Here is a 288,358-nt window from a genome sequence, read left to right as displayed (position 1 = left end):
CACGGTCTCCCTGCGGGATCTGGCGCCCGCCGGCACCACGCACACCCCCCCCCGACACCATCAACCCAACCGCCCCCCTTCCTGCCACCGCCGCACCCCGCGACCGCCCCCTTCCCAGGAGGATCAGTCCCCCTCCCCTTTGCACCGACAGCTGAAACCGTGCGGCTCCCGGAGGCGACAACACTGGTACAAGCACCACCACCACCGCCGGGGCCGAGGCGATCGACACAGACGACCAGACCGCCCAACCGACTCGTGGCGTCGATGTAAAACAAAGATGGACTGTCCAATGAACATTTTGTTTTTCCTATACCCTCTGTAAATAGTTGTAACAGGACGATACTGTCCAATACTGTACTACCATGTAACTGTTCTATCCTCCCAGGACCAGCCCTGTAAATCCTTACCACCATACGAAGCATCACCCCGCCGGGTTCATTTTTGACAAGGGGTGAATGTGGTAGTATGTATTGGGGGTCATGTGGGACTGGAAGCCCTAATGTCATTGGCTGACAGATCCCGGGTCCTGGTTGGCCGTTGACCTCATGCTCCGCCCTGAAGGCGAAGTATAAGAAGCCGGTGCCTTCCCCCGCAGGCCAGTTTACTATCGGGCTGCTGGGGAACAGACATGCTTAATAAAGCCTCATCGACTTCACTCTATTCGTCTCACGGAGTCTTTGTGCGCTACAGATGGAAACTAGTTCAGGAATGCTCTGGCCCTGATTGTATCATGATAACTACCTCAAATACAAGATGATCTCCATCCCAGTCAGAAATAGATCTTACTCTGGCTTGAAGGAATTTAGTGGACCAGTGTTCACCTCACAGTACTTTTTTAGTACTGCACTGAAGTGTCAGCCAATATGGTTATCTCCGGAATGGGCCTTCAATGCACAACCATCTGATTCAGAAGCAAGAGAGCTACTACTGAGTCAAGACAGGCAATGAATGTTGGCCAGCTATTTGATCAAAGGCAGCCACATATCCTTGCCTTAGACTGCCAGCTCCGATACAAATTCCTAATTCTGAGCCCTCACCAACCTAGCATCCAATTGTTGTTTCCTCTCTGCCGCCTCTGCCAAGAACAGTAGATTCAGCACAGTGACCCACACAACTCAGAGTGATGATCTATTGAGTAGCCAAGCCATCAGGGAAGCACACAGCAATCTGAAAAGGTTTGTCTCTGAGTAATTTTTCCCCTTATGAAATGGTAGCAATTCCTGGTGCATGGGTAGTGGCAAATAATGACTTCTGTTATGAATGCTCAACTTTAAAACATGGCTATGTTCTGAAATGAGAAATGTACCTTCATCTCAAAGTAAAACAGAGGATTTCAGATAAACATCCCAGCTCAGAGACATGTTCATGTGATCCCATTGCTATGGAGAGAGAATCCCAAACCCAAGCAAAAACCCATGGATGCATAATAACTTTGACCCAGGAGCACAACAGTAAGGAACATTAGTAATTACTTCAAAATATATGGGTCATCTATAATTGTTTTTGAAAATGGTTAAAAAGGTATTTTAAGAGATTGCATCACTTGTAAGTGGATTACTTATATAATTTGGGTCATTAGAAGAAAATGGACTGGAATTCTGGTTGGAAGACCTGTGTGGTATAAAATGGGACCATATGGATTATCATAGATTATCATAGAATTTACAGTGCAGAAGGAGGCCATTCAGCCCATCGAGTCTGCACCGGCTCTTGGAAAGAGCACCCTACCCAAGGTCAACACCGCCACCCTATCCCCATAACCCAGTAACCCCACCCAACACTAAGGGCAATTTTGGACACTAAGGGCAATTTATCATGGCCAATCCACCTAGCCCGCACATCTTTGGACTGTGGAAGGAAACCGGAGCACCGGAAAACCCACGCACACACGGGGAGGATGTGCAGACTCCGCACAGACAGTGACCCAAGCCAGAATCGAACCTGGGACCTTGGAGCTGTGAAGCAATTGTGCTATCCACAAGGCTACCGTGCTGCCCAACAAGGCTACCGTGCTGCCCAGTGAACTGGGATGAAGTGAACTGCCTAATCTCTCAGTGAGATAGTCTTTATTATATCTGCTATTTCGTGTATAACATAGTTTGGATCAATCATGATTTGCCTGCTAATTTTTCAGATACCAATTTATAGAAACATAGAATTCCTACTGTGCTGAAGGAGGCCCATCGGGTCTGCATCGGCCCTCTGAAAGAGCACCCCAACCATGGCCACTTCCCCACGCTATCCCCACAACCCTGCCTAACCTACACATCCCTGTACACTAAGGGGCAATTTAGCAAGGCCAATGCACCTAAACTGCACATCTTTGGACTGAAGGAAACCAGAGCACCCGGAAGAAACCCACGCAGACACGGGGAGGGGAGAATGTGCCAATTCCACACAGACAGTGACCCAAGGCCGGAATTGAACAAGCGTCCCTGGCACTGTGAGGCAGCAGTGCTACCCACTGTGCCACTGTCCCCTCAGGTCAAAGCAAAAGTTACAAAAAGTAAATTCTCCTTGGTAATTGTGGGTAGTTTGGTAAATTGCTTATTTTGGTTTACACACCTCCATGGGGTTGTACCACTTTCCATTACACCGATGGTGCTCTATTTCATAAAGGCCCATAGGCCTCCCTCAACGCCATGACCATTAGCGTGCTGAAAAATTCTGGGAAAAGTTAGCGTGTGTAAAAGGGAAGAACCAAAGATTAGACGGCCCTGATGAAGTTTACCAATTACCATGCACACCCTTTGTCAGTGAAAAGTTAGTCTTATTTAATTGGCATAAAACATGTGCTCTTCCACCCCCCCCCCCCCCACACACACATCTACCCCTGCCAACCCCCCCCCCCCCCCCCCCCCCCCCAACTGCACACCCACCCAACACATTAGCCTGTATACTTTCAACTCCAGCCAGTGTGGCGCTTTCCCCTCTCTCTCCACCATCCACTTTTAAGGCAATAAAGTGGTCTGAGCTTTGAGATATTGTTTTGGGCAGCTATGTGTTTGTTGATGCAGCAGAGACACATTGCTGAAAATGATTTAATTCTTTATACAGTAGGGTATCATTGAACCCATAATAATGCCTTTCAGATATAATGTTAGAAATTCACCAAAACTAAAAGGCTGCAGAAGCTGCAATTTTTAATGAACCTAAAAGCTGTTGGAAACAGTCAGTAGGTCAGGCAGTATATGGGAAGAGAGAAAGAGATAAAATCCTCCCACTTTGTGACTATGTGCGGTGGCGGGTGGCTCCGGAGGCACTGTCCCACCAGCCAGAATGGTGGGATCCTGCACTAGATTCCGTGCTTGGAGTTTCATTAATTATGCACAGGAGAGTTCTCCTCTGACTGTCCAGGCGGGCCAGTAGCTGATTTATCCGCCCGTCCTCAGCCGACAATTTTGAAGGTCCCCGGTGCCATATTTAAGTATCATTTCAGCACACATATCACTCTCTCTAGCCAATCTGTGCAGGATGTTAGCAACACAGAGGGTTCTTGATGCTAGCAGTCTCAGAAAGAAGTCTGTTCCATGATTCAACCACTATCCCCTGAGCCCATCACCTGTAAGGCACCTAAGCATCACTTGTACCTCTACCCACCACCTCTGGACTTTTCATCCATCCCCTTACAGTAAATGATGTGGTATCCCTTTGACCTCCTTGTTTGTCAACTTTTCGTGCAGCCTTGTCGGGGTCCAGCGTCCCTCCCCTCAATCTTTCCTCTGCCTTCCATTGTTTGTCATCTTCATCCACCTCCTTGCCCCTCGGCCTGCCGTCACCATCCCTCGCCCTACAATTTCCCCCACCCTCACTCAGCCCTCCTTCCACATTGTCCTCCTTGTCTTCATCAGGCCACCCTCACCTCAAACTCTACCCCCGATCGAACTTTGGATCTTTGTTGAGGTGGTTGCATGCACAGTCCTGTCCAGCGAGACACTGGTGTATGGTACTAGTGGGAGGGAGATCCCTGTACTCCCCAACTCCAGGTATAGTACTGAACCGAGAGGGCGACACAGGATGGTCCATGGGTCCAGCTGCACGGTGCTGTTCAAGAAGACCAGCTCAGCATGGAGATGGTGGTTGGAATTGGTCTGACCAGCAGAGTGGTGAGCAGCACATCAGGAAAAGTGCAGCGCGATGGCATAAAGGCTTTGTTGCTCTCACTTCAAATTCTCTGGCAAACTGAGGACCACCATTTGCATGGCCCTCATTAGCAATCAATTTCCCTCTTGTGTGATATAGGATTGGAAGGCCTCATGGGTCAGCAGCGGGCAGCTGATTAATGTGCATCCATGAGATGCAAATTACATTCACATCCCATCACCTTCCAGTGGATGACTAACCCACCATTATCCAGCCTTTGGGAGAATTGCAATGTGATTTTATGCCATTGGGCTTCTGACCTTTTGGCTCCCGGCAGATGCTCCACACTTGCCCACCACCAATCTCGCCACAGGCACGTTTGAAGAATTCTGCCTATAATGTTTCAGGTTGAATTCAAATCATTTTGCTCAACTAATTACAGGGTAAGTCTTGTTGGATTACTTCTAATTTACACTGTTGGAAAGATGTTTACTTTGTCCCTCAGTTTATTTGATTTAGTTTAATTGGCTGTTCGTCATGCTCAAAGGAGTACAAGTCTTGCCCTGGACTTGAGTGATGACCTTGCTTCTTTGTACCTTAATAAATTTATTTTTAGCGGTATCCAAGGGCATCCAGTTTGTTTTTGAAAAAGAGGTCAGTCTGAACTGCATGTGGAGCATTATGAACCTTTGTCGTTCTCAATGAGTAAGCTTGAGAGGCAGATCAATTGGTGAGTATTCTTAAATTGCATTATCAGGCCGATTGTTGAGGATGTATCTGTTCAATTGCTATAACATTGTTTGCCTATTCACCAACAAAGTTAGCACTTTCATGCACCCTTATGAATTAGTCTTTTGCTTTCATTATCTCTAGAGGTCAGGCACCACATCACAATCTCCATAATTTCCCCAACACCTAAACAAAAGCATACAAGTTAAATTATATTAACAGCTGAATGTGCTATATGTTCTATATACCTGAATTGTTTGAAACCTTGGTATTGTATTTGATCCAGAGATGAGCTACAAATCACACCATCACAAAGACTATCCTCAACTCTCTAACATCACCCAGTTCTGACAATTATTCAGTTCATCTGCTGCTAAAACTCAAACCCATGCCTTTTTCACCTCCAGGCATGACTTGGCCAACACACCACCTGGACGGCCTTCCATCTTCCATCCTCTATAAGCTTGAGCTTATCAAAAACCTGGCTGCCCATATCCTAACTTCCATCAACAGACTTTATCCATTTTTACATGATGCCTGCAGCAATTCAATTGTACTGAACTGAGATTTTGTTTAGCCCTTTTTTAATGCAAGTACGAAGATGCTGAAAAGATAAATTTGGTTTCCACACAGAACCAGCCTCCTTTATAATAGCAAACAAGTTTACAACGATAAAAACAACTCTAAAGTGATTTATAATGACTATGTACTATGTTCTAGAATGCACTGCAACAACTGACCAAACCTAATTCAAAGCACCTCCCAACTGCAGGACGTCTGTGACCTCCAAGCCACAAATTTTGGGTCAATACTCAACATGGTGGAAGCACCATCAACAAGAGGACTGCACTGGTTCAAGGTGGGCAGGGCCTGGTCGGAGTGCTGGGTGTCAGAGGTCGGTTGTCACCTCTGGGCTGGGGATGTAAGGGGGGCTAGCGTCTCCTCCAATATTCCCCATAACAAGGGAAACTACAGCTGCTGCCTGTCTGTCCTACCAATCACTTCAGGACAGAGCCTTGCTCTGGCTTCTATGCTGAAGGTCACTTTAACTCCCTTTGACTGTGAACAGCCTCCGACTTCACAGTTCAAGGCTATTGCTAATAACGAATTAGCATTGTTAGTTGATTGCTCCTGCTGGTAGCTGCACATGCCTGGAGGCTGTGTATTTGACTGCTGTCACCTCTTTTGCTTCTATGGCCTGGAGCGGGGGAAGGGAGGATGTATGATGACCTACCAGCGCTGGAGAAGGAGAAAGGGTGCTCTGTGTTGGTGTAATTTTCCGGTGTATTGCTGCACTACCCCGGAGAGACTTTCCACTGATGCAAGTCTACTGCTGGGAGTTGCGGGAGGGGAGGGGGGGGGGGGGGGGGAAGTAAAGGGTCGATTTGAATGCTGGTGACTTCATTGCACTATTGACTGTTTGATGTTTAAAGTGTGTTTGGTTTTCTTTGTCTAAATGCACTGTTGTAGTTTTGTGTTTTGTAGCGCAACAATTACTCACTCAAGTCGAGAAGTCATGAAGTCAATCGAGGCTTTACTAAGCAAGACTTGTTCCCCAGCAGCTCAGTTACAGAATGCGGCTGCTGGGAGAACCCGGGCTCTTATACTCCGCCTTTCTGGGCGGAGCCAGAAAGCGGCAGGTCCAACCAGGACCCGGGACCTGTCAGCCAATAGCCTCTCGGCTTCACAGGTACCGTACTACCCCTAATACATATCACCACATTCACCCCTTGTTAAAAAAGAACCCGGCGGGGTGGTGGTTCACATGGTGGTAGGGGTTTAGAAGGCTGGTCCTAGAACTAATTTCGTACAGTGGCTATGCATTTAGCCCAACAGTTAACCATGTACAGGTTTTGTCAGAATTATTTACAGATTTTTGTCACGCGGATTCCACGAGTCGGGCGGGTGCCCTGGTCGTCCTTGTCGATCGCCTCAGACCCGGTGGTGGTGCAGGTGCTGGCTCGGGCACTGTCGTCTCTGGGAGCGTTGCGCTGTTCGTCCTTGTTTCTTTACTCCTGGGCGGGCACGGGAGGAGGACCGGTCCACTCGGGAAGGGAGCGGTCGCGGGGTGCGCCGGTGGGAGAGAGGGGGTGATTGGTGTTGGGGGTGTGTGTGTGTTTCCGGCGGGCGCCAAGTCCCACAGGGAGACCGTGTCCTGTCGGCCGTCGGGGTACGCCACATAGGCGTACTGCGGGTTTGCGTGGAGAAGGTGAACCCTCTCGACCAACGGGTCTGTTCTGTGCGCCCGCACATGCTTTCGGAGCAAGATAGGTCCTGGGGCTGCCAGCCAGGTCGGCAGCGACGTTCCGGAGGAGAACTTCCTAGGGAAGACAAGGAGGCGCTCGTGAGGCGTTTGGTTAGTGGTGGTACACAGCAGCGACCGGATGGAGTGGAGGGCATCCGGGAGGACTTCCTGCCACCGGGAAACTGGGAGATTTCTGGACCGTAGGGCCAGTAGGACGGTCTTCCAGACCGTACCGTTCTCCCTCTCTATCTGACCGTTCCCCCGGGGGTTGTAACTGGTCGTCTTGCTCAAGCGATGCCTTTGCTGAGCAGGAACTGACGCAGTTCGTCGCTCATGAAGGAGGACCCCCTGTCGCTATGGTTGTATGCGGGGAAACCGAACAGTGCAAAGATAGTGCCGAGGGCTTTAATGACTGTGGCTGCTGTCATGTCGGGGTAGGGGATGGCGAAGGGGAAACGGGAGTACTCGTCCACCACATTTAGGAAGTATGCGTTGCGGTCGGTGGAGGGGAGGGGGCCTTTGAAATCCAAACTGAGGCGTTCAAAGGGACGGGAAGCCTTTATCAGGTGCGCGCTATCTGGCCTGAAAAAGTGGGGTTTGCACTCTGCGCAGATTTGGCAGTTCCTGGTGGCTGTACGGACCTCCTCAATAGAGTAGGGGAGGTTGCAGGACTTCACAAAATGGTAGAATCAAGTGACCCCCGGGTGGCAGAGGTCCTCGTGGAGGGCTTGGAGGCGGTCTACTTGTGCGTTGGCACATATGCCGCGGGATAGGGCATCGGACAGCTCGTTCAGCTTTCCGGGACAATACAAGATCTCATAGTTATAGGTGGCGAGCTCAATCCTCCACCTCAAGATCTTGTCATTCTTGATTTTGCCTCGCTGTGCACTATCGAACATAAAGGCTACCGACCGTTGGTCAGTGAGGAGGGTGAATCTCCTGCCGGCCAGGTAATGCCGCCAATGTCACACAGCTTCCACTATGGCTTGGGCTTCCTTTTCCACTGAGGAGTGGCGGATTTCTGAGGCGTGGAGTGTCCGTGAGAAAAAGGCCACGGGTCTGCCCGCTTGGTTGAGAGTGGCCGCCAGAGCTACATCGGATGCGTCGCTCTCGACTTGGAAGGGGAGGGACTCGTCGATTGCGTGCATCGTGGCCTTTGCGATATCCGCTTTGATGCGGCTGAAGGCCTGGTGGGCCTCTGTCGACAGGGGGAAGGTAGTGGACTGGATTAACGGGCAGGCCTTGTCTGCGTATTGGGGAACCCACTGGGCATAGTACGAAAATAAGCCCAGGCAGCGTTTCAGGGCTTTGGAGCAGTGGGGGAGGGGAAATTCCAAAAGGGGGCGCATGCGTTCGGGGTCGGGGCCTATCACTCCATTGCGCACTACGTATCCCAGGATGGCCAGACGTTTGGTGCTAAAAACACATTTTTCCTCGTTATAGGGGAGGTTCAAGGCGTTAGCGGTCTGGAGGAATTTGCGGAGGTTGGTGTCGTGGTCCTGCTGGCCATGGCTGCAGATGGTTACATTGTCGAGGTATGGGAACGTGGCCCGCAAACCGTGCTTGTCAACCATTCGGTCCATCTCCCGTTGGAAGACCGAGACTCCGTTCGTGACTCCAAATGGGACACTTAAAAAATGGTAGAGCCGCTCGTCTGCCTCAAAAGCCGTGTACTTGCGGTCACTCGGACAGATGGGGAGCTGGTGGTATGCGGACTTGAGGTCCACGGTGGAATAGCCCTTGTACTGTGCAATCCAATTGACCATGTCGGATATGCGGGAGAGAGGGAACGCATCGAGCTGCGTGTACCTATTGATGGTCTGACTATAATCTACGACCATCCTCTGCTTCTCCCCGGTCTTCACAACTACCACCTAGGCTCTCCAGGGACTATTGCTGGCCTGGATTATGCTTTCCTTCAGCAACCGCTGGACTTCAGACCGGATAAAGGTCCGACCCTGAGCGCTGTATCGTCTGCTCCTAGTGGCGACGGGTTTGCAATCCAGGGTGAGGTTCGCAAACAAGGAAGGCGGTTCAACCTTGAGGGTCGCGAGGCTGCAGATAGTGAGTGGGGGTATTGGGCCGCCGAATTGGAACGTTAGGCTCTGGAGGTTACACTGGAAATCTAACCCTAAGAGAGTGGGAGCGCAGAGTTGGGGAAGGACATAAAGCCTATAATTCTTAAACTCCCTCCCTTGCACCGTTAGGTTCGCGATGCAGAACCCTTTGATCTCTATGGAATGGGATCCCGCTGCCAGGAAAATCTTTTGGGTGGTCGGACGAATGGAAAGAAAACAGCGTCTTACCGTATCCAGGTGGATAAAACTTTCCGTGCTCCCAGAGTCGATTAGGCATGGGCGTCTCGTACCCGTTGACCAGCACCGTTGTTGTTGACGTTTGGAGCGTCCAGGGCCGCGATTGGTCCAGGGTCACCGAAGCCAGTCTTGGTTGTTGCATCGCAGCATTTTCTTCAGACCCCGTGGAGCCGTCTATGCTGGGGTCCTTGGCTATCAGCCAAGATGGCGGCGTCCATGGATCGCCCGCGGTCGGGGGCGGACAAAATGGCTGCCCCCATGGATCGCACGTGGCCAGGGGGTCACATGTTGGCGGCGCCCATCCTCCCCACGTGGTGTCCGGGACCCAAAATGGCAGCGTCCGCGGGCCACACATGGATCGCTGGGGGGGTTGAGTCTGCTGTCCCCGTTGTCCCCCGGAGATAGCGGTGACCCCCCGGGACTGGCACACCGCTGTGTAATGCCCCTTTTTGCCGCAGCTCTTACAAATAGCTGTGCGGGCCGGGCAGCGCTGCCGGGGGTGTTTCGCCTGCCCGCAAAAATAGCAGCGGGGCCCACCGGGATGGTCTGGCGCTCTAGCCGGGCTGGCTTGTGGGGGCGGTGGTGGGTGCCGGGGAGTCAGTCGCAACGGGGTCCTCGGAGCCCAAGGGGCTGCCACGTGGTCGGGGCCGTAGGCGCGGGCATTTTGTGAGGCCACGTCGAGGGAGGCAGCAAGGGCCCGTGCCTCTGTGAGTCCTAACGAGTCTCTCTCTAACAGTCTTTGGCGAATTTGAGAAGAAGTCATACCTGCCACAAAAGCATCCCTGATTAGGGACTCCATGTGCTCATTTGCGCTCACCAACGGGCAGTTGCAGTTCCTTCCCAATATTAGCAGCGTGCTGTAGAACTCGTCCAGCGATTCTCCGGGGATTTGCCGTCTCATCGCGAGTTGGTGGCGTGCGTAGACCTGGTTTATGGGCCGAATGTAGACTCCTTTCAGCATGGTGAGCGCCGTCGGGAAATCCTCCGCGTCTTCGATGAGCGTGTAGATCTCTGGGCTTACCCTGGAATGCAGGACCTGCATTTTCTGATCTTCCGTGGTCCGGCCGGGGGCCGTTCGAAGGTAACCTTCGAAACATGCTAGCCAGCGTTTAAACACGGCCGCCAAGTCTGCTGCATGGGGGCTAATTCGCAGACACTCCGGGGCGATCCGGAGCTCCATAGTCTTTTTAAGCTTGCTTAATAAATTGTAGCGCAACAATTACTCACTCAAGTCGAGAAGTGATGAAGTCAATCGAGGCTTTATTAAGCAAGACTTGTTCCCCAGCAGCTCAGTTACAGAATCTGCTGGGAGAACCCGGGCTCTTACACTCCTTATACGGCCTTTCTGGGCGGAGCCAGCAGGCGGCAGATCCAACCAGGACCCGGGACCTGTCAGCCAATCACCTCTCGGCTTCACAGGTACCGTCCTACCCCTAATACATACCACCACATGTTTGTACCGATATTTTGTAGTGAAGAGGTGTGGCGCGATACCTTTTCCTTATTGGTAGTGGTTTCTGTGATATATGGATGATCGAGTAGTTTGTTTTCGCCTTTTTGTCTGACGATACTATTGATCATTTCTGCTGCCTCTTTTGCTTCTGTGGCCTGGAGTGAGGAAAAGGAAGATGCCAGATGACCTGTTACTAGAGCTGGAGAGGGGCAAGGGGTGCTCTTTCTCTCTTCTGCTGTGATCTGGGTCAGTGTGCCATTCTGGTGTATTGTTATGCTACCCTTAAGTGACTATCCACTGTTGAGAGTCTGCTGCTGGGAACTGCGTTGAAGAAATGCTTTTGCAGATTGCTCGCTTTATTGTATTGTTGACTGTTTAATGTTTACAGTGGGTTTGGTTTTCTTGTATAAATGCACTGTTGAGGCTTTGTGTTTGTCTCAATATACTGTAGCGAAACAGTGTGGCGGATGCCTTTTCCTTGTTGGATATATAGGCTATTGAGTAATTTGTTTTCATTTCTTTTGTACGAAGGTACTGTTGATTGTTTAAGAAACAAAATATTCCCAAGTGCATTCATGTGGGTACATGTGCCTTGTCTCAGATGATGATTATTGCCTGGAGGCGTCAAAACCACAGAGGCAGCAGCCAACCTTAAGAAAGGTGTCAGGAGGTGGTTATTTGGGTGAGGTGTAACCATGTCGTCTGCCTGGTGGCAGGCCCCAGGTTGGCCTCCAGTGCTTCCTCCTCCTAGACAGTACCAGAGGGCCCTGCGGGTCTCCATGAGATGGAGGGGCAGCTGGAGTGAGCTCCAGAGGCCTCCATGTCATCTGGCTCTGCCAGTCCTGATACCTCCCTGTTGTCTGCACCATGGTGTTGACGCCATCAGCAATGCTTCTCAGTGACTGGGATATGGTCTGCAGTACCTCGACAATGCCCACCTGCATTTGGGGAATGTCCCTCAGCGACTGGGCCATGCTCTGCAGTGACTCAGCAACATCCATCTATGTCTGGGGAATATCCCTCAGTGACTGGGATATTCTCTGCAGTGCCTCGGCAATGTCCAACTGCTTCTGGGACACAATGTCGAGGCCTCAGCCATGGTCATCATTGACTGAGTCATGCCTTGGACACCACCACTCAAGGTGCTGATGTCGTGCTCCATTCTTTCCACAGCGGTCGCCACCTGAGCAGTGTTGGCCTTGGCGCCATGCATTGCAGGTGCCATCTCCTGCACATCAAGCCTTTGGGACTCCTCCAATTGGATTATGCACTTGCAAGTGTCCCTGACATCCCCTCCTGAATCTCATGGCCGTGCCATAGCTTCTGCATCAGTTCCAAGAGGCTTGGCATCTGACTGGGGCTCAGCTGAGTCCTGGGATCCAGCAGACCTCCGACTACTGACTCCCTTGGATATTCCTGGCTACATCAGCAACAATGCTGTGTATGTCTGTGCTGGTAGAAGGTGGGGGTGACAGCTGTGATGCCTCAATGGTGGTCGCCTCAGAACTCTCTTCTGAGATGTTCTCTTGCATGGCGGGGAGTGGGGGGAGGGGGAAACGACCCCAGATGGTCCGGCCTCATCAGATGGAGATCCTGCAAGAGAATGAATATTTTGGTCAGTGGGAGGGAAGGATCATTTTGTCTGACATGAACACTTCACTTGAGGCAGGTCACCTGGATGAAAGGGCAGTGGTTCCTCACCTATGCATCACAGGCCAACCTCGCTATCGTTGGCTGTTCTATCCTCGCTCAATCCCTCGTGCTCCAAGCCCCTTCCTCATAGGGGGTGAGGACTCTGATATCTGGAGCTCCACCACCCGTCGGGGCCCATTCACGCCTATTATGGACTAACATCCCCTGTGGGGACAGAGGGGGGCATTGTGAGCCTTGTACTTAGTGCAACAGATGGGGGGGGGGGGGGGGGGGGGTGCTCTATGGCAGATGGCATGTGTGGGCACTGAACTTGGACATTGAGGGATTTTGTTGGTGGGTGCCAGGGTGTGCTGGGGCACAAGCATGGTGATTGGATGTGGGATGGGTGCGAAGGTGGAACTGATGCCAGGGGGCCGGTGTTACCCTTGTAGCCCAATGGAGGTAGTTGATCTTCCTGCACTGTATGGCGGTCCGCTGGGTCACTCTGTCCAAACTGACGGCCGCTGCCACTGCCTCCCAGTCGGCAATGGCAGCCCTGCAGCTGGTTCACTGACCCCCCCCATGCCTCCCCCCACCCCTCAGAGGAACAGGGTGTTCCGTCTCACCTCCACAGCGTCCAGAAGGTGGGCCAGTTCGGCATCACCGAAGTGTGGGGCATGTTTGCATGGTGTCATGTTCATGTGCTGAGTGAGTTCGGAGGTGGCATTTAAAAGCAGCACCCCCTTGTTAGCGGGGAGTTGCCGGGCATGAGCCTGGAAAAACAGCTGGTGGGACAGCCAGTATCGCCGTGAAGCTCTGGGGATAATTTTTACCACTAAGTGCCCTTAAATAGAGCCATGATCCCTCCAGCTCGGCCATCGGGAAACACCTGGATGTCCCACCCGATATGACACTTAGATCTTTTTCCATTAAATCGCGCCCCGCATCTCTGTGTTTTGGCCCAAAATCCAAGTCATATTACAGCCACTGTGGAATGCTGTGTGTTCCTTAAATTATCGACATCCAACAAATATATTTTATAAACAACTGTCAGAATCCACACAAGACTCACGGGGACAACCTGATTAATCTCCCCATGAGTCTTGTGGAGTACGAGCTCCCCCACTGAGGGGCGGGATAGTTAACGCAGGACCTTAAAAGCCGGCTCAGGAAGGAGTCGAGTTGAAGAGTAGTCCCGACTAGGACTGTTCGCTCTATATACTTTATTTTTGGTAATAAACGATTTGTTTGACTCTCCTTTCTGGACTCCTCTGTGACTACTAAATTGGCGATGAGGATAAAGTGGACTGACAGTCGACACTGCTAACCATTTGGAGCACATCCACCTCTCTTCACAAAGGAATAAGGATTGCGCCATTTTGAAAATGCTGTCCCTTAGCATGCTTGATGCATTCGATGGGGGTGGAGAGGACTGGACTCTGTACACAGAGCATTTGCCCTTTTTTTTAAGGCAAAGGTTATCGTCGGGGATGGTCGCCGGACAGTAATTCTTCTGACCGGCTGTAGAGCCCCCACTTTCAGCATCATAAAGAGCCTGATGTACCCTGCGGCCCCAGACTACAAAACATTCAAAGAGCTAATGGCACTCGTGGCAAACCACTGCGACCAAGAACCATCTGTTATCGTACAGAGGTACCGACTTAATATGGCCGAGAGGAACCAGAGGGGGGTCTGATACTGAGTTTTTGGCATGATCATGAAGATTGGCAAAGTTTTGTGATTATGGACCATCCCTACCTGAGATGCCTTGTATGCTGAGCAAATAATTTGGCGACCCAGTGGAAATTGCTGGCTGAGCCAGTGCTGGACCTAAAGAAAGCCATCAAGGTCTCCCTTTCACAGGAGAGTATAGAGCAGGGGATGTCAGGGATGGAGGTAAATAGGGTAGGACACCCTCCATTCTGGCGCATAGCACCCCTAGGACAGGGACTCCCAGAACCCCCTGCCCTGGCCCAAACACTGCTGGGACCAGGCCCGATGGTCAAAGGCCACTACAGCTGGCGGGACACCTCCCGGGAATCAATGCCGTGCCACGAGTTGTCTCCATCAGGATTATCGTCCATGTTAACGGCCACCCATTAAAGATGGAGTTGGACATGGGAGTCACAGTTTCAGTAACAGGGAGGTACGCATTTAAGGGAATCAGGACTGGAGTTCAACACTTGAGTTTGTAGGACCCCTGAATCAAGGCTAGAGGGTTATATGAGGAAACCCCTAAGCAATACAGGGGCGGCGATGACCCCGGTTACTTATGTAAAGCTGTCCGTTCGGCTGCAGTTAATAGTGAAAGGCCTCAGACTGAGCCTGCTGGGCCGTGACTGGCTACAGCACCTCCGGTTTGACTGGCAACAGATCTTCCAGATGAGCATTGGAGGACTTTTCGAAGTATGGGGAAGTACCCAGATGTTTTCCAGGAAGGCCTGGGCAAAATTAAGGGAGCCGGGGACCCATCTTAAGTAGTTCAGGGCCCGCCCGGACTCTATGCACTGCTGGCAAAGGTTGAGGATAAACCCGACGGACTGGAAGCTCTTGGTATCATCCAGCCAGTACGGTTTGCTGATTGAGCAGCGCCGGCAGTTCCGGTAATAAAGCCTGACAATGCGTGTGCGGTGATTATAAGTTGACCATCAACAAGGCCTCCCGCCTCGACGAATACCCAATGCCACAGATAGAGATGTGCCAAATTAGCTGGGGGTCATTCCTTTACCAAGCTTGACATGAGCCACGCCTACCTCCAGCTGGAGCTGGACGCTGATTCCAGGCATTATGTAACTATTAATACCCACAGGGGCCTTCACGAATACACAAGACTGCTGTTTGGAGTTCCGCCAGCTTGGCCAATGTTTCAGTGCGTTATGGAGAACATCCTGAGAGGTCAACCACATGTGTCGGTCTACTTGGAAAATGTCCGAGTCACCAGAGCCATGGAAAGGGAGCACCTGAGTAGCCTGGAGGAAGTCCTTCACCGGTTTTCAGTGACGGGCGTCCGCCTCAAGAAGTGAAAGTGCATTTTCTACACCAATAAAATTACATACTTGGGGTGTCACCTAGTATAGGAGAAGATGCGGGCGATTGGGCAAGGTCCCTCTTCGGTATATGCGACAAGAGTAATGGGGCGGAATTCTCCGTAGCCCGATGCCAAAATCGGGATCGGCGATTGGGCGGAGAATGGTTCTGAGGCCGGATCCAGGGCAGGCGCCGGTTTGACGGCAGTTGGCGATGCTCTGCCCCCTTCAGTTCGGCGTCATTGGGACGGGCACCGCATGCATTTGCAACGCCGTTGGCGTGTCATCGGACGGCCCACCCGCGATGCTCCACCCCCAATAGGCCGAGTCCCTAACAGCTTGGCCACGTGTGGTCCCAGTGGTCGGGGACCTGGCGTGCCGGCTGTGAACAGTGTCCAGTGCCACCACACTCATCCTGGATCCATGCCGCTGGCCGAGGGCTGGGCGGAGTGGTGGGGAGTGGACAGGGGGTGGGCTGTAGGGTCAGGGTGGGCGGGTTAGGGTTCCAGCACGGACGGCACCATGTTTTCCGGCATGACCGGTGCAGGCCATCAGCCCTGCAAATGCGCGGTCCGGGTCCCAGTGATTCTCCGGCGTTTTCTGCACGATCCACAGGTGGTTCACGCAGCGCTGGTGCTGGGCCCTCACGGTTACCAGAATCGGTGAGGAGTTTGCGCCAATTTTCCTGTCGTGAACCACCCGTGGATTCTCAGTTGCGTTGACACTCAGCCGCTGGAACAGAGAATTCTGCCCATGGTCGTTCTTAGTTCTTGGAAACTATTATGGGAAATTTATTCCTGGCTAAGCAACCATCCTCACTCCACTGCACGCATTGCTGAAGAAGCACCAAGAGTGGGTGTGGAGAATGTCTCAGAAGGAAATTTTGGCAGGGTAAAGCAGCAGCTAACGTCGTCTGGATTATTGACACATTACGACCCCTCTAAGCCTCGTTTGGTGACATGCGATGCCTTGCCTTACAGAATCGGAGCTATATTGTCCCATTGCATGGCTGACAGAAGAGAAAGGCCGAGAGGATTCACGTCAAGAACATCGGTCACTATGGAGCGCAATTATACCGAGATAGAAAAAGAAGGGCTGGCCTTCGTATTCGCGTTGAAGAAATTTCATCAGTACGTGTACGGGGGGCGTCGATTCACCATTGGGACGGACCATTAGCTATTGCTAGGGCTTTTTAAAGAGGACAAGGTGATCCCGCCAATAGCGCCCAGCCGGGTTCAGCGATAGGCACTGTTGCTAGCATGTGTACGTGTCCACCGTCGAGCATTGCCAGGCACAAAAATTGCGAACACAGATGCATTGAGCATGCTCCCACTGCCAACGCGTCCGCTTCCGTCTCCACTGAGAGCCGACAAATTTGTTTTGACGCTCAAGTTTATGGACACCTTGTCGGTCACCGCCGCCCAGATACGTGACTGGATGCAAAAAGACTCCACCTTGGTGAACATGTGTCACTTCGTCCCACAAGGGAATCTGCGCAAATGGGCCTTTGAAGCCAAAATGCAGGAGCTCAGCATGGAAGATGTCATCCTTCTGTGGGGGTGTTATGGTCCCAAGCCAGGGCAGAGACGTCATCCTACAGGATCTGCACAACATACACCCAGGGGTGTCGAAAATGAAAATGTTGGCTCGTAGCTATGTGTGGTCTCCAGGCCTGGATGAGGCGATCGAACGACTGGCCCAACAATGCACTACATGTCAAGAACGGCAGAAGCTTCCGCCAGCCAATCCACTGCATCTTTGGAAATGGCCTAGCCGGCTACATGCAGATTGCACCAGATCTTTCCAAGGGTCGATTTTTTACTCATGGTGGATGCCCTTTCCAAGTGGCTGGAAGTCCATTGGATGTCATCCACTATGTCGACGGCTACGGTTGAGAAGTTAAGGCTCTCCTTCAGCACCCATGGCATACCGGACGTTGAGGTCGCAGGCAGTGGTCAAACATGATGAGTAAAACAGTAATCGTCAAGCTGAAGAGACACTTCACCACGCATGGCATCTGACAGAGGTTCATGACAGACAATGCTCGTCAATACGTCACTGCTGAATTTTGCAACTTTGCACGCACATGAGACTTTGAACCCCCTATATCCACAGTCAAATGTTCTGTTGGAACAGGTGGTTTGCTCATTCAAGCATTTTCTCAAAAAATGAATGAAATGAAAATTGCTTATTGTCACAAGTAGGCTTCAAATGAAGTTACTGTGAAAAGCCCCTAGTCGCCACATTCCGGCGTCTGTTCGGGGAGGCTTGTACTGGAATTGAACCGTACTGCTGGCCTGCCCTGGTCTGCTTTCAAAGCCAGCGATTTAGCCCTGCGCTAAACCAGCCCCTGTGCAAGAGATCACAAAGACTACTCTGCTCAACCTGTGAATGGGCTGTTTTATGGGCCAGGGTTTAGAGAACACCAAAGTATATGATGGAGTTCACCTGACCTACAACTTTTAATAGATTTTGGTTATAAGGAGCACAAGGGCCTACTTTCCAGGTGTGATGCAACAGAGATCTAAAGTATTTTTAATCAAAAGAATGTTAATTCTAAAATCCAGTTGACATCTTATAAACACACAGTAAACATCTTATCAACTACCAACACTGATACCACCCCCACCCCCCATCCCCCCAAAGATACTGTACTCTATAGGTACTCTTAGTAACTTTCCAAACAGCATCCATAAGCCAAACACCCTTTTTTTCAACAAAAACAGAACTTTTGCATTCCTTACAGACTCAGGTATTACTTTGAAATTATCAAGGGATCTGGAGACATTCTTTAGCATGCAGAGCGAGAGAGACCAAAAATACACCTTGGTTTAAATGCAGTTCCCCAACTGAAAAACCGAAAGTAAAACTCAGAACCAAAAATAGCTTGCAGCTCAAAACAAAAGTAAAAAGCAAAGCCAGAGCCAGCTCCACCCACACAATGACATCACTGCAGCCACTTGAGAAGACAAACATTTCTTAAAGTGGCATTCCCATGACAGCTGTGCTACAGCCTAATCCATGCCTTTATATATATATCCCTTGAGGGTTCTGGCCAGCTCCTCATGCTGATGTTGTGCGGTTGCCTGCATGTGATGTCCATCTGTAAGGCATCTTTGAGCTCCTGAATTCAACGAGAGGACAGACCACCCCTATTGTAATGATATCTCTGTCTTCTTCCCGATCTGCCTGATCTGTGGTGGGTAAGAAGATTCAGGAAAGGCATCAGCCAAGATCAGCTCCTTGCCATGTTTGTAGACAATGCTGTGGTTGCAGCATTGCAACTTTAGCATCATTCATTGAAGTCGTGCAGACGCAATTTGGAAAGGCTCCTTTAAGATAGTTATGATGATCTATTTCAACAATTAAAGGATGTCCATATATGAAGTCATGAAATTTCTGACAGGCGAAAACTAAAGCAAGAAGTTCCTTTTCGATTTGTGCGTAGCGAGTCTCAGTGTCACTGAAGACCCTTGAAGCAAAGGCTAAGATCTTCCATTCTGGGTGCAGACTGCACCAAATCTGTACTGGCAGGTGTCTGCTGATATGAGTACAAGTGTTGAAACATCAAATTATTGCAATACTAGTGGGGCTGGGACTGCTTGTTTGAGTCTGTTGAAGACAGTTTTGTGTGGCCAGCACCAGGCCTGGTGGAGGAGTTGAGAAAGAGATAAACTTGGAAAGATAATTGATCATACCAAGAAGGTGCTGTAAATCGTGCTTGTCCACGGGATTGGCCATCTGTCGTATAGCTATTGTCTTGTCTCGATCAGGCTTTACCCCATCATCTGCGAGTAAGTGATCAATGTAAGGAACCTCATTGACCCTGAATCTGCATTTCGCAGGGCTGAGCTTTAATTGGCTGGTCTTGATTCTGTCAAGGATGAGACAAAGGCGTGCATCATGTTCTTGCATAGTACGAACCCAAACAAAGATATCATCAACAATGATCTTGCAAGATTGCTCCATTCACGTCTGCAAAAACCTCACTGCCAGTGGAGATCTCAAAGGGCATACAAGGAAAATGACATCTGCCTGCCAGAGACATGATGTGATTAGTTTTGAGAATTCCTCATCTGACGGGATCTGCCAGAATCCACATTTGCATTGATACTGCTGAACACCTTGGCATTTGGCATGTCTGCACCTACCAGTTCCATTGTCTTCAGAGGGTGATGTGGTCCGAGCAGCACTTTGTTCAAGTGCACTGGGCCAACACATATCCTGACTGTGCCATTTGTTTTACTGCGGCCACCATTGGTGAAACCTATTCCGCAACCTCGTGTACAGGAGTTATGTTACCTAGTGCCATCATCCAATGACAGCTCATCAATGAGTTTCTGCTTCGTGACTACTGTGCTCTTCTCTGAGCACAGACTGTTGGTGGTACCAAATTATCTAGTCATATGGCATACAACTGGTAGCTTACCAATGATGTCAGTTGACAAGTTCGCTATATATTGTCATCTCTGGGGCTTGGAGTTGTAGACCATGCACTTCTAGACCAAGTTGAATAAGCCCCAATGAAATTCTGTCCCAAAACTCTCAGGGTGGCTTTACGTTCTGGTCAACTGTATGGAATTTGAAATTTCCCTGTGTGCAGTGGAGGGTTGCTATACCTTTGGTTTGGATTGTCTGTCTGCTTTAAGCCACGAGGTGCATCTGGATGCTGGTATCTGGTACTGCATGTGGGGCTATTTCCTGTAACCTTTGGCTGGATGGTACATTATTCTTCGCACCAGTGTTTTTAATCTTGAATTAAAGTCTGGCATTACTGCCAATTATATTGTGTGGGAAAGTAATCTCACCCTTTCCTGTCACATTGTCAACACTGTATTGGAGGCTCTGTAGCTTCACTGCTTTGTTGAACTTAATTCATTCATCTTACAGGTGCTCTTAACCCGGCAGGATTGAGCAGCTGCCATGTTGCTGATGGCAGAGGACGGCTGCTGTGGTTTGGATCTGCAGCACTTGGCAAAGTGGTTTCATGTCAAACATTTGTTGCATTTTTTTAACCACATGCAAATTTTATTCCCCCAATTAAGGGGCAATGTAACGTGGCCAATCCACCTAACCTGCACATCTTTGGATTGTGGGGGTGAAACCCACGCAGACACGGGGAGAATGTGCAAACTCCATACAGACAGTGACCCGGGGCCGGGATCGAACCCCGGTCATCAACGCCGTAGGCAGCAGTGTTAACCACTGCGCCACCGTGCCGCCCTTACCACATGCAAAATAAACTGTTCTGTTCAGTGGGTGCTGGCCACTGCAGTTGGAGCAGGGCACCCCCACACTGCAAATACCTCAGTTTTCTGCCTAAAATATTCTGACACCATGTGGAAACTTGTGCATTCCTTAAATCACCGACATCCTGAACTTCCAACAAAGGTAGTTTATTTCTGAGCTCAACATTTATATACAACATTTCTGTTCTGCCTGCGGTCCCGGGATAACTCCCGCAATCCCGCCACACATCTTCTGTAGCCACGTCATCACGTTCTCACGTGACCACTCGGTCTTCATCCACAAGCATTTTGTTAACAATATTTCATTAGGGGTCATGCTTTTTAAAATACTGAGCTTAGTATTTTTGTTTTGTCCTAGCTATACAAGGTTCCTGTTCACTTAGTCAAATATTAGTAAAATCAATATCACTACGGATGTCGGAAGTTGTGGCTTTTCACTGATACATTTAGCTCACAAAGCCTTTTGAAAAGCTCATCCCCAAGGAGTAGATGAGTCATGAGCCGATTAATGAAAACTCAGTACAGAAAAGTCCTCTGCTGGTTTCACAATAGGGTTTCAGTTAATAAATGTCCTACACAAACAAGGCCATTGAACAAATGACCTGTTGGAAGCACATAACAGTAAAAATTCTCCAAATTGCCTTCACACAGTGTCACTTTAGCGTTCAAGTTATGGAAATACATTATGTGGTTCAACATTTAGCTGAATGGAGAATTTAATGGTTCTCAATTTCCTTCCGGGAGTTGAAATCCAAGGACAATAGCATTACAGGGACTATAAAATTATAATTGCAGTAATAGTGGGCACACGCTGATACCAGTCATTGAACCAAGGTTGATAGAATAAGCTTGGAGACTGAAAGAGCAGTGGAAAAAAGGTAATCATAAAGAGCAATGGAGAAGGAGGAGAAAAATAGACACAAATGAAAATCTCGGGGACCATATTAATTTGCATCAAGAAAAACAATTAGGGGTGATGCCACCTCAATGCAAGTTAATCCTTCTTTAGGGGAAGATTCAAGCTTGAAGTGTAGCCTGTCAGTAGCGATTGTAAACCATATTTTTTGTTAACCCTTTTGTATGTTTGAATATCAATTCCATGAAGAAGTGAAATTCTTCCCACTAGTAATTCTACCAAGCAAAATCTAATTTTAAGTACAAAATGGGACTTGGGGAAATTGTGGAAGAAACAATAAGGGTAGCAAGGCCATAGAATATACTCTGGATGGGGATTTCAAAAAGTGGCTTGGGTGCACTACTGACTGACCTGCCCAATATAGATCTGGACCTGCAGCACATGGGGAGAGAATGAACACATAGGAAAAACCTGATCGACCTTACCCTCATCAAATCACACTCACAGATGCAGTTATCCATGACAGTCTTAGGCGGAGTGGCCACCTCATAGATTCTTGTGGAAACAATGTCCCATTTTCGCACTGAGGACACTATGTATTGCTTTGTGTGGCACGATTATTGTGCTAAATTGGAAAGATTCAGAACAGATATAGTTGTTCAAAACGGGACATTCATGAGTCACTGTATCAGCAACAGAATTGTATTCAACCACAATCTGTAGCCTCATGGCTCAGTATATCCCTCACTCTAGCATTATTGTCAAGCTAGAGGACCAACCCTGGGTCAGTGAAGAGTGCAGGAACGTATATCAAGAATAGCGCCAGGCACACCCAAAAAAAGTAACAACCTGGTGCAACGACAACACAGAAAAATAGCAGAGGCAACATGCAGCAGAGCTAAGCGTTCCCACAATCGGATCCCTGTCACATCCAGTTGTCAACTCGTGTAAAAACAATTGGAGTAGGGGCTTGAAACAAACATCCCTATTCTCAATGTTGGTAGAGCCAGCATGTGAATGCAAAAGGCAAGGCTAAAGTGTTTCCAAACATCTTTAGTCAGACGTGTTGAGTGAATGATCCATCTTGGCCTCCTCCTGAGGTCCCCACTGTTTTGAAGAGGTTTTATTGTAACCGTGTTTCGATCTGTCTCCATTTATTATTGTTTAATAATGGCTTTCCTTATTCTATCATTAACTTTAAATAGTCGGTATATAATTTTCCTTGAAACTATTTACTAAGAATAGAGGATTGGATTAACAGATGGGAAGCAGCGAGTGGGCATAAATGGGACTTTTTAAAGTTGACAGGCAGTGAATAGTTGAGTACCACAAGGGTCAGTTCTGAGGCCTCAGCTATTTGCAATCTATATTAGTGACTAGATGAAGTTTGTTGATGATACAAAGCTATGTGGAAAGGTAAGCTGTGGGGAGGACACAGAGGTGCTACAAAGAGATAAAGACAGTTTAAGTGATGAGTGGGCAACGAGATGGCAGAGAGAGCATAATGTAAGGAAGTTATTCACTTTGATTGAAAGAGTAGAGGAGCTGAATATATTTTTAAAAGGTGAGAAACTTGTAAGTGGTGATGTTTAACACTGGGCGTGCTTGTACAAGGAGTGCAGAAAGTTAATATACAGGTACAGCAAACACCCAGGAATGCAAATGGTATACTGGCCTTTACTGTCAGGGATTGGGGTAAAGGGATAAAACATTCTTGCTAGAATTCTACAGGGTTTTGGTGAGACCACACAGAGAATATTGTGCAGTTTTCGACTCCACATTCAAGAAAATATAAATTTGAATTGGAGGTGGAACAGCGAACGTTCACTAAATTGGTTCTTAGGATGAGGGAGCCCTTCTTTGATGAGAGGCTGAGCTAATGGGAGTTGAGAAGAATGGGAGACGATTGCATTGAAACATACAAGACTCTGACGGGGCTTAATAGGGTGGACACTGAGAGATTGTTTCTGCTGATTGGGAATTTAAAACATGGGGACACAGTCTCAGGATAAGAGGGCGATCATTTGGGATTAGGATGAGGAGAAATAATTTCACTCGAAGGGCTGTGAATCTTTGGAATTCTATGCCCAGAGGGTTGTGGATGCTCCATCATTGAGTACATTTAAGACTGGAATGGACAGATTTTTAGTCTCTCAGGGAATCAAGGGATTATGGGAAATAGGCAGGAAAATGGTGTTAAAGCCTAGGATCAGTAAGGGGGAAAGTGTAAGGCAGAGAAGCCACAGTCAAAAATCAAAAAGGGCGACAGTACAAGGTACAGTGACTGAGGGGAGCTCAGTGAATAGGCCCAGTAATAATAAAAGGAATAAAACGGGAAGTAAAAACATAAATGGAAAGCGACGCAGCAGGTTGTTACACAAAGATATGGGTTCAACGACAAGGAAACTTAGGAGAAAAGTTAAGAGGAAAAATAACTTAGGAGAGGTTACTGATCAAGGTGTTAAGATTCAAAACAGAGGTATAAAAGCAAACATTTTACTTTACCTGAATGCTCGTAGTATTCGGAATAAGGTAAATGAGTTGATAGCGCAAATCATCGTGAGTGACTAGGATTTAGTGGTCATTACTGAAACATGGTTAAAGGAAGGTCACGACTGGGAGTTAAATATCCAAGGGTATCAAACTATTCGGAAGGACAGAGTGGATGGTAAGGGAGGTGATGTAGCTCTGTTATTTAAGGATGACATCCGGGCAATAGAAAGGGATGACTTTGGTGCTATGGAGGATAAGGTTGAATCCATTTGGGTGGAAATCAGGAATAGTAAGGCAAAAAAGTCACTGATAGGAGTAGTCTGTAGGCCACCAAATAGTAACATTATGGTGGGGCAGGCAATAAACAAAGAAATAACTGATGCATTTAGAAATGGTACAGCAGTTATCATGGGGGATTTTAATCTACATGTCGATTGGTTTAACAAGGTCGGTCAAGGCAGCCTTGAGGAGGAGTTTATAGAATGTATCCATGATAGTTTCTGAGAACAGTATGTAATGGAACCTATGAGGGAACAAGCGGTCCTAGATCTGGTCCTGTGTAATGAGACAAGATTGATTAATGATCTCATAATTAGGGATCCTCTCGGAAGGAGCGATCACAATATGGTGGAATTTAAAATACAGATGGAGGGTGAGAAGGTAAAATCAAACACCAGTGTTTTGTGCTTAAACAAAGGAGATTACAATGGGATGAGAGAAGAGCTAGCTAAGGTAGACTCGGAGCAAAGACTTCATGGTGAAACAGTTGAGGAACAGTGGAGAACCTTCCAAGCGATTTTTCACAGTGCTCAGCAAAGGTTTATACCAACAAAAAGGAAGGACGGTAGAAAGAGGGAAAATCGACCGTGGGTATCTAAGGAAATAACGGAGAGTATCAAATTGAATGAAAAAGCATACAAAGTGGCAAAGATTAGTGGGAGACTAGAGGACTGGGAAATCTTTAGGAGAGTAAACTTGCTCAGAATATGAAAACAGATAGTAAAAGTTTCTACAAATATATAAAACAAAAAGAGTGGCTAAGGTAATTATTGGTCCTTTAGAGGATGAGAAGGGAGATTTAATAATGGGAGATGAGGAAATGGCTGAGGGACTGAACAGGTTTTTTGGGTCGGTCTTCACAGTGGAAGACATAATAACATGCCAGTGACTGATGGAAATGAGGCTATGACAGGTGAGGACCTTGAAATAATTGTTATCACTAAGGAGGTAGTGATGGGCAAGCTAATGGGGCTAAAGTTAGACAAGTCTCTTGGCCCTGATGGAATGCATTCCAGAGTGCTAAAAGAGATGGCTAGGAAAATTGCAAATGCACTAGTGACAATTTACCAAAATTCACTAGACTCTGGGGTGGTCCCAACGGATTGGAAATTAGCAAACGTGACACCACTGTTTAAAAAAGGAGGTAGGCAGAAAGCGGGTAATTATAGGCCAGTTAGCTTAACTTCGGTAGTAGGGAAGATGCTGGAATCTATCATCAAGGAACAAATAGAGAGGTATCTGGATGGAAATTGTCCCATTGGGCAGATGGAGCATGGGTTAATAAAGGGCAGGTCGTGCCTAACTAATTTAGTGGAATTTTTTGAGGACATTACCAGTGCTGTAGATAACAGGGAGCCAATGGATGTGGTATATCTGGATTTCCAGAAAGCTTTTGACAAGGTACCACACAAAAGGTTGCTACATAAGATAAAGGTGCATGGCATTAAGGATAAAGTAGTAGCATGGATAGAGGAGTATTTAATTAATAGAGAGCAAAGAGTGGGGATTAATGGGTGTTTCTCTGGTTGGCAATCGGAAGTTAGTGGTGTCCCTCAGGGATCAGTGTTGGGCCCACAACTGTTCACAATTTACATAGATAATTTGGAGTTGGGGACCAAGGGCAATGTGTCCAAGTTTGTAGACGACACTAAGATGAGTGGTAAAGCAAAAAGTGCAGAGGATACTGGAAGTCTGCAGAGGGATTTGGATAGGCTAAGTGAATGGGCTAGGGTCTGGCAGATGGAACACAATGTTGACAAATGTGAGGTTATCCATTTTGGGAGGAATAACAGCAAAAGGGGTTATTATTTAAAAGATAATATATTAAAACATGTTGCTGTGCAGAGAAACCTGGGTGTGCTAGTGCATGAGTCGCAAAAAGTTGGTTTACAGGTGCAACAGGTGATTAAGAAGGCAAATGCAGTTTTGTCCTTCATTGCTAGAGGGATGGAGTTCAAGACTAGGGAGGTTATGCTGCAATTGTATAAGGTGTTCGTGAGGCCACACCTGGAATATTGTGTTCAGTTTTGGACTCCTTACCTGAGAAAGGACGTACTGGCACTGGAGCGTGTGCAGAGGAGATTCACTAGGTTAATCCCAGACCTGAAGGGGTTGGATTACGAGGAGAGGTTGAGTAGACTGGGACTGTACTCATTGGAATTTAGAAGGATGCAGGGGGATCTTATAGAAACATATAAAATTATGAAGAAAATAGATAGGATAGATGCAGACAGGTTGTTTCCACTGATCGGGGAAAGCAGAACTAGGGGGCATAGCCTCAAAATAAGGGGAAGTAGATTTAGGACTGAGCTTAGGAGGAACTTCTTCACCCAAAGGGTTATGAATCTATGGAATTCCTTGCCCAGTGAAGCAGTTGAGGCTCCTTCATTAAATGTTTTTAAGTTAAAGATAGATAGTTTTTTGAAGAATAAAGGGATTAAGGGTTATGGTGTTCGGGCCGGAAAGTGGAGCTGAGTCAAAAGATCAGCCATGATCTCATTGAATGGCGGAGCAGGCTTGAGGGGCCAGATGGCCTTCTCCTGCTCCAAGTTCTTATGTTCTTATGTTCTCAGTCACCTGACTCTAATATCATGCTTACATCATCATTAACATCATTGTCTCATTAACATAACCATCAACCAGTTATTTTACATCCAACATTATAGATGCCAGTCAATTCAATGCACTCTATACATGGTTCACTTGATATCAAGATACATTTGAGCACACTAGATATAGTAAAGGCAATCGTTTATTGGGAAGGGAATTGATTGCAAAAGTAGGGAAGTTATGCTTCAGTTGTACAGGGCACTGTTGAGACCACATCTGAAGAAGTGTGTACAGTATTGGTCTCCTTTTTTAAGAGAGGATTTGAGGAAACAATTCATGGGAGGTTTACTAGATTGATGATAGGAATGAATAGGCTGTCTTATGAGTGAATATTGGATACAATAGGCTTGTATCCACTGGAGTTTTGAGCGGGCGGCGATTTGAATGAAAACTTTTAAGATCTTTTTTTAAAAAAATGTTTTATTGAAATTTTTTCGATCAAAATTTTTTTCCCCTTACAGAACAAACATAACAGAAAAGAAAGTTTAACAATAAACAAATGGCTAATCAACATGGTAATCTAATCATTTAACATAAACTAAAACTTCCACCCCCCCCTCCACCCTGGGTTGCTGCTGCTGGTCATCTATCTTCCCTCTAACGTTCCTCTAGGTAGTCGAGGAATGGCTGCCACCGCCTGGTGAACCCTTGAGCCGATCCTCTCTGGGCAAACTTTATCCGCTCCAGTTTTATGAACCCCGCCATATCGTTTACCCAGGCCTCCAGTCCGGGGGGTTTCGCCTCCTTCCACATGAGTAGAATCCTACGCCGGGCTACTAGGGACGCAAAGGCCACAACGTCGGCCTCTTTCGCCTCCTGCACTCCCGGCTCATCCGCAACTCCAAATAGAGCTAGCCCCCAGCCTGGTTTGACCCGGGCCTTCACCACCTTAGAAATCACTCCCGTCACTCCCTTCCAATACCCCTCCAGTGCCGGGCATGACCAAAACATATGTGCGTGGTTTGCCGGGCTTCCGCCGCACCTCCCACACTTGTCCTCCACTCCAAAGAACCTGCTCAGTCTTGCTCCCGTTATGTGTGCTCTATGTAGCACCTTGAATTGAATCAGGCTAAGCCTGGCGCATGAGGAAGAGGAATTTACCCTGCTTAGGGCATCAGCCCACATACCCTCCTCTATCTCCTCCCCTAGCTCTTCTTCCCACTTTCCTTTTAGTTCGCCCACCAACTCCTCCCCCTCTTCCCTCATCTCTCGGTATATCTCTGACACCTTGCCCTCTCCGACCCATACCCCTGAAAGCACTCTGTCCTGAACCCCCTGTACCGGGAGCAGTGGAAATTCCCTCACCTGTTGTCTAGTGAACGCCCTCACCTGCATATATCTAAGGAAGTTTCCCCGGGGCAACTTATACTTTTCCTCCAATGCTCCCAAGCTCGCAAACGTCCCATCTATAAATAAATCTCCCACCCTCCTAATTCCCAACTGGTGCCAGCTCTGAAATCCTCCATCCATTCTTTCTGGGGCAAACCTATGGTTGTTCCTGATTGGGTACCCCACCAGGGCTCCCCACACACCTCTCTGTCGCCTCCATTGTCCCCAGATATTCAATGTTGCCACCACCACCGGGTTCGTGGTAAACCTTTTTGGTGAGAACGGTAGCGGCGCCGTCACCAGCGCCTCTAAGCTCGTCCCTTTACAGGACTTTCTCTCCAGTCTTTTCCACGCCGCTCCCTCTCCCTCCATCATCCATTTACTATTGGCGGCCCAATAGTAGTTGCCCAAATTCGGTAGCGCCAATCCTCCTCTGTCCCTGCTACGTTGTAGGAACCCCCTCCTTACTCTCGGGACTTTCCCTGCCCACACGAAGCTCGTGATGCTCCTGTCTATTTTTTTGAAAAAGGTCTTGGTGATTAGTATAGGGAGACATTGAAATACAAATAAGAACCTCGGGAGGACCATCATCTTAATTGCCTGCACTCTGCCCGCCAACGACAGAGGCTGCATGTCCCACCTCTTGACGTCCTCCTCCATTTGTTCTACCAATCGTGTCAGATTAAGTCTGTGCAAGGTTCCCCAGCTCCTAGCGATCTGAATCCCCAGGTATCGGAAGTTTCTTTCCACTTTCCTTAGAGGCAGGCCTTCTATCTCTCTACTCTGGTCCCCTGGGTGTATCACAAATAGTTCACTCTTCCCCATGTTAAGCCTATATCCCGAGAAATCTCCAAACTCCCTCAACATCCGCATAACCGCTATCATCCCCCCTGCTGGGTCCGACACATACAGCAGTAGGTCATCCGCGTATAGCGAGACTCGGTGTTCTTCTCCCCCTCTAATCACCCCTCTCCATTTCCTGGAGTCTCTCAACGCCATGGCCAGAGGTTCAATTGCCAACGCGAACAACAGTGGAGATAGCGGGCATCCCTGTCTTGTTCCCCTATATAATCGGAAATACTCCGATCTTTGCCGACCCGTGACTACACTTGCCGTTGGGGCCCCATAAAGAAGTTTGACCCAGCTAATAAACCCGTTCCCGAACCCAAACCTCCTTAACACCTCCCATAAATACTCCCACTCCACCCTATCAAATGCCTTCTCTGCATCCATTGCCGCCACTATCTCTGCCTCCCCCTCCACTGGGGGCATCATTATCACCCCTAATAGTCGTCGCACGTTAACATTCAGTTGTCTCCCTTTTACGAACCCTGTCTGGTCTTTGTGCACCACCCCCGGGACACAATCCTCTATCCTCGATGCCAGTACCTATGCCAGCAATTTGGCGTCCACATTCAATACTGAAATAGGTCTATAGGACCCGCACTGCAACGGATCTTTATCCCTTTTCAAAATTAGCAATATCGTCGCCTCCGACATTGTCGGGGGTAAAGTCCCTCCTTCCCTGGCCTCATTGAATGTCCTCACCAACAACGTGGCCAACAAGTCCACATATTTTCTATAAAATTCCACCGGGAACCCGTCTGGTCCCGGAGCCTTCACTGCTTGCATGTTCCCCAGCCCCTTAATAACCTCGTCCACCCCAATCGGTGCCCCCAGGCCTACCACCTCCTGCTCCTCCACCCTCGGGAACCTCAATTGATCCAGGAACTGTCGCATCCCCTCCTCTCCCTCTGGGGGTTGGGACCTATACAGTCCCTCATAAAAGGTCTTGAACACCTCATTTATCTTCCCTGCTCTTCGCACCGTGGCTCCCTTTTCGCCTCTAATTCCCCCTATCTCCCTCGCCGCTGTCCTCTTTCGCAACTGATGAGCCAGCAGGCGACTAGCCTTTTCCCCATATTCATACCTCCTCCCCTGTGCCTTCCTCCACAGCACCTCCGCCTTTCTGGTGGTCAGGAGGTCAAACTCCGTCTGGAGTCGTCTCCTCTCCCTGTGCAGTCCCTCCTCCGGGGTCTCTGCAAATTCCCTATCCACCCTTAAAATCTCCCCCAGTAATCTTTCCCTTTCCTTGGCCTCTGTTTTCCCTTTGTGGGCCCCAATGGAGATCAGCTCTCCTCTGACCACCGCTTTTAGTGCTTTCCATACCACTCCCACACGGACCTCCCCGTCGTCATTGACCTCCAGGTATCTCTCAACACCCCCGCACTCTTCCACACACTCCCTCATCCGCCATCAATCCCACATCTAATCGCCAGAGTGCTCTCTGCTCCCTTTCCTCTCCTAGTTCCAGGTCCACCCAGTGTGGGGCATGGTCCGAAACTGCTATGGCTGAATACTCAGCTTCTTCCACCCTTGAGATCAACGACCTTCCCAAAACAAAAAAATCTATCCGGGAGTACACTTTATGGACATGGGAGAAGAAGGAGAACTCCCTGGCCCTCGGTCTAAGAAATCGCCATGGATCCACTCCCCCCATTTGGTCCATAAACCCCTTGAGCACCTTGGCCGCTGCCGGCCTTCTTCCGGTCTTTGAGCTGTATCTATCTAGCCCTGGGTCCAGCACGGTATTGAAGTCCCCTCCCAATATCAAGTTTCCTACCTCCAGGTCCGGTATACGACCCAGCATCCGTCTCATAAATCCCGCATCGGCCCAATTCGGGGCACATACATTAACCAACACGACCTCCATTCCCTCCAGCCTGCCACTCACCATTACATATCTACCTCCGCTATCTGCTACGATGTTCTTTGCTTCAAATGCTTCCCGTTTCCCCACCAATATGGCCACCCCTCTATTCTTTGCATCTAGTCCTGAGTGGAACACCTGTCCCACCCATCCTTTCCTTAACCTAACTTGGTCCGCCACCTTCAGGTGTGTCTCTTGGAGCATAGCCACGTCTGCCCTTAGCCCTTTCAAATGCGCGAGCACTCGGGCCCTTTTAATCGGTCCGTTCAGGCCTCTCACGTTCCACGTGATCAGCCTCACTAGGGGGCTACCTGCCCCCCTCCCGTATCGACTAGCCATCACCTTCTCTAGGCCAGTCCCATATCCCGCCTCCGCGTTCCCACTCGCTCCCCAGGCGTCGCACTCCATCCCCGTCCACCCACTCTTTAGCCATTTCCTTTTTGATTTCCGCAGCAGCAACCCAGTTGTCCCCCCCCTCCGCTAGATCCGTTTCTAGCGTGATTGCTCCCCCATATTACTTCCGCAAGTCAGCTGACGTCAACTGACCCCGGCTACTCCTGCTCACTCCTTGACCCCCCGTGTGGGGAACTCCCATCCGCCTTGCGCCTGTCTTCCCGCCATAATCTTTCTGGCGCGGGAACATCCCTTTATCTGACCCGCCTCTTGTGGCGCAGCTCCCTTTCCTCTCCCCCTCCCATTCCTCATTCTCCGCCTATGTCCCTTCTTTCCCTCCTCACCGGCGCCCACATTTCCTAGTGTCTCCCCCCATCCCAATTTACATCAACCATAACAATAACAATAACATTCCCTCCAGTATCCGTCCCTCAGTTCCGATCCAATTTCTCCTCTTTAATAAAGGTCCATGCTTCTTCCGCCGTATCGAAATAACGGTGTCTCTCATGGTACGTGACCCATAGTCGTGCCGGCTGCAGCATCCCGAACTTCACCTTCTTTTTGTGTAACACCTCCTTGGCTCGGTTAAAACTCGCCCTCCTTCTCGCCACCTCCGCACTCCAATCCTGGTACACCCGTACCACTGCATTCTCCCATCTGCTACTCCGCACCTTTTTAGCCCATCTCAGGACCTCTTCTCTATCTTTAAGGCGGTGAAATCGCACGATTGTCGCCCTGGGTGGTTCTCCCGCTTTTGGTCTTCTCGCCGGGATCCGATGTGCCCACTCCACCTCCAAGGGGCCCGCAGGGGCCTCAGCACCCATCAATGAGCTTAGCATCATACTTACATAAGCTCCACAGTCCGCTCCTTCCACTCCCTCAGGGAGACCCAGTATCCGAAGGTTCTTCCTTCGCGCTCTGTTTTCTAGGGCCTCGATCCTTTCAATACACTTTTTATGGTGCCTCGTGCGTCTGTGTTTTGACCGCCAGGCCCAGGATCTCGTCCTCATTATCCGTCACCTTCTGCTCCACCACGCGGCGCTCTGTCTCCTGGGTCCTTTGTGCCTCCTTGAGCCCCTCAATTGCCTGTAGCATCGGGGTCAGCACCTCCCTCTTTAGTAGCTCCACACACCGTCTCAAAAATTCATCTTGCTCGGGCCCCCATGTCGCCTGAGCTTTCTCCGCCGCCATCTTGTGTCTTCTCCCTTTCTGTCCCTTCCGTCGACGATTCCTCGCGCTGCAGCCGCCGCCGCCGATATTTTCCTCCTTCGTTGGGGGGGGGGACTCCCTACTCACTCACCCCACACCAGGTTGCGTCGCCCCAAAATTTCCCGTTGGGGCTCTTAAAAGAGCCCGAAGGTCCCTCGGAGCTGGAGCCGCTGAAACGTGCGGCTAGCAAGGCATCGCCGCAACCGGAAGTCCAACTTTTAAGACCTTGAGGGGTATTGACAGGGTTGACGTGGAGAGGATGTTTCCTCTGGTCGGAGAATCTAGAGCTGGGATCACTGATTAAAAATAAAACATTCGGGGAAGTCACGTGGTTTGAGCGCGGGAGCGGCTGTATTTTTGCGAGCTCTAGCTCTGCTTATCTTTTAATCCTTTATTTTATCCTAATGTACACCCCATAAGGATCTTTTTGTTGGGATATCATTCTTGTATTGTGCCCTTGGATGATCTGGCTGGAGTTTGGTGACGAGGAGTCGCGATATGGGCAGCACAGTGGTTAGCACTATGGCTTCACATCGCCAGGGTCCCAGGTTCGATTCCCAGCTTGGGTCATTGTCTGTTCGGAGTCTGCACGTTCTCCCTGTGTCTGCGTGGGTTTCCTCCGGGTGCTCCGGTTTCCACCCACTAGTCCCGAAAGACGTACTGGGTAATTTGGGCATTCTGACTTTTCCCTCCATGTACCTGAACAGGCACCGGAATGTGGCGACCACGGGCTTTTCACAGTAACTTCATTGCAGTGTTAATGTAAGCCTGCTTGTGACAATAACGATTGTTATTATCAAATCAGAGAGAGTCCTTGTTTGACTGTGGTGGTCAGAGGTGTCTGGTGTGGGGTCCAGCTTGCAGTGGCGATTTTGCTGGTGAGCGGGCTTCTGCCTTGGCGGTGCTGTCAGCATTGCAATGATGGCTGCCATTGCGAATGATGTTTTGGATGATGATCTTGGGTGAGAGGTGCCGGTCTTTGGTGCTCACGTTTATGAACTGAGAAATATCCTAGAAAAAGCAGCGGAAGCGCAGAAGAGAATCCTGGAGCGGGATTCTCCTATAATGGGGCTAAGTGTTGACGCTGTTGTAAAAACCGGAGTATTTTATGACGGCATCAACGAGCCCCACAGTCCACTGATTCAGCGGTCCACAAGGGGCCAGCACAGGCGCCACGAGTGACTGCGGGGGAGCTAGCTGCGGGTTGCGTCATTGACGCGATGCCTTAAAAAAATGCATCCCCGCACACACAGCCGTCGGAGGGAAGATGGCTGAGCACCGCGCAGCACCCAGGTTCCGTGATGGCGATCTGGACATGCTCCTGGAAGTCGTAGAGCAGAGGAGGGAGGCACTGTACCCCGGACCCGGCCGCAGGACCCCAGGCAACACCGTTCGGCGTTTGTGGCGGGAGGTGGGTGTTGCCGTCAGCGCCGTCGGGACGGTAGCCAGGACAGCTGACCCGTGCTATAAAACGCTGCATGACCTCCTCAGGGCAGCCAGCACTGTGCCCCTGGCACCAACCCCTCTACCCCCCACTCATGCCATAGCACCCCCCCAGGGGAATGATCCAACCCCCCCCCCCCTCCCGACCCACATGGCTGCACCTTCACATGTAAGCCGCATCGGCCAGGTGCCCTGTGCACCTATGCCATCATAGACCCAACCGCTGTGCCGTATGCGTAGAACTGCCCAACACTGTTGATGTTTGTGTGCCACCCCCCCCCCCCCCCCCAAGGAGAACAAGGCCGACAACTTCAGGGAGCGGGAGAAAACTGGAGGGGGTGCACCCCCTCACCGTGCACGAACAGAGGGCACTGGAGCTCGCTGGTGGACCTGAGGACCGGGTGGATGTCGATGCCCAGATCAGAGGCGTGCCACTAAGTGCGGCCCCACCCCCTCAGCCTCGTCCGGTGACCGGAGAATCATCGGACCGGCGTCGCGTGAATCGGCCCCCTCCCCGGCAATTTTCCAACGTGGCCCGGGGTCGGAGAATTCCGTCCCCTATTCCTGAGCTCTACACACACTGCCTCACACCATAAGCCCTCCGAGGTGTCCTCACGCAGTACAGCTGTGATATTCTCCTTAGCCAGTAATGCAACTCCACTACCCCTTTTACATCCCCCTCCATCCCACCTGAAGCATCTAAATCCTGAACATTTAGCTGCCAATTCCATCCTTCCCTCAACCAAGTCTCTATAATTGCAACAACATAGTTTCAAGTGCTAATCCAAGATCTAAGTTCATCTGCCTTATCTGTTATACTACTTGCATTGAAACAAATATACTTCAGAACACCAGGCCCGCAACATTTCCCTGCTTGCTCTTCTTCTCAGTCTTACTGGTCTTATTCACTAGTTCCACCTCAGTTATTTCTGTTGACATACTGCTCTGGCTCCACCCCCCCCCCCCCCCCCCACCCACACACAGAGTTTGAACCCTTTACTGATACCTTAGTGCATGAAGTTGTGGGGTTGATCCGTGTCCTGCACGGAGGTTGATATCTTGTTGTCTCCCCCCCCCCCACCCCCCCTCCTCCCCTCCCTTATGGTTATGGCTGGAGGGCGAGTGCTGGAGGAATTTGGTTGTATCCTGGTCCTTCTTACCCCGAGACGCTTTGCTCCTGGTAGTTTTCCCTACTTCTTACATTCTGCCTTGATTAAGTTCTTGGGAGGTGCTGACTGTATCGACTATAATCCAAACCTATAGCTGTTCGTTCTGTCTGTATAATTATGTGGAATGATAATCGTTCTGTACTGTACCTGAGGTTGGGGTGGTGTTACATTTTGCAGTGTATGTAAAATATCCTCCTAGAACTGGGCTTCTCGTGAATTGACTTTGTATTTTTTTCTATTTTTGTTATGATGGGCTTAAAGAATCATTACTTGGCTCCTACGGGGATACAGACAGGCCTGGTATCCGAGGGGAGGAGGTTATATTGGTGTCTCTGGTGTTGCTGGAGTTGAGGAAGATATGTTCTGGTGCGCGCCTGAACATGTCGTGAAGAACATATCCCGAATTCTCTAGACAATCGCTGCATTGGAAGGTGTGCACCTTTTTACCATGTTTCATGGCCTTATCCTTTTTTCCCCTTGCGTTCTAATGGTTAGAGGCACCAAGTTGCATCTAATGATTGTATTGTGTCAATCTTATTGTTGTTCTCCTGTCCCACTCTGTATCCACCGTAAGTTGAGAATTTTTTGCTGAGCTCTGCCATTCCTATGGTTTGTTGTGTTTTGTTAAAATGAAATACTTCAATAAAGATACTTTTAAAAGGGGGTCCTTCGTTGAATGCAGAATGAGTATTTCTTTGTCTGAGGGTCAGGAGTCCTGAAACTCATTTCCTCAAAAGGCAATGGAAACAGTCTTTTATTGTTTTTAAGGGAGTTGGATAGATTCTTGATAGCAAAAGACAGGAATTGACAGTTTCATGACTCAGAAATACTTAGATGGGACAAGGAAGACTCAGAACGGTCGATCCAGGGAGTTGCTGCTTAAAGTTTTGAAGTATGTAAATCATGAGCGGCATTACGGTGAAAGTCATCTAAAACCAACAAGTATGGAAAACCTCATTGAGAAAAAGCGTAAAACAGCGCCATCTTGGATTTCCTTGCAGTATTTAACTTCAAATGAGCATGGACCAAACATCTATCTTAGCACCCCGGTTTGGACTCATCCAAGGCCTAGACCGATCACAAAATTGGGGACTTTAGAGAAGGAAATTCCTTAGGTACACATGTGCTTCAGGGATGGACAAAAAAACAGAAGTCAAACAGGTTAACACACTGCTGTATTTGGTAGGTCCAATAGCTGACGATATAATAACTAGACAAGGAATCAATGAATTGTCAGTAAAATTTGACCAAGTTTTAAAATCATTTGACATGTAGTTTAATCTGAGGGGTAAGAAGATCCTTGAAAGAGTCAAGTTAAATAAACATGATCAACAGCCAGGAACACCTGCTGACTCCTTTTATCAATGAGCTGTACAGAACAGCTGAAGGCTACAACTACGGTGACCTGAAATTAGAGATAAAGAGGGACAGAACTGCTGTTAAGAGTGGCAGACTATGCACTCTCAGACATTCTTCAAACTAAAGAAGATTTGACCCTTGAAAAGGCCATTCAAAATCTGCTTACAGTACAGGTCCGTCTTAAGTAGGAAAAGCAAGCCATGGTACAGAGCAACCCCCACAGTCCAGCTGGTAAAACAGGAGAGGTTAAGGGACACTCCAGGCCAAGGGAAGCAATATCCTACACCAACCACTAGAGGGTAGGTGACTATGCCAGTGTTGTGGAGCCAAGCAACCCCACAAATGTGATCAATGTCCGGCACTCTCAGCACAATGCAACTGTATAGGACACTTCGGAAAGCTATGCAAAGCTAACACAGCCAAATGCACAAATGATCCCAAAACGATTACAAGGTAGCACACAACCTCAAAGAGAAAACACAACCATGTTTCTTGGGTGAGGACTTTTATTCTGAAATATGGACCACGCGGTTAATGGTCATCTCACAAACTTTAAATTAAACATGGAATCAGACTTCCGGGTATAGGGATAATTCTGGAACTATTAAGCTATGGTAGTAACAAATCTTTGAAGTCATGTACATCATCTGTAACAAGTCTTTTTCTCTTCTGCGTGGAGGTGCCAGTGTTGCCTGGAACCCTCTTAAAATGGCACATGTCAAAACACCCTCTGTCATCAATTGCACAGAACTGCAAGTTTCCAAGGGCCCCAACAGAAAAGATACTTTAGACTGGGACTTTAGCTCTGAATTATCTTCACTCTTTGAAGAGTCGATTTATCCATTTTCTTTGCAAGTACCAGAAGCTGTTCATTGGTCAGACCTCAGATGGTTACCACAATGCCTCGAGTGGAAGACAGCCAAGAGATGAGCCAGCAGTAAGAGGAACCTCAATCTCCGGCTCGGATATCTGTTGGTAAGACACCTCAAGATACCATGACATGATCGCTGCAACCACCAACCAGTGCAATCACTAATCAGATTATGCTGGAACAGATGGCCATCAACTGACTGCAGCATACCTTAGCAAGACAAGGAAGCAAACCAATGAGATGGTTGTAGCACAGGATGCTAAACTGCAAGGTGAGCCCATTGATAAGTCACACACACAACAGGAGAAGACATCTTCCATCCCAATGCGGATCACACTGAATCGCATGTAGGAAGTAAAACAGAATAAGTGCTTGAAATGAATTGAGAGTTCATTCTCCCCCATAGAAATGGGGTAAACCAATGACCATCGATCACACCAATTGGGGACTGAAGGAGTGGTTCAACTCCGAAGAATGAAAGAAGAGAATCAAGATCAACCAAACGCCAGAATGGTCACATTCAAAGCAACCTTCTATTCAACAAGGCTTACCCAGTACAACAGAGCCTACCACCCTTCCAACTGTAAAGGCAAGATCTGGAAGAATCATAAAGCCTTCAGACTGCCTGAACCTGTAACTTTAATGTGGCACTGGACACAGTAACACCCATTCTGTGATGTAAAGAAACATATGACCCGAGTTTTGAGGGCAGTCTGGGACACTGAAGAGATGTTTGTAGAGGCAAGCATAGCTTAGACCTTGTACTGTATATATGACCATGTGTATGAATAGTTAACTACGCAAGGCTCAGAACCTGTGCATGAGATCTACCGAACTGCACACATCTTACAATTCCCATTACTGAATTCCCCCAGCATCAAGATCTTGGGGGTTACCATTGACCAGAAACTTAACTGGACCAGCCATATACATGATGTAGCTCCAGAACAGGTCAGAGACTGGGAAATCACTATCTCACCTCCTGTCTCCCCTAAGCCTCCTCTACCATCTACAAGTCACAGGTATGGAATGTGATGGAATACTCTCTACTTGCCTGGATCTCCAACAACACTCAAAGCTCATCATCATCCAGGACAAAGCAGCCCATTTGCTTGACACCACATCCAACGTCTTGAACATTTGGTCCCTCCACCACCAAGTACAATGTCCCATCTTCAAAATGCCCTGCTGCAACTTGTCAACATTCCAAAAGTGTGACCTCTACCAATAGAACAAGAGCAGCATGTGAAATAAAAACTAAGTGCTGGAAAAACTCAGCACGTCAGGGAACAGAGTCAAAGTTTTGAGTCTAATAGGATTCTTCTTTGGAACTGAAAAGGATGAGAAATGTGATGGGTTTTATACTGCTGAGGAAAAATTGGAAGGTCAGCTGGAGCAAAAGGGAAGGTCAGGGGAAATTAAATGCCAAAGGTGGCATGAAACAAAAGGCAAAGAGAGTTGGGGTGGTAGCAGTAAAGAAATAGATGTTAACAGCAAGTTGCCCGAAAACAAGACGTGAGAAAACATGCAGACTGGCATTCGGAGAAAGAAATACAAAATGGAGAACAGAGTTTATGGTCTGAAGTTGTGGAATCTCAATGTTGAGCCCAGAAGGCTTTAAACCACCTCATCAGAAGGTGAGGTGCGTTGGGGAATATTGAGAAATGTGAGAGCATGACGAATTGAAGTGCCTAGAGACCAGGACTTCAGGGTCATGCCTGCAGAATAATTGGAAGTGTTCCATAAAGCATACACTCAGTCTTCCTTTGCTCTCCTTTGCAAAGGAGTCTGCACTTTGAGCAGCAGATACACTTAAACTAAATTGAAGGACGAGCAAGTAAATTGCTGCTTCAACTGGGAGTGTTTGGGATCTTGGACAATGAGGAGGAAGGAGGTAAAGGGGCAGCTGCTACAGCTCCTGCGAAAGCATGTGATGGTGATTTAGGGAGGGAAACGCTGTGCAAGATAGCATCATCGGGACAGATGATTCCAAAATGTCTTCCTTTTCCCTCAAAGATGTTCCCCTCATTTTGGGTGACAGGACCGTCAATCGTGCACTTCTGCCCTCACCAGAACCATGATGGGATTCCCCTTGTTCTCACTTTCCATCCTAACGTCCTCCACATTCAAATGATTCTCCTTGCACTCACTCTCATATATCCTTCCTTGTCCTACTGCAATGTTCTTGTGAAGCCCAATGCATGCATGTGAGGGTCAGTACCTCATCTTCCAATGAGGTGCTTTATAGCCTTCTGGATTCCCCTCACCCCGCCCCAAGTGCCAGTCTATACCTGTTTCCATGTTTTGCTTTCAGACAGCACTGACCTTTATTCTGCTATTGTTGGGATATGGGATCAGACCTCAACCTTTGTTAGGATATGGAACGAGAACCCCCAAACAATTTTCAATTTGTAAAACTATGAGGAAAGGGTATTCTGACCCAGGAGTGATGACTCTGACCAATAGTTGTCTTTTATATTAAAACAAACTTTAATTTAAATACAGAATTAACCACATTGACATCAAAGAAATAGCTTTACAATTAGCAATTCTTAAATAAAAGGAAAAAAAACTTTAACTTACTATCTGTACCTGCCAATGTATTACAGTTGAGTACCATAATACATTTCAAATGCCACATACGAACAAAGTTAACAATTAGGGTTCCTTGCTTATCTGAACAGACGGAGAGAGAGACAGGAACCTGAAACTGCTCAACATAAAATCTTCTAGCATACTGTAAAACTACAGACAGACCTGTTTTCCACTAAGACATCCCATGATCAGAGAAGGCTGAGTGGGGACGTGATTAAAGTGTATAATCAGGGGCACAAACAGGATGGATAGAAAGACATTTCACTAAGAGGATGGTGGAAATCTGGACTACACTGCCGAGGAAGGAAGTTGAAGCAGGAAATCTCACAATCTTTTAAAAAGTACTTGGATGAGCAATTGAAATATCATAGCATTTAAAGCTACAGAGGAAGTGCTAGGATTTGTGTAGTTTAGAGTTGTTTATTGTTTCAGTGCCGGTTTGACAGGGCTCTTCTTGTCCGTATGATTCCATGACCTGCTTAAATAGAACTAAACATCACTCTCTCATAAATTATATACATCACTGGGAATCTCCAGAAATCAAAACAATATCCCATTAGCAATCTATATGTAAATGGTTAGAAACAATGTTTACCTCACTTTTACGACTGCTTCATCATAGCTTTAGTAAACATACAGCCTCTATGTATTTTAAACCAGGGTTTTTAAATAACTTTACTACCATAAATATTAAATATATATCAGTTTATTACATTCATCATAGTTAACACCTACTCTGGACCAATGCTTTGTTCTTTTACTACAATTACCATTCCCTTTGCCTTTTGTTCCAGGGCATCTGTCATTCAATCTCGCCTTCCCTCTGCCTATCCTGACCTTCCCTCTTGCTCCCTTTCTCTACCTATCCCTAACTTACTTTTTTTTTCCCTTTCTTAACAGTATAACACCCATTACATCTTCTACCTATCTTCAGTTCCGAAGAAGTCATATTGGACTTGAAGGGTTAACCCCGATTCTCTCTTCGTAGACCTGTTGAGTTTTTCAAGCACTTTGTTTTTATTTCAGATCTTCATCAACCGTAGAGTTTTGCTTTTATATAAGAACAAAGAAAAGTACAGCACAGGAACAGGCCCTTCGGCCCTCCAAGCCCGTGCCGACCATGCTGCCCGACAAAACTACAATCTTCTACACTTCCTGGGTCCGTATCCCTCTATTCCCATCCTATTCAGGTATTTGTCAAGATGCCCCTTAAATGGCACTATCGTCCCTGCTTCCACCACCTCCTCCGGCAGCGAGTTCAAGGCACCCACTACCCTCTGTGTAAAAAAACTTGCCTCGTACATCTACTCTAAACCTTGTCCCTCGCACCTTAAACCCACGCCCCCTAGTAATTGACCCCTCTACCCTGGGGAAAAGCCTCTGACTATCCACTCTGTCTATGCCCCTCATAATTTTGTAGACCTCTATCAGGTCGCCCCTCAACCTCCGTTGTTCCAGTGAGAACAAGCAGAGTTTATTCAACCGCTCCTCATAGCTAATGCCCTCCATACCAGGCAACATTCTGGTAAATCTCTTCTGCACCCTCTCTAAAGCCTCCACATCCTTCTGGTAGTGTGGCGACCAGAATTGAACACTATACTCCAAGTGTGGCCTAACTCAGGTTCTATACAGCTGCAACATGACTTGCCAATTCTTATACTCAATGCCCCGGCCAATGAAGGCAAGCATGCCGTATGCCTTCTTGACTACCTTCTCCACCTGTGTTGCCCTTTCAGTGACCTGTGGACCTGTACTCCTAGATCTCTCTGACTTTCAATACATTGAGGGTTCTACCATTCACTGTATATTCCCTACCTGCATTAGACCTTCCAAAATGCATTAACTCACATTTGTCCGGAGTAAACTCCATCTGCCATCTCTCCGCCCAAGTCTCCAAACAATCTAAATCCTGCTGTATCCTCGGACAGTCCTCATCGCTATCCGCAATTCCACCAAACTTTGTGTTGTCTGCAAACTTACTAATCAGACCAGTTACATTTTCCTCCAAATCATTTATATAGACTACGAACAGCAAAGGTCCCAGCACTGATCCCTGCGGAACACCACTAGTCACAGCCCTCCAATTAGAAAAGCATCCTTCCATTGCTACTCTCTGCCTTCTATGACCTAGCCAGTTCTGTATCCACCTTGTCAGCTCACTCCTGATCCCGTGTGACTTCACCTTTTGTACTAGTCTACCATGAGGGACCTTGTCAAAGGCCTTACTGAAGTCCATATAGACAACATCCACTGCCCTACCTGCATCAATCATCTTTGTGACCTCTTCAAAAAACTCTATCAAGTTAGTGAGACACGACCTCCCCTTCACAAAACCATGCTGCCTCTCACTAATACGTCCATTTGCTTCCAAATGGAGTAGATCCTGTCTCGAAGAATTCTCTCCAGTAATTTCCCTACCACTGACGTAAGGCTCACCGGCCTGTAGTTCCCTGGATTTTCCTTGCTACCCTTCTTAAACAGAGGAACAACATTGGCATATCCATGGGAACACCATCACCTGCAAGTTCCCCTTCAAGTCACATGCCATCCTGACTTGTAAACGTATTGCTATTCCTTTAAAATTACTGATTCAAAATCCTGGGACTCTTTCCCTAACAGCACTGTGAATGCATCTTCACCATGTGGGCTGCAGCAGTTCAAGAAAGTGGCTCATCACCACCAAGCATATTAGGGATGGGAAATGAATGCAGGCCTTGCCATTGATATATATTTCATGAAACTAATGCATGTAATCTGGCATATCATGTTTTCCATTCTGTATGTTTCAGTGAGTAAACCCCATCTCCATTCAACTGTGGAAAATGAGACAGAGAGAGAGAGAGGGAAGAGAGAGAATGAATAAAAGCTTCAAAGCAATCCATGATGGATCTGCCTTGATCGAATACTGATTTTTTTCCATACAGGCTTTTTCCTTTAGAACTCATGTACACTTTGCTGATTGCTCTCTTGTGACAAAAGAAATAAAAACATAATTGTAATGGACATTGTACACATCCAGAGACCAAGATTGATGATGGGGTGGGTGCTTAGCCAAAAACAAGACCTCAACTTTTCTCTGTATGAATCATTTAAGTCCCACATCACTGTGTATTAAATACAACATGCACTGTACCTCAAGCTGATGCAAATAAAGAGTAATTCATGACGGCAACTCAAGATGTCTGGCAAATGATGGAGTTACTGAGAACACGAAGATTCACAGACATCTCAGTCATAACTTGAGCTTGATTTACTTTCAGATATGCGTGCCAAGGTGGTAAAAACGGCCTAATGTATTAAAATGGTTGACTCAGCTTCCCCCAAAACCTTGATTGTACAAAGGCTGCCCTGAATTTAAGCTGATGACACAAGTAGTTAAGTGAAAATACAAGGAGGACAAACAGTTGTCACAACACAAGTTGTGTCTAGGGTCCCTCGAATTAGAAATCCATCCTTTGACAGAGTCATCCCACCCGGCCTCTCTGATCAGTCAGGAAACTAGAGGTTGAATGCTGATCTCATGGCTCAATTAAAGAACCATACCAAAGCTCACTCTAATAGCCATTATGCTCCAGGCCCTACTACAGGTGGATTTCATTGCACCAGGAACTACCAGCTTAAAATGGTATATCATCAATATAGCATTCCAGATGAATGTTTCCAGTTGTTTCTCCTGCAAATTAACAGAACAAAAATTGACAAAATAAAATGGCAGAACAGTTTCTTGATATTAGTTCCCTTGAGTACTCAAATGGATGGGAAGTCTTTATAAAAAGAGAAAGTGTTACCCTTACCTTGGACTGATTCCCTTCCTGGCAATTCCTAGCGAGTATTAGTGTTCACAGGGGTGCTGGATAGGGAGAGGAAGCTATTCTCCATTAATATACAAGGATAAAAAAACAGGGTCTGTGAACCGATTATTCCACAACCGGCACTCACTTCAAGTATAAACTGTCAAATTAATGCAATATTAACAAAGAGTGTTGACTTGTTGGTTAAAATAAATAGGATATCACCTCTAAAATACCTTGTACGGATTTCAGAAGAGCGAGGAATGTATTGGCACTTTATTCCATTGCCTTCAGAGCCAGGGCTATTTTTTTTCAAGAAAGTAGCTTCGAGGAAATGCTTCTTGGCATCGATGTTGCCTGGAATTTCTGAGGCAAATCTTCCCTCGAACACCTGGATTGCACCACTGGGATTGTTTCTTTCAACGAGTACATGCCTTGTGCACATTAGAAATGACAATGCGTCATTTCTTTTGGAAGCAGGGAGTAGTGTCATGAATCTGCCCAGCAACAGCAGTAAAAATAACGTAACAAAACATAATGTGAGATGTGCAGCAACAGAAAGAAGTCTGTCTAGAGACAGCAGTAGCCAGTATTCAAAAGGCCCCAATGAGCTGCGTCTCTCCTCAGTAATTCATTTAGAAAGTAGTTTAGTTAAGACTCAAATGTGATTGGCTTATGAGGAGAAACAGCTTACAGGCATTTGGGAAGATCAATGAAGTACACAGATGTTAATGTATAGTCAAAGACGTTGATGGGGCATACAACCAAATACATAAATGGCAGAATCAAAGAGGAACAAAAGTATAATTGGCCGGACGATCAGAAGCCAGGGAGACAGTTAACACCTAGCAGTCTCAGAAATTAGACAAGCCAGCCTCCGGCCAAGCCTGAAGGCCAAGCTTTACAGCTAACAGTCTAAAAGTCTTAGAGCCATGGCAGTGCAGAAAACCTTCATAAAGGCAGTTTAAATATCTTCATTGGACCAGGATAAAACATTTCCCAACTTTGAGTGTTATCCCTGTACTCTGTGGTAACTATGAGCTGATTATTTAATTTGGATGTTGGTTGGGGATCAGGGGAAGTCTTATGGAGTTCAAGTATTGTAGGTATATTTTGGAATAAGGGATACGTTCTACATAAACTGTGTGTGTTCATAATTGCCTCAGAGTAGAGTAGTCCTGTTTGTGTGTATTTGTCTTTTCTTTACTTTAATAAATAGTCTTTAATAATTGTTACATGATGATTGTGCTCTTTAGTCTCACTGGGGTTTCACTTGTTTCCTCACATCAAAACAAAACTATACACCCCCATGAACCGGTGTTCCAAGTTGGGATATCCTTGCAGATAGCTTCAGCATGCTTCATGACAGTAGAATGTTGCTGAGACTGGGTCACCCTTTCTTTCCACTACTCCTCCTCCACAAGGCATAATTCTGGCTGTCTCAAAAACTGCTGAGTTTCTGTAACACCGATGCATTCAAAATAATAATAATCTTTATTGTCACAAGTAGGCTGATATTAACACTGCAATGAAGTTACTGTGAAAATCCCCTAGTCGCCACATTCCGGCGTCTGTTCGGGCACACTGAGGGAGACTTCAGAATGTCCAATTCACCTAACAGGCATGTCTTTCGGGACTTGTGGGAGGAAACCGGAGCACCCGGAGGAAACCCACACAGATACGGGAAGAATGTGCAGACTCTGCACAGACAGTGACCGAAGCCAGTTCTGTAGCCACCTTGCCAGCTCACCCCTGATCCCGTGTGTCTTCACCTTTTGTACTAGTTTACCATGAGGGACCTTGTCAAAGGCCTTACTGAAGTCCATATAGGCAACATCCACTGCCCTACCTGCATCAATCATCTTGGTGACCTCTTCAAAAAACTCTATCAAGTTAGTGAGACACGACCTCCCCTTCACAAAACCATGCTGCCTCTCACTAATACGTCCATTTGCTTCCAAATGGGAGTAGATCCTGTCTCAAAGAATTCTCTCCAGTAATTTCCCTACCACTGACGTAAGGCTCACCGGCCTGTAGTTCCCTGGATTTTCCTTGCTACCCTTCTTAAACAGAGGAACAACATTGGCATGTCCATGGGAACACCATCACCTGCAAGTTCCCCTTCAAGTCACATGCCATCCTGACTTGGAAACGTATTGCTATTCCTTTAAAATTGCTGATTCAAAATCCTGGGACTCTTTCCCTAACAGCACTGTGAATGCATCTTCACCATGTGGGCTGCAGAAGTTCAAGAAAGTGGCTCATCACCACCAAGCATATTAGGGATGGGAAATGAATGCAGGCCTTGCCATTGATATATATTTCATGAAACTAATGCATGTAATCTGGCATATCATGTTTTCCATTCTGTATGTTTCAGTGAGTAAACCCCATCTCCATTCAACTGTGGAAAATGTGACAGAGAGAGAGAGAGGGAAGAGAGAGAATGAATAAAAGCTTCAAAGCAATCCATGATGGATCTGCCTTGATCGAATACTGATTTTTTTCCATACAGGCTTTTTCCTTTAGAACTCATGTACACTTTGCTGATTGCTCTCTCGTGACAAAAGAAATAAAAACATAATTGTAATGGACATTGTACACATCCAGAGACCAAGATTGATAATGGGGTGGGTGCTTAGCCAAAAACAAGACCTCAACTTTTCTCTGTATGAATCATTTAAGTCCCACATCACTGTGTATTAAATACAACATGCACTGTACCTCAAGCTGCTGCAAATAAAAAGTAATTCATGACGGCAACTCAAAATATCTGGCAAATGATGGAGTTACTGAGAACACGAAGATTCATAGACATCTCAGTCATAACTTGAGCTTGATTTACTTTCAGATATGCGTGCCAAGGTGGTAAAAACGATCTAATGTATTAAAAAGGTTGACTCAGCTTCCCCCAAAACCTTGATTGTACAAAGGCTGCCCTGAATTTAAGCTGATGACACGAGTAGTTAAGTGAAAATACAAGGGGGACAAACAGTTGTCACAACACAAGTTGTGTCCAGGGTCCCTCGAATTAGAAATCCATCCTTTGACAGAGTCATCCCACCCGGCCTCTCTGGTCAGTCAGGAAACTAGAGGTTGAATGCTGATCTCATGGCTCAGTTAAAGAACCATACCAAAGCTCACTCTAATAGCCATTATGCTCCAGGCCCTACTACAGGTGGAATCATTGCACCAAGAACTACCAGCTTAAAATGGTGCTCATCATCAATATAGCATTCCAGATGAATGTTTCTAGTTGTTTCTCCTGCAAATTAACAGAACAAAAATTGACAAAATAAAAAGGTTGTAGGTTTGGGGATCGAACCTACAACCCTGGTGCTGTGAAGCAACAGTCGTAACCACTGTGCTACCGCGATGCAGGTGAAATGAAATAACTTGGGTCTACAGCCAAAAACTATTTCTGCAAGTGTAGTCATGATTGCAGTGATACCCAGGTGTTGAAAAGTGGATACAGATTGGACCTGACTGCATGCTAGTTTGAAGCTAAAATGCAGAACTTTTACATAAAATCAAAGTTAGTTAAAATGTGTAGCTGTGAAGTTGGAGTGAGGTATTTATTGCTCTGCAATATCAAGTACACGTGGCTAAATTCTGGCCTCTAAGCATCTCCCACCTCACATTAAAAAAAACCAATAACACTGGCTAACAAAATCCTTTTTATTCTGCAATTGTTTCATCTCATTATCAAGCTGTCGCACAAGCAGTCTTATTTTTAAAACATGTAAAAGATTCAACATTGGTACAAATAATTTTAAAGAAGTTTTTAATCACTTCCAAAAGGCTGTTTCACACTCATTAATATCCTCTGATACAGAGGAAATCTAATTAGCTTTGTTCCCGGTTGCCAGGTGAATCCATATTGCATTCAGTGTCAAGAGGCAAGTTCGTCAGCAACATCTGTAGGGAGAAAATGTCAACATTTGTATAAATAGCTTTGTCAGCAGCTATTAAAAACTGAAAAGGGGACTGATTCAGGTGTCTGGTTAAAAAACGCCTGTTAACATAAAAAGAGCTTGTGGAATTTATTCTTTGAAGTGTGGATTTTTTACATGGACATTGTACACATCCTCATTTCATGCTAAGTGCTTGAGAAAATACATCTAAACTTTTTTTTAATGATCAGGATAATATGTAAAACTTCACAAACCCGAAATAAATCACAAGGATTTCTAGTTTATACATAGTTGGCTCTTAATAATTTACTCAACCATTTTGTTTGAACTTTGTGCAAATTATTTGCAGCCAACCCATTGTTACTAAATTATTTTCTTTTTTAAGAACATTTCATTTCTGGGCTGTCCTGAGGTAGACTGGACTGTACAATTAAAGAACTGCCTCTTGGATTGCCGAGTTTGGCGGTCCAAATACTTTAAATGTAAAAAAAGTGTGATCACTCAAAACCCCAACTTTCCCAATGATATTCCTATTTGTCACTCTAGACCAATCCCAGACAATGGTATCCCGAAATAGGAGCAGAGGTACCTTTGAGCCTGCTCTGCCATTCAATAAGATAATGGCTGATTTGTTTGTGTTCTGAGTTCCACATTTCCATCTCCCCCTGATAACCTTTGATTCTCTTGCCTAACAAGGTGATGGTATAGTGGTATTATCACTAGAATAATAATCCAGAGACTCCGGGTAATGCTCTGGGAACCTGGGTTTGAATCCCACCATGGTAGCTCGTGAAATTTGAGTTCAATAAAAACCTGGAATCAAGTGTCAAATGATGACCATGAAACCATTTTGTTGTAAAAACCCACCTGGTTCACTTCACTAATGTCTTTCAAGTATTTGGTGTGATCTACATGTGACTCCAGAGAGTTTGACTCTTAAAATGCCCTCTGAAATGTCCTAACAAGCCACTCAGTTCAAGGGCAATTAGGATTGGGTAATAAATGCTGGCATAACCAGTTATGCCCAGATACCATGAACGAAGTTTATAAAGATAATCTATCTACATTTGCCTTAAAAATATTCAAAGACCATGCTTCCAAAGCTTTCTGAGGCAGACAGTTTCCAAAGTCGCAAAACCCTTTTGAGAGAAATAAATTCTACTTATCTTCTGTCTTACAAGGACGACCCCTAATTTTAAAACAGTGCTCCCTAGTTTTTGACTCACTCACAAGAGAAAACATCCTTTCCACAACCACCTTGCCAAGACCATTAAGGATCTTATATACCTCAAACAAATCACCCCTTACTCTTGAAAGCTCCAGTGGAAACAAACCCAGCCTGTCTAGCCTTTCCTCATGAAACAACCCACACAGTCCAGGTATCAACCTAGTAAAACTCCTCTGAAGTGCCTCCAACACATCTACTTTCATCCTTTAATATGGAGACCAAAACTGTACAGAGCATTTGAGATGCTGTCTCACCAATGCCCCACAAAACTGAAGCATAACATCTTACTCGGGGCTTTTCACAGTAACTTAATTGAAGCCTACTTGTGACAATAAGCGATTATTATTATTACTTTTATATTAAATTCCTCTTGAAATAAAGGATAGCATTACACTAGCCTTCTTAATTACTTGCTGTACCTGCATACTAACTTTTTGTGAATCATGCATTAGAAAACCTAGATCCCTCGGAATTCGGCAGTCATTCTGTTTCTTTATTTTCCCTGCCAAAGTGAACAACTACAATTTTTCCATATTATACTCCAGTGGCCAGTTTCTTGCCCACTCACTGGACCTATCAATAACCGTCTGCAACCTCCTTATGTCCCCTTCACAACGTACTTTCCAACCTATGTATGTCATCGGCAAATTTAGCCTTCGCTCGCCTCTTCAAAGTCATTGACATAAATTGCACAAATGTGAGGCCACAGCATATACTGCTAATATATTCAGTGTGAGAGAGGTCCCCAAAGGATGCCTGGTCTACTCAACTTGACAGGAGCTCGTTAAAGGCATATTCAGAAACCCCAAAAGCTAGATGCTTTTGACAGCAAATGTGAAACTTATTTCCCACCGAGTGTTCTACAGCACCTCTCAAGGGATGCAATACCAATTTATTTTGTTGATTGAAATGAGAACAGGCAAGAATAATCAGAATTCAACCACAAAATGTCACAGTTATGTTTGGCTATGGTATCACAGAATCGTTTCAGCGCAGAAGGCGGCCATTTGGCCTATCATGCCTGCACTAGCTCTGCGAATGAGCAATTCACTGGATGCCATTCTCCTGCTTCCTTCCCATAACTGCGTGGATTCCAGACCTTCGCCACTCGATGGGTTATAAAGACTTTTTCTCAAATCGTTTTTGCTTGTTTTGCAAATCGCTAAATCTCTGCCCTCTCATTCTCAATCCTTTCATGAGTGGGAGTGGTTTCTCCCTATCTCCCTATTGGGCAGCACGGTAGCATTGTGGATAGCACAATTGCTTCACAGCTCCAGGGTCCCAGGTTCGATTCCGGCTTGCGTCACTGTCTGTGCGGAGTCTGCACATCCTCCCTGTGTGTGCGTGGGTTTCCTCCGGGTGCTCCGGTTTCCTCCCACAGTCCAAAGATGTGCAGGTTAGGTGGATTGGCCATGATAAATTGCCCCTTAGTGTCCAAAATTGCCCTTAGTGTTGGGTGGGGTTACTGGGTTATGGGGATAGGGTGGAGGTGTTGACCTTGCGTAGGGTGCTCTTTCCAAGAGCCGGTGCAGACTCGATGGGCCGAATGGCCTCCTTCTGCACTGTAAATTCTATGAAATCTATGAAATCTCCTCTGTCCAGATCCCTCACGATATTGAGTACCTGTATCAAATCTGAATTTGACAGTGAATCTCTATGAGGAAAATCTAAATTTTACGTTGTGATGCCTGATCAGTTTGTTAGAAGTTCAGCTGCCACTGAACCGTAGAACTGAACATCAGGCAGAATGAACTCAAGTAGTTTGAAAACTATTAGAGAAATCCAAGGATATGGGCTGCTCGGAGGCTGGTTTGCAAATGTAAAATAAAGTTTTAAAATCAGGAGATAGCTGAAGATTCCGTTTTGTTTCAGGTAATATACATGCTTTGAGATAAATGTACTCAGATCTTAACGACAAGCCCAATTATTTTTAGGTCTGCTCGGACCCAATACATGAGGTTGCTAAATTTATGTTTCAGGTGATATCAGTGACAACAAATCATTGGGAGAGCTTGTCCAGCAATGAAGAGCATGTTGATTGCAAGTTATTTTAGTCACAAATTACATATCAGGAAGATCAACAAACCACAGATAACTGGACTTGTTGTAGATAAAGAAAAAAGAAATCTAGAATTCTATGTTCATTTGTCACATTTATCCTGGGATCATGAAGTGAAAAGAAATCCCAGAGAGCAGAGCAGCCTGACGGGCGTGTCTGAGGGCGGCGCAGAGCAGCATGACGGACGTAACCGAGGGCAGAGCAAACCGACAGGCATGACAGAGGGCAGAGCAGCCCAGCGAGCGTGGCCAAGGACAGAGTTGCCTGACGGGCGTGCGGAGGTCAGAGCAGCCTGACGGGCGTGCGGAGGACAAAGCAGCCCGATGGGCGAGGCAGAGGGCAGAGGAGCCCGACAGGAGTGGCGGGGGGCAGAGCAGCCTGATGGGCGCAGCGGAGGGCATAACAGCCTGATGGGCATGGTCGAGGGCAAAGCAGCTTGACAGAAGTGTAGCAGAGCAGACTGACGGGCTTGGCTAAGGGTGGAGCAGAGCAGACTGACAGGCATGGCCGCGAGCATAGCAACATTAAGGGATTCCAAACCTTTTAGTAATTTATCGATATAATTCAGATTTTAAGAGTTAAATACAAACATTCAAGTTTACCCGATGATAAAATAAAGCGCTGTCAGCACAAGAGGAGTTGGTTGATAAATTTATTCAAGCCTTAACTTTACTTTTCGGGAATAGTCTCATAAATAGAAACACGGCAAAGCGCAGCCTGTGCCAAAGGGGACTCCAGGATGCTTCTTGTGACCTGGGCAACCAAATGTGCAGGAAGTGTCTTCAGCTGATTAAGCTTTTTTGATGAGGCTGGTGTGCTTGATATTGACTTCCAAAAGAACTTTCATGAAGTGACAGATTTCCTTGCTGGGAAAATTGAAACCAATGGAATGAAAGGGACAATGGCAACATGGATATTAAGTTGATTGACAGAAAGCAGAGCATCGTGGTAAACAGCTGTTTCTCAGACCAGAAAAAGCTTTATAGTGGACATCTCCAGGGTCAGTGTGTTGGGGCTACTGCTTTCCTTGATATATACTCATGATCTATACTTGGATGCCATGATATGGAGATACTGGGGTGGGCATAATAAGAAGTCCTGTTGGACTTTAACCTGGTGCTGTAAGACTTTTTACTAGACTTATATGTGCAGTGCACACTTTCAAAGTCTGAAGATGACAGAAAAACGTGGAAGTATTGAAAACTCCGAGGACGATACTGCTGGATCTGGTATTGTGGATTGTAAGGGGGATAGAGTAGAACTTCAGAAGGACATAAACAGTAGAATGTGCAGGCAAGTGTCAAATCAAACTTACTGCAGAGAAGTCTGAAGAGATGTATTTTAGTAGGAAGGAGACTATATGAAATAAAGGATACGGTCCTAATTGGGGTGCAGGAACAGAGAGATCTGACGGTAAGTGCACACAAATTATGGAGGGTGACATGAAAGGCTGATAAAGTGATTAAAAAGGCAACAGGAATTCTTGGAAAATCGAGAAAGTAGTGTACAATAGAAGGAAGTTATGGTAAACCACAAAAAAAATACCAGTTCAACTTCAACAGGAGCGATGGGCATTGCATTTTAGGAAGGATATGAAGGCACTGGAGAGGGAGAAAAAAAGATTCATGAGAATGGTTCCAGGGATGAGGGCTATCTGTTACGTGGGCAGGTTATAAAAGCTGGGGTTATTCTCCTCAGAGAAGGTTGACAGGAGATTTACTGAGCTGTTCAAAAGCAAGTAGGATCTAGAGACAGTCAGAGAGAGAGAGAGAGAGAGAGAGAGAAAGAGAGAGATTGTTCCTATGGCAGAAAGGTCAAGTACTAAAAGACACAGGTTTAAAGTAAGTGAAAAGAAGACCAAAGGATTTATTTATTTCATGTAGGAAGTGGTTAGTGTCTAGAATACACTATAACAGAGGGTGGTGGCATATTTGCAGGGCGACAGGAAAGGGCTGGGGAATGGGACTAGTTAAAGTGCTCTTACAGAGGACTGGCAAGGTCAAGGCAGGCTGGATGGCCTTGTGTGTTTTAACCATTCTATGAAATGTAGAATTTATAGTAGAACATAATTGTTTTAAATTCTAAAAACTTCTTGCCAAAGTGATCTCATTAAAACAAAATGTTAGGATTCATTATTTATCTTTATTATCAGAACTTTATTTTGGCCTCTAATAAATGAAAGGAAGACTCAACATCAAACTTGTATACCAATCAGTAACCTTCTGTTCAAGTTACATAATGTCTTGCAGTACAAGCTCAAAGTTTAAAAAAATTCAAGAATGAGCAGAAACTTGCATTGATTGTTCCTGATGACCAAATATTGCTGCAAGATTCACAGCTGCCTTCCATCAGAAAGACAATGGTCTTGCTCCATTTCAATTCCACCAATTCCTGGCATTGCTTAACTAATTGAGAATTTTACAAGCAGTCAAATTGATCACTTTAACCTGTTTACACCACCCTTTTCCCAAAATCGCACCACAGTGGCACTCAGAACAGCCCAGAATAGTTAGCCCAGAATGAGATCCCGGTGAGGACGCTGCTGTAGCATTAAACCTACCTGTTGCTGTTCTGTGTCATTCATTTTAACTGCAAGAACTAAACTCGTAGTAAAATTCTGAAGATGGAGGTATTTCTGTTTCTGTTTTTCCAGTTCGTTTTCAAGATATTTAATTTTGTCATTCTAAGAAGAATAAGAAGCAGCGTTAAAAAGAATTCTGGGCTTGGGGGTCATATACAACAGAGAAAGAATGCTTATACCGAGGCTAAGGCTTCAACATACATCTCAAAGTGCTTCACAGAATTCAGTACATTGATATGCAGTGACTTCAGGCAAACATAGCAGTCATTTTCTGCACATGGAAATCCCACAACAGCAACAAGATGAATGATCAGTTAATCGGTTTTTGATTCTGCGACTTGGTCAAGAGTTCACCAGGACATTTGGGAAACTCTCTGCTCTTTGAGTAATGACACCTCCGTCAATACAGTTCCCTTTACCCTCTGTTGTGATCTTTGACTACAGACTCAAGTTCTGGAGTGGAGCTTGTACCCTCAACTTCTGACTTAAAACTGAGACAGGATAAAAAATAGAACACAGCCGTACCGCATATGATTTTCTAGCGAGAGAGACTATCAATACCAACCTAAGAATGTAAGAAATAGCTAGTCAATTCGGCCACTCGAGCTTGCTTTACCTTTCAATGCAATCGTGGCTGCTTTAACTCCACTTTCTCACCTGCTCCCCATATTGTTTGATGGCTGAGATATCAAAAATCTGACTATCTCAGCCTCGAACGCACACAATGGAACATACACAGCCCTCTGTGGTAGAGAATTCAAAAGATTTATAATTGATATAATTATTCTGAGACTGCCAAGTATCAATTTCTGGACTAGTGTTAAAAATTTATGCAAAGTGTTGCATAAATGGTGGGGACGTCAATGGCAACGAGGAAGCCTTGAATGGCTGTCAATCCACTTCTGGTCATTTTCAGCAAATCATGCTTGTAAAGATGCTCGGGTGGGCATGCTGTGCGCACATCAGAAACATGTAGAATGGGAAAAAGGCATCTTCCAACGCTTTGATGACCAATATGGATCTTACAGGTCATGGTAAAACCTACTCAAACCACTTTCAGCTGAACATGCATTCAGTGATGCTTGAATTTTTCAGAAAGTTCAGTGGAGTTTGAAAGCCTCCTATGATTTATGGTGACTTGCAGCAGAGAGGGAAGATGTGCTCAGAAGGGGAAGAAAAAGGGCTCTCCACTAGAAGGCCATACCCAGAAATGGTTGTCAAGAGAGCCCTTCTCCTACTTCCAGTAGCAGTGTCCGAAGTAGCTATGATTCATCCAGGTGGTCGTCATTGAACTGCACCACCTCCTTCAATTTCACCCTGCAGCCATTGAACAGGAAAAGGGTGGTGTCAATGGCCATGAAGGTTACCATGGTCCTCAATTTTTGCACCAGCAGATCCTTTAAGGCTAGAGTTTACAGTATCTCAGTCAGTTCAGCATGCATTACTGCATCCAAGAGGTACAAGATGAGGCATCGACTGCATGCACTTTACTCTGCGAGTTCCAAAGCTCAACAGGAAGATGTACCGGAACTGTGTAGTTGGTGTGTGATCGTATGTAGACTGTGCCTGGCTGAAACCATGATGCTTTCATCCTGCACCAGTCAGCTGTTCCTCACAATATTGAAGCTACCACGACCAAGCAGAGGCTGACTGCTCAGTGACAAGGGCTTCTACTCTGCTGCCAAATTTATGGTGGTCTGTTGTGTGCTTTATATAACCTGGCTCTCCCGTGATCCCAGACTTTGACCAAATAACTCAGACAGAAGCAGAGCCAGCAAAGGAAGAAGAGATAGCAGAGGCAGCCAAGACCCCATTGCTCCAATTGGGGTGCCTGTCTGTAATCAGTAAATCAGCTTCTGATTCAGCCAAAATCATCCACACATCATCTATGCTGTGCAATTCCACTCCTATCCATCCAACTGCTACATTACATGGTCCTCTTGGTCAAAACCCTGAAATAAAAGAAAACACCACCCCCAAAAGAATCACATACATTATATCCAACAACACTTCTAATAACACAAAACTGAACGATTCACCCTTGTGCATTGCCTTGGTACCTGTCTTGTGGGTGCCTTTGCCATATCTAGTGCTCCGATGCAGTGCTATACTAGTGGCCACAGCACTAGTTTTCTGCTGCTGCCCCTGTTATGTGCAAACTTGTCCTGCAAGAGAGAGGGAAGACTGTCAGTAAATGTGTTGCAAGATGCTTGGGTGCGGTGCCTTTCGTAACTGAATACTTGGCATTATGTAGGAACTGCGAGATGTGGGAGTGAGGCTTGCAGCAGTGGTTTAAGTGTGTGAGGGGGAGGTTGACCACATCAGGCATGAATGCTGATTGCTTAAGATTATTGGTAGATGAGAGAAGGAGAGGTGGTGCACTGAGCAGTGAGAGAGTTTGTGTGGTTGGTTGGTAGGAGAAGTCATTTGAGAATGTAATCACTGACTTTGACGTGGGTGCAAGGTCACTGAACATTTTCTGGCAATTCGTCTCCTCACGGCCGGATTCCTTGATAGACCTCTGTTGCTACTCCTATTCCCAGCTCCCTGTGGAAAAATTACCTTGATTGGCATTTGAATGTCCAGTGCCATTTTGGAGGTTCTGGTAACCCTCTCTAACCAGTTGCTCTATTGGAACCCTTACTCCTTCTCACAAATATTTTTCTCATCTCGTTACACCAGCTGCTGTACCTAAACTGTGTCTCCACTTTAAAGGCAGGCTGCCTTTAAGAAGTGCAAGGGCTAGTTATAATTTGTTCTGCCCACATGCACCTGCTGACCATGCAGCCAGTCAACAGAATATTTTGTGCTGTGTTGCACCCTGCGATCTTTAACAAGGCTGGGTACAGAGTAATCAGCCATCATGATATAGCCGTCCCCAATAGCACTATTGAATTTCTTAGTACATTTCCTCCATAGCATGCAAACATGACGAGAAAGTTCAACAGCAACTTTCAGTATATTGTGCTTTTAGAGATCATACGTCATAATCTACCCGAATGGGGACAGAGTTGGGTGTTTCCAGGCCCTCAGAGCGCTCAGAAACACGCCTCTACGTAACGACCATCCGGGTAGATAGGGGCCTCAGCAGGGAACTGGGGGCAGCACGCTAGCATAGTGGTTAGCACAGTTGCTTCACAGCTCCAGGGTTCCTCGGTTCGATTCCCGGCTTGGGTCACTGTCACCAGAAGTGCCAGGGTACCACCCTACCTAGAAGGCATGCACTCGTGGGGTCCTCCAAACTCCTAGGAGACCCCCACGAGTGCTATTCCATTTCGTGCAGACCACTGAACGGCGCTTGCCCGAGGCCTCCAGTGCAAGGGTTTAGATCCAACGCCTTGGTTAGATATCAGGAACGCAGATTAGAGTGAGACCAGGGGCGTCATTCTCCGACCCCCCAGCGGGTCGGAGAATGGCCGTTGGCCGCCGTGAATCCCGCCCCCGCCGGTTGCCCAAGTCTCCGAAGGGAGAAAGGTCGGCGGGGCGTTAATGGTGCCGCTGCCATCGGAGAATGTCACGGGTCTGCGCAAGGCAGCCGATTTTCGGCCAGTCGATATTCACCCTTCCGGATGGGCCGAAGTCCCGTCGACGTGATGACCGTTCACGTCGACGTAAATCAAACCTCCTTTTAATCGGCGTGAACCTGTGCTCCAGGTTCACGCCGACCAGCGTGGAGGTGAGTGACGGCCTGGGGGGTTGGCCACTAGGCAGGCAATGGCGTGGTCGCAGTCTGAATGTATGGGGGAAGAGGTGTGTGTAGGGTTTTGCGTGTGTCTGTGCGGCGGGGGCGGGGGGTGGTTAGAATGGGCTGGGCTCCGGGGGAGTGCCAGGAGGGGGGGTCCGTGCCGGGGAAGAGGATGGGGGGTCCGTACCGGGGAGGAGGTTGGGGTCCGTGCCGGGGAGGGGGATGGGGGTCCATGCCGGGGAGGGGGCTGGGGGGTCCGTGCCGGGGAGGGGGATGGGGGGGTCCGTGCCGGGGGATGGGGGGTCAATGCCGGGGAGGGGGATGGGGGGGGGGTCCGTGCCGGGGAGGAGGTTGGGGTCCGTGCCGGGGAGGGGGATGGGGGGGTCTGTGCCGTGGAGGGGGATGGGGGGGTCTGTGCCGTGGAGGGGGATGGGGACGTGCCGGGGAGGGGGGTGGGGGGGGGTCCGTGCTGGGGAGGGGGATGGGGGGTCCGTGCCGGGGAGGGGGATGGGGGGGGGTGGGGGGTCCGTGCCGGGGAGGAGGTTGGGGTCCGTGCCGGGGAGGAGGATGGGGTGGTCCGTGCCGGGGAGGAGGATGGGGGGTCCGTGCCGGGGAGGGTGATGGGGGGGGGGGTCCGTGCCGGGGAGGGGGAGGGGGGGTCCGTGCCGGGGAGGGGGATGGGGGTGGGGTCCGTGCCGGGGAGGAGGTTGGGGTCTGTGCCGGGGAGGGGGGTCCGTGCCGGGGAGGGGGATTGGGGGGGGGTCCGTGGCGGGGAGGGGGATGGGGGGGTTCGTGCCGGGGAGGGGGATGGGGGGCGGGTCTGTGCCGGGGAGGGGTATGGGGGGTCCGTGCCGGGGAGGGGGATGGGGTGTCCGAGACGGGGAGGGGGATCCGTGCCGGGGAGGAGGTTGGGTCCCGTGCTGGGGAGGAGGATGGGGGGGTCCATGCCGGGGAGGAGGATGGGGGGGTCCGTGCCGGGGAGGGGGATGGGTCCGTGCCGGGGAGGGGGATGGGGGGTCCGTGCCGGGTAGGGGGATGGGGGGTCTGTGCCGGGAAGGGGGATGGGGGGGGGGGTCCGTGCCGGGCGGGAGGTTGGGGTCCATGCCGGGGAGGAGGATGGGGGGGGGGGGGGGGGCCCGTGCCAGGGAGGAGGATGGGGGGTGTCAGTGCCGGGGAGGAGGATGGGGGGGGGTCCGTGCCGGGGAGGAGGATGGGGGGGGTCCGTGCCGGGGAGGGGGATGGGGGGGGGTGGGGGTCCGTGCCGGGGAGGGGGATTGGGGCTCCGTGCCGGGGAAGGGGATTGGGGGGGGGTCCGTGCCGGGGAAGGGGACGGGGGGGCGGGGTCCGTGCCGGGGAGGAGGTTGGGGTCCGTGCCGGGGAGGAGGATGGGGGGTCCGTGCCGGGAAGGAGGTTGGGGTCCGTGCCGGGGAGGGGGTTGGGGGTGGTCCGTGCCGGGGAGGAGGTTGGGGTCCATGCCGGGGAGGGGGATGGGGGGGCAAGTGAGTTGGTCCACCTGGCCAGGTGCCAGCCTCCAACAGTTGGACCCATGCGGTCCATGCCACCTGGCTGGGGGGAAGGAGGGGATATGGGCAATGATGACATGTCGTTGTTCCCCCCCCCCTCAACCAGGCCGTCATGTTTTCCGATCATCCAGCGATGTTGGCCGCCGTGGCGGCAGCCGCTAATGTCCATGTTGCCCTGGATGAGGAGGAGGAGGAGGAGCGTGCCAGAGAGGCGGCGCAGGCTGCCGCAGAGGGACAGGTGGCAGCCGCCCAGGCTGGACGGACACCTGACCGGCACGGCGAGGAGGGGGAGGAGGACGTCGCGGCCCCACGGCAACGGAGGCACCCGAGGGCGCCCGGTGTGTACCGGCCCCGGCAGTCATACCAGGACGTCACGGACCGGGAATGCAGGAGGAGACTCCGGATGAGGCGGGAAACCGTGGCTCACATCTGCCACCTGCTGGCACACCTGTCACCGCGTGGCACTGGCGGGGGACACCCTCTCCCCGTGTCCGTCAAGGTTACGGTTGCCCTGAACTTTTATGCAACGGGGTCATTCCAGGCACCGAGTGGGGACCTGTCCGGCATATCGCAGACATCGGTGCATCGGTGCATCCGGGCAGTGATAGATGCCCTATATGCCATGGCGCACCGCTACATCCGCTTCCCTGTGGACCGGGCCAGCCAAGATGCCCGGGCCGTGGGCTTCTCTGCCGTGGCCGGGTTCCCCATGGTCCAGGGCGCGATCGATGGGATGCACGTCGCCGTGCGGCCACCTGCAGATAACAGGGCCGTGTTCACCAATAGGAAGGGGACCTATTCGATGAACATACAGGTGGTCTGCGACCACCGCATGATGATCCTGCAAGTCTGCGCCCGTTACCCAGGCAGTGTACACGACTCATACGTGTTGTCGCGATCATCCATCCCCGGCATGTACGAGGGACGCCATCCCCGGCTGAGGGGCTGGTTGCTGGGCGACAGGGGCTACCCATTGCGATCGTGGCTGATGACGCCTGTACGGAGGCCACGCAATGAGGCGGAGAACCGCTACAATGATGCCCATGTAGCGACAAGGGGAGTGATAGAGAGGTGCTTTGGCGTGCTGAAGATGCGTTTCAGGTGCCTGGACCTCTCTGGGGGCGCCCTCCAGTATCAGTCAGATAGGGTCGGCCGCATCATTGTGGTGTGCTGCGTCTTGCACAACATAGCCCAACAGAGGGGCGATGTGCCGCAGGCAGAGGAGGGCGGAGTGGAGGAGCAGCAGGAAGAGGCGCAGTCCTCCCCAGATGAGGGGGATGGGGGCAATGGTCAGGGCAGACGGGCTAGACACAGGCGGGTGGCTGTCCACCGTTACCGGCTGGTCCAGCGGGCACAGGACGACTGATAGCCGCCCGCTTCACTGACTAGATGGGCGTGGGAATCGGGTAGTATGGCCACAGACCGCACACAATGGCAACAGCCGACCACCCACACCCCCCACCCATCCACCCACCCAGCACCCTCACCCCCCTCCCCAACCCCACCCACCCCACACGCATGCACACCACCCCCCCCATTGCCGATTCACCTGCGGCACAACGGCCGGGCTCTCACAGTTGCGGGTGGACGCGTGTCTATTGCAGGCCATGGAGGATGATGACAACCCGCCCTGCGGTGAGCTCCTGGCCCCACATCGTTGGACTATGTCTGACCCATGGCCACAGTACCACCATCCACCCGGACCATCCCTGCATGCGGCTGTGACACTGCAGCGCACGGTCCCGTCCTCAGCCCGGGGGGATGTTGATGGCGGCCCAGGGGGAAGGGGGCAGACTCACCTGGGGCTGAGGTAAGACCATCCCTCACACACACTTGCGCTCAAAGTACATGACACCCCCGCACGCTTTGGACAGAGCACAAAGGCAGCTTCTGTAGGTGTAACATTGACTTTAATAACCAAACGAGTTCATGCACGTGCCCTAGCCCCTAAAACTCATCTGTGCCCTGCACCCGTGCCAACTTACTCAGTGTCTAATTGTTTGGCCTTACGGGCCCTTTGACTACGTCTACGTGGTTCCCCAGACGGTACAGCAGAACTGGAGGTGGACTCCTGTGATTCCTGCCCTCTGACACTGGATCCCTTTGGCGGCCGTTTCCTGGGGCGTCCTGGCCTAGATGGGCCAGGTTGCGGCCCGGGCGACTGGGATGGCGAGCTGCCAGCCTGTCCTGCCCGTTGCCCACCCGATGCACCTGGGACGGAAGGGGGGGGGGAGGAGTCCGAGGTGTCGCGGTGTTCCCGGACCTCCCCTACAGGGGGACCCGGGACGGACCACACCACCTCCTCCTCCCTCGGGGTGCCCGATGGCCCCCAGGCCTCTACATGGGTGGGGGATGCGAACGGACTGGCCATCCAACGCCCCCCCCGGCATCTGGCGCTGCCAGTCCTGGAGGCCCGTGCTGGTATCGACAGGGGTCTGCAGGTTTGTAGCCATGGAGCCCAGGGGGTTGGCAAACCCAGTCTGTGACAGTGCGATGCCGGCTCGCACATGGCCACTGGCACCAATGCCCTCAGCGATGGCCTGCAGAGACTGGGCCATGACCTGCAGAGACTGGGCTATGGCCTGCTGAGACTGGGCCATGGTGTTGAGCGCCTCTGCCATCTGGCGCTGGCACTGGCTCATGGCCTCCTGTGAGAGGGCAGCCATGTCCTGGGCCACAGACGCCGCCTGCACGGAAAGCCCCAGGCCTCGCAAACCGTTCCCCATGTCTGACACCGTCGCACCCATTGCCTCCACTGCGGACGCCACCCGTGCGTTGTCGGCCTGGGTGGCACGCATGACCGGCACCACTTCCAGCTCCTGGACGCGGGTGGACTCCTCCACCTGCGACTGCAGCCGCCGCAAGCCGGCCGTCACCCTCTTCGCTCGTCTCCGGGTCGGTGGTTGCGTCGGATCTATGTGTGGGTGTGGTAACTCCAGGAACCCGGGATCCATCTGGGCGGCAGATGTTCGCTTGGGCTGGGCTGCCCTCCGACCGCCCTGCCCCTCTGCTGCTCCTACCTCCACCTGCTGTACCGGGACGGCTGTGTTGTGCGCACCAGTGAGTGTACCAGACGCCTCATCACTAAAGTGCCCAACCGAGGTGAGTGTTTCTGCGATGGTGGAGGGAGTTGGTGACAGCAGTGGCGTTGTGTCGTGCTCTTCGTCCCACTCTGAGTCCATGGCACTTTGGGGTGGGGGTTCGTCTCCACCCATCCACTCTGAGTCACTGTCCGGTATTTCGTCTTCCTTGGTAGTGCTGTCCCGGGTAGGGGTGTCCTGGGTAGTGGTGTCCTGGGTAGTGGTGTCCTGGCTCAGATGTGATGGGGGCCTGTGGCTTCCCCCCTCGTCGCTGGGTGGCACACACCTGCGTCGTCGCTCCCGCATGTGACGGGGGTGTCGTCGCCCTGTTGCTCCAGGTCTCTCCATCTCCCGTGGTGTGCGAGGGGCATCCTGCGGGCGTCGCATGCCGGAGGGTCCGGGTCTCTCCGTCTCCCGTGGTGTGCGAGGGGCATCCTGCGGGCGTCGTATGCCGGAGGGTCCAGGTCTCTCCGTCTCCCGTGGCCTCCGAGGGGCATCCTGCGGGCGTCGCATGCCGGAGGGTCCGGGTCTCTCCGTCTCCCGTGGTGTGCGAGGGGCATCCTGCGGGCGTCGCATGCCGGAGGGTCCGGGTCTCTCCGTCTCCCGTGGCCTCCGAGGGGCATCCTGCGGGCGTCGCATGCCGGAGGGTCCGGGTCTCTCCGTCTCCCGTGGTGTGCGAGGGGCATCCTGCGGGCGTCGCATGCCGGAGGGTCCGGGTCTCTCCGTCTCCCATGGCCTCCGAGGGGCATCCTGCGGGCGTCGCATGCCGGAGGGTCCGGGTCTCTCCGTCTCCCGTGGTGTGCGAGGGGCATCCTGCGGGCGTCGTATGCCGGAGGGTCCAGGTCTCTCCGTCTCCCGTGGCCTCCGAGGGGCATCCTGCGGGCGTCGCATGCCGGAGGGTCCGGGTCTCTCCGTCTCCCGTGGTGTGCGAGGGGCATCCTGCGGGCGTCGCATGCCGGAGGGTCCGGGTCTCTCCGTCTCCCGTGGCCTCCGAGGGGCATCCTGCGGGCGTCGCATGCCGGAGGGTCCGGGTCTCTCCGTCTCCCGTGGTGTGCGAGGGGCATCCTGCGGGCGTCGCATGCCGGAGGGTCCGGGTCTCTCCGTCTCCCATGGCCTCCGAGGGGCATCCTGCGGGCGTCGCATGCCGGAGGGTCCGGGTCTCTCCGTCTCCCGTGGTGTGCGAGGGGCATCCTGCGGGCGTCGCATGCCGGAGGGTCCGTGTCTGTCTGTCTCCCGTGGCCTCCGAGGGGCATCATGCGGGCGGTCTGCATCTGCGGGGATGGGTGCCTCGATGTTTGCTCCTGCGATACACAATGAAGCATGCATGGTTAGACACGTAGGCAGTGATCAGGTGATATGGGGGAGGGGGGATATGGGTGAGGGGGGGGGATATGGGGGAGGGGGGGATATGGGGGAGGGGGGGATATGGGGAGGGGGGGATATGGGGGAGGGGGGATATGGGGGAGGGGGGATATGGGGGAGGGGGGATATGGGGGAGGGGGGATATGGAGGAGGGGGGATATGGGGGAGGGGGGATATGGGGGAGGGGGGGATATGGGGGGAGGGGGGATATGGGGGAGGGGGGGATATGGGGGGGATATGGGGGAGGGGGGATATGGGGGAGGGGGGATATGGATATCGGGCGGGGGGGGGGGGGGGGAGGCTCACCCAGGCTGCTCTGACGAGGTCGTTCACCTTCTTGTGGCACTGGGTGCCTGTCCATGGTGTCAGGGCCGCAGCGGTGACGGCCTCTGCCACCTCCCTCCACAGACGCCGGCTGTGGCGTGGGGCAACTCTGCGGCCGTGCCCGGGATGCAGGGCGTCCCTCCTCTGCTCCACTGCGTCCAGGAGCGCCTCCACATCCCGTGACTGGAACCTCAGGGCTGAGCGGCGGCCAGCCATCCAGTCGGGTGTTCCGGTCGAGTGGGGGGGGAGCAGCGCGGCCTTATGAGCCGTCACGCCGTGCGGCGTGTATGACACTGCATGGCGTGAACCACGTGCGCAAGCGCGGATCCCGTCACGTCGCTGCTAGCCCATTTCGGGCCGGAGACTTTTGAACCATTTTTCCGACGTGACGCAAGTCAGATTTGCGCCGTTTTTTGCGCCGATCGGCGGACTTTGCGCCGATAACGGAGAATTTCGCCCCAGCTGTCTCACTCTAATATGCAGATTTGCCAGAAAGTGATTCCACCCAAAATCGGCGGGATTCACGTTGCGATCTCGCGAGGCAAGCTGGATAAATCCCAGAAAAAGGATCTCCCAGCATCTCCTGTCATGTTGCATCACACCGTGCTGCTTCCTCTGGCGCAATGCGACAAGTAGATCCCACCCATAGAATCATACAGTGTGGAAGGGGCCCTTTAGCCCATCAAGCCTGCACCAACAAAAAACTACGAGAATCGAGTAGTTTCCACTTCCTAGCGCTTGGCCCATAGCCTTGAAAGTTATGACATTTCATGTGCTCATCCAAGTACATTTTAAAGATTGTGAACTTTCCTGCTTCAACCACCCTCCCAGGCACTGCATTCCTGTTTCCCACTACCCTCTGGAAGAAATCCAATTTCCTTAAATCCTCTCTAAACCTCCTGCCTTTCACCTTAAGATTATGCCCCCTTGTTATTGACCCTTTAACTGAGGAGAACAGTTGCTTTCTATCCACCCTGTCCATGCCCCTCATCATCTTATACACCTCACTCTCTTCCCCTCTCAGCCTTATCTACTACAAAGAAGCTCTCATAGCTAAAATGCTCCATCCCAGGCAACATCCTGCACCCTCTCTAGTGCAATCACATCCTTCCGTTAGTGCGGTGACCAGAACTACACACAGTACTCCAGCTGTGGCCTAACCAAAGTCTTGTACAGCTCCAACGTAACCTCCTGGCTCTCATAATCTATGCCATAACTGAAAAAGGCAAGTGTCCCGTATGTCTTAACTACCCTATCACAGCCTGGTATGGCAACTGCTCGGCTCAGGACCGCAAGAAACTTCAGAGAGTCGTGAACACCGCCCAGTCCATCACACGCACCTGCCTCACATCCATTGACTCCATCTACACCTCCCGCTGCCTGGGGAAAGCGGGCAGTATAATCAAAGATCCCTCCCAGACTTCCGGGTGCGGCGATGACCAGCTAGGTCGCACGTTTCGGCACCTCCCGTTCGAACGGACTTTTGGGCTCTTATTGGGAGCCCCAACAGCAATTTTTGACGGCTAAACCCATTGTGCGGTGAAACAGATGTTTCATGGAGAAAGGAGATAATAGTGGCCGGATTGCAGAGGATCCTCTGGAGCAGCGGCAAGGAAGGGAAGCACGAAGCAAGATGGCGGCGGAGGGAGGCCGTTTGGTATGGGGCCCGGAACAGCAAGAGTTCCTTCGGAGATGTGTTGAGGAGCTAAAGAAGGAGGTGCTGGCCCCGATGCTGCAGGCGATTGAGGGGTTAAAGGAGGTGCAGAAGGCCCAAGAATTGGAGCTTCGTGGCGTGAAGGCAAAGGCTGCCGAAAATGAGGACGAAATACAGGGCCAGGTGGTGAAGACAGAGACACACGAGGCACTGTATAAGAGGTGCAGGGAGAGGCTGGAAGCCCTGGAAAATAGCTCGAGGAGGAAGAACCTAAGAGTTTTGGGTCTTCCCGAAGGTGCAGAGGGATCGGACATCGGGGCATATGTGAGCACGATGCTTCATTCCTTAATGGGACCGGAGGCCCCGACGGGCCCCTTGGAAGTGGAGGGAGCATATCGAGTCCTTGCGAGAAGACCGAAGGCGGGAGAAATACCTCGAGCTATAGTGGTGAGGTTTCACCGCTATAAAGACAGGGAGATGGTCCTGAGATGGGCGAAAAAGACACGGAGCTGCAGGTGGGAGAATGCGGTGATCCGCGTGTACCAGGATTGGAGTGCGGAGGTGGCGAGAAGGAGGGAGAGTTTCAATCGGGCCAAGGCGGTGCTCCAGAGAAAGAAAGTTAAATTTGGTATGCTGCAGCCACATCAAGGGTTACACATCAAGGGAAACACCACTACTTCGAGACGGCAGAAGAGGTGTGGAGATTCATTGAAGAGGATAAGCTGGACTAGACTGGAGAGAGAAAGAACTTTTGTAATAAAGCAGTGGTGTGATTGCATGGGACTGGGAACCGGAAGGTGGGGGGGGGGGGGGGGAAGAGAAAAAAATGTCTCTTTCCCCTCGATGGGGGGGGGGTATGGTGAATTGTGGGCGCCGGGCGGGGCCGAGTGGGAAGCGCGGGCTTTGCTCCCGCGCTATGGTAATTGTGGCAGGAAGGAGGGGGCCACAATGGGAGGCTGAGGATAAACGGGGGAAGTCGAGGTCAGCCAGATTTTGCTGACTTCTGGAAGCAACATGGGGGGAGCAATCACGCTAGAGGGGGATCTAGTGGGGGGGGGGGGGTAACTGGGTTGCTGCTGTTAAGGGGAAGGGGGAGCTGCTACGGGATGGGATGGTCGGGACGGGAGGACACCGTTGGGGGGACAAGTGGGTGCGTGGGAACCGGGTGAGGAGCTGGTCTAAAAAAGGGGGATGGCTAGCTGACGAGTGGGGGGGGTAAAGAGCCCCCCAACCCGGTTGATCACGTGGAACGTGAGAGGGCTGAATGGTCCGATTAAGAGGGCAAGGGTACTTACGCACCTAAAGAAAGTAAAGGCAGCTGTGGTCATGCTGCAGGAGACGCATCTGAAACTGGCGGATCAGGTCAGATTACGAAAAGGATGGGTGGGACAGATATTTCACTCGGGCTTGGATGCGAAAAATAGAGGGGTGGCAATATTAGTGGGGAAACGGGTATTATTTGAGGCGAGGACCATAGTGGCGGGCAGTGGGGGTAGATATGTGATGGTGAGTGGCAGATTGCAAGGTGAGGCGGTGGTTCTGGTGAACGTATATGCCCCGAACTGGGATGATGCCAACTTCATGAAGCGTATGCTGGGGCATATCCCGGACCTGGAGGCGGGAAAGTTGGTAATGGGGGGAGACTTCAACATGGTACTGGATCCAGGGCTGGACCGGTCCAGGTCTAGGACCGGGAGGAGGCCGGCAGCGGCCAAGGTGCTTAAGGACTTCATGGAGTAGATGGGAGGAGTAGATCCCTGGAGATTTACTAGGCCTAGGAGTAAAGAGTTCTCCGTCTTCTCCCATGTCCACAAGGTGTATTCTCGGATAGACGTCTTTGTCCTGGGAAGGGCGCTGATCCCGAAGGTGGCCAGGACGGAGTACTCGGCTATAGCCATTTCGGACCATGCCCCACATTGGGTAGATCTGGAAGTAGGAAAGGAAAAGGAACAGCACCCACTGTGGAGATTAGATATGGGATTGTTGGCGGACGAGGGTGTGTGTGTAAGGGTAAGGACATGTATCGAAAGGTATCTGGAGATTAATGACGACGGAGAGGTTCAGGTGGAAGTGGTCTCGGAAACACTGAAGGCGGTGGTCAGATTTCCAGAAGGGCCCATAAGGGGAAACAAGAGAGCAAAGAGAGGGAGAGATTGTTGAGAGAAATTTTGAGGGTGGATAGGCAGTATGCGGTGGCTCCGGATGAAGGACTATACAGGGAAAGACGAAGGTTGCACATGGAATTTGATTTGTTGACCACGGGCAAGGCGGAGGCACAATGGAGGAAGGCACAGGGAGTGCAGTATGAGTATGGAGAGAAGGCGAGCCGGTTACTGGCCCAACAACTGAGGAAGAGGGGGGCGGCGAGGGAGATTGGAGGGGTTAGGGACGAGGAGGGTGAGATGGAACGGGGAGCGGAGAGGGTGAACAGAGTGTTTAAGGCATTTTACGAGAGGCTGTATAAGGCTCAGCCCCCGGAAGGGAAGGAGGAAATGATGCACTTCCTAGACCAGTTGGAATTTCCGAAGGTCGAGGAGCAGGAGAGGACAGGACTGGGAGCACAGATTGAGGTGGAGGAGGTGGTAAAAGGGATTGGGAACATGCAGGCAGGGAAGGCCCCGGGACGGGATGGGTTCCCGGTGGAATTTTATAGGAAATACGTGGACCTGCTGGCCCCGCTTCTGACGAGAACCTTTAATGAGGCCAGGGAAAGGGGGACGTTGCCCCCGACGATGTCGGAGGCGATGATATCGCTGCTCTTGTAAAGGGACAAAGACCCGCTGCAGTGCGGGTCTTACAGGCCTATTTCCCTCCTGAATGTAGATGCCAAGCTTTTGGCCAAGGTGATGGCGACGAGGATGGAGCATTGTGTCCCGGGGGTGGTTCACGAGGATCAAACAGGGTTTGTTAAGGGGAGACAATTGAACACTAACATACGGAGGCTGCTGGGTGTGATGATGATGCCCCCGCCGGAGGGGGAGGCGGAGATAGTGGTGGCGATGGATGCAGAGAAAGCATTTGATAGAGTGGAGTGGGATTACCTGTGGGAAATGTTGAGGAGATTTGGATTTGGAGAGGGGTTTATTGGATGGGTTCAGCTTCTATACAGGGCCCCGGTGGCAAGTGTGACTACAAATAGGCAGAGATCTGACCACTTCCGTCTATACAGAGGGACAAGACAGGGATGTCCTCTGTCCCCGTTACTGCTTGCATTGGCAATTGAGCCACTGGCCATAGCGCTGAGGGGCTCTAGGAAGTGGAGGGGAGTACTTGGGGGAGGAGAAGAGCACCGGGTATCACTATACACGGATGATTTGTTGTTGTATGTCACGGACCCAGTGGAGGAGATGCCCGAGATAATGCAGACACTCAGGGAGTTTGGGGAATTTTCAGGATATAAACTGAATATGGGGAAGAGTGAGCTGTTTGTGATGCACCATGGGGAACAGGGCAGGGGAATAGATGATTTGCCGTTGAGGAGAGTAACAAGGGATTTTCGGTACCTAGGGATCCAGATGGCCAGGAACTGGGGAACCTTGCATAAGCTAAATTTAGTAAGATTGGTGGAGCAGATGGAAGAGGACTTTAGGAGATGGGACATGGTGCCCCTGTCACTGGCGGGTAGGGTGCATGCGGTTAAAATGGTGGTCCTTCCGCGGTTTCTTTTTGTGTTCCAGTGCCTCCCTGTGATGATTACAAAGGCCTTTTTCAAGAAAGTGGATAAGAGCATTATGAGTTTTGTATGGGCTGGGAAGACCCCAAGAGTGAAGAGGGGGTTCCTGCAGCGTAGTAGGGATAGGGGGGGACTGGCACTGCCGAGTTTAAGTGACTATTATTGGGCCGCCAACATATCAATGGTATGCAAATAGATGGGGGAAGGGGAGGGAGCAGCGTGGAAAAGACTAGAGATGGCGTCCTGTAGGGTAACCAGCCTAAAAGCATTAGCGACGGCGCCTTTACCGTTCTCCCCGAAGAAAGTCCAGTGGTGGTGGCAGCGCTGAAAATTTGGGGGCAGTGGAGACGGCATAAGGGAGTGACGGGTGCCTCGGTGAGGTCCCCGATAAGGAACAACCACAGGTTCGTCCCGGGGAAGATAGATGGGGGATTTAAAGCTTGGCAGAGAGCAGGGATTGTGAAATTGAAGGATTTGTTCCTAGGCGGGACGTTTGCGAGTCTGGGAGCACTGACAGAAAAATATGGGTTGCCACCGGGGAATGCATGTCCATATATGCAACTGAGGGCTTTTGCGAGGCAACAGGTGAGGGAATTTCCGCGGCTCGCGGCGCAAGAGATTCAGGACAGAGTGATTTGGGGGCATGGGTGGGGGATGGTAGGGTGTCAGATATATATCGAGAAATGAGAGACGAGGGGGAGACAATGGTGGAGGAGCTGAAGGGAAAATGGGAAGAGGAGCTAGGGGAAGAGATTGAGGAGGGGCTGTGGGCCGATGCCTTGAGTAGGGTAAACTCTTCGTCCTCATGCGCCAGGCTCAGCCTGATCCAATTCAAGGTTCTACATAGGGCGCACATGACTGGAGCAAGGTTAAGTAGATTTTTTGGAGTGGAGGATAGGTGCGGGAGATGCGCGGGAAGCCCAGCGAACCACACCCACATGTTTTGGTCATGCCCGGTACTGCATGGGTTCTGGGTGGGGGTGGCGAATGTGCTTTCAAGGGTGGTGGGGGTCCAGGTCGAGCCAGGCTGGGGGTTGGCGATATTTGGGGTTGCGGACGAGCCGGGAGTGCAGGAGGCGAGAGAGGCTGATGTTTTAGCCTTTGCGTCCCTAGTAGCCCGGCGAAGGATATTACTTATGTGGAAAGAAGCTAAACCCCCAGGCGTGGAGGCCTGGATAAACGACATGGCGGGGTTTATAAAATTGGAGCGGATAAAATACGCACTAAGAGGTTCGGCTCAAGGGTTCACCAGGCGGTGGCAACCGTTCCTCGACTATCTCGCAAAACGATAAGGGAAATGGGAAAGGTAGCAGCAGCAACCCAGGGGGGAGGGAGGGAGGGGGGGGGGGAGGGAAGGGCCCATCCGGGGTTTTGTACAGGTGTTTGTATATGAGTTATTTATATTGTTTTTTGTGACTTTATTATTTTGGATATTGGCTAGTTTTTATTTTTGTTGTTGGCAGTTGCCGTCTAGTTAATATATTATTTATTCTTAAAAAAACAAAACGGTCATCATTATTATTTATATTGTTTCAAAGTTGTAAAAGGGGAAAATTTTGTACTGTTTTTGTTTGACCGAAAAATTTGAATAAAATATATATTTTTTTTTAAAAAAGATCCCTCCCACCCGGCTTACTCACTCTTCCAACTTCTTCCATCGGGCAGGAGATACAGAAGTCTGAGAACACGCACAAACAGACTCAAAAACAGCTTCTTCCCCACTGTCACCAGACTCCTAAATGACCCTCTTCTGGGCTGATCTCATTAACACTACACCCTGTATGCTTCATCCGATGCCAGTGCTTTTGTAGTTACATTGTATATGTTGTGTTGCCCTATTATGTATTTTCTTTTATTTCCTTTTCATGTATTTAATGATCTGTTGAGCTGCTCGCAGAAAAATACTTTTTAACTGTACCTCGGTACACGTGACAACAAACAAATCCAATCCAATCCAATCCAACTATCCTATTAACCTGTCCTGCTGCCTTCAGGGATCTGTGGACGAGCACCCCAAATCCCTCTGTTCCTCCGAGCTTCCTAGTGTCCTGCCATTCATTGAAAACTCCCTTGTTGTGTTACCAAAGAGCATCACCTCACACATTTCACCTCACACATGTCAGGGTTAAATTCCATCTGCCCATCTGACCAATCCATCCAAATTCCCTGTAACCTAAGGCCTTTGTGAACCACCTGGCCAATCTTCGTGTCATCTGCAAACTTACTCATCATACCTCCCCACATTTTCTTCTATATTGTTTATATATATCACAAACAATATGGGACTAGCACCGATTCCTGTGGTACAGCACTGAACACCGGCCCCCAGTCAAACAGCCTTCTACCACCACTCTCTGTCTCCTATCATGAAGCAATTTTGGATCCAAATTGCCACGTTACCCTGGATCCCATGTGCTTTTACCTTCTTTATCAGTCTCTCATGTGAGACCTTGTAAAAGGCTTTGTTGGAATCCATATAAGCTGCACTACCCTCATCGACACACCTGGTCACCTCCTCAAAAAATTCCATCAAATTTGTTAGGCATGACCGCCCGCTGTCAAAACCATGCTGACTATTCCTGATCAAAGCTTGCCTCTCCAAGTGGAGATTGAATCCTTCAGTCAAGAACTTTCTTCAATTTGAGACTTAATGGTCTGTAATTCCCTGGCTCATCCTTACCACCCTTCTGGAAAAGTGGAACCACAATAGCCATCCTCCAGTCCTCTGGCACCTCCCCGTGGCTAGAGAGAAATTAAAAATTTGAGTCAGAGCCCCTGTAATTTCCTCCCTTGCCTCCCAAAGCAGCCCAGGATACAACTCATCTGGACTTGAAGATTTGTCCACTGTTAAGCCTGCCACAACTTCCAGTACCTTCTCTCTCCCTATGTCAAGCTGCTCAACCATCCCACTGTCTGAATTCTGCACCCGCATCCTCCTTCTTTAAATTGAAGACAGATGTGAAATACTCGTTTAACACCCTACCAGTATCATCTGGTTCAACACACAGATTACTCCCTTGGTCCCAAATTCTAGGGATACCTAGGGAATATCTTGGTATTTTCCCTAATTTTCCCTGCCACTGCTTTTTCATGCTCCCTTTTTGCTTTCTTAATTACTTTTGTTTGGTTCCCTCCTGCACTTTATGTACTCCATGATAGCCTCTGTAGATTTGCTCCTTTTGTACCTGTTAAAAGCCTCTTTTTTCTGTCCTATCCTGAATATTCCTAGACATTAGGGTTTTCTGGACTTGTTGCTCCTATATTTTACCCTAAAGTGAACATGTTGGATCTGTTTTCTCGCCAATTCCATTTTGAACACCCCAGAAGTAGCTGTTCCCTGTCTACTTCGGACAGGCCCTGCATTATCGTAATAAAATCAGTCTTCTCTCAATCCAAACCTTTTTTTTGCAGACTATCCTTTTCCATGACAAATTAAAATTTATCACTAATATGCCCCTCTACTGCTACCTCAAACACTTGTCCGGCTTTGTTCCCCAGAACTACGTCCAGCATCCCTTGTTGGATCTTTGACATGCTGATATTAAAAAGCTCTCTTGAATACATATTCAAGAAATCTGCTCCCTCTAAACCTTTATAATGTGACTATCCCAATTCATGTTGGGAAAGTTGAAATCCCCTAACATAATGACTCTATTATTTATTTTTCAAACCTATGTGAATTATCTGCATATCTGTTCCTCTATTGCACGCTGACTATTTGGTGGTCGATAATACACTCCCAGCAGTATGACTGCTCTCTTTTTATTCCTGAGCTTTACCCACAAACCCTCATTAAAAGACCCTTCCAAGATATCGTCCCTTCTCACTGCAATAAGATTCTTGAATTAATAATGCCTCCTCTTCTACACCCTCCCGTCCTGCCTGAAAATCATATATCCCGGAATATTGAACTGCTAGTCCTGCTACTCCCTCTGTTGAATCCCAAATTTCTTTCTCCGTCAGTCTGGCCTCAATAAAAGTCGAGATGGATTTGCACGTAAAAAGAAGTTATTTTATTCAGCTTGCAAGCTACCTAGTCCACAGTGATACAGACAACATGTTGCTGTCTGCAGTCCCGGGAACTAAGTGAAGGTCCCAGACAAAGAGATCAGTACTCATACATTCAAATGGCATCAAGTTTCACATACTCGACACCCATAGGTCATCCTATGTCCCTCCTGACTTGTTTGATCTATTCTGATTGGCTCACTTCCAATCCCTTTCTCCGGCCCCTATCAATGCAGCATCACTCTCATAGACACACCTCTTCCTGCTTTTTCCATGCGGTCTCAAATCCCTTTGTCTCTACCTGCCAGAATCAAAGTGGCTTATTTCTACATTACATTAACTAATATCTCTAAAGTAACTATTTTATATCACATTCGTCATTCCCTCCTTTTATCATTCCATGATAACCGGACTATCCAATCCATAGCTACGGTTCCTCATCTAAAAAGATCCGTCGCTGCATTTCCAATTCCTGTCTTAGCCCCCCCTTCATCTGCCTCACCCTCATGGATTTTAACAATTAAATTTTTTTTTGCGGTGATTGGGGCGGTGATCTGATCCAGTGCACCCCGCATTCTACCCATCACACATTTAAGGATGGCCAGGCCCACAAAGATGCAGCCGATAGCTACCACTAGATACATGGCCATATTTATCAACCAGTCCTTCCATCCTCCAAATCCCCAGTTACCCCAAGAGCCAGGATCCTGCATCCCGTCCAAGTGATCCCGTATACGATCCATAAATTTAGTGATGTTAGCGGTCAAGACCTGAACTCCCATGATACACTTGCCCTGTGCTATGGCGCATACCCCACCCTCACGGGCCAGAAGATAGTCAAGAGCATACCAGTTCTGCATTGCAAACAACCGTAGCTGAGACAACTCCTTAGTTATTGCCCCGAGGGCTCCCAAGGTTTCATTTCCCAAGATGGTAAGGCCGCAAATAAAATAATTCCGATCACTGACAGCCAAGGAACCCCCCACACCTCCCAGTGTCAATATGCTCAGAATGCCCCACCCGGCTGAGTGGCCCCGGTTGGGTGCAAGAACCTGAGGTTTTTTCCAGTTCTCGCAAAATTCAGCTGAGACTGCCCTTGCCATCTGGGAAGGGTCGTTCTCTGTCCAATTCATGTTATTACATTTCACAGCAGTAACCACAGAAGGTGGTAGGCAATGCATTAACATAGCACAGTATTGAGGGGAATTCTGACCATTTTGATACAGCAAATCGCCTGACTGCCCCCGGTAGATTTCATTAAAACGCTCCAGAAATTCCTCTGGCTCTTCAGTCTTCTTAGGTTTTAGGTCTAAGATAACAGAAAGATTTATGGGCCTTTGAAATGTGCTATTCAACGCATTCAAGATCTGTGTCCTTCTATCGTCGTCTAACGCAAAGGCCTGCTGGAGTGCGGCATGACTAGCATAATTCTGGTGGTTAAGATAATTGCGGTACTCTGCTGGGGTTAAAATCTGCTGGACTAGGGCCCAGAGGTCCCTTGAATCAGCTTGATAAATTGAGATGGTAGTTCTCAAGGAATCCACGAAGGCAGCAGGAGATTTTTTTCTATCTGGGATTGTAGCCATAATAGCCATCATCTCACTGGGTGTCCATTGGAAGTAAACGTCTATCGTGGGGTTCGCTCCCGCAGTCACTGGGTCGGGGTTTCGCATCTTCCTAATCGGTAACTGTCTCCAAATGTCACCAGGGGGCACTCTAGCTATTTCCCCTGGTTGTTCCAAGACTTCAACGTCTCTCCCTGTCACTAGGGGGAGTTCTTTCTCTTCAAAAGAAGTTGTTTCAGCTTCCTTTGTCCCCGAATCTTGTGGTTTCTCCTTAGTTTGGGGAGACTTAGGTGATATGCTTAATTGTTTCTGGTGAGCGTCAAGCCCCTCTCTCGCTGTCCGAGATCTTGTCCTAGAGCTAAGTGGGCTTGTGGGACAGAGTTCCTTTTGCTCTTCCGGTTGTGAAGTTGGTAAATCAGGACCCACACTATCACCCAAAAGGGCTTGAGTTTCTGGCATATTTGAAATCTGGGGAGCAATGACTGGGTATATATTATTGTACTCTGGTGGTTCTGGAATGAGCGCAGACCATGCTATGGGTGCAGACGGAACTTTTACTGACTTTTCCAAATTATTGAATTTTTCTTCTTCTGTCAATTCAAGGCCAGCCATTGAACTACGTAGCTCGTCTCTTGTGTGACCCGGGTCCTTCCTGTCTCTATTTGCTCTTTTTTTAAATGCACATTCCTTTTTCAAGATCTGTAATGTTTTTAGGTTACCCTGTTCACTAATTGGAATCCCCATTTTAAGGGCATTATCCTGCCAGCTGGACAACATAATCTTATCTTTTTCCTCTTGACAATATTGCCTCCATAATCCAATTAATTCTTTAGCTTTCATACCTTGATTTTTTTCTCCAAATTTGTCCCTGGATTTTCTTAACCATTTCTAGGTCTTTGGTTCCCCCTAGTGGCCATTCATCTCCCATTTTAGTTCTTAACTGTGCTGACAATTTTCTAAAATCCTTCGCTTTGTCCGGATATTTATCACATAATATTTGCAGTGGCATGCCTGGATCATTTGTGCTATCCAAGGAATTCCCCATAATCTCAACTAGTCCTCGGAACTGCGTTTTTTCGCCACTACAGTCCAAAGAGAAAATTTTAGCTTAATCAACTATATTTTTAACACACACACATATAGAGGTGAACCATTTTCAATTTCAAATGTTACATCGACCTCTCATAACGTAACCCAACCGAATTAACTCACAAATAAAGTTGAACCATTTATATTTTAAATGTCACATCAACAATACAGCCTACCCCAGCCGAATTAACTCACAAATGAAGTTGAACCATTTATATTTTAAATGTCACATCAACAATACAGCCTACCCCAGCCGAATTAACTCTATGAAATCCCATCAATTAAAATGCTAATCCCCAGACTGACCTGTGATTTCGTCGAGGCGGTCTTTCTGTGCCAACCGCGAGTGACCAGACTAATCAGACGATAAGAAGAGGGGAACAATCAATGCGCGGTCGTTTTCCAGTTCTACATTGAGGGCCCTTTGTTCCCCATCCTCCTGTTCATAATCAGTCTAATTCTGATTTCGCAGTTGGATCAGGATCGCCCTGAGAAATCCCGGTTTTCGGCACCAAATGTTGAATCCCAAATTTCTTTCTCCATCAGTCTGGCCTCAATAAAAGTCGAGATGGATTTGCACGTAAAAAGAAGTTATTTTATTCAGCTTGCAAGCTACCTAGTCCACAGTGATACAGACAACATGTTGCTGTCTGCAGTCCCGGGAACTAAGTGAAGGTCCCAGACAAAGAGATCAGTACTCATACATTCAAATGGCATCAAGTTTCACATACTCGACACCCATAGGTCATCCTATGTCCCTCCTGACTTGTTTGATCTATTCTGATTGGCTCACTTCCAATCCCTTTCTCCGGCCCCTATCAATGCAGCATCACTCTCATAGACACACCTCTTCCTGCTTTTTCCATGCGGTCTCAAATCCCTTTGTCTCTACCTGCCAGAATCAAAGTGGCTTATTTCTACATTACATTAACTAATATCTCTAAAGTAACTATTTTATATCACATTCGTCACCTCAACCATGTCTTTGTGAGGGCAACAACATCACAACTCCACGTGCCAATACATGCTCTTAATTCATCTGCTTTACCTATGATACTCCTAGCATTAAAGTTTAAAGTAGAGGCCATCTAGCCTCGCGTTATTCCCTTGAAACTGTGTTCCTATTGCATAAACAGTGTTCCCTCCCAACAGCACGAGGAAACCCACCCTCAAGGATATTTATCCCATTCTGGTTCAGGTGCAGACCGTCCCGCTGTACAGGTCCCACCTTGCCCAGAAAAGATCCCGGTGGTCCAGAAATCTAAACCCCTCCCTCATGCGCAACTCTTGACCCATGCATTCATCTGCTCTATTCTCCTATTTCTGTACTGGGTCACACATGGCACTGGGAGTAATCCAGAGATTACAACCTTTGAGGTCATGCTCTTTAGTCCACTACCTAGCTCCCTAAACTTTTGACACAGGGTCTTGTCTCCCATTCTACCTATATCATTGGTAGCAATGAGTAATGCAATCTCTGTCTTATCACCCTCCTCCCTTCAGGGTGTCCTGTACCCGCTAGGTGAGATCCCTGACCCTAGCACCAGGGAGGCAACACACCATACTGGAGTCACATCTGCTCCCCTAATTAATGAATCCCCTACCACTACCATTCCCATTTTCTTCTTCCTTCCCTCCAGCAGTCAGGCCGCTTGTGGTACCAGATATTTGGCTCTGTCTGCACACCCTGGAGGAACCAGTTCATTCATCAGCTTCCAAAATGGAAAATCGATTTGTGAGCAGGACCTCAGGAGTGTCCTGCGCTACCTGTTTGTTTCTGACTGCCTGATGGTCACCCATTCCCTTTTTTCCTCAGGTTCCTTGAGTTGCAGAGTGACCTAAACATGCTACCCACGTAACTCTCAGTTTAGCGGATGTGTCAAAGCGTTTCTAGCTGCCGCTTGAGCTTTCAAACCTGGAGCTCAAGTTTCTGCATTTGGGAGCACTTCCTGCTCACATGGTCATCTAGGATGCCAGTAGGGTCCATGACTTTGCATGCATGACAGGCCACACATTCCACTCAGCTGACCTCGCCTGCCATGAGTTAAACTTTGGCTTATTGAGTCCTATGCGCTAACTTTCCGAATTACTTAATCTTAAAGATACTCCCTTTAACTTTAGCTTCCTTCTCTTAGTCTCTGGCTTTTTACTTATCCTGGTGCTTCTCTATATATCCTAGGATTCTTTGGGAGGCAAGGGATGAGATTGCAGAGCCTTTGGCTTTGATCTTTGGGTCCTCACTGTCCACGGGGATAGTGCCAGAGGACTGGAGAGTTCAAGAAAGGGAATAGGAATGACCCTGGTAATTATAGGCCAGTTAGTCTTACTTCAGTGGTCGGTAAGTTAATGGAAAAAGCCCTGAGGGATAGGATTAATGACCATTTGGAAAGATGCAGCTTCATCCAGGATAGTCAACACGGATTCGTGAAGGGTAAGCCTCGCCTCATAAATTTGATTGAATTCTTTGAGGAGGTAACTAAGTGTGTAGATGAAGGTAGAGCAGTTGATGTTGTGTACATGGATTTCAGTAAGGCGTTTGATAAGTTCCCCATGGTCGGCTCATGAAGAAAGTAAGGAGGTGTGGGATAGAGGGAAATTTGGCCAATTGGATAAGTAACTGGCTATCACATAGAAGACAGAGGGTGGTGGTGGATGGAAAACTTTCAGACTGGAGACCAGTTACCAGCGTACCACAGGGATCAATGCTGGGTCCTCTGCTATTTGTGATTTTTATAAATGACTTGGAGGGAGCTGAAGGGTGGGTCAGTAAATTTGCTGATGACACCAAGATTGGTGGAGTAGTGGATGAGGTGGAGGGCTGCTGCAGGCTGCAAAGAGACATTGATAATATGCAGAGCTGGGCCGAAAAATGGCAGATGGAGTTTAACCCTGATAAGTGCGAGGTGATTCATTTTGGTAGGACAAATTTCAATGCGGATTACAGGGTCAACGGCAGGGTTCTGAGGAATGTGGAGGAACAGAGAGATCTTGGGGTTCGTGTCCACAGATCTCTGAAGGTTGCCACTCAAGTGGATAGAGCCCTGAAGAAGGTCAATAATGTGTTAGCGTTTATTAACAGGGGGCTTGAGTTTAAGAGCCGTGGTGTTATGCTGCAACTGTACAGGACCCTGGTGAGACCACATTTGGAGTAGTGTGTGCAGTTCTGGTCACCTCACTATAGGAGGGATGTGGAAGCATTGAAAAGGGTGCAAAGGAGATTTACCAGGAGGCTGCCTGGCTTGGAGGGTAGGTCTTATGAGGAAAGGTTGAGGGAGCTAGGGCAGCTTCATCCGGGATAGTCAACACGGATTTGTGAAGGGAAAGTCTTGCCTCACAAATTTGATTGAATTTTTTGAAGCGGAGGAGGATGAGGCGACTTAATAGAGGTTTATAAGGGGGATAGATAGAGTGGACGTTCAGAGACTACTTCCTCAGGTGGATGTAGCTGTTACAAGGGGGCATAACTAGAAGGTTCGGTATGGGAGATATAGGAGGGCTGTCCAAGGTAGGTTCTTTACTCAGAGAGTGGTTAGGGTGTGGAATGGACTGCCTGCTGTGACAGTGGAGTCGGACACTTTAGGAACTTTCAAGCGGTTATTGGATAGGCACATGGAGCACACCAGAATGACAGGGAGTGGGATAGCTTGATCTTGGTTTCAGACAAAGCTCGGCACAACATCAAGGGCTGAAGGGCCTGTTCTGTGCTGTACTGTTCTATGTTCTCAGATAATCCCTTTCAGCCTTTGGGGTTTTGGTCTGCACTGCGCCTTTTGGCCTGTGAAGTTAGGAAAACAAGACTGCAGGAAAAAAAAGTAAAACCTCCCTCCCCCACTTCACCTAATTCCCACACTGAACGAATTACCAACTCCATTCATTGCTTGTTGCACTCTGTGCTAGATGCACTGACGCCTTTTGATTTAAACATTTATTTTCAAATCAGGATTTAAACTGTTGTCAGAACAGTTATAAGAGATGGTTGAAAGCTTGGTCAAAAACAGTCTATAAGAAGGGTTATCTAACCACAGGACTAAGTAAGAAACAGGACTTTAGATGGGGATTAGGCTATTGATTCAAGCAATTCAAGATTTTTTCCACTGTGAATGAGAACACCGGATCAATCGGCATCCCTTAAGGTTAAGAACTTCAGAAACACATGCAATCCAGGTAGCTGAAGCTGGTAGGCAGGATCCAGACTGTGGACCACAGTTTTGTCACTCTTGCTTTATAAACAAATTTCAAAACAACAAAACTTATTTTAATAACATCCCAATTTAATATAAAATATAATTCATAGAATTTCTGCTGGCAATTAGAAAGATTTATATGAATGAAAAGGCAGCCATGCTGTGGAGAATGACAATGTGGTATCATGTGTCATATCTAGTAGTAATTTAAATGGCAGATTTATTTGATGACACAGGCCAGTACTTGGCAATAAAATGGATTTCCATGAATTATGGGAACCAAAAGACATTCGTTATTACAAACAACAACTTGCAACTTTCTGGTACCTTTAACCCAGTAAAATATCCCCAAGTGCTTCACAGAAGCATCAAACAAAGTCAAACATTGAAGGGTAAGCGAAAAGCTTGGTCAAAGGGGTAGGTTTTAAGAAGTGCCCTCAATCTAGAAAGAGAGGTGAGCAAGTTTAAGCAGGGAATACCAGGGCTTAGGACATTGACGGCTGAAGACAACGCTATTTTGATTTACGGTGGCACAGTGGCTAGCACGGCTGCCTCACAGCTCCAGGGTCCCGGGTTCAATTCCGGCCTCGGGTGACTGTGTGGAGTTTGCACTTTCTCCCCGTGTCTGCGTAGGTTTCCTCCGGGTTCTCCAGTTTCCTCCCATAGTCCAAAGACATGCAGGTTAGGTGGATTGGCCATGCTAAATTGCCCCTTAGTGTCCAAAACGTTAGGTTACTAGGTTTCAAGGATGGGTTGGAGGCATGGGCTTAAGCAGGGTGCTCTTTCCAAGGACCGGTGCAGACTCGATGGGCTGATTGGCCTCCTTCTGCACTGTAAATTCTATGAATTAAAATGGGGATCTGTAGATATCTGAGGGTTTAAGGACAGGAGGAGGCTACAAAGATGAAGGGGCAAGGCCATGGGAGGTTTTAAAAACAAGATGAGAATTTTCAAATCTAAAGCGCAGTTTAATTGGTCAGCACGCATGAGGATGCTGGTGAACAGACTTGATGGGAGTTAGGATACAGGTGTTTTGGATTAGCTCAGGTTTACAGAGCGTGAAAAATGGGTGGCCAAATAGGCATGCATTGCAATAAACAAGTCTGGAGGTAACAAGGGCATAGGCGAGGGATTCAACAACAGATGAGCTGAGGGAAGGGCAGAGTTGGGTGATGTTACAGAGGTGGAAATATGTGATCTCAGGTGAAGGCATAGATGTGATCAAAAGCTCATCTCAGACTCAAATGTGATACCAAGGTTTTTTTTAAATAGAACATGCAGTGCAGGAGGCCATTCGGCCCATTGGGTCTGCACCGACCCACTCAAGCCCTCACTTCCTATCCCCGTAATCCAGTAACCCCCTCCTAACCTTTTTTGGTCACTAAGGGCAATTTATCATGGCCAATCCACCTAACCCGCACTTCTTTGGACTGTGGGAGGAAACCGGAGAACCCGGAGGAAACCCACGCAGACATGGGGAGAAAGTGCAGACTCCGCACAGACTGTGACCCAGCTTGGGACCCTGGCGCTGTGAGGCCACAGTGCTAATCATTTGTGCTACCGTGCTGCCCAAGGTTGCAAAAAGCCTGGTTCAGCCTCAGATCATTAATCTAAAACCATCCACTCTAACAGCTAGACTGGACAATTAGATTGGCTAGACATTGGCTGCTGTTTCATTTCAAAAATGTACAAAATGAATCAGTGTACAAAACAGATTAACGACAAAATGTAACTGTTTTAAAAATAAGATCCTCGAAAGAAAAAAGGTCTCATTCCCTACAGTTGTTCTTGGTTTCTAATGTCTTTTCCCTTTACCAATTTATTTATCCAGTTTCATGTCATCCTTCCCTTTTCCTACTTCCAAAACAAAACCACAAAGTCCAAAAATAAACTCTAATGGCATAATAATCAATGAAGGAAGGAATTCAGTTTCAAGCAATGCTTGAGTGCAGACTCGATGGAGATGTCCATTTACCCAGCTAAATCTCAGCGGGAAAGCTTTATGACTGTAATTTAAAATTGTACGTTACACAGCCCTTTGGTAATTGTGAAAATGACGATATTATCAAAATACAGGCAGCTGACACAGGGCGGTGGAGTTATGACAAAATGCTGCTCGTGTACATAATATTCATACATTGGAACATCAGAATGAAACCCATTCATAGATGTGTCGTATTAAAACAAAAAAAATAGTCCTTTACAAGTCTTTCCGATCCAACCTTGAATTCAATCATAAACAATTGAATGCAAGATTTCCACCAACTTCAAACCCAATCAGTTTGACATTATAAACAAAAATGATTAGCAGAGACAAGTGTAATTATATGATTAACTACTCATTAACTAATCTAAGACTTCTCTTCATTCTTAACTGTGCCAAATATCTCATTCAGCAAAATGTACTCAATTCAATTCATTCATGAAAAGTAAATTACTGTAAACATATTAAAGTTGGCACATGTTTGAACAGTAATCTAATTTCCTCCAATGTTGACAGATCTTACCCTATAAGTCAGTAGTTTCTGGAGCTGCTCAACTTCAGGTGTTACAGGGTCACAACTGCTCATCTCAACTGCATCGTCATCAAGTACCTCTAATTTCTGTGTCAAAAAAGACCAAAAGTAAAATAGTGCTTTAAGATTGAGAAATCTCCATGATCAGTCCTTTTTGACAGTTTTTAAAACAGCATAAAGTCCTCTTTAGTTGCTCCCTAATGACATCATCCTCCCCATCTCCATTCAGTAGGCCTTTTGCATATTGTAGCCAGCAGCCAGAAAGATCCAAGTCAGGTGTTCTTCAGCTTACCACCTCCTGCCACCACATTTCCTTCAGGGAAGACATTGTCACACCCAGCATATTACAGATAGGCAACAGAGACAAACTGACACCTTTCCTCATATTATGATACTAAGCATTACTGCAATTTCACTATGTAAGCCTTCTGCTAATATTAAATGATGCAAATGTTCCATCTGATTGAATTGGTAAGCGATTACAGGCTTTTAGTACAACACAAAAAGTGGACTTTCTTTGCTCAATTTGTTTTGGGGGTTGCATATATTTTATATCTCCATATATATAGTCCAAAGCTTTCGATATTTTTATTTCAGATCCAGCAATAAACAATTGTGTTCAGATCAGACTTTCACAATTTTTACACGCTGTTTGTTAGGATAATAAAATGACTTGGAAAAATTCTCGAAGCCTAAAAGTAGTCAACTTAACCACTGTTCAACAAAACGATTAACTCTTTATTTGGAGCTTTCAAGGTAGAACAAGTTATACATGAATCTTTGCCACTGAAATTCACTGTGGATAGAAGTCAAAGAACCAACCTCATGCAGCTGGGAAGTTTACAATCATTGGAGCACCGCCAGTGTGGGTAGGCAACATTATTAACCACAGCTCAATTATTATTCACCCGAGTTATTAAAAATATATTGTGAACATTACTATACCAATAATTAATCGTGTTGCAAATTATTTTCTCCATTGTTTATTGGAGATAACTGTTCCTCAGCATAATGGAACTTAACAGGAGCTTCATGTAAATATGATCGGGGATAGTCAGCATGGCTTTGTGAAGGGTAGGTCATGCCTCACAAACCTGATCGAGTTCTTTGAGAAGGTGACTGAACAGGTAGACGAGGGTAGAGCAGTTGATGTGGTGTATATGGATTTCAGTAAAGCGTTTGATAAGGTTCCCCACGGTAGGCTATTGCAGAGAATATGGAGGCTGGGGATTGAGGGTGATTTAGAGATGTGGATCAGAAATTGGCTAGCTGAAAGAAGACAGAGGGTGGTGGTTGATGGGAAATGTTCAGAATGGAGTTTAGTTACAAGTGGCGTACCACAAGGATCTGTTCTGGGGCCGTTACTGTTTGTCATTTTTATCAATGACCTAGAGGAAGGCGCAGAAGGGTGGGTGAGTAAATTTGCAGACGACACTAAAGTTGGTGGTGTTGTCGACAGTGTGGAAGGATGTAGCAGGTTACAGAGGGACACAGATAAGCTGCAGAGCTGGGCTGAGAGGTGGCAAATGGAGTTTAACGTAGAGAAGTGTGAGGTGATTCACTTTGGAAGAAATAACAGGAATGCGGAATATTTGGCTAATGGTAAAGTTCTTGGAAGTGTGGATGAGCAGAGGGATCTAGGTGTCCATGTCCATAGATCCCTGAAAGTTGCCACCCAGGTTGATAGGGTTGTGAAGAAGGCCTATGGAGTGTTGGCCTTTATTGGTAGAGGGATTGAGTTCCGGAGTCAGGAGGTCATGTTGCAGCTGTACAAAACTCTGGTACGGCCGCATTTGGAGTATTGCGTACAGTTCTGGTCACCGCATTATAGGAAGGACGTGGAGGCTTTGGAGCGGGTGCAGAGGAGATTTACCAGGATGTTGCCTGGTATGGAGGGAAAATCTTATGAGGAAAGGCTGATGGACTTGAGGTTGTTTTTGTTGGAGAGAAGAAGGTTAAGAGGAGACTTCATAGAGGCATACAAAATGATCAGGGGGTTAGATAGGGTGGACAGTGAGAGCCTTCTCCCGCGGATGGAAATGGCTGGCACGAGGGGACATAGCGTTAAACTGAGGGGTAATAGATATAGGACAGAGGTCAGAGGTAGGTTCTTTACGCAAAGAGTGGTGAGGCCGCAGAATGCCCTACCTGCAACAGTAGTGAACTCACCAACATTGAGGACATTTAAAAGTTTATTGGATAAGCATATGGATGATAATGGCATAGTGTAGGTTAGATGGCTTTTGTTTCGGTGCAACATCATGGGCCGAAGGGCCTGTACTGCGCTGTATCGTTCTATGTTCTATGTTCATGTAAATACCTTAAACTCTTATCTGACAATACACGATTTCAAACACTTGCTCATTTGACACAACATCTGGCCCCGACTGTCTTAATCTGTCGATCCTCCCACAGTGTTTCTGCAGGCACTTAACTTTCAAGCTAGGAGTTCGTCACCAGCCCCCCCAGCAATAGTTTTGCCAAAGAATCTGCCTGTGTAGATCTTGAATTTACACGTTCAGTGTTACCTTGCAAACAAGTCAAACTGTGCTCGTATTTCCAGGGTTTCTACCAGTGCTTTGAGATTTACAGTCTAATTCCAATTGTGTTTCAAAGCAAATCTCAAATTTGTCTTTGTCATGATCTAATGCTTGTATCCTCTGAGGAAATTGTGCATTGGGATTTTCAGGACCTTAGATTTTGTCACAAAAGACGACCAATAATAGAAATGCCAGCGGCATTACTAACATTATATTAGACTGAGAGAAAACCCTTTACTTCTGGATAATTTGTTCAGTGGTTACAAATAGGCTTTCATGTCAGTACTACAGCTCCTTCATTATGGTTTTCATTAGTTTTAAGGTAATTTGATAAATTTGCTTAAGGTCACAGTGATTCACTGGATTAATTATTCTTTGAAGCCCTAAAATATGTAGCCTCATTGTTTCTTTTTTAAACTTGACCTGCTTGAACAGCTTGTCTTTCCCATAAATTAATGCATTATTTTGAGATTAGCAAAATATTATTTAAAATGTTTACTTTTTGAAACTCGTGGGTGGCACAGTGGAGCAATGGTTAGCACTTCTGCTTCACGGGGCTGAGGACCTGGGTTTGATCCTGGCCCCGGGTCACAGTCTGTGTGGAGTTTGCACATTCTCTCCATGTCTGCATGGGTCTCACCCCCACAATCCAAAGATGTGCAGAGTAGGTGGATTGGCCACACTAAATTGCCCCTTAATTGGAAAAGAAATTGGGTATGCTAAACATGTTTTTAAAGTTTTGAAACTCGTGTTCACTCATCACTTGATTCCAAATGTTCTCACATACATACACATGTTTATTTATTCTGCTACACAGCTGTGCACTAGTGTTTTAAGACTGCTGATCTGGCAGCCAACAATTTAGCTGGAAACATATCCAAAACAACAATAAGAATGGTGAGAAAAGTTTGAAGCCAATAATTAGTGGATAAATTGACTGAAAAATAATTTTTAAAAGGTAGAGTGTGTACTCATCTTGCAAAGTAACAATCCGAGGATCGATAGGTACCAGCCTACTTGTTAAGAATTCATGCACCTTCCTTCATGTTACTTCGGATTTTGTGGTAAATAAGTAAAATATGCTAGCACTCAAAATTTGAAGTTACTGCAAATGGCTTACTTGAACAAGACCCCATCCTTAAGTTGGATATTCATCTAGAGCTGCAATGTAATGCCGTTGGAATCCCAAACAAAGCTTTCAGTTACCTGCTCAGTGGCAGTACATTATATAGCGTACGGTATATTATGCCAGAAAACTTGGGGAGATAGAAATTCCCATTTTGTGAGTTTTCATCGCAAAAGCCCAAATACACAACATTCAATGAGGTTAAGCAATAGTGAAAATGCCCACACTCCATTTCAACAGGAACACTGACAGTCCCAATATTATGAGAATGGTGCGAAAGGTACTGCATTAGCGAATTATACTCTTCTCATATACCACTTCACCATAAGTATGGATGAGATGTTAAACTGGCACCCCATCTGCCCTCTCGTAGACATGAATCATGACATGGTACTATTTCGAAGAGTAAGTAAGCTATCCCTGGTGTGCAGCCCAATACTTATCTCTCAAGCAACATCACACACACAAACTATCTGGTTGTTATCACATTGCTGTGCAAAATTAGCTAAATAACAACAGGGCCTACACTTTTTGTTTTAAAAGGGTACTTCATTGTCTTTGAAGCACTTTGGGACATCCAATGGTCATGTAAGGGATATATAAATTCAAAACTTTCTTTCAGTGTGGATCAAGCAAACCAGTTTTAAATTTGTGAAGAAGTTAAGTTGAAGCAGCCGTTATGTACTGCAAAGCCTGAAAAAAGTTTAGTTGCAGCCTCAGAAATTGCTGGTAAATTATATTAGCCAACTTAACATTACTGATCACAAACAAATTCTACTTTGTGTAGTGATTTTAAACACTAGATGGCAGTATTTATCTCTAAATTATGCCTTTGATTTTAGTCAGCTTTAACATTCTTCAATTAAAGTGTGTAATTTCCAGCAAATGAAACAGTTAAACATAGTTCAAATGCCCTCTTGCAAATCACAAAGTAACACTAATTAAACGGACAGGCAGCACTAAACTCACTTAATATTACAAAATCGACTTCCGGGTGCGGCGATGACCAGCTGAGTCGCACGTTTCGGCAGCTCCCGGTGAAACGGACTTTTGGGCTCTTGATAGGAGCCCCAACGGCAATTTTGACGGCTAAAAACACTGTGCGGTAAACCAGAAGGGAATCCCCCCTGGATACGGATGAAAAAAGGAGGAGAAAGTGGCCGGATTGCAGTGGATCCTTTAGAACAGCGGCAAGGAAGGCAAGCAAAAACCAAGATGGCGTCGGAAGGTGGCAGTTTAACATGGGGCCCTGAACAACAAGAGTTCTTGAAATGCTGTGTGGAAGAGCTCAAAAAGGAAATGAAGAAAGAGCTGTTGGCCCCGATACTACAGGCGATCGAAGGGCTAAAGGAGGAACAAAAGACCCAGGAGCGGGAGCTTCGGGTCGTGAAGGCAAAGGCAGCTGAGAATGAGGACGACATACAGGGCCTGGTGGTGAAGACGGAGACGCATGAGGCACATCAGAAACGATGTGTGGAAAGGTTGGAGGCACTGGAGAACAACGCAAGGAGGAACAACCTGAGGATTCTTGGTCTTCCTGAAGGTGCGGAGGGAGCGGATGTCGGGGCATATGTGAGCACGATGCTGCACTCGTTAATGGGAGCGGAGGCCCCGGCGGGTCCGTTGGAGGTGGAGGGAGCATACCGAGTGATGGCGCGAGGACCGAGAGCAGGAGAAATTCCCAGAGCCATAGTGGTGAGATTCCTCCGTTTTAAGGATAGAGAAATGGTCCTTAGATGGGCAAAGAAAACTCGGAGCAGTAAATGGGAGAACGCGGTGATCCGCGTTTATCAAGACTGGAGTGCGGAGGTGGCGAGAAGGAGGGCAAGCTTTAATCGGGCCAAGGCGGTGCTTCATAAAAAGAAGATAAAATTTGGAATGCTGCAACCGGCAAGACTGTGGGTCACATATCGAGGGAGGCACCACTACTTTGAGACGGCGGATGAAGCGTGGACTTTTATTGTGGAAGAAAAACTGGAATGAGCGGGTTATTAAAAAGAACGCTTGAACAAAGTGGTGGGGCAAATGTGGGGGGCGAAGAGGGGGGTTAAAAAGGGGGGAAAGAGGAGTTTTATGTACTAATCCTGCGATGTGGTAACTTTTCTCTCTTCCACAGGTGGTGATGGGGGGAGGAGGGGAGGTGGAGATGGGACGTTGGCCATTGGGGGCGGGGCCAAAGGAGAAGCGCGGGCTTGGTTCCCGCGCTATGATAATCATGGCGGGAATAGAGAAGCAGGAAGGAGGGGGCGTCGCATGGTGCGAGCCGAGGTCACGGGGGGAAGCCGAGGTCGGCCAGAGTTTGCTGACTTCTGGGAGCAACATGGGGGGAGTAATTACGCTAGCGGGGGATCTAGCGGGGGGGTGGGAGGGGGGAATTACTGGGTTGCTGCTGCTGGGGAGAGGAGGGAGCTGGTATGGGAGGGGGTGGGCGGGGGGGGGCACCGCCTGGGGGAGATACAGCTACGTGGGAACCGGGTGAGGAGCTGGAAAAAGGGGATGGCTAATCGACAGGGGGGGGGGTAGGAAGCCCCCCAACCCGGCTGATCACGTGGAACGTGAGAGGGCTGAACGGGCCGATAAAGAGGGCACGGGTACTCGCACACCTTAAGAAACTTAAGGCAGATGTGGTTATGTTACAGGAAACGCACCTGAAACTGATAGACCAGGTTAGGCTACGCAAAGGATGGGTGGGGCAGGTGTTCAATTCGGGGCTAGATGCGAAAAACAGGGGGGTGGCTATATTAGTGGGGAAGCGGATAATGTTCGAGGCAAAGACTATAGTGGCGGATAACGGGGGCAGATACGTGATGGTGAGTGGCAAACTACAGGGGGAGACGGTGGTTTTGGTAAATGTATATGCCCCGAACTGGGATGATGCCAATTTTATGAGGCGGATGCTAGGACGCATTCCGGACCTAGAGATGGGAAAGCTGATAATGGGGGGAGATTTTAATACGGTGTTGGAACCAGGGCTGGATAGGTCGAAGTCCAGGACTGGAAGGAGGCCGGCAGCAGCCAAGGTACTTAAGATTTTATGGAGCAGATGGAGGTGTAGACCCGGAGATTTAGCAGGCCTAGGAGTAAGGAGTTCTCGTTTTTCTCCTATGTCCATAAAGTCTACTCGCGAATAGACTTTGTGCTGGGAAGGGCTTTGATCCCGAAGGTGAGGGGAACGGAGTACACGGCTATAGCCATTTCGGATCACGCTCCACACTGGGTAGACTTGGAGATAGGGGAGGAAACAGGAGGGCGCCCACCCTGGAGAATGGACATGGGACTAATGGCAGATGAGGGGGTGTGTCGAAGGGTGAGGGGGTGCATTGAAAAGTACTTGGAACTCAATGATAATGGGGAGGTCCAGGTGGGAGTGGTCTGGGAGGCGTTGAAGGCGGTGGTTAGAGGGGAGCTGATATCAATAAGGGCACATAAAATGAAGCAGGAGAGTAAGGAACGGGAGCGGTTGCTGCAAGAACCTTTGAGGGTGGACAGACAATATGTGGAAGCACTGGAGGAGGGACTGTACAGGGAAAGGCAAAGGCTACATGTAGAATTTGACTTGCTGACTACGGGCACTGCAGAGGCACAATGGAGGAAGGCACAGGGTGTACAGTACGAATATGGGGAGAAGGCGAGCAGGTTGCTGGCACACCAATTGAGGAAAAGGGGAGCAGCGAGGGAAATAGGGGGAGTGAGGGATGAGGAAGGAGAGATGGAGCGGGGAGAGTGAATGGAGTGTTCAAGACATTTTATAAAAAATTATATGAAGCTCAACCCCCGGATGGGAGGGAGAGAATGATGGGCTTTTTGGATCGGCTGGAATTCCCCAAGGTGGAAGAGCAGGAAAGGGTGGGACTGGGAGCACAGATCGAGGTAGAAGAAGTGGTGAAAGGAATTAGGAGCATGCAGGCGGGAAAGGCCCCGGGACCGGATGGATTCCCAGTCGAATTCTATAGAAAATATGTGGACTTGCTCGCCCCGGTATTGACGAAGACCTTTAATGAAGCAAAGGAAAGGGGACAACTGCCCCCGACTATGTCTGAAGCAACGATATCGCTTCTCTTAAATAAGGAAAAGGACCCGCTACAATGCAGGTCCTATAGACCTATTTCCCTCCTAAATGTAGATGCCAAGATCCTGGCCAAGGTAATGACAATGAGAATAGAGGAATGTGTCCCGAGGGGGTGGTCCACGAGGACCAAACTGGGTTTGTGAAGGGGAGACAGCTGAACACGAATATACGGAGGCTGTTAGGGGTAATGATGATGGCCCCACCAGAGGGAGAAACGGAGATAGTAGTGGCAATGGATGCCGAGAAAGCATTTGATAGAGTGGAGTGGGATTATTTGTGGGAGGTGTTGAGGAGATTTGGTTTTGGAGAGGGGTATGTTAGATGGGTGCAGCTGTTGTATAGGGCCCCGATGGCGAGCGTGGTCACGAATGGACGGGGATCTGCATATTTTCGGCTCCATAGAGGGACAAGGCAGGGATGCCCTCTGTCCCCATTATTGTTTGCACTGGCGATTGAGCCCCTGGCGATAGCGTTGAGGGGTTCCAAGAAGTGGAGGGGAGTACTTAGAGGAGGAGAAGAGCACCGGGTATCTTTATATGCGGACGATTTGCTACTATACGTGGCAGACCCGGCGGAGGGGATGCCAGAAATAATGTGGATACTTGGGGAGTTTGGGGATTTTTCAGGGTATAAATTGAACATGGGGAAAAGTGAGTTGTTTGTGGTGCATCCAGGGGAGCAGAGTAGAGAAATAGAGGACCTACCGTTGAGGAAGGTAACAAGGGACTTTCGTTACCTGGGGATCCAGATAGCCAAGAATTGGGGTACATTGCATAGGTTAAATTTAACGCGGTTGGTGGAACAAATGAAGGAGGATTTCAAGAGATGGGATATGGTATCCCTGTCACTGGCAGGGAGGGTGCAGGCGGTTAAGATGGTGGTCCTCCCGAGATTCCTCTTTGTGTTTCAGTGCCTCCCGGTGGTGATCACGAAGGCTTTTTTTTTTAAAAAAAGGATTGAAAAGAGCATCATGGGTTTTGTGTGGGCCGGGAAGACCCCGAGAGTGAGGAAGGGATTCTTACAGCGTAGCAGGGATAGGGGGGGGCTGGCACTACCGAGCCTAAGTGAGTATTATTGGGCCACTAATATTTCAATGGTGAGTAAGTGGATGGGAGAGGAGGAGGGAGCGGCGTGGAAGAGATTAGAGAGGGCGTCCTGTAGGGGGACTAGCCTACAGGCTATGGTGACAGCCCCATTGCCGTTCTCACCGAGGAACTACACCACAAGCCCGGTGGTGGTGGCTACACTGAAGATTTGGGGACAGTGGAGACGGCATAGGGGAAAGACTGGAGCCTTGGGGGGGTCCCCGATAAGAAACAACCATAGGTTTGCCCCGGGGGGAATGGATGGGGGATATGGAATGTGGCAAAGAGCAGGAATAACGCAACTGAAAGATCTGTTTGTGGATGGGAAGTTCGCGAGTCTGGGAGCGCTGACCGAGAAATATGGGTTGCCCCAAGGGAATGCATTCAGGTATATGCAACTGAGGGCTTTTGCGAGGCAACAGGTGAGGGAATTCCCGCAGCTCCCGACACAAGAGGTGCAGGACAGGGTGATCTCAAAGACATGGGTGGGGGATGGTAAGGTGTCAGATATATATAGGGAAATGAGGGACGAAGGGGAGACTATGGTAGATGAACTAAAAGGGAAATGGGAAGAAGAGCTAGGGGAGGAGATCGAGGAGGGGCTGTGGGCAGATGCCCTAAGCAGGGTAAACTCGTCGTCCTCGTGTGCCAGGCTAAGCCTGATTCAGTTTAAGGTATTACACAGGGCGCATATGACTGGAGCACGGCTCAGTAAATTTTTTGGGGTGGAGGATAGGTGTGCGAGGTGCTCGAGAAGCCCAGCGAATCATACCCATATGTTTTGGTCATGCCCAGCACTACAGGGGTTTTGGATGGGGGTGACAAAGGTGCTTTCAAAAGTGGTGGGGGTCCGGGTCGAACCAAGCTGGGGGTTGGCTATATTTGGGGTTGCACAAGAGCCGGGAGTGCAGGAGGCGAGAGAGGCCTATGTTTTGGCCTTTGCGTCCCTAGTAGCCCGGCGCAGGATATTGTTAATGGATCTTGTTAATGGAAAGAAGCCAAGCCCCCGGGGGTGGAGACCTGGATAAATGACATGGCAGGGTTTATAAAGCTAGAGCGGATTAAGTTCGTTCTAAGGGGGTCGGCTCAAGGGTTCACCAGGCGGTGGCAACCGTTCGTCGAATACCTCGCAGAAAGATACATGGAATGGAAAAAAAGAAGGCAGCAGCAGCAGCCCAGGATCGGGAATGGGGGAGGGGGGGGGGGGGGGGGGGGGGAGAGAGAGGAGGAACCAGAAGGACTCTCAGGGTTGTTAATATATACTGTATAATATGTATAGGTCGTTGCGACAGATAATTATATATTGGACTGTTAAATTATATTTTTGGAGAGTGTTACTTGTGATAAGGCAGTTGCCAATTAGGGTTAGTTTTCATTTTTGTTATTTATTATTTATTCATTTTTTGTTTATAAAATAGGTCATTGTTATTTGTGTTGTTATAATATTGTGTAAAGGATGCACAATGTACTGTGTTGGTTGACCAAAAATTTTCAATAAAATATTTATAAAAAAAAAATATTGCAAAATCTACCACGCGTAAGTGAGAGGCCTCGGGAAATAGCTCGAGAGTGAGAGATGTTTACAAGCAATAGCAGTACATCCTTTCTTTTCAAACACATTTTTAAAGTTAAGAAACTTGTCATTATCAGCAACAATCACTGGATGGTGACTGAGAGCAAGAGCCCTCACCTCTTCTCCCTTAGCCTAATACTTCAGAGATCAGTTGATCATCCGTTCATGGCCAAGACTGGCTAACAGAGCAAGGATCAGTAATCAGCCATTGCAATAGGATTTTTATATCCCCAAGTGAGGCAGCAGCATAAACAAGTGAATGGCTATTTTCAGCTACAGATATGGGAATTAACTTAAGGTATGAGGCAATGTGTGTATGTCTTGCTTTGCCTTGCGTTCATTTTTAAATAAGGGATTTGGGGATTAAATTTTACTTCTTCAGTAAGATCAAATGCAGAAATTGAGCTTTTTTTTTTTTTTATAAAAGGTCATGGTTGAATGCAAAGGAAATTACTCTGCTGTCATTTTAGCGTTGGGCACTTCTTCACTTGTGGATGCACCTGAATGAACATTCCTGCACTGGCTCACACATCATCATTTATTAAGAAAATTAAATTCAGCATTTAGAAATGAAGGCTTTTCACACTGCAACAATATAAGCATGTGTTATTGATATTTCAGAGTGTCACGGTCACACAATATGGACTATCGGATTTATTTGAAATGAACACTTTTTGAAACCGTCAATATATGTGGAACTATGCAAGGTCCTAGAAGCTAGCCTGCAGGTTCGGACAAGAGATTAATGTGTAAATGATCTTTTGGGACATGTCACTGAGAAGGCATTAAAATGCAATAATGGCTTTTCTTCTTCGAATAATTGAAGAAACTAGCTCAAAATTGGCTTGCAGGCCTCTTGGATGCAGAGTGGAATTCCAAGAAATGGGTGTGGAAAAAACCCATTCTAATCACAGGGACATCTAAATGGAAAACTGAAAGATCACTGTCGGTCAATGCCCAGGTCATCAGAGACCATTTGTGAGGATAATGAAAAAACAGAAATTATGGTCATATGACAGAAATCAGGGGCGGAATCCTCTGATAATGGGCCTATGCCCCCACACCCGTGGGAAAACGGATGCAAATCGCTCTGGACTTTCTTGGAGAAAGTCCAGAGTGATTCTCCGTTTTGAAAGGGGCTAGCAGGGTCCCGGAGTAGTCCTCGCGGCTCCAACTGCCAATACGGGGCCCTGCACTTCCGGCCGCGGGTCCGTGCATGTGCGGGGCGACCGCCCCGCGCAACATGGCGGACCCACACAGATGGCCGGCCCTGTAAATATAGCCACACCCTCCCCTCCCAGATCCCACTCGTCCGCCGATCGGTGGCCCCCGATCGCGAGCCTGGCCGTCCTGGAGGCCCCCCCCCCCCCCCGTGACGGATCCCCCTGCATCCCACCAGGATGGCCGCGGACTGGGTCCGCAGCCGCCACTCCGAGCTCCCGTCGGATGCAAACATGAGTGAACCACGTCGGCGGGATCTTGGCCAGTTGTCGGAGAATCGGAGAGGGGGCCTCTTTCAATGGCCCCGCGAGCGCCACGTCGACCACGCGTGCGCGCGACTGGCGGCAATTCTCCGGACCCCGGAGAATCACGGGAAGGCGTCGGACCCGATCGCGGGTCTGACGCCCCATTCTCTGCCCCAGTGCCGAGCGCAATTTTGGCGCGGAGGCTCGGAGAATCCCGCCCAACGTTTCCAATGAGGCACATTTACGAAGACATATTTTCAGAAGTGTGCCAGGCCAGCAAAGCAACAGGATCCTGCCTGAAAACCACCAAAAGAAAAAATTCAGGCTAGACTTGTACTGACTTATTTGTAGAATCAAACCTAATTTTTGCTGCCCATATTTGGAGAAACCTGTTACTGCAAGCAGTCAGCCAATGCAAATCTGTCTTCATAAACCTACAATTTCTATTTCTTCAGTGGCCTCAAAAGGAATCACTGGACTGTTGTGTTGGGAGCTCTGGATCCGTGGAACACATACAGGTCACCAACACATGAAATAGTGCAACACTATTTTATTGAGTCATTAACAGTCTAACATCCTCTCACTGTGGGTTAACACGATACTAGCTTTAACTAAAGACCTTTGCCTTGTCCTAACCAGTCGATGCACTTAGCACATGGTGAATGTCTGTGCTGCAGGCTGTGAGCTCTGTCCTACTAGGAAGCTGCAGTTCGAATGAGCGGGAACTCTGATGCCCCCTGTCTTTATAGTGCGTGTGCTCTAACTGGTGATTGGCTGCGGTGTTGTGTGTGTTGATTGGTCCCACTGTGTGTGTGTCTGCACCATCATATACTGGTGGATATTATGACATCCCCCTTTTATAAAAGAATGTACGTGTGGCAATAAATAGTGTATGGTGAGAATGTCCCTAACTACGTGTGAGCGAAAGACATATTTACAGGACTATGTACATGAGAACTAAGCTATTTACATGGGAAGGTGCCTGGTGCAGAAAAACAGTATGCAACAAGAATAACGAGATGAGCACTATATACAAACCATGTAAACGATCGAACGGAAGAACAGAACAATTCAGAAAGTCTATAAGTCCACAAAGTTCACAAATTAAGTATCTGAGGTGGGTGACGAATTCTGGTTGGCCGTCTCAAGGGTGGGTCAGGAGCCACCAGCTGAGGAGCGGGCTGGACTGTGTCAGAGTGAGGAGGATGCAGAGTGACAGGGATCCCTGCATAGTCCATGGCAGGGTCAGCAGGAGGGCGAGGCGACAGTGGAGGATCACGTAGCGAGCGTGGAACGAGATGAAGGGCGCGTCGATTGCGACGCAGAATGGAGCCATCCGGTAGACGAACCAGGAACAAGCGGGGGGCCACCTGCCAAAGGACAACAGCGGTTGCAGACCAGCCACCATCCGGAAGATGGATGCGGACGTTGTCATCTGGAGCCAAAGCAGGGAGATCAGCTGCACGGGAGTCATGAGCCGCCTTGTGCTGTGCACGAGACAGCTGCTTCCGGCGAAGGTCCGGAACGTGGTCGAGGTCTGGGACAAGAATGGACGGCACCGTCGTCCTCAAGGTACGACCCATGAGCAATTGGGCTGGCGACAGGCCAGTGGACAGTGGGGCAGAGTGATAGGCCAGCAAGGCGAGGTAGAAGTCGGACCCAGCATCGGCAGCCCTGCAGAGGAGCCGTTTGACTATATGGACTCCCTTCTCCGCTTTGCCGTTGGATTGGGGATATAGGGGACTGGACATCACATGGGCAAAATTGTACCACCTGGCAAAGTTGGACCATTCCTGGCTTGCGAAGCAGGGGCCATTGTCCAACATAACCGTGAGTGGGATGCAGTGTCGAGCAAAGGTGTCCTTACAGGCACGGATGACTGCAGACGATGTGATATCGTGCAACGGTATCACCTCCGGGTAATTTGAAACGTAGTCCACGATCAGGACATAGTCTCTACCCAGCGTGTGGAACAGGTCGATGCCCACCTTGGTCCATGGTGACGTGACCAACTCATGGGGCTGCAGGGTCTCACGTGGTTGGGCCGGCTGGAAGTGCTGACAAGTGGGGCAGTTGAGCACTGCGTTGGCTATGTCTTCATTAATGCCGGGCCAGTACACTGCCTCTCGGGCCCGTCGGCGGCACTTTTCCACGCCAAGATGGCCCTCGTGTGGCTGTTCCAGGACGAGCTGGCGCATGCTATGCGGGATGACAATGCGGTCCAGTTTCAGAAGAACTCCGTCTACTACCGCCAGATCATCTCATACATTATGGAACTGAGGGCATTGGCCCTTGTGCCACCCGTCTGTTAGGTGGCGCATGATACGCTGTAGCAAAGGGTCAGCCGCCGTCTCGCGCCGAATTTGGACGAGACGTTCATCCATGGCAGGTAGATTGGAGGCCACATGGGCGTCAACCTGGCAGACGAATCCCGCTGGGTCACATGGAGTGTTGACTGCCCTGGAGAGAGCGTCAGCAATGATGAGGTCTTTGCCTGGGATGTATACAAGCTGGAAGTCATATCGCCGGAGCTTGAGAAGAATGCGCTGGAGGCGAGGCGTCATGTCGTTCAAGTCTTTCTGTATTATATTAACCAGCAGACGATGGTCGGTCTCGATGGTGAATTGAGGAAGTCCGTACACATGGGCTGTTTAGCACAGGGCTAAATCGCTGGCTTTGAAAGCAGACCAACGCAGACCAGCAGCACGGTTCAATTCCCGTAACAGCTTCCCTGAACAGGCGCCGGAATGTGGCGACTAGGGGCTTTTCACAGTAACTTCATTTGAAGTCTATTTGTGACAATAAGTGATTTTCATTTTCATTTCACATAATCGTGAAACTTAACCACACCGGTCTGAAGGCCCAGGCATTCCTTTTCTCTCTGCGCGTAGCGCTGCTCCGTGGGGGTCATGGCGCGTGACGCATATGCAACGGGGGCCCATGATGAGGCCTCATCGCGTTGCAGGAGCACTGTCCCAATGCCGGACTGGCTGGCATCGGTCGAAATTTTGGACTCTTTTGCTGGATCAAGGAAAGCTAAGACCGGGGCTGCGGTGAGTTTGGTTTTGAGTTCTCTCCATTCGCGCTCGTGGGCAGGGAGCCATTGGAAGTCTGTCGTCTTCCTGACCAGGTTCCTGAGAGCCGTGGTATGAGAGGCAAGGTTAGGGATGAACTTCCCTAAAAAGTTGACCATGCCCAGAAATCGGAGGACCGCCTTCTTGTCCTCTGGCGTTTTCATGGCTGTGACAGCAGCCACCTTGTCTGCATCCGGCCGCACACCCAACTGGGAGATGTGGTCCCCGAGGAACTTGAGTTCCGTCTGACCAAAGGAGCATTTGGCCCTGTTGAGGTGGAGGCCCTGCTCACGTATACGTTTGAATACGCGCTGGAGGTGACTGATATGCTCCTGCGGGGTGGTGGACCAAATGATTATGTCGTCGACATAGACGCGAACACCTTCCATGCCTTCCATCATTTGTTCCATAATCCTATGGAACACTTCTGAAGCAGATATGATCCCAAACGGCATCCTGTTGTAACAATATCTGCCAAAGGGGGTATTAAATGTACACAGTTTCCTGCTGGATTTGTCGAACTGGATTTGCCAGAATCCTTTTGAGGCGTCGAGTTTGGTGAAGAGCTTGGTGCGAGCCATCTCGCATGTGATCTCTTCGCGCTTGGGAATTGGATAATGCTCCCTCATGATATTGCAATTTAGATCCTTGCGATCAATGCAAATTCTGAATTCGCCGGAAGGCGTTTTTACACATACCATGGAACTGACCCAGTTGGTTGGTTCCATGACTCTGGAAATCACTCCTTGGTCCTGAAGGTCCTGCAGCTGCATCTTGAGGCGGTCTTTGAGGGGTGCTGGGACCCTGCGAGGTGCGTGCACCACAGGCGTGGCATTCTGTTTCAATAAGATCTTGTAGGTATATGGGAGCGTGCCCATGCCTTCGAAGATGTCGTGGTGCTGGTTGATGATGGCGTCGAGCTGCGCCCTGAGGTCAGTGTCCTGAAAGGCAGACGTGTCATCAGGAGAGAGAGAGTGAACTCTCTGAACTAGGTTCAACAGCTTGCATGTCTGCACGCCAAGCAGGGAGACTTTCGAGGAGCCCACGATTTGAAAAGGAAGGATGGCTTTGCGTGACCTGTGCGTCACTTCAAGTTGGCACGAGCCGCTGGCATCAATGGCATTGCCATTGTAATCCAATAGCTGGCAGGCTGATGGAAGGATGGCTGGTTTGACACGAAGGCTTTGGAAGTCAATGAGATTGGTGGAGGCACCAGTGTCCAGGCGGAATCGTATTTGGGACCAGTTGACCATCAGGGTGGCACACCACTCATCGTCTGGATCGATGCTGTACACTGACAGCAGCTGGTGTCTTTGCTTCGGGGACACCCTGTTTTTTGTCACGATACAGACTCGAAAAGACGCCTTCAGGTCCTCGGTGTCACTGCTGTGTGGGAGGTCCGCATCGGACTCGGTGGCCGTGGGTTGAATTGCCCGGACATTCCTGCGAGGCTAGCTGAAGCGATATGAATTGGCAGGCTGAGCTGCTCGGCATAAGGCAGCATAGTGGCCAAGTCTGCCACATCTTAGGCATTGTCGAGATTTGGCAGGGTGTTGCCGTTTTAAATGGGCGGAGGCACAGTTGCCACACATCGTAGCGTCAGCACGTTCGCTGCGCCACCGCGCATGCGCGGTGCGGTCGTGCATGGTGCGCGCCTGCACATCATGTTCTTCGACGTCGCCGCCCCCTCGTTTGGTGCGCACAAGCGCGCGAGTACGCGGAAAGCGTGCAAAATGGCCGCCCTCATCCAGGCTGAGGCCCTGGAGTTGCTCAATTGCTTGGACCCGTTCCACCTCGTGGGGACCTTGCCGCGCCGTTTCAGCCGCTTGGATGTGGGAATACCGACTCGTGGCGTTTTCGTGTAGGACACAGGTCAATAGGGTGAGCTGCTTTACTTTGAGAAGCTGCTGCCGTAGGGGGTCCGACTGAACACCGAAAACGATCTGATCGTGTATCGTGGAGTCGGAGGTGGGCCCGTAGCTGCAAGATTGCGCAAGGATGTGGAGGTGAGTGAGAAAGGATTGGAAAGGTTCATCCTTACCCTGCAAACGATGTTGGAACACGTAGCACTCGAAACTTTCATTCACCTTTACGCTCCAGTGAGTGTCAAACTTGAGGAGGACCGTCTTGAACATTGTTTTATCTTCACCACCCGCAAAGGTGAGAGAATTGAAAATGTGGATGGCATGGTCCCCGGCTGTGGATAGGAAGAGAGCAATGTTCCTGGTATCCGAGGGGTCCTCCCTGTCTGTGGCCTCAAGGAAGAGCTGGAAGTGCTGTTTGAATATTTTCCAGTTGGCCCCTAGGTTGCTGGCGATGCGGAGCGGCGACCAGATGTTGTCCATGTTGCAGGATGACGGAATGCTGGTGGAAGGCAGATCACTTGCAGGTAGGTCTATGAAGTGCTAATATCCCTCAACTCCTGGTATCATGTTGTGTTGGGCGCTCTGGATCCGTGGAACACATACAGGTCACCAACACTTGAAATAGTGCAACACTATTTTATTGAGTCATTGACAGTTTAACATACTCTCACTGTGGGTTAACACGATACTAGCTTTAACTAAAGACCTTTGCCTTGTCCTAACCAGTCATCATAGATCATATAATTTACAGTGCAGAAGGAGGCCATTCGGCCCATCGAGTCTGCACCGGCTCTTGGAAAGAGCACCCTACCCAAGTCAACACCTCCACCCAATCACCATAACCCAATAACCCCACCCAACACTAAGGCCAATTTTGGACACTAAGGGCAATTTATCATGGCCAATCCACCTAACCTGCACATCTTTGGACTGTGGGAGGAAACCGGAGCACCCGGAGGAAACCCACGCACACACGGGGAGGATGTGCAGACTCCACACAGACAGTGACCCAAGCCGGAATCGAACCTGGGACCCTGGAGCTGTGAAGCAATTGTGCTATCCACAATACTACCGTGCTGCCCTTCAGTCGATGCACTCAGCACATGGTGAATGTCTGTTCTGCAGGCTGTGAGCTCTGTCCTACTAGGAAGCTGCAGCTCGAATGAGCGGGAACTCTGATGCCCCCTGTCTTTATAGTGCATGTGCTCTAACTGGTGATTGGCTGCTGTGTTGTGTGTGTTGATTGGTCCCACTGTGTGTCCATCAGTGTGTGTGTCTGCACCATGATATACTGGTGTATATTATGACATGGACTGCAATGTTCCAAAGTTTTCTTCTTGAGAGAAGCAAACGGACATCTGTGGGACAGTAACACCTTAAGTGCTTGCTATTTCTTTTGAAGTCACCTTTCCTAGTGTATGCACATGCACATGTGTGAGTGGGTGCTGTTGCAAATACATTTCAATTACTGAGTAATAAACATGTATCCTTTTTAAAAATGTAAGGGAAACCTAGTAATTGTTGGTTCTTAAAGTCATAGCACTCAGGCTTAAAACACTTCTTTTGAAACGTACCTACGGTCAGTCGAGAGATGGAAAAAAGAATAATCCCACTTTTCTTAGGACTCTAAATCACTCTAAACTAATCTAAAAATAGATGAAACATTGGCACAATATTTTCCATTTCCTATAACCTTCCTTCTCTCTCCCAAGTGTCTATTGCCGTTCTAACTGCAACAAGGACTGCCAGGTTGACCCAATTCTGCTCGTCATGAATTTTTTCTTTCTTCTGGCTGGGAAGCAGCAATTCTCCATTCAGCAGGCCCCAATTGTTCCACCCATCCTTCCTTCCACAGACGTAGCAGAAACACGCATTTTGTGGAGCTAAATCACTATCCAGCTACTCTGCATTGCAATGCTGTTTTAATTGGCAACCTTCTGTATGTGTACATTCAGACTGATGGCAAATTTCAAAGACAACATTACCAAATTTCACCTGGCTTGAACACCGATACATTACCTGTGCACTTGTTCAACAAATACAGGTGGCATTATTTGCAAACCAAGCTTATAACTAATTCAGTAATTACTTGAGCGAGAGGTATCTTGATTGATTTATTCTTCTTGATTTATCCAACCATTTTCTGTCCATTTTTGCATCCGATTTGAGCTTTGTTTGAGGCAAGCAGCATTCAAACTGAGCAAGTAGTTTATCTGCCAATTTCCAACTGACTACTTCTAACTCATGAATTTTCATATTTAAAAAAATTACCACTTTTTCTAATGTTGGAATACTGCACGATCCATCACTAACACTTTCTCCATCTCCATTCTCTTCTGCTGTTTCTTCGTCCTCTTCCTCCTCCTCCCTTAGTTCCAATTCACTTGGAGTACCTGTGAAGACAGAGTATGAATTAGGATTTTGCAGTAGAGCCCTGGAAAGAAGTCAGGTTAGATACACAATTATGAGTGTTTTAAACAAAGAAACATGAGGAAGCTAATCAAAAATGGAACCATAACCACATTGACAAAGGAAGTACATTGGGATACCAGTGTAAAACCTTTGTAATTTAGGAAAAATTAAGTTTTCACATATATTTAAATGTATCTAATTACACATTTGAAAACGCATATGTTGGCAAAATGTCTATATACTCAGCTGAGCTACACTCCTACATATAGAACTCCATATCACACAAAAAAGTGCTTTGGTAGATCGTACCTTCAGACAAGCAGGCATCTTCTTTGTTCCTCATATTATCCTCGGAATTTTCAGGAACCTTTGTTGTTTCAGCTTTGACTATGGACAACAAGGCTGACCCCGATTCAGGTAGCTTAGAAAAGTCAGCTGGTCCACCGCGAGCAGGAGGTAGCTCAATTCCTAACTGCCGGTATTTCCTTCTCCGATTTCCTATCCATGTCTTTTGAGAAGAACATGGGGGGGGGGGGGGGGGGGGATGCAGAAGAAATAAATAAAAATATTTGAAGAGCTAGGAAAACCAATTTGCGTGGTGAAAAAGTTGCATGCATAAAAGATAGGCATTAAGATAGGCAAGGCAGCCAACCTGACAAAGCAGGCATAATTGGAGGGGGAAAGTATGCTGTGATATAATACTAGCCTGATACTAGCCTTTCAGTTTCTTTTTCATTATCAGATGTTCATTTATTTATTGTATGGGGTGGCACGGTAGCACAGTAGTTAGCACTGTTGCCTCACAGTGCCAGGGGCCCAGGTTTGATTCCGACTTGGATGACTGTCTGTGTGGAGTTTGCACTTTCTCTCAGTGTCTGCGTGGGTTTCCTCCGGGTGCTCCGGTTTCCTCCCACAGTTCAAAGGTGTGCAGGTTAAGTGAATTATCCATGCTACATTGCCCCTTCGTATCCAAACGTTTGGGTGGGGTTGCTGGGTTGTAGGGAAGGGGTGGCTCAGTGTGAACTCAATGGGTCAAGTGGCCTCTGTCTGCACTGTAGTGATTCTATTTATTGGCGATGTGAACAACGATTTGGCATAATACTTGATCCTTCTTTGTCCAAAGACACTAACAGCCAGCTATGTAGTTTAGAAATGGACAATAGGCCAGATTGGACCTGCATGGCGAACATCCTTCGCTGAAAGGCATAAGTGAACAAATTGGGTTCCAGAGCAATCCAGCATCTTTCACATTCAATTTCAAAAATGGCAGGTCAAATCTATTATTAGATCATTAAAAAAAATATAGGACCCCTGAATATGCCCATTCTCAAAACACTCTAAAAATGATTGGACAAATGCACCTAAAATGCGGTGTGTACCCTCAGGTCTAGACCAATGAAACTTATGGAAATAATTGAATTGGTAACCTTCCAAGCATAAAGCAGAAATTGGTACTTTGATACAAACGATAATTCAGGATTATTCAATTTTGAACAAAAACCTCTCATGTATTTGCCAAGCATTCTTGTTGCACAAAACGCCAAAGGCCAAGACTGTAAAAATATTACTCAAGGTAGAAACTGAGGGACTGAAGTAAAAATGCATAACTGTTGCCCCAATCAGGTCATATCGAGGTACAGTGCATTGTCAGGTTGCTCAGTGACCCTGTTATCTTTAAGCAGCATTTTAAAATTGGATTAACTGCAAATACAGATCAAAGATAACCTTTAACATTTCAAGTTCTAAAAAAAAAAAGATTTCAGCAATACTCTATACACACTATTTGTGACTGATGTTAACAGGACATAATTGGCTAACAGAATCACACATGTTAAGAGTTCTTAGCTGAGCAAAATTGCCAACATTGGGTACGGGATTCTCGGTTGCAAAGCAGCTATATACTGAAGAAGCTGCCCTCATAACAAAAATCAGCAGAAGTGTAAAACAGTAGCAGATGACAATTTGGCTCTGCTTTAATATAAGTTTGTTGTCTTATCTAATTACATAACTGCTTTGGGTCACTGGGCTCTCACGGGAACTACAGTTACAACAGTAGGTTTTCATCACTGATACACATGATAGTATAGCCCCATTTTCTTGCATTCTGGTGATCAAAATCAAGAGAAACTGAGAAGTTGGAGGTGAGATAGATGACAATTCTCAACTAGGAGCTGCTATTATAATCGAAAAAACTTGAAAGATGAAAATTCTCTTTCACAGCTCTCTATTGTTAAAACATCTCATTCAGTAGCATAGCTGAATGCAATCTTGCTACAAATTTTCCAAAGTAGGATTATCCATTCCTCAGGAGTATTGCAATGTTTATTTTATTTGGTGTTTCATTTTCCTATGTTTGCCTTGCTACCTTTTCTTTCTGTTGCAGTGTACTGATAAAAACAAATAAAATACTCAATTCAACTTCACATTTGGGTCTGCCAAAGATACTTTCACAGGTTCGGCAATGCAAGTTGCAAGTGGCTGAGGGTCTTATTTTTTTAAAATGGGATTTGACACACATCCCTGAGATTTTATGGGATTTGACTTGGTCTCATGAAGCTACTTGTTTGACAGCATAACCCAGTGATCTTATAACTAACAACCCCTTAAGTATCCAAACTAGATATTTGAGGTTTTTGCATGAATGCTCCTGCACTCGGCCCAAAGGCTGGTTGAGCAAACGCTTATTGACATGAGCCTCGAGATGAATGGTGAAGCAGCTTTATTTCACAGCAAGTGAACATACAGAGCAGTGATGATTAGATTTACTTAGCCAATTACTACAACAGATATTTACAACAAAATAAAGAATATGTCACACTTGCCCACATCCTTGGGTAGATTTAACTTAAATAATACATTTTAAATATCTTCCAGCATTTTTAATTTCTTCACTTCAGCCATCCTTTCAACAACAGGTTTTTGCTGCCGACCTCCTGTCTTTCAATGTCTGTAGGGCGGCACAACGCAAAGGACCTGGGTTCGATTCCCCGCTTGGGTCACTGTCTGTGAAGAGTCTGCACATTCTCGCCGTGTCTGCGTGGGTTTCTTCCGGGCGCACCGGTTTTCTCCCAGAAGTCACGAAAGATGTGCTGTTAGGTGAATTGGACATCCTGATTGTACCTGAACAGGCGCCGGAGAGTGGCGACTAGTGGATTTTCACAGTAACTTCATTGCAGTGTTACTGCAAGCCTACCTGTGACACTAATAAAGATTATTATTTTTCTTTTTCTGTGCATCTCTGCCTCCATTTGTTAATCTCTCTCTTTTAATAGATGGGTATAGATCCAAGAGCTCTCCAACATTAAAGGTTTGAGTCCTGCATTGGCACAGACCAATCAATTACCGCTATTGTTTAGTCTCTTGAATTCTACTCAGCATAGAAACCAGCTTTTATTAAAGAGTCCTTTTAAAAACCTTGCTGGAATAAACTTTGCTTTAAAAAAATTGCATCAGCAGAAACAATCCAAAAATCTAAAATTGGACACCCTTAACTCCAACATGTCAGTGGACAAACACTTTGTAGTTGTTACGTTGCAAAACTCATAATTCAGATGTCTGAATTAATAATCTGTTTCTAATCTCACTATGGTGGTTTGAGACTACTAATTCAGTTTTAAGCAAAACCTAGCATTAGTAAAAGTGGTAGTGAAATTCACAGAATGGTTACAGTACAGAAGGAGGCCATGTGACCCAACGTATCTGCAACAGCTCTCTGAATGAGCAACTCACCTAGTACAATTACCCTGCCTTCTCCCCATAATCCTGCACATTCTTCCTTTTCAGAAACAATCTAAGTCCCCTTTGAATGCTTCAAATTAATTCACCTTTATTAGACTCGCAGGCAGTGCACTCTAAACCCTAACCGGTTGCTGCGTAAAAAAGCTTCTTTTTCTAATTACTTTAAATCAGTGCCCTCCCATTCTCTTTCCTTTCACAGTTTCTCCCCATATATCAAATCTCCTCTCAGGCCTCTTTTCTTGAAGGAAAAAGCCCTAATTTCTCCAGTGTATCTATAACAGAAGTTCTTAATTCATTCTTGCAAATCTTTTCTGCACCCTCTCTAATGCCTTCGCATCCTTCCTAAACTGTGGTGCCAAGAACTGGACATAACACTCAAGCGGAGGCCAAACTAGTGACTTAAAAAAATTCAACATAACCTCCTTGCTCTTGTACTCTATGCCTCTATTAGAAAGCCCAGAATACTGGATACTTTATTAACTGCTCTCTCAAACTATCCTGTCACTTTCAATGATTTATGCATATATATATACGCCCAGGTTCCCGTTTCTCCACTCTCTTTAGACTTGTACCCTTTAGTTGATATTGTTTCTTCCATGAATCATCCCGCACTTATCTGCATTGAACTTCGTGTCAACTGTCTGCCCATTCCACAAACTTGTCAATGTCTCTTTGATGTTCTACGCTATCCTCCTCAATTCACAGTGCTTCCAAATTTTGAATCATCCACAAACTTTAAAATTGCGCTCTGTACACCAAGGTCTAGATCATTAATATGTCAGGAAAAGCAAGGTTTCACTACTCACCCCTGGGGAACTCCACTATAAACCTTCTTTCAGCAGGCAAAACATCTATTAACCACTACGGTTTCCCGTTGAGAGTGTAGAAACAGGAACCTGGGCGTGTATATATGCATAAATTCCATATCCATGTTGCCATTGCCCCTCTTATCCCATGAGCTATAACTTTGCTCACAAGTCTGCCATATCAAAGTGTATCAAATACCTTTCGGAAGCCCATGCATACCACATCAACAACATTACCCTCATCAACATTCTCTGTACCTCTTCAAAAAACTCCAGCAAGTTAGTCAAACGTGATTTTCCCTTAAGAAATCCATACTGGTTTTAAAAAATTCACCTACATTTATCCATGTGACTATTAATTTTGTCACAAATTAATGTTTCTTGATGTTTCTCCACCACTCAAGTTAAATTGACTGGCCTGTAGTTGCTGGGCTTATCTTGCACCTTCTTTTGAACAAGGGTGTAATTGTTTGCAATTCTCAAGTGCTCTGGGACCGCGCCTGATTCTAAGGAAGACTGTAAAATCATGGCCAGTGATTCTGCAATTCCCACTCTCATTTCCCTCAGTAGCCTTGGATGCATCTCATCCGGTCCTGGTGTCTTATTAGCTTTAAGTACAGAAAATTTGTAGGATTATCATAAAAATTAACTGCACCCCCAAAATGGCTGAATAAACCAATCAGTTTTGCCAAACGCGACAAAGAGCACCTTTGGACTGCATCAGTTCAAGAGGTGGGGCCCATTATCTACTGTGGGTAAAAATGTCAGCCTTGCCAGAGAATAATTAATTTCTCAGGAGTGAAATCAAGAAGCACCTTCCACACAAAGGGCAGTGACAATCTGGGGCACACTCCATCAAAAACTGGTCTCTGGATCAACTGAAATGTTTGAGACTGAGACTGATAGAGCTTTGTTGAGTACCAAGGAATGTGTGATTAAGGTGGATAGAGTTGCAGCATAGATCAATAATGATCTATTTGAACAGTTTTGAAGGGCTGAGTGCCTGCTAATGTTACTTTGTTATATGTTTTTTGTTGCACTTGGTTGCTTCTTAATGAAGGAAAATCAAAAGTAGTACAGCTTAGACAAACGTAGGAGCCAACACCTGTACGTGCATGGATAAAAGAAATAGGAAGCTGAAAAGATTGGAGCATTTTGCGGCCGCAAAATTAGTTCATTTTTGCAAGGATCTAGGCAACAGGCAAGTTTGCCATATCTGGTTCTCTTGAATATGGGGTGAAAGCGTTAGAGAGGGAGATTCAGGGACTAACTAATACATTAATCTCCTAAATTACATTTAAATGGTGACATTTGCCTTTATTTGTGGCTGTGAGGAGAAAGAGTGACTTTTGCAGAGAAACGTAAAATCTGAACTACATGCGGGAAGGGAAAAAGTAGAAGAGATAGAGTGGTGCAGTCACTTTGATACAAACCTTCTGATTTTGTGATCCAAGTTCAAATCCAGTTTGGACCAATACTGGAACAATTGGTTGTAGGCATAGTATATTGTGAAAATGGGAACAAGGAAGTTATTGAGGAACAGGTTATGTGAGTGTGTAAAAAGTGGCAGAGGGAGTTCAATGTGGGGAAGTTTGAGATTATCCACTTTGAAGATAAAGCAGAATATTTTCTTAATGGTGAGAGACGAGGAGCTTTGGAGAGGCAAAGGGATTTGCATGTCCATATCACTAAAACTTTATGCAGAGGTACGAAACATAGATACAGAGAAACTCCTTCTTGAGGTAGTGGTCAACTGAAATCCAAGACTAATCAATATAATTTTATTAGGTTAAGAATATTGAAAGATATAGATCAAAGACAGGGAAATGGATTTGAGATACAGATCAGCCGTGATCTAATAGAAAGGAGTTGAATGTCTTAGAGCATAAAATCCTTCATGTAAGGACAAGGAACGGCTGATACAGGAAAGCTGGAATGCCATGTTGGTTCAGTGGAGGATGTTCTTCCAAAGTTGGAATAAAGAACATTGTTGTGACAATGCCAGATTAAGTGTTAAGTGATGCTGACAATGGCTTAAAGTGGGAAATTTTTCTCCATGTGGACAAAGAGGATTTACTCTCCTACTTCACAAAGTCATGTAATATTTTTCCAGCTTAATCTATACTTACCAGCTCTTGGGAGTCAGAGTTTTATCGCACAGAAAGAGCCCATGCAGCCCATCATGTCTGCGCCAGCCATCAAGCACCTATCTATTTATCCCACCTTGCCACCATTCAAACAAAGACCAATACGAGTACTTCCATTTGCTAAATGTTTGTAGTTTGTGGTGGCATGAGGCATGATTGTGTGGATCCTAATGTGTGATGGACTCTCAGGCTCAATGAAAGCTGAAGGCTGTGCCAGTGCCTGGTTTTATGCCATGTGGAGCAAGAGCTCTCAAGCTTGGGTACAATACGAGGGTCTGGGTCTCAGACACTGAGGGGGAGTAGGCCTGTTCATGTGCAAATCAGATACTGAGCTGAGATGGCCAGCAGTGGTTAGGACTGCAACCTCACGGCCCCGAGTTCGATCCCGGCCCCGGGTAACTGTCGGTGTGGAGTTTGTACATTTTCCCTGTATCTGGTCTCACCCCACAATCCAAGGGTCTACCGGGAACAAGGCAGGGTAGTGTGCAGGCCACGTTAAACTACACCTTAATTGGGAAAAAAAAGACAGAAGAAAAAAATAATAATTGGGTACTCTGAATTTTAAAAAAAAGATACTACTAAGTTGAGGCAATGAGCAGGGGAGGGTCTCGTGTTGGGTGTAGGTAACCAGCCTTGGCGGCAGGTGGGGAGTAGAGATTTGCCTATATATTTACACACGTTTGCGGAATTGGAATCCATGAGCGGGATTCTCTCAGCCCTGGGCCGGGCCAGAGAATCCCGCGAACGGGCCACGCCATCCTGACGCCGGCATGCAATTCTCCGCAGAGCGGCGAATCGGCGCCATTGGCGCCAGTGTGGTTGGCGCGGTGCCGGACGTGGGCCGCTCTACGCGGCCGGACGATTCTCCAGCCCGGGTGGGCCGAGCAGCCGTAAGAAAAGAGCCGAGTCCCGCCGGCGCCATTCTAACCTGCTCTGGGCCCGCGGGACCTCGGCGTGTAAAGGTCAGGTGGCGGCCTTTTGGGGTGGGGGGGGGGGGGGGCGGGGTCCGACCCCGGGGGGGCCTCCGATGTGGCATGGCCCGCGATCGAGGCCCACCAATCGGCAGGCCTGCCTCTGTGGCTGGGGGCCTCCTTTCCTACGCGCTGGCCCCTGTAGTCCTGTTGCTTCGGGGCCGGCGCTTTGAAGGAGGCCACTGCTCATGCGCGCATTGGCACCGGCACCACTGTGCATGCGTGGATCCCGCAGCGCACAGTTCACCCTGGGATCTGCAGATGGAACGGCGTGAACCACTCCAGCGCCGTGATGGCCCACTGTAGGGGCCAGAATTAGTCGTGGGAGCGGCCCGTTCACGCTGACATAAAACGCAACGGCGTTCACGACGGCATGGACACTCTGCCGCGGGATTGGAGAATCCCGCCCAATGTCTCTGCTGGAAATAATAGGGAAATTAAGGATAACCAGCAACTCATTTTGCATAAAATAATTAAATGTTGCAAAGGGGTAAAAGCTTTGCATCCTTTTGAGATGAAACATTCTCCTTTACTTCCTCTCCTCCTGTTTATCACTCAGACTTGCAAACTATAGCATTGGTGTCCCATTTCTGACATGATTACAATGACATTAAAGATGCTATTTTGAAAATGACAGCAACAAATAGTCCAAGGACTTCGCTGTGAAGACATTGTATGTCATCGTCACATTCCACATATTTGTAGTAATAATAAGTAGAATATTCAGGGTCCTCTGAACACACAAAAGTCTGAGCAGAAATGGAATCCATGAATTTGTTCTCATAACTTTAAAATATCAGATCGGGTAAGATGCTGCCAGTCATTCAATAACTCTGAAACCTTCAGAAAGCAGAGTGTATTTTTGGCACAGATTAATAACATCCTGACCTCAGTACATGAAGCAGCTGACGTTGCACTTCATTGTACAACACAGTTGGTCTATTTTAAGAAACAATCGAATAAGATGTACTTGCAATTGGCCTTGTGTAAGCTTAGAATGGCTTCATCAACGTCACTTAAAGCTCCCAAGATACAAAAAACCCACTGATGGCAAGGAAAGTGTAAAAGCACCAAGGCGACATTCTTACCTTGACAATTTCACAGTCGACATTTGATTCCATAGCGACCGCTTCTATTTTTTCTCTGCATATTGAACCCAGGCTGGTCATACCCACATCCCAATATTTTTTCAGAACAGCCAGATCAGTCTCACTAAACTGGGTACGATCCTGCAGCTTAAGTAAAGAGAAAGCTTAGTATGAAGAAAAAAAGTGTGTAAATAATGCATTATGAAAACTGTAAGTGAAATGCTTCAAAATGAGGCAATTTGCAATTCCGAATTTACATAAGGCATTAAAATTATTTTGGTTAATTGTGTTCCTTAAGAGGTATAAAATGTCTGGGCAACTCAAGCCAGGAATCTATCAAAGTTAGCTTACGCTTTTTTTTTAAATTAGAGAACTTTGCTATTAAAATCTTCGACCTAGTATTGTAAACTATGAGCTGCAGTTTCCAGCTTGCAATTCCAGAAGAAGCTAAATCTTCCTACTGTCACAAGTCGGAAAAATATTTTGGTTCATCCTGAAATTACAACATCTACTAAAACTTGTGAGATGATTTAATTATGCAATTGCATTAAAATGTGAAATAAAGTTAAACAATTCGTTTAACAACCAGACTATCAATTTCTGGACACTCATGAGTCATGTGGTATTTCTAGGCTGGGTAGCAATAGGAATTGGCCATTGCTTACTTGATGTTGTCCATGTGCTGCACTGAATTGTGCAATCTAGTCAAGTTTGAGACTGAGCATGAAGGATGGAAGTGGTTTTAAAAGGAAAACCTGTGCAAAGTATCTAAATAGCTCCTCTAAACATTCCAGAAATAATGAAATGAAATGAATGAATGAAAATTGCTTATCACGAGTAGGCTTCAATGAAGTTACTGTGAAAAGCCCCTAGTCGCCACATTCCGGCGCCTGTTCGGGGAGGGTGGTACGGGAATTGAACCGTGCTGCTGGCCTGCCGTGGTCTGCTTTAAAAGCCAGCGATTTAGCCCAGTGAGCTAACCTAGCCCCTTGGAAAACCAAGGGTCTACCGGGAACAAGTAACTTAAAAGAAATCAGTATGAGTTAAGAAATAATGCTGGAGAAATTAATGGGACAAAAAGTTGACAGGTCCCCAAGGCCCCATTGCCTACATCCCAAGGTTTTAATAGAGGTAGCTGCAGAAAGAGTGGAGGCATAGGTTTGATCTTACAGAATCCCCTCAATTCTGGAATAGTCCATGGATTAGAAGGTAACAATTGTAGAAATGGAGAGAGAGAGAGAGCAAGGAACTATAGGCCAGTTAGCCTGTAGAAAAATTGCTAGAAACTATTATTAGGGATGTGGTTAAAGAGCACTTAGAAAATCATAATTACAAGTAGGCTTCATCACTGATTAATGAAAGGAAAACAGTTCATGGCAAATCAGTAAAGGATGTTTTTAACTAGGCTAAATAAGGGGAAAATCAGTGGATGTGCTGTTCAGTAAGGTGGCACACAAGTTATTACACAAAATTAGGTCTCTTGGGATTGGGGGTGATATATTTAAATTATATATATATCATAAATTATAGCATAAATATATCATAAATTATCATAAATTAAGAACGGATTAATGGACAGAAAACAGCAGGAATAAAAGGATCAATTTTCAAGTTGGCAGATTATAATTATAAGGGTACTGAATGATCTGTGCTGGAACCTCGACTATATCAATGACTCAGGTAGGGGGACCAAGTGTAATGTTTCGAAGTTTGCTAATGATACAGTCAGGTAGCAAAGTAAACTTTGGGGACCACTGTTCCCTCGCCCGCCAGAGGTGGACAGGGCACACAGAGTGCAGGTGAGGCAGCCGTGATGAGGGGGCCCCGCACGAGCGATGGTGGTCTGGTTCCACAGGTAGCTGGACAAGGAGCGGGTTCTGCAATGGGCCAAGAGCACGCGAAGCTGTACCTGGACAATAGCACCCTGCCTGTTTACCAAAACCTGAGCACTGAGGTGGCCAGGAGGAGGGGAGGCTACAGGCAGGTGAAGGAGATTTTGTATAAGAACAAGGTGAAGTTTGGGCTGTTTTTTCCGGCGCGACATTGGGTTACGTATGAGAGTCAGCACCACTATTTCGAGGAACCCGAGGAGGCAATGGACTTTGTTAAGAAGCAAGGGCTGGCTCTGAGCTGAGGAGTCTTGGACACATAATAGAACTTTTAAGTCTATTTTGTCTCTCTCGCTTGGAGAGATACCTGTATGCTTGGGTCCTTTCTTTTCGTTTTTTCAACCTTTCTAGGTTGATGTATTTTTTTGCAATGTGTTTTTCTTGTTCTTTTTCGTGGTTTCCCTGAATGTTTCCTTTTTGGGCTTCTTGTTTGGTTGGAGGTTTGGCAGGGGAGAGTAAAAAAGAAAATAGTTAAAAAGGTGTGCTTAGGATGGGGGTTTCGGGGGATTGTTTTGCAATCTTCTTCTGTGTGTGGAGGGGAAGGGCTGAGAGTGCCTGGTACTTCTCATCTCTTTCTGTTTGATTTAAATTGCACTATGTGATGTTTTTGACTAGTATAGAGTGTGTGCTTCAGCAGGGCTGGTTTGGGAAAGTGGTATGGATGGGCCAGGGGAGGGGAGCCAGGGAACAATAGGTGAGAGATGCGCTGGCGCCGAAACTAGGAGCCACCAGGCTAGCTGGGTGGGCTAGTCAACGGAAGCCAGGTTGAGGGGGGGGGGGCTCATTTAGTTAGACTAGAGCAGGGGTTAGGTGGTAAGATGGTGTTGCTAGGGGAGGAAGGGGGGCAAGGGGGGGGGGGAAGTTGATCTGCTGACGAGGATGGAAACTGGACCTGGCAACAGTGGGGAGGTCATGGGTGGAGCCGGCCAGGAGGCGGGCCAGAGAAGGCGTGATACATTGCTGCAGGGCTGGCCGGAGAAAGGGGATGTCTGATCGGCAAAGGGGGGGGGGGGGGGCAAATGACCCCCCAACCAGGCTCATCACCTGGAATGTTCACGCATTTGCGGGTTTAAGGCGGACGTAGTCATGGTGCAGGAGACGCACCTGAAAGTGGCCGACCAGGTTAGGTTCAGGAAGGGCTGGGTTAGTCAGGTCTTTCATTCGGGGTTCGACACTAAGACTAGGGGGGTTGCGATCCTGATTAATAAAAGGGTTAAATTTGAGACGGAGGGTACAGTTGTGGATGAGGGCAGCAGGTTTGTTATGGTTAAGGGTAAGCTCGAAGGGGTGAGAGTAGTCTTGGTCAGTGTGTATGCCCCTAATTGGGACGATGTGAATTTTATCAGGAGGTTGCTAGGGAAGATCCCTGACTTGGACTCACGCAAACTGATTATGGGTGGGGACTTTAACACAGTCCTGGACCCAAGCCTAGATCGGTCGTCTTCAAAAACGGGCAGGTTGCCAGCGATGGCAAAGGAAATGAGAGGGTTCATGGAGCAAGTGGTGGGAGCTGATCCGTGGAGATTTAGCCGGCCGTCGGCGAGGGAGCTTTCGTATTACTCCCATGTCTATAAGGTGTATTCCCGAATTGATTTCTTTGTCATGAGTAGGGACTTGCTGGCCGGAATGGTGGGGGCAGAATATTCGGCAATTACCATATCGGACCATGCTCGTACTGGGTAGACCTACGGATTTGTAAGGATAGCTTTCAGCACCCACAATGGAGGCTGGAAGTTGGATTGCTAGCGGACAAGGTGGTATGTGAGAGACTCAGGAGATGCATGCAGAATTATCTGCAGGTAAATGATACCGGAGAAGTCTCAGCAGCGGTGCTCTGGGAGGTGCTGAAGACAGTGGTGAGAGGGGAGCTGATCTCAATCCGGGCTCATAGGGATAGGACAGATAGGGCAGAAACGGAACGACTGGTTCAGGAAATTTTACGGACGGACAGGAGCTACGTGGGGTCCCCGAGGCCAGAGTTACTCAGGAAACAACAGAGGCTGCATGTCTAGTTTGGGGCGCTGACCACAGACAAAGCGGTCGAGCAGCTTAGAAAGGCAAAAGGAGCGACATAGGAGCATGGAGAGAAGGCCAGCAGAATGCTCGCGCAACAACTAAGGAAGAGAGAAGCGGCCAGGGAGATGGGAAGGATAGCGGATGGGGAGGGAAATTTGGTGGGGGACCCAGTAGGGCTGAACAAGGTGTTTAGGGACTTCTATAGTAAGCTGTTCACTTCGGAATCCCCCAGGGGACCTGAGGGGATGAGGCGATTTCTGGCCAGACTGACCTTCCCAAGAGTATGTAGGGGGTTGGTAGATGGACTGGGGGCCTTGGTCAAGATCGAAGAGGTATTGGGGGACCTGAAGGTCATGCAGTCGGGTAAAGCTCAGGGGCCGGATGGGTATTCGGTGGAGTTTTACAAAAAGTGTGCCAAGATAGTGGGACCGGTGCTGGTCAGGGTTTTCAACGAGGCAACCTCCCCGACGATGTCGCAGGCCACTATTTCGCTTATTCTGAAACGGGATAAAGACCCGGAGGCTTGTGGGTCTTACAGGCCGATCTCCTTGGTCAACGCAGACACTAAGTTACTGCCAAGATCTTGGCGACTAGAATTGAGGACTGCGTACCGGACGTAATTGCGGAGGACCAAACTGGGTTCGTAAAGGGTAGGCAACTGGCGGCCAATCTAAGAAGGCTGCTTAATGTTATCATGATGCCCGGAGAACAGGGAGGCAGAGACAGTGGTAGCCATGGGTGTGGAAAAGGCTTTGAAAGGAACAGAGGGGAGGGGGGCCTGGCGTTGCCGAACTTTAGTAACTACTACTGGGCGGCCAACATAGCGAAGATAAGGAAATGGATGGTGGGCATGGGGTCGGTTTGGGAGCGGGTGGAGGCTGCTTCGTGCAGGAGCACCAGTTTGGCAGCCCTGATTACGGCGCCCCTGCCGCTCCCGCCAGCACGGTATGCCACCAGCCCTATAGTGGTGGCTGCTCTGCGGTTCTGGGGCCAGTGGAGGAGGCATTTAGGGGAAGTGAGAGCATCGGTTTGGACCCCAATCTGCGGCAATCACCGATTTGCCCTGGGGAACATGGACGGCGGGTATCGACTGTGGCAGAGGGCGGGGATTGCAAGGGTGGATGCTCTGTTCCTGGAAGGGAGCTTTTCGAGCATGAGGGCTTTGGAGGAGAAGTTTGGGCTGGCGGGAGGGAATGACTTTAGATACTTGCAGGTGCGGGATTTCGTGCGCAGACTGGTGCCGTCCTTCCCACGCCTCCCGCCAAAGGGGAGGCAGGACAGGGTAGTTTCTAGGGGAGAGGTAGGTGAGGGTAGAGTCTCAGATATTTACAAAGAGCTAATGGGAGCAGAGGATACACAGACTGAGGACATAAAGCTTAAGTGGGAGGAGGAGCTCGGGGGGGGGGGGGGGGGGGGGGGGGGAGATGGAGGACGGTATTTGGGCAGAAGCTCTGGGTAGAGTAAACACAACCGAACATGCGCCAGGCTCAGTCTGATCCAGTTTAAGGTCGTGCACCGGGCCCACATGACGGTGGCCCGGATGAGTAAATTCTTCGGGCTGGAGGACAAGTGTGCCAGATGCGCCGGTGGGCCGGCTAATCACGTGCACATGTTCTGGTCGTGCCCTAGACTCAGGGGGTACTGGCAGGGATTTGCGGACACCATGTCCCGGGTTTTGAAAACTGGGGTGGTAATGAGTTCTGAGGTGGCAACCTTTGGGGTGTCGGAGGACCCGGGAGTCCAGGAGAAGAAGGAGGCTGCCGTCTTGGCCTTTGCTTCCCTGGTAGCCCGGATACGAATACTGTTGGCATGGAAGGACTCAAAGCCCCCGAAGACCGAAGCATGGCTATCGGACATGGCGAGCTTTCTCGGTCTAGAACAGGTTAAGTTCGCATTGAGAGGTTCATTATCGGGGTTCACCCTGAGGTGGCAGCCAGTCATTGACTGCTTCGTGGAGAATTAATCATCAGCGGGGGGGGGGGTTTGTTTGGGGGGTGGGGCTAGGGTAGTGTAGAGTAGGGGGTGGTTTAGGCAGGTCCTTGCGAGAACAGAGTTGTGGTTTCTACTATGCGTTACTTGCTTTTCCTTCTTTACAGTACTATACAATATTATTGTTTTATATGCCAAAAATATCTCAACAAAATTGTCTTTAAAAAAAACAAAAAACTTTGGGGACCACAAAGAGGCTGCAAAAGTGCTCTATACAAGTTATGTAAGTAGGCAAGAACATGCAGTTGGAATGTAATGTGCGGAAACGTGAAATGACCCTCTTCGGGAAGATGAACCCCGGCAGGGGTCTGGAACTAAGGGTCTCAGGTCTTTTAGGACTGAGGTGAGAAGACATTTCCTCAATCAAATGGTTGAGGATCTTTGAATTCTCTACCCCACATGGCTTTAAATGCTTAGTCATCGAGTATATTTGAGACAAAGATCAACAGATTATTGGGCACAAATAGAATTTAGGGATGCAGGGATAGTATGGGAAGGTGGAGTTGAGGTAGAAGCAGCTCTGCTATGGTCTTACTGAATGATGCAGCAGGCTAGAAGGACTGAACGGCTTACTCCTGATCCTATTTCTTACTTATGAAAATACTGGGGAATAAATAGAAAGAGAGTTATCAATCAGAACGTCCAGGGATATATAGGGCCTGCCACCAGACTGATCCAAAAGAAAATGAACTAGTGTTTTCAGTATCATGATCCTGTTCAAACTTCTAGATCCAACCATTGCAAAACTGTCGCAGTAAGCTTATGTCCCATTTCACAGGGGGCTCAGGGGTCTGAATCATAAGAGACTGAAGTTGGAGGAATGGAGATTTGAAAGTGGTTACAGAAATAGGGGGGGGGGGAGATTAGGCTATGGTGGGATTTGAACTCAGACATAGACAAATGAAAGAACAGTGAACTGGAGTGAATTAAATGAAACAAGGCTGAATCGAGTGAGCAACCTGTAAATGAAAATCTTAAGTGAAGTAGAGAGACTTTCTCTATCTAAAATCAAACAGGAATTAAGGCTGAGTGCTGAAGGACGGTGACCGTCTCAGCAGTCAACAAGGAGTAGGAAAATGTTTTAAGAATAAATAAAACAATGGGTCATATCTGCTAGGGACAAGCTCCACAATTCTGAGGGAAGATTATTAACAGAAATGTTAATTCTGTTTCTCTCTCCTGAGATGCTGCCAGATCTGCTAAGCATTCTTCAATTTTATTTCAGATTTTCAGCATTTGCAGTATTTGGCTTTCATGGAGGTCAACGCAACACGGAAGGCCATTCTAGACAGGATCATAGAATCATACAGTACAGAAGAGGCACTTTGGCCCATCAAGCCTGCACCGACAAAAACAACCTATACTAATCCTACTTACCAGCACTTGGCCCATAGCCTTGAAAGTTATGACATTTCAAGTGCTCATCCAAGTACATTTTAAAGATTGTGAGCTTTTCTGCATCAACTACCCTGCTAGGTAGCACATTCCAGATTCCCACCATCCTACTGGGTGAACATTACTTTGCTTCAAAGCCCCTCTAAAACTCCTGCCTTTCACCTTAAAATTATGCCCCCTTGTTGTTGTCCCTTCTAAGGGGGGCAGCTGCTTTCTATCCACCATGTCTATGCCCCTCATAATCTTATACATCTCAATCAGGTCCCCTCTTAACCTTCTTTGCTCCTAAGAAAAAAATGTAAGTTTATCCATCCTCTCCTTATCGCTGAAATGCTCCATTCCAGGCAACGTCCTGGTGAATCTCCTCTGAACCCTCTCTAGTGAGAACCTTCCTGTAGTGCAGTGACCAGAACTGAACACAATACTCCAGCTATGGCCGAATCAAAGTCCTGCTCTTATAATCTATACCATGACTGATAAAGGCAAGTGTCCTCTATGCCTTCTTAACTACCTCATTAACCTGCCCTGGCGCCTTCAGGGATCTGTGCACAAACACCCCAAGAGCTTCCTAGTGTTCTGCCATTCATTGAGTACTCTCTTGTCATGTTACTCCTTCCAAAGTGCATCACCTCAGGATTAAATTCCATCTGCCACTGATCTACCCATATGACCAATCCGTCCATATCCTCCTGTAACCTAAGACCTTCGACTCACTGATCTGTAATTCCTTGGTCTATCTCTACATTCCTTCTGGAAAACTGGAACAACATTAGCTGTCCTCCAGCTCTCTGATACCTCTAGGTATTGACTATCCTTTGTGAAGACGTACTTTGTGACATCACCCATTCTCCTTGTATCATACTTTAATCTGACATATTACTCCAGATTAACTTTACTGTTCCATTCAGTATTTTACATTCTTACTCAACAAAGCCCCATATTCACCAACCTGTCAATTACACAGGGAACCAGAGCTCCCTTAAATAGGACTGAATAATTTTAAAAGCAATTGTTGTGCCCTTTTTCCATATCTGTCCATGAATCCTCTTTACAACCAAAGTAGGTACAATATATATGTCACATGAACAGGTAGGGAGGGGTTGGTTAAGACTGAACTCCTCGCCAAAGGGTAACGTAAAAGGTTAAAGAAGACTACAGTCACCAATGCGAATGCCTAATAATTTGTTTGAGCAATGCACAAAATGCCTAACAAAAGCAGAGCCGTATGAGGGTACTGTACACAAGAAAAACTTGGGAACATGAAATTCTGCATTCTATATATAAAGCAAAGCAAGTGAAACAATACTTTGACCAGCCATACATGGACACCAGCAACATTGAACTAAAAATAGAACATAGGAGATGCAACAAAGGTACTTAATTTACATTATGTGACAAGTAAATTTTTAAGCGCTATAATTGCCACGTTATAGTGTTAGATTGTATAATTCATATAGTTGAAAAATCTACCATTTTAAAGTGCTTAAAGTGATTGAATCATCAGGAATACACAACCAACGGGATTTTGAAAGCATCCTGTTTCACATTAGCTGTATTCAATTTGGTCTGAAAGGATCGGCACATTGACATGTTTACTTGCCATCTGTCTCTTGAATTGTACAATACAACTTTGTCATCTACCTGACAGCAGTTAATTTTACATAAACCAGAGGAGTTAATAGGACATAAAGCAGGTGATCCACCCTCGGCAAGGAGCCTTCACAGCACGGAGCTCAAGATCCACTTCAGGTCATGAGAGAAGCAGATGAAGTCTTTTTTAAGACTCAAGGATTTATTCATGCAGCTGATATCATTATTAAGTCAATAATGGCCTGTATAAAACACTTGCATTGAAGTTAGAGCACGGTGTACAGTGCCGGCCAGTGCATTACAGGAAGGATGTGATCTCACTAGAAAGGGTACACGTGGTGTATTGCTTACAGTTCTTGCCACCATATTATAAAAAGGATATAGAGGTAATGGAGAGGGTGTGAGAAAGATTTACAAGGATGATGCCAGGAAAGCAAATTTATATTCAACCAGGAAAGGATGAATAGGCTTAGGGCTTTTCTTTCAAAAAGAGAAGGCTGAAGGGTTACCCAAAATGGATCTTAAAATTATGAAAAGGTTTTGGTAGATAGACAGAGACAGACAGTGAGAGAGCAAGAGAGAGTATTTTCACCTATGTACAAAAACATAATTAGAGGTCACCAATGTAAGAAAATTATGAAGAAATCAAATAGGGAATTCACTTAAGTCTGATGGTTGTGGGTTTAGAAGTTCCACTCCAGATACTTCAGCACAAAATCTAGACTTATACTCTAGTGCATTACTGATGCCTTGTCTGCCCTCCAAGGTAAATGCAAAAGGTCTCATAGCACTGCTTCAAAGAGCAGCAGGGAAGATCTCCCTGAAATCCAGGGAAATACCTACACTTACCCTAACCATTAAAACATTATTACATTCTTGTTTGTAAGAACTGGCAGCGTGCACATTTACTGTTGTATTTTCTATAGTACAACAGTAGATTACACTGCCACAATACTTAATCAAATTATGAAAGGTGCTCTATAAATGAAAGTCACAATGAAAGTACATGGTTGAAAATATGTACTTCGTTACCTCAGTGGTCCACTATTATCTTCTCTTCTAATGACAATGTGGCTATTGACACTGCAACATTCTTGAGAAGCAGTTGCAAACACACCAATGTGACAGTTAACTACTTGTGTCTTATCTAGCACCAACTATAAATGTCAAAGCAAAGGATATTGGGAGGAGTGAACTAAAGATTGCTCAGAAGTGGGTCTTAAGAAGGATCTTAATGAAGGGCACTGTGATTTAGAAGTTTAAGAAATAGAATTGCAGAGGGCCTTGGCAGCCAATATTCACTAATGGTGGGGTGAAGAGAGGGGTTTAACTAGGCCAAAGCTAGGCGTGTGTATTGAGATGGGGTTGGAGGGGTGCTTGAGGGCTGAAGGCGGTTCCAGAATTTTGATGTTATTGAAGAGCAATGAGAATTATTGCTAAATAAATTGGGCTGTTATCCAAAGCTAACATCAGTATTTACAAAAAACTTCAGTCTTCTGAAGTAATTTTGAAACTAAATACATCTTCCAAGCTCCATCTTATCTAACTCCTAATGGGCAAATTAAACATAACATTTAACCACAGCTCTCCTGTGGCATTGCTCATTGTTTGTGTGGGACATTTGTGATGGATATCTGTTAAGATGAAGTTGTACTCTGTGCTAATCCCTTTAAGGTCAAGTTGCCTTCTTGTCACGAATGCCATCATGCAGTCCAAGTTGAACAAGCAAGTCACAGCACAGCTTGGCAGGCTGCTTTGAATGCTGCTGCAAACTTTTGCAGACCACATTCATTCACAGTTCAACTGTTCAAGTACTCTTGTTGGGTAAAATGGTCTGAATGGACAGATAAAAGCAAATTACTGTGGCTGCTGGAATCTGAAACAAAAACAGAAAATACTGGACAATCTCAGCAGGTCTGACAGCATCTGTGAAGAGAGAAGGGTGCCGGAGAATTGTAAATCCTGAGTACTCCAAGACTGAAAAACTGCATCCCTTTTATGACCTCTTTATGATATACAGAGTGCCCCTCAGCCAATAAATAACTTTTACAAGGTGTAGTCAATTGTTTTATAGGCAAACTCAGCAGTCAGTTTATATACAAGGAGATAAATGTACAGGAAATATGTTTCAGCGGTTTTGATTGTGAGATGAATGCTGATACAGGATAACGGGAGAACCTCCCTTCTCTTTTTCCAGTAGTTTTGAAAATACAGCACTTCCTCAGAACTGCACTGAGTTACCAACCTTAGTTATGTGCTAGAATATGCTTAAATTGTCAATTGTAGCTGCTTGTGGATTTCTGGTTCAAAAGGAGCCAGTCGTGTAACGTGCCTTTGTAGAAAATTATGACCATCTGTCATGCAATGACACTCAATATTTTTATCCAAGACTAGCAAATTGTACATGATGAGTAAGATGACATGCCATTTTATAATAATAGCTATACCCCCTGGTTCTGGTGTTTGAGGCAATCTCAAGCCTATTATTAGCTCTTATCAATCCCCTTTAAGCATCTTGATATGTTTTGAAAGGATGGACAAATATGATTAGAATTATTAGCTTGCAGAAGGGTACACACAGACAAAAACTGGATGGGTCGAAGATTATCCGAGTTGTGACAAAAATTAAGAGCAAACTTGGTTCTGCTTGACAAAAACTAAAAGAAAATTAAGTTTCTATCTTTCTCTTTCCCCTCCCAATATCTTCCTTCAAAGATCTTTTCAGGCCACACATCTTTTGCTATCAAAGAATTCATGTAACTTAGCTCCAGATCACATGTGGAGCACCTGCTTGACAAGGTCTGATTCTAAAATAAATAATGAGCAGGCAAAAAATGTTACATCTAAATATTGTACATACATAATTAAAAAAAAAAAAGAATGTACAGTGCAGGAGGACATTAGGCCCATCTAGTCTGCACCGGCCCCTGCAAAGAGCACTTTACTTAAACCCACACACCTCCAACCTAGTCCCATAACCCAGTAACCCCACCTAACCTATTTTTTGAACACTAAGGGCAATTTAGCATGGCCAATCCACCGAACTGCACACAAATGAAAGTAAATACTGGAAATACCTTTTCTCAGAGAAACTGCTGGACAGCAGACGGCATCACTATCAAATTTAAAACTGGGGCCGGGATTTTCCCGCACCCCTGCGTGGCCAGATTTCCAGTGGCGTACTGCCGTTGGCTGGTGGGTTGCCAGGGGGCGCACCCAGCAGGCCATGGAAAACGCCATTGCCTTCTGTGTGACTGGAAGATCCTGCCACTACCAAGCAGGCCACCTCCGGAAAACCCACCACGGTGGGGCAGGGGAGAGGAGGAAGGGGGAGAATCCAGTTTTCAATGTGCACAACAATATCCATCAATTGAGAGACAATTGGCTCAATTCCTACAAATTAAATCAATGTTGTGTTATATTTACACTGGAAAATATTCACACAAGCAAATAGAAAACAAGGAAATAATATTTCCACCAAAAAGGTGGCAACAGCCCACAGAAGTATAACATGCCCCCTCAAACACGAGACTTTCCATGTACACCAAAAATATGACTTTTAGACTTTGTTAATGGTGCGTGGTATACTTCTTAAAATCAGGAAAATAGTTTCTTGTTACTTAATAAACAGATCACAGTCTCAAGGTGTACATTTTGAAATAAGTAAATTTTTTACATACTGTACAAGAGCATGGTGTAACAGTTACAATACTGTAAATAACATTGGATATCTTGAGATCAATGAAGACAACTTAACCGCAAAACTGAGGTAGTTGGGGTCGGGTGGGATGTGATTATTTTTAAAATATCAAACCCATGGCCCAGTGGTTAGCACTGCCACCCCACATCGTCACATGGTGCGCACTGCCACCCCACATCGCCACAGGGTGAGCACTACCACCCCACATCGCCACAGGGTGAGCACTGCCACCCCACATCGCCACAGGGTGAGCACTGCCACCCCACAGCGCCACATGGTGAGCACTGCCGCCACACATCGCCACATGGTGAGCACTGCCACCCCACAGCCCCACATGGTGAGCACTGCCACCCCACAGCACCACATGGTGAGCACTGCTACCCCACAGCACCACATGGTGAGCACTGCCCCCCCACAGTGCCACATGGTGAGCACTGCCACCTCATAGCACCACATGGTGAGCACTGCCTCCCCACATCGCCACATGGTGAGCACTGCCCCCCCACATCGCCACAGGGTGAGCACTGCCCCCCCACATCGCCACAGGGTGAGCACTGCCCCCCCACATCGCCACAGGGGGAGCACTGCCTCCCCACAGCGCTACCTGGTGAGTACTGCCATCGCACATCGCCACAGGGTGAGCACTGCCACCCCACATGACCACAGGGTGAGCACTGCCACCCCACATCGCCACAGGGTGAGCACTGCCACCCCACATCGCCACAGGGTGAGCACTGCCACCCCACATCGCCACAGCGTGAGCACTGCCACCCCACATCGCGACAGGGTGAGCACTGCCACCCCACAGCACCACATGGTGAGCACTGCCACCCCACATCGCCACAGGGTGAGCACTGCCACCCCACATCGCCACAGGGTGAGCACTGCCGCCCCACAGCGCCACATGGTGAGCACTGCCAACCCACAGAACCACATGGTGAGCACTGCCGCCCCACATCGGCACATGGTGAGCACTGCCGCCCCACATCGCCACATGGTGAGCACTGCCACCCCACAGCACCACATGGTGAGCACTGCCACCCCACAGCACCACATGGTGAGCACTGCCACCCCACAGAACCACACGGTGAGCACTGCCTCCCCACAGCACCACATGGTGAGCACTGCCACCCCACAGCACCACATGGTGAGCACTGCCACCCCACAGCACCACATGGTGAGCACTGCCACCCCACAGCACCACATGGTGAGCACTGCCACCCCACAGAACCACATGATGAGCACTGCCTCCCCACAGCACCACATGGTGAGCACTGCTACCCCACAGCGCCACATGGTGAGCACTGCCTCCCCACATTGCCACATGGTGAGCACTGCCACCCCACGGCACCACATGGTGAGCACTGCTACCCCACAGCGCCACATGGTGAGCACTGCCACCACTCAGCACCACATGGTGAGCACTGCCTCCCCACATTGCCACATGGTGAGCACTGCCTCCCCACATTGCCACATGGTGAGCACTGCCTCCCCACAGCGCCACATGGTGAGCACTGCCACCCCACAGCACCACATGGTGAGCACTGCCACCCCACAGCACCACATGGTGAGCACTGCCTCCCCACAGCGCCACATGGTGAGGACTGCCGCCCCACAGCGCCACATGGTGAACACTGCCACCCCACAGCACCACATGGTGAGCACAGCCGCCCCACAGCACCACATGGTGAGCACTGCCGCCCCACATCGCCACATGGTGAGCACTGCCACCCCACAGCGCCACATTGTGAACACTGCCATCCCACAGCGCCACATGGTGAGCACTGCCACCCCACAGCACCTCATGGTGAGCACTGCCGCCCCACAGCGCCACATGGTGAGCACTGCCACCCCACAGAACCACATGGTGAGCACTGCCACCCCACAGCGCCACATGGTGAGCACTGCCGCCCCACAGCACCGCATGGTGAGCACTGCCGCTCCACAGCACCACATGGCGGGAAACTGCCTGAAAAAGCCACCACAAGTTAACTTTGGGAGAATCGGGCCCATTACAAATATTGGTTTCCTTTTATCTAGCCTCATGGGGCGGGATTCTCCGATATCGGCGCGACGCCAACCGACCAGCGCCAAAAACGGTGCGAATCAGTCCGGCATCGCGCCGCCCCAAAGGTGCAGAATTCTCTGCATTGAGGGGCCGAGCCCTCACCTTGAGGGGCTAGGCCCGCGCCGGACTGATTTCCACCCCGCCAGCTAGCGGGAAAGGCCTTTGGTGCCCCGCCAGCTGGCGCGGAAATTACTTTGCCGTGCAGCGCATGCGCGGGAGCGTCAGCTCACGGCATCCCCGCGCATGCGCAGTGGAGGGGTTCTCTTCCGCCTCCGCCATAGTGGAGACCATGGCGAAGGCGGAAGGAAAAGAGTGCCCCCAATGCACAGGCCCGCCCGCGGATCGGTGGCCCCCGATCGCAGGCCAGGCCACCGTGGGGGCACCCCCTGGGACCAGATCACCCCGCCCCCCGGACCCCGCCCGCGCCACCTTGTCCCGCCGTTCAAAAGGTGGTTTGATTCTCGCCGGCGGGACAGACATTCCAGCAGCGGGACTTCGGCCCATCGCGGGCCGGAGAATCGCCGGGGGGGGGGGGGGCCCGCCAACCGGCACAGCGCGATTCCCACCCCCGCCGAATATCCGGTGCCAGAGAATTCGGCAACCGGCGGGGGCGGGATTCACGCCAGCCCCCGGCGATTCTCCGACCCGGCGGGGGGGGGGTCAGAGAATCCCGCCCCATATGTTACATCCTCAAAAGAACTCTAATAAATTTGTCAAAAAGGATTTTCCTTTTTGTTAAACCATGTTCACTTTTTGTAATCATACCAAGAGCATTGCCAAGATTTCTCGAATAATAGATTCCAGCATTTTCCCTGTGTTCTCTCTCCCAGCTTTCTTGAAAAGCGGTGTGATACTTGCCAATTTCTAATCTGATGGGACCACTCCTGAATAAAAGGAGTTTTGGAAAATTACAGCTAGTGTAGTCATTATCTCTGCAATATTTATTTTCAATGTAGAATATCAGGTCCCGGAGTTTAGTTCATGCTTCTCCAATTCTTTTTTTCTCTGCTGATATGAATTACCTCAATTTCCTTGACTCTTCGTAGCCACTAGATTGCTGTATATTTCTGGTTTGCAACTTGCGTCGACAGACACAAAATACTTGATCAATTCATCTGCCGTTTCCTCATTCCCCATGTCTCTGCTTCTAAGGGACCAACAATTACTTCAGCTACTCTCTTCCCTTTCAAAAGCTCCTTAAGTCTGTTTTTATATTTCTAGCTAGTTTACGATCTTTTCCCTGTATTTCAATTTTTTCGTGGCACTTGGCTGGTTTCGAAATCACTCCCAATCTTTACTTTTTTGCAAGATTATAAGTATTTTTCTTTCAATCTAACATTATCCTTAATTTCCTGAATGAGCCACGGATGGGTCTTTTTGCTGGGTTTTCTTGAAATGTCTACTTCTTATGATGCAGCATATAGCAATAAAATTCAAGAAAACTGTTTTATTCCAAATGATTTTAAAGATAAATAAATTATGCAGATACATGTTTGGCACAGCCCTGAAAAAACAAACTTGATAATGTTTTAGGTTCTAAAAATGCATTACACAGTGACCATCTGGAAGGCTGGTTTGAATAGTTTGGCACAGTAACATTTAATTAAACCATATGGTCAGAAATATTTTTTGGACCTACTAAATCAAGTCTGATCTTGGTTTGAAAACTCGTTACTCCTAAGATTAAGGGGGCAAAACTCTTTGAACTGATTGAAAGCCGATAGACAAGGTGGCTAGAATACTAAGATTTTGTAAACTTAAATAGCCTTGAAGCTGGAACATTAACGGTTTTCTCAAATGAAACGGAAAATCCCTCCACACAAGCACCACAAGATGGAGCTTCTGTGCCAATTATTTTGACATGCTTGAAAACTCATTCTTAAAAATGTTGTAAGCTGGTGCAACCGGTGAGGAGGTTGTTATAACCTGCCTACTTACCATTGGCTGGGGACTAATGACAATCCCACAATCCTGTGGGAGTATGAGCTTCCCCAATGAGGGGGGCGGAGAAACCATTAGTAAACTCCGAGTATAAATAAAGCTGGCCAGTTTAGGAACCAGCAGGAAGGAGTGTGCAGCAAGGGAAGTTGCTGCTGCTGTATAAATGAATAGTTGTCTACATTGCTGAAGCCACCTCCCTGGAGTTTTGTTGGATACAGGTTGGAAGTTGTTTTCTATTACACCATGCCTTTGTACAGACGTTTGGATGTTTTTGATGCTGCGCTGGAAAGCTGGAACCAGTACACACAATGGATGCGTTACTATTTCCGGGCAAACAATATCACCGAAAACGAGCGCCAGGTGGTCATATTGCTCACCGCCTGTGGCCTGCATACGTTTGGGGTGATTAGGAGCCTTACGTATCCAGCTGCGCCGGACACCAAAACGTTTGATGAACTTGTGAATATAGTGGGGCAAAATTTTAACCCAACCCCGTTCACGATAGTCCAGCGTTACCAGTTTAATACCGCTGAGAGGACCCCTTGCCGATTTTCTATCCAGGCTACGCAGGATTGCGGAGTACTGTGACTATGGTGAGACCTTGTCAGAAATGTTACGCGACCGTTTGGTTTGCGGTATTAACAATGCGGCCACCCAGAGAAAGTTGTTAGCGGAGCCAACTTTGACTTTTCAACAGGCCATTCAAATAGTATTGTCCCGAGAGATCGCAGAGCGAGAAGTGCAGGAGCTACAGGGAATGGAAGTGCATGCCTTGGGGCGCAACCCCTTCCTTCCGAAAAGTCGCCCCACACTCCTGCGGTACCTTGGGCGAGACAACATCCGGACCGATGCCAGTGGCCGTCGGACATTCCTCCCCGTAGGGAGCCTTCTCCAGAACCAATGGATGAGGAGCCGTGTCCGTGTCAGACTTGTAGGCGCTGACCCCGTCGTGGACGGCGGTCCTGGGGGCGCCAGAGGCGCCCTTGTTCCGACCGAAACTGGGACCAGCCCAGGGGCCGTAACTGGTACCTTCCATGTGGATGAACCTGCGGCGACTACTCCCGAGGACATAGAGACGGAGGACGACTGCCTGCAGTTGCATTGTGTGGCAGTTCCCCGTGTGGACCCCATTACGGTGACAGTACGGGTCAATGGCCACCCGCTTGAGATGGAGTTGGACACTGGCGCAGCGGTCTCTGTGGTCGCCCAGAGGACATTCAACCGCATCATGCAGGGTATACAGACCCTTACATTAACCGAAGTCCTGGCGTCCCCCACTTATCGCGGTGCGTGGCCATGGGCCCAGCCTGTTGGGTCGGGACTGGTTGCGCCATTTGCGGTTGCAATGGCAGCACATCCTCCAAACAGTTTCTGAAGGGTTGACTGAGGTGCTAGGACGATACCCAGATGTATTTCAGCCTAGTTTGGGGAAAATAAAAGGGGCCGTAGCCCATATCCAAGTCGAACCAGGAGCCATGCCGCGCTATTTCCGGGCGCGCCCGGTGCCTTACGCCTTGCTCGAGAAGGTTGATTACAGGGACGTCGGAGCAGGAACATTTGGAAAATCTGGAGGCTGTCCTTAGACGCCTATCGGAGGCTGGAGTCCGCTTACGTCGCACAAAGTGCGTATTTCAGGCAAAGGAAGTAGTCTACCTAGGTTATCGGGTGGACCGCGAAGGTTTGCACCCCGTCGCAGAGAAGGCGTGTGCAATTCAACAGACCCCCACCCCGACTGACTCTTCGTTCTTTTCTCGGTCTCGTAAACTATTACGGGAAGTTCCTCCCCAATCTGGCAACTACGCTGGCCCCTTTGCACCTTCTGCTGAAGAAAAATCACACCTGGGTTTGGGGTCAGCCGCAAGAAACCGCTTTCCGGGGGCTAAAGCAACAATTGTCGTCGTCTGGGTTACTAACCCACTATGATCCTGGAAAGCCTTCGCTCGTCACATGTGATGCGTCCCCGTTATGGTATTGGGGCCGTCCTGTCCCACAAGATGGAGAACGGGGCCGAGCGACCGATAGCTTTCGCCTCCCGCACATTGACTGCAGCGGAGAAAAAGTACGCGCAGATCGAGAAGGAGGGTCTGGCAGTGATTTTTGCGGTGAAACGCTTCCACCAGTACGTGTATGGCCGCCATTTCACTATCGTGACTGATCATAAGCCTCTGCTGGGACTTTTCAGAGAGGATAAGCCAATACCGCCCATTGCTTCCGCACGGATCCAGCGCTGGGCTTTGTTGCTTGCTGCATACGAGTATTCTCTGGAGCACAAACCAGGTACGCAGAGAGCAAATACCGACGCACTGAGCCGATTGCCTTTATCGACCGGCCCCATGTCGACCCCCACGACCGGTGAGGTGGTTGCAACCCTAAATTTTATGGACACCTTGCCTGTCACGGCATCAAAGATCCGTGAGTGGACCCAGACGGAGCCAGTCCTGTCAAAGGTTCGGCACATAGTCCTGTATGGTGGGCAGCATTGACAGCTGCCAGGCGAGTTGCGGGCATTTTCCTCCAAGCTGTCAGAATTCAGCGTGGAAGACGGCATCCTCTTGTGGGGGACGCGTGTGATTGTCCCGGAAAAAGGCCAGGAGCTGATACTAAGAGACTTGCACAACGGGCATCCAGGTGTGACCAAAATGAAAATGTTGGCCCGGAGTTATGTATGGTGGCCAGGCCTCGACACCGACATTGAGAAGGTGGCCCAAAACTGCTCCATTTGCCAGGAGCATCAGAAGCTTCCGCCGCCCGTGCCCCTACATCACTGGGAATGGCCAGGGCGGCCTTGGGCACGCTTGCATGCAGATTTCGCCGGCCCTTTTCAAGGATCCATGTTCCTTCTATTAATTGACGCCCAGTCTAAATGGCTAGAGGTGCACAAGATGCAGGGGACAACGTCCTGCGCAACAATTGAAAAGATGCGTTTGTCGTTTAGTACGCATGGCCTCCCCGAGGTGCTGGTCACGGATAACGGCACTCCATTCACGAGTGAGGAGTTTGCGAGGTTCACGAAGATGAACGGCATACACCATATCCGCACTGCCCCATACCACCCGGCTTCAAATGGGTTGGCAGAGCGCGCAGTGCAGACATTCAAAAGAGGCCTAAAGCAGTCTTCCGGATCAATGGACACGAGACTGGCTCGCTTTTTGTTTACGTATAGGACCACCCCCCATGCGGTGACTGGGGTAGCTCCCGCAGAACTCCTAATGGGCCGGAGACTTTGCCACCCGCCTTAGTATGGTTTTCCCGGACATTGCCGCAAAAGTACGCCGCACAAGAACGGCAGGGACAGGGATTTTCTCGGCATCGGCCGATTCGGCAGTTTGCGCCCGGTGACCCAGTGATCGTTCGGAATTTTGCTGGTGGTGCCCAGTGGGTTTCTGGTGTAATCTTTCGCTGAACGGGCCCTATATCTTACCAGGTGCAAGCCCAGGGTCGTCTCCAGCGCAAACATGTAGACCACGTTCGGTCCAGAAGACTGTCCCCCTCAAAAGATTCCCTGCCTCCGGAGCTCATTTCTACAGCCGCAGAGACCAGAGACAAGGGAAGGTAGTCCTCACAATCTTCCACTGGTTCCTCACTCTAAGCCTGCGCAGGTTGTTACAGAACCAAATGGAGATAGAGATGCTGACATGACGGAGGCAGCAGACTCTGACTCCGAGATGGAGACACAGGATGCATCAGAGGGGGAATCCCTGGGTCCACGGGCCGTGGGTGTACAACCGTTGCGCCGTTCATCACGGAAGCGCCGGTCTCCATCTCGTTACACGCCGCCTGATCCAGCGTCGCATGCAAATGGTGTCCGGCCTGCGGCAAAACGAGTCCGACGCCCTCCTTCGCCAGGGTCTTCGGTGGATTCCTTGGACTTTGGGGGGGAGGGATGTTATAACCTGCCTACTTACCATTGGCTGGGGACTAATGACAATCCCACAATCCTGTGGGAGTATGAGCTTCCCCAATGAGGGGGGCAGAGAAACCATTAGTAAACTCCTAGTATAAATAAAGCTGGCCAGTTTAGGAACCAGCAGGAAGGAGTGTGCAGCAAGGGAAGTTGCTGCTGCTGTTTTTTTTTATATATATATATATATATATATATATATATATGTTATTGTAAATAAATGTTATTACTTTGTATCCTTAAAACTCGTGCTGGATTATTCATGGCCCTCACAAAAGAGGTATTGCTGTGTATCCATTGCCATTTCTCAAATATCCAAATCTTAATATTGATTAAGACATTAGGACGCAATAAAAAGCTAAGAGGTCTGTTATTTTGGTGCCTCCTTTCAGTCATTTGTAGCTATGGTCCAGACTCAGGACACTTGCAAAGTTTGGTGATCTCCAAGTTACATGAGAGGCTGTGATGTTCCTCCTTAATGACTACTCTATGCTGGCTTTTTGAATTGGTGTGAAACATTGAGGTGTGGCTCCACAGCTGTAGTGTTCTGACATAAACAGAGGTCTAGCAGAAGTGCAAGGAATGGTTGCCAGCGTGCACCACAAGAACACAAGAAATAGGAGTATGCTATCAGGTCCTTCAAGCCCGCCCCCTATTCAATACCATCATGGTTGATCTATGCCAGCGTCAACTCTTTTTCTGTGCCATTTCCCCATTGCCCTCTACTCCTCAATCTTTCAAACATTTATCTGGCTCCACTTTAAATACTTCTAATGATCCATCCTCTAGGGCAGGGATCCTCTGCGAAAATAATTTTTACGCACCTCAGTTTTAAATGACTGGCCCTTTATCTTGTAGATATTTCCCCTTGTTCGAGACTCTCCCACTAGTGAAAACATCTCACCATCTACCCTGTCAAGCACCCTCCGGATCTTTTGAATAAGTCACCCTTCACTCTTTTAAACTCAAGGAATACAGACTGAGACTATTTAGTCTCTCTTGACAGGACAACTCTCTCATCCCAGGAATTAGCTTAGTGTATCTCCTTTGGACTGCCTCCAATTTTACAATATCCTATTTTAGATAAGGGGACAAAAACAACACAGTATTCCAGGTGAGGTCATGTACAATTGTAACAAAACGTCCCTATTTTTAAGCCCTATCCTCTTTACAATAAAGGCCAAAATGCCAATTGACTTCTTAACTACTTGTTGCACCTGCCTGCTAGCTTTTTGGAATTCATGCACTGGAACAGTGCTTTTTAAACTGTTTTCTCCCAGGACCTACTTTTACTAACTGGCTGACCTTCAGGACCATTGCTGGCCGACCTTGGCAACCCAAGCCAACCGACCTTTGCGACCCACCATTTTCACTTACCTGTAATGTGAAAGGTGAGCCTGCACAGTCCTCACAATCTCACTCTAACGAGGTTCACAGAGGAGAGGGCAATGCGCATATCAGGTGCAGATTTCAGCCGGTTCCTTTGTGCTGTCTTCATCTTTGTCAGGATGGAAAATCTAACCTCGCACATGTCGGTCGTTATGAAGGGCAAGAGCACAAACCGTTTGCTTCACTCAGCACTGGATCCTCCTTGGAGATGCTACTCCAGAATACGGACAGCCTCATGGACTTGAGCATGTTTTTATGTGCTATCACAGATGAGGTGCAGAAGTCAAGTTTCTTCATTTGGAGTCAGCTGTAAGTTAATAATTGACTCTGGGGTCTCAAAATCAGAAGGATTTTTCATCCACCTCTTCTCTTTCAAAATCTGGAAAGTAGCAACAAAAATTGTTGATCAGCGCAGCCAGATGCTACCGAATAAGGCTGACCAGTCTATTGGCAGTTTTCTTTGATGTGTCGCAGCAGAGTGTGAGAAACATGTTGTAGTTTTAGTTTTGTACTTGCATTTGCCAAACTTTCACTGGCTTTTGGAAAGCAAGTATTTCTTCACAGTGCCAATAACAATCATCCTTCCTTTGCAAATTGGAAGCTCAGCTCGTTCAAAATTGAAAAGATGTCTGCAAGTTAAGACATAGTTAGCATCCAAGTTTCATCATCAAAAGAAACTACCAGAAGGGACGATTTCTCAAGGAAAGTGTGGATTCATACTTCGTAAACTCTAACAAGCACCCGACTCCTCCACAGCCAAAGTACCTCGTGTGGAACAATAAATGTGCATGCTCGACCCCCATATTGTAACATAGAGCCGCATAAAGCCTGGTACTGAGATCCCTGCATTTATTGAAATCCACAACTTTCATAATTCCTTTCATCACTTCAAGATCGGATGGAATTCCTTTTGATGCTAATGCCTCACAGTGAATAAAACAATAATTCCACAACTTTCATAATTCCTTTCATCACCAGTTCAAGATCGGATGGAATTTCTTTTGATGCCAATGCTTCACAGTGAATAAAACAATAATTCAATGTCCTGACCAGCTGCTTCGTTAATCCTTATTATAAGTCCGCTGTTTTTCCCAGTCATGTTTGCTGCCCCATCGCTTATGATTCCACTGCAATGAACCCAGTCAAGTCTGCACATTCCAACCACTTAACTATTCAATGCTTCAAAAATCCCAGCGCCAGTTTTCCTGGTTGGTAATGTCGGGCAGCACAGCAAATCCTCATCAAATTCATTGTGCCCAACAAACCTTTTTTTAAATTTTATTTTTTTCCAATTAAGGGGCAATTTAGTGTGGTCAATCCACCTATCCTGCATATCTTTGGGTTTTGGGGGCGAAACCCACGCAAACACGGGAAGAATGTGCAAACTCCACATGGACAGTGACCCAGAACTGGGATCGTACCTGGGACCTCAGCCCCATGAGACAGCAGTGCTAACCACTGTACCACCGTGCTGCGCTGTGCCAGACAAACCTAATGTAAACTAGCAAGGTTACACAACCCGAAACATCTGGGGCGAGATTCTCCATCCAGCGATGTCGGAATCCTGAAATGCTTTTGGGCGGAGAATCGGGCATGAGCTAAAAACCGTGGCCGGCTCCGGGTGCCCAACGGAATGCCATGCTCCACTGCTTCGATAGCGGCGTCAATTAATACTAATTTACACATTAGCAAAAGCTGGTGGCATATCATTAACAAGCCCGACCGGTATTTTCTGGGGCTTCCACAATGTTCCGTTTCCGCCAGGAGAAATTACCGATGGCAAGTTTCACATGTGGTTTTAAAAATCGAAAAACAGGCGCCATGGCTGCTGGGGAAGAGAGGAGGTAGGACATGTTTCCAAAGGTTCAACCATGGGCTGCCGGTCCTGCCACTGGTGTGGCTGGCTAGACGGGAGGGAGTCTGACCACGGGATGATATGGCATCAAGGCGACTGCTGGGACCAGCGTGGTGACTGGGCACAGACTGCCATTGCACCAGCCTGCAAGGCAGCCATCTTGCTGCGCACCCCACTGACCACCCCCCCCCCACCGTACCCCGTGGTTGCGCAGAGTGACACCGGCCTTCTGGATGCACCAAACCCTCTCCCACAAACCCTTATCTCCAACCCATCAATTCCCCCCCCCCAAACCCCTCCCTCCACCACCAACCTTTCCAACCCCCCACCTACCCTTCTACAACCAGACGCCACCGCTGGTGGGGCATCATGCAAGCCACCCCCAGGAGCCCAAACAGCAGGGCATCTTGCTAACATGTCTGCATTTCAGTCCTTTTGGAATTCAACCAGGAATTGATGCCAGCATCCTAGCCAGGGCAGCCCTGGAGGATACACTCAGACTGTACAAGCAGGGGCTGCTTGGGGAGGACCTTGCAGCAGCGGAGCCTACCCCAGAGAAACGGGAGCCAGCCAGTGAGGATGGACAGCCAGCCACCCAATAGGTCGAGGAAGAGATGGAAAGGTAGGAAGTTGGCTCTGCATTACGTCGAGCGTGTACTGGCAGCGCCTGTCATTCGATAGCCTGCCATACTGGGCGTGCCGACGAAGACACCAGCCAAGCAGAGGTACCATACAGCATATCTGTCAGATCATGGCGCACCTGGAACCGCGGGGAAGGATACCCGACCTTAGTGGCTGTGTAGGTGATGTCGCCCTGAACTTTACACCACGAAGTCCTTTCAGGTGCCGAGTGGGGACCTGTCGGGGGCGACAGGTTTCGCAAATTTTTGTGCACAGGTGTATCCGTGCCGTCATGGAGACCCTGTATGCCCGCTCGGCACAATCTATCAATTTCACGATGGACCGGGCCCACCAGGATGCCAGGGCAGCAGGATTTACCGGTATCCTGGTTCAGGGTTCCTGGTTCAGGGACGCAGATCGATGGGATGCATGGCCCCCTACGAGCATCGGTGCATGAGAGGCCGGTCTTCACAAAGCGAAAAGGGTTGCACTATGAATGTGCAGCTGGAGTGCGACCTCAAGATGCACATTATGCACGTCTGCAACAGGCAGTCTGCACAACGCCTTCATCCGAGCAACCCTGACAGTTCCCGACACATAGGAGGCACAGTCTTGGGTGAGGGGTTGGCTCCTGGGCGACACGGTTATCCGCTGCCATCATGTCTGATGCCACTTACCCAAGGGCCATAGACCAACGCAGAGACCCGCAACAACGACGCCCATTTCGCAACCAGGGCGTGATCGAGCAGTGCAGCGGCTTCCTGAAGATGCTGGGGGGGTTGGGCTCAAGTATAGCGCTGGGAGAGTCTCCCTCATTGTGGTGGCCTGCAGTGTCCTTCACAACATCGCGCCGCAGAGGGGTGACATACTGGATGATGTGGAGGATAAACCGCCTTGTCCGATGAGGAGGATGTGGGGGCGGCTTGGGCCGGTCGCACAACGTGTGCGCCAGCAAGGCGCGTGCACGTGATGCTCTAATCAACACCAGGCTCGCCGGCTAGGGGCCTGGCCGGCGGCACAAACTCCGCATCCCACCATCAAAAAACCCTCTACTCCCTACAGACCCCCCTCTCCCCCCACCACCACCACCACAATTCACTCCGTGATTCGTACCTGCCTCACTAAGGAGTGCAGGCCCTGAGTTGGCAGTAACAGTGGGCCTGGTCCCTGGGATGGAGAATGATGATGTCCTGCTCCGTGATGAGCTCCAGTGCTCCGCATCGTTTGACAATGTCTGACTCCTGTCCGCGGTAGCACTTTCCATCTAGGTTGTCCCTGCATGCAAGCTGACCTTTCCATCCCACTGAACCCTTGAGGCGGCAGAGGTGTGGAGGTTTGGGGTGGAGATGGATCGGGCTGGGGCCAGGAACTGGGGTGGAAAGTGTTGGCTGAACTGTGGGCCCTGTCATGTGGCCAACTCCATGGCAACGCATCTTCCCCTCTCTCCCCACTCCCTTGCAACCCCTCTGCAGCCAGCCCAGCCCAGCATATCCCTCACATCATTCTGGCAGGGCACTAAGGCAGATTGAAATGTTTGAGCATATGTGTTCATTATGAAAAGGTGAACATTTTTGTACCAGTCTGTGCCCTACCCCTAACACTCTCCTATGTGCTGCACAATTGCCAACTTAACTGGTGTCTAACTTTCTGTCTACATCTGCTCAAACGCAGTGGTCTGAAATATTTTTGTTTCAATGCCAGAAGTATAGAAGGTAAGGCAGATGAACTTAGAGCACTGATTAGTACTTGAAACTATGTTGTTGTGGCTATCACAGAAACGTGGTTAAAGGAAGGGCAAGATAGGCAGCTGAACGTTGGAGAATATAGCTCCACCTGATGTACCGCTGCACTTGTGTGGTGTGCACCAGATTGTGCCCCACAAGCCTCTTCACTAAAATTGCCCAACTGATGTGAATGTCTCTGCGATGGTGGAGGCAGCTGTGACGGAAAATCGGTGACTTCCCTGGACTGGTGCTCCGGGATGTCATGGGCTTGCATCGCTGGTATTGTCGTGGGATTGTGGCCGGGGGCAAGGGACTCCAGAAGGGCCCGCGTCGTCACCAGGTGATCCTGCAAAATATTATTATGTAAGAGGCTAATTGTGCTTTATCATTCAATGTTATATTTCTGCTCAGGGCTTCAGCTGTTGATTTCAGTTCTTGCTGTATCCTCCGAAACAAAATCAAGAGGTTTGTCTTCAAATGCCTTTGAGGTTTGCCAGTACCTCTCTGCATATAACACACACGGGCTTTGCATTCTGAGTTGCACTGGCACAATTAACAAAGCCATACCTCAAGAAATCATCTTCATACTGCTTTGTTACTGGTTTAATTTTTTGATTTATTGGCCTTTTGGAGGCCCTGGAGCTCTGTACTGCTTTGGACTCTCCTCAGCAGCTCTCTCCAGCAGATTCAGTTGTGAGATCCTGGCCTGTTTATGTTTCTGATTTTCTCTTCCTTATAACAAAATGACTCATCTTCAGCTCTTCACAGTCCTGTTACCTTGCTTCCTCACAGCTAGTTAAGGGAAGAATCTCTCCTCCGTGATTTCATGCCAAAAGCACAGATGTACAGGGCACATGATTTCAGTGTACGTGGGAGGCGCGTGACCTGCTCTCAGCCGCCGCTTTTGGCCAGGAGACTGCAACGTTCCATTTAAAAGCCGGTCATGGATGCCATTCTCAGTTGCGTCTGACATTCTTAACTTAAATCTGATCACGGTCGTTGGGCGCTTCTCCCACGATCACTGCGACCCATCACTCTGCGACCCTCCCGACATCCTCCTGTGGGTTGAAACCCGCAGTTTGAAACTAGAAACTGCACTAGAAACACCTAGATTTCTCTGTAATTCACTCACATGCAGTCGCTATCCATTTAGATAATAATCTGCCTTTTGATTCACGAATGTATGAAGTCACACTTCGGCACATTAAACTCTGTTTACCAGATTTTCACCCAGTCACTCAATCTATCCGTTGCAGAATCACAATATCCTCATCACAATATGTCTGTCCACCTACTTTCTTATCATTGGCAAATTTGGAAATGTTTACATTCTGTTCCTTCCGCCAGGGGCGGAAGTAAACAGTGAACAATTGCGGGCCAAGAACTGATCCCTATGGTACTCCATGAGTTACATCTTTCCAACTCTCTGTTTTCTATGTGGTAGCCAGTTTTCAATCTATGCTAACACACTTCCCCCAATTTCATGGGCTTTTACTTTATGCACTAGCCTCTTAACCAGTACCTTGTCAAATGCCTTTTGGAAATCTAAATACACTACATCTACACATTTCCCTCTCTCTACTTTCCCTGTTACATCCTTAAAGAATTTGAGCAAATTTGTCAAACATGCTTTACCTTTCATAAAATGCTGACTAGGTTTGATTATATTCAGCTTTCCTAAATGATTAGCTACTTCCTCTTTGATTATTGACTCCAGCGTCTTGCTGGATGTTAAACTAACTGGGTTATAGTTACCTGCTTTCTACCTTTCTCCCTTTTTGAACAAGGGAGTCACATTGGCTTCCAATATTCTAGTATCCTCCCAGAATTTAGCGAATTATGAAAGATTTCAACCAATGGGTCCATTATCTCTCCAGCTACTTCTATTAAAACTCTAGCGTGTAGTTCATCGGGTCCTGGTAATCTGTCTGCCCCTCAAGTTTCTCTGGCCCGTGTGATTGGGATTCTTGTAAGTTCTACCATGTTATTTGAAATCAGCCCATCTAATATCTTATTTGCAATGTCTTTCACGGTGAAGACTGATGCAAAAAATGTATTTAGTATACCCACCATTTCTTTGTTTGCTGTTATTAACTCATCAACCTCATTGGGTAGAGGTCCTACATTTACCTTAGCTGCCTGCTTCCTATTAATGTATCCATAGAAACTCTTACAGTTTGTTTTTATACTGCATGCAAGTTTTCTCTCAAAATTCATTCTCTCCCTTCTTATGAGCTTTTTAGTCTTTTGCTGCTGGATCCTAAAAACTTTCCAGTCCTCTTGTCTCCCACTATCCCTGGTCACTTTGTACATCCCGTTTTTCAATTTAACATTATCCTTGACGTCCTTTGTTCACCATGGAATCCTTTTGTTAACATGGAATCCCTCCTATTGATTGGGATAAACTCCTGTTAAGCATTATGGACCAGCTGTTTGCATTTGTCTTTTCTCCTCCCACTTGAATGGCTCTCTGAACCATGGTGCCATGGTCAGTTTGCTCATGTTCCCTACAATCCCCTCTCTCTCATCCACACAAGGAGCAATAATCTCGTACCTTTTGGACAGGGAAAAGGGCTGATGCTCCTGTAGTGCTATCCCTTAAATTCCTCACTTGCACTCACTCCCTCCGTTTGACAGGGTTGCGTCGCTGTCTGTGCGAAGTCCCGACTTGGTGACTTGGACATTTTGAATTCTCCCTCAAGTGTACCCGAACAGGTGCCAGTGTGTGGCGATTAGGGCATTTTCACAGTAACTTCATTGCAGTGTTAATGTAAGCCTACTTGTGACACTAATAAAGATTATTATTATTAAATAATTTAAGGCAGTTAATCTAAAGGGTGTGACTGAATCCTGAAACACAGCGTCCAGGTAACTCTTCCCCCTCCCTTATATGTCGCAATGTCTGAAGCTCAGAATCTAGCTCACTCACTCTGAGCTGAAGTTCCTCGATCAACCAACATTTCTACAGTCATGGTCGCTAATAACCACTATGGGGTCCACCAGCTCCCACATGTTGCAGTTACAACACATCGGCAGGCCCTGCATGCCTATCTTTAATAATGGAGAGGGCAACAACTCTCAGCAAGTTCAGGAGTAAGAACAGCATTGTCGAGTATTGTAGTGCTTCTAAAATAGTGAATCAGCTCAAGGTAAGATAGGGAAGCTGGGTGGATGCAGGGGTTAGGACAGAGACTTTCCGTAGAATCCCTAGAGTGTAGAAGGCAGCCATTTGGCCCAGCAAGTCTACACTGACCCTCTGAAAGAGCACCCTACCTAGGCCCAGTCCTCCCCTCTATCCCTATAATCCCACCTAACCTGCACATCTTTGGACACTAAGGACAATTTTACCATGGTCAGTCCACCTAACCTGCACATCTTTGGACTATGGGAGGAAACCGGAGCACCCGGAGAAAATCCATGCAAAAATGGGGAAAATACAGACCGTCACCCAGGGCTGGAATTGAGCCCGGGTCTCTGGTGCTGTGAGGCAGCAATGCTAGCCATTGTACCACCATGCCACTCTCCGTTAATGCTCTCTACTAATGCTGAGGCAGTAAGGGAAGGAGGAACAACACACAAGGCCCGAGTCAGAAGAGCAAAGATCAGATCAGTAATATATGACTGAAAAAGGTTTGGAGTCAAGGTAAAGCAATGCCATGGAGAAATATGTAAATAACATGGGTGTTGAGATCTTGGGAACAAAAGCAGTTGAAATCCATTCAGACGCATAAAAACATTTCTTGACACTATTTAGAAGGAAAGAGCAATTTTTTTGTTTTTTGTATATCCCATTTATTGAGGTGTGGCACTTATTTCCCTACAGATTTGAGAATTACACTTGCTGTTTGTTTCAGGGAAACATAATACAGTCCCTTACTAGTGGGAAGCACGGTAGCATTGTGGATAGCACAATTGCTTCACAGCTCCAGGGTCCCAGGTTCGATTCTGGCTTGGGTCACTGTCTGTGCGGAGTCTGCACATCCTCCCCGTGTGTGCGTGGGTTTCCTCCGGGTTCTCTGGTTTCCTCCCACAGTCCAAAGATGTGCAGGTTAGGTGGATTGGCCATGATAAATTGCCCTTAGTGTCCAAAATTGCCCTTAGTGTTGGGTGGGGTTACTGGGTTATGGGGATAGGGTGGAGGTGTTGACCTTGCGTAGGGTGCTCTTTCCAAGAGCCGGTGCAGACTCGATGGGCCGAATGGCCTCCTTCTGCACTGTAAATTCTATGATAATGAAGGGAAGCCAGCAGGCCTGGATAAGCTGTATACTACAACAGTTTTGGTTAAGTGGAAATTTATATAGGATGAAGCTCAGGACAGTGGTGAGGGCATTGGGTGGACAAAAAAAAAAATCAAAGAAAAAGACCATTTGATCCATTTTGTCAGTGTCAGCTCTTTGAAAGTGGTATCTCATTTGAAAGAAGTATCCTATTAGTCACCCACTCGTTTTTCTTTTACCCTTTGTTATAGCACTGCAAATGTTTCATTTTCAAGTACATATTCAATTCAGTTTTGAAAGTTACTATTGAAGCTGCTTCCATCACATTTGAAAACAGTACACTGCAGATACACTATACCTTAACCTCGGGGTATATGAAGGCATAGAATCTGGAAAAAGCTAAACTCCCAGCAAAACATATCAGAAGAAAGGGTTTTTGCAAAATTTGGAACAGGCCTCTAATTTCTGAAATTAACAGTACAAATCCTGAACATTTGCTGGAGATTTCAAAACCAGGTTTGCAATAAACAGAACACGACAAAACTTTCAGAGCTGAAGAACAGAAAAACACAAGTGCATACATTGGCTGAAACGATGGAATGGAAAACCAGAAACTACCACACAAATAAAAACAAAAGGGAGAGACTCGACATCAAAGGGATTTAGGTGTCAAGATAAAAATCACAAGATAGTGCAGAGATACAAAAAGTAAACAGAAAGGCTTTCAAAATGTTGGTCTTTATCTAAAGGTGCTGGAATACAGAAGTATGGGGCGGTCATCCAGTTCCAGGCCGACCTTGACGAGGTTCTGTGGGACACGTCCCACTCTCAGGTGGGCATGGCTGAGGGGCTGCAGACCATGTCCCAGTCAAGCATCGTCAAGGACATCAACACAATGGTGCGGACTATGGGAGCCGCAAGGGCTGGCAGAGCCAAATGATGCTGGGGCAGCTGGGGCTTGAACCAGGTGCCCCTCCACCCCAAGGCCCTATGGGCATCGACTGGAGCTGAGTGCCAACCCAGATCCGTCCCATGGAATGGCGACGTTGGCCACCAGCTCTCACGAGTTGCACCGCTCTGATGAGGCCAGCACACGACACAGTGCGGCACGGCAGTGTACGTGCTGCCGACAAGTGAGCTGGGGCCCTCCGGCTCCAGAGCCTCCAGAGAACGCCCACCAGGGAAATTCAAGGTCACGGGACGAGGTAGGCAGCTGGCAGCCTCCACCTCAAATGTGCATCCTGGGGAATCACCTGGACGTAGTGGTAAATGTATGAGGGCCAGGCATGTTGAGGATCACGGAGGGCACTGGGAGTGGGGTATTGTACAAGCCATTAAAACCTTTTTGCACAAGCATTATAGTGCTTCTGTCACTTTCTTTCCGAATTGGGTTGACCTCCGGATACTTTGCCCTTCTCTCCAGGAAATACAGCCACCACACCCCACCTTCCCATGGCGCTCACTCACTCTCCGACCGTGGATACATCCCCGTAGCGGTGCCCCATCCCCTGGGTGTTCGGATATTGCCTGTGTGGTATTGCCTCCCACAGTGTTCAAGCAGTGTCTAGGCATCAGAGTGAGATTGGGATGCGAGGCTACATGGCCACTCACCCAAGGGAATCCATTTGGCATCGGAGAGTTGCGATAGATGGGGAATAGCAAGGTGGTGTGAGGGCTAAAGGACTGTTCTTAGTTTCTCTCTCATTATTACAACTGAGCTGAAGTCCCAGAGCAGCAAAGCAGGCCTTTGAAACAGCCTGCCTTGGTACCTGGCAAACTCTGTGGCTCCTTCAGAGGATGGCAGGCCCACTCCCCGGAATGAAAATTCCACCTTTTCCCTCTACCCTCAACTCCCCTCCCCTACCGATGGGCGACACGGTAGCACAGTGGTTAGTACGGTTGCTTCACAGCTCCAGGGTCCAAGGTTCGATTCACGGCTTGGGTCACTGGCTGTGCAGAGTCTGCACATTCTCCCAGTGTCTGTGTGGGTTTCCTCCGGCTGCTGCGGCTTCCTCCCACATTCCAAAGATGTGCAGGTTTGGTGGATTGGCCATGCTAAATTGCCCTTAGTGTCCAAAAAGGTTAGGTGGGTTACTGGGTTATGGGGCTAGGGTGGAGGTGTGGGATGCTGTTTCCAAGGGTCGGTGCAGACTCGATGGGCCGAATGGCCTCTTCTGCACTGTAAATTCTATGTCTACTGTGGGAAATTTCCCAACTCTCACTACCTGCCTCGAGAATGACATTTCAGCCTACTGAGCTCAGATATTACAAAATACTGTTGAACAGAAAGTGTATTGAGTAGTATTCATGATTAACCTATTCTCGTATTTCTAAAACTTGTGAAAGAAAACCATTCATTGCAAAGAAACTGCACTTTTTATTGCAATAAATATCACTTTAAAACTGGCATGTGCTAAAAATCTTCACTTGCACAATCTGCCTTGGAACAGGCAAATTGATTTCCAAAAATGTAAATTCATTTTTTTGCTATTGGAAAGAAGTTGCAATAAATTAAGAACAAACCCAAACTTTTGTAAAACACCATCTATCAGACTGATTTATACTCGGTGACACCAGGATGTTACAGCAACTCAAGGAGCTTCATCCACCCATGTAAAACAACCTAGATTTCTGGAAAATTGTAGGCGCCAATTGCTTATTAATGACATGCTTGTATTTAGTTATCCGAATGTCTGAAGTTGCTGGAGATGTTTCACAAATAGTGAGCTTTTACCTATGACAGCCAAAACTGAATTCTGAAGGCTGTCAGGCTGCACTTCATATATATTTGACTGTTTGATTTACAAAACAGGGAAAAATACAAATCGGAAAAAATATGGAAATTCAGAAACTTCTTTTTTATCTTTTGATGTGCTTATCTTCTATCCTTCTTGCTACATTTTCATCATCATTTAGAATCCAGGCCCTAGTACAGTTGTTTTTATTTTCCCACTTCTTAGACAGCATTGTGTTGGGGATACAATTTTAAACATAGCTGTTAAAGAATGCCTCTGTTAATTTAATTGGGATTTGGGGTTATTATATACAGAACCTGCATAATATGGGATTTCTCATCCTTATTTTTCTGAATGAACCAAATCAGGGTAGCTCTGGAACGAGATTGGTCTCAGTTAATACAGCAACGGGATCGGTTTAGTTTCTGTAAACTCACTCAGATGAGTCACAGTGCACTGGTTCTGGAATCTCAAGGGCTAAAGGAATATTACAATCAGACATTCAAAATTCTTGGGACTTCCAAACTTTTTAATCGTATCGCTGATTATGCTTAGCATGAAGTAACACAGGCATGTCAGAAATGCATCAAATTAGATTATTGCTATATTTTGAACATCGACATTCAAATCCCTCTTATAAAAAAAACTATTAATGTGAAGAAAGCAGAATAAAACTTCTTGTTCATCTTTTTGTAGATCACTTGGCTATATTTACTTCACTTACAACTGACCAATTCACTCTGCTCAGAAGAGTCGAGAGTTACTGCTTCTTTGATAGGTGCTTCAGGATGTGGGTAAACCAGGCATGCATCAGATTAAATGCCTGTGAAGATATATCGGAGTGAAACAGCATTTTTAGAGCAATCGTCAACTCTGCTAATGAGAGAAATATTTTACCCATATGCGTGCAAGTGTTATCTTGCATTCACAAACTTTCACATCAATCTTCATTGTTACAAGAAAAAACCCACCTTGGACAGGAATTAATAAATTGATAAACAACAAATTTAAGAAAAGTAGGCCACAAGGCATACTTGAGGTTTTTAAAACCCTCAAACTGAAGAATTTTCTTCATTATTTTTATAAAATCACCTGTTTATCTGCTCATTGACATTGACCACATATTTTTAAAGGGCATCATTTAGACACGAGAGACCAGAAATCTGTCTTATCCCATTTTCAGGTATCAAATTAGCACTGCAGCCCAAGTGGAAGTTTAATAATAATAATAATAATAATCTTTATTGTTACAATACAGTCACTGTGAAAAGCCCCTAGTCGCCATATTTCGGCGCCTGTTCGAGTACACAGAGGGAGAATTCAGAATGTCCAATTCACCGAACAGCACATCTTTCGGGACTTGTGGGAAGAAACCGGAGCACCCGGAGGAAACCCGCGCAGATACGGGGAGACCGTGCAGACTCCACACAGCCAGTGAGCCAAGCCAGCAATCGAACCTGGGACCCTGGAGCTGTGAAGCTACCCTGTGCACTGTTCACTGTGCTACCCTGCTGCCCAACACAGATTTGAAATTGGGCCTCATTTCAATAATTTAGGTGAGCTGTCGGTGCAAGTAGTTTTGTGCCACACGCCTTGACAGCAGTGAACTTCAGGTTAGGTCCCAGAGGTATAAGACAATGAGAGCTGGCCAAACAGGTCTGTAACAGCCCTATCCGGGAGCGGGAGAGAGAGAGAGAGAGAGCCGGAGCGCAGCGAGTGCAGCTTGGGATTCAGGTAGGTGTTTAAACTTGCCCCCAGGTTCCAGCGGCCTTCATTTTCGGGAGCGGGAGAGAGAGCCAGAGTGCAGCGAGTGCAGCTTAGGATTCAGGTAGGTGTTTAAACTTGCCCCCAGGTTCCAGCGGCCTTCATTTCTGGGAGCGGGAGAGAGAGAGAGAGAGAGAGCCGGAGCGCAGCTTGTGATTCAGGTAGGTGTTTAAACTTACACCCAGGTTCCAGCGGCCTTCATTTTCGGGAGCGGGAGAGAGAGCCGGAGCGTAGCAAGTGCAGCTTGGGATTCAGGTAGGTGTTTAAACTTGCCCCCAGGTTCCAGCGGCCTTCATTTCCGGGAGCGGGAGAGAGAGAGGGAGACTGAGTGCAGCTTGGGAATCAGGTAGGTGCTTAATTGTTTGAATTTTACCTCTATGTAAGTTGGGCGGTTGCTAAACCCGAGATACTACACTTGTAGCGTCTCCCACCCTTCCACCTCCTCTAACCTAAGGGGGTGAGTGAATATCAGGTAAGCTCTCTCTTTTTTTTTTCTTTTATCCGCAAGTTATAGCTTCAGATTTTTGGCGGGCGCAGTGGCCAGGGGTTTGTCGGGAAGGTAAGTTTACCCTTTAAAAACTTACCTTGCAGGAGAAGCGGCCTTTAGATTTTCGGCGGGAGCAGTGGCCAGGGGTCTGTCAGGGAGGTAAGTAGCTGGGAGAAATTTAACTCTTCGTGGGTTGGTAAGTATTGTGATTGGCAAGTAAAATCCTTATTCCTTTCACTTATTCATTACTTGATATTATATTTGTAATCAGTTAAGGTAAAGTGTAAAAATGGCAGGAGATCCCAGACCCGTGTTATGCTCCTCGTGCTCAATGTGGGAGTTCAGGGACGTGGCCGATGCCCCTGACTCCTTCATGTGCAGGAAGTGTGTCCAGCTGCAGCTCCTGTTAGACCACATGACAGCTCTGGAGCTGCGGATGGACTCACTTTGGAGCATCCGCGATGCTGAGGAGGTCATGGATAGCACGTTCAGTGAGTTGGTCACACCGCAGATTAGGATTGGTGAGAGAGACAGGGAATGGGTGACCAATAGGCAGAGAAAGAACAGGAAGGCAGTGCAGGTGTCCCCTGCGGTCATCTCCCACCAAAACAGGTATACCGTTTTGAATACGGTTAGGGGAGATGACTCACCAGGGGAAGGCAGTAGTAGCCAGGCTCATGGCACCGTGGCTGGCTCTGCACAGAAGGGCGGGAAAAAGACTGACAGGGCTATAGTCATAAGGGATTCAATCGTAAGGGGAGTAAACTGGCGTTTCTGTGGTCAAAAACGAGACTCCCGAATGGTATGTTGCCTCCCGGGTGCACGGGTCAGGGATGTCTCAGATCAGCTGCAGAACATACTGAAGGGGGAGGGTGAACAGACAGTTGTCGTGGTGCATATAGGCACCAACGATATAGGTAAAAAATGGGATGAAGTCCTACAATCAGAATTTAGGGAGTTAGGAGACAAGTTAAAAAGTAGGACCTCAAAGGTAGTAATCTCAGGATTGCTACCAGTGCCACGAGACAGTCAGAGTAGAAATTCAAGAATAGTCAGAATGAATACGTGGCTTGAGAGATGGTGCAGGAGGGAGGGGTTCAGATTTTTGGGAACGCGGTTCTGGGGGCGTGGGACCATTACAAATCAGTTGGTCTACACCTGGGCAGGACTGGAAACAATGTCCTAGGGGGTGCTTTTGCTAACACTGTTGGGGAGGTTTTAAACTAATGTGGCAGGGGGATGGGAACCAGATTAGGAAGTTAGAGGTCAGTAAAGAGGCAGCAACTAAAGCCAGCAAGGTACTAGATAATAAACTCAATGTGATGAAGGGGAAGAGTAGACAGGGAAGAGATGAAGAACGCAAAGGGACAGGTGGTCGGAGGTGCATATGTTTCAATGCGAGAAGTGTAGCAGGTAAGGCAGATGAACTTAGGGCTTGGATTAGTACCTGGGAATATGATGTTATTGGTATTACGGAGACTTGGTTGAGGGAAGGGCAAGACTGGCAACTAAATATCCCAGGGTATAGATGCTTCAGGAGGGAGAGAGAGTGAGGTAAAAGGGGTGGAGGAGTTGCATTACTGGTCAGAGATGATATCACAGCTATGATTAAGGAGGGCACGATGGAGGATTCGAGCACTGAGGCAATATGGGTAGAGCTAAGAAATAGGAAGGGTGCACTAACATTGTTTACTACAGGCCTCCCAAAAGAGAGCGTGAAGTAGAGGTACAAATATGTAGACAGATTATAGAAAAATGTAGGAGCAATAGGGTGGTCGTGATGGGAGATTTTAACTTCCCCAACATTGAATGGGACTCATGTAGTGTTGGAGGCGTAGATGGAGCAGAATTTGTAAGGAGCATCCAGGAGAGTTTTTTTAGAGCAGTATGTAAATAGTCCAACTCGGGAAGGGGCCATACTAGACCTGGTATTGGGGAATGATCCCGGCCAGGTGGTTAAAGTTTCAGTCGGTGATTACTTTGGGAATAGCGATCACAATTCCGTAAATTTTAGAATACTCATGGACAAAGACGAGAGTGGTCCTAAAGAAAGATTGCTAAATTGGGGAAAGGCCAAGTATAACAAAATTCGGCAATAGCTAGGGAATGTGGATTGGGAGCAGCTCTTTAAGGGTAAATCCCCATTTGAAATGTGGGAGTCTTTTAAGGAAAGGTTGATTAGAGTGCAGGACAGACATGTCCCTGTGAAAATGAGGGATAGAAATGGCAAGATTAGGGAACCATGGATGACGGGTGGAATTGTGAGACTAGCTAAGATGAAAAAGGAAGTATACATAAGATCTAGGCGACTTAAATCTGATGAAGCTTTGGAGGAATATGGGGAAAGTAGGACAAATCTCAAACGCGCAATAAAGAGGGCTAAAATGAAAATGAAAATGAAAAATTGTTTATCGTCACAAGTAGGCTTCAATGAAGTTACTGTGAAAAACCCCTAGTCGCCACATTCCGGCGCTTGTTCGGGGAGGCTGTTACGGGAATTGAACCGTGCTGCTGGCCTGGTCTGCTTTCAAAGCCAGCGATTTAGCCCTGTGCTAAACAGCCCCTAAAAGGGGTCATGAAATATCTTTGGCTAACAGGGTTAAGGAAAATCCCAAAGCCTTTTATTCGTATATAAGGAGCAAGAGGGTAACTAGAGAAAGAATTGGCCCACTCAAAGACAAAAGAGGGAATTTATGCGTGGAGTCAGAGGAAATGGGTGAGATTCTTAATGAGTACTTTGCATCGGTATTCACCAAGGAGAGGGACATGACGGATGTTGAGGCTACGGATGGATGTTTAAATACTCTAGGTCAAGTCGGCATAAGGAAGGGGGAAGTTTTGGGGATTCTAAAAGGCATTAAGGTGGACAAGTCCCCAGGTCCGGATGGGATCTATCCCAGATTACTGAGGGAAGCAATAGCTGGGGCCTTAATAGATATCTTTGCAGCATCCTTGAGCACGGGTGAGGTCCCGGAGGACTGGAGAATTGCTAATGTTGTCCCTTTGTTTGAGAAGGGTAGCAGGGATAATCCAGGGAATTATAGACCTGTGAGCTTGACGTCAGTGGTAGGCAAACTGCTGGAGAAGATACGGAGGGATAGGATCTATTCATATTTGGAAGAAAATAGACTTATCAGTGATAGGCAGCATGGTTTTGTGCAGGGAAGGTCATGTCTTACAAACCTAATAGAATTCTTCGAAGAAGTGACAACGTTAATTGATGATGGAAGGGCTGTAGATGTCATATACATGGACTTCAGTAAGGCTTTTGATAAAGTTTCCCATGGCAGGTTGATGGAATAAGTGAAGTCAATATGGGGTTCAGGGTGTACTAGCTAGATGGATAAAGAACTGGCTGGGCAACAGGAGACAGAGAGTAGTGGTGGAAGGGAGTGTCTCAAAATGGAGAAAGGTGACTAGTGGTGTTCCACAGGGATCCGTGCTCGGACCACTGTTGTTTGTGATATACATACATGATCTGGACGAAGGTATAGGTGGTCTGATTAGCAAGTTTGCAGATGATACTAAGATTGGCAGAGTTGCAGATAGCGAGGAGGACTGTCAGAGAATACAGCAAAATATAAATAGATTGGAGAGTTGGGCAGAGAAATGGCAGATGGAGTTCAATCCAGGCAAATGCGAGGTGATGCATTTTGGAAGATCTAATTCAAGAGCGGACTAGTCGGTCAATGGAAGAGTCCTGGGGAAAATTGATGTACAGAGAGATCTGGGAGTTCAGCTCCATTGTACCCTGAAGGTGGCAACTCAGGTCGATAGAGTGGTCAAGAAGGCATACAGCATGCTTGCCTTCATCGGACGTGGTATTGAGTACAAGAGTCGGCAGGTCATGTTACAGTTGTATAGGACTTTGGTTAGGCCACATTTGGAATACAGCGTGCAGTTCTGGTCGCCACATTACCAGAAAGATGTGGATGCTTTAGAGAGGGTGCAGAGGAGGTTCACCAGGATGTTGCCTGGTATGGAGGGTGCTAGCTATGAAGAAAGGTTGAGTAGATTAGGATTGTTTTTGTTGGAAAGACGGAGGTTGAGGGGGGACCTGATTGAGGTCTACAGAATTATGAGAGGTATGGACAGGGTGGATAGCAACAAGCTTTTTCCCCCAAGAGTGGGGGTGTCAATTACAAGGGGTCACAATTTCAAGGTGAGAGGGGGAAAGTTTAAGGGAGATGTGCGCGTAATGTTTTATACGCAAAGGGTGGTGGGTGCCTGGAACGCTTTGCCAGCGGAGGTGGTAGAGGCGGGCACAATAGCATCATTTAAGATGCATCTAGACAGATATATGAATGGGCGGGGAACAGAGGGAAGTAGATCCTTGGAAAATAGGTGACAGGTTTAGATAAAAGGATCTGGATCGGTGCAGGCTGGGAGGGCCGAAGGGACTGTTCCTGTGCTGTAATTTTCTTTGTTCTTTGTTATCGCATGCTTGGAAATGCACTCCTGCATTTCCTGGCTCTAAAGAAAGTTACTGATCTTTCTGGGTGGCAGTCACTTGCAAGGCCACATCCACATCACAGTTACTGCAATTATTTACTTCTACCCACTAGTGTGAAATTAAGAGTAGCAGATCCATTTCATTTTTTGAAGAATCAATTCCCTATTCATCATTCCAAAACGTATGAGCCAATGTTGCTTGTTTCCATGTTACATCAACAGTGCACACCTGGGGCGTCATTCTCCGCCGGCGGGAGTCTCCGTTTTGCCGGCGCCCGGGGGTTTCCCGACGGCGTGGGGCTGCCCCACAATGGGAAACCCCATTGACCGGCCGGTGTAACGGAGCATCCCGCCGGCGGGTCGGGGCAGAAATGTGGCGGGGCGGGATGGAGAATTTCGCTCCTGGTTCCTGCTCCCACTCCCCCTTTTTAGGGGGTGGGGTGGGGAGGGGGAGGAAGAGGGTAGCAGTAATGCTGACCATGACAATATCACCGATTGTTGTAGAAATTCATCTGGTTCTAGGAAGGGAAGGTAATATGTTGTCCTTACCTGGTCTGGCCTACATGTGACTCCAGACCCACAGGTCTCTCAAGTGTTCTCTGAAATGACCTAGCCATGAACTCAGTTTAAGGACAATTAGGGATGGGCAACAAATGCTGGCTCTGCCGGAAATGCCCATATCCCATGAAAGAATAAAGAGGAAAAAAGTGCCAATGGCGCATTTGCAGTTCTCACCCCAGGTCACTAGGGCAGTTATAAAAAATAATGTGGCTAACAAAGAGCTATGAAACTAGAATTAAAGAATAGTATAGAAGACCAATCTTCTCCAGAGGTCAGCAGGCAGAATGCTAACAGAAAATGATTTCTATCCAAAGAGTAGAATTAGTAGAAGTTTCCTGTAGTTTCCTTGTAGTCACCATCTTTAGAAAGAGTCAACGGCGATGGAGCAAAACACTCAGCCTGTGATTTGATGGCTATTAAACATATTTTTGGCAGATGTTACAAATCAACACCTAGCAGTTTCTTCAATACATTTTTACATGCTTTGCGTTGCTTAAGCATTGATTCAACGAAACACCAGGTAAGAATCACATCCAGAAAAGAGCATCAAAATTTGTAACAGGCTAAAAGTCCTTGAAAATATTAGTAATTGGCTACACTTTCTTTAAGTAGGCTTAGCTGTTATTGTACGAGAAATAAAGTAAAGAAAGATGGAAAGACGTGCATTGATATAGCACCTTTCATGAACCCTAGACCTCTGTAACAGCCCTATCGCGTGCTTGGAAATGCACTCCTGCTCTTCCTGGCTCCAAAGAAAGTTACTGATCCTTCTGGGTGGCAGTCACTTGTAAGGCCACATCCGCATAACAGTTACAGCCAATGAAGTACTTTTTGAAGTGTAGTTGCTTTTATAATGTAGGAAGCATGGGAGCTAATTTGCTGTTTGTGGGAACAACCAGGAGATGTCTTTTAGTGATGTTGACTGATAGTTATTGGCCAGGATAACAGAGATATTTGCCCAATTGGATCTTATGTCCACTTGAGAAAGCAGACAGGATCCCAGTTTAACATCTCAACTGAAAGACAGTCCCCTCTCAGTACTTCATTATATTGCCAACCTCGATTTAAGTGTTCAAATTCATGGAGTGGGACTTAAATCCACACTCTGAAATGATAAGAGCTACCAACTGAACAATGGCTGACACAGAAAGTCGAATGTGAAAGCCCGAAAAAATAACATAGTTAATTGAATATTCCTGTATTCCTAGCATAGAGTTGGCCTCAGGACAGACTGGAAATCTGGTCTTAAGTGCTTTCACACAATCTCTGACTGACACTCCTAGGAAGCTGAGCTCTCTAATAAGAGAATAGGATCAGTGAATCGACTCTATGAAGTATAAATGTTTTCTGCTGTGTTAAAATTCACAGTTCTGCTGGCCAAGGGGTTCAAGTCAGATGGAGCAAAAATGGGTGGATAGAGTTAGAATACAGACAGCCATGATGATATTGAATGGCAAAATAGACTGGAAGGTGGAATGGCCTACTCAGTTCTACATTCCCCTTCAGAATACAATGAAATGCTAACATTTTGGCTTGCAGACAGAAATCATTATTTCACCCTTGCATTCCAAATTAAACAAAAATACTGGGTAACTCAAGATATGGTGGCGAATTACAACCATAGTACCTTAAGAGGTTTGAATTTCTGCAATGTTAAAGTTTAGTTCCACTTCTAAGTAACTTGCTGAATCGTGGTCATTCCAATATATTAAAAAAATAGATATTTGAAAAAAGCAATAAGAATGATCCCAGGTGTAAAAGGTGATGAGCTATGAAGAAAGATCAGAAAAGCTTAAATTCCTCTGGATTGAACATGTTTTTAAAGTGGGGAGGACTTCACTTAAGTGGATAAAATATTAAATGTTATAAATAAAATAAATCCAGAGTATTACTTCCGAGTAAGCCAGAGGATAGAGAAGGAAAGCAGAGAAACTTCCAAATACATCAGCAAGATCATCTTTACTAAGAGAGCAATAAATGTGTGAAAAGTACATCATGCAGACAATTTAGACAAAAATAATGGGATTTATCAAAGTACAGTTGGATACTTTGATGGGAGAGTTGTATTAGAGAGAGAAAAACTTCAATGGGCCAAGTGGGCTTTTCATGTGCCTCCATGTTCTCGGTCTATTTCTTTTCTCTATAAAGATAGGTGGAAACTGGCATAGGCTTTTGTGGAACAATAGTTTGCAATTGGTAAACAAATAGGATCTTAAAATTAATAGCAAGTGTGCATAATATACTTACTGTTCTTTTTCTTGAGGTTCCAGTTATACAAGGCAGTAGGACAGAGCCCGACACCTGAAGCAGAAAGTAACATTACTGTTGAAATTATGAACGGTTACACAGACCATTTATGTGAGTTTCTCCACAATCACCAGGTATCCTTTAGCCTCAGGTAATTCAAGCATCATTTCATGTTAAGCACTCGTACCAGATGACAACATTTTGAATATTTTACAATTTTAAGATTTCAGAGTTTAAGAAAAATCTTATCACAATGCATGGTGCACTGACTAAAATCCATGTTTGCTTAAGCCTGAATGTAGTTTCGAAGATGTTAATTTACAACTGACACACAGAGTTGGGGTCTTTTAACAGCTTGCTTTTTTAATGTTCAAGTAGTTCACTAAGGTGTGCAAAATAGATGAGCAGGCAAGCACTGCAGACAATTGTGCTAATATTCTTTCCGTCTTCCATTTTTTCTTGCAATTCAAATGGTAGCCAATTATCTTTTTGGTACGCATTTGGACAGGGACAACACAAGGCTGCTGTTTGCCTACCTTACTCTACTCAAGAACCTAAATTTGCATGGCAATTTATCTTGCATGGCCTTCTGTAAAACGGAGGAGATAAAATCTGACTCTATTTAATGGTGAACAGTAAAGTTAACTGTTTCTCTCTACGTTCCATTCACACAGCATTTTCAGCTTTTGTCATGATGGAGATGAACAGGATGAACAGTAATGTCTCAAACTGCAGTGTGAGTATGCAGTTTGTACCCCAAAGGGCAAAGCGAAAAAGGCTGAGAGAATGAGGCATAAGATGGTTCATCAATTTTTTGCCCCTGCTGTGAACCAGGTTAAACCACGTTTCTGGCTACAGGTGGCTAGGGAAACATTTCCAGAGCAGTGGAGGAAGCGCAAGGGTTTGAGACTAATTGGATAGCTCTTTCAAAGAGCCAGCGCAGGCACAATGGCCAAATAACCTCATTTTGTGCTACAAGATTTCACACAAGATGAATTGTTCATTATGTTCTTATGGATCAAAGCATTTTGTGTTCTTGTGACATCACAACGATACAATGCTAACAAACTTCCACCAAGACGAGGCTTTAGTAACGACAATATCATTCGACCCTTCGAAACCAAAACCATCTCCGGCATTAAAAGAAATTGTTCAAAGGATGGTGCAGCAATATGTTTGTTGTGTTATGTACTCTGGGATAACACAGGCCGCAACTCGATGCAGCATTGACTAAAAGATACTCCAGACTTTGAATTAAGTTCAATGTGATTTATTGAACCATTAGCACAGTTCTCTACAAGTTTGACTCTCCTAATCTTGCTATAATAACTCATTCTAACTAACCAGTCTGCTCTAAGCCACGTGGTGGGTGTGATGCTTCTGATCTGCCCCTGTCCTACTCTCTAAGTGATGCCTGTGGAAAGAGACAGAGCATGTATGCCATGTCCTTATATATGGGTTGTGTAATGCCCCCTTGTGGTAGTGTCACCTCTGGGTGTCTTGACTGCCCATTGGTCGTGTCCTATTCTGTGTGTTCATTAGCTGTATGTTTGCATTCATGACATCTCTGGTGCTCCCTCTAGTGGTTACTTAGTTGTAGTGTATATACATTAACCCCTTGTGTGTTTACAGTGATGCATATCACCACAATGCTGTACAGGTTAAACTGACAAAGATAGTCTTCCAGCATAACAACAACCCACTGTGCTCCATGTTCAGCAGCCTATGGATAGTAATAGGGATACTAGTTGTTTCAAAACATTTGGCATGTATTTGCAGCGGAGCTTTGTAAAACTGAAACAGAAGATTTCCTCTTTTCTGATCCTATTTGAACAACTTTAAAACAATAGAGCCTCTTGCATTAACTTACCAAACATTTTACACAATTTTTCTTCAGAGATTTGAACTTAACAAAACACAAAGTTCAACTGAAAATATAAACTCAGCAATGCAGTGCATGCAGGCTGCAAAGCGCCCTTGGTATTCTGAAGGCATTCAAACCGAGAAATCAAGATCTGAACATGAAGATATTTTCCTCATAGGCAGAAGTTCACATATCTCCTCAAGGGAGACTAAATGCTGACTGGGTGACCCCTTTGCAGAACACCTTTGCTGAGTCTGCAAGTGTGACCCCAACCTTCCTATTGCATGCCATTTCAACTCAGCATCTTGCTCTGATTCCCAGATGTCCGTCCTTGGCCTCCTGCAATGCTCCAGTGAAGCCTGGCTCAAGCTAGAGGAGCAGCATTTCATTTTTTGGATGGGCACATTGCAACCCTCGGGACTCAACATTGAGTTTGGCAACTTTCGATTGTGACCTTTCTCGTCCATCTTAAACCCCTTTATTAAAATATTCCATACATGTATTGCCTTAATGCAACCCACCACTCCCCCTCCCACACCAGGCCAGAAGTTGCTACTTTTTGTTGCAATCGCCCACAGCTCTCCAGTTCTGACGAAGAGCCAAAGGACTAAAATGTTAACTCTGGGCCTACTGGGAGGGCAACATTGCCGGTAGATGTCGCACCAGGTGGAAGGGCATCCAGGGGGGTCTCCCGTGCCATCAGATGCCCATGGGTGGTCAGGGATCGGGCAGGATGGCTCCCTGTCTAGTCCCCTGGAACATGGGTACCTTGGCACTGCCCAGCTGGCACTTTAGCACTGGCCCAGGTGGCACTACTAAGTAGCAAGAGCACTACCAAAATGGCAGTGCAAGGGTGCCCAGGATCAGGGCTCAAGGGGCGCCATGCCCATGAAAGGATGTGGAGGGGGAGTATTATGGGTGGAGGGGTGCAGAGCAGGTAAGAGGGGCCTCTGGGAGGTTGGGGATGGTGACAGGTGGCGGTCCTAAAAGGGGCCTGTAAGGGAGCCTGAAGAAGTGTGCCCAGTGACCATATAGCGGGGTGTTATCACTTGCTGGGGGTGTGGGGCAGTGCCCATATGTGCGGGAGGTGACACTGCCCATGGGTTGGGGGGTGGAGGGGTGGGGGGGGGGGGGGGGAAGGGGGAGGGGGGGGGAGGCAGGTGTGGGAGACCCACAAGCTCACTTAGAGATCAGGGCACCCGTTCAAACTGCAGCCCGATCTCGGAGTTCAGCTTCCCAGAGATGAAAATAATTCTAAATGTGGGCTATGCCAGTGAGAAACTCCCCAGGGCCCCCAAAAATTACCATGTCGTTAGATAGCGACGGGGAACTCACCGTCAGAGCTGGCGAGAAACTCCCAGCAAAAGCCTCCACAATTGACACTTAGAAACATTTCCGTCGGATCGCGCCTTCTCTTTTCTCTCCTTACTGATGCTGCCAGACCTGCTGAATTTTTCCAGCATCCTTGTTAAGTATCTACAGTCCACTAAGTTTTTTACCCCCTCATTGTGAAATCGTGCAGTATCATATATTTGAATGAAACAGCTAAAATAACTTGGGAAATAGAGAATTTAACACTCAAATGAAGCAGCTAACTTGGGTTATGCAACTTCACATTAAGAACAGAGTAGACCTATATGAGCTTTTCCCAAATCCACTGTAGTACTTCAACAGGAGAGATGCAATTGAATCACATTGTTTCTTCACAATCCTCAGGTGCAATACACCAAGTATGCAAAATAAAGTGCTTTGTTGGGCTTCAGGGTGGCGCAGTGGTTAGCACTGCTGCCTCATAGCACCGAGGACCGGGTTCGATCACGGCCCCGGTTTACTGCCTGTGTGGAGTTTGCACATTCTCCCAGTGTCTGTATGGGTGTCACCCCCACAACCCAAAGATATGCAGGGCAGGTGGATTGGCCGTGCCAAATTGCCCTTTAATTGAGAAAAAAATGAATTGGGTACTTTAAATTAAAAAATAAAATAAAATAAAATACTTTGTAGCCAAATGCAACTCACTGTGGATGAACACTTTTATCTCCATCAATTTTTTTGGAAATATTGCTCAAAGAGTAAAAATGAGGAGCGAATTTTAAGCATGGGCATTCTGCCGATGCAAAGGAAAAAAGTGGTGTGATACACAACACTATTTCCGGTTTCCTCCCACAGTCCAAAGATGTGCAGGTTCGGTGGATTGGCCATGATAAATTGCCCTCAGTGTCCAAAAAGGATAGGTGGGGTTACTGGGTTACGGGGATAGGGTGGCGGCGTGGGCTTGAATGGGGTGCTCTTTCCAAGGGCCGGTGCAGACTCACTGGGCCGAATGGCCTCCTTCTGCACTGTAAATTCTATGATTCTATGGTTTAATCCCAGCACCTTCATAATCCTTCGCAATACAAACTGGTGCGGTGCCTGGTTATTTTGGATTACCTACTGAAACTCCACGGCCAGGTGAGGAAAGATTGAAGGGTCCCCTTCTTTTCCCTCTACTTGCTTGATTGCAACAGATTTTAAAAAAGGATATCTTTGTCAATTTAGTGTGCACATTTAACTATCGATATGCTGTGACCATAAAAGAACCAGTCGGACAATGATCCGCGGTTTCTCAAAGAGGGGGTTAGATTTATCATCTTGAAACCGACCTGGGTAAAGTAATAAAATACCCTCCAGCTTCCACAAGTACAGACACACCCAAGTTAACACACACCGTTGCAGGTTAGAGTAGGGGAACATGAATCTGGCCAAATTATAGTCCGTACTAAATAAAAGAAGTTCACAGTTTGCAGCTAGAAATATCTCCTTGCTGCAGGCCGAATCCGGTTGTTTTGCTTTCAGTGCAGAGGCAGCTAAAAGCTGTAGCTGAACGTTCTGTCTTCCTGGAGACACTGCTATGGAGTTGAATTCTTTGTCTGGAATCTCTGTTTACTACAGAATGGAGACTCAAGTACAATTAGTAATCAGCTTGTTAGAGAGAGTGAGAGAAAGAGACAGAGGCTTCACTTAGCTCAATTGCTAGTTCGTTCTGCAAAGAAATCCATTTGCTGAAACCACACAAAAATAACTTGGCTGGTTACGTGATCTCTCTCCAAATGCGAGTAATTCCAGCATTATTGTAGATTCCAATAATAATTCGATCAGTTTGTCTGGACAGCTAACTTAAAAATCAAGGTATTTTGACCAAGCAATTAACCTTTGAATATTGTGAAGTGATTTCCATAAATATTTTGTCAATAGGGCAGGAATGAAGGTCTTTCACAGTTTGCAGAAGTGGGGTGGGGCTGTTGCCTCATTGCCCTTGATGAGTTTTGAAATTTGCCATCTCTTCTCCATAGGATTGGAACAGGAGAGATATAGTTAAATAGTTTCCCTGTCTTGTTGTGGGTTGGAATCAATTTACGTGCGGGTGGCATGGTAGTAGGTAGCACTGTTGCTTCACAGCTCCAGATTCAATTCCCAGCTTGGATCACTGTCTGTGCAGAGTCTGCACGTTTATCCCTGTGTCTGCGTGTGTTTCCTCCGGGTGCTCCGGTTTCCTCCCACAAGTTCCGAAAGACATGCTGTTAGGTAATTTGGACATCCTGAATTCTCCCTCTGTGTACCCAAACAGGGGCCGGAATGTGGTAACTAGGAGCTTTTCACAGTAACTTCATTGCAATGTTGATGTAAGCCTACTTGTGACAATAAAGATTATTTTTTTAAAAGTTCAGTCCGTTTCAAAGACTAGGGGCAGGATTCTCCGACCCCCCGCCGGTTCGGAGAATCGCTGGGGGCTGGCGTGAATCCCACCCCTGCCGGTGGCCGAATTCTCCGGCACCGGATATTCGGCGGGGGTGGGAATCGCGCCGCGCCGGTTGGTGGGCCCCCCCCGGCGATTCTCCGGCCCACGATGGGCTGAAGTCCCGCTGCTGGAATGCCTGTCCGGCCGTTGAGAATCAAACCACCTCTCTTACCGGCGGGACAAAGCGGCGCGGGTGGGCTCCGGGGTCCTTGGGGAGGTGCGGGGCGATCTGGCCCCGGGGTGTACCCCCACGGTGGCCTGGCCCGCGATCGGGGCCCACCGATCCGCAGGCGGGCCTGTGCCGTGGGGGCACTCTTTTCCTTCCGCCTTCGCCATGGTCTCCACTATGGCGGAGGCAGAAGAGACCCCCCTCCACTGCGCATGCGCGGGGATGCCATGAGCGGCTGCTAACGCTCCCGCGCATGCGCCGCACGGCAAAGTCAGTTTTGCGCCAGCTGGCGGGGCACCAAAGGCTTTTCCCGCCATCTGGCAGGGCGTAAATCAGTCCGGTGCGGGCCTAGCCCCTCAAGGTTAGGGCTCGGCCCCTCAAGGTGCGGAGGATTCCGCACCTTTGGGGCAGCGCGATGACGGACTGATTCGCGCCATTTTTGGCGCCGGTCGGCGGACATCGCGCCTATTGCAGAGAATCCCGCCCTAGATGTCTCATTAAAACTCCAGTTCCTGACATCTTTCCCTTAAATACAAAAATCCTGGAAGATATTCTGGCCTCCAGCCCAAATTAGAACAAAGGTCCACAACTTTCATCGGTCTTGATTGTCGTGTCACCTTTGGGTCTTTTTGCATGCCAGCAGTTCTCTCAGATGATCTGACTTACTACAGTGAAAGCAAAGGCATGGTAGCTAAATTTCACAGATGCACAAAGATAAATAGAAAAGTATGTTGTGAAGAGGTCATAAGGAGGATGCAGAATGAGTGGGTAAAACACTGGCAGGTGGAGTATAGTGTGGCAGGAAGAATAAAAAAAGCAGAGTACAACTCAGTTTGTGAACGACTAGAATTCCGAGGTACAGAGGGATCTAGGTGTTCTAGTGCATGTGTCACAGCTGTGACACAGTCGCAGCTACAGCAAGTAATTAAGAAGGTTAATTGAATGCTATCCTTTAACATGAGAGGAATTGAACACAACAGGAAGGATTTTATGTTTCAACTATGTTGGACATTGGCGAGACCACATCTCAAATAGTGTGTGCAGTTTTGGTGCCCTTATTTAAGTGATGTCCATGTGTCGGAGGCGGTTCAGAGGATGTTTATTAAATTGATATTTGGTATGAGTGCTGGTCTTTTTGTCTCAAGATGTGGAAAGTACGTTTATGATTATGAATTAGTTCATAAATCAAAGATTGGTTTCCGACATCAGTTTCAGCCGGTGAGGGATAGAAACTGGGCACATGAGAAATACTCAAGTGGTAAAGGTAAAGGTGATCTGATGGGAGACAATAAAGAGAGTGTACCTCAGATTTTTTTTTTAAATCCAGGAGGGTGGAAAAGAAGTTAAAAGTTTCAAATGTTTTACTGTAATAAACTAGGCCATGTAAAGTCACAAGTGTTGGTGGTTGAAGAAAAGCACTGGGAAGGCTGATGTGGTAAAACAGGATAAGACAGTGGGGTTTGTTAAAGTGGTAAAGGAAAGCCCAAGGGAAGCAAAGGAGGTACAAACGATTGAACAGCCTGTTCAAGAAATAATTGTTAAGAAGGTGCCAGAGACTTCCGGTTGCGGCGATTTCCAGCTAAGCCGCACGTTTCGGCGGCTCCAGCTCAAACGGACCTTCGGGCTCTTTTAAGAGCCCCAGCGGGGAATTTTTTCAGGACGAAACCCGGTGTGGGGTGAGAAAACAGGGAGTCCCCCCCCCAACGAAAGAGAAAAATATCGGTGGCGGCGGCCAGATCGTGAAGAATCCTCGAAGATAGGGACAGGAGAAAAAAGGAGCAAGATGGCAGCGGAGAAAGCCCAGGCGACATGGGGGCCGGACCAAGACGAATTTTTAAGACGGTGTGTGGAGCTGCTTAAGAAGGAGGTGCTGACCCCGATGCTACAGGCAATTGAGGGGCTTAAGGAGGCACAAAAGACCCAGGAGATGGAGCTCCGCCCGCGTGGTGGAGCAGAAGGTGACAGACAACGAAGACGAGATCCTGGGCCTGGCGGTCAAAACGCAGACGCACGAGGCGCTCCACAAAAAGTGCATTGAAAGGATTGAAGCCCTAGAAAACAGAGCACAGAGAAAGAACCTTCGGATCCTGGGTCTCCCCGAGGGAGTGGAAGGAACGGACTGCGGGGCTTACGTGAGCACGATGCTAAGCTCGCTAATGGTAGCTGAGGCCCCCTCGGGCCCCTTGGAAGTGGAAGGGGCTCATCGGGTCCCTGCGAGGAGACCAAAGGCGGGAGAACCACCTAGGGCGACGATCGTGCGATTTCATCGCTTCAATGACAGAGAAGTGGTTCTGAGATGGGCCAAAAAGGTACGAAGTAGTAGATGGGAGAATGCGGTGGTACGGGTGTACCAGGATTGGAGTGCGGAGGTGGCGAGAAGGAGGGCGAGTTTTAATTGAGCCAAGGAGGTGCTACACAAGAAGGTGAAGTTCGGGATGCTGCAGCCGGCGCGACTGTGGGTCACGTACCAGGAGAGATATCACTACTTCGAAACGGCGGAAGAAGCATGGACCTTTATTAAAAACGAGAAACTGGATCGGAACTGAGGGACTGATGTTAGAGGGGAAATGACAATGCCGATGTATATAGGGATGTAAATTGGGAAGGGAGGGACACGAAGAAATGTGGGCGCCGGTGGGGGGAAAGAAGAGACATAGGCGGAGGATGGGGAATGGGAGTGGGGCGGTAGAGGGAGCTGCGCCACAAGGGGCGGGACAACTATAGAGAATACGGGGCTTACTGTCCTTGTGCCCGCGCCAGAAAGGTGATGACGGGAAGATAGGCGCAAGGTAGATGGGAGATCCCCACACGGCACACGGGGGGGGGTCAAGGAGTGAGCGGGAGAAGCCAGGGTCAGTTGAAGTCAGCTGACTTTCGGAAGTAATATGGGGGGAGCAATCATGCTAGATGGGGATCTAGCTGGGGGGGGGGGGGGGGGGGGGGGGGGTGTTCCACTCAGGGCTGGATGCAAAGAACAGAGGGGTGGCCATACTGGTGGGGAAATGGGTATCATTCGAAGCTAGGAACATTGTAGCAGATAGCGGAGGCAGATATGTGATGGTGAGTGGCAGACTGGAGGGAACGGAGGTCGTGTTGGTTAACGTATATGCCCCGGATTGGGATGATGCGGGATTCATGAAGCGGATGCTGGGACGTATCCCGGACCTGGAGGTAGGAAACCTGATAATGGGGGGAGACTTCAACACCGTGTTGGACCCAGGGTTAGATAGATCTAGATCTAGGACCGGAAGAAGGCCGGCAGCGGCCAAGGTGCTTAAGTGGTTTATGGACCAAATGGGGGGGGAGTGGATCCATGGCAATTTGTTAGGCCGAAGGCCAAAGAGTTCTCCTTCTTCTCCCATGTTCACAAGGTGTATTCCCGGATAGATTTCTTTGTTTTGGGAAGGTCGCTGATCTCGAGGGTGGAAGAAACTGAGTATTCAGCCATAGCTGTCTCAGATCATGCCCCACATTGGGTGGACCTGGAACTAGGAGAGGAGAGGGAGCAGCGTGCACTCTGGCGATTAGATGTGGGATTGCTGGCGGATGAGGGAGTCTGTGGAAGAGTGCGGGGATGTATCGAGAGATACCTGGAGGCCAATGACGACGGGGAGGTCCGAGTGGGAGTAGTATGGGAAGCACTAAAGGCGGTGGTCAGAGGAGAGCTGATCTCCATCAGGGCCCACAAAGGGAAAATAGAGGCCAAGGAAAGGGAAAGATTACTGGGGGAGATTTTAAAGGTAGATAAGGAATACGCGGAGGCCCCGGAGGAAGGACTATACAGGGAGAGACGACGACTCCAGACGGAGTTCGACCTTTTGACCACTAGGAGGGCGGAGGCACAGTGGAGGAAGGCACAGGGGATGAGATATGAATATGGAGAAAAGGCGAGTCGCCTGTTGGCCCATCAGCTGCGAAAGAGGACAGCGGCGAGGGAGATAGGGGGAATTAGAGATGAAAAGGGAGCTACGGTGCGGAGAGCAGGGAAGATAAACAAGGTGTTTAAGACCTTTTACGAAAGACTTTATAGGTCCCAACCCCAGGAGGGAAAAGAGGAGATGCGGCACTTTTTCGACCAATTAAGGTTCCCGAGGGTGGAGGAGCAGGAGGTGGAAGGCCTGGGGGCACCAATTGGGGCGGACGAGGTTACCAAGGGGCTGGGGAACATGCAGGCAGGGAAGGCCCCGGGACCAGATGGGTTCCCGGTGGAATTTTATAGAAAATATGTGGACTTGCTGGCCCCGCTGTTGGTGAGGACTTTTAACGAGGCCAGAGAAGGGGGGACCCTACCCCCGACAATGTCGGAGGCGACAATATCGCTAATTTTGAAGCGGGATAAAGATCCGCTGCAGTGCGGGTCCTATAGGCCTATCTCACTGCTAAATGTGGACGCCAAGTTGCTAGCAAAGGTGCTGGCAACGAGGATAGAGGATTGTGTCTCGGGGTGGTGCACGAAGACCAGACAGGATACGTAAAGGGGAGACAACTAAATGTCAACGTGCGACGGCTATTAGGGGTGATAATGATGCCCCCAGTAGAGGGAGAGGCAGAGATAGTGGCGGGAATGGATGCAGAGAAGGCATTTGATAGGGTGGAGTGGGAGTATCTATGGGAGGTGCTGAGGAGGTTCGGGTTCGGGGACAGGTTTGTTAGCTGGGTCAAACTCCTCTATGGGGCCCCAACGGCAAGTGTGGTCACGGGTCGGCAAAGGTCGGAGTATTTTCGACTATACAGGGGGACAAGACAGGGATGCCCGCTGTCCCCATTACTGTTCGCGTTGGCAATTGAACCACTGGCCATAGCGCTGAGAGACTCCAGAAAATGGAGAGGAGTGATTAGAGGGGGAGAGGAACACCGAGTGTCACTCTACGCGGATGACCTACTACTGTATGTGGCGGACCCAGTGGGGGGGATGACAGAGGTCATGCAGATATTGAGGGAGTTCGGAGATTTCTCGGGATATAGGCTTAACATGGGAAAGAGTGAACCTTTTGTGATACACCCTGGGGACCAGAGTAGAGGGATAGATGGCCTACCGCTAAGGAGAGTGGAAAGAAACTTTCGATACCTGGGGATTCAGATAGCCAGGAGCTGGGGAACCTTACACAGACTTAATCTGACACGACTGGTGGAACAAATGGAAGAGGATTTCAAAAGGTGGGACATGCAGCCGCTGTCACTGGCAGGCAGAGTGCAGGCAATTAAGATGATGGTCCTCCCGAGGTTCCTATTTGTGTTCCAATGTCTCCCTATACTGATCACTAAGGCCTTTTTAAAAAAAATAGACAGGAGCATCACGAGCTTCGTGTGGGCAGGGAAGGTCCCGAGGGTAAGGAGGGGGTTCTTACAACGTAGTAGAGACAGAGGGGGACTGGCGCTGCCGAATTTGGGCGACTACTACTGGGCCGCCAATGTGGCGATGATTCGTAAATGGATGATAGAGGGAGAGGGAGCGGCGTGGAAAAGACTAGAGATGAAGTCCTGTAAAGGGACGAGTCTAGAAGCGCTGGTGACGGCGCCACTACCGCTCTCACCAAAAAAATTTACCACGAACCCAGTGGTGGCGGCAACATTAAGTATCTGGGGGCAATGGAGGCGACAGAGAGGTGTGTTGGGAGCCTTGGTGGGGTCCCCAATTAGGAACAACCATAGGTTTGCCCCAGGGAGGCTGGATGGAGGAATCCAGAGCTGGCACCAGTTGGGAATCAGGAGAGTGGGAGACTTATTTATAGACAGGACGTTTGCGAGCTTGGGAGCGCTGGAGGAAAAGTATAAGCTGCCCCGGGGAAATTTCTTTAGGTGTATGCAGGTGAGGGCGTTCACAAGACAACAGGTGAGGGAATTTCCGCTGCTCCCGACACAGGGGATCCAGGATAGAGTGCTTTCGGGGATGTGGGTCGGGGAGGGCAAGGTGTCAGAGATATACCGGGAGATGAGAGAAGAGGGGGAGGAGCTGGTGGGCGAATTGAAAGGAAAATGGGAAGAAGAGCTCGGGGAGGAGATGGAGGAGGGTTTGTGGGCTGATGCCCTAAGCAGGGTAAATTCCTCTTCCTCGTGTGCCAGGCTTAGCCTGATCCAATTTAAGGTGCTGCATAGAGCACACATAACGGGAGCAAGGTTGAGCAGGTTCTTCGGAGTGGAGGACAAGTGTGGGAGGTGCGGCGGAAGCCCAGCAAACCACACACATATGTTTTGGTTGTGCCCGGCACTGGAGGGGTATTGGAGGGGAGTGACGGGAGTGATCTCGAAGGTGGTGAAGGTCCGGGTCAAACCAGGCTGGGGGTTAGCTTTATTTGGAGTTGCGGATGAGCCGGGAGTGCAGGAGGCGAAAGAGGCCGATGTCGTGGCCTTTGCGTCCCTAGTCGCCCGGCGTAGGATTTTACTCATGTGGAAGGAAGCGAAACCCCCCGGACTGGAGGCCTGGATAAACGATATGGCGGGGTTCATAAAACTGGAGCAGATGAAGTTTGCGCTGAGAGGATCGGCTCAAGGGGTCACCAGGCGGTGGCAACCGTTCCTCGACTACCTAGCAGAACGTTAGAGGGAAGATAGATGACCAGCAGCAGCAAACTGGGGGGGGGGGGGGGGGGGAGGTGGGTAAGATGTTTGGGTTCTGGGAGGGGGAGGGGGGATGGGGGGAGTTTCACTTTATGTTATTTGGTTAGTTTACCATGTTAGTTAGTTACTCAATGTTAGATTGTAGTTATCATGTTACTTGTACTTTTAATTTCTCTTTTTTGATTTGTAAGGGGGAAAAAATTGTGATTGAAAAACTTTAATAAAATATATTTTTTTTAAAAAAGAAGGTGCCAGATGTCTTTAAAGAATTTACTTGTGTGGGTAAAGTTTACTCATGTGTATCAGGAGGAGCAGGTAAAGAAGTCACAATTTTATGAGATGCAGGGGCTAGTCAATCTTTAATGGTAAGAGATGAGGAATTATGTAGTTTGGGACGAATGTTGCCAGAAAAGGTGGTGATATGTGGAATTCAGGGTGAGAGGAGTAGCGTTCCATTATATAAGGTAAGGTTGGAAAGTCCAGTGAAGAGTGGTGAAGTGGTAGTAGGAGTAATAGATAAACTATCTTGTCCAGGAATACAGTTTGTCTTGGGTAATGATATAGCTGGGTCGCAGGTGGGAGTGATGCCTACTGTGGTTGATAAGCCAGTGGAAAATCAGTCAACTGAAGGGTTGAAGGACGAATATCCTGGGGTTTTTCCGCATTGTGTAATAACAAGGTCACCAAGTCACAGGTTAAGACAAGAGGAGAAATCAAAGAGTGAAGATGAAGTTGAAGTGCAATTATCAGAAACGATTTTTGATCAGATGGTTGAAAAAGAACAAAAACAGGTGGAGGATGAGGCGGATATTTTTAGTTCAGGAAAATTGGCGGAGTTACAACAGAAAGATGTAGAAATAAAACGGATATATCAGAAAGCATATACGGAAGAGGAATCTGAGAGTATACCAGAGTGTTATTACGGTAAAAAGGATGTCGTGATGAGAAAATGGAGACCTGTACATATGCAGGCGGATGAAAAGTGGGCAGACGTTCATCAAGTAGTATTACCGGTAGGGTATGGAAAGGAGGTGTTGCGAGTTGCACATGAGGTACCAGTGGGAGGTCATTTGGGAATAAGGAAAACTCGAAGCTAAAATCCAGAAACATTTTTATTGGCCTGGACTACATAAAGATGTAGTTAAATTTTGTCAATCATGTCACACATGTCAAGTGATAGGGAAACCTCAAGCAGTGATAAAACCAGTGCCCTTAATACCCATTCCAGCATTTGAGGAACCTTTTACAAGGGTCCTAATCGATTGTGTAGGGCCGCTTCCTAAAACAAAAAGTGGGAATCAATATCTTTTGACTGTAATGGATGTGTCTACTAGGTTTCCAGAGGCCATTCCAGTACGTAATACTACAGCTAAAAGGATTGTGGAGGAGTTACTTAAATTCTTTACTAGATATGGACTACCCACAGGAATACAATCGGATCAGGGATCAAATTGTACCTCAAGGTTATTCAAACAAGTTATGGATAGCTTAGGAATAAAACAATTTAAATCAACTGCGTACCCCAATCCAGAATCGCAGGGAGCGTTAGAAAGGTGGCATCAGACATTAAAGACACTGTTGAGGGCGTATTGTCAAGATTATCCAGAGGATTGCGATAAAGGAATCCCATTCGTCTTGTTTGCAATTAGGGATGCACCTAATGAGTCTACCAAATTTAGTCCTTTTGAACTAATTTTTGGTCACGAGGTAAGAGGACCACTTAAATTGATTAAGGAAAAATTGGTCGGTGAGAAATCGGAAATTACACGATTGGATTACGTGTCAAATTTTAGGGAACGATTAAATAGAGCAGGAGAATTGGCGAGACATTTGAAAGTTGCACAAAATGTGATGAAACGGGTAGCGGACAAGAAAGCCAAAGTTCGTAGTTTTGTCAGTGGAGATAAAGTTTTAGTGTTGTTACCAGTGGTAGGAGAGCCTTTAAAAGCTAGGTTTTGTGGACCATATCAGATTGAAAGGAAATTAAGTGAGGTGAATTATGTGGTAAAAACACCAGATAGATGGAAGACTCACCGAGTGTGTCATGTGAATATGCTTAAAAGCTACTTTGCAAGGGAAGGAGAGAAAAAGGAGGAGGTTTTAATGATTCTAACTCAAAGTGATGAACCAAATTCAGATGACTGTGAATTTGACATACCTCAAATTAAATTGGAAAATGAGGATGTTCTTTAAAATTGGGATGAATTGGTAAGTTACCTTCCAAAGGAAAAACAAACTGACCTGAAAGAGTTATTGATATCACATGGGCACGTTTGTAGAGATAAATTGGGAAGTACTAAAATGGCTATATCTGATGTAGATGTGGGAAATGCTGTTCCTATCAAACAACATCCATATAGACATAATCCTTTAAAATTGGTACAGGTTAACAGAGAGATTGAGAGTATGCTGAAGAATGGCATGATTGAAGTGGATTGCAGCCAATGGAGCTCACCCATAGTGATGGTACCTAAACCAGATGGTACCCAACGGTTGTGTGTGGACTACAGACAGGGGAATGCAGTTACAAGAACGGACTCTTACGTTTGAGGGATTGCATGGAGAAAGTGGGACAATCTACTTTTATTTTGAACTTCCAGACATGGAAAGAACATTTAAAACATCGTATGGAGTTCTTCGATCGACTTCAGGAGATGAGTTTGGTGATGAACCTAGCCGAAAGTGAATTTGGAGAAGCCCGAATCACTTTCCTTGCGGAGTTTCCGTTATCCTCAAGACGAAGGGAAATAATGCGATCTCCTAGCATGAATGAATTTGATCGAACAGTTGTGCAAAAGTTTTGTGGCGTGATTACTCCACTGATGGGCTTGCTAAAGAAACGTCAAAAGTTTCAAGGGACAGCGGACTTTCAACAGGCATTTGACTGCCTGAAAGCTGTGATCACCAATGCTCCTGCATTGCAAGGGACTCTGTGGTCAGATTGAACAAAATTATCTGATTCTGAAGAGAAATGCCGAGGAGTAGAGGAATGGATGGATCGTGCAGAGACTTTGTTCAAAGAGACTGTCAATCAAGAAGGATTTCGGTTGGAGGAAGAACAAAGGAAAATGGACTATATTATTATACCTGTTTGCATGTGTTGTTTTTTTTTTAAATGAAAAAGTATATTTACTGTGTACATTTCTTAGTGGATGGTGCAAAAGTGAAAAATGAAACCATCTTGAAGTTGATGGTTTATTTTTTTTCCTGGGGGGAGGTGTAATGTGAGAGTACTTTTAAGACATGGATGTTTAAGCAATGTACCTTTAAGAAAACAGTGATGTCAGAGAGTGGGTGGGGCTGAGGTCAGTTCAGCCATTTTGCAGTCTGTGTTTTTGCAGGTTTTTAGTTTCAGTTTTAAAAGCAGTGTCTGTGTGTTTCCAGAGAGCTGCAAGTTTTGCAGTTTGGTCTTGCTGAGGGAAGCTAAAAAGTGCCTGGCTGGTTTTGCTGAGAGCAGTTTAAAAGTAGAAAGCCAGTTTGCGACAGTCTCTGCCATTCTACAGAAAATATATTTATCCTTTAACCTGATGTGATACTGGTTAAAGGTGTTAAGTCTCTTGGAAGTTTGAAGTAACATTTTAAGGAATTATTTACTGTTGCAATATTTTCTGAGTTATCTTTGAAGGGGTGTTAAGAGATCCAATGTTTATTTAAGATGTTAAGTTGAGTTCATGGAATAAACAGTGTTTTGTGTTTAAAAAACCACGTGTCCATAATTGTAATCCCACACCGAGGGAAAAAGCTGTGTGCTCGGAGAAGCAACAAACCCATTAAAGGGAGAGGTTGGTTGAACTCCATGATACATTTTGGGGTTCTGAAAAGCCTCTCCCATAACAACTTAGAAAAACATGTAATTTGATCATCCCCCATCAGACAGTAGCAAATAAACTTCATGGATTTTCCTCATTAATTTGCTTTGCTATAGCAGGGTCCATTCTCCACTGGCCACTTTTGCTGCTTTGCAAGCTTCTCAACGAGACGAAGAATGGTTCCATATCTCACTTATCAAACATTAGCATTAACTGGGAGAACCTGAAGAGCTCAGCACTCGGTCTGAACCAAGGGCAATTCCTTCACTAGCAGTTCCCTCACTGGATACAATCAGTCTTTCCCTACTAAGTTCAAGGTACTTTCTCTCCCCTCTCTCCATTGCTGTCTCTTCCTTTCTCGACCTTCTCTCTCTGTTTCTTCTTTTTGGGATTCTAACTCTAATCTCTGCTCTTCCAGCTGTACTTTTGCTAAGGCTTGCTGATCTGTTTAGGATTCAATGCTGTCTCTGTCTCTTGGATTGCAGCTTTTGGTCAGATTTTTAATCTCTAAATGCATAGCTATACTCTTAAACTTCAATGGATAGGGCTTCTAACCTACCGCAAGTTACCTCATTCAGTTCTAGGAATGTACCAGCTTTGAATGGGGAAGGGCAGCACGGTGGCGCAGTGGGCTAGCCCTGCTGCCTCATGGCACCGAGGTCACAGGTTCGATCCCGGCTCTGGGTCACTATCCGTGTGGAGTGTGCACATTCTCTCCGTGTTTGCGTGGGTTTCGCCCCCACAACCCAAAGATGTGCAGGCTAGGTGGACTAGCCACGCTAAATTGCCCCTTAATTGGAAAAAATGTATTGGGTACTCTAAATTTATTTTTAAAAAGCTTTGAATGGGGAAACTTTGGGGCTCTCGCTCAAGCGATAGGAGGCCGGTGAATAGCGATAGAGGGCAAAAACTAGAACCGCGCCAGGCACCAAACAGTTTGCGATGCAACCGGCCCACTCCTGCAGGTGAAATTGGGATCTCGTCGTAGCGAGGCAAGAAACCAATCATAATATTAATCTTTATTGTCACAAATAGGCTTACATTGCAATAAAGTTACTGTCCAATCCGGCGCCTGCTCGGGTACACAGGGAGAATTCAGAATGTCCAAATTAACTAACAGCACGTCTTTCGGGACTTGAGGGAGGAAACCGGAGCACCTGGAGGAATCTCACGCAGACGCAGGGAGAACGTGCAGACTCCGCACAGACAGTGGCCCAAGCCGAGAATCGAGCCTGGGATCCTGGCGCTGTGAAGCCACAATGCTAACCACTGTGCTACTGTACTGCCCATATCACCACTTCAGCCCAATTTCCATACAATTAACCGAAGCCACCCCATATCCAATGGCGTCCTGTCATTTAGCCGCCTCCCAGCAAGTGCTCACGTTGGCACCAATTAGTACGACTTTTGAAAAATGTGAACCTGGCGGAAGGGCTTCTGTGGGAAGCCAAGGTGGTGAGTTTGCTCACAGGCAAAGAGCCCAGGGATGCTGGGCTTGCGACCCCAGTGGGGTGGGCTACCATAGGAGAGTCTGGAGGGGGAGGAGTGGCGCTGGGGGTAACCGCTCGAGGCACCACCATGCCAATCCTGGGATTGTTTACCAATTCCGCTGGCAATCCTTGTTCCTGCCCATCTGCCCCACCGACCACCCATAACCCCCACCAACTGTCCAGACCTCTGGGCATGCGACTGAAGACTGTTGCTAATCGAGAATTGGCAATCGTGGTTAAGTGAGCACTTCACACAACCCAAGTGGATTCTCGTGGATGGGTGGGTCGTGTAGCCTGTGGGAGTCATTGTCGAGTATCCCAATCACACCTTGATGCCTGAACACTGCGGGAGACAACACCACACAGGCAGCAGCCAATATCCGAACACGCAGGGGTTGGGACACAGCTCCGGGAACATGCCCACAGCCGGAGAGTGGGTAGGTGTTACGGGATGGGGGAAATGCCTGGACAGATGGGTTCGGAGGTCAGAAAGTGACAAAGGCATCATAATGGTTGTGCACAGGAGGTGTTTAATGTGTTTACAATCCCCCACTCTCCCGATGATCCCACGCCCCCCACCGCCATCTACCCTCCCATCCTCTCCCCCCACCCCCTAGGGTCCTCACTGATCCTCAATGTGCTTGGCCCTCCTAGCTCTACCACAACATCTTAGTGTCTCCACCGGATGCACATCTGAGGTGTAGGCAGCCAGCCGCTTACCTTACCTCGTCCCGTGGCCTTCGATGCCCCTGGCGGCATCTTCTGGGGGGATCTGAGGCCAGAGGACCCTGGCTCACTTGTCGGCTGTACATGTGCCTCCTCCCTGTCCTGTGTGCTGTCCGAGACGCGGCCTCATCAGAGGGGTGGAACTTGGGGAGTTGGCGGCCACCGTTGGCACTCCATGGGATGGGTCCGGGTTGGCACACAGCACCCCTTCTTCTGGTCGGTGCCAATAAGGCCCTGGGTAACATCATGGGATGGAGGGACAACTCGTTTGAGCCCGGCTGCCGCTGCATCATCTGGCTCTGCCAGCCCGGCGGTTTTTCAATGTCTGCACCATCGTGTCGACGTCCTCAGCGATGCTCCTCAGTGACTGGGACGTGCTCTGCAGTGCCCCGGCAATGCCGACCTGCGACTGGGACAAACTCCACAATGCCTCGGCCATGCCCATCTGAGAGCGGGACATGTCCCGCGGAACCTCATCCAGGTCGGCTTAGTGACGTCCCCCAGTGAGTCGGACATTCTGCCGAAACCCTCAGCCATGGCTGTCACTGACTGCGTGAAGCCTTGGATACCTTCATCATGGTGCTGATGCCATGCACCAGGCTTTCCACTGCGGTCGCCACCCTCGCAGTGTTGGCCTCGGTGCCACGCTTTGCCGCCGCAAACTCCTGCGTCCCTAGCCTCTGGGGCTTCTCCAAGCGGATATGGATCTGCTGGAGTGACATTGACGTCTCCCTTTGAATGTCCCAGCCGCTCACTAACGTCTCCATCAGCTCTGAGTAACCTTGTTCCACAGGCTCCGCATCAGGCTGAGACCCAGCTAGATCCTGTGATCCAGCAGCCCTCCGACTGCTGTCTCGCCTGAGGGTTCCTGCCGCCACCTGATATGCATCATCAGCAGTGTGGTGCTCATCAGACTGTGCCCCAGAAGCCTAACATGTCCCACCGAGGGGTCTGTATCTGCGCTGATGGAGGGTGGGGATGGCGGCTGTGCCGCAACCACGATGACATCCTCGGAGCTCTCCCCCATGGTGTTCTACTGGGAGTCAGAAGAGGGTGCTGCAGGGGATGGGCCGGCACCCTCGGCTGGAGAACCTGCGGGAGAATGGACTTGTGGTCAGTCAGTAAGGCAACAACAACTCACATTTGACAGGTCCTCCGGATGCAGCCCAGTGTTTCCTCACCTCTGTGGCGTCAGCCAGCTTCTGCGTGGGTACCGCCCTGTCCTCGGCTACCCCAGTCACCTCCAGGGCACACTCCTCAAAGATGAGGATTCCTAAATCCGGCACCCTTCTGCCAGTCTGGGCCCTCTCCCAATGATTATGTCCAAAGATGTGCAATTTAGGTGGATTGGCCATGCTAAAATGTCCCATAATGTCCAAAAAGGTTAGGTGGGGTTACTGGGATAGGGTGGAGGTGGGCTTAAGTAGGATGCTCTTTCCAAGAGCCGGTGCAGACTCGATGGACCGAATGGCCTCTTTCTGCATTGTAAATTCTATGGGAGAGCTTTTTCTAAGATGGCACAGAGGGGGGTATCATTAGCCACACGCGTGATTCACAAGTGATGGGAGAGGGGGTGTGAAGGGAGGGTTGGGGGAGGGTGTGGAAGGAGGGTTGGGGGTTGCATGGGGAGTTTGGGAGTGGAAACTCCCTTGGCGGAGGGGTGTGTGAAATTGGTGGCTAATTCCTAGTGCTGTCTGGTAGTTGAGTTTCTTATGGCACTGGAGGCCACTAGTTACACTCCCGGATCTCACAGCTGCTGCCACCTCATCTGAGGCAGCACTGGCTGCCCTGTGGCTGACTCCCCGGGAGCCTCGGGGGAACAGGATATCCCTCGTGGCCTTCACGGCGTATAGCAGCCTCCGAATCTTGGGTCCGGTCTCCTGAGCGCCATTATTGTGAGCTGGCTGGGGTTGGCTGAGCAACTGCAGCTTAAGTGCTACTCGACCTCGTTAGTGGGAGGGCTGGCGAGCGCGGTTCTGGCGAATCAGCTGGCAAGCCTTCATTTCTGGTGAGAAGCCAGTGAGGCCTCGTTAAGTGGACCAATTAACTTTAAATTGTGTTGCTGGCCTCACTGGGCCGAGCGCCGGGAAGCTCGCGTCATTTCCTGCTCACTACCACACTTAGAAATTTTGCCGGAGAATCGTGGCCTTTGTTAGTATTCTATCATGGCAAACCACAAGGAGAAATGCTATATTGGAAGTATTTCTAGGGATCAATTTCTTTCCCCACTTGCAATTTCTTTCATTTGGACAGCGAGCTACAAATTTTCTGCTACGACCAGGTGAAGAGCCGCAGGACTCCCTTCTTCTCCCTCTCGTCATTTGACTACAAAAGGTTTTTGCATTTGAAGAGTTCTAACTGCTAATTCTGAGGACTTACCCATTTACACAGTGTGACAATAAAATAACCAATTGAACAAGTTTTCTTGAGTTTGACAGAGAGGGAGGTTAGTTTTATTATATTTAGTGTGATTTTTGTAAAATAATAAAAACACGCTCTGACTTCCGCACAAACACTTGACGTTCACACAGGTTAGAGTAAGGGATGATAGAGTTGCCCATATTATAGTCTGTAGGAAATAAAGAGGTCACAGTTTGTAGCTTGGGGTATCTGCTGGCTGCAGGCCATTGCTTTTATTGTTGAGCTGGTTTAAAGCTGTAGCTGGCCTTCCTGGAGTTGAATTCTCTAAGAAATATCTGTCTACTGCAGAATGGAGATAAAATCAAATTAGTCGATAGGGCCCAAACTTGTTAGAGATAGAGGCAAGAGCTCCATTTGGCTCAACTGCCAGTTCCGTTCCACTGAGAAACCCATTTACTAAAACCACACAAAGACCTGCCAGCAATTGAAACACAATTGTAGATTCTAATTATAATTCTATTAGCTCGTCTGGAGAGCCATCTTAAAAATCAAGGGGCGCTCTCTCCGTTGCCTGACACCGATATCGTAATCGGTGATCGGGCGGAGAATCCCTGCTGATGCCCAAATCAGGGTCGTCGCCAGTTTGATGCTGGTGTTTGATTCTCTGCCCCCTCCAAAATAGCATCATCGCGTCACGTGCCGCACACCGTTGGAGCAGCGTTGGCGCCTCACCTGAAGGCCCTCCCCCGATGGGCCGAGTTCCCGACTGCACTGTTGACTGAGCAGTCGGGAACGCAGCATGGCGACCTAGGATTGTGTCCAACGCCGCCACAGTCGGCCGGGAGCCGTGCTGCTGGGGGGCTTCGGCGAGGTCTGCGGGGAGTGGCCAGGGGTTGTCCTGTGGGGCAGCATTCGGCAGATCGGGTCTGCGCACGGCCGGCGCCGTATTGTACAGCGCAACTGCTGCAGGCAGTCACCCTGCGCATGCGCGGCCACAGACCCGGCCATTCTCTGGCCGTTTTTGGCGCAGAGCCAGGGGTTTACCTGGCGCCGCTGCTAGCCCCTCATCTGTCCCGGAATCGGTGAGGGTTCGGTGCCAATTTTGCTGTCGTAAAACGGCACAGTTCCCACACTGGCGTCGGCACTGAGCCGCAGAAATGGAGAATCCAGCCCAAGGTCTTTTGTCCAAGCAGTTAACCGTTGAATGGTTTGCCTTCATCTGATGAATGTGAGTTTTGCAGACTTGCAGTCTCCTGCTCCATTGGATTGGAATGTGAAATATATAGTAAAGGCTGCCATCTTGATGAAGATTAGAATCACTTCAGTCTGTTTAAGTCCAATTCTCGTTTCCGGTAGATGAATTAAAAATCAATATTTGAAACAAGCACACAACAGAATCTACTAATTTCAGATCGTAGCTCAACAGATATCGCTGGGTCTTATCCGTCTCAAAATTGGTGTGCAAAGTCAAACCAATCTCCAACCACACACGCTCCCTGCCATAACAGTAATGTCAACATTCTGCATGCTTTTATATGAATACACCCAGGTGGAGAACCACTTTGGACACGATGTGTAAATGACACAGCAAATTAATTCAAGAGGACATGTTTATAAATTCCACTCTATATAGTAATTGGAATAATCTTTGCTACAAGCTTGCCAAGCTTTATGTGCACTGCAGAATATAAACTGATTTGAAAACAGTGTTTCACAGTTCAGAACATAGTGAAATCCATGCTCTATTTCAAAGGTGGAAAAAAAAAAGATAAAAAGACAGCATCAGGTGAAGAGGAACACTAAGCTATACTTTCACATAGTTCATCGTTTCTCAGTTGGGTGCTAACTTTTAATGCTCAAGATCAAATACAGTGCAGCAGTCTTCCTTTACAACTAACTAGCTCACATTAATGTATGGACGAACAGAAGCATGCTTGGGCAGCATTAAAACAAGTTCCATTTGGGATAGAAAGATTGCTCTGCCAACATCCCCAGATCAAAGGCAAGAGAAATGAAAATAGTGTAAGAGAAGGTGTTTACCAACGGATTTTAACAACTGCAAGTTAAAATGTGACAACATTTGTGGTATAAACCCGAGAGGAAATTAAAAGGAACACTTGAAATACCACACAATAGTTGGAATCTCACATGATGCATGGCAGAAATGCTTCCAGAGAAAGAAAATTTTACTTTTACCTCCTTGGGGATCCAACTAGTGGTCTTGTTGAAAATTTGCAAAAGTCAGAACAAAACCTAGCAAGTGCAATCCAAGTGACAAACCTGGGTTTTGAACACTCAACCTTCCAGGATGGAAGCCAAGCAGTCTCATTTTTGAAACAGTAGGCTCTCCACAGGGAGATGCAGTTATTGCTTTCAGTGTACTGTAGAGCTCCGGTTCAGATTCAAACACCATTACAGTACATTTGAGTTATAAATTTGACTTGTATGCAGCAATAAAGATAACTGATTTTTGTACATTCAATATATTTTCCTAAATAAAATAATTTTGTTTACATCACATATTTAAACAAAGATTGCCTTCAAGTATAATTTGCTTATAAAAGACACTACTTGGTGGGCAGCACGGTGGTTAGCACTGCTGCCTCACGGCGCTGAGGTCCCAGGTTCGATCCCGTTTCTGGGTTATTGTCCGTGTGAAGTTTGCACATTCTCCCCATGTTTGCGAGAGTTTCGCCCCCACAACCCAAAAAATGTGCAGGGTAGGTGGATTGGCCACGCTAAATTGCCCCTTAATTGGAAAAAAATTAATTGGATACTCTAAAATTTATAAGAACAAAAAAAAAAGACACTGAACCATCAAGAAACAAACCACATCATCACTGTGTTGGAAATATATAGGGGTTCAAAAATCAAAAAAAGCATTCAGCAAGTGATTAAAATATGATTCCATGCACATATAACTACATTTTAGATGATTATGTGTTGCCTTTCGAAGTTTAAACAATTTCTAAACAGATAAAAGAAAAACAAATGTGTACTGGTACCTGATAGTTGTTCTGACTGGAAGTTAGCCTTTGGTTGCTAGATGTTGGAAGGCGAAGGTTGAATGAGTCCTCTGATGAAGCAGCATTATTATACAAGGTCATTGTTGTCCCGGGTGTTCGGAATTCGCCACTACGGAAGAATACACTTCCAGACACATCCCGCGCACTGACCTGTGATGAACCAGTGCTAATGTTCCTTGTTGGTGTCACAAGAGTATTTGAGCACTCCATTTCTTTTGGGGCATTCGCTTCAGAAACTCTTGGATGATTTTTCAGCTCAGAACTCATCGATGCAAGCTCCTCCTCCCTTGCATACTCGTCAACATCTCCAGTTTCCATGGCAATGGAAAAGCATCCACTTTCCACCGGGCGCAAGTTCCTAAAAACATGGTCCCCCCTGTTTCTTGGGGACTGCTCACTGCCTGCTAGTGAGTACACATCCCGAATCTGAAGAGAGCTGACAGCGGTGTCTCCTCGGTTAACCTTTGAATCGGATGAACTGGATGTACATCTCGAGAAAGGAGGTTCAGAATTGATCTTCCGTGGGCACTGAGGCAGCTCTGCAACGGTTGAATTAAACTGTTTTGGCCACCCACCAACTGACTTAGCTGCTGCTGACTGTACTCTATTTATTTCAGCGTGAACATAAGCAGGGCTGTAGTTTTTTGTACTGGAGGAGTAGACAGTGCTGGTGGGACTGTGAACATTTAATTGTCTCGATCCAGGAGTCATTTTTTCACAAATGGGAATGGCAGGGTTTTTGGAAATAGACTGTCTTTGGCTACAGGCGTGCTGTTGTAATTCCATTTCTGTTATAGTTCTCCCTATTGGTCTATGTATAAGACTCTTGGGGATGTCACACCTGTGGCCGTCCTTTTGGTGAGACAATCCTTGTCCGGTGGTAGAATGGGTGGAGGTAAACACACCCGTTACCATTACATTTCTGCATGATGATGATGATGATGATGTTAAAATGGTTTGCTGGCTCTGGGTTGGAGAGACAAGGCTAGTATTTTTCACTGGTATATCAGGTTTTCCCACCATACTGTTACCTGCTGGTCCTTGCGTAGATGGTGCATCATCCAAACTGTATTTTGTAGAATTCAGTTTCCTTCTTTTATTGCCAATCCAAGTCTGCAAAACAAATACGACAAAGTGTACAAAATCCAGATTTAAAAAAAAAAACTGAACAGAATCGATTCAGAACATGTTCAAGTGAAAAGTTTAATGTTCAATCTAGCCTTCTTAAAAGAGATAGCAGAGGGGAGAAAGCAGCCAACCCTCAAAACCTGCTGAACTTATAAGATTGATATTAAAAGGCTCTCAATTATCAATAAACAAGTTTGGTTGGAGATTTAAAAAAAAACATGTCTTAGAATTTCAATGCAAGTTCAATTTCTGAGATCACATCTACTTTCATAATTACCATCACCCTCATTTTGCATGCTTGCAGCATCCAATGACTAAACCTGAAACTTGCAATGCAAGATTACGATTCCAGAAATTTATCATCAGATTTAGACATGAAACGTAATTCTAATGGCTGGGTGTCCACAGCAAAAAAGGGGTAAAGAAAAAGAGATCTTGGTGCAATTAATCAAAGCACCCAATCAGCATAACCTTATATGACAATTTGGCTAATCACACTGGGCTTAATCGTGTTCAAACTTTGGGCTTGCATACCTCCAAAAGAATAATTATACTGTAAAACAGAGGAGTGATGGGATGATTCAGGATTTAAAACCCAAGTTAGAAAATAAACCCCCCCAGATTGAACCTTATCCGAGGCATGGTTAAACTCTTAACTAAAGATATGCTTAATGTTAGCTATTACTGAACTGATTACCCATACAAGCATGGAATAAGCAAGCTCCATCAAAACTTAATAATTCATAGAGCTCTCTCTCCTCCTCCCTTACCCGGAACTAACAAGATTGTAAATCCCCATTTAACTGAAGATCTAATGCCTATATGGCAAGTTAAAATAAGTAGCTACAAGGGAGCTTCCATGCAAGTTACAGATGATAAAGCAAGACCAAACACCACATGAAATGTCTTAATGGTCCCACTGAAATGCCATGGCTAGAGAAACCGGAGTTGATGCAAATTTTAGATCGATATCTTGGTGCTTTGTTAGATTATATGCAAGAGTTAAGTGATGTCAAGAGTTTTAACCTTCTGGCACCTTCTTCCTTGTGGTTATTTTGTTTCCTTCAAAAAGATCGAATCTGCGGGATGCCATGAAAATGCAAACTGTACATAGATTGGGGAAGAAGTGGAATCAGTCAAATTGCCTTTTCTCATTCTATAAAACACAAGCCACATGCAATCTTAATCACTGCGTGGATTTTAAATGTGCTGTGGAAAGTACAGGAGTGCAGTACTAACAACCAGACAATCAGCATCAAAATACATGTTACATGTTTTTAGGAAATCTATAACCACCCCATGCTGAAACAAGCAGAATGTAAAATATCTTCAGAAGACAACAGTTAACAAAGAGAACATGGATAATTAAGTGTTAATTTATTTTGAAACAATGTTACTTAAATCGATGATACAATAGCCTAGAATTATATTATTAATACAAAAGCAAAATATTGCAGATGCTGGAAATCAGAGTAAAAACAGAAACCGCTGCAAATACTTAGCAGATCACGCAGCATCAGTGGACAGGAGTTAACATTTCGGGTTGATGACGAATAGTCACTGCCCTGGAATGTTAACTCGGTTTTTCTCTCCAAAGATGTTTCTTGAGCTACTGAATATTTTCACGATTCCTGCTATACTGCCCAAGTTAAGCTGAGCAGGAATGATGGCACAGATAGCATTTGGGATGCTACAGCACTGGATTTGAATCAAAATTGCAGTGCAGCATATATAATTTTATCAAAAATAATCCTGTGTTATTCTGGAATTTTCTCACTTCATTCCTCTGTCACCCACTCTGAACTGTCTCATCATGTTATGAAATAAAACACCAATTTTACTTTTACAAATTGTTGACATGTGAATATAATAGCACCAAGTTAATGCTGGAAATATGCAGCAAGTCAGAAGAGAGTGTAAACTTAAACTGTTTGTTTCAAATTTCTCACATTTTCTGATTTTATTTTTGACTTATGATATTAATTTCCCTCCTTCCACATGCAAGTTTTAAAACCACTGGATATTTTTTATTCATTCGGGATATGGGCGGCGCCGACTGTGCCAGCATTTATTGCCCGTTCCTAGTTTGCCTTGAACAGAGTGGCTGTGGGTCTGGAGTTACATGTAGGCCAGACCAGGTAAGGATGGCTAATTTTCTTCTCTAAAGGGCATTAATGAACCAGATGGGTTTTTACAACAATCGTTTTATAATCATCATTAGACTTTCAATTCCAAATTTTTATTGAATTTAAATTTCACCATCTGCCATTGTGGGATTCGAACTTGGGTCCCCAGAGCAATGCCTTGAGTCTCTGGATTACTAGTCCAGTGACAATTCCACTATGCCATAGCCTTCAAGTAAAGAAACAAACAGATACCACTTTCAATGGAAAGAGATTTATCATTCAGAGTAAATGAAAAGAAAGGGTTTCTACTGATGGGTGGGACAGTAATTAGAAGGTACGTATTTCAGATCATTGCCAAAGGAACCAGAGAACAGAAGCAGAGACTTTTCTTTTTTTATACAGAGAATTGTCACGATATGGAATATAGCACATGAAAGAGTGGTGTTTAAGAAAAATACCTTTGATTAATTGGTCCATTTTATTCATGGTCAGTCATATGGCTATCCCAGGCAGAAGCTCCCTCATTCAATGAGTATTGGCGAGCTATCTGCTGCTTGTTCACAGTAAAAACATTAGGGATAGACACGGATTCCATCCATACCTCTTGTACAATTTAGTTACGCAATTGCTATGGTGATGCCTCAAAATTGTAGCTTTTGTTAAACTCACTCACTTCAGATATGGACTGGATTTCTATATTCTGTGGCAGCTTTTCTACAATTTAGAAAAAGCTTTTTCTCATTTTTTGTTATGTGTTCAACTCATTGTTCGGGGCAATGCTAAACAGATGTGTCGAACAGAGGGAAATATTGGTTTACATTGATAACCTGGTGCAGCCCAGTGCAATTTTGAAGCAGCTATTTCTGAATATTTCCCGATGTTGGCAGTATAACTGCACCATTCACATACACCTATTTTACCATGGAAAGCCACCTGGTAATCCATTGAAAACAGTGAAAGCATGGCTACCTAAAGATTCCAAAATTAAAAGCATTTACTTTCAGTTCTAGCACTGCTGTAAAAAAAGACATTAACTGAACACTGACCACGCACATGGCCAACAAAAGCCATATTTACATGAGCTTATAGTACAAAACAGTTCAGATAATGTAGGATCCACCAAGTCCGAGGTCCAGTGGAAAGCAGAGAATTAAAGATGCTAATCCACAGGGAATAGGGCTGGAAATCAGCTTTGCACTCACTTTGTCTGGGTATCCATTAACGCATTGAATTAAACCTTTACATGCAAGTCTAAACTTATAAACAAACTCTAACATACAGCTGCAGTTTGAAATAAATTGCTTCCTGCACCTACCTAACTGTTCATTCATTAGAAGTACTTAACACCAGGGATTGCGAAATATAAAACTGTACATTCATGACCCTAAGCTTTGCAAAAATACAAGTCAAAGCAAAACTCTAACCTACAACCTGGGCAGCTAATTTAATTTTGGGACAAATACCCAAGGGTGAGTTTGATTTAGTGCTTGTAAAGATAGTCCTCTCCCTCCTCCCCAATTGCTTCTGAATGATACCCAAGCATAGAGTTCTGAACATTTTATCAGTTACAACACAAAATTTGACCGGTGTGTTGACAAGACTTGGCTGTAATAAACATCTTGCAGAGGACAAAGTGTTACAATGGTTACTACTCTATTATTTAATACTACTGGGATCCAGTATAAACCCAACATTTCCAATATGGCTGTGGAAAAATGTTATACTACTTACCCTGACTACATTAAAATCTAACCCCGTTTCACGTGCACACTGTATTATTAATCCAAAGCAATTTTTACTTTGATTTGTCATTCCACTGTCATAATAACGCTGTAATACTCGTTGCTGTTCCTCTGTGAATATAGAACGCAGATTCATCTATAAAAGAAAGTACAGTGCTTTTTGTTATCACAATTTGAAATGTGTAAGAAAAGACAATATCTGTTTTAAACAGGCACACAGGAAAATAACAGAATCTACTGAAGTATTTAAGATAAAACTTGATCAGATTAATTTCAGGCAAGGCCAAACTCTAATTAGTACATCGTTATGTTCTGTACAACAGCTGAAGTTACCAACTTGTTATTTAAGTAAAACTACTAAAACCAAAAGGGCCTGCTTGGTTAATCATCAACAGAGGAGTTTGTTTCAGCTTTTTTGAGCCACTCACTGAAGAAACTGGCAATGTAGGTGCTGGCACCAGGAGACACTGTCCTGGTTTCCCATGAAAAGATGCTTCTGGAAGAGTTATTCTACCAAAAGATCATTACATTGGTGCATCCAAAAATCTATACAAGATAAAATGATTGTCAGAAGTACAATTAAAACATTTTTTTTGAGTACCCAATTCCAATTAATGGGCAATTTAGCATGGCCAATCCACCAACCCTGCACATTTTTGGGTTGTGGGGCGAAACCCACGCAAACACGGGGAGAATGTGCAAACTCCACACGGACAGTGACGCAGGACCGGGATCCAACCTGGGACCTCAGTGCAGTGAGGCAGCAGTGCTGTCCACTGCACCACCGTGCTGCCCAGAAGTATAATTAATATCATGGTTAACATGGAGAGGGAACTTTGGGCCATGCATCTTTTGATCTCAGCCAGGGCTCAATAAAGGAAGATGCCAAGAAGAAAATAGAAAATTTACAAACATAAAAAAGAGAAAGGATTAGAGGAGATCAACTAACTTCCATGTATTTTATTAGCAACTGGTTCTATTAATAGAAGTTGGTTGCTTGGCTACTTGCCATGATGCAGTGATGTAGGGATACAAACAAGAGAAAATTACTCAAATAAAATGCAAAAAGGACAGCCAATAATGGAAATCTGAAACAAGGGATAAAATGCTATAAACACTTAATAGGTCAGTAAGAATCTGTGGAGAGAACAAGTAAAACTTTTCTGCCAAAGGGTCAATCCCTGAAATATGAACTTTAATCTATTCTCTCAACAGATGCTGGCTGATCCAAGTATTTTGAGCATTTCCTGAAAATTTAACATTAATTTATTAAGAGCTAAACAAAAGTAGGGGCCAAAGAGTTCACCATTCAACAACAGACTCACTTAATAGATCACTTCAAACGATTAGACTAACTTCTGTTTTGACAAATTAGATTTCCTTGGATGGTGGAAGGAGTAAAGTGGTACAATTTCCCAAATAGCTCGAGAATCTCAGATCACTCAAAACTCGCACTTATTCTTTTAGTAGCTCTCCTCCTTTTGAACTGAGAAGACATTTCTAGCCACCACCACCACTCCCAGCACCCAATTCTAAATCAGCTTATTCCAGAAAGGTAGCAAAGGTTATCCTTTTGCACTCATGAAAGAAAAGACTTGCATTTATATAATGCCTTGAGTAACCACAGGACATTCCAAAGCACTTTATAACCAATGAAGTACCTTTCAAAAGTAGTCACATGTAGGAAACATGGCTACTAATTTGCACACAGCAGATTTCACAAACAGCACTGTGATAATGACTGATGTGTTGGGTGTTCTGGATCACATACAGGTCACTAACACTTGAAATAGTGCAACACTATTTTACTGAACCATTAACTGTTTAAACATATTTAGACTGTAGGTTAATACGATACTAGCTTTAACGAAAGACCTTTGCCTTGTCCTAACCAGTTGATGCACTCAGCACATGGTGAATGTCTGTGTTACAGGCTGTGAGCTCTGTGCTCCTAGCTAGCTGCTACTCGAATGAGCGGGAGCTCTGATGCCCCCTGTCTTTACAGTGCGTGTGCTCTCACTGTGATTGGCTGCGGTGTTGTGTATGTTGATTGGTCCCACTGTGTGTCCATTAGTGTGTGTCTGCACCATGATATACTGGTGTATATTATGACATCCCCCCTTTTATAAAAAAATGTACATGCGTGACAATAAATAGTGTATGGTGAATGTTCCTGACTACGTGTGTGCGAAATATTTACAGGACTATGTACATAAAAAGTGAGCTATTTACATGGTAAGGTACCTGGTGCAGAAAAACAGTATGCAACAAGAATAACGAGATGAGCACTATATACAAACCACTTGAACGATTAAACGGAAGAACAAAACAGATCATAAAGTCCATAAGTCCACAAAGTTCACAAATTAAGTCTCTGAGGTGGGCGACGAATTCTGGTTGACCGCCTCAAGGGTGGGTTGGGAGCCGCCGGCTGAGGAGCGAGCTGCTCAGAGTGAGGAGGATGCAGAGTGACCGGAATCTCTGCATAGTCCAGGTCAGGGGCAACAAGAGGGCGTGGCAACAGTGGAGGATCACTTAGCGAGCGCAGAACGAAACGAAGGGCACGTCGATTGCGGCGCAGAATGGAGCCGTCCTGCAGACGAACCAGAACGAGCGGGGAGCCACCTGCCGAAGAACCACAGCGGTTACAGACCAGCCACCATCCGAAAGATGGATGTGGACGTTGTCATCTGGAGCCAGAGCAGGGAGATCATCTGCACGGGAGTCATGAGCCGCCTTGTGCTGTGCACGGGACAATTGCATTCGTTGAAGGACCGGAACGTGGTCGAGGTCTGGGATGTGAATGGACGGCTCCGTCGTCCTCAGGGTGCGACCCATGAACAGCTGGGCTGGCGACATGCCAGTGGGGCCGAGCGATAGGCCAGCAGGGTGAGGTAGAAATCGGACCCAACATCGGCAGCCTTGCAGAGAGCCGTTTTACTATGTGGACGTCCTTCTCCGCTTTGCCGTTGGATTGGGAGTATAGGGGACTGGATGTCACATGCACAAAGTTGTACCTCCTGGCAAAGTTGGACCATTCCGGGCTTGCGAAGCAGGGGCCATTGTCCAACATCACAGTGAGTGGGATGCCGTGTCGAGCAAAGGTGTCCTTACAGGCGCGGATGACTGCAGACGATGTGATGTCGTGTAAACGTACCACCTCCGGGTAGTTAGAAAAATAGTCTACAATCAGAACATAGTCCCTGCCCATCGCGTGGAAGAGGTCGATGCCGACCTTGGACCAAGGGGACGTGACCAACACATGGGGCTGTAGGGTCTCACGTGGTTGGGCTGGCTGGAAACGCTGACAAGTGGGACAGTTGAGCACTGTGTTGGCGATGTCGTAATTGATGCCGGGCCAGTACACTGCCTCTCGGGCCCGTCGGCGGCACTTCTACACGCCAAGATGGCCCTCGTGTAGCTGTTCCAAGACGAGCTGGCGCATGCTGTGCGGGATGACAATGCAGTCCAGTTTCAGGAGAACACCATCGACTACCGCCAGATCATCTCTGATGTTGTAGAACTGCGGCCATTGGCCCTTGAGCTACCCGTCTGTTAGGTGGCGCATGACACGCTGTAACAGGGGGTCAGCCGCAGTCTTGTGGCGAATTTGGACGAGGCGTTCATCCGTGGCAGGTAAATTGGAGGCCACGAAGGCCACATGGGCGTCAACTTGGCAGACGAATCCTGCTGGGTCACACGGCAGTGTTGACTGCCCTGGAGAGAGCGTCGGCAATGATTAGGTCCTTGCCCAGGCTGTATACCAGCTGGAAATCGTATCGCCGGAGCTTGAGCAGAATGCGCTGGAGGCGAGGCGTCATTTCGTTCAAGTCTTTTTGTATTATGTTGACCAGGGGGCGATGGTCGGTCTCGACGGTGAATTGGGGAAGGCCATACACATAATCTTGAAACTTGACGACACCGGTCAACAGGTCCAGGCACTCCTATTTTATCTGCGCATAGTGCTGTTCTGTGAGGGTCATGGCACGTGACGCATATGCAACGGGGGCCCATGATGAGGCCTCATCGCGTTGCAGGAGCACTGCCCCAATGCCAGATTGGCTGGCATCGGTCAAAATTTTTGTCTCTTTCGCCGGATCAAAAAACGCCAATACCGGGGCCGTGGTGAGTTTGGTTTTGAGTTCTCTCCTTTCGCACTCGTGGGCAGGATGCCATTGGAAGTCTGTTGTCTTCCTGACCAGGTTCCTGAGAGCCGTGGTATGAGAGGCGAGGTTAGGGATGAACTTCGCTAGGAAGTTGACCATGCCCAGAAATCGGAGGACCGCCTTCTTGTCCTCTGGCGTTTTCATGGCTGTGACAGCAGCCACCTTGTCCGCATCTGGCCGCACACCCAACTGGGAGATGTGGTCCCCTAGGAACTTGAGTTCCGTCTGACCAAAGGAACATTTGGCTCTGTTGAGGCGTAGGCCCTACTCCCCGTATGCGTTTGAACACGCGCTGGAGGCGACTGACATGCTCCTGAGGGGTGGTGGACCAAATGATTATGTCGTCGACATAAACGCGAACACCTTCAATGCCTTCCATCATTTGTTCCATGATCCTGTGGAACACTTCTGAAGCCGAGATGATCCCAAACGGCATCCTGTTGTAATAATATCTGCCAAAGCGGGTGTTGAAGGTACACAGTTACCTGCTGGATTTGTCGAGCTGGATTTGCCAGAATCCTTTCGAGGCGTCAGGTTTGGTGAAGAGCTTGGCGCGGGCCATCTCGCATGTGGTCTCTTCGCACTTGGGGATTGGATATTGCGATTCAGATCCTTGGGATCAATACAAATTATGAGCTCTCCGGAAGGCTTTTTTACGCACGCCATGGAACTGACCCAGTCGGTTGGTTCCATTACTCTGGAGATCATTCCTTGGTCTTGGAGGTCCTGCAGCTGCTGCTTGAGGTGGTCCTTGAGGGGTGCTGGGACTCTGCAAGGTGCATGCACCACAGGAATGGCGTTCTGTTTGAGTAGGATCTTGTAAATATATTGGAGCGTGCCCATGCCTTCGAAGATGTCGCGGTGCTGGTCGATGATGGCGTCGAGTTGCACCCTGAAGTCAGCGTCCTGGAAGGCAGACGTGTCATCAGAAGAGAGAGAGTGAACTCTTTGAACAAGGTTCAGCAGCTTGCATGCCTGTGCACCAAGCAGGGAGTCCTTCGAGGAGCCCACGATCTCGAAAGGCACGAGCCGGCAGCAGGAATGATGTTGCCATTGTAGTCCAATAGCTGGCAGGCCGATGGAAGGATGGCTGGTTTGACACAAAGGCTTTGGAAAGCAGACCATGCCATGAGATTGGCGGAGGCGGAATCGGATTTGGGACCGGTTGACCGTCAGGGTGGCACACCACTCATCGTCTGGATCGATGCTGTATACCGATAGCGGATGGTGTCTTTGCTTCGTGGACAGTCTGTTTGTCGTTACGACACCGACTCAAAAAGGCGCCTTCGGGTCCTCTGTGTCACTGCTGTGTGGGAAGTCCGCATCGGACTCGGTGACCGTGGGTTGAATTGCCCGAACATCACTGCGAGGCTGGCTGAAGCGATATGAGTTGGCAGGCTGAGCTGCTCGACAGCAGGCAGCATAGTGGTCAAGTCTTCCACATCGTAGGCATTGTCGAGATTTTGCGGGGCATTGCCGCTTTAAATGGGCGGAGCCACAGTTGCCGCATGTCGTGACGTCAGCACGTTTGCTGCGCCACCGCACATGCGCGGTGCGGTCGTGCGTGGTGCGCGCCTGCGCATTACGTTCCTCAACGTCGCCGTGCCATCATTTGGTGTGTACAAGCGCGGGAGTCCGCAAAAAGCGCTCGAAATGGCTGCCCTCATCCAGGCTGAGACCCTGGAGGTGCTCAAACACTTGGACCCGTTCCGCCTCATGGAGACCTTGCTGCTGCTTGTATATGGGAATACCGACTCTTGGCGTTTTCATGTAAGACACAGGTCTCGATGGCGGTCGCGAGGGGGAGTTGCTTTAATTTGAGGAGCTGCTGACGTAGGGGGTCCGATTGAACACCTAAAACGATCTGATCGCGTATCATGGAGTCTGAGGTGAGCCCGTAGCTGCAAGATTGCGCAAGGATGCGGAGGTGTGTTAGAAAGGATTGGAAAGGTTCATCCTTACCCTGCAAACGCTGCTGGAACACGTAGCGTTCAAAACTTTCATTCACCTCTCTGTTGCAGTGAGTGTCAAACTTGAGGAGGACCATCTTGAACTTCGTATTATCTTCGTCATCTGCAAAGGTGAGAGAGTTGAAAATGTGGATGGCATGGTCCCCGGCTGTGGAGAGGAAAAGAGCAATTTTCCTGGTGTCTGAGGCGCCCTCCCTGTCCGTGGCTTCGAGGAAGAGCTGGAAGTGCTGTTTGAAAATCTTCCAGTTGGCCCCGAGGTTGCCGGCGATGCGGAGCGGCGGCAGCGAGCTGATGTTGTCCATGTTGCAGGATGACGGAATCCTGGCGGAAGGCAGATCACTTGCAGGTAGGTCTAAGAAGTGCTAGCATCCCACCACTCCTGGTATCATGATGTGTTGGGTGTTCTGGATCACATACAGGTCACCAACACTTGAAATAGTGCAAAACTATTTTATTGAACCATTAACTGTTTAAACATATTTAGACTGTGGGTTAATACAAAAGTAGCTTTAACTAAAGACCTTTGCCTTGTCCTAACCAGTCGAAGCACTCAGCACATGGTGAATATCTGTGTTGCAGGCTATGAGCTCTGTCCTCCTAGCTAGCTGCAGCTCGAATGAGCAGGAACTCTGATGTCCCCTGTCTTTATAGTGCGTGTGCTCTCACTGGTGATTGGCTGTGGTGTTGTGTATGTTGATTGGTCCCACGGCGTGTCCATCAGTGTGTGTCTGCACCATGATATACTGGTGTATATTATGACAATGACCACATAATCTGCTTTTTTATTTTGACAGGGATAAATATTAGCCAGGATACCAAGGATTAATCCCCAGTTCTTATTTGAAATAATGCTGTGGAACATTTTACGTCACATTAGAGGGTAGATGGAATTTTGGGTTATCCTCTTAAGCAAAACACAGCATCTCCGACAGTGCAACATTTCCTCAGTACCATACTGGAGCACAAAAATCCAAGCTGACGCTCAAGTGCTGGAGTGGAACTTGTACCGGAGACTCCTGACTCAGGAGGCCATAATGCTTTGAACCATCACCGACACTCAATTAATTGAACGGAGACAGATGTCTGTTCGATTAGACCAGAATCAAAATTAAGAATTCATGAAAGAAATAAGAGGCTTGATTTTTTTTGTTTGTCCATAATATATTATAGAAAGTTCTGATGTAGGTGTTGTACTGTGCTCAGTGTGTGGATTGCTGTGCAAATCATGCTCTCCTGTATAACAGATTAATTTAAGGGTAAATATTGTTGTTGTTAATTAAAGTTGGTTTGATTTTATATTTGTGTTGTCCTTTGTTTCCCTCGCTAATAAAGACATCTGGGTAAAACTGGGGGTCACCACCACCAACAGTCTGTCCTGGTCCACTCACGTTGATGCAACAGTCAAGAAAGCCCAACAAAGTCTCTACATCCTATGGAAGCTAAAGAAGTTCGGCATGTCTGCATCGACTCTCACTAACTTCTACAGATGTGCCATAGAGAGCATCCTATCCGGCTGCATCACTGGTTGGTTTGGCAATTGCTCGGTCCAAGATCGCAAGAAACTACAGTGTAGTGAACTCAGCCCAATGCATCACACAAGTATAGAAATCACCCACCCATTCATTCTGTCTGCACCTCCTGCTGCCTCAGGAAAGCAGGCAGCATTATCAGAGACCCCTCCCACCCAGGTTTTGCCTTCTTGTACACCCTTCCATCAGGCAGAAGGTACAGAAGTCTGAAGACCCGCACATCCAGACATAGGAACAGCTTCTTCCCCACAGCTACTAGACTCCTCAACGATTCTCCCTCGGACTGATCTGTGCCCTGTAAGAACACTTTTCACGAAGTCCTATGTTGCTCTTGCTCATGTACTCTGTCGATTATTCTTTTTTTAATCTACTATGTACGTACTGTGTACATTCCCCTGGCCGCAGAAAAATACTTTTCACTGTACTTCGGTACATGTGACAATAAATCAAATCAAATCAAATAATATACTGGTCGATGTTTGAGATTTTACGGATACAACATTGGCGTCTCCTGGGCGGGATTCGGTAAGAAGTAACCTCGTTGCTCCGAAGCCGAACCCTACCAATTCAGTACTCTCCAACACTCCGTCTGAGCCTGAATTAAGAGCCTCACGTGACAGCCAGTCTGAGTGAAGGACAGTACAGGTTTCCGACCAGTAAATTGGCCCATAAACCAGGGGCGGGGTTCTCTGATCCTGAGGCCAAGTGCTGACGCCGTCGTAGACGCCGTTGCGTTTCCCGACGGCGTTAACATGGCCTCAGGAGCAGCAATTCTGACCGCTACAGGGGGCCAGCACTGCACCGGAGCGACCCATGCCGATCCAGCTGCCGATCCCGGCGTGAGATGGGCACCACGGGTCTGCGCATGCGCAGTGGGATCGGCGCGATTTCCGCGCATGCGCGGTGTCTCCCTTCTCCGCACCGGCACCGACGCAACATGGTGTAGGGCTACAGGGGCCAGCGCAGAACAAAGGAGGCCCCAGCCCGAGAGGCCGGCCCACCAAGAGGTGGGCCTCGACCGCGGGCCAGGCCCACCCCCCCCGGGACCGGACCCCCCCAGCACCTCCCCCCCGGCACCTCCCATTAGGATCCGACCAAAGAGGAAATGCAACTTATCTGTTGCATATGGCTGATGCCGATCTATCAGGCTACCGTCAAACACATAGACCGGATCTCCACCATCTGATAGTTGGGGTAAAAGCCACTGAAATGACCCATGGTCCGGAGGCACAGGATCTCTTAGCTCAATACACACAGGCCAGTGAAAGAAACGACTGTGGCCGACTGGCCGGGAGGTAATCATAGAAGGCCCCAATCCAAAACCCCAGAGGCAGTACGGCTTCCCCAAAGAAGCCGAAAGGGAAGTGAGCAAAGTGATTAGCAGTTACAAAAGTGAGTCTTGCCGCCACTAATAACCCCCCGATATGGCCGGTAAGAAAACCGGACGGTTTCTGGAGACTCACGATTGATCATCATGCTTTGAACCAAATAACTCCCATCACAGCCCCCACCGTTGCTCTGGGGACTTTCTATGATTACCAGCCCAGAAGCCATGATGAGGCTTGCTCTGCTAGATGACGATTTTAGACATAAGTAACGGCTTCTGGTCAATCCCATTAGACCATTACTGCCAATACAAATTTGCCTTCACGTTCCATGGACGTGTGTGTCACAGAATTTCCACAGCTCCCCTTCTATATTCCATCAGAGGCTTTCGAAAGGCCTAGAGGGGGTTCAGATCTCCTCCAAACTGAAACCAGGGAAGAACACTTTAATTGCTAAAAGAACTGCTGAACCTCCTCACTACATTAGGCTGGAAGGTAAACGCCAAGAAAGCCCAAATCATGAGACCACAAGTCTCCTACTTGGGTACGGTAGTGGGGAAGCACGAGATTGACAGCAAGCTTTTCGAGTCGGTAATACGCCTTCCCCTACCGAAGGACATGAGCATGTTGTGTGTCTTCCTAGACTTGATGGGTTACTGCCAAAACCACATTGTCGCACCTCCCCACTTGGGAACATAAGGGCGGTTGAATTAGTAAAACAGGGTGTCCGGGAAAGAGAATTTTGGCAACCCACCGTTACCAAACTAATTGAAGCTGTAACCGTCAACCAGACCACGGCAGAAGACTTTAAACAGGCCCAATACAGTGACCAGGACCTAAAATAGATTTAGGAAGGGCATACTCCTTTAAGAAATGGTAGGATGCACTCTCCATACAGGACGGGCTAGTCCTTAAAGGTGGCCTATGAGTGGTCCTAACCAAGGGCCGCAATCAAATTATTTTTCAGAATCCAGGGCCATCAAGGGGCAGGAACAACACGTGAGAAACCAAGCGATTGTGGTGGAGGCCAAACCTAGAGCAGGGTGTGCGACATTATGTCAATAATTGTATAATCTGTGCACAGAACAATCCTGATAAAAATGCTCAGAAGGGGGGACTGAGACACACTGCCCTGTGGAAGGCCCCAGGATTTACCAGATCGGTCCCCTACTGCCCGGCACGGGAAGTTACAAATACACCCTGGTCATTGTAGACACTTTCAGTAAGTGGGTGGAAGAATTCCCATCCCGCACTAACAAGGCAAAGGTTATGGCTAACATCCTAATACAGCAAATATTCACTATGTGGGGTCTTCACCGCAGCATCGACTCAGACCAGAGCACTCACTTCACTGCCCTGGTAATGCAACGGGTAATGGGATTGTTTGGGGTAAAACAACAGATCCACATTTCTTACCACCCCAAATCCAGTGGTATTGTGGAAAGAATGAACCGTACCTTGAAAGACATGGGGCGGGATTTTCCGACCCTCCGCGCCAGAACCGCGGCCGGCGAGGGGCCGGAGAATAGCCGTTCACGCTGGAAATCCGGCATGACGGCGCTTCCGTGATTCGATGCGGCGCCAGTCGGGGTCGCTGAAATGGGCCCCCGCGGCAATTCTCTGTTGTCGACCGGCCAAACTCCCACCAGCGTGGTTCACATCCTGTACCACCCGGCGGGAGCTCGGACCCGCGGTGGCAGTCCTGGTGGAGGGTGAGAGGAATCGGACTCCGGGGGAGGGCCGCAGCAGTGGCCAGGCACACGATCGGGGGCCACTGATCGGCGGGCCATCACGATCTGGGGGGGGGGACCTACCTTACCCCACGCGGACCCGCTGTGTGGGTCCGCCATGTCGGCGCCATCCGCGCAGAAATGGGTCGCCGTGCACCATGTGCGGACCCGCTTGCGGCCGCTGTGCGCATGCGCGGCCGTGTGGTCTGGACAGCAGGGCCCCGCCGGCAGCCAGAGCTGCGGGACGCATGCTGGGGCCCTGCTAGCCCCCTGGAAAACGGAGAATCACTCCGGACGTTCGAGGAAAAAGCCCGCAGTGATTCTCGCCCGTTTTCCAGCGGGCGTGGGGACCTAGTCCCCAACAAGGAGAATCACGTCCATGAGCCATAAAACCGTTCGCAGCCGGGTAATCAAACCTTGGACCCTGGAGCTGTGAAGAACTGTGCTTACCACAGTGGTACCGTGCTGCCCTACTTAATACTGGGATAACACTTCTGCCCGAAAAACTTTGTCCAAATCGAACACAATTGGCTTCTGCACACAAGACCTTTGTCAAAGTGGTACAACGAACAGGGGAAATGAAAAGAAACATTAGTGAGGTTAAAGTCACGACATGGTGGGAGGACCTCTGGGATTGGGGGTTCAAATATCCAAATTCACCCATGGGTTCATCTCCTGTCACACCTGACCTTAATAGGCATTCTGCTGATGGCGGTGCACCTAACAAGCCTCACACTGAAATTTGCCAGGTGGAAGAAAGAATTCATACAAAGCCTGGATTTAGAGAGCGCAATCCGACTTTAGGAAAGGATGTGCAAAGAAGAACCTTGATGTTTAATCCCCCTCGTTTGTGTTCTTTTGAATTTTGCAATTGGTATTTATTGATTTGTCATTTTGGTTTTTTTCCATTATTGCTGCTCAGGTACTCATTTGAAATTAATGTATTTATGAAGTTTGTTGTTACTATATTGTGGGTTAGGGATAGTATTACAAGCCCAAGATTCGGATCGTTGCTCGTTTAGATGTTTTTTTTAGGATTGTGTGATCCGGTTCGCTTACGCAGAGGAGGTACTGTGGTAACCTTTTTTAAAAAATTTAGAGCACCCAATTAATTTTTTCCCAATTAAGGAGCAATTTAGCGTAGCCAATCCACCCAACCTGCACATCTTTGCATTGTGGGGATGAGACCCACACAGACACGGGGGGAATGTGCAAACTCCACACGAACAGTGACCCACGGCCAAGGATTCCGGTCCTCAGCGACATAGGCAGCAATGCTAACTACTGTGTCACATGCCGACCTGGATTATGGGCTTAATATTGAGCCCAATTAAATTGCATATTTTAAATTAAAGAATTAGGCAATTTAAAATCAAACTACAGTCAAACCTCAGGCAGGCTGTTGGGAATTCAGACTTGACCAAAGTCAAATATAAAACCAACAAACAAGCTGCCAGAACATGTCTGGACCTGCAGCATCACCCATCAGAAGATCATCGCACACTATTGATATGCACCGATCTATTGTCAGTAGCCCAGATTGAGCCAGACTTTCGGGCACCCAGAGTTCCTGCCATTACCTTATAAGGCAACAGGTTATGTACAAGCAACACCACCGGAGATGGACTTCTGGGGGGGGGGGGGGGGGGGGGCCGGTGTCCTGTCAAGTGGACATCATGAAACCCACTGGGTGTTGGGACCCTCTCCCGAGAGTAGTTTCTCTGAAAGGCACTGGGAGAGATGTAAGAATCAAACACCCGGAACTCCCAGTGAAGACTCCATGAAGAGGCAATCAAGACATCTGACCAAAGGCAGAAGGAAGCAGCTTGTATGACCCACCTTTACAATGACGGACCTGAGAGACTCAGGGAATCGGACCCACGGCTCAACCAAAGTTTTGTGATGGCCACGAAGAATCCAGCACGAGTTTTAAGGATACAAAGAAATAACATTTATTTGCAATAACATATATATTCAACAGCAGCAGTAACTTCGCTTGCTGCTCACTCCTTCCTGCTGGTTCCAAACTGGCCAGCTTTATTTATACAGGGAGTCTGCTAATGCTTTCGCTGCCCTCCTCATTGGGGAAGCTCATACTCCCACAGGATTGTGGGATTGTCATTAGTCCACAGCCAATGGTAAGCAGGCAGGTTATAACATCCCTCCCCCCCAAAGTCCAAGGAATCCACCGAAGACCCTGGCGAAGGAGGGCGTCGGACTCGTTTTGCCGCAGGCCAGACACCATTTGCACAAGGCGCTGGATCGGGCGGAGTGTAACGAGATGGAGACCGGCGCCTCCGTGATGAACGGCGTAACGGTTGTACATCCACGGCCCGTGGTCCCGAGGATTCCCCCTCTGATGTGTCCTGTGTCTCCATCTCGGAGTCTAGGTCAGCTGCCTCCGTCATCGCGGCGTCTCTATCTCCACGCGACCTGAGCAGGCTTTGCGTGAGGCACCAGAGGAAGATTGTGAGGACTATTTTCCATTGTCTCTGGTCTCTGTGGCAGTAGAAATGGGCTCCGGGGACGGGGAATCTTTGGAAGGGATAGTCTTCTGGACCGAACGTGGTCTACATGTTTGCACTGGAGACGACCCTGGGCTTGCACCTGGTAAGGTATAGGGCCCGTTTGGCGAAAGATTACGCCAGGGACCCACTGGGCACCACCAGCAAAATTCCGAACGAACACTGGGTCACCGGGCGCAAACTGCCGAATCGGGCGATGCCGAGAAAAGCCATGTCCCTGTCGTTCTTGTGTGCGGCGTACTTTTGCGCCAATGTCCGGGAAAGCCATACTAAGGCTGGTGCGAAGTCTCCGTCCCATTAGGCATTCTGCAGGAGCTACCCCAGTCACCGCATGGGGGGTGGTCCTATACGAAAACAAAAAGCGAGCCAGTCTCGTGTCCACTGACCCGGAAGACTGCTTCTTTAGGCACCGTTTGAATGTCTGCACTGCGCGCTCCGCCAACCCATTTGAAGCCGGGTGGTAAGGGGCAGTGCGGATATGCCGTTCATCTTCATGAACCTCGCAAACTCCTCACCTATGAATGGAGTGCCGTCATCCGTGACCAGCACCTCAGGGAGGCCATGCGTACTGAAGGACAAACGCATCTTCTCAATTGTTGCGCAGGACGTTGTGCCCACCATTTTATGCATCTCTAGCCATTTAGACTGGGCATCGATTAATAGAAGGAACATGGATCCTTGAAAAGGGCCTGCGAAATCTGCATGCAAGCGTGCCCAAGGCCGCCCTGGCCATTTCCAGTGATGTATGGGCGCGGCCGGCGGAGGCTTCTGATGCTCCTGGCAAATGGAGCAGTTTTGGGCTACCTTCTCAATGTCGGTGTCGAGGCCTGGCCACCATACATAACTCCGAGCCAACATTTACATTTTGGTCACACCTGGATGCCCATTGTGCAAGTCTCTTAGTATCAGCTCCTGCCCATTTTCCGGGACAATCACACGCGTCCCCCACAAGAGGATGTCGTCTTCCACGCTGAATTCTGACAGCTTGGAGGAAAATGCCGGCAACTTGCCTGGGAGCTGTCTATGCTGCCCACCATACAGGACTATGTGCCGAATCTTTGACAAGACTGGCTCCGTCTGGGTCCACTCACGGATCTGTGATGCCGTGACCGGCAAGGTGTCCATACAATTTAGGGTTGCAACCACCTCACTGGGCGTGGGGGTCGACATGGGGCCGGTCGATAAAGGCAATCGGCTCAGTGCATCGGCATTCGCTATCTGCATTCCTGATTTGTGCTCCAGAGAATACTTGTATGCAGCGAGCAACAAAGCCCAGTGCTGGATCCGTGCGGAAGCAATGGGCGGTATTGGCTTATCCTCTCTGAAAAGTCCCAGCAGAGGCTTATGATCAGTCACGATAGTGAAGTGGCGGCCATACACGTACTGGTGGAAACTTTTCACCTGCAAAGACCACTGCCAGGCCCTCCTTCTCGATCTGCACGTACTTTTTTTCCGCTGCAGTAAATGTGCGTGAGGCAAAACCTATCGGCCGCTCGGCCCCGTTCTCCATCGTGTGGTTCAGGACGGCCTCAATACCATACGGGGATGCATCACATGTGACGAGCAAAGGCTTTCCAGGATCATAGTGGGTTAGTAACCCAGACAACGACAATTGTTGTTTTACCTGCCGGAAAGCGATTTCTTGCGGCTGATCCCAAACCCAGGTGTGATTTTTCTTTTGCAGAAGGTGCAACGGGGCCAGTGTAATTGCCAGATTGGGGAGGAACTTCCCGTAATAGTTTACGAGGCCGAGAAAAGAACGAAGATGCAAAGTGTCAGTCGGGGCTGGGGCCTGTTGAACCGCGCGCACCTTCACTGGGACCGGGTGCAAACCTTCGCGGTCCACCCGATAACCCAGGTAGACTACTTCCTTCGCCTGAAAGATGCACTTTATGCGACGTAAACGGACTCCAGCCTCCGAAAAGCGTCTCAGGACAGCCTCCAGATTTTCCAAATGTTCCTGCTCCGACGTTCCTGTGATCAAAACGTCATCTAAGTAGACAGCGACACGCGGAAAATCTCTCAAAATGCCCTCCATAACGCGTTGAAAAATAGCGCAGGCTCCAAAGGGCAAAGGTGTATATTCATACAGGCCCCGGTGTGTATAAATCGTTACATATGGTCGGGAGGCAGGGTCCAGCTCCAACTGTAGGGAGGCGTGACTCATATCTAATTTTGTGAACGAGAGTCCACCTGCAAACTTCACGTAGAGATCCTCTATGCGAGGCATTGGATATCGGTCGAGTCGGGAAGCCGTATTCACTGTAAGTTTATAGTCACCGCACAAGCGAATTGTGGCATCTGGCTTCATTACAGGTACAATTAGTGCTGCCCAGTCAGCGAAACGGACGGGCCTGATAATATCCAAAGTCTCCAAACGAGTGAGCTCCCCTTCTACCTTCTCGAGCAAGGCGTAAGGCACCGGGCGCGCCGGAAATAGCGTGGCATGGCTCCTGGTTCGACTTGGATACGGGCTACGGCCCCTTTTATTTTCCCCAAACCGGGCTGGAATACATTTGGGTATCGTCCTAGCACCTCAGTCAACCCTCCAGAAACTGTTTGGAGGATGTGCTGCCACTGCAAGCGCAAATGGTGCAACCAGTCCCGACCCAACAGGCTGTGCCCATGGTCGCGCACCACGATAAGTGGGAAACGCCCCTCCTGGCGTCCATAAACAACAGGGGTCATCGTAGTTCTTGCAATGTCCAATGGTTCCCCCATGTAGGTGGCCAACCTGGCCTGTGTGTCGGTTAATGTAAGGGTCTGTATACCCTGCTTGATGCGGTCGAATGGCCTCTGGGCGATCACGGAGACCACTGCGCCAGTGTCCAACTCCATCTCAAGTGGGTGACCATTGACCCGTACTGTCACCTTAATGGGGGCCACACGGGGACCTGCCACACAATGCAGCTGCAGGCAGTCATCTTCCGTCTCCACGTCCTCAGGAGTAGTCGCCGCAGGTTCATTCACATGGAAGGTCCGGCCCCTGGGCTGGTCCCAGTTTCGGTCGGAACGACGGCGCCTCTGGCGCCCCCAGGACCGGCGTCCGCGACGGGGTTGGTGCCTACAAGTCTGACACGGACATGGCTCCTCATCCATTGGTTCTGGAGAAGGCTCCCTTCGGGGAGGAATGTCCGACGGCCACTGGCATCGATCCGGACGTCGCCTTGCCCAAGGTGACGTTTTCGGACGGAAGGGGTTGCGTACCAAGGCATGCACCTCCAGTCCCTGTAGCTCCTGCACTCCTCGTTCTGTGCTCTCTCAGGACGATACTATTTGAATGGCCTGTTGAAAAGTCAATGTTGGCTCAGCTAACAACTTTCTCTGGGGGCCGCATTGTTAATACTGCAAACCAAACGGTCACGTAACATTTCTGACAAGGTCTCACCATAGTCACAGTACTCAGCAATCCTGCGTAGCCTGGATAGAAAGTCGGCAAGGGATTCTCCTGAGGTCCTCTCAGCAGTATTAAACCGGTAACGTTGGACTATCGTGGACAGGGTTGGGTTAAAATGTTGCCCCACTAAATTCACAAGTTCATCAAACATTTTGGTGTCCGGCGCAGCTGGGTACGTAAGGCTCCTAATCACCCCAAACGTATGCGGGCCGCAGCCGGTGAGCAATATGACCACCTGCCACTCGTTTTCGGTGATGTTGTTTGACCGGAAATAGTAACGCATCCGTTGTAGCATCAAAAACATCCAAACGTCCGTACAGAGGCATGGTGTAATAGAAAACAACTTCCAATCTGTATCCAACAAAAATCCAGGGAGGTGGCTTCAGCAGTATAGACAGCTATTCACTTTAACCCTCGTCGCCAGTTTTGTGAGGGCCACGAAGAATCCAGCACGAGTTTTAAGGATACAAAGAAATAACATTTATTTACAATATATAACAGCAGCAGCAACTTCGCGTGCTGCTCACTCCTTCCTGGCTGGTTCCACACTGGCCAGCTTTATTTATACAGGGAGTCTGCTAATGATATCTCCGCCCCCGCCCCCTCATTGGGGAAGTTCATACTCCCACAGGATTGTGGGATTGTCATTAGTCCCCAGCCAATGGCAAGCAGGCAGGTTATAACACAAAGTCATCTTTACAGGTGGCATAAAGAATCTTTGGAATCTTTAGTAAATGTTATTGGGTCAAAAGAAGGGTCAATATTATTGTTATAAAATAAAGTTAGTTTGATTTTATACTTGTGTTGTCCTTTGTTCTCGTCGTTAATAAAGACATCTGGGTAAAAATTTGATTCAAATACTGGTCGAAGTATCTGAGATTTTACAGATACAACAGACCCCATGTGGGCTGCAAAGATCAAACTCAAAGAGAGCTCCACATTCCAGAACCGAGGTTGGACAACTGGAGTATGCTCTTCTGCGAGGACAATGGGTCCCCGAAGCTATCCTTTCAATTTTAAATGGCTGAGACATTTCACCATTGCGGAGACACAAATGACCGATACTCACCCTTTTTCAAAAATGTGGAGTTGGGATTCATGTGACATGAACCTCTAGTTTGTGAAATCAGCAATACAGCCATGCGGAACTGCAAATTCAGTGTGCTGTTCACCATCCCAGAAGCAGCCTCACGTAAAAGTGGTATAGTCCAGATGGAATGCAGTAGCCCCATCCACACTGTTTCTGACAAAAGTTCTGTACATTTAACTTCAAGACTGATTTGCATACCGCTACAACTGGCCAAAGCAGACGCTATATCCCTGGAACTACACTCCTATGTCAGACTTCTATTCATTTACTAAAGCTCTTCCTTGAACACCATAATCCCAGCAAAACTCACATCAAAACTCCAAAACCTAGGATTTGGCTCCTCCTTCTGCAACTGGATCCTCGACTTCCTGACCCAGAGATCACAATCAGCAAGGATAAACAACACCTCCACGACAGTCGTCAATACTGGGGTCCCGCAAGACTGCATACTTAGCCCCCTATTATACTTCCTTTACACACACGACTGTAGCAAAATTTGGCTCCAACTCCATCTACAAGTTTGGTGATGGCACAATCGTAGTGGGTTGGATCTCGAATAACGATGAGTCAGAGTACAGGAGGGAGATAGAGAACTTCTCGGCGTGGTGTAACAATCACTCCCTCAACGTCAACAAAACTAAGGAGCTGGTCATACACACCCCTGTCTGGATCAATGGTGCCGAAGTGGAGATGATCGACAGCTTCAAATTCCATGGTGTGCACATCACCAACAATCTGGCCTGGTCTACCCACACCCATCCTATGGCCAAGAAAGCACAACAGCGCTTTACTTCCACAGGAAACTAAGGACATTTGAGCATGTCCACAAATTGTTACAGATGCACCATAGAAAGCATCCTAACTGGCTGCATCACAGTCTGGTATGGCAACTGCTCGGTTCAAGACTGTAAGAAACTACAGAGAGTCGTGAACACAGCCCAGTCCATCACCCGAACCCGCCTCCCATCCATTGACTCTGTCTTGTAAAAGCGGGTAGCATAATCAAAGACCCTTCCCACCCAGCTTACTCACTCTTCCAACCTCTTCCATCGGGCAGCAAATTCAAAAGTCTGAGAACACGAACTAAAAGGTTCAAAACCGATATTGAGGACTAACAGGGCAGCACGGTAGCACAGTGGATAGCACTGGTGCTTCACAGCGCCTGGGTCCCAGGTTCGATTCCCAGTGGAGTCTGCACGTTCTCCCTGTGTCAGCGTGGGTTTCCTCCGGGTGCTCCGGTTTCCTCCCACGAGTCCCGAAAGACGTGTTGTTAGGTGAATTGGACATTCTGAATTCTCCCTCACTGTACTCGAACAGGCACCGAAATGTGGTGACTAGGGCTTTTCACAGTAACCTCATTGCAGTGTTAATGTAAGCCTACTTGTGACAATAAAGATTATTAACTAATTAAAAACAGCTTCTTCCCCGCTGTTACCAGATTCCTGAATGACCCTCTTATGGACTGAACTAATCTCTTCACCCACCTTCTCTACTGATTTAGTACTACACTCCGTATGATCACCCGATGCCTGTGCCTATGTATTGGTAGCACAGTGGTTAGCACTGTTGCTTCACAGCGCCAGGGTCCCTGGTTCGATTCCTGGCTTGGGTCATTGTCTGTGTGGAGTCTGCACGTTCTCCCTGTGTCTGCGTGGGTTTCCTCCGGGTGCTCCAGTTTCCTCCCACAAGTCCCGAAAGACGTGCTGTTAGGTAATTTTGACATTCTGAATTCTCAGTGTACCCGAGCAGGCGGTGGATTGTACAGTAACTTTATTGCAATAAAACCTACTTGTGACAATAAAGATTACTATTATGATTGGTTTCTCGCCTCGCTGCAACGAGATCCCAATTTCACCTGCAGGAGCGGGCCGGTTGCATCGCAAACTGTTTGACGCCTGGTGCGGTTCTCGTTTTTGGCCTCTCCCGCTATTCACCGGTCTCATATCACTTGAGCGAGAGTGTAAAGAGGTCGGAAGATCGCGCCCAAAGTTTACCCATTCAAAGCTATTCATAGCGCCAGGGTCCCAGGTTCGATTCCTGGCTTGGGACATTGTCTGTGCGGAGTCTGCACGTTCTCCCTGTGTCTGCATGGGTTTCCTCCGGGTGCTCCAGTTTCCTCCCACAAGTCCCGAAAGACGTGCTGTTAGGTAATTTGGACAATCTGAATTCCCACTTTGTGTACCTGAACACCGGAATTTGGCGACTAGGGGCTTTTCAAAGTAACATCATTGCAGTGTTAATGCAAGCCTACTTGTGACAATAAAGATTATTACATTGTGCATTTATGTATGTCCTATGTTTTTTCATGTATGGAATAATCAGTCTGGACTGTACGCAGAACAATACTTTTCACTGTACCTCGGTACATGTGACAATAAATCAAATTCAAATCATGTGTGTGTGCCTGTCTAATCGTGTGAAGTCAACTCCACCGGAAAAGTGAATTTTACAGTATCTGTTTTGAGCCTACTGACCTCCGAGAAAGAATGCCTGATTTGACTTTGATTGTGGACTGTGGAACCCACATGAAACACCAATTACTTTCTCTGAACTTTGCACTGTAAACCTTTCTTTTCTGTATCCGTCCTTTACTGTATGAATGCAAAGGGGGCAACATTGTGACTGCCAGCCCCCTCATTTGAGCATGCAAATAAATTCTTGGAGTTCATTCTATCCTGGTGTGTGCTGTGGGGCTATTAATAGAAAATTGAATCATAACAAAACCGAGAAGATGCCACCACTTATGAAGGCAGAAGCAAATCAAAAAACACCTTCTATTTATGGGCAGGTGGTGAAAGGAGAATGTGCTGTTTAAAATAACCCCCCCCCCCCCTCCTGTCTGTAATAGTGTCAAAGGGTAACTCACTGACACGGTAATAACTATAATTTTATTTCAGGCTACCAGCTAGTTCAATGTTAAACCACCTGGCACAGAGCTTTTCCTCAGCGGAAGATGCAGAAGGAAGTGGGGTCAGAAGAAGGTATGGTGCTATGGGCATAGGAATACAGGAAGTGTTTGCTACCAAAGCCCAAGGAGGCTACATGAGATGCCAAGATCAAAGGCATGGATGTAAATATGTATGGCTACGAGAGTTAATATGGAGGAGTAAGTTTAGGGAAGACATGAGGACAGTGAAATCCGTGGAATGGGAGGGAATCTAAGTTGTCATGCAGACTGAAATCACTGATGATGATGAGGTAATCACTGTAAAAACTAAGGGAGGACAGGAAGCAGGATATTTTGGGGATAAATTTGGTGAGGATTTTAAAGGTGATGTGAGAGAGAACAAAGCGAGGTGCGAGAAAATGCAAAGAATTGGGGAAAGTCTTGAAATTGTAAATTAATGTAAAGGGCCAGTTTTGGCAGGGGTGGTCGATAACAGCCATGCTTTATTAAGTGGCAGGATCTTGCCACGTGTGAACCAAATTTAATTCAAAGCCATGGTGTCAATATAATCATTCACAATAAAATCGTGGATGGCAAAAGCCTTGTTTGGGAGTGAACTGATATTTTGGAGAGGTATAGGGAGAGGGCAATGATTGTTGACCTGCTGGCGGAGTCGAAAGAGAAAATGGTGAGTTGGGCAAGGAAGTTGGTACAATTAGCATGCAAAGGGATACACTGGGTAAGAGGGTCAAGCAAAGAGGAGAGTATTTGGTTCTATGAAAAGAAATCCACCAATGAACATCCAATTCAAAAGAAACCATATGGCTTGAATAACTGATATCTAACAAGGGAAGCATACTATTAATCAATAGTGCATTCCAAGCACTCAGGCATGTGATTGCAATGCATTTACCTCCCTTTGATATGGTCAATGTTTGTAAATATTGAGGTTTCGCCACTAAGAATCACTTATCGGTGACAGTTGAATGAATTAAGGCAGCAGTTGGTTTTTGAAAGCGTCAATCACTGCCCACTAGAAAACTTTAAATTTCTTGCAGTTAATGGATCTGTGAGTGGAAAAACAGATCACAGCTGTTCTCCTTCCAGGAATGGACAGGTGGATGATCCAGCTAAGTGTTACAGCTGTAATGTGTTTTCACTGCCCCGGTCTAGACTGCTCTCCAGCTTCCAAACAGGTCTCTGTTCTTGAGGGGGAGGGGTCCCTTTAGACAGGGGGTCCTTCAGTTAGGGGGTCTCTCTGTAGGGGCCTCCCTATTGCACTTATCCCTGCAGATGGGGGTCTCCTTATTGCAGTTTCCTTTGGATATGGGGGGGTGAAGAGGGGTCTCCCTATTACAGGGGTCCTGGGGGTCCCTGGAGATAGTGGGGGTTCTCCCTATTCATGTGGTCCCTGGAAGAGGGGCTCCTTATTCATGGGGTCCTTGAGGAGGGGGTAGAGGGTGTCTCCTTATTACTAGCGTCCCCAGAAGCGAGGATCTCCCTACTACGGGCGGGTGGGGGGGTTGGTTTTCCTATCCATGGGGTCCCATGATGGGGTGCCTGGTAGAGGAGGGGTGGGCAGATGGTGAATTGTGTGTGTGTGGGGGGGGGGGGGGGGGGGGTGGGGGGGGGGGGGGGGAGGAGAGGAGGCCTCGGCTGGACTTTGGATCAACTCCCCTTTGGAGTTACCCCCTTGGCCCACCGTGAAGTCCACCATGCCAGGGCTACCCTGTAAAGACCACGTGATCCGCGCCAGCGTGATTCCCAGCCCCAGGGACCGGCGAATCACGGAGGGCCAGAGCACAGGGTGCCAGCCCGCTAAATGGGTCATTAAGATTCATTTTCATCCTCCCGCTAGTGCACGGTCATGGACCTCGATTCCAGCGCCACTGGGGGGGTAGGGTCGGAACATAGTGTTTGGATCGGCGCCCACTGACGCCCACTCAGATCCTGATTTTGCGATTCTCCGCCGCATCATGGTCCCTGATACTGGCATGAGCCAACAGGGAATCCACCCCAGTGGCTTTCAGATGAATCCCACATTGACATGCACAGTTCTTCACAAAGTGGAACTTGGATAATGGATAAGATTTTCTTTGCATGGTGAATTTATTAAGCACACTAGTAAAATATTTGTTTTACTGTCATTGGAGAAAATGAATTAGGTGCTTTGCATGAATTAATGAAATTAAGGCACAGCTATTAGAGCTCAATGGTGGCATAATGGTTAGCACTGCTGCCTCACAGAGCCAGGGACCCTGGTTCAATTCCAGTCACTGTCTGTGTGGAGTTTGCACGTTCTTGCCATGTCTGTGTGGGTTTCCTCCAGTTGGGTTTCCTCCCACAGTCCAAAGATGTGTGAGTTAGGTGGATTGGCCATGATAAATTGCCCCATTGTGTCCAGGGATGTGCAGATTAGGTTATGGTGATAGGACGGGGTGGATGGGTGAGTGAACATCTGTTGTGTTCTTCCGAAGGGTCGATGCAGACTCGATGGGCTGAATGGCCTTTTTCTGCACTGTAGAGATTCTATGATTCTCAATAACTGCACAAATGCTGAAATAATACTGGGATAACTTTTTTTTTTTTGCAGCTCCTGTCTAGAACTAACCCCTACCTGTTGAATTGACAGAATCTGTTCCGTTTCTTATTACTTCGTGATGTCAATATTTGAAGAATTTAGCTTTTGCAAGGGGAGTTTGTTTACAATATTTAGTTGCCGTAGAGGTTGAAACTTTGAATGAGACTCCCTAGTTATTAAAAAAAAACAGAGTAGAACCCGTAGCTCAAGGAAGTCGTAAAGCCGTCTATCAACCTAACCTCCAACAGGCTAACCTCAAAATTATCCCCTCAAAATCAAGGGACTCTATTGAGTAAAAATTACCCAAGCATGTTAGAAGGCAGATTCCAACAAGAAATCTCTCACAGCGTTCGAGCAAACTATGCTGGAATGCTGCAGTTAGAAAATAATTCTACATTCAGTCCTGAATGACAGTTCAGAGGATTATGACTGTTTTTGCGCTTCCGGTTGCGGCGATGATCAACTAAGCTGCACGTTTCGGCGGCTCCAGCTCTGACGGACTTTCGGGCTCTTTTTGAGAGCCCCAACGGGAAATTTTGGCGACGAAACCCGGTGTGGGGTGAAGCAACAGGGAGTCCCCCCCCAGTGTGAAAGAAAAAGATCGGCGGCGGCGACCAGATCACGGAGGATCCTCGAGGGCAGCGGCAGAGGAAAGAAAGAAACAAGACGGCGTCGGAGGGAGCCCAGGCGACATGGGGATCGGACCAGGATGAATTTCTAAGACGGTGTGTGGAGGTGTTAAAAAAGGAGGTGCTGGCCCCGATGTTACAGGCAATCGAGGGGCTTAAAGAGACACAAAATGCCCAGGAGATAGAGCTCCGTGTGGTGGAGCAGAAGATAACTGACAACGAGGACGAGATCCTGGGCCTTGCGGTCAAAATGCAGACGCACGAGGCGCTTCATAAGAAGTGCATCGAAAGAATTGAAGTCCTGGAAAATAGATCAAGGAGAAAGAATCTCCGGATCCTGGGTCTCCCCGAGGGAGTGGAAGGAGGTGACGGTGGGGCTTATGCGAGCACGATGCTACGTTCGCTAATGGGAGCTGAGGCCCCCTCGGGCCCCTTGGAAATGGAAGGGGCCCACCGGGTCCCTGCGAGGAGACCAAAGGCTGGAGAACCACCTAGGGCGATGGTCGTGCGATTTCACCGCTTCAACGACAGAGAGGTTGTTTTGAGCTGGGCCAAGAAGGTACGAAGTAGCAGATGGGAGAATGCGGTGATACGAGTGTATCAGGACTGGAGTGCGGAGGTGGCGAGAAGGTGGGCGAGTTTCAATCGAGCCAAAGAGGTGCTGCATAAGAAGAAAGTAAAGTTCGGGATGTTGCAGCCGGCGCGATTATGGGTCACGTACCAGGATAGACATTACTATTTTGAAACGTCGGAAGAAGCATGGACCTTCATTCAAAAAGAGAAACTGGACCAGAACTGAAGGACTGATGTTGGAGGGGAAACGACAATGTTGATGTACAGAGGTGTAAATTGGGGGGGGGGGGGGGGACACTGAGAAATGTGGGGGCCGGTGGGGGGGAAAAAAAGAGACATAGGCGGGGGATGGGGAATGGGAACGGGGCTGTAGGGGAGCTGCGCCATAGGGGGCGGGATGGTTCTTGAAAGCGCCAGAGAGATGATGGCGGGAAGATAGGCGCAAGGAGGATGGGAGTTCCACACACGGGGGGGTCAAGGAGAGAGCGGGAGAAGCCGGGGTCAGTTGAAGTCAGCTGACTTTCGGAAGCAATATGTGGGGAGTAACCATGCTAGATGGGGATCTAGCGGGGGGGGGGGGGGGGGGATAACTAGGTTGCTGCTGCTGAGATCGAGAGGGAGCTGGTAAGAGAAAAGGTGGTCGAGGCGGGAATGCACCGCCTGGGCGACGGGTGGGTGCGCGGGACCGGGACGTGGGACTGGCCCAGAGAGGGTGATGGCTAGTCGACAGGGGCGGGCAGCCCCCCAATCTGGCTGATCACGTGGAACGTGAGAGGCCTAAATGGGCCGATTAAGAGGGCCCGAGTGTTCGCGCACTTAAAAGGACTGAAGGCAGACGTGGCCATGCTTCAGGAGACGCATCTGACGGTGGCGGACCAGGTTAGGTTCAGGAAAGGATGGGTGGGACAGGTGTTCCACTCAGGGCTGGACGCAAAGAATAGAGGGGTGGCCATATTGGTGGGGAAACGGGTGTCGTTCGAGGCTAGGAACATTGTAGCGGACAGCGGTGGCAGATATGTGACGGTGAGTGGCAGACTGCAGGGAATGGAGGGCGTGCTGGTCAATGTATATGCCCCGAACTGGGATGATGCGGGATTTATGAAGCGTATGCTGGGACGTATCCCGGACCTGGAGGTAGGAAACCTGGTAATGGGGGGGGGGGGGGGGACACTTCAACACCGTGCTAGACCCAGGGTTAGATAGATCTAGATCCAGGACCGGAAGAAGGCCGGCAGCGGCCAAGGTGCTTAGGGGGTTTATGGACCAAATGGGGGGAGTGGATCCGTGGAGATTTGCTAGGCCGCTGGCCAAAGAGTTCTCCTTTTTCTCCCATGTCCATAAGGTATACTCCCGGATAGATTTCTTCGTTTTGGGAAGGTCACTGATTTCGAGGGTGGAAGGAACGGAGTACTAGGCCATAGCTGTTTCAGACCATGCCCCACATTGGGTGGCTCTGGAACTAGGAGAGGAGAGGGTACAGCGCCCACTCTGGCGACTGGATGTGGGATTATTGGCGGATGAGGGAGTCTGCGGAAGGGTGCGGGGATGTATCGAAAGGTACCTGGAGGCCAATGATGATGGGGAGGTCCAAGTGGGGGTAGTATGGGAAGCGCTGAAGGCGGTGGTCAGGGGAGAGTTGATCTCCATCAGGGCTCACAAGGGGAAAACAGAGGCCAAAGAGAGGGAAAGATTACTGGGGGAGATTTTGAGTGTGGATAAAAGATATGCGGAGGCCCCGGACGAAGGACTATATAGGGAGAGGCGAAGACTCCAGACGGCATTTGACCTGCTGACCACAGGGAAGGCAGAGGCACAGTGGAGGAAGGCACAGGGGATGAGATATGAATATGGGGAAAAGGCGAGTCGCCTGTTGGCCCACCAACTTCGTAAGAGGACAGCGGCGAGGGAAATAGGGGGAGTTAGGGATGATACGGGAACTACGGTGCGGAGTGTCGGGAAGGTAAATGAGGTGTTTAAGACCTTTTATGAGAGGTTATATAGGTCCCAACCCCCGGAGGGAAAAGAGGGGATGCAGCAGTTTCTGGACCAACTAAGGTTCCCGAGGGTGGAGGAGCAGGAGGTGGCAGGCCTGGGGCGCCAATTGGGGTGGACGAGGTTACCAAAGGGCTGGGGAACATGCAGGCAGGGAAGGCCCCGGGACCTGACGGGCTCCTGGTGGAATTTTACAGGAAATACGTGGACTTGTTAGCCCCGCTCCTGGTAAGAACCTTTAACAAGCCCAGAGAAGGGGGGACTCTACCTCCGACAATGTCGGAGGCGACGATATCACTAATCCTGAAGCGAGATAAAGATCCGCTGCAATGCGGGTCTTATAGGCCTATCTCGCTCCTGAACATGGACGCCAAGTTGTTAGCAAAAGTGCTGACAATGAGGATAGAGGATTGTGTCCCAGGGGTGGTGCACGAAGATCAGACAGAGTTCGTAAAGGGGAGACAACTGAATGTCAACGTGCGACGGCTATTGGGGGTGATAATGATGCCCCCAGCAGAGGGGGAGGCAGAGATAGCGGCAATAGATGCAGAGAAGGCATTTGATAGGGTAGAGTGGGAGTATTTATGGGAGGTGCTGAGGAGGTTTGGGTTCGGGGAGGGGTTTGTCAGCTGGGTTAAACTCCTCTATGGGGCCCCAATGGCAAGTGTAGTCACAAATCGGCAAAGATCGGAGTATTTTCGGCTATATAGGGGAACAAGACAGGGGTGCCCTCTGTCCCCATTACTGTTCGCGCTGGCAATTGAACCACTGGCCATAGCGCTGAGAGACTCCAGGAAATGGAGAGGGGTGGTTAGAGGGGGAGAGGAACACCGAGTGTCACTCTACGCAGATGACCTACTGCTGTATGTGGCGGATCCAGTGGGGGGGGATGACAGAGGTTATGCAGATATTGAAGGAGTTTGGAGATTTCTCGGGATATAGGCTTAACATGGGAAAGAGTGAGCTTTTCGTAATACACCCTGGGGACCAGAGTAGAGGGATAGATGGCCTGCCGCTAAGGAGAGGGGAAAGAAACTTCCGATACCTGGGGATTCAGATAGCCAGGAGCTGGGGAACCTTACACAAACTCAATCTGACTCGGCTGGTGGAGCAAATGGAAGAGGATTTCAAAAGGTGGGATATGCAGCCGCTGTCACTGGCGGGCAGAGTGCAGGCGATTAAGATGATGGTCCTCCCGAGGTTCCTATTTGTGTTTCAATGTCTCCCCATATTGATCACTAAGGCCTTTTTCAAGAAAATAGATAGGAGCATCATGAGCTTCGTGTGGGCAGGGAAGGCCCGAGGGCAAGGAGGGGGTTCCTGCAACGTAGCAGGCCCAGAGGGGGACTGGCGTTGCTGAATTTGGGCGACTTATTACTGGGCCGCCAATGTGGCGATGATCCGTAAGTGGATGATAGAGGGAGAGGGGGCGGCGTGGAAAAGGCTGGAGATGGCGTCCTGTAAAGGAACGAGCTCAAAAGCGCTGGTGGCGGCGCCACTACCGCTGTCCCCGAAAAGATTTACCACGAACCCAGTGGTGGCGGCAACATTAAGTATCTGGGGGCAATGGAGGCGACAGAAGGGTGTGTTGGGAGCCTCGGTGTAGTCCCCGATCAGGAACAACCATAGGTTTGCCCCAGGGAGGTTGGACGGAGGGTTCCAGAGCTGGCACCGGGCAGGAATTAGGAGAGTGGGAGACTTATTTATAGATGAGACGTTTGCGAGCTTGGGAGCGCTAGAGGACATGTATGAGCTGCCTCCGGGGAATATCTTTAGGTATATGCAGGTGAGGGCGTTCACGAGACAACAGGTGAGAGAATTTCCGCTGCTCCCGACACAGGGGATCCAGGATAGAGTGCTTTCGGGGGGGGTGGGTCGGGGAGGGCAAAGTGTCCGAAATATACCGGGAGATGAGAGAAGAGGGGGAGGAGCTGGTAGAAGAGCTGAAAGGAAAATGGGAAGAGGAGCTCGGGGAGGAGATTGAGGAGGGTTTGTGGGCTGATGCCCTAAGTAGGGTAAATTCCTCTTCCTCGAGTGCTAGGCTTAGCCTGATCCAATTTAAGGTGCTACATAGAGCACATATAACGGGAGCGAGGTTGAGCAGGTTCTTCGGAGTGGAGGACAGGTGCGGGAGGTGCGGGGGAAGCCCGGCGAACCACACACATATGTTTTGGTTGTGTCCGGCACTGGAGGAGTATTGGAGGGGAGTGGCGGGAGTGATCTCGAAGGTGGTGAAGGTCCGGGTCAAGCTAAGCTGGGGGTTAGCTATATTTGGGGTAGCGGATGAGCCGGGAGTGCAGGAGGCGAAAGAGGCCGATATTGTGGCCTTTGCGTCCCTGGTAGCCCGGCGAAGGATTTTACTCATGTGGGAGGAAGCGAAACCCCCTGGCGTGGAGGCCTGGATAAACGATATGGCGGGGTTCATAAAACTGGAGCGGATGAAGTTTGCGCTGAGAGGATCGGCTCAGGGGTTCTCCAGGCGGTGGTAACCGTTCCTCGACTATCTAGCGGAACGTTAGGGGGAAAATAGATAGCCAGCAGCAGCCCGGGGGGGGGGGTAAATTGCTTTTGTTCTAGATGGGGTGGAGAGGCGGGGGGGGAGCACTATTTTGTGTTATTTTGTTAGTTCACTATTTTATTTAAACAACGTTACCTATTCGTTATCATGTTACCGTTTTTGTTGATTTGTAAGGGGGGAAAATTGTGTTTGAAAACTTTAATAAAATATATATATAATTTTTTTAATGACTGTTTTTGCATTTTAGGTGAACCTAGACAGTGCTGGTTGTGCCTGCACATTGGTGAGGTGGGGCTCTGCAAAACAAGCAAACTAGCATGGCTTCATGGCTAGCTGTTGTAATGATATGCAGACATCTAACCAATAGAACAAGACAACCAATGGGTAATCACAACACCCAGTGGTGGCATCACCACAAGAGGGCACCACATGACCACTATAAAAGGCACACAGTCCCTGCCCCTTCCACCGGCAGAGAGCAAGACGTGTGTGGTTAGCAGCACCGTCACACCATAGCATGTGGTCTAGAGCAAGTTCATATAGTTAGTAGTACACTATGTTACTAGAGTCATTAGAGTTAGTAGAGTGGAGAACTCATTTAGGAGCTTTGTTAATCGCTCAATAAATACGTTCAACTTACCTCAAGGTCTGGAGTATCCTTCAGCAATGCCTACACCAAGTAGCGGCTTATGTTACTCAAAGTAACATAACAACACATGGTACAGGAGTGGCTACTGAATCTGCCTAGTTCAACTTAGTACGGTCAGAGACAAACTCAGACAGCTCTTTGGCAACAGAGCCAACACAAACAGCTACCGAATCCAGGCATGATGGACAAGACACAGGCTCCTTGTCAACTCCGGAACACCTGTAATCTTAGTGCTAACTTGCGGCCGTTTAAACAAAAATTCCAATTATATGTAGAAGCATCTGACTTGAACGGCGCGACCGGTGCTTGGAAGATAGCCCTCCTACTGACCACTACGGGTGACCACGCGATGTAGAGATCTTCAACTCGTTACAATACACAGAAGGGCAGGACAAAACAAAACACCAAAATTCTGGTATTCTGGAATAATTCGACAGCCACTGCGAGGTTGACACGGAAAAAATATTTGAGCGCTACATCTTTAAATAAAGGATGCAAGGTAAAGATGAATCCTTCAATAGTTATCGCACTAATCTTAAGACTGCGAGCGCAATCCTGCAACTTTGGTGACATAACTGACTCCATGATGAGAGACCAAATCGTTTTTAGAATCCACTCTGATCCTCTGAGAGAGTAATTGCTGAAAATCAAACATACGACCTTAAAGATCGCTATTGAAACGTGCACTGTAAATGAACATTCAAAAAATCACTACTCACAATACAAAAACGCTCAGAGTGAGAAACAAACCTCCCACGAGGTGGAGAGTGTTCAGGCCATCTCCCGGATGCAGCGCCTCCACATCTCCGATGGCAGCCATTTCCAGCGCTCCTCATGGGGCCCAGTGCATGCACAGTACGACCGGGAATACGAATCGGCCGAGAACCGCACTGCGCATAAGCAAACGGCCGAGAACTGCGAACGGACGTCATGACGCGTGAAAACTGTGGAACCGCCCACTTTAGAAAAAAAATTCCCTGCAAAAGACAAACAATGTCTCCAATGTGGGAAACTGAACCACTATGCGGCCCTGTGAAGATCAGGAGTCAGCGACCACAGTTCAAACAGAACCGCATCAGAAGTGTGCAACACCAAACGCATGACTCTGATCAAGGTAAGACTACCTTGACGATGACTACCTGGATAAAACATTCCGAAAAGGCATCATCACGAAGTGCGAAAACGCCACACCGGACACCTCGCTAGTCCAATCAATCCTTGCCATTGATTCCGAGGTTGAATGGAACGTAGTGATGGATGTCAACCGATGCCCCATCCAGTTTAAACTGGACACAGGTGCCTACGCCAACCTGATCTCGAAGCTTGACTTCACGAAAATCAAGGTGGCTCCCAAAATCCTTCCAGCTGCTTGCAAACTCCAGGACTACAATGGCAACGCAATCACAGCGTTGGGGTCATGCCATCTGACAGTGTCCAACCGACACATAGAGACAAGCCTGAGATTCAAGATTGTCCAACCAGACAGCGCATCCCTGCTAGGTGCGCAAGCCTGCAAGCAATTGAACATCATCCAAAGGGTCTACACCATGACGGCGTCTCATCAGGATCGTCAGGCCAGCATCGACGACATACTGACCCAATACCCAGATGTCTTCAGTGGAATGGGCACACTTCCATATGAGTACAAGATTCTACTGCGGCCTGAAGCAAAACCAGTGATCCACCCATCAAGGAGAGTCCCTGCTCCACTGAGGGATCGACTGAAAGCAGAACTCACAAGCCTACGAAAGAAAGGCATCATCTCTAAGGTCACTGAACCAACTGACTGGGTCAGCTGGATGGTGTGCGTCAAGAAGCCTTCGGGGGACGTACGAATCTGCATCGACCCCAAGGGTCTAAACAAAAACATTATGCGCCAACATTACCCAATCCCAAAAAGGGAAGAAATCACGAGCAAAATGGCACACGCGCGCTTCTTCACAAAACTGGACGCATCCCAAGGATTCTGGCAAATTCAACTCGAAGAATCCAGCAGAAAGCTCTGCACCTTCAACACGCCTTTTGGCAGATTCTGCTACAACTGAATACCATTTGGCATCAACTTGGCATCAGAAATATGCCACCGCATCATGGAACAGATGATGGAAGGAATAGACGGGGTTCGTGTCTATGTTGACGATGTCATAATCTGGTCTTCAACTCCGGAGGAACATGTGTCGCGACTGAAGAGAGTATTCTGAACGCATACATGAGCATGGCCTCAAGCTAAACAAATCCAAGTGCTGCTTTGGGACATCCACACTGAAGTTCCTGGATGATCAGATATTGAAACACTGTGTACGCCCGGACACGGACAAAATAAAAGCCATTGAGGCAATGAAAGTCTCCAAGGACAAGAAAGCAGTACTGCGCTTCCTTGGAGTGGTAAACTTTCGAGGCAAATTCATCCCGAATTTGGCCACACATACAACGTCCCTTAGAAAACTGATAAAGAAATCAACCACCTTCGAATGGAAGACGGAACACCAGGCAGAATGGTTGGAGCTGAAGTCCAAACTCACCACTGCACCCGTCCTCGCATTCTTTGACCCAGATCGCAAAACTAAGATCTTGATCGATGAGAGTCAGGATTGCATTGGAGCGGTACTGCTACAGAAAGACGACACATCATTATGGGTCTCAGTAGCATACGCATCACGGGCAATGACACCGACGGAGACCAGGTACGCGCAGATTGAAAATGAGTGTTTAGGGCTTCTCACCAGCATCTTCAAATTCCATGACTACATCTACGGACTGCCAACATTCACCATTGAAACAGATCACAGACCTCTGGTCCACATCATCCAAAAGAACCTGAACGCCATGACGCCCTGATTGCAGAGAATTCTGCTCAAACTCCGGAGGCACGATTTCAATCTTGTGTACATGCCTGGCAACGAGCTCATCATTCCAGATGCATTGACCCGCTCTGGCACCTCACCAAGTGAGCCACTGGAGATCATCCAGCACATTGAATCGCAGGTACAAATGTGCACAAGCAACCTTCCTGCAACAGACGAAAAACTCGTTCTCATCAGAGAAGAGACGGACAAAGACCCCCTGCTGCAGCGAATTATCTACAACCTCAACAATGGGTGGTCGAAAGGGCAATGCCCTCAATTCTATAACGTCAAAGACGACCTAATGCTGATCAATGGAATCCTGCTAAAGATGGACAGAATAGTGATCCCGCTGCGTCTCCAGGACATGGTACTACGGCAAACTCACGAGGGGCACCTGGGCATAGAAAAATGCAGACGCAGGGCCCGGCATCAACCAGGACATCACGGACATGGTCCTGGACTGCGAGACCTGTCAGAAGTTCCAACCAGCATAGGGCAAGGAGACGCTCCAACAACACGACCTGGAAACCTCGCCATGGTCCAAGATCGACATTGACCTATTCCACACGAATGGTCGCGACGACATCCTACTCATTTATTACTTCTCAAACTATCCTGAGGTGCTGAAGCGGTCCGACCTCACCTCAAAGACCGCCATCAAAGCGTGCAAAGAGACGTTCTCGCGGCATGGCATCCCGAATACTGTCATGAGCGACAATGACCCGTGTTTCCACAGTCGAGAATGGATCACACGTTTGCTAAAGGCTACAACTTCAAGCACATTACCTGCAGTCCGCACTGCCCGCAGTCCAACGGCAAAGTCGAAAAGGGGGTGCAGATCGTCAAGCAACTTATCCACAAAGCCTCGGACTCCACCTCCGACATACACCTTGCACTACTAGCGTATCAGACGACTCCCTTATCAACTGGCATGTCACCAGCTCAACTGCTGATGAACAGGGACCCGAGGACAACACTTCCAGCCCTACACCTGCCCAACCCAGACTACAAAAGATGCAACAACTTTGTGACAGTCAGAAACAGCACTATGACGCACATGCCACCGATCTGGACGCGCTATCTCCAGCAGACACCGTCAGGATCAAAACACCTGATGAATGGTGGTCTGCCCCAGCTGTCATCATTCGGCAGGCCGCACCCAGGTCCTATCTGATAAAAACGGCTGACAGTACCATGATTCAACGAAATCGAAGGGCACTTCAGAAAATCATACGCCCACAACCAATTCCCCCTCCACTTCCGTCTGTTGAAGCACCACCTCAAGACACCACGAACCACGATTCCACCAGTCATGACTTCCACACACCTATTAAGACACCGTCCGCCACCTCTCAGGAGGTCATCAAGGATAAGGCAGAGACCCCAAAGACTGGACTTATGAACATTTGCCTTCTTATGTCTACTGTATATCCAAGTCATGCATATCATGTTGTAATACTGTCAACCATAGCTACCATCACCACATTAGACAGGCACACAACAAAAAAACAAAAAAAAAAAAAGGGGGGGGGGAAGAGATATAATGATACGCACACATCTAACCAATGGGTCATCAGAACAAGACACAACCAATGGGTAATCAGAACACCCAGCAGTGGCATCACCACAAGAAGGCACTACACGACCACTATAAAAAGGACAAGGCACACAGGCCCTGCCCCTTCCACCAGCAGAAACCTAGAGAACAAGATGTGTGTGGTTAGCAGCACTGTCACACCATAGCATGTTGTCTAGAGCAAGTTCATATAGTTAGTAGAGTATACGGTGTTACTAGAGTCAGATTAGTAGAGTGTAGAACTCATTTAGGAGCTTTGTTAATCGCTCAATAAATACGTTCAACTTACCTCAGTCAACTTGTCTCGGATCGTGTTTTCGGGATCCTTAAGGGGGAGGGGGAGCAGCCCCAAGTCGTGGTCCACATATGTGCCAACGACATAGGTAGCAAAAAGGATAGGGATGCAAGGCAGGAATTCAGGGAGCTAGGGTGAAAACTTACATCTAGGACAAACAGTTATTATCTCTGGGTTGTTACCCGTGCCATGTGCTAGTGAGACGAGGAATAGGGAGAGAGAGAGGAGTTGAACACGTGGCTACAGGGATGGTGCAGGAGGGAGGGTTTCAGATTTCTGGATAATTGGGGCTCATTCTGGGGTCGGTGGGACCTCTACAAATGGGATGGTCTACACCTGGACCAGAGGGGTACCAATATCCTGGGGGGGGGGGGGAAATTTGCTAATGCTCTTCGGGAGGGTTTAAACTAGTTCAGCAGGGGATTGGGAACCTGAATTGTAGCTCCAGTATACTGGAGGTTGAGAGTAGTGAGGTCATGAGTAAGGTTTCAAAGTTGCAGGAGTGTACCGGCAGGCAGGAAGGTGGTTTAAAGTGTGTCTTCTTCAATGCCAGGAGCATCCGGAATAAGGTGGGTGAACTTGCGGCACGGGTTGGGACCTGGGACTTTGATGTTGTGGCCATTTCGGAGACATGGATAGAGCAGGGACAGGAATGGTTGTTGCAGATGCCGGGGTTTAGATATTTCAGTAAGCTCAGGGAAGGTGGTAAAAGAGAGGGAGGGGTGGCATTGTTAGTCAAGGACAGTATTACGGTGGCAGAAAGGACGTTTGATGAGGACTTGTCTACTGAGGTAGTATGGGCTGAGGTTAGAAACAGGAAAGGAGGGGTTGTCTATAGGCCTCCGAAAAGTTCCAGAGATGTAGAGGAAAGGATTGCAAAGATGATTCTGGATAGGAGCGAAAGCAACAGGGTAGTTATGGGGGACTTTAACTTTCCAAATATTGACTGGAAACGCTATTGTTCGAGTACTTTAGATGGGTCCGTTTTTGTCCAATGTGTGCAGGAGGGTTTCCTGACACAGTATGTAGATAGGCCAACAAGAGGCGAGGCCATTTTGGATTTGGTACTGGGTAATGAACCACGACAGGTGTTAGATTTGGAGGTAGGTGAGCACTTTGGTGATAGTGACCACAAATCGATTACGTTTACTTTAGTGATGGAAAGGGATAGGTATATACCGCAGGGCAAGAGTTATATCTGGGGAAAGGCAATAATGACGCGCTGAGGCAAGACGTAGGATGCATCGGATGGCGAGGAAAACTGGGGATGGGCACAATGGAAATGTGAAGCTTGTTCAAGGAACAGCTACTGCGTATCCTTGATAAGTATGTCCCTGTCAGGCAGGGAGGAAGTGGTCGAGCGAGGGAACCGTGGTTTACTAAAGCAGTCGAAACACTTGTCAATAGGAAGAAGGAGGCTTATGTAAAGATGAGACATGAAGGTTCAGTTAGGGCGCTCGAGAGTTACAAGTTAGCTAGTAAGGGACCTAAAGAGAGAGCTAAGAAGAGCCAGGAGGGGACATGAGAAGTCTTTGGCAGGTAGGATCAAGGATAACCCTAAAGCTTTCTATAGATATCCAGTTAAGGACAGTAGTGGGAAGTTGTGCTTGGAGTCCGAGTAGATAGGAGAGCTGCTAAATGAATATTTTTCGTCAGTATTCACACAGGAAAAAGACAATGTTGTCGAGGAGAATACTGAGATTCAGGCTACTAGACTAGAAGGGCTTGAGGTTCATAAGAAGGAGGTGTTAGCAATTCTGGAAAGTGTGAAAATAGATAAGTCCCCTGGGCCGGATGGAATTTATCCTCGGATTCTCTGGGAAGCGAGGGAGGAGATTGCTGAGCCTTTGGCTTTGATCTTTAAGTCATCTTTGTCGACAGGAATAGTGCCAGAAGACTGGAGGATAGCAAATGTTGTCCCTTTGTTCAAGACGGGGAGTAGAGACAACCCAGGTAACTATAGACCAGTGAGCCTTACTTCTGTTGTGGGCAAAGTCTTGGGAAAGTTTATCAGATGCATAATCACCAGGAAAGGAATAATTTGATTAGAGATAGTCAACACGGTTTTGTGAAGGGTAGGTCGTGCCTCACAAACCTTATTGAGTTCTTTGAGAATGTGACCAAACAGGGTAAAGAAGTTGATGTGGTGTATATGGATTTCACTAAAGCGTTTGATAAGGTTCCCCACGGTAGGCAACTGCAGAAAATATGGAGGCATGGGATTCAGGGTGATTTAGCAGTTTGGATCAGAAATTGGCTTGCTGGAAGAAGACAAAGGGTGGTGATCGATGGGAAATGTTCAGACTGGAGTCCAGTTACTAGCGGTGTACCACAAGGGTCTGTTTTGGGGCCACTGCTGTTTGTCATTTTTATAAATGACCTGGAGGAGGGCGTAGAAGGATGGGTGAATAAATTTGCAGATGACACTAAAGTCGGTGGAGTTGTGGACAGTGCAGAAGGATGTTACAAGTTACAGAGGGCCATAGATAAGCTGCAGAGCTGGGCTGAGAGGTGGCAAATGGAGTTTAATGCAGAAAAGTGTGAGGTGACTCATTTTGGAAGGAATAACAGGAAGTCAGAGTACTGGGCTCATGGTAGGTTTCTTGGTTGTGTGGATGACAGAGAGATCTCGGTGTCCATGTACATAGATCCCTGAAAGTTGCCACCCAGGTTGAGAGGGTTGTTAAGAAGGCGTATGGTGTGTTAGCTTTTATTGGTAGAGGGATTGGGTTTCGGAGCCATGAGGTCACTTTGCAGCTGTACAAATCTTTGGTGCGACCACATTTGGAGTATTTCATGCAATTCTGTTCGCCGCATTATAGGAAGGATGTGGAAGCATTTGAAAGGGTGCAGAGGAGTTTTACCAGGATATTGCCTGGTATGGAGGGAAGATCTTATGAGGGAAGGCTGAGGGACTTGAGGCTGTTTTCCTTAGAGAGAAGAAGGTTAAGAGGTGACTTAATTGAGACATACAAGATGATCAGAGGATTGGATAGGGTGGACAGTGAGAGCCTTTTTCCTCGGATGGTCATGTCTAGCATGAGGGGACATAGCTTTAAATTGAGGGGAGATAGATATAGGACAGATGTCAGAGGTAGGTTCTTTACTCAGAGAGTAGTAAGGGCGTGGAATGCCCTGCCTGCAACAGTAGTGGACTCGCCAACACTAAGGGCATTCAAATGGTTATTGGATAAACATATGGACGATAAGGGAATAGTGTAGATGGGCTTTAGAGTGGTTTCACAGGTCGGCGCAACATCGAGGGCCGAAGGGCCTGTACTGCGCTGTAATGTTCTATGTTCAAGGTCTGGAGTATCCTTCAGCAACGCCGACACCAAGTAGCGGCTTATGTTACTCAGAGTAACATAACAACACAGCTGTAAGATTTCAATTCTTCCCCATAATGAAATTGACACTCAGCCACTTAAGGGTATATTGATGCAGAAGGTTAAAACGTGGTCAAAGAGGTAATAATAATAATCGCTTGTCACAAATAGGCTTCAATGAAGTTACTGTGAAAAGCCCCTAGTCGTCACATTCCAGCGCCTGTCCGGGGATGCCGGTACGGGAATTGAACCCGCGCTGCTGCCATTGCTCTGTATTAAAAGTCAGCTGTTTAGCCCACAGTGCTAAACCAGCCCCTGAAAACCAGTTTTCAGGGCATCTTAATGGGGGAAACAGGATAGTGAGGATGACAAATGGAGGGAGGGAATTCTAGAGCCAAGGGCCTTGGTGGCAGTCACCAATGGGAGAGCAATTAAAAATCAGTCATATTCAAAATATCAGAATTAGAGGAGCACAGATCATAGAATCCCGAAAGTACAGAAGGATGCCATTTGGCCCATCAAGCCTCCACCGGCCTTCTGAAAGAGAATCCTACTTTGGCCCATTCCCCCTGCCCTATCCCCATAACATTACCTAACCTGTACATCTTGGACACAAACAGGCAATTTTAGCATGGACAATCTAAGTATTGCTTGCAGTTCTGGTCACCACATTATCAGATGGACCTGGAAGCTTTGGAGTGAGTGCAAAGAAGGTTCACCAGGATGAGGTCTGGTCTCAAGGGTGTTGGCTTAGAAGAGGTTGAATAAGCTAGGATTGTTTTCACTGGAAAGACGGAGTCTTTGGGGTGACCTGATAGATGGCTACATAATTATGAGAGACATAGATAGAGGCTTTTTCCAAGGGTGGAGTGAAAATTACAAGGGGGCACAGGTTCAAGGTGAGAGAGAGAAAGTTTTTCACGCAGAGAGTGGTGAGTGCCTGGAACGCGCTGCCAGAGGATGTGGTGGAAGCAGGCACATTAGCAACATTTGAGAGGCAACTGCATGGGTACATGAGTAGGGAGGAAATAGAGGGATATAGATCAGTAAAGCAGATTACTTTTTTTTTTAGTTAGAACATCATGATCGGCACAGGCTTGGAGGACCTGTGCTGTAGTTTTCTTTGTTCTAACCATCTTTCGACTGTGGGAGGAAACACGAGCATCCAGAGAAACCCATGCAGACTCGGGAGAGAGTTGGGGTTGGAAATTAGAGAGGGAAGGGACAAGCAATGAAGAGATTTGGTTAAATAGGGAACTTTAAAATCAAGACATTGTTTAACTGGAAGACAATGTAGGTCAGCAAACAGGGGTGATGGGTGAACAGACCTTGGCACAAGTGAGGATAAGAGCAGAGCTTTGGATGACCTCAAGTTTGCAGCTTGGAGTATGTTGGGATAGTCAAGCATAGCGATAACAGGGGCATGAATGAGAATTAAAGCACAAAGTATTCCAGAGATTTATAAGAATTGGGTCGGGGCAATATGGAGCAGAAACAATAAATGACTCTTCTTCCAGTGCTCAATTTCCCGACCAATTTTGAAGCGCCTCGTTAGCAATTTCAAAGGGCCAAACACCTCTTTGTAGCAGCCACCAGGAATGCCTGAATATATCTTTTTTTTTTTAAATATATTTATTAAGATTTTTTTGACAACACAATTTGTTCCCCTTACAAACAATAACTCCCCCCCCCCACCCCCCTGTAACAAAAATAACACAAAATCGCATTGAGCAAGATATATACATGGCAAAATGGTATATTTACATAGCTTTATACATTGGCTCTCGCCCGCACGTGCCAGTTTCCCCCACCCTCCATTTTATCTCCCGCTCATCCATCCCCTCAAACAGTCTCTTGTTTCCCCCCCCCCCCCCCCGCCCCCAGGGCTGCTGCTGCTGCTGACCGGCCTTCCTCTAACGCTCCGCGAGGTAGTCTAGGAACGGTTGCCACCGCCTGTAGAACCCCTGCGCAGACCCTCTCAAGGCAAACTTAATCCTCTCCAACTTAATGAACCCGGCCATGTCGTTTATCCAGGCTTCCAGGCTGGGGGGCTTCGCCTCCTTCCACAATAACAAGATCCTTCGCCGGGCTACTAGGAACGCAAAGGCCAGAATTCCGGCCTCTTTCGTCTCCTGCACTCCCGGCTCATCCACTACTCCGAATATTGCTAGCCCCCAGCTTGGCTTGACCCGGACTTTCACCACCTGAGATATTGCTCCCGCCACTCCTCTACAGAACCCCTCCAGTGCCGGGCATGACCAAAACATGTGGACGTGGTTCGCCAGACTCCCTGAACACCTTCCACATCTGTCCTCTACCCCAAAGAACCTACTCAACCTCGCCCCCGTCAAGTGAACCACCTTAAATTGTATCAGGCTGAGCCTGGCACACGAGGAGGAGGAATTAACTCTACCTAGGGCATCAGCCCATAAACCTTCCTCGATCTCCTCCCCCAGTTCCTCCTCCCATTTACCCTTCAACTCTTTTGCTAGGGCTTCCCCCTCTTCTTTCATCTCTTGGTGTATTGCCGAAACCTTGCCCTCCCCGACCCATACACCCGAGATCACCCTGTCTTGAATTTCTTGTGCCGGGAGCAACGGGAATTCCCTGACCTGTCGCCTCACAAAAGCCCTCACCTGCATATATCTAAATGCATTTCCCGGGGGTAACTCAAACTTCTCCTCCAGTGCCCCTAGGCTCGCAAATGTCCCGTCAATGAACAGGTCCCCCATTCTTCTAATCCCCGCCCGATGCCAGCCCTGGAACCCCCCGTCCATCTTCCCCTGGATAAACCGGTGGTTACCCCTGATCGGGGACCACACCAAGGCTCCCACTGCACCCCTGTACCGTCTCCACTGGCCCCAGATCCTTAACGTTGCTGCCACCACCGGGCTCGTGGTATACTTTGATGGCGAGAATGGCAGCGGTGCCGTTACCAACGCCCCCAAGCTCGTTCCTTTACAGGACGCCATCTCCATCCTCTTCCATGCCGCCCCCTCTCCCTCCATAACCCACTTGCGGATCATCGCCACATTTGCTGCCCAGTAGTAGCTCCCTAGGTTTGGTAGCGCCAACCCTCCTCGGTCCCTACTGCGTTCCAGGAACCCCCTCCTTACCCTCGGGGTCTTATTTGCCCACACAAACCCCATAATACACCTACTTACTCTCTTAAAAAAGCCCTTGGTGATCACGATGGGAAGGCACTGAAACACAAACAAAAACCTCGGAAGGACCACCATTTTGACCGACTGCACTCTACCCGCCAACGAAAGCGGCAACATGTCCCATCTTTTGAAGTCCGCCTCCATTTGGTCCACCAACCTCGTCAGATTCAATTTGTGTAGGGCCCCCCAACTCCTTGCTATCTGGATCCCCAGATACCGAAAACTCCCCGTCGCCCTCCTCAGCGGTAGGTCCCCTATCCCTCTTTCTTGGTCCCCTGCCTGTAATACAAAAAGCTCACTCTTCCCTACATTGAGCTTATAGCCCGAGAACTCCCCAAACTCCCTCAAAGTCTGCATGACCTCCACCATCCCCTCCACTGGGTCCGCCACGTACAACAGCAGATCATCCGCGTATAGCGACACCCGATGCTCTTCTCCCCCGCGGACCACCCCCCTCCATTTATTAGACTCCCTCAGTGCTATGGCCAAGGGGTCAATCGCCAATGCAAACAACAGGGGGGACAGGGGGCACCCCTGCCTCATTCCTCGGTACAGCCAAAAGTACTCCGACCTCCGCCGGTTCGTCACCACACTCGCCACCGGTGCACTGTAAAGGAGCTTAACCCAGCTAATAAACCCTCCCCCTAACCCAAACCTACGCAACACTTCCCAGAGGTACTCCCACTCTACTCGGTCAAAGGCCTTTTCCGCGTCCATAGCTGCCACTATCTCCGCCTCTCCCTCCTCCTCCGACGTCATCATTATCACGTTTAAGAGCCGCCGCACGTTAGTGTTTAATTGCCTGCCCCTTACGAATCGAGTCTGGTCCTCATGTATCTCCGGTACACAGTCCTCAATCCTCGTGGCCAGCACTTTTGCCAATAACGTAGCGTCCACATTGAGGAGCGAAATCGGCCTGTACGATCCACATTGCAGTGGGTCCTTGTCTCGCTTCAGAATCAAGGAAATTGTCGCCTTCGGCATTGTCGGGGGCAGGGTCCCCTCCTCTCTTGCCTCGTTAAAGGTCCTCACTAGTAGCGGGGCCAATAGGTCCACATACTTTCTATAGAACTCCACCGGGAACCCGTCCGGCCCCGGGGCCTTCCCCGCCTGCATACTCCCCAGACCCTTACTCAGCTCCTCCAACCCGATTGGTGCCCCCAAACCAGCCGCCTCTTGCTCCTCCACCCTCGGGAACCGCAGTTGGTCTAGGAATCGTCTCATCCCCTCTTCCCCCCCTGGGGGCTGGGATCTGTACAGCTCTTCATAGAAGGCCTTGAATACCTTGTTTATTTTCGTTGCACTCCGAACCGTGGCTCCCCCTCCATCTCTGACTCCCTCTATTTCCCTCGCTGCCGTCCTCTTACGGAGCTGGTGTGCCAGCATCCGACTGGCCTTTTCCCCGTACTCGTAGGTCGCCCCTGTGCCTTCCTCCACTGTGCCTACGCCTTCCCAGTGGTCAACAGGTCAAACTCCGTCTGGAGCCGTCGCCTTTCCCCAAGTAATCTCTCCTCCGGGGCCTCTGCGTATCTCCTGTCCACTCGCAAAATCTCCCCCACTAACCTCTCCCTTTCCATGCCCTCTGTCTTCTCCCTATGAGCCCTGATGGAGATTAGCTCTCCCCTGATCACCGCCTTCAACGCCTCCCATACCACCCCCACTCGCACCTCCCCGTTGTCATTGGCCTCCAAGTACCTTTCGATACACCCCCTCACCTTCCCACATACCACCTCATCTGCCAACAGTCCCACGTCCAGCCGCCACAGTGGGCGTTGGTCCCTCTCCTCTCCCAGCCCCATTTCCACCCAGTGCGGGGCATGGTCCGAAACGGCTATGGCCGAATACTCCGTCCTCTCCACCCTCGGGATGAGCGCCCTGCCCAGAACAAAGAAATCTATCCAGGAGTAGGCCTTGTGCACGTGGGAAAAGAAAGAAAATTCCCTGGCCTGCGGTCTTACAAAACCTCCATGGGTCCACTCCCCCCATCTGATCCATAAACCCCCCCGAGCACCTTGGCCGCCGCCGGCCTCTTTCCCGTCCTTGATCTGGAGCGGTCCAGTGCTGGATCCAGCACTGTATTGAAGTCCCCTCCCATTATCAGTCCTCCTACCTCCAGGTCCGGAATGCGCCCCAACATGCGCTTCATGAATCCAGCATCATCCCAGTTCGGGACGTATACATTTACCAACACCACCCACGTCCCTTGCAACCTACCACTCACCATCACATATCTCCCTCCATTATCCATTCCGATAGTCTTGGCCTCAAATGACACATGCTTTCCCACCAGAATTGCCACCCCTCTATTTTTCACGTCCAGTCCAGAGTGAAATACCTGTCCTACCCATCCCCTTCTTAACCTAACCTGGTCCCCCACCTTCAGGTGTGTCTCTTGGAGCATAGCCACGTCTGCCTTCAGTCCCTTCAAGTGCGCGAACACTCGAGCCCTCTTCACCGGCCCATTCAGGCCCCTCACGTTACACATTATCACCCGGATTGGAGGGGCTCTCACCCCCCCCCCCTATTCTCACCCCCCCCCCCACCACCACCACCACCCCGCCGGCTAGCCATCTCCTTTTCTGGGCCAGACCCGTGTCCGCATTTCCCTTACCCTCCGGTCCCCCAGCCGGGGGACCTCCGTCCCGACCACCTCTTCTGTGTCCCATTCCCTTTCGGCCAGTGCAGCAGCAACCCTTTCCCCACCCCCCCTTTCCCCCCCCTCCCCCGCCAGACCCCTGTCTAGCTTTTTTGCTCCCCCCATATCACTCCCGCAAGTCAGCTGACACCTGCTGACCCCGGCTTCCCCCGCAATCCCTTTTACCCCCCCGTGTGGGAGTCTCCCCATCAATATACGTTCCTTCGTTCCCCTTCCCGCCTTTCTTCCCGCACGCAGGAAAAGAACCCCGCGCTTTCCAAAGCCTGCCCCGCCCCCTCTGGCGCAGCTCCTGTCTCGTCCTTGTCTCTCTCCCCCAGCCCATGTAACATTCCCTGCGCGTGATTGACCCCCTATATACAACAACCATCGTACTTTAACCCTGAAACAACCCCCATCCTCACAAACCCTCAATTAGAGTCCAACTTTTCAGTTAGTATAACGGTCCATGCCTCTTTGGGCGTTTCGAAGTAGTGGTGTTGGCCATTATGTGTAACCCACAGTCGCGCTGGCTGCAACATTCCAAATTTCACTCCTTTCCGATGCAGCACCGCTTTGGCACGGTTGAAACCCGCTCTCCGCTTAGCGACCTCCGTGCTCCAGTCCGGGTATATTCTGATCTCTGCGTTGTCCCACTTGCTGTTCCGCTCCTTCTTGGCCCATTTCAGGACCCTCTCTCTGTCCGTAAACTGGTGAAATCTCACCACCATCACCCTTGGCGGCTCATTTGCCGTGGGCTTCCTCGCCAGCACTCGGTGCGCCCCTTCCAGCTCCAGCAATCCCGGGGGGGCCTCCGCGCCCATCAGCGCCCCGATCATTGTGCCCGCATATGCCGCGGCGTCAGCCCCCTCCACTCCTTCTGGGAGACCCAGGATCCTCAGATTATTTCTCCTCGTTTGCACTGAGTGCTGAATTTGGTGCATTTTGAGTGCTATAGTAAGAGTTTGGTGACCGAGGGAGTATAAGGCTTCATTTTTATCTAAAGTTTAGTCTTTCTTTTATTTAGTTAATTAACTTAAAAGTTGCTGTTTGGTTTAGAAGAAGGTGAACTTTCAATCAGCTTTAAACAAGCTTCTACTTGTAGGCACTTGCAGCTGGAGCTTGTTAATCAGTGAATTGGATTAGGCCAGTTTTCAGAGGCTAGATTCACAGTATAAAAGTGATCCCCTACAGTGCAGACTTTGTTTGCACTGAGTGCTGAATTTGGTGCATTTTTAATGCTATAGTAAGAGTTTGGTGACCGAGGGAGTGCTGAATTTGGTGCTTTTTGAGTGCTATAGTAAGAGTTTGGTGACCGAGGGAGTGCTGAATTTGGTGCATTTTGAGTGCTATAGTAAGAGTTTGGTGACCGAGGGAGTTAGGTGAGGAGGGAGTAAGATGCTCTTTCATTTTGTTTCCGACATTTCCGCAAAGAGTGAGAAGAGAGCCAGGAGTTTACAGAAAGTGTAGCTGACTGGGAGCAGAGTCGGAGGGCGGAGATCTAGTTAGTCCACAGGGCAGCTATATTCTGTCAGGTAAGAGGGGATGGAGGCTAGGCCAGTTGCATGCTCCTCCTGTAGGATGTGGGTGGTGAGGGATACCACCGGTGTCCCCGCTGACTATACCTGCGGGAAGTGCACCCAACTTCAGCTCCTCAAAGACCGTGTTAGGGAACTAGAGCTGAAGATGGATGAACTTCGGATCATCCGGGAGGCAGAGGGGGTGAGTGAGAAGAGTTACAGGGAGGTAACGACACCCAAGGTACAGGACAAGAATAGCTGGGTTACAGTCAGGGGGAAAAAAACAAACAGGCAGACAGTGCAGGGATCCCTCATGGCCGTTCCCCTTCAAAACAAGTATACCGTTTTGGATGCTGTTGGGGGGGGGGGATGATCTACCGGGGGAAGGCCCCAGCGGCCAGGTCTCTGGCACTGAGTCTGGCTCTGGGGCTCAGAAGGGAAGGGGGGAGAATAGAAAAGCAATAGTTGTAGGAGATTCAATGGTTAGGGGAATAGATAGGAGATTCTGTGGTCGCGGGCGAGACTCCCAGAAGGTATGTTGCCTCCCGGGTGCCAGGGCCAGGGATGTCTCGGATCGTGTCTTCAGGATCCTTAAGGGGGAGGGGGAGCAGCCAGAAGTCATGGTGCACATTGGTACCAACGACATAGGTAGGAAAAGGGGTGTGGAGGTAATAAACAAGTTTAGGGAGTTAGGCTGGAAGTTAAAAGCCAGGACAGACAGAGTTGTCATCTCTGGTTTGTTGCTGGTGCCACGTGATAGCGAGGCTAGGAATAGGGAGAGAGTGCAGTTGAACATGTGGCTGCAGGAATGGTGTAGGAGGGAGGGCTTCAGGTATTTGGATAATTGGAGCGCATTCTGGGGAAGGTGGGACCTGTCCAAGCAGGACGGGTTGCATCTGAACCAGAGGGGCACCAATATCCTGGGAGGGATGTTTTCTAGTACTCTTCGGGAGGGTTTAAACTAATTTGGCTGGGGAATGGGAACCGGATTTGTAGTCCAGCAACTAAGGTAGCCGATATTCAGGACGCCAAAACGTGTAATGAGGCAGTGGGGAAGGGAACACTGACAAAGGAGAGCACTTGCAGGCACGGAGATGGGTTGAAGTGTGTATACTTCAACGCAAGAAGCATCAGGAATAAGGTGGGTGAACTTAAGGCATGGATCGGTACTTGGGACTACGATGTGGTGGCCATCACGGAAACTTGGATAGAAGAGGGGCAGAAATGGTTGTTGGAGGTCCCTGGTTATAGATGTTTCAATAAGATTAGGGAGGGTGGTAAAAGAGGTGGAGGTGGGGAGGTGGGGGGGGGGGTGGCATTGTTAATTAGAGATAGTATAACAGCTGCAGAAAGGCAGTTCGAGGAGTATCACCCTAATGAGGTAGTATGGGTTGAAGTCAGAAATAGGAAAGGAGCACGGGCAGCACGGTAGCATAGCCGGGCAGCACGGTAGCATAGCGGTTAGTGCAATTGCTTCACAGCTCCAGGGTCCCAGGTTCGATTCCCGGCTGGGTCACTGTCTGTGCGGAGTCTGCACGTTCTCCCCGTGTGTGCGTGGGTTTCCTCCGGGTGCTCCGGTTTCCTCCCACAGTCCAAAGATGTGCAGGTTAGGTGGATTGGCCATGCTAAATTGCCCTTAGTGTCCAAAATTGCCCTTAGTGTTGGTTGAGTGGGGTTACTGGGTTATGGGGATAGGGTGGTGTGGGCTTGGGTAGGGTGCTCTTTCCAAGAGCCGGTGCAGACTCGATGGGCCGAATGGCCTCCTTCTGCACTGTAAATTCTATGAAAAAGCAGTCACCTTGTTAGGAGTTTTCTATAGGCCCCCCAATAGTAGCAGAGATGTGGAGGAACAGATTGGGAAACAGATTTTGGAAAGGTGCAGAAGTCACCGGGTAGTAGTCATGGGTGACTTTAACTTCCCAAATATTGAGTGGAAACTCTTTAGATCAAATAATTTGGATGGGGTGGTGTTTGTGCAGTGTGTCCAGGAAGCTTTTCTAACACAGTATGTAGATTGTCCGACCAGAGGAGGGGCAATATGGGATTTAGTACTTGGTAATGAACCAGGGCAAGTGATAGATTTGTTAGTGGGGAAGCATTTTGGAGATAGTGACCACAATTCTGTGACTTTCACTTTAGTAATGGAGAGGGATAGGTGCGTGCAACAGGGCAAGGTTTACAATTGAGGGAAGGGTAAATACGATGTTGTCAGACAAGAATTGAAGTGCACAAGTTGGGAACATAAGCTGTCAGGGAAGGACACAAGTGAAATGTGGAACTTGTTCAAGGAACAGGTACTACGTGTCCTTGATATGTATGTCTCTGTCAGGAAGGGAAGAGATGGTCGAGTGAGGGAACCATGGTTGACAAGAGAGGTTGAATGTCTTGTTAAGAGGAAAAAGGAGACTTATGTAAGGCTGAGGAAACAAGGTTCAGACAGGGCATTGGAGGGATACAAGATAGCCAGGAGGGAACTGAAGAAAGGGATTAGGAGAGCAAAGAGAGGGCATGAACAATCTTTGGTGGGTAGGATCAAGGAAAACCCCAAGGCCTTTTACACATATGTGAGAAATATGAGAACGACTAGAGCGAGGGTAGGTCCGATCAAGGACAGTAGCGGGAGATTGTGCATTGAGTCTGAAGAGATAGGAGAGGTCTTGAACGAGTACTTTTCTTCTGTATTTACAAATGAGAGGGGCGATATTGTTGGAGAGGACAGTGTGAAACAGACTGGTAAGCTCGAGGAAATACTTGTTAGGAAGGAAGATGTGTTGGGCATTTTGAAAAACTTGAGGATAGACAAGTCCCCCGGGCCTGACGGGATATATCCAAGGATTCTATGGGAAGCAAGAGATGAAATTGCAGAGCCGTTGGCAATGATCTTTTCGTCCTCACTGTCAACAGGGGTGGTACCAGGAGATTGGAGAATGGCGAATGTCGTGCCCGTTCAAAAAAGGGACTAGGGATAATCCTGGGAATTACAGGCCAGTTAGTCTTACTTCGGTGGTAGGCAAAGTAATGGAAAGGGTACTGAAGGATAGGATTTCTGAGCATCTGGAAAGACACTGCTTGATTAGGGATAGTCAGCACGGACTTGTGAGGGGTAGGTCTTGCCTTACAAATCTTATTGAATTCTTTGAGGAGGTGACCAAGCATGTGGATGAAGGTAAAGCAGTGGATGTAGTGTACATGGATTTTAGTAAGGCATTTGATAAGGTTCCCCATGGTAGGCTTATGCAGAAAGTAAGGAGGCATGGGATAGTGGGAAATTTGGCCAGTTGGATAACGAACTGGCTAACCGATAAAAGTCAGAGAGTGGTGGTGGATGGCAAATATTCAGCCTGGATCCCAGTTACCAGTGGCGTACCGCAGGGATCAGTTCTGGGTCCTCTGCTGTTTGTGATTTTCATTAATGACTTGGATGAGGGAGTTGAAGGGTGGGTCAGTAAATTTGCAGACAATACGAAGATTGGTGGAGTTGTGGATAGTAAGGAGGGCTGTTGTCGGCTGCAAAGAGACATAGATAGGATGCAGAGCTGGGCTGAGAAGTGGCAGATGGAGTTTAACCCTGAAAAGTGTGAGGTTGTCCATTTTGGAAGGACAAATATGAATGCGGAATACAGGGTTAACGGTAGAGTTCTTGGCAATGTGGAGGAGCAGAGAGATCTTGGGGTCTATGTTCATACATCTTTGAAAGTTGCCACTCAAGTGGATAGAGCTGTGAAGGAGGCCTATGGTGTGCTCACGTTCATTAACAGAGGGATTGAATTTAAGAGCCGTGAGGTGATGATGCAGCTATACAAAACTTTGGTTTTGAAAATGTATGTCTGTATGTCTGTAGAACTGGTGAATCGTATCAAACAGCATATTCTTTCTGATGCTCACAACAGGCAAGTATCGATCGTACCCACCCAGCCTGGCCTGCAAAACTACCCAGCCTGGCTTGCAAAACTCAAAAGAGTGTCCAACACTGTATGTGATTCCACATACCAAGAATGAGCGTGCCAAGAATTATACGGATAATCAATTTAGATAATCAGTCAGGCTCACAGTGTGATGCACTTACATGTGCTTGAAGCTACATATTTTACATACAGACAGGAAGAACATGTACACACATTGCTCCCATTTCAAATTTTTAAAAAATAGACAGCAGCCATTCTCTGGCTCATCCTAGGTAACGACTTGACCAGAGTCAATCTGCCTGGTTTGAATTAGAACAGAGCTTGGTAGTTAACTGTCAGTCATCAGTTAACTGGTGCAGTCCCCATGGCAATGCCTCTATCAATCACAGCCCACTTCCCAAACAATAAGCACCAAGTCTTATGAAGTATAACTTGGTGTTCCCTTTACATTTGGTTATCTTGGAAATTGTCCTAATAAGTGTAAGTGGAAAAGTTTTGACAATAGTTCTTTTTCCAGCAGTGCCAAAGGTATCATGTTTAAATACTGATTTCAAGGATTAGAAATCTATGCAATCTTGTGCAATTACATTGGTACAGAATGCAAATACAGTGGATTGCATATCAACAGTGAAAACGTCTTGGGAAATTTCCTATTATCACCTCATGAGCCAATGAGAAAAATTATGAGGCTTCAACTTCTTGTAAATCACAAATGTAGGTATTTACTTCCTTAGCAAGATTAATGTTATTAGCAATAACATTACTATTAGCAAATTAATTATGGAATTATGCCAGTTGGTATGTAAATATAAAAACTGGGAGTGTTACACCAGGCTGTACCAGTTCCTCTGGAATTTGAAATTCAGATGTGTTGTGAAATGGCTACCATTCTGCCAAAGAATATATTAGCAAACCAGAATCTTAATATTTATATTCATATGCTACTCCATATCACAGTATCTTCTTCACAAGTCATATCGCAGGCAAAGGATCAGACAAAAACTAGGAATAAGAGTATACAAAGGATATACACCCTTAAACAATCCCCAAGAACTGTATGGCATATTTAACCCTTCGCTTCAGTCTGGCATCGTTCAGCCTGTTTTTTCAGCTGCAGTCTGTTCCTGGCCAGCATGTCAGAAGATCTGCTGCTTTTACATTTTATGGTTTCCTTAAACATGGCAAATGAGTCTGTTCATCCCCTAGATCATGTTTCCATTGAAAATCCTTCTATCAGTATGTGCTCGGATACTCTACCTTCAAATAGCTTCCGGACGCGACTTGTTTCACCTGTCTAAAACTTGTGAATGCTTCACGTTGATTCCACTCTTTTAGTCATGATTTCACCCTGGGACTTCAAACTTCTTTGGAGTCTTTTCTATTATCACCATTTATTTCCTATTGCCTGTTTACCATCATGCTTTTATGCATCCTAATTTTTATCTGATTAGTTGAATGTAACTAGCGCTTTCCCGGTTTCCATCCATTGATGCATTATGGCTGTCGCTCTAGATCCGAGCTCATTCAATCGATTTCTACTTTTGTTGTTTCCTTCAACGTCTTTAACATTTACCTCTCAGAAACTCTCTTTTAATTGTCATGCCTCCTTGCATTTTTCCACCCTTAGGTGATCTGTCCTCCTAATTTCCTACCCCAACCTGTTTGCATTTGTTCGCTTTTGTCCTCCACGTCTGGGAAGAACCTGCTCATTCAGGTTCTGGTTAGGTGCTCTCTGAACACCGCCTTCAGCTGCATTAGGCTCAGCCCTGCACATGTGCAGGTGGAGTTCGCCTGGTGTAGGGCTTCGGTTCAGAGATCCCCCCCCACTACTAAGCCGAGTTCTTTCTTTCATTTTCCCCTCATCTCATCCAGGGGGAAGCGTACCTCCTCCAATGGTTGCCCATATAGATCCACACAGTTCCCCTTGCTAGGTCACTCACATCCAACAGTTCCTCAACTAGCAAACGTTCTGGTATCTGGGGGTACATTGTTGTTTCTCTGCAGAGGAAGCTTTTGTCCTGTATGTGTCTCATTTTGGTTCCTTTTGGTAATTGGAATCTCTCCACGACTTCCTCCAGGGTCACTATTCTGTTGCCTGTGTACATGTCTCTAACCATCAGCGTACCCTCAATCTGTCTCCACCTTTTGAAGGTGGCTTCCATTGTTGCGGGAGTAAACCAGTGGTTGCTACAGATGGGAGCCATAGTGAACATTTTAGTTAGACCAAAGTGCTGCCTCATCTGAATACACTTTCGGAGCGTGGTTACTGCTGGGCTTCTTGAGTACTTGGTCGGAGGAGATGGGAGTGCGGTTGTGACTAGGGCTCAAGAGTGATATCCCGATGCAGTACTCTCCTCCATCCCCACCCATTCAGTTTCATTCACCCAACCTCTCATTCTTTCTGCTGTGGCCGTCCAGTGGTAGAACTGTTGGTTAGGGATGGCCAGGCTTCCCATGCTTCTTCTCCTTTGTAGGGACCTTTTTTGGATCCTCGGGTTCTTCACCAACAGCACCCCCCTCTCCACCCCACAAACACCATGACTAGTTTGTCTCCATGACATGATATCCAGATGGGTGACGGAGAGCATAGAGTATCATTCTATGCCGATGATCTGCTCCTCTACATCTCAAGCCCCCAGGACAGCATGGAAAGGTTCATGAGGTTCCTACAGAAGTGTGTTTGGAGCCTTCTCGGGTTACAAACCTAACCTGCGCAAGAGTGAAATCTTCCCGGTGAACCCGCCGGGAGGGGACCGAGCTGAGTGACTACCGTTCAAACAAGCCCAAACCGTGTTGAATCATAGACTTTACAGTGCAGGAGGAGGCCATTCAGCCCATCGAGTCTGCACCGGCCCTTGGAAAGAGCACCCCACCCAAGCCCACACCATCACCCCATCCCCACAACCCAGTAACCCCACCCAACCATTTTGGACACTAAGGGCAATTTAGCATGGCCAATCCACCTAACCTGCACATCTTTGGACTGTGGGAGGAAACCGGAGCTCCCGGAGGAAACCCACGCAGACAGGGGGAGAACGTGCAGACAGTAACCCATGCGGGAATCGAACCTGGGACCCTGGAGCTGTGAAGCAACTGTGTTAACCACTGTGCTACAGTGAAGAAGGCCTTGGGGATGTAACTCGGTAGGGATCTGAATAGAAAGAGGAACCTGGGCAGTACATTCATTTTGACCGTCTGCACGCTCCCCAGCAGCGAGAGTGGGAGTGTGCCCCACCTCTGCAGGTCCCTTTTGACTTCCTCCACTAGATAGTCAGGTGCCCCACCTCTGCAGGTCCCTTTTGACTTCCTCCACTAGATAGTCAGGTTCCATTTGTGGATCCGTGTCCAGTCATGGGCTACTTGGATCGTAAGGTAGCGGAATTTAGTTTGTAGAGGAGCAGGTCATCCACATAGAATGAAACTCTATGCTTACCGTCACCCCTCTGGATACCTCTCCATCCTTTCGCCGCTCTGAGGGCAATTGCTAGTGGCTCGAATGCCAGAGTAAACAGCAGTAGGGACAGCGGGCATCCCTGTGTTGAGTTTCTGTGCAGCTGGGATCGCTTTACAGTAGTTTCACCCAAGAGGTGAACCCTGGACCAAGCCCAAACTACTCCAGTACCTCTCAGGTACTTCCACTCGACTCTGTCAAAGGTCTTTTCTGCATCCAGGAAGATTATCACTTTTGGTGTTCTTTCCCCAGTTGGAGTAATTATTATGTTCAGCAGGCACCTGATGTTTGAGGACAGCTACCTGCCCTTGACAAAGCCCACCTGGTCCTCCGCGACTACCTCTGGTATGCAGCTCTCCAGCCGCTTCACCAAGATGTTTGCCAGGATTTTTGCATCTACACTGAGTAGCAAGGTGGTCCTGTATGACCCAGACTCAGTTGGGTCTTTGTCCTTTTTGGGTATCAGCGATATTGAGGCTTGTGCTAGTGTTGGTGGCAGGGAGCCCCTTACCAGCGAGTCTGTGAACATTTCCTACAAGTGAGGGGCCAGTGAGGTCGCAGGTTTTTTTTGTAGAGGTCCGCCGTGAATCCATCTGGTCGCAGTACCTTCCCTGTCTGCATGAAATTGATACTCTCCATGACCTCTCCCAATTCTAATTGTGCTTCCAGGCCGTCTCCTATCTTTTCCCACAAACGGCATATCCAGAATGTCGAGGAACTGCTTCATCCCAGAGTTCTCCTCGGTGTACAGCCGCCGGTGGAAGGTCTCAAAGGCCTCGTTGACCTTTTCTGACGTGGCAACCAGCCTGCCGTTGTTTTCCCTAACCTGTGCTATTTCCCTTGTGGCTTCCTGCTTTCACAGTTGGTGGGCCAGCAGGTGCCTGGCTTGGTTTCCATGTTCGTAAAAGGTCCCCCAGTGTCTGGTGGAGTTGGTGCACTACTTTCCACGTGGAGAGCAGGTCAAAATCCATTTGTAGCTTCTTCCTCTCCGCCAGTATCTCTACGGTCGGGGCCCCGGAGAACTGCCGGTCCATCTCCAGTATGGAGTCGACCAGCTGTTGCCTCGCCGCTCTCTCTCCTTCCTATCTCTTCGCGATTTGTAAGCGGTAATATCTCCCCTCGGCTCTGCCTGGAGTGGCTCCCAGTACGTGGAGGGTGAAACCTCCCCATTCTAGTTGTTGGTAACTCTGGCGTGGCAACCAACCTGCCGTTGTTGTCCCTAACCTGCACAATTTCCCTTGTGGCTTCCTGCTTTCACAGTTGGTGAGCCAGCAGGCAGCCAACGAGGCCTTCGAAACCTTCCACCGGGGGTTGTGCACCTCAGAGGGGAACTCTGGGATGAAGCAGTTCCTCGACAGCCTGGATACGCCGGTCGTGGGGGAAGATAGGAGACAGAGCCATGGGTTGTTGGTAATGTACCCATCTATGGCCTATGATATCCCTTCGCAGCATGATATCAGAAAGGAGGGCCGTGTCCAACCTCCTTGGTGGCCGTTGGGCCTGGCCCGTCTCCATCCTGACATCTACGCAGTGTCAAAAGTTGTCAGAGATTATGATTGAGGAGCACCAATTTCCCCACTACAAAGAAGTCGATCCTGGTGTAGACCCCGTGTACCTGGGAGAAGAAGGAGAATTCCTTCTTCCCTGGATGAGTGAACCTCCACCGGTCCATTGCCCCTATTTGTTCCATGAACACTCAGAGTTCCTTCGTCATGTTTGATTTTTTCCCCCCGATTTGGGGCTTGATCGGTCTGCGCACGGGTCCTGTACGCAGTTAAATCCTCTCCCCCCCCTCCCCCTCCAAGATGAGTCGGTGTGTGCCTATGTCGGTGATTTCCACCTTGGTCTTTTTCATAAATTCCACGTTGTTCCAGTTGGGAACGTACACGTTAACAAGGAACACTGGTGCTCCTTCCGAGACACCACTAACCATGGCGTACTTGGACCGTAATCGGACTTGTTTTTTTTTAATGAAATATTTTATTGAAAATTTTTGGTCAACCATCACAGTACATTGTGTATCCTTTACACAATAATATAACAGTATAGATAACAATGACCTGTTTTATAAACAAAGAATAAATAATATATAACAAAAACGAAAACTAAAACTAAATGGCAACTGCCTTGTCTCAGATAAACACTCTCCAAAAATATGATTTAACAGTCCAATATACAATTATTTATAGCAACGACCTATACATATTATACATATATATTAATAACCCTGAGACTCCTTCTGGTTCCTCCCCCCCCCCCCCCCCACCCTGGGCTGCTGCTGCTGCCTTCTTCTTTTCCATTCCCTCTATCTTTCTGTGAGGTATTCGACGAACGGTTGCCACCGCCTGGTGAACCCTTGAGCCGATCCCCTTAGGACGAACTTAATCCGTTCCAGCTTTATAAACCCTGCCATGTCATTTATCCAGGTCTCCACCCCCGGGGGCTTGGCTTCCTTCCACATCAACAGTATCCTGCGCCGGGCTACTAGGGACACAAAGGCCAAAACATCGGCCTCTCTCGCCTCCTGCACTCCCGGCTCTTGTGCAACCCCAAATATAGCCAACCCCCAGCTTGGTTCGACCCGGACCCCCACTACTTTCGAAAGCACCTTTGTCACCCCCACCCAGAACCCCTGTAGTGCCGGACATGACCAGAACATGTGGGTGTGATTGCTTGGGCTTCTCGAGCATCTCGCACACCTATCCTCAACCCCCAAAAATTTACTGAGCCGTGCTCCAGTCATATGCGCCCTGTGTAAGACCTTAAATTGAATCAGGCTTAGCCTGGCACACGAGGACGATGAGTTTACCCGACTTAGGGCATCCGCCCACAGCCCCTCCTCAATCTCCTCCCCCAGCTCTTCTTCCCATTTCCCTTTCAGCTCATTTGCCATAATCTCCCCCTCGTCCCTCATTTCCCTATATATATCTGACACCTTACCGTCCCCCACCCATGTCTTTGAGATTACTCTGTCCTGCACCTCATGCGTCGGGAGCTGCGGGAATTCTCTCACCTGCTGCCTCGCAAAAGCCCTCAGTTGCATATACCGGAATGCATTCCCTTGGGGCAACCCATATTTCTCGGTCAGCGCTCCCAGACTTGCGAACTTCCCATCCACAAACAGATCTTACAGTTGCGTTACTCCTGCTCTTTGCCATATTCCAAATCCCCCATCCATTCTCCACGGGGCAAACCTATGGTTATTTCTTATCGGGGACCCCACCAAGGCTCCCGTCTTTCCCATGCCGTCTCCATTGTCCCCAAATTTTCAAAGTCGCCACCACCACCGGGCTTGTGGTGTATTTCTTCGGTGAGAACGGCAGTGGGGCCGTCACCATAGCTTGTAGGCTAGTCCCCCTACAGGACGCCCTCTCCAATCTCTTCCACGCCGCTCCCTCCTCTTCTCCCATCCACTTACTCACCATTGAGATATTGGCGGCCCAGTAGTACTCACTTAGGCTCGGTAGTGCCAGCCCCCCCCTATCCCTACTACGCTGTAAGAATCCCTTCCTCACTCTCGGGGTCTTCCCGGTCCACACAAAACTCATGATACTCTTTTCGATCCTTTTGAAAAAAGCCTTCGTGATCACCACCGGGAGGCACTGAAACACAAAGAGGACTCTCGGGAGGACTACCATTTTAACCGCCTGCACCCTCCCTGCCAGTGACAGGGATACCACGTCCCATCTCTTGAAGTCCTCCTCCATTTGTTCCACCAATCGCGTTAAATTTAACCTATGCAATGTACCCCAATTCTTGGCTATCTGGATCCCCAAGTAACAAAAGTCCCTTGTTACCTTCCTCAGCGGAAAGTCCTCTATTTCTCTGCTCTGCTCCCCTGGATGCACCACAAACAACTCACTTTTCCCCATGTTCAGTTTATATCCTGAGAATTCTCCAAACTCCCGAAGTGTCCGCATTATCTCTGGCATCCCCTCCGCCGGGTCCGCTACAAATAACAACAAATCATCCGCATACAGAGATACCCGGTGTTCTTCTCCTCCTCTAAGTACTCCCCTCCACTTCTTGGAACCCCTCAATGCTATTGCCAGGGGCTCAATCGCCAGTGCAAACAGTAACGGGGACAGAGGGCATCCCTGCCTTGTCCCTCTATGGACAAAGAACAAAGAACAAAGAAATGTACAGCACAGGAACAGGCCCTTCGGCCCTCCAAGCCCGTGCCGACCATACTGCCCGACTAAACTACAATCTTCTACACTTCCTGGGTCCGTATCCTTCTATTCCCATCCTATTCATATATTTGTCAAGATGCCCCTTAAATGTCCCTATCGTCCCTGCCTCCACTACCTCCTCCGGTAGTGAGTTCCAGGCACCCACTACCCTCTGCGTAAAAAACTTGCCTCGTACATCTACTCTAAACTTTGCCCCTCTCACCTTAAACCTATGCCCCCTAGTAATTGACCCCTCTACCCTGGGGAAAAGCCTCTGACTATCCACTCTGTCTATGCCCCTCATAATTTTGTATACCTCTATCAGGTCGCCCCTCAACCTCCTTCGTTCCAGTGAGAACAAACCGAGTTTATTCAATCGCTCCTCATAGCTTATGCCCTCCATACCAGGCAACATTCTGGTAAATCTCTTCTGCACCCTCTCTAAAGCCTCCACATCCTTCTGGTAGTGTGGCGACCAGAATTGAACACTATACTCCAAGTGTGGCCTAACTAAGGTTCTATACAGCTGCAACATGACTTGCCAATTCTTATACTCAATGCCCCGGCCAATGAAGGCAAGCATGCCGTATGCCTTCTTGACTACCTTCTCCACCTGTGTAGCCCCTTTCAGTGATCTGTGGACCTGTACTCCTAGATCTCTTTGACTTTCCGAAAGTATGCAGATCCCCGTCCATTCGTGACCACACTCGCCACTGGGGCCCTATACAACAGCTGCACCCATCCAACATACTCATCTCCAAAACCAAATCTCCTCAGCACCTCCCACAAATAATCCCACTCCACTCTATCAAATGCTTTCTCGGCATCCATCGCCACCACTATCTCTGCTTCCCCCTCTGGTGGGGGCATCATCATTACCCCTAGCAGCCTCCGTATATTCGTATTCAGCTGTCTCCCCTTCACAAACCCAGTTTGGTCCTCATGGACCACCCTCGGGACACAATCCTCTATCCTCATTGCCATTACCTTGGCCAGAATCTTAGCGTCTACATTTAGGAGGGAAATAGGTCTATAGGACCCGCATTGCAGCGGGTCCTTTTCCTTCTTTAGGAGAAGCGATATCGTTGCCTCAGACATAGTCGGGGGCAGCTGTCCCCTTTCCTTTGCCTCATTAAAGGTCCTCATCAGTAGCGGGGCGAGCAAGTCCACATATTTCCTGTAAAATTCAACTGGGAATCCATCCGGTCCCGGAGCCTTCCCCGCCTGCATGCTCCTAATTCCTTTCACTACTTCCTCTATTTCAATCTGTGCTCCCAGTCCCACCCTTTCCTGCTCCTCCACCTTGGGAAATTCCAGCCGGTCCAGAAAGCCCATCATTCTCTCCCTCCCATCCAGGGGTTGAGCTTCGTATAATTTTTTATAAAATGCCTTGAACACTCCATTCATTCTCTCCGCTCCCCGCTCCATCTCTCCTTCCTCATCCCTCACTCCCCCTATTTCCCTCGCTGCTCCCCTTTTCCTCAATTGGTGGGCCAGCAACCTGCTCGCCTTCTCCCCATATTCGTACTGTACACCCTGTGCCTTCCTCCACTGTGCCTCTGCAGTACCCGTTGTCAGCAAGTCAAATTCTACGTGTAGCCTTTGCCTTTCCCTGTACAGTCCCTCCTCCGGTGCCTCCGCATATTGCCTGTCCACCCTCAGAAGTTCTTGCAGCAACCGCTCCCGTTCCCTACTCTCCTGCTTTCCTTTATGTGCCCTTATTGATATCAGCTCCCCTCTAACCACTGCCTTCAGCGCCTCCCAGACCACTCCCACCTGGACCTCCCCATTATCATTGAGTTCCAAGTACTTTTCAATGCACCCCCTCACCCTTAGACACCCCCCCTCATCTGCCATTAGTCCCATGTCCATTCTCCAGGGTGGGCGCCCTCCTGTTTCCTCCCCTATCTCCAAGTCTACCCAGTGTGGAGCGTGATCCGAAATGGCTATAGCCGTATACTCCGTTCCCCTCACCTTCGGGATCAACGCCCTTCCCAAAACAAAAAAGTCTATTCGCGAATAGACTTTGTGGACATAGGAGAAAAACGAAAACTCCTTACTCCTAGGTCTGCTAAATCTCCACGGGTCTACTCCTCCCATCTGCTCCATAAAATCTTTAAGCACCTTGGCTGCTGCCGGCCTCCTTCCAGTCCTGGACCTCGACCTGTCCAGCCCTGGTTCCAACACCGTATTGAAATCTCCCCCCATTACCAACTTTCCCACCTCTAGGTCCGGGATGCGTCCTAGCATACGCCTCATAAAATTGGCATCATCCCAGTTCGGGGCATATACGTTTACCAAAACCACCGTCTCCCCCTGTAGTTTGCCACTCACCATCACGTATCTGCCCCCGCTATCCGCCACTATAGTCTTTGCCTCAAACATTACCCGCTTCCCCAATAATATAGCCACCCCCCTGTTTTTCGCATCTAGCCCCGAATGGAACACCTGCCCCACCCAACCTTTGCGTAGTCTCACCTGGTCTATCAGTTTCAAGTGAGTTTCCTGTAACATAACCACGTCTGCCTTAAGTTTCTTAAGGTGTGCGAGTACCCGTGCCCTCTTTATCGGCCCGTTCAGCCCTCTCACGTTCCACGTGATCAGCCGGGTTGGGGGGCCTTTTACCCCCCCCACCCCCTGTCGATTAGCCATCCCCTTTTTCCAGCTCCTCACCCGGTTCCCACGCAGCTGTGTCCCCCCCAGGCGGTGCCCCCCCCCCCGCCCATCCCACCCCATACCAGCTCCCCCCTCTACCCAGCAGCAGCAGCCCAATAACTCCCCCCTCCCACCCCCCCCCCCCCCCCGCTAGATCCCCCACTAGCGTAGTTACACCCCCCATGTTGCTCCCAGAAGTCAGCAAACTCTGGCCGACCTCGGCTTCCCCCCGTGACCTCGGCTCGCACCGTGCGACGCCCCCTCCTTCCTGCTTCCCTATTCCCGCCATGATTATCATAGCGCGGGAACCGAGCCCGCGCTTCCCCCTTGGCCCGCCCCCAATGGCCAACGCCCCATCTCTTCCACCTCCTTTCCTCCCCCCACCACCTCCTGTGGAAGAGTGAAAAGTTACCACATCTCAGGATTAATAACATAAAACTCCTATTTCCCCCCTTTTTACCCCCCTCTTCGCCCCCCATACTCGCCCCACCACTTTGTTTCAAACGTTCTTTTTTTTAATAACCCGCTCATTCCAATTTTTCTTCCACGATAAAAGTCCACGCCTCATCCGCCGTCTCAAAGTAGTGGTGCCTCCCTTGATATGTGACCCACAGTCTTGCCGGTTGCAGCATTCCGAATTTTATCTTCTTTTTGTGAAGCACCGCCTTGGCCCGATTAAAGCTCGCCCTCCTTCTCGCCACCTCCGCACTCCAGTCTTGGTATACGCGGATCACCGCGTTCTCCCACTTACTGCTCCGAGTTTTCTTCGCCCATCTAAGGACCATCTCTCTGTCCTTAAAACGGAGGAATCTCACCACTATGGCTCTAGGAATTTCTCCTGCTCTCGGTCCTCGCGCCATCACTCGGTATGCTCCCTCCACCTCCAGCGGACCCGCCGGGGCCTCCGCTCCCATTAACGAGTGCAGCATCGCGCTCACATATGCCCCGACGTCCGCTCCCTCCGCACCTTCAGGAAGACCAAGAATCCTTAGGTTGTTCCTCCTCGCGTTGTTCTCCAGCGCCTCCAGCCTTTCCACACATCGTTTATGGTGTGCCTCGTGCATCTCCGTCTTCACCACCAGGCCCTGTATGTCGTCCTCATTCTTGGCAGCCTTTGCCTTCACGACCCGAAGCTCCCGCTCCTGGGTCTTTTGTTCCTCCTTTAGCCCTTCGATCGCCTGTAATATCGGGGCCAACAGCTCCTTCTTCATTTCCTTTTTGAGTTCTTCCACGCAGCGTTTCAAAAACCCGTGTTGTTCAGGGCCCCATATTAAACTGCCACCTTCCGACGCCATCTTGGTTTTTGCTTGCCTTCCTTGCCGCTGCTCTAAAGGATCCACTGCAATCCGGCCACCTTCCTCTCCTTTTTTCATCCGTATCCAGGGGGGATTCCCTTCTGGTTCACCGCACAGTACTTTTAGCCGTTAAAATTGCCGTTGGGGCTCCTATTAAGAGCCCAAAAGTCCGTTCCACCGGGAGCTGCCGAAACGTGCAACTTAGCTGGTCATCGCCGCACCCGGAAGTCCGTAATCGGACTTGTTGCAGTGAATGCTGTTCTCTTCTTAAGCGGTAAGGCCACCCCTCTAGCCCTCGTCTATCCCACCGAGCCCTTTCATGTGGGTCTCCTGGAGGAAGACTGTCGGCTTTCATACTTTTCAAGTGGGCGAAGACTCTGGATCTTTTCACTGGGCTGTTAAGTCCCCTGGCATTCCAGGTGACTATTGTGACAGGGTTTTCTGTCCCCTCTCTCCTGCAGGATCAACCATACTTACCTTGTGTATGCACCCCTGCACTCCGGGGTTACCCTTTGATAGTTGGCCATCTAAAAATGGCCATGGTCACCGCACTCCCATGAGGCCGGGCCCCTGCACTCCAGGGTTTCCCTTTGTCCAGGAGCCACCCAAGATCGCCGCCATTTATTTTGCGGTACCTTTATGTTCCTTGATGCCATGTGCGATCTGTTGTAGCCACCTAGAGCCCTTCCCCACCTTATCCCTCAGCTATCTCCCTGGGTTTGTTTTCCTTCCCCCCCACCCCCAGATTTCCTCCCATTACCCCATTCCATCTGGAGTGTTCTCCCCACCCCTTGGAAAGTCACCAGAGCTTGGCTAGACACTCCGAACAGCACCTTGTTTTTAATAAAAGGCCGCCTTGACTTTGTTAAATTCTGCCCGGTGCTTGACCACGTCTGCCTAACGTCCTGATACAGGCGGATCAAGTGACCCTCCTAGTTGCAGGATCTGGTGTGTCTCGCCCAAGGTATGCAGACTGAAAAGATATAGCGGACAATTGTTTCAGGCATCCAATGCACTGCCAGATGTGGCTGAACCACATAATTCTTCTCTCATCTGCTGAAACTGCTCACTATTCCAGAATCATCCTGGAATGCAAAGATAACTCCAGCTTCTTTTCTCAACTACAGACCATCTTCTTAAACCCCTCTCCCTTATACATTCCACTTTCACCTCCAGAGAATCACAGAATTGTTACAGTGCAGGAGGCGATTTGGCTCATCACATCTACACTGTCTCTCCAAATAAGCAAGTTCTTTAGAGCCATTCTCCCACCTTTGCCACATAACCCTGCAGATTCTTCCTTTTCAGATAATGGTATAATTCCGCTTTGACATAAGTTGCTTAAATATGGTTGGCATTTCCTCTCACAAGTAGGTGGCTTGCTGTGAAGATTGTTGAACTGGCTCACTCGTTGCAATCTGCTTGACATTGTAACAATTGGACTACCTGCCTTGTCTTTGTGCACAAGAACTACACCTAAGCCAACCCGGCCTGCATCCAAGATGAGCTGGGTGGTTTTCTCAGGGTTAAAATAGGCATTTGTGCAATTTGCTGAAAACTGTTATTTGACCTGGTATAGCCTGTTTGTGTGATGTTTTTTATTCTTTCATGGAACGTGGGTGTCACTTGCATATATTGGCCTTCCCTAATTACCCTCGAGGAGGTGGTGACAAGCCACTTTCTTGAAAGCTGGGGTACGCGTATAGGCACACCCACAGTGCCATTAGGGAGGTTCAGGATTTTGATCCAGAGACAGCTGATATAGTTCAAAGTCAGGATGGTGTGTGTGGTATGGAGGGGTAAATTGCAGGAGGAAGTGATCCCCTCCATCTGCTGTCCTTGTCCTGCAAGGTGGTGGATTGGATTTGTTCATTGTCACGTGAAAAGTATTGTTCTGCATATAGTCCGCATCCCTCTATTCCCATCCTATTCATGTATTTGTCAAGATGCCCCTTAAATGTCGCTATCGTCCCTCCTTCCACCACCTCCTCCGGCAGCGAGTTCCAGGCACCCACTACCCTCGGTATAAAAAACTTGCCTCATACTATCTCCTCTAAATCTTGCCCCTCGTACATTAAACCTATGCCCCCTAGTAATTGACCCCTCTACCCTGGGAAAAAACCTCTGACTATCCACTCTGTCTATGACCCTCATAATTTTGTAGACCTCTATCAGGTCGCCCCTCAACCTCCATCGTTCCAGTGAGAACAAACCGAGTTTATTCAACCGCTCCTCATAGCTAATGCCCTCCATACCAGGTAACATCCTGGTAAATCTCTTCTGCACCCTCGCTAAAGCCTCCACATCCTTCTGATAGTGTGGCGACCAGAATTGAACACTATACTCCAAGTGTGGCCTAACTAAGGTTCTACACAGCTGCAATGTGACTTGCCAATTCTTACACTCAATGCCCCAGCCAATGAAGGCAAGCATGCCGTATGCCTTCTCCACCTGTGTTGCCCCTTTCAGTGACATGTGGACCTGTACACCTAGATCTCTCTGACTTTCAATACTCTTGAGGGTTCTACCATTCACTGTATATTCCCTACCTGCATTAGACCTTCCAAAATGCATTACCTCACATTTGTCTGGATTAAACTCCATCTGCCATCTCTCCGCCCAAGTCTCCAAACAATCTAAATCCTGCTGTATCCTCTGACAGTCCTCATCACTATCCGCAATTCCACCAACCTTTGTGTCTTCTGCAAACTTACTAATCAGACCAGTTACATTTCCCTCCAAATCATTTATATATACTACGAACAGCATCGGTCCCGGCACTGATCCCTGCGGAACACCACAGCTCTCCAATTAGAAAAGCACCCTTCCATTGCTACTCTCTGCCTTCTATGACCTAGCCAGTTCTATATCCATCTTGCCAGCTCACCCCTTGATCCCGTGTGACTTCACCTTTTGTACCAGTCTACCATGAGGGACCTTGTCAAAGGCCTTACTGAAGTTCATATCGACAACATCCTCTGCCCTACCTGCATCAATCACCTTTGTGACCTCTTCGAAAAACTCTATCAAGTTAGTGAGACACGACCTCCCCTTCACAAAACCATGCTGACATTGAGGGAGAGATTGTTGTCATTACAGCATTCCACTAGGTTCTCTATCTCCCTCCTGTATTCTGACTCATCGTTGTTCGAGATCCGACCCACTACAGTTGTGTCATCAGCAGACTTGTGGAGTTGGAGCCAAATTTTGCCACAGTCATGTGTAAAGATGGAGTTCCAATCAAGCAGCCTGCTTTGTCCCTGGATGGTATTTGCACCTTGAGTATTCTTGAAGCTGCACTCATCCAGACAAGTGGAGAGTATTCCACCACATCTTGTAGATGGTGACAGGCTTTGGCAGTCAAGAGGTGAGATAATTCCCAGCCTCTGACCTGCTCTTGTCGTCACAGTATTTACATGGCTGGTCTCGTTCATGAAGTTGATAGTGAGGAGTTCAGTAATGGTAAAGCCATTGAATGTCACGGGTAGATAGCTGGATTCTCTCTTGTTGGAGATAGGCACCGAATAAGTGCCAAGAGCTCATGAACTTCTTGGTCACCAAGATCAATCCAACCAGTTGTCCCGGTCATGACCTTCCATTCCACTAGCCCACCTGGCTAATATCCTTTAATACTCCTCTTTGCCCCAGGGTTGAACTCACATCATTGTCTAGTATCTCTCCTATTTCCTCTCATGCCCTCTCTGCGCTCATCTTATTCATGAGATCTACCTCTTGCTCCTAGTCCTACTCCCAGTAAATTGATAACCCAACTTCCCCATGTTAGTTGATAGAGTAGAAACCTCTCTTCAGGTGCTGTTCCTTGGTCCTTTGTACACCGCTATCCTCAAAAAACCTCCAAAGTTCCCTACTTGCAAACTACCATCCCCTCTCCAACCTCTCTTTCCTCTCCAAAATCACTAAATATGTTGTGTGACGACTGGAAAACTTTAAGAATATTGGATTCTAAGTATTGGACAAGTTAAGGTTTGAAAACCTGGGGTTAGTGTTTTTGACTGCAGTGGCCATGTTTTTTTAAAAATAATTCTGTTTTGCAGGGCCTGGGGGCTTTTAGAAACCAAGTGAAATTGACAAAGGAATGTGTTTTTCAGTCTAGGCTAGTGGACTGTGGTTTGACTGGGAAAGTCCCTAGAGAGTTAATGTGCTTTGAAGCCGACAGAAATAATTTGTTTTTGAGCTTGGGGAGATGAGGTAATTGCTGGGTGGAGCCAAGGGATGCAGAGAGATAGTTTGAAAAAACATTTAAGAGGCAGCTTTTTGGTGAAGCTTTGGAGAGAGGAGTTGAATTCTGATCTGTCTGATGCTGAGTCCACAATTCTCCCACAGTAAGATAGACTGAGAGCTCTATGTTTCTTTTCTTGTTGTTTAATGGAAAATTGGGTAGTAGTGTTTAAGGTGTAAACTGTAAGCTGTTTTTTTTTGGGTGTGAAGTTAAAACGTTTAGTATTGTAGTCATAATAAAGTTTTGTTTTAAAAATAACAAAGTCCTATTTCTTCATGCAATCATTCCTGGAGTGAATCATTCTTTCCATGCAGTCTTTCAAATAAACTAAAATATTGGGGTTTTGGTCCAGTATCCTAGCCATTGGTCTGGTCTGGGATTGTAATAGTTGTTGCATCCAAATCTGTTCAATCTTTTTCAAAACTTCAACCCAGTTTCCACCTCTTCCACATTACCAAAATGGTAAACTTTCCCTCTTTGTTCTTCTTGCCCTGTCTTCAGCTTTTGATGTGGTTGACTACACCATTCTACTCTCCACTGTCATCCAGTTCAGTGGGAGTGCTCTCACCTGGTTCCATTCTTATCAAATTATGCTCAGATAATCGCTTGTGTGATTCCCACACTGTTGCCGCTGTGCCTCAAAACATTACATCATCCCAATTCAGGGCATTTACGTTTACTAAGACCACTGACTTACACTCCAATGTACCTGGGACCATCTAATCAGCCAAGGCCTTCCCCGCTTGGAAGCGGACAATCTTATTGATTAACATCTCCACCCCGGGCCCTAGTGTCAAAGCCCAAGTGAGAAATCTGGCTCACCCAAGCCTTTTGAAGCCTCGTCCGGTCCTGCACCCGCAACTGGGTCTCCTATAAAAACAGCACATCAACCCCAAAGGGTGATACAAAGAAAGTTCCTTGGTCACCATTAGCTCACCGCCACCACAGCCCCCCACCCCATCGCACACAGTACCTGCTTGCTGCCCCTCCCCCAAGCCTGCAGACTACCTGCCGCCCCAGCTAACCTCTCCTCCCCCCCCCCCCCAAACAAACAAACTAGACTCTGTGCTGTTCCCAAACTGGCCCAACAGCACCCCCCTCCCCCACCCATCACTCCTGTTCACCAGCTTAGTCTTTATTTACCAGTGAGGTAGCCCCCACCCAGGGTTGCCAGCCAAAAAGGCAACAGAAAGCAAAAACATAATCCCCCAGGCCCATCCTCCCTACACAAGTGCCCAAGCCCCATCGACCTTACTTTCCTCCTCCTCATCCCCAGATACCATATCAATCACCTCTTTTTACAACCCCCAACGGCCCTGACCTCCTTCCCATCACCCGAGGAAACTCCCCCCTCCCCCCCATATTCAGAAAAATAGAGAATTAACACACAATCCTATAACATCTTCAACAAACCCATCCTGTTGTTCACATTAAAGATCCCACTTGGCCCTCCTCAGACCAGCCTCAGTCCTTTCTCCTTAATGAAGGTCTCTGCCTGCCCCAGTGTGTCAAAATAATGGTCTTGCAAATCTATCATGACTCGCAATCTCACCGGATACACCACCTTGAATCACACTCCTTTGTTATAGAACACCGCCTTCACCTTGCTGATGGCCGTAGCCTCTTTGCCAGCTGGGCCCCGATGTCCAGGTAGATATGAACAGTGTCGCGTCCCAGTCAACATTGCGGCTCTTTGTGGCCCACTCCAGGACTTGCTCCTTCCTGTGAAAGCTATAACAACAAAAAATCATTGCCCATGGTGGCTCATTCAGCCGTGGCTTTGCTGGAGCACCAGATGGGCCCTATCCAACTCTGGAAGGGGGGAAAACACCGCAGCCCCGACAGAACATCTCCGAAAAGTACTTGTTTGGCCTCAAGCCCTCCACTCCCTCCGGCAACCCCACCATCTTCTGATTTAATTGCTTCGACCTGTTTTCCAAGTCTTCAAAATTTGCTCTCAAACCTTATTGCTCTCTGCCACGAACAGTATCTCTGCTTAGAGTCATAGATAGATGTTTACATAATGGAAACAGGCCCATCGGCCCAGCTGGTCCATGCCGCCCAGTTTATATCACTAAACTAGTCCAACTTGCCTGCATGTGGTCTATATCCCTCTATTCCCACCCTGCCCATGTAACTGTCCAACTGCTTTTTAAAGGAAAAACATTGTACCCGCCTCTACCACGGCCTCTGGCAGCCTGTTCCAGATGCTAACCACCCTGTGTGTGAAGAAATTTCCCTACTGGTCTCTAATGTATCTCTCTTCTCTCACCTTAAACTTATACCCTCTAGTTTTAGACTCCTCTACCTTTGGGAAAAGATGTTGACTTTTTAGATGAGCAACCTTATCTATGCTCCTCATTATAAGGTCACCCCTAAGCCTCCTCCACTCCAGGGAAAAAAGTCCCAGCCTATCCAGCCTCTCCTTGTAACTCAGACCATCAAGTCCTGGTAGCATCCTTGTAAATCTCTTCTGCACTCTTTCTAGTTAAACAATATCCTTCCTATATCCTTCCTATAATAGGGTGTGTTGTGTGGTCTTACCAATGTCTTGTACAACTTCAACAAGACGTCCCAACTCCTGTATTCAATATTCTGACCAATAAAACCTTGCATGCTGAATGCCTTCTTCACCACCCTGTCCACCTGAGACTCCACCTTCAAGGAGCTATGAACCTGTATTCCTAGATCTCTTTGTTCTATAACCGTCCCCAACTCCCTATCATTAACTGAATAGGTTCTGCCCAGATTTGATCTACCAAAATGCTTCACCTCACATTTATCCAAATTAAACTTCATCTGCCATTCATCGGCCCACTGGCCCAATTGGTCAAGATCCTGTTGCAATCTTATATAACCTTCTTCACTATCCACTATGCCATCAATCATGGTGTCATCTGCAAACTTACTAACCATACCTCCTACATTCTCATCCAAATCATTTATGTATATCACAAATAACAATGGACTCAGCACCGGTCCCTGAGGCACACCACTGGTCACAGGCCTCCAGTTTGAAAAACCAGTCTCCACAACTACCCTTTGGCTTCGGTTGCCAAGCCAACTTTGCATCCAATTGGCTACCTCACCCTGGATTCCGTGAGATTTAATCTTTTTGCAACAACCTACCATGCGGTACCTTGTCAAAGGCCTTGCTAAAGTCCATGTAGACAACTTCGACTGCACTGCCCTCATCTACCTTCTTGGTTACCCCTTCAAAAAACTCAATCAAATTTGTGAGACATGACTTTCCCCTTACAAAGCCATGCTGACTTTCAATGCTTCCAGGGAGGGGAGCTGCCCCTCATGCTGTAACAAGGCCTCCTTCACGCCCGTCAGTATTTTGCCTTGCTCATTCACAGCTTTTGACGTCTTACTCAGCTGCTCTCGGATAGGGCCCAATACGCACTCAATGGTAGCTCTGAAGGACCCCTTCAGCTCCTTTCCTTGCCGATCAAACTGCCGATCATCTGCTTCTCAAACTTCTCGGCTCCTGCGCCATCACGACAGCCAGCATGTGTACCCTGACGGGCTCCAACATCTTCTCTCCCTCAGATTCCCTCATCGGACTACGTGCCTGAGGTTTCTTTCCAGCAAGCTTTTTGGATTAAATTTTCGACGTGGCTCTGTCAAGACGAACTGTTACACAGGTCAACTGGCTGGGTGTAAACACAAAAGTCTCCCGAAAAATGGCAAAAGGGATTGGAAAACAAGGCTACTGGTGGGAACCTACTTTCTTGCGACTTGCTCTCACACGACATCACCAGAAGTTGTCCTTTATTATGTGAAATGGTACTACATGAATATAAGTCCCTCCAGAGGTGAACTTCTGACCTCATGTGTGCCATCGCTAAAACTGCCTATTTCCATCTCTGTAAATATTTATTACGTTAAAGGATCGACTTACACATGCAGCGTTGGTCCTGTCACTTTTGGAACCTGCAGAGATTCCATTTTCTGTATGCTTTTCAACAAAAAGAATTTCAACTTTACCACTTGCAACAAGGAAAGAAATCACATACTCATATCAGGAAATGACCAATGAATTTGAGCATGAGATGGACGTGAAACTCACTGCAAAGAGGCTAGCTTTTTGACTACCTTCTCCACCTGTGTTGCCCCTTTCAGTGACCTGTGGACCTGTACACCTAGATCTCTCTGACTGTCAATACTCTGTGGAGGGTTCTACCATTCACTGTATATTCCCTACCTGCAGTAGACCTTCCAAAATGCATTACCTCACATTTGTCCGGATTAAACTCCATCTGCCATCTCTCCGCCCAAGTCGCCAAATGATCTAAATCCTGCTGCATCCTCTGACAGTCCTCATCGCTATCCGCAGTTCCACCAACCTTTGTGTCGTCAGCAAACGTACTAATCAGACCAGTTACATTTTCCTCCAAATCATTTAAATATTCTATGAACAGCAAAGGTCCCAGCACTGATCCCTGTGGAACACCATTAGTCACAGCACTCCAATCAGAAAAGCACCCTTCCATTGCTACTCTCTGCCTTCTATGACCTAGCCAGTTCTGTATCCATCGTGCCAACTCACCCCTGATCCCGTGACTTCACCTTTTGTACCAGTCTGCCATGAGGGACCTTGTCAAAGGCCTTACTGAAGTCCATATAGACAACATCCACTGCCCTACCTGCATCAATCATCTTGGTGACCTCTTCAAAAAACTCTATCAAGTTAGTGAGACACGACCTCCCCTTCACAAAACTGTGCTGCCTCTCGCTAATACGTCCATTTGCTTCCAAATGGGAGTAGACCCTGTTTTGAAGAATTCTCTCCAGTAATTTCCCTATCATTGACGTAAGGCTCACCGGCCCAGAGTTCCCGGGATTATCCTTGCTACCCTTCTTAAACAAAGGAACAACATTGGCTATTCTCCAGTCCTCCGGGACATCACCTGAAGACAGTGAGGATCCAAAGATTTCTGTCAAGGCCTCAGCAATTTCCTCTCTTGCCTCCTTCAGTATTCTGGGGTAGATCCCATCAGGCCCTGGGGACTTATCTACCTTAATATTTTTCAAGACGCCCAACACCTCGTCTATTTGGATCTCAATGTGACACAACCTTCTCCAGACTCAACATCCACCAATTGCTTCTCTTTGGTGAATACTGATGCAAAGTACTGATTTAGTACCTCACCCATTTCCTCTGGCTCCACACATAGATTCCCTTGCCTATCCTTCAGTGGGCCAACCATTTCCCTGGCTACCCCCTTGCTTTTTATGTACGTGTAAAATGCCTTGGGATTTTCCTTAACCCTATTTGCCAATGACTTTTCGTAACCCCTTTTAGCCCTCCTGGCTCCTTGCTGAAGTTCCTTCCTACTTTCCTTATATTCCACACAGGCTTCGTCTGTTCCCAGTCTTCTCGCCCTGACAAATGCCTCCTTTTTCTTTTTGACGGTGCCTACAATATCTCGCGTCATCCAAGGTTCCTGAAATTTGCCGTATTTATCCTTCTTCCGCACAGGAACATGCCGGTCCTGAATTCCTTTCAACTGACAATTAATAATTTAACCCAGAAGCCCGAAATGAGGACCCAAGTGTCAAATTCACAAATGCAGGATCAGCTGAGGTCCCCAAAGTGCTGCTTGCAGAACGTGTATTTCTGGTTGTGAGATTTCTAAGCGGATGTCTATAATATGAATTGTTAGAAGATTCGTGCAGTAGTCTAAAACTGCCTTCATACTGCCCAAAAACCCACATCAACATCACTAGCGCCTGACAAATAGGTTTGCACAACTCACAGAAACACCATAATAAACCTGCTGCATTTATCAAGACCAAGGCCTGTTTTTCTTTTGTTGGTCTTAATGTGAAGGTGCTTTATTAGTTTTTGGATGGTTGTATTTTTAAAATCGATAACTATTTAAAGCCAGTGGTTACCAAGTCTGGTCCAAGGTAAAAATAGCACAGATCTGGCAGCTGCCACATCCAAAGAAATCAGCTCTGTTAGATTTGAGGCAGAAATTTAGATTTTATTTTCTAAAAACATTGCGCAAAAAGCAATTTTTCCGACTGACTGCATTACGGCTGCACTCCAGCATAATAAAATAATATTTGACTCAGCACAATTAACATATGGGCCCAACGTCATTTTTTAAAAATAGATCTTTGTCAGGGACACCTGAGAGGTTAAAATGTGAGTTCCTGTCGCTTGTCGAAAGGTACAGAACTGAAAAGACTGGTTATTTTTAAACTTGAAAAGGTACTCGAGGTAAGCTACAATCTACAAGGTTGGTATAAAAAAGGAAGGCTCTATGGTCTGTGGTGCATAAATACAATCAGCCAATATAAATGAACCAGCCATATAAATGAACACTCAAGTGATTTTGAGTCTGAAATAGTTGGTGCAACACATGACTGACTCAGTGCAGACGGAAGACTTGGAAGGCAGTGCACATCTGACTTAGAAACGGCAAGTGGCATAGATCACATCCAGGCAATTGAAGCCACAACTTCAAAGGGGGAATAGATTCATGGAATAACTGTTTCAACATGGTCAGCAACCAGACACACAATTTCAAAGATTGCTGAGTTCGCAATCCAGAAGTCTGGACAAATCATCTAGAGCAGGGTTTCCCAAACATTGAACCCCTAGAGATCTCCGCTAGGGAACCCCTAGAGGCCTCCCAAGAGCATCAGGGATCGCCCAAGCATTCTCATAATGTTGCCGTCCATTCTTTTACCACAAAAGAGGTGCAAACACACAAATCAAAGGTAAACAAGCCTTTTCTAGCTACAGTTATGCACATATTAGGAATTAGGAAGAGGCACACAGTCACAAATACTTATGCCATTTACAAAGTGTTGTTGCTGGGGGGGCGGGAAGAGTTACTCTGCTGACAAGGGAGGGACTTAGGTTTCAGGACAGAGAGGAGGTCGGTGGTGGGGGCTGCCAGGAGGCGGGCAAATGGAGGCGTGGCGCATGGGCTGGTGGCGGGCCCAGGAAAGGTGGGGGGGGGGCACGGTGCTCCCCAACTAGGCTGATCACCTGGATTGTTAGAGGGTTGAATGGGCAAGTCAAGAGGGAACGTGTGTTCGCGCATCTGAGGGCTCTGAAGGCAGACGTAGTAATGTTGCAGGAGACACACCTGAACGTGGCGGATCAAGTCAGGCTAAGGAAGGGTTGGGTCAGTCAGGTCTTTCATTTGGGGCTGGACACCAAGACTAGAGGGTTTGCGATTTTGATCAACAAGCAGATGCAATTTCAGGTGGGCAGTATAGTCTCAGACGGGGGGGCCGTTATGTCATGGTTAGCAGTAAGCTGGAGGGGAGGAAGGCGGTCTTGGTTCATGTGTATGCGACAAATTAGGATGACATGGAATTTATAGAGGTTGCTGGGGAAGATACCTGACCTGGACTCGCACAAGCTGGTTATGGGAGGGGATTTTAATACAGTCATCGACCCCGGCCTGGACCGGTCGTGTTCGAAAACGGGGAGGGTGCCAGCAATGGCAAAGGAACTGATAGGGTTCATGGAGCAGATGGGGGTGGTCGACCCATGGAGGTTTAGGCAGCCGACGGGAAGGAGTTTTCTTTCTATTCGCATGTTCACAAGGTTTATTCCCGGATAGACTTTTTCATTTTGAGCAGGGTTTTACTGGCGGGGGTGGTGGACACGGGGTACTCGGCCATCACTATTTTGGATCATCCCCCACACTGGGTGGAACTGTAGGTTAGTGACGAGAGCTTCCAACACCCACAATGGAGGTTGGATGTGGTGTTGTTGGCGGACGAGGCGGTGTGCGAGAGGCTGAAGAAGTGACTGCAGAATTACCTGCAGGTTAATGACATGGGGAAGTCTCAGCAGCGGTGGTCTGGGAAGTGCTGAAGGCAGGTGTGAGAGGGGAGTTGATTTCGATCCGGGCTCATAGGGACAGGACGGATAGGGCAGAAACGGACCAACTGGTTAAGGAGATCTTACAGATAGGCAGGAGGTATGCGGTGACCCTGGGGGAGGAGCTATTAAGAGAATGTCGGAAGCTGCAGGCTGAGTTCGGGGTGTTGTCCACAGGTAAGGCAGTGGAGCAGCTTAGAAAGACAAGGGGGGCGTTTTATGAACATGGGGAGAAGGCCAGCAGAATGCTTGCACAGCAGCTTAGGAAGAGGGAGGCAGTCAGGGAAATAGAGAGGGTGGTTGATGGGGATGGGAACTTGCTAAACAGGACATTCAGGGACTTTTACCGTAGGCTCTACCACTCGGAACCCCCACCACGGGGCCGGAGGGGATGAGACGCTTTTTGGACGAACTGACCTTCCCAAGGGTGGGGAGGGAGCTGGTAGCTGGGCTGGGTGCCCCGATTAAGGCCAAAGAAATAGTTGAGGACTTGAAGGCAATGCAGTCGGGTAAAGCCCCGGGGCCGGACGGGGACCCGGTGGAGTTCTATAAAAAGTTCTCGGGGATTTTAGGGCCGTTGCTGGTCAAGGTTTTCAATGAGGCAAGGGACAGAGGGGTGCTGCCCCCGACAATGTCACAGGTCACTATTTTGTTGATATTGAAGCGGGACAAGAACCCGGAGCTATGCAGGTCATATAGGCCGATAACCCTGCTTAATGTGGATGCCAAGTTGCTGGCCAAACTTTCGGCCTCCAGGATTGAAGATTGTGTGCCGGATGTGATTATGGAGGATCAAACTGTGTTTGTCAAGGGCAGGCAGTTGGTGGCCAATATAAGAAGGCTGCTCAACGTGATTATGATGCCCCCGGAGAGTAGGGTAGTTGTGGCAATGGATGCGGAAAAGGCGTTCGACCGGGTGGAGTTGGACTATCTATGGGAGGTGCTGGGACGATTTGGGGCTTTCTCGATTGGGTCAGACTGTTGTACCAGGCCCCGGAGGCTAGTGTAAGGACGAATAGGATGACCTCAGACTATTTTAGACTGTATCGGGGACAAGACAGGGGTGCCCCCTCTCCTCACTGTTGTTTGCGTTAGCTATAGAGCCGCTGGCAATTGCTCTGAGAGCTTCAAGGGGTTGGAAGGGGCTGGTTCCGGGGGGGGGGGGGGCATAGAGTCTCGCGGTACGCGGACGACCTGCTCTTATTCGTTTCGGAAGGGGTTGGAAGGGGCTGGTTCCGGGGGGGGGGGGGGGGGGGGGGGGGGGGGGGGGCATAGAGTCTCGCGGTACGCGGACGACCTGCTCTTATTCGTTTCGGATCCAGGAGCAGGGATGAGCGAAAGTATGGCGAGTTGGGGGGAATTCAGCCGGTTTTCGGGGTATAAACTGAATATGACAAAGAGTGAGATGTTTGTATTCCAGGCGAGGGGTCAGGAGGGTCGGCTGAGGGAGCTGCCGTTTAGGTTAGCAGGGGACAGTTTCAGGTACTTAGGGATACTAGTGGCTCGTGACTGGGACCGGTTACACAAGTTGAACTTGTTCGGGTTGGTTGAACAGATGAGGGGCGAGTTTCGGAGATGGGATGCGCTCCCGCTGTCGTTAGCTGGGAGAGTGCAGATAGTCAAAATGACGGTCCTACCGAGATTTCTGTTCGTATTTCAGTGTCTCCCAATTTTCATCCCGCGGTCCTTTTTTTAAGAGGGTTAATAAGATCATCCTGGGTTTTGTATTGGCGGGTAAGCACCCGCGAGAGAAAAAGGTGATGCTCGAGCAGAATAGGGAGGAGGGGGGGCTTGCGCTGCTGAATTTTAGTAATTATTACTGGGCGGCTAACATAGCCATGATAAGGAAGTGGGTGGTGGGGGCGGGGTCGGTTTGGGAGCGGATGGAGGCAGCTTTGTGTTGGGGCACCAGTCTGGGGGCATTGATAACGGCACCGCTGCCGCTCCCGCCGGCGAGGTACTCCACCAGCCCCGTTGTGGTGGCGGCCCTGAGAATCTGGGGTCAGTGGAGGAGGTACTTTGGAGCAGTGGGAGCATCGGTCTGGAGCCCAATATGTGACAATCACCGGTTTGCCCTGGGGAGCTTGGATGGGGGGTTCAGAGTATGGCGAAGGGCGGGAATTGAGAAGATGGGGGACTTGTTTTTAAGAGGGGAGCTTCCCTAGCTTGAGGGCACTGGAGGAGAAGTTTGGGTTGGCATGGGGAACAAATTTAGATATTTACAGGTGCGGGACTTTCTGCGCAGGCAGGTATCATCCTTCCCACTCCTGCCGCTAATTTGGATCCAGGATAGTGTAGTGTCTAGGGGATGGGTGGGAGAGGGGAGCGTCTCGGACATCTACAAAGAACTCATGGGGGCGGAGGAGACGCAGACCGAGGAGCTGAAGCGTAAGTGGGAGGAGGAGCTTGGTGGTGAGATGGAGGATGGCTTATGGGCGGATGCATTGAGCAGAGTCAACGCGACAGCAACATGCGCCAGGCTCAACTTGATCCAATTTAAGGTGGTCCACCGGGCCCACATGACAGTGGCCCGGATGAGTAGATTCTTTGGGGTGGAGGGCAGGTGTGTAAAATGTGCGGGAGGACCAGCGAATCATGTCCACATGTTCTAGGAGTGTCCAAAACTTAGGGGATATTGGCAGGGGTTTGCGGACGTCATGTCCAGAGTATTGAAAACAAGGGTGGCAATGAGTCCAGAGGTGGCGATTTTCGGGGTGTCGGAAGACCCGGCAATCCAGGAGGAGAAAGAGGCAAATGTTCTGGCCTTTGCTTCCCCGGTAGCCCAGAGACGGATACTGCTAGCTTGGAGGGACTCAAAGCCCCTGAAGTCGGAGACCTGGCTAACTGATATGGCGAGCTTTCTCAGACAAGAGAAGATTAAGTTTGCCTTGAGAGGGTCACTCTTGGGTTCGCCCGGAGGTGGCAACCATTCATCGACTTCTTTGCGGAGAATTAATCGGCAGCAGGGGGTGGGGGTTAGGGTAGCGTAGAATAGGGGGTCAATTAGGCGGGTCTTGGCGGGATGGGAGTCAGTGATTGCACTATGTTTATTGTTCTTTGTACATTGTTTTTATGCTGTTGCTGTTTGTAATGCCAAAAATACCTCATTAAAATTGTTTATTAAAAAATTCTAAATACATATGCTATATACATGGCCCACTTACATTAAGCCCTGGCCAAGACACCCTCCCATGGCCCCTTAACATTGACCGCTGGAAGCAAACCAGTCAAAGAGTGGGTAATGTAAAATGTTTTATTGAAAAAATGTTTTAAGTCTTACCTTTTGTTACTTGTAATGGGAGGAGTGATGTTGGAAAACTGATTTTCATACCAAACACACACACACACACATAACCTTCTCTCCTCCCCCCCCCCGCCAACCGAAAACACACACACCCTTTGCTCCTTCTCCACCCGCCCACACACACCCGCACCCGCGCCCTCCTCCCCCGCACCCGCGCCCTCCTCCCCCGCACCCGCGCCCTCCTCCCCCGCACCCGCGCCCTCCTCCCCCGCACCCGCGCCCTCCTCCCCCGCACCCGCGCCCTCCTCCCCCGCACCCGCGCCCTCCTCCCCCCGCACCCGCGCCCTCCTCCCCCCGCACCCGCGCCCTCCTCCCCCGCACCCGCGCCCTCCTCCCCCGCACCCGCGCCCTCCTCCCCCGCACCCGCGCCCTCCTCCCCCGCACCCGCGCCCTCCTCCCCCGCACCCTCCTCCCCCACACCCGCGCCCTCCTCCCCCACACCCGCGCCCTCCTCCCCCACACACCCTTCTCCCCCCCACACACCCTTCTCCCCCCCACACACCCTTCTCCCCCCACACACCCTTCTCCCCCCACACACCCTTCTCCCCCCACACCCTTCTCCCCCCCCACATCCTTCTCTCCTCCCTTTGCCAGACACACACAACCTTCTCTTCTCCAACAACCACACACACACCCTTCTCTCCACCCCACACACACCTTTCTCTCTTCATCCTCCTCCACACACACACACCCTCTTCAACCCCCACACGCACACACCCACTCTTCCCTCCTTCCCCAACACACCCACCCTTCTCTCCTCCCGCTCACACTCAACCAACCGCCTCCAACCCCCCCCCCCACACACACACCCTCCTCTCCCCAAACCCTTCCCACCCACCCACCCACATCTCCCCTCCCCCAACACACAATCATTCTCATCTCCCCAACACACACACCCTTCTCTCCTCCTGCGCACACCCACCCACCCTTCTCTTCTCCCCCTCACCACACACACACACACCCTTCTCTCCACCCCCACATGCACACCCACCCTACTCTCCTCCCCCACACACACCCTTCCCTCCTCCCTGAACCACAAACACACCCGTCTCCCCCCACCCTCACACGCGCACACACACTGTGGTACTCACCACTAACTGTATTAGATGTAGTACGGTGAGACACATATACTAGAGGCACATGGGTAAATCCCTGCCTGCTGGCTCCGCCCAGTAGGCGGCATATAAATGTGTGTGCTCGCACCGGGCGGTGCTGCTCCCATTCTGGTGGCAGCTACAGGAGGCACAACATCTTTGCTCAATAAAGCCTCAATTATTCACTACTCTTGTCTTTGTACTAATTGATAGTGCATCAATTTATTGAGCAAAGATTTTTAAATCGATGAAACTTCACATCAAGCCTGATCGCCTGCAGCTGAACCCTCAAGCAGCCAATGCTACGTCCGCTTTGGACCACTGGCTAGCCTGCTTCGAAAGCTACCTCTGAACATCCGCTGAGGAACCCTCGGACGCACAGAAGCTCCAAGTCCTTTATTCACGGGTGAGCCCTGACATTTTTCCTCTCTTCCGGGATACGTCCACCTACTCTGTAGCAATGGGCTTCCTGAAGGGACATGAAGTTCAGTCAGTCAACAAACTTTACGCCAGGCACTTCTATCCACGAGACAGCAACTCCCCGGTGAGTCCCTAGACGATTTCTGGCGTGCCCTGCACATCCTGGGGAGGAACTGTGACTGCCAGGCAGTTTCGGCAGTCCAGCATAAAGAACTTTTAATCCGAGACGCCTTCGTTACGGGCATGGGTTCTGTGTAAGTCCGCCAGCGCCTATTGGAAGGGGGTACACTTGATCTTGCAGGAACCAGGCAGCTAGCAAATTTGTTAACAGTGGCCTCCTGTAACGTCCAGTCGTACGCCCTGACCGGACGGCACCCTCACGGGCATCGTGGGCCCCATCAGCTACCAACTCCAGCTCACCGCAAGCCTGCGTCACGCGGCAGCCAGTCAACCCCAGGAGGCCCAAATGCTACTTCTGCAGGCAGAACAAACACCCCTGGCAGCACACACACCCACCATTCTGTCCTCAACCCCCCACACACACCCACTCTTCTCTGCTCCCTCCACACACACACCCTTCTTTGCTCCCTCCACACACCCACGCTACTCTCCTCCCCCACCCACCCATCCACCTGCCCTCCCGTGCACACCAACCCACGCTTCTCTCCTTCCCCCCCCCCACACTCACACACCCACCCTTCTCTCCTCCCACGCGCACGCACCTCTCTCCTCCCACGCGCACGCACCTCTCTCCTCCCACGCGCACGCACCTCTCTCCTCCCACGCGCACGCACCTCTCTCCTCCCACGCGCACGCACCTCTCTCCTCCCACGCGCACGCACCTCTCTCCTCCCACGCGCACGCACCTCTCTCCTCCCACGCGCACGCACCTCTCTCCTCCCACGCGCACGCACCTCTCTCCTCCCACGCGCACGCACCTCTCTCCTCCCACGCGCACGCACCTCTCTCCTCCCACGCGCACGCACCTCTCTCCTCCCACGCGCACGCACCTCTCTCCTCCCACGCGCACGCACCTCTCTCCTCCCACGCGCACGCACCTCTCTCCTCCCACGCGCACGCACCTCTCTCCTCCCACGCGCACGCACCTCTCTCCTCCCACGCGCACGCACCTCTCTCCTCCCACGCGCACGCACCTCTCTCCTCCCACGCGCACGCACCTCTCTCCTCCCACGCGCACGCACCTCTCTCCTCCCACGCGCACGCACCTCTCTCCTCCCACGCGCACGCACCTCTCTCCTCCCACGCGCACGCACCTCTCTCCTCCCACGCGCACGCACCTCTCTCCTCCCACGCGCACGCACCTCTCTCCTCCCACGCGCACGCACCTCTCTCCTCCCACGCGCACGCACCTCTCTCCTCCCACGCGCACGCACCTCTCTCCTCCCACGCGCACGCACCTCTCTCCTCCCACGCGCACGCACCTCTCTCCTCCCACGCGCACGCACCTCTCTCCTCCCACGCGCACGCACCTCTCTCCTCCCACGCGCACGCACCTCTCTCCTCCCACGCGCACGCACCTCTCTCCTCCCACGCGCACGCACCTCTCTCCTCCCACGCGCACGCACCTCTCTCCTCCCACGCGCACGCACCTCTCTCCTCCCACGCGCACGCACCTCTCTCCTCCCACGCGCACGCACCTCTCTCCTCCCACGCGCACGCACCTCTCTCCTCCCACGCGCACGCACCTCTCTCCTCCCACGCGCACGCACCTCTCTCCTCCCACGCGCACGCACCTCTCTCCTCCCACGCGCACGCACCTCTCTCCTCCCACGCGCACGCACCTCTCTCCTCCCACGCGCACGCACCTCTCTCCTCCCACGCGCACGCACCTCTCTCCTCCCACGCGCACGCACCTCTCTCCTCCCACGCGCACGCACCTCTCTCCTCCCGCGCCTCCCCCGCGCCGCCCTGCTCCCATTCACCTCCCTGCTCCCATTCACCTCCCTGCTCCCATTCACCTCCCTGCTCCCATTCACCTCCCTGCTCCCATTCACCTCCCTGCTCCCATTCACCTCCCTGCTCCCATTCACCTCCCTGCTCCCATTCACCTCCCTGCTCCCATTCACCTCCCTGCTCCCATTCACCTCCCTGCTCCCATTCACCTCCCTGCTCCCATTCACCTCCCTGCTCCCATTCACCTCCCTGCTCCCATTCACCTCCCTGCTCCCATTCACCTCCCTGCTCCCATTCACCTCCCTGCTCCCATTCACCTCTCTGCTCACATTCACCTCTCTGCTCACATTCACCTCTCTGCTCACACCCCACGCTCCAGTGTCCACTCCAAGTTCCATTCTGAGGTACTGACTGCAGGATACTCTTCCCAGACAGCTTCACCGTGATGCTGACTGCAGGATACTCTTCCCAGACTGCTTCACCATGATACTGACTGCAGGATACTCTTCCCCGACTGCTTCACCATGATACTGACTGCAGGATACTCTTCCCAGACTGCTTCACTGTGATATTGACTGCGGGATACTCTTCCCAGACTGCATCACCATTACGCTGACTGCTTCACTGTGATACTGACTGTAGGATACTCTTCCCAGACTGTTTCACCATGCTGCTGAAAGTGTAGAAGATTGTAGTTTAGTCGGGCAGTATGGTCGGCACGGGCTTGGAGGGCCGAAGGGCCTGTTCCTGTGCTGTACATTTCTTTGTTCTTTGTTCTTTGTTCCCAGACTGCTTCACTGTGATACTGACTGCAGGATACTCTTCCCAGACTGTTTCACCATGCTGCTGACTGCAGGATACTCTTCCCAGACTGCTTCACTGTGATACTCACTGCAGGATACTCTTCCCAGACTGCTTCACTGTGATACTCACTGCAGGATACTCTTCCCAGACTGCTTCACGGTGAAACTGACTGCAGGATACTCTTCCCAGACTGCTTCACTGTGATACTGACTGCAGGATACTCTTCCCAGACTGCTTCACTGTGATACTGACTGCAGGATACTCTTCCCAGACTGCTTCACCATGATACTGACTGCAGGATACTCTTCCCAGACTGCTTCACCATGCTACTGACTGCAGGATACTCTTCCCAGACTGCTTCACCATGCTGCTGATTGCAGGATACTCTTCCAAGACTGTCCACCATGATACTAACTGCAGGATACACTTCCGAGACTGTTCACCATGATGCTGACTGCAGGATACTCTTCCCAGACTGCTTCACCATGATACTGACTGCAGGATACTCTTCCCAGACTGCTTCACCGTGATACTGACTGCAGGATACTCTTCCCAGACTGCTTCACTGTGATATTGACTGCGGGATACTCTTCCCAGACTGCATCACCATTACGCTGACTGCTTCACCATGATGCTGACTGTAGGATATTCTTCCCAGACTGCTTCACTGTGATACTGACTGCAGGATACTCTTCCCAGACTGCTTCACTGTGATACTGACTGCAGGATACTCTTCCCAGACTGCTTCACTGTGATACTGACTGCAGGATACTCTTCCCAGACTGCTTCACTGTGATACTGACTGTAGGATACTCTTCCCAGACTGCTTCACTGTGATACTGACTGCAGGATACTCTTCCCAGACTGTTCACCATGATGCTGACTGCAGGATACTCTTCCCAGACTGCTTCACCATGATACTGACTGCAGGATACTCTTCCCAGACTGCTTCACCGTGATACTGACTGCAGGATACTCTTCCCAGACTGCTTCACCATGATACTGACTGCAGGACACTCTTCCCAGACTGCTTCACCATGATACTGACTGCAGGATACTCTTCCCAGACTGCTTCACCATGATACTGACTGCAGGATACTCTTCCCAGACTGCTTCACCATGATACTGACTGCAGGATACTCTTCCCAGACTGCTTCACCATGATACTGACTGCAGGATACTCTTCCCAGACTGCTTCACCATGATACTGACTGCAGGATACTCTTCCCAGACTGCTTCACCATGATACTGACTGCAGGATACTCTTCCCAGACTGCTTCACTGTGATACTGACTGCAGGATACTCTTCCCAGACTGCATCCCCATGATGCTGACTGCAGGATACTCTTCCCAGACTGCTTCACTGTGATACTGACTGCAGGATCCTCTTCCCAGACTGCTTCACTGTGATACTGACTGCAGGATACTCTTCCCAGACTGCTTCACTGTGATACTGACTGCAGGATACTCTTCCCAGACTACTTCACCATGATGTTAACTGCAGGACACTCTTCCCAGACTGCTTCACTGTGATACTGACTGTAGGATAATCTTCCCAGACTGCTTCACTGTGATACTGACTGCAGGATACTCTTCCCAGACTGCTTCCATGATGCTGGCTGCAGGATACTCTTCCCAGACTGCCTCACTGGGATACTGACTGCAGGATACTCTTCCCAGACTGCTTCACCATGATACTCACTGCAGGATACTCTTCCCAGTCTGCTTCACTGTGATACTGACTGCAGGATACTCTTCCCAGACTGCTTCACTGTGATACTGACTGCAGGATACTCTTCCCAGACTGCTTCACCATGATACTGACTGCAGGATACTCTTCCCAGACTGCTTCACCATGATACTGACTGCAGGATACTCTTCCCAGACTGCTTCAATGTGATACTGACTGCAGGATACTCTTCCCAGACTGCTTCACTGTGATACTGACTGCAGGATACTCTTCCCAGACTGCTTCACCATGATACTGACTGCAGGATACTCTTCCCAGACTGCTTCACTGTGATACTGACTGCAGGATACTCTTCCCAGACTGCTTCACTGTGATTCTGACTGCAGGATACTCTTCCCAGACTGCTTCACTGTGATACTGACTGCAGGATACTCTTCCCAGACTGCTTCACCATGATACTGACTGCAGGATTCTCTTCCCAGACTGCTTCACTGTGATACTGACTGCAGGATACTCTTCCCAGACTGCTTCACCATGATGCTGACTGCAGGATACTCTTCCCAGACTGCTTCACTGTGATGCTGACTGCAGGATACTCTTCCCAGACTGCTCCACCATGCTGCTGACTGCAGGATACTCTTCCCAGACTGCTTCACCATGATACTGACTGCAGGATACTCTTCCCAGACTGCTTCACCATGCTGCTGACTGCAGGATACTCTTCCGAGACTGTCCACCATGATGCTGACTGTAGGATACTCTTCCCAGACTGTTCACCATGATGCTGACTGCAGGATACTCTTCCCAGATTGCCTGACTGTGATACTAACTGCAGGATACTCTTCCGAGACTGTTCACCATGATGCTGACTGCAGGATACTCTTCCCAGACTGCTTCACTGTGATACTGACTGCAGGATACTCTTCCCAGACTGCTTCACTGTGATACTGACTGCAGGATACTCTTCCCAGACTGCTTCACTGTGATACTGACTGCAGGATACTCTTCCCAGACTGCTTCACTGTGATACTGACTGCAGGATACTCTTCCCAGACTGTTCACCATGATACTGACTGCAGGATACTCGTCCCAGGCTGCTTACCTGTGATGCTGACTGCAGGATACTCTTCCCAGACTGCTTCACTGTGATACTGACTGCAGGATACTCTTCCCAGACTGCTTCACCATGATACTGACTGCAGGATACTCTTCCCAGACTGCTTCACTGTGATACTGACTGCAGGATACTCTTCCCAGACTGTTTCACCATGCTGCTGACTGCAGGATACTCTTCCCAGACTGCTTCACTGTGATACTGACTGCAGGATACTCTTCCCAGACTGTTTCACCATGCTGCTGACTGCAGGATACTCTTCCCAGACTGCTTCACTGTGATACTGACTGCAGGATACTCTTCCCAGACTGCTTCACCATGATACTGACTGCAGGATACTCTTCCCAGACTGCTTCACTGTGATACTGACTGCAGGATACTCTTCCCAGACTGCATCCCCATGATACTGACTGCAGGATACTCTTCCCAGACTGCTTCACCATGATACTGACTGCAGGATACTCTTCCCAGACTGCTTCACCATGATACTGACTGCAGGATACTCTTCCGAGACTGTTCACCATGATGCTGGCTGCAGGATACTCTTCCCAGACTGCCTCACTGTGATACTGACTGCAAGATACTCTTCCCTGACTGCTTCACTGTGATGCTGACGGCAGGATACTCTTCCCAGACTGCTTCACTGTGATACTGACTGCAGGATACTCTTCCCTGACTGCTTCACTGTGATACTGACTGCAGGATACTCTTCCCAGACTGCTTCACTATGATGTTGACTGCAGGACAGTCTTCCCAGACTGCTTCACTGTGATACTGACTGCAGGATACTCTTCCCAGACTGCATCCCCATGATGCTGACTGCAGGATACTCTTCCCAGACTGCTTCAGTGATACTGACTGCAGGATACTCTTCCCAGACTGCTTCACTGTGATACTGACTGCAGGATACTCTTCCCAGACTGTTCACCATGATGCTGGCTGCAGGATACTCTTCCCAGACTGCCTCCCTGGGATACTGACTGCAGGATACTCTTCCCAGACTGCTTCACCATGATACTGACTGCAGGATACTCTTCCCAGACTGCTTCACTGTGATACTGACTGCAGGATACTCTTCCCAGACTGCTTCACCATGCTGCTGACTGCAGGATACTCTTCCCAGACTGCTTCACCATGATACTGACTGCAGGATACTCTTCCCAGACTGCTTCACCATGATACTGACTGCAGGATACTCTTCCCAGACTGCTTCACCATGCTGCTGACTGCAGGATACTCTTCCGAGACTGTCCACCATGATGCTGACTGTAGGATACTCTTCCCAGACTGCTTCACTGTGATACTGACTGCAGGATACTCTTCCCAGACTGCTTTACTGTGATACTGACTGCAGGATACTCTTCCCAGACTGCTTCACCATGATGCTGACTGTAGGATACTCTTCCCAGACTGCTTCACTGTGATACTGACTGCAGGATACTCTTCCCAGACTGCTTCACTGTGATACTGACTGCAGGATACTCTTCCCAGACTGCTTCACCATGATGCTGACTGCAGGATACTCTTCCCTGACTGCTTCACTGTGATGCTGACTCCAGGATACTCTTCCCAGACTGCTTCATCATGCTGCTGACTGCAGGATACTCTTCCCTACTGCTTCACCATGATGCTGACTGCAGGATACTCTTCCCAGACTGCCTCACTGTGATACTGACTGCAGGATACTCTTCCCAGACTGCTTCACTGTGATACTGACAGCAGGATACTATTCCGAGACTGTTCACCATGATGCTGACTGCAGGATACTCTTCCCAGACTGCCTCACTGTGATACTGACTGCAGGATACTCTTCCCAGACTGCTTCACCATGATGCTGACTGCAGTATACTCTTCCCAGAGTGCTTCACTGTGATACTGACTGCAGGATACTCTTCCCTGACTGCTTCACTGTGATACTGACTGCAGGATACTCTTCCCTGACTGCTTCATTGTGATACTGACTGCAGGATACTCTTCCCAGACTGCTTCACTGTGATATTGACTGCAGGGTACTCTTCCCAGACTGCTTCACTGTGATACTGACTGCAGGATACTCTTCCCAGACTGCTTCACCATGATACTGACTGCAGGATACTCTTCCCAGACTGCTTCACTGTGATACTGACTGCAGGATATTCTTCCCAGACTACTTCACCATGATGTTAACTGCAGGATACTCTTCCGAGACTGTTCACCATGATGCTGGCTGCAGGATACTCTTCCCAGACTACCGCACTGTGATACTGACTGCAGGATACTCTTCCCAGACTGCTTCACTGTGATACTGACTGCAGGATACTCTTCCCAGACTGCTTCACCATGATACTGACTGCAGGATACTCTTCCCAGACTACCTCACTGTGATACTGACTGCAGGATACTCTTCCCAGACTGCTTCAGTGATACTGACTGCAGGACACTCTTCCCAGACTGCTTCACTGTGATACTGACTGCAGGATACTCTTCCCAGACTGTTTCACTGTGATACTGACTGCAGGATACTCTTCCCAGACTGCTTCACCGTGATACTGACTGCAGGATACTCTTCCCAGTCTGCTTCACTGTGATACTGACTGCAGGATACTCTTCCCAGACTGTTTCACTGTGATACTGACTGCAGGATACTCTTCCCAGGCTGCTTCACTGTGATACTGACTGCAGGATACTCTTCCCAGTCTGCTTCACTGTGATACTGACTGCAGGATACTCCTCCCAGACTGCTTCACCATGATGCTGACTGCAAGATACTCTTCCCAGACTGCTTCACTGTGATGCTGACTGCAGGATACTCTTCCCAGACTGCTTCACTGTGATACTGACTGCAGGATACTCTTCCCAGACTGCTTCACCATGATACTGACTGCAGGATATTCTTCCCAGACTGCTTCACCATGATACTGACTGCAGGATACTCTTCCGAGACTGTTCACCATGATGCTGACTGCAGGATACTCTTCCCAGATTGCCTCACTGTGATACTGACTGCAGGATACTCTTCCGAGACTGTTCACCATGATGCTGACTGAAGGATACTCTTCCGAGACTGCTTCACCGTGATACTGACTGCAGGATACTCTTCCCAGACTGCTTCAGTGATACTGACTGCAGGGTCCTCTTCCCAGACTGCTTCACCATGATGCTGACTGCAGGATACTCTTCCCAGACTGCTTCACCGTGATACTGACTGCAGGATACTCTTCCTAGATTGCTTCACTGTGATACTGACTGCAGGGTACTCTTCCCAGACTGCTTCACTGTGATATTGACTGCGGGATACTCTTCCCAGACTGTTCACCATGATACTGACTGCAGGATACTCTTCCCAGACTGTTCACCATGATGCTGACTGCAGGATACTCTTCCTAGACTGCTTCACTGTGATACTGACTGCAGGATACTCTTCCGAGACTGTTCACCATGATGCTGACTGCAGGATACTCTTCCCAGACTGCTTCACTGTGATGCTGACTGCAGGATACTCTTCCCAGACTGCTTCACTGTGATACTGACTGCAGGATACTCTTCCCAGACTGCTTCACCATGATGCTGACTGCAGGATACTCTTCCCAGACTGCTTCACCATGATACTGACTGCAGGATACTCTTCCCAGACTGCTTCACTGTGATGCTGACTGCATGATACTCTTCCCCGACTGCTTCACTGCGATCTCACTGCAGGACATTATTGCAGGAGCTCCTCAGGATAATGTGCTCGGCCCAACCACCTTCAGCTACTTCATCAGTTACCTTTCTTCCATCATAAGGTCAGAATAGTATGTTCGCAGGTGACTTCACAATGTTTAGCACCATTCACAACTCCTCCGATACTGAAGCAGTTCATGTCCAAATGCAGCAAGACCCTGGCAATATCCAGGCTTGGGTTGACAAGAGGCAAGTAGCATTCGCACCACAAAAGCGTCAAGTAATGATCATCTCCTAAAAGAGAGGATCTAACCATTGCCCGCATGACATTCAATGACATAAGCATTGCTGAATCCCTCACTAACATCATCTTGGGGGTTATTATTGAGCAGAAACTGAACTGGACTAGCCATATAATTAATGTAGCTACCAGTGCAGGTCAAAGGCTTGGAATTCTGCGGCAAGTAACTCAACCCCCAAAAATGTCAACAATCTTAAAAGCACAAAAGAGGAGTATAATGAAATATTCTCCACTTGCCTGGATGAGTGCAGCTCCAACAAAACTCAAGAAGCTCAACGTCATCCAGGACAAAGCAGCCCGCTTGATTGCTACCCTTCGCAAACATTCATTCCTTCCATTTCCAATGAACAGAAACTAGTCCAGCGATAATACCACTATGCCACTGCCCCCCTTTAGATCCTGTAATTCCTATGCTAACTGCACAGTGGGTGTACCTACAATCAGGGACTCCAGCAGTTCAAAAAGGTAGCTCACCACCACCTTCTGAAAGATACCAGGGAAGGACAACAAATGCTGGCCTCACCAGTGACACCTACTCCCCATAAATGAATTTTAAAAATTCACTGAAACATGAAAGAGCTTAAAACAACTTGACAGAAAATAGACGTTGAGAAGGCGTTTCCGAGATCCTTGCGAATCTTTGAAATTCCTTTCTTCTTTATTTGCTTCCCTGAATGCAACTGATACTCTGTGGGAAATGGAACAGATGGTATAATACTCAGGTTCTGTACCTATGCAGTGCGCACTAAATTCCACAAATTTTCACCGAAACAAAAATATGAAGTCCAAATTCAGGGCCAGGACTCGCCCTCCCACCACCACTACACCTTCCCCCGGGGGTTTTGCAGTGGCAGAGGTGAATCACCATCGAGCACCATCAGAATCTTTTGGGCTCGCCGAAGTTAATGGCCATTTACGTTGCTCACTGGCTCCGCCACCAAAGGGCCCACCGTGGCGGAGGGGGTCACCTTCAGTGGGACTAGAATATCCTGCCAGGCGGAAGGGCTGGAAAATGAGTTGGGGACCAAGTGCAATGTGGCAAAGTTTGCAGACGACACTAAGATGAGTGGTAAAGCAAAAAGTGCAGAGGATGCCGGAAGTCTGCAGAAGTATTTGGATAGCTTAGGTGAATGGGCTAAGGTCTGGCAGATGGAATTCAATGTTGCCAAGTGTGAGGCTATCCATTTTGGGAGGAATAACAGCAGAATGGATTATTATTTAAACGGTAAGATGTTAAAACATGCTGCTGTGCAGAGAGACCTGGGTGTGCTGGTGCACGAGTCGCAAAAGTTGGTGTGCAGGTGCAACAGGTGATTAAGAAGGCTAATCGAGTTTTGTCTTTCATTGCTAGAGGGATGGAGTTCAAGACTAGGGAGGTTATGCTGCAATTGTATAAAGTGTTGGTGAGGCCACATCTGGAGTATTGTGTTCAGTTTTGGTCTCCTTACCTGAGAAAGGACATATTGGCACTGGAGGGAGTGCAAAGGAGATTCACTAGGTTGATCCCAGAGTTGAGGGGATTAGATTATGACGAGAGGTTGAGTAGACTGGGACAGTACTCATTGAGTTTAGAAGGATGCGGGGGGATCTTATTGAAACATATAAAATTATGAAGGGAATAGATAGGATAGATGCGGGCAGGTTGTTTCCACTGGTCGGGGAAAGCAGAACTAGGGGGCATAGCCTCAAAATAAGGGGAAGTAGATTTAGGACCGAGTTTAGGAGGAACATCTTCACCCAAAGGGTTGTGAATCTCTGGAATTCCTTGCCCAGTGAAGCAGTTGAGGCTCGTTCTTTAAACGTTTTTAAGAAAAAGATAGATACCTTTCTAAAGAATAAAGGGATTCGGGGATATGGTGTACGGGCCGGAGAGTGGAGCTGAGTCCACAAAGATCAGCCATGATCTCATTGAATGGTGGAGCAGGCTCGAGGGGCCAGGTGGCCTACTCCTGTTCCTAGTTCTTATGCTCTTAAGTAAAATCCTGGCCCTGGTTTTGGGGATGGTTGAAGTAATAACTTTAATAAAAGCATTAGCAAACCAAGGTATCATTCTCATGCTAAAATCTAGCATTAATATAGCATTTTTCACAATCTCAGTCCATCCCAAAGAACATTCCAACTGATGAAGTATTTCTGAGGTGCTGCCACTGTTATGGTGTAGAAATTGCAGCAACCAATTTGTGGATAGCGTGGTTCCAAAAAGAATAATGTGAAAATAACCAGATAATCTCTTTTAGTGGTCTTGGTCCGGGCACCAGGGAGAACCTCTTGCTCTTCTTTGAAATAGTGCCACAAAACATTGTGTGTCCATCAAAGAAGTGGTTCATGTCTCATTGGAAAGACAGCACCTCACACAGTGCTGCACTCACTCAGTATTACACTGAAATCTCAGCCTGGATTCTGTGCTCAGGTCTCAGGAATAGGTCATGGACACAATCTTCAGACAAAGAATCCAGATTGCTTTCACTGAGCTGCAGCTGCAACAATTTAGTTGGTGCACAAAAGGCTGAAAGATTGAGTTGTGATTGTGTACAAAATTTGATCATGCAGAATTGGACTTCTCGATGCTTTGCCCCTATCATACTCTCTAACAGCACAGAGGAGGCCATTCGACCTATCTAGTCCATGCTGGGACACTGGTGATTTAGAAAGTCATTAATTTATATGTGCTTATGGATTCATGAGTTAGTCCATGTTTAACCACAAGCTCCCTCAAATTATGAAAAGTTTTAAGCAGGATAATGTTTTTAATAGATCATTTCATATTCCCAATGACCTGATGCATTCACGTTTGCAGGTGTGAAAATGGTCATGAAGCACTCGGTCAGGTTATTAGATATCTTTGTGTATTAAACTGCCTTGCCCACACAGTAGTCTTTATGCATTTCTTTCCTCTCGATTCTGTCAAGACTGCTTGTCCAACATCCCCAACTAAAATATTGGACAGAAGAAAGTCATACTTTTTGCTCCCACCACAAACAATGCAACTTCACCAACAACCCCATTCTTCTCCCTGGCCACTGCTTCAAGCTAAGTCAGATCGCTGACAACTTCAGGATCATGAACCCCAAAACAGCTTATAATCTCTATCCCTCTCCATCAAATTGAAGGTGCCACTCTATTTGATTTCTGTTCATTCTGCTTACCATAAGAAGCTGGTGCTAAATACATGAACTTGTGTCTTATTGGGGGCTGTGAGCTTCCATTTCAAAATCAAAATAGGAAAATGTCACCGCTTTTTGAAGGAAAACATTTTTAAATTAACTAGATTTTTGATATTAATATTGAAGTCCTAAATTTTCCCTTTGATTTGAATTTGTGACCATTTTGACATTTCAATGGATTAAAGCTCTGTCGAGCATTTGTGCAAAGGAAAAATAACCCGTTAACCCGCAACTTCCATGGAGCGACAATCAGAGTCGGACTGCCACTCTGCTCCAAGTTTTTTACCTTGAAACCCTGCCGGTCCATTCTTACCCAATCTTCTGACTCAGGCAGGCGAGAACTGTATAGTGCAATGGGAGCCTGGGACTGTTCGATAGGGACTGGAGCGTTGGAGATAAGGAAGCCTTTTCTTACAACACAGCTGCTGTAAAATCAATAAGTTTAAAGCTTCCAGGCACTTTGAGAAGCCAGGGAGAAGATAAGTTTGGAACAGAAGTGGGAAGGATTTGGGGGGCGGGGAGGGGGGGGGGGGGTTGTGTAATAAGTCCACAGAGGCAGAAGTCCCTTCACCAGAAACCCTTTTATTAACAAAATCAGCTGTACAACCAAGTGCATTCAGCTTGCTGTCTACACTGGGATTGCAGAGGATTTGACACTCCCTGTTATATACAAAGAAGAGGTTCCCTGATTGGCCCACTAATCAGCGAACTCTTATTTCAATTGGCCAATCTCAAAGGCCTGGTCTAAGTCATTACAATTTCGGTGGATGGGGAAGGGGGGTTGAGGTGTCTCGGGAGTGGAGGAATGCCAATACTGCAGTTATCCAGAAGTTAACAGTGGTTTTAATTCTAAAAATTTTTTTTAAAGACAGTCAGAACCATCCAAAGTTTGTGATTTAACTTGTGCTTTCGGATGGTTCCCATTGCACGACAATTTCCCAATGCAAGTTTGAACCTCCCAGGAAACTGCTATGAATTCTTTACTTGGGGACTTCCGGTGGCGAGTTCCCCAATGGATCTTAGGGGTAAGCCCCCAGTTATGACGTCCCAGAGCTCAAAGGTTTCAGGCCATCGTGAAAAATAAATAATTTGACTTACTGTTTGGTTAATAGTGGAAAATATCAAATACATTTTCCAATATAAAAAGTAAATTTGCATAATTGGCCCTTTTCTGGAAACCTTCCATTATTTCTGGGCTTCTATTTCTAACAGTTAAGCGCCACAGGTAATTATGATATGCACTTTGCTCCCTCTTCCTCCCCCTCCCCCTCCCCTCCCACCACTTAGAGTACTGCATTCAGTTCTGGGCCCTGCACTGTGTTATAAAGTTAAGTTACAGATTAGTCATAATCTAACTGAATGATGAAACGGGCCAGAAGAGTGAGTGCGTTTTTTTCTTTCTCCCTTTTCCCCATCATTCTGATAAAGGTAGGAGAATCTCTGTCTCTTCTCCCCCCCCCCCCCCCCCCCACCCCACCCCCCCCCCCCCAGACCCTCTTTTCTCACACCAATCTCTTTACCTTTACCTCCCCTTTACTTCCCCAATCCTGCTATCTCATACTGTACCCCTCAATCTCTCTCTCTCCCCCCCTCTCTATCCTTGACCCCTCTCTCTCACCACCACATCCTAATATCATTCTTTCCTATTGTTCCCATGCTTGGCTCCCTAATTCTCTTTCTGTTCCCCAAGAAAAAATAGAAACATGGCATAATTCATACTTTTTTGTGCTGAATTTAAAAACTGCGGTGCGAACAGGGCCCAGAATAGCCAGAAAAGTGGATACCTTGGAAATGCTATTCAATGGGCCAGGAATGATCTGCCAGCAATTGAGCTGGAACTGATCAGGGTGCAATGCTGGGGTGTAGACATGGATTTACACAGCAAAACAACATGAAAATAGGTCTATCAACCCAAGACCATGTTGGCATTTATCCTCCTTTAAAACAGAAATCCTTATTCCTTTCAAATCACAACATATTTATATAGCATCTTTAACGTAGAGAAATATTCAAAGACACATCGCAGAGGCATAATGAGGTAAAAAAATGAATGTTAGCCAAAGAACATATTATCGGCAAATGAAGCAAGTGAGTTTTAATTATAAATCTAAAGGAGGATAGGGAAACAGAGGGATTTAGATAAGAAATTCTCAAGTTTGGGACCAAGGTGACAAAGGCAGCTGTCAATGCAAATATGAAGGAGGATGCAAAACGTCAGAGCTGTGAAGTGTGGTGGGGTGGAGTGAGAATTGTTGCAAATTACAAAGGGAATAAGAATTTCAAATTGGAGGTAGTAGGATACCATGTGCCAAAGTAGATCAGTAACACCTCAACAATGATGATTGGTGAGCACGATGTAGTGTGGAGAGCGTTTGGCAGGAGAATTTTACATGAGCTGAAGTTGATGGAAGGTGGGAAGCCAGCAAAAGTATCAATTTCAAGGCAGGAAAATACAATTCAATTGTTCCAGAAATTAAATTGGAAGCTCTCCAGACTATTCCTTGGGTGCCTTAAGTTATATTACCGTTCAACCCATTTCCCATCATCTCACAGTTCCTTATGAAACCATGTGACCAAATTAATTCACGTTTTTATTTGCTTGTCGTAAATTTGTCCCTTAAATTAGAGAATCTTATTTTTAAAATTGTGGATAAATCTCCACTTTATGTGGATCGTGGTTGTGTAATGGATCAGCGATCTTTTTGGGAGCTGAGTTCAAATGCAATCCAAAAAATTGTGATGAAAGTCTCACTGCAACAGTCCTATGTGAAATAAGTTTGGGTAATCTCAATTTGGTTTCTCGGGAGCATATTTGGTCTGCAGTATAAAACTCTCTCTAAACTGGCACTAATGGGCACTACCACTTGAGAAGAATGCTTGGTGTGGGAAAGAGAAAATATACTATATTGATGAAGGGGCAGCACGGTAGCATAGTAGTTAGCATTATGGCTTCACAGCGCCAGGGTCCCAGGTTCCATTCCCGCTTGGGTCACAGTCTGTGGAGTCTGCACGTTCTCCCCGTGTCTGCGTGTGTTTCCTCCGGGTGCTCCGGTTTCCTCCCACAGTCCAAAGATGTGCAGGTTAGGTGGATTGGCCACACTAAATTGCCCTTCGTGTCCAAAAAAAGTTAGGAGGGGTTATTGGGTTACGGGGATAGAGTGGAATTGAAGGGCTTAAGTGGGTCGGTGCAGACTCGATGGGCCGAATGGCCTCCTTCTGCACTGTGTGATCTATGTGTCTGCATGCGTTTCCTCCAGGTGCTCCGCTTTCCTCCCACAGTTCAAAGATGTGCAGGTTAGGTGGATTGGCCATACCAAATTGCCGGTAGGTTAGATGGGGTTGCAGGGTTAGGGGGATAGGGTGGAAATGAAATGAAATGAAAATGAAATAAAATCACTTATTGTCACAAGTTGGTTTCAAATGAAGTTACTGTGAACAGCCCCTAGTCCCCACATTCCGGCACCTGTTCGGGGAGGCTGGTACGGGAATTGAACCCACGCTGCTTGGCCTGCTTTAAAAGCCAGCTATTTAGCCCTGTGCTAAACCAGCCCCTAAAATAATCGCTTATTGTCACAAGTAGACTTCAATGAAGTTACTGTGAAAAGCCCCTAGTCGCCACATTCCGGGAAATGTGGGGTTAAGTGGGGTGCTCTTTCCAAGAGTCGGTGCAGACTCGATGGGCCGAATGGCCTCCATCTGCACTGTAAATTCTATGATTCTATGAAGAGATTGCTCTGTTGAGGTTGTGGCTAAGACACATTGATGCAGCAGAGTAGACCAATCTTTCCTCTGCAGTCTTGCCATGATAAATCTGATCTAAGAGTTTTTGATGCTGCAAGAGGGTACCTGAAATTAAAATTCTGCAGTAATAATATCTTTGACTTGACAATGCACAAAAATATAAAGTTTACAATGTCCAATCATTGTATCTGAGGCTGTATTTCCACTGCACTATGCTGTTAGTCTGATGCAATCTGCTTTGCACTGATGCTAACATTGTGGTTATAGATCTATGTCATTGTAAAACAGAACATCACATTGATGCAGTGGTTGTAGGGTAAATACAGCTTAAGTTGATAGAAAGATGGCTTATGTCTCAAGATCTAGTAATGATTAATCACCTTTTTAGTCAGTTGAAACACTGTTCATCTTTCACGTTTTACACAAGTCATTGTGAATCTTGCAATTGTGAATGCTTCAAGTTTTTAGTGACTTGGCTTGGGTCACATAATCTTGCATCTATCCCCGTTTAACAAAATTCCTTATGCAACACTGTCATGTTTTCCTGGTTACATTTTGTATCAATTCAATCATACCTGTGGACAATCCCCCATTCTGATTGGCTCCCGACCCTCCTGTCACACTCGATCCAAGATAACTTTGTAAGACAAAGACTGCGGCTCCACCTCGCACTGCACGGTTCCTCAGCTGGAGGTGAAACCAGTGGTTTTTAAATACAAAAAATACAACTGGTTTTTTTCAAAAGGAGCAATTTTCAACATTTTAAAAGGTATGATTGAATGGTAACAGCGTAATTGCACCCATACTCTGGTACGGAATTGGCACAGACTCTCTTCCTTTATTAAATAAAATGGGCTTCTTTCATGGCTCAGCCAAAGAAACTGAACTTATTGTTATTGCTTAACTACTGCAGCAAAGTGCAAGCAAGCAAGCCAGTCTTTTGGATACCTGCTGGTTGTTGGAGCTGCACGTTCAACCTCCTTTGGCACACTCTTACAGCTGTCTACAGGATTTAAAATAGTTGTTCAACAGTTATAAGGATGGCAAAACAATGGCCCATGTTTTCTGGTTATTGGCAAAAAGAAGTGCACTCACTGCTGCCATTAAAGAAAGCGGTCCATGTGGTGTTAATTTCCCCATTATCAATTTCATTTTGGCACCATCTACAAAAGATCTGTGGCATTCAAGAGCATTGACGTCATCTAGCAGCCAATCAGATTAAAGAATTCTCACATGCAGCAAGCCAGGAAATTAAAAAACACCCATTATACTTCATTTTTCAATCATTTTGGAGAGTAGAAAACAGTTTGGGGCGTACACATGGGACGCTGAGCAACCACACTTTAAAAAGTAAAATAAAATGAATGATTTTTTAAATACTATGCAATTATCATGGACTAGGAGTTTCCTGGTTTCTAGAATTAGGGTCTCCATCACTAAAGAGGTTGTTCATCGGTAATTATGACTTAGCCTGCCATTAAAATCAGCCATGCACAAGGTGTAACATCTCCAAATATTTTTACAGTGGGACTGGTGAGTAAAATGTTGTTCACAGCACAGAAACCAATGATTTCATGAATTCATCTGCAAAATACTGCAACAATGCATTCTATGGAGGAACAGCGTATACCTGTGAGCAACTTTCTGATTTCTATGTTTAACTGGATGTAAGGACACCTGAAGCTGGTCAGCTTTATACAGAAACAACAGAGCATTGAAAGTTTTAAAATTACAATGACAACTTGTGTTCTAAAGCTTCTGATAAATCGTAAACCACATGAACCTGTCCTACAATTCTGCCTTCAATGCATAATTTCTTAATCATAGAACCCCTAGAGTGCAGAAGGAGGCCATTCAAATCATCGAGTCTGCATCGACCTTCTGAAAGAGCACCCTACCTAGTCCAATCCCCCATCCTAGCCCAATAATCTCACCTAACCTTTGGATACGAAGGAGCAATTTAGCATGGCCAATCCACCTGACCTGCATATCTTTGGACTGTGGAAGGAAATCGGTGCACCTGGAGGAAACCCACGCAGACACGGGAAGAATGTGCAAACTCCACAAGATCGGAATCAAATCCCGGTCCCTGGCACTGTGAGGCAGCAGTGCTAAAGACTGTGCTGCCATGCCATCATAGATTAATGGTCAAATAAATATTTTTAAATAGCGTTGAAGCACCCAGACAAATTGAATAATGTTAAAACAAAGCAATAATGTAAACATACACATAAGCATATGCACAAAAAGTCAATGACATTCACATTTTAATGTATAAATTCCCCAGTAGCATCTTAATGTAAGAATCTCCAATTAAAGTTTAATGTTTAATTCTCCATGACACAAAAAGACAAATGCAATACAGCTACTTCCAATGCACTGGTACCATATATCTAAACTACATATCTGAATACTCAGCAATTTTCCGAGGCTAAAATATATATTTATCCTACTCTTGTGTCACTCCATTCAAAGTTAACGAATGATTTGACAATTCAAAATTCCCACTTTGCTTTATTATTCATGTTGCTTAATTCAGATACTTACAGTGCAAATAAGATTTGGAAATATCAGTAAGACTAGAACAAGTTGGAGCTACAGAGTATATCTTCTAATCTTCATTTACCACATTGCTGTACAAATAACAAACCAATATGCTTTGTACGAACATGGATAAATACTTCACAGCAACCATAACCAAGTCCTGTTCACCAATCACACCAGTGCTCTCTAACCTGCAGTGGCTCCAGGTCCAACACCACTTCAATTTTAAAATCCTCATCCTCACCTTCGAATCATTCTATGGCTTTGCCCCTCCCTATCTGTAACCTCTTACAGCCGAAGCCTCAGCGCACCTCAGACTTTAAAAATCACATTGCCATTGAAAACTGTGCCTTCCACTATCAAGACCATGAACTGTGGGATTCCCTCCCCAAATCACTCTGTCTCTCTTTCTCCACTGCCCCTCCCCTCCTTTAACATCTATCTCTCTGAACAAGGTTTGTTACCTGTCCTAGTGTGACCCTTGTGTGGCTCTGTGTCAAATTTGGCTTGGTAATGCTCTTGTGAAGTGCCTTTGAAGCTTTTCTGACATTAAAGGCTCCAAATGAATGCAGTTGCTGTCGTACAGAACTGCACAGGTTAGGAAGACGCTATGGTCCATCCATTTTGCTGAATTAGCTAATCTTGGTTACGGTCAGCAAAGACTAATGCAATTAAATTCTGAATTTCTTAGGTAGGAACAGATAAAGCCATCCAGGAAAGACAATCTGAGATGCCTTCTGCATTTCATGGAATCATGAGACGGTACAATATTGGAGACAACAATTCAATCCAGAGTCTGCACCGGCTCTTTCAAAGGGCAATCCAAAGAGTCCCATTCCACCGCTCTTTTCCCATATCCCTGCAATTTGCTTCTTCTTCCATTCTATTTTGAAGGCTATTACTGAATTTGCATCATCATGCAGTGCATTTCAAATTTTAATCGCCATTGAGTATGAACGCTTTTCCTCACATCGCCTCTGGCTCTTTTGCCTGTTACATTAAATCCCTGTCCCGTTTATCAACCCGTTAGCCACTGGAAACAGTTTATTTTTTAAATCATGGAACTTTCCACCTAAGTGTTGTAGGTGCACCCAAACCACACAGGCAACAGTAGTTCAAGAAATCAGTTTATCACCATGCCACCAGAAATCTGGTCAAGAGGGTAGAGGGGGAATAGCCTGGAACTTGCAACAAAAAGTAATTTATATATATATCAAACAGCACTTTAGCACTAACAGTGTTTTTGAATAATTTTGAAATAAGTTAAGGTTGGAGCCAGAGGCATGAATTAAGCATTCCCTGGCAAAAGAAGGGTTCATGAGGCGACCTGCATTGGAAACCAGGAGAAATAGTTTTTGCCACTATTTTTAAATTAAACAGCAAACTTTCCTGCTTCAAAATCAGCCTAACATTACATACAGAGTGGTAGAAAAGTTAATTTACTTGAGGTATGAGGAAGAGATGAGAAAAATGTGACTCACAACAGGTCAAAATATCCCAAACTTGACCTTCTCATTTTGAACATTCTTTCATTGTGCAAAATGTTACAGATACAATTCTCAATCATGTGGCCCTCACTAACAAAAAAACCTGTTGGCAATTAATTCAAAGCATGGTCTTTTACAACCAACCACTGTAATTGTCAAGTACTTACAGGGCTTTGCAAGGGAAGGTTAAATTATTCAGGGTTATAGGAACTGCAGTACACAAAATGCATAAATAAATAACAGTAAAGATAGATCCAGAGAACCAAATGGAAGCATAGAAGAATCAAATTCAGTGTTCCACTGAACTGTGCAGCACTGTCAAATTGGACTGCACTGAATTGCATGTTACATTCTGACTTCAATTATGTCACACTTGTCTAACTGCAATTTGTTAAATTATATTGTTGGCTGCTAAACTGTGATACATTATGCTGTGCTAAATTATATTTTATCACATTGCATTTTACATTTTAACATAAGTGTTAAGCTGCATTGTATTTATCAGTGCTATTTTATACATTGGAACACTTTCTGCCTTCATATGTTGGTATATTGTATCATGTTATTTTAAACTGGCTTGTTAGATTATGTTATTATAAGACTGTTATAGTCAGTTATGTTGCAAGGCAGTGATAGAATAATCGTTAGATCATATTGTGGTGCCTTGCATGTGATACTGTGGTAAATGCGCTGTTAGTTTATATTATATTGCAATACATTGTTATATACTATAGTTATATTAGACAAAATGTGCTCTTATTTTACATTATATTGCAATGTTACATATACTATAGTTAAGACTAAATGTGGTGTTAGATTACATATTGCAATGCATTGTTATATATATATATATATATATGGTGGACTCAATATATTACAATGTATTGTTTTATCTACTTTAGTTATATTAGACTAAATGTGCTGTGAACTTTTAAGATTACATTCCACCGCAGTTTTCTTTAACCATGCTGCCATATGAAGTTCATATTCCACCTAAAATAGATGGTGTTGTTCTATCAGTTTATGGTGGGCATTGTGTGCCTACTCCTATTATGGTGTGCCTACCCGTTATTTTAGTGTCAGACTGGAATACATAGTGCTGCGTATTTGTTCTGTCAATTGTTGCACTAGATGTATACCCTATTCCCCTACCCTATCTGCCACCCCCATGGTGGGCATTGTGTGCCTACTAAGTTTATGGTGTGCCGACAGGTTATTTTAGAGTCATACTAGAATACAGCGCTGCGCATTTGTCCTGTCAATTGTAGCACTGGGTTTATACGCTATTCCTCTGCCCTATCTGTACACACACCCCCACCCCCGGAGAAGCCAGAGATTTCCCAGCAGATTGCAGCAGTGCGCATGAGTGAAGTCAGCCTGGGCCATCCTGGTGAAATCCTCCGCCAGCCTGTGTGTGTGTGTGTGTGTGTTTATCCTCCCCGCCCGACCGCCTTGTCCGCCGGATCCGCCAGGACTGGGGGGCGGAGGGTGGGGTGGGCGCCGTGGGGGGGGGGGGGGGGAGTTTTTTTTTTCTCGCGGAAAGTTTGCCGGCCGCCGCGCCGTGAGAGGAAAAATAAAATCTGAAGTTGAATATTTGGATGGAGTCGAATTTGACCTACCAGGCAGCTGGCGGCCAGGCCACGTTATAACCACTGCAACTTTAGCCACTTGGTTTTTTTTAAAATTATACACAAAATAAAAAATAACCCGCCGGCTCCTGTTCCCTGCCTCAAGACCGGGAAGGGAGCAGAAAGAAATCCCTCTAAATTCAGTTGAATTCACGGTAAAATCAGCTGCGCGTACCTTCAAGCCCTGTAAAAATCAGGAGGATATCAATTCAGCAGATTTCTCCTGCTCTCCGAGCCAGACAATAAAATCAGCCACGTCCAATCACACCTGCTCTCATGATCATGACGTCCGAGGCGACAGGAGCCAATCACAGGCCGCGCCGGATTTGGGGGTGGGGCGGCGGGGAGGCCAGGCCGCCGGATGGAGGAGCGCAGGCGCGCGCTCAAATCAACGGCAGCCGCCCGTCGCCCTGGCAACCGGGCCCTGGAGCGGGTCCTGGTGCTGGAGCCCTGGTTTGGGAACTGCGGTTTATTGTCCACGGAAAGAAAGATGATCGCGACACCCTCTCGTTTTGTAAATATGAGCCGTTCCGTACATACCCGGCACCGCTTCCCGGCCGGGAAAAAAAACCCTCAGAAATCATCAGGTGAATGAATAATGCCTAAGAATGTTTGTGGTAGATTTCTAAGAATTGAGGCGCTCGACAATTGTCAGGATTAATCGGCATAGTCAGGTCCACGGACTGCCCAACCCCTAACTTTTCTTTTGCTCCAAATAGGAGCAGAAGTTGGCCATGATTCGACCATGATTTTTAATGTCTAGACACTGTCTTTTGAAGCCGATGACTCGTTGCTGTCAACTGTAAGATAATAAATAAATCAATCCAGCAGAGAGAGTGTGTGTGTGTGTATAAGAGAAGAAGCCAGGGATCAAAACTATACTGTGGTTACCTTTTGCAGACTGGCCTCTTTAAACCCAAACAATAGAGGCAAGGACTCCTCTCAGCAACTTTATTCGACTGAAAGTAACTTGTCTGCCACTAGGTGGAATATGCATTATATTTTTAAAAGTTAGGTCGGAAAATGTCAGGCAGTTAGGAGTAGTAAGTACTTTTCATTTGCGAAATTGTTTATTTTCAGTATTTTAAACGTTTTCGTTTGCCTTCTCCTGTTAGCAAATAATAGATGTAGTTTAAGAAAGTGGACTTAAACAGATCAGAGGGAGTGAGTAGGGGGCAGTAGCAGGAGAGAACTGGAAAGAGGCAGGATATTTTTGGGTGCAGGATGTGCAACTCCAGAGAAGAACTGAAAGGGATTGGGGAAACATTGGGCGCGATCTAATGGCCGCGTTGCACCCGGCGCGGATTCGTGCGAGCAGTTATGCATGGGATGGAGACGCCAAAATCGAGATCTGAATCGGGTGGCGATTCCGATCTAACCGGCCCACTCCCGTTGGCAGGTTCTGATCCTGCCAGCACGTGGCAAGGTAACAATTAACACCAATGAGGGCAATCTCCATCTCATTAACAAAATGGATGCCCTAATGGGCTCCCGGGATCTCCAGCGCGAGGTCACATGGGTGCCCTTTGGCACACCTATTTAAAAATGGGAACCTAGCTTAATGGCTGTTGTGGGACCCTGTGAGGTGAGTAGCCATTTTCAAAAGTGAGCATGTAGTCCAGGGGCACCGATGCGAAGACCTGCTATAATGAGACACATGCTGTCATTGAGCCGTGCATTGGACTGCTGAAAATGCAGTTCCGATGCCTGGCCCACTCTGGTTGTGGTCTGCTGTGCTCTCCACAACCTGGCACAGCAGCGGGGTGACATGCTACAGCTGATAGAGGAGGAGGGTCATGCGGCCTCGTCTGAGGAGGGACCTGACCAAGAAAGTTGGAGGGCGAGCCTGTGGAAGGGCTGCGGGCACAGCTGGGGGAAGGAGGACAGGCGTCACGGATCCAGCATGCCCGGAGGGTCAGGGAGGCCCTCATCCTCCAAACTTCTCATAGGACAAAGCTTTGTCCGCCATCTAACCCACTACCCACCCCTCCCCCAAATCCCCCATACCACCTGTCCCTGATCTCCCCCGTTGACTCTTCCCCCCCAATCATGACTACCCTATCCAACCTCCCAGAGTCTGTGTAACAACATTTCTGGATGATGGGTGTGGGTGTGTCGGTACGGTCAGCAGGACATTGTGCAAGGCAGGAGGGTGATGATAACCCAATGTGAGGTATGTTTTGGTGCTCCTCAATCTATGGCATAGGCTGACTCCTGACTTTCTGGTGACAGCACTTGCATACCCATCACCTGCATGTGGTATGTATTGGATGCTCCTGATCTCGAACCACTATGCCCGGTGGGCGGGTGTGGGGGGAGTAGAGGTTAAGAGGGAGTGGGGATGTAGGCTGGCTCGCTGTGCGGAATTTCATGACAGAGGCTTCATGTGTATCCCCCCCCTCCCCCGCTCACCCCAGTCCCAGTGACCATTTAGTGATCCTTAATCTTCTTCAGCTTCCATCCTCTGGCTCTATGTCTAGGAGTGTCCTGAGGATGTGCATCAGAAGTGGAGACAGCCCTGCTGCTTTTTGCGCCGTGTGGCCTATGATGCCCCCGGCCGGGACGCTCCAAAGGGCCTGGGGTCGGAGGGCCCTGGCTACCTGACCGGTGACACTGGCACCGCCATGCCACCCTGTTCTGCTCGCTGACCTCGAGATGCACTGGGGTAAGGAAATAGGGAGAGCTGGAAACTGCCACCGTCCATGGTGGGAAGCTCCAGGTCGGTCTCCAGTGTTCCCTCCTCCAGGACGGTGCCTGTGGGGCCCTGGGGTACTCCATGGGATGGAGTGGCAGCTAGACTGAGCCCCAGACTGAGATACCTGCGTCCCCCAGCCCTGCACCTTCTCATTGTTTTCACCATGGTGTTGATACCCTTAATGATGCTCCTCAGTGACTGGGACCCTTAATGATGCTCCTCAGTGACTGGAACATACTCTGGAGTGCCTCGGCATTGGCTACCCCTGCCTGGGTCATGCTCAGCAGTGCCTCGCAATGGCCACCTGTGTCTGGGACACATCCCCCAGCAACTGGGAAATACTTTCAACGTCCTCAGCTATGGCCGTCACTGACTGAGCCACGCCTTGCATATCACCACTCATGGCACTGACATCATGCACCAGGCTGTCCACTGCGGTCGCCATCCTAGCAGTATTGGCCTCAGTGCCAGGCAGTCCAGCGCCATCTCCTGCGCCAAAGCCTTCGGCACTCCTACAATCAACTATGCCTATTGTCTACAAAATTTGACTTCACACCCCTCCACTATCATCTGACTGTTTGGGATTGCACTGGCTCGTTTCATTCTTAGCTATCCTATCATAGCCAGTAAATCACCTGCAATATATTTCCTTCTCATTTCCACACCATTACCTCTGGGGTCCTCCAAAGATTTACCCTGGCACCTCCTTTTCTCATCTGAAAGCTGCTCCTCAGCAACATCATCCAAAATCATGGCATCAGTTTCCACATGTATGCTGGCAATATCCAGCATTACCTCTCTTCCGTTTCTCTTGACCCTCCCTCTGCGTCTAAATCGTCTGACTGTTTCTCGGACATCCGGAATTGGATGAGCAGAATTTTTCTCCAATCAAATATTAGGAAACCAGAAGCTGTAATTTATAATAATAATAATCTTTATTGACACAAGTAGGCTTACATTAATTGTGCAATGAAGTTACTGTGAAAAGCCCCTAGTCAACACATCCAGCGCCTGTTCGGTTATACAGAGGGAGAATTCAGAATGTCCAAATTACCTAACAACACGTCTTCCGGGACTTGTGGGAGGAAACCAGAACACCCGGAAGAAATCCACACTGACATGGAGAGAACATGCAGACTCTGCACAGACAGTGACCTGAGTCGGGAATCAAACCTGTGAAGCAACAGTGCTAACCACTGTACTACCTTGCCGCCCCATGGGTTTTCAGTCCCATCGTAAATTCTATTCCCTCGCCACCAAATCCACCCCTCTTCTGGCAACAATCTAAAGCTAAACCAGACTGTCTATAAACTTGGTGCTCTACATAACCACAAGATGAACTTCATCTATACTATGGCTCAGACTGCCCTATATCCACTTCTGCAACATTGCCAACTTTTAGCTTGCCTGAATGTATCATCAGCTGCTGGTTCTCTTCCAATTCGAGGATCATGTTCCTTCTCTGTTCCTGGAATCAAACCCATGGAACTCTCTCCTTAACAAATCTGTTGTTATATACCGTCACCACATGGACTGGAGTGGTTCAAAAAGGTGGCTCACCACCACCTTCTCAAAGTCAGTGCTGGCCTTGCTAGCATCACCCACATCCTGTGAACAAATACAAAAATAAATCTGCAGTTGAAACCCTCTTTCATGCCTTTTTTTCCTCTAGATGTAATATTCAAATAGATTCCTGGCTGCCCTCCTATGATCTATGCTCCACAAACTTGCTACCCATGTCCTAACTTGCATCAAGTCCTGCACTCCCATCTCCCCTGTGCTAGCTGATCTACACTCGCTGCCAGTCAAGCAACCCTTTAATCTTACAATTCTCATCCTTGGGCGTGATTTAATGGAAACATTTCTAAATGTGATTTTGGGCCTGTTTGGCAGGATATTTCTCGATGGCCAAGAGCCAACTCATCATCCTGGAGTGGTCCACAAAGACGTCGGGAATCGCTGCGATGTATGCCCTCTTGGAGGCGGTGGTTGCACACATGTTGAACATTCAGGAAGTGGAACCCCTTCCTGTTAATGAAGGGCACTCCCCGATTACTCGGTGGGCTCAAGGCAACATATGCGTGCCATCTATTAACCCCTGGACCTGGGGTATCCTGGCGATGGTGGAGAAACCTGCAGCCCTGGGCATCTTAGTGTGCCTGGTCCAGTTCAAAGTTGAAGTCTGATGCCCTGGCCTACAGGGCATCCATCACCTCCTGGATGCACTTGTGGGCTGTAGCTTGGGAAATGCCCACAAGTCCCCACTCAAGCCCTGAAATGAACCAGTTGTAAAGAAGTTCTCTTTGCTGAGACAGAGTCTCCTGCGGCACGTGCTGTCCGTCATCTCCTTGAAAGACCAACAACACCTGTACACCTTGGCCCATCGCTGGCGTCCCCATCTGGGTTCCTCCTCGGCCTGATGGGGGCTGCAACTTCAGGATGTGCGGCGGCCACCTGCTCATGGAGCGCCGCGGCCTCTAGCCTGTGTTGACACTGCGGCTGCCTTCTCCGGCATCTCCCTGCCTCGGCTGCCAACAGCAACGCGAAGACAACCTCTGCTGGACCGACACAACCAGCCATATTGTTATATCTGTAAGGAATTGGAGAAGGAGGGAGACCGACAATCAGTTCGGGCTTCCACCCCAGGACCCTCAAATCCACAAACCTCAACTACCTTTACGTGTCCCGCCTTCTCTCAAAGTGCCATCTGTGAAACCGTGCTCAGGTGATCCACACACTTAGTCTATGGTCACGAGGATATCCCCAGTGCTGAAGCCCAGCTCTTGAATGTTTGATTGTTGGCCTCTATGGTGCTGATGCTTCTAGAGTTCAGGCAAAGTGTTCAATCTTGATTGAAATGTGGTGCAATAGTTATCTTCTGAGACATGGTATGTGTAACCACAAGAAGCCACTTGAGAATATTTTGTTTATTAGACAGTCGACTGTACCTTTATACAAAAAAGATGAAAACCAACTGCTTAACAGTTCATAAATCACACTAACCATAAATCAACAAGGAAAAGGCACCGTGCATACACACCCAAGTACCTTTTCACTACAGAATATCAGTACAAACACAGCTGCAACATTTGTACAAAGAAAACCAAACATACCCAAATCACCCACACAGGTCCTCAACAGAATGGAGGTACTGCTGCTTCATGGCGCCGAGGTCCCAGGTTCGATCCCGGCTCTGGGTCACTGTCCATATGGAGTTTGCACATTCTCCCCGTGTTTCCGAGGGTTTCGCCCACACAAACCAAAGATGTGCAGGATAGGTGGATTGGCCACGCTAAATTGCCCCTTAATTGGAAAAAATGAATTGGGTACTCTAAATTTAGATTAAAGAAACAGCCTGGAGAATCCTTGTGCGGTCGTTGTACGAATCTGTTCATGAGCCTCCTTTGGGCTGGTTTAGCACAGTGGGCTAAACAGCTGGCTTGTTATGCAGAACAAGGCAACAGCGCGGGTTAAATTCCCGTACGAGCCTCCCCGAACAGGCGCTGGAATGTGGTGACTCGGGGCTTTTCACAGTAACTTCATTGGGACCTACTTGTGACAACAAGCGATTATTATTATTATTACAGGCCTCCTTATTCGGCCTATTTCATTGGAATTTGGCCTGAGCAGGGGCCTGCTCAGATGGGAGTCCACCGTACACCTGCGTGTCCTCGAGTCTGTGCACAATCGCTTTCAGGTCATGGTTGCCATCGGCCGCGAGCTGGATACCCAGCACCGCTCAATTTGCGGGGTGTCATCCAGCCCACTCCTCCACTACTCAGCACGTCCCCATGTCACTCCTGCCTGGTCACCCCGGCAGCCACAGCCCTCTGCTCCGCCAGCCACTTGAAATGGTGAGCAGTGACTCCCTGATGACAGCCACCCCTCCTGATGGGGGAGAGCTGCAACCATGTTGCAAACTTTGAGCTGGTCCTGGTAAAAGATGGACAGCACCGGGAGGAGTAACGAAGACCCCTCAGGTCTATGAACAAGCGCTGCACATCATAGTTCAGGCCGTGCACCTGGCAGAATAAATACGAGCAGGAAAAGCTCTACGCAAATGGAATAGAGTTGGCCAGACAAGGGGCAGCCCTAATGCACTTCTCTCCCAAAGCGAAAGAGCACCGTCAGGGACCCGTTAACCTTAAGGAGACACTCTGTGGCAGTGTGCGGTAGGGCTTTTCAAAGTCAGGGTCGCGACCTACGGGTGAGTCATGGGCAGAAGTCGGAAGGGTCGCAGAACAATATGGCGCACTATTCCAGCGATGGTCCTGATTGCAGGAGGGGAGACCGTCTTTTATTTTGAGAAGTGCGACCAAGTTTAAAAATGCCCTTGGCTCCGGCAGACAGGGTGAGTCAGTGGGTCATTACCCCCTCCTCACCCCCTCAACCCTGCCGCGGTGCTGCTCTCGGTGATTTATCCGGAACGGAAAATGAGGCTTCTGCAGGCCTGAGAGTTCATCTGCTGAGACAGGCCCTGGTGACTGAGCCCCCGCCCCCCCTGTTTGGGGTGAGACACAGTCCCTTGTTTGTGGTTTGGTTTTGGATATTTACTGGGCACCAGGTTTTATTTTCTGGGGAGCTGTATTTGGTACAGCCCTCGTCCACACTGAATGCCGGGCTCAGAAATGACAGTCAATAAGTCCCTGTCTCAAATGAGGAGGACTCCCCTCTTCTGATATAAACTGAACTTTGGTGCAAAATGACATGAACCATGAAAAGTGTATAGCTTATTTTGGTATTCGTGCAGAAGAGCATAAT

At 48.2% G+C, this 288,358-nt stretch overlaps 1 protein-coding gene across 9 annotated transcripts; it reads right to left on the bottom strand.

Annotated features, from left to right (window-relative positions):
* Positions 1-47,503: 47,503 nt before the first annotated feature.
* Positions 47,504-281,185, bottom strand: hdx (highly divergent homeobox). 9 transcript variants are annotated; one of them, XM_072505115.1, is made up of 11 exons: positions 281,078-281,184; positions 275,819-275,930; positions 181,549-181,695; positions 176,543-177,676; positions 152,786-152,839; positions 110,245-110,391; positions 101,804-102,002; positions 101,354-101,475; positions 82,276-82,371; positions 53,601-53,723; positions 47,504-47,757 (listed from the first exon to the last, which is right to left on the bottom strand). In XM_072505115.1, exons 2-11 carry the CDS (start codon positions 275,834-275,836, stop codon positions 47,686-47,688), a joined length of 2,112 nt encoding a protein of 703 aa, XP_072361216.1. In that variant the 5' UTR covers positions 275,837-275,930; positions 281,078-281,184; the 3' UTR covers positions 47,504-47,685. The 9 variants fall into 9 exon arrangements, with proteins under 9 accessions (XP_072361216.1, XP_072361218.1, XP_072361220.1 ...); XM_072505118.1 differs by lacking the exon at positions 47,504-47,757 and adding an exon at positions 55,682-55,786 and having other exon boundaries at positions 281,078-281,185; XM_072505117.1 differs by lacking the exon at positions 82,276-82,371.
* Between the last annotated feature and the right edge of the window lie 7,173 nt (positions 281,186-288,358).

The sequence above is a fragment of the Scyliorhinus torazame genome, chromosome 5 (genome assembly GCF_047496885.1).
Source record: "Scyliorhinus torazame isolate Kashiwa2021f chromosome 5, sScyTor2.1, whole genome shotgun sequence".
NCBI classification, from domain to species: Eukaryota; Metazoa; Chordata; class Chondrichthyes; order Carcharhiniformes; family Scyliorhinidae; genus Scyliorhinus; species Scyliorhinus torazame.
This window is presented reverse-complemented; position numbering and strand designations above follow the sequence as displayed.

Excerpts from the sequence above, each read along its gene's own strand:
- hdx (XM_072505115.1), bottom strand. Across the intron at positions 177,677-181,548 it reads TAGATTTTAATGTAGTCAGG|ACTTGGATTGGCAATAAAAG; the intron begins GTAAGTAGTATA and ends TTTGTTTTGCAG. Across the intron at positions 82,372-101,353 it reads TTCCAACATTAGAAAAAGTG|AAATTAGAGGTACTTGATGA; the intron begins GTAATTTTTTTA and ends TTTTTGACACAG.